The sequence below is a fragment of the Dromaius novaehollandiae genome, chromosome 12 (assembly GCF_036370855.1).
Source record: "Dromaius novaehollandiae isolate bDroNov1 chromosome 12, bDroNov1.hap1, whole genome shotgun sequence".
In the NCBI taxonomy this organism is placed as follows: domain Eukaryota; kingdom Metazoa; phylum Chordata; class Aves; order Casuariiformes; family Dromaiidae; genus Dromaius; species Dromaius novaehollandiae.
Genome location: NC_088109.1, coordinates 13,416,970 through 13,680,184, shown reverse-complemented (window position 1 = coordinate 13,680,184; position 263,215 = coordinate 13,416,970). Strand labels below are relative to the sequence as shown.

Here is a 263,215-nt window from a genome sequence, read left to right as displayed (position 1 = left end):
CGCTCCCTCCCCTTAAAAGGGCGATGCGCGCAGGGAGGCGGGTTAAAAGCGGCCGCGGTGCGGGTGGGGCTGCGCCGCCCCAGGGAGAGGGGGTGAATTCCGGCAGCAGCGAGGTGCTCCCCACCAGTCCCACCGTCACCGCCACACCGCTACCGGCCGCTGAGCCTGCCCCAGCCCCGTGTGCTACCGCACGTGCTGCCCATGGCACCGGGGGCACCGAGCAGGGAGCAGTGGCGCCCTGGTCCCTCGCCCCATGCAGCCGGTGTGGGCCCCGGCCGCCCATCGCGCACCCCTGAGCAGCAATGTCCAGGTGCTGAGGGTGGCTAAGGCAATGCAGCCCTGTGAGATGCATTGGGGGAAGCGTTCCCACCCCTTGAAACGGTTGTGGGGACGAGAGGGAGGATTTGGGGTGAAACATCCACTATTGCGGCTCACCTATCGCCGGCCCGGCGCCATAGGGTGCTGTTGGCCCTGCGGCTGTTTTGGGGCTTGACACCCCTTCAGGCCCTGTGGCCATTTTGGGCCCCGACGCCCCTTTGGGCCTGCAGCCATTTTGGGTTGCGACACCCCTTTGGGTCCCACAGACATTTTGGGTCCCAACACCCTTTCAGGCCCTATGGCCATTTTGGGTCCGGAGACCGCCTCAGACCCTGCAGCCATTTTGGGCCCCGGGGCCCCTTTGTGCCCTGTGGCCATTTTGGGTCCCAACACCCCTTCAGGCATTGCAGCCATTTGGGGCCCGGAGGCCACTTGGGGCCCTGCCCTGGGCTGCAGCCTCACACCCTGGGCCCCACGGTGGCCCAGCCGCCCTCCTGCGAGGACGGACAGACAGCCAAACCGGCCTGGCCCCATGACTCATGCCGGGAGGCAGACCCTTGGCAGGGGACGAGGGGGCAGCCGGGGGGGGGGGGGGGGCCGGTAGAAATCACCTCTGCCTGGAGCAGCGCAGAGGGCCGCCCTCCTCCCGCGGCCTCTCTCCCGCAGATAGAGGCAGGACTTTGCTCTCCGGAGCTGTCAGTTCAGCATCTTTCCACTGGCATCGCATCCGCTGCGCTTAAAAAATAAAATTACAAAGGGAGAAATAATAAAAGCCATAAAAAAGATTAATTGATGGTCTGAGTTGATTATTTGTCTTTTTAAAACACACTCTGGGCCAGCCACTTTTATCAGTTTCATTTTTTCCCCCTTTACGCTCTTTCCCTTGCCTTTCCCTCTTATCAGGCCTGGAAATGACTTCCCTTCCCGTGCAGCAGCAGTGCCCCCCTCTTCCCACCTTTCCTCCCCCTCCCAGAGACCTGCCCACCTCCCTCCCAGCCCCCCTCTGCACCCCAGTGCCGGATACGGCAGGCAGGACAGGGTCTGGCATGGGGTTTTAGTCCTATGGAGATGAGCGATCGTCCTTCTGCTGCTCTGTCATTTCTTAGATGGGAAGTGACCTTTTTAAAGACAAATAAAAATAAATAAAGTGTTTATAATCAGGACTACACCCCCACTGATTTCATCAGCGATGTTTGGGATATAAATGGCACGGAGCTGCTCTATCCAGATCTGTCTGCCAGGAGACGGAGTCGCAGGCGCTTGCGCCTCGCCAGGACCCCGGCCAGTTTGCTGAAGCGCAGCGGGGCCATGTGGGTGACTTCTTCCTGGGCCGAGGCCGCGAGCTGCCGGCCACGCACATGACCTTGCAGACGAGAACCTGCAGCTCCCAGCGTAATGGGAGCAGATTGCGGCGTGCCAGCAATGGGGGTTTCCAGGCACTGGAACGATAAATAGAGATGGTTTGTTCAGCCTGGCCCTGGGTGCCTTTGGTTCAGCCACCCAGCCAGATTTGTAGCCGCACCGCTGGGACACACTTTACCCATCCAACTCAGACATGCCATCGAAGTTCAGGAATCACCACACATCAGCTGCGCTGCCCTGATGCATGCTCTCCACATGTGCCAATAGTTAAGAGCATGTACACAGCTCAATACGCTGGCTGAAGTGGACAACTAATGCGTGAAGCCGTGGAGGCCAGGAAACCTCCTTCGTCAAGGAGAGCACTGAGTCCACTGCCAGTTTTTTGGAGAGAGCAAGGAAGGAAAGCCAGAGGGGGCTGGAAGCCCCTAGTGACCTTCAAGCAGCCAGAATGAAGAAAAGGGGTCTTAGGAAGCTCCAGCAGGGCTAAGAAGGGGGCATGTAGTAGAAAGTAGGTGATTCAGATGAGTGTCACAGCAAAGGTGCTCTTTATACCCCGTCCTCAGTTGCTAGGACATTGACACTGCTTGTGCCAGAGACTGACCTTGCTCAAACCCACTCGAAAGCACAGTCAGCATCCCTGTTGCTCAGACAGCAGGTCCCTCCCCACCCAAATAGGGTTCTTTTCCTTGGGTTTGGTCTTCCTTCATTTATCCCCCTGCCCTAACTTTGTCGTCATCTACCTTGTGGAGGCTGGGAGAAACTGGAAATTGGCATGTTCCCTTTGAGATACCAGTGTCGGTGCCTGCCTTTCTCCCACCTCTTATTTGTGCACAGAGACACACATGGGGCCCTGACTTAAAAGCTTTCGAGACAGAGGAGAAAAGAACAAATCAGCTAGCTCTGACTGCAGGGAAGCGGCTGGGGTTTGGATCGCTTCCCCCAGATAGAAAGGAACAGTTCTCCTTTTCCTTTTTTTTTTCCTCCAGGAGACTAAATTTAGTGAATTCTTTTCACATTAAAAACTTGTCAGGTATTCACATCCAAAGAGGCTGCTACTTGGGTCTCTCGGGGGAGTTACTGAGACAGTGAAACCTCTTAAACATATAGAAAAGGAAAAGATATTCAAGCAATCTCCCACCACCGCTTTTAAATCCGCTGTCTCTCAGGAGTGCTCCACGGGCACCTTGGTCTCATGGCTACTATCTTGTGCTGCAGGTGCAAGAGGAGAGGTGATGAATTATTCCTCTCCTCAGGAAGCGCTCCACGCACGGGGCAGGATCACCCAGCCCTTGGCAAGGCAGCAACCCAGCGGGCACCAGCCGCAGGCCACCGCTGTGACAACCGCGTGAGACAGTTCCCCATTTCTCCCCTGCTCAGCACCGGTGGGAAGGAAGTCAGAACGATTTATTCTTGCTGAAGGAGAGAGTGATGGGCTGTCAAAATAGTGACGAGCAAAACCAAGGTGGCGGAGCTAAGAAAAGCACCCAGGCGTCCTGGCTCCCTGTCACACCTCCAGCCAGTTAGCAGCCCCCTCCTGAATCCTCCAGCGAGGGTCCACCCCAGAGAGAGAGGAATAAAAATAGACTGTGAGAAAAAACAAGCAGCCCCCGCACCAGCGCAGGAGTCGGGGAGGGATCGGGTGCGTGGCGGGGACTTTTCCTGGGTTCGTATGAGGTGGGAAGGAGCCTCAGGCTTGCAGCAGCCTGCAAAGCTCACCGGCTCCACGCGGCCAGCAGAATGGCTCATCCCGCACCGTGCCCCGGAAGCAGGAAGGCTGCAGAGCAAGGGGACACGCTTGTCACTCTGGCTTCTCCCAGGATCTGAGCACCTCAGCCCTACAGAGGGGCCCTCATTAGCCCGGAAAGCCCGGCCTTTTTGTCCTGACTCTGATGGAGCCTTAATTGCTCTGTTTTCCCCTTTCCTTGTGCATCCTCATCCCTCTTTAACTGCCAAACCACCAAGGGCTGACAGACTCAGCCGTGCTCCTGCATGCCCTGGGGACAGCCGGCTTGAGTGGCACCTCAAAGGCACTCAGAATTTCAGAGCTCCGCGGGGTGCTGGGAGGAAGGATTTGAAGCAGAAGATGACTCCATTCTCAGCTGGACCAAAACCACAGAGGTTACGAGTTCGGCTGGCTCGTTCTCATTATGCTGAAAGCATGTGGCTGACTCTGCACTTCTTACGCAGAACTTCTTTGACCAAAATTACATTTAGAGACAATCTGTTCTCCATGTGTCCGGTGCACTTTCCTATGCTACTGAAGAGACCGAGGGGCATTTTGTTCTCTAAAAGCAGCCTGACAAGTACTTTGTAAAAAGAAACTAATTGGGAGAGGATTAGATCGCCGAAGAGAGCCAGAATAGATAAGGAAGCTGTTCTGCTCAGCTCACTGGGTTAATCCAGTCCAACTGAGTATGGAGGGACTAAAAATAAGCAGCTAAATTCATAATTTTCAACTGTTTTCAATTTCTGACTGCTAAAAATTTCCCCTGGGGAATGCAGATTCCTGCACGGTGCATACAGGTCTTCACACACAAGGCATCTCCATGGGTTGTGTCCCATGGACCATCTAAAAATGGATCTCCTAGACTCTGCAACCGCAGGTATAAACTCTCTGCTCTAAACAGTGGTGCTTTTGCTTCCATAAGCATAAATTCAGCAAGAAGATAATTATAATAAATAAAAAGATAAATTCAGTGACCTCATCCCAGAGGCCTTTTCCTCTGTGAAATCCAACTTGCCCAGAGACCAGCCCGCAACAAATATTTGGGCTTTGGGGACATTCACACCCAAACTCTGCCACTTAGTTCTGTCCACCAAGTCCCAAGGCATCCACTGAAAGAGGCTTCAAGAGCAGAAGAGTTCTGCACAAATGTCAGTGGTGGGTGTTTTTTTCTCCTCCTGTCCTCACCGACATCTTTGCTAATAAAGAACAAGGGAACGGAAAGCCTGGGCAGACAGGCTGGGGAGGCAGCGCGGTGTCCAAACAGAGGGTTTGTCAAAGTTTTCCAGGAGGCGTCAGCAGCTCTTTAAGCTCCTTGACAGCCAGGATAACAAAATGTGTCTGCAGAGCTCTGGGGATCCAGAGTGAAATTAAAATGGGTAATGAATAGAGCCATTTTTCAGGGAATTGCAGCTGCAAACGCAAGCAGGGCCAGCAGGCAAAAGGCACTGAAGAGGCACATGCGGAAGGGACCCCGGGTGGCAGGGGGCTGTCGCCGGGCAGGCGCGTGCTCCTCCCTCTCCCGGGCCTGACTGATGGGGAAGGCACTTTGCTGTCTGCCAGTGGGACTTTTATCCCGCGCCTGCCGCTACAGATGCCCTCTGGATTGGCAGGCGCCCGCAAAGTATCGCTGATGGAGCGGCCCTTCCTCCGCACCTGCTGTGCTTATGTTCCTTGAAATGGGGAATTTTCTATTAGAGGCCTCGGTGGGCAGGCAGCGCTGCCATTAATTACGGCAAGAAGCCCCCCGCTCCGCGTTGGGTTGGGAAGCAAGAGGTTTGCCGAGCGAAACAGGACGCCGCAAAGGAGGGAGGGGGATCGGGAGAAAGAGAGGCCAGAGAGCAGCCTGATTTCAGTGGCTGTGTCGGGCTGGCAGCAGTGAGCCCGCTGGCCAGGGACAGGTCCCTCCTCAGGGCGGTCTGGTGGGACGGCTGCTGGGAGCTCTATTTCTGGCAAATGTTCTGTGGGATTCCTGTAAGATCCGCTAGGTCCGTAGCAGGATGTCTGGGAGTTAGTGCCAAGAGGTGGGACCCAGGGAAGGATGACCAGCACCCCGCTGCAAGGCAGGGGCAAGACACCTCTTAGGCAATGCTTGAGATCTTGCTCTGCTCTTCTAAAAAACGATTTCAAGCTCATAGGACACCTGGCTGTCCCAATGACAGTTTATCCACTGGCTGACAAACCACACACATGCACCAGCCGTTCCCACCCACCTTCTCCAGTGCAGGGGGGAGGCCTGCAGAGATCCCCTCTGGACATACCTGCGCGGGCTGAGCCTTCTTGCCAGCTCATTCATCCTTTAGCCTGTGACTCAGAGCAGCGCTTAATTAGCGGGAAGGCTGGTGTAGACACCTGTCAACTCCTCCGAGACAACCAGCATTTCACGTTAGCTGCCCTGGGGCTGTTCGGCAAGAACAGCTCTCTCTCCGTATTGATATTCCTTCATCTCAGCCTATTTTCCAACCCGTCAAGCTGCCATCTCAACCCTCCTAGGCCTGGCAGCGCCAGGGAGAGTGGCCTCATGTCCGTCAGCTCCTGGACTCCGATCCCACCTTTGCTGCTGCTCGCAAACATTCAAGCCACTTTGTGCTTCCGCCCGGCAGCCTGAGGGCTCCCTGCTAAGTAAATCAGACATCCCTTGATGAATCAAATCCAGGCTTTCCTGCACAGCGTGAACCAAAAGCAGACAGGCCTGACTTCAAGTCGGGGCAACTTTGAAGGTAAGAGAGAAAGTCACTTCCCGACTCAGCAGCTCTGCAGAGAGTCTGTGCAGACACAGACCTCCTTCACCTTCCAAAGACCGCGGACGTGGTATCACCACCTCTGCCTCCACCACCCTGGGACTCCCACCCCACCAGGAGATTCAGCAGTAGTGGTGCTAAGATAAAGCAGTAGAGACTATGCAGCTGCTTTGATTGATTGCAGCTTCCGGAAGGGTGCAGTGTAATCGTAAGCGTGTTTAATGCTGGTGGCATTTAGCAATGCAGCTGGACATCGTGGCTACCTGTATTAGCTTCTGTGGCAATTCGCCTTAGGTGGGCAGAGTTTCACTGTAAGTCTTGCAGAGATAACAAGATGCAGGATGGTTGGACCAACAGTTTTAAGAGAGGTATAAAGTGACCCATGTTAATTGCTACAGACCGTTTTTACAGAGTACATTCACCTCCTCCTTCACCTTCAGGATGAGATACATAATTTTCTTCTTCCCAAAGGCTTCCTGGTCCTCCAAAAGTGTCAGGAAGCAAAGTGCTGTGCTCTGTGGGCAAGGGGCGCTTGCAGCGGTCTAAGAGCATTCCCCACCTTTTCATCCATGGGGAGAAGAGACGCAATGACTCCATTAAGATCAGATGATGCATCAGCGGGACCCAAGCCCTTGTTCTCCCTATCACCTTTTTTCAGCTGTGCTTTGCATGAGGAAAAGTATGGGACTGTGTGTTCACAGCTGCTGTAGCTGCCTCTAATCCTAGGTGTTGTGCCCCATCTCCAGAGCTGCCTATTTTCCCTAGGATTCAAGTCAGTGAAAGGATCGGCACAAAACCCCTTGGCCATTCAGAAATGCATCTCTGTCACACGGGACAGGTGGGTGGCCACGAGACACCAAGGAGTCCCTTTGCTTTCTCCAGTGCCCATGTAAAATTAAAATGGACAAGGAAGAAGCTGCTGTAAATAATGCATTTGTGGTGCACTACACGGCTTACAGAGCACATAGTCATTGTCTAGTCTTATTTAAAGAAACCCAGCCCTGCCTGCATCATTAAAAATGTATCCTGGTTTCAGCTTCATCCCATATACACTCACCACTGTGAAGCAGGTGGCTCGGTGGCTGTTTTCATGCCTTCCCGCTCTCAGCTGGTCCGAGGCAGCCTCATGCTGGTATGAGCGAGGCCTTTGGGCCACATAAAAAATTCACACACTTGGCACCAAGCATTTTCCATCCCTCTGCTCACTGCTCCTCCCTTGCACCTGGGCCTGGGGCGGCATCGGGACCTGGGCTTACTCTCTACCGCTGCATCCACTGGCCGCAAGGCACCAGCAGCGCCGCTTCTCTCCCAGCATCTTCCGATCTAATAAATGGTGCTAACGAGAGCTGTTAAGCCCCAGTCCACCCAAAGCATAAATCCCACCACTTTCACATCCCGCTTGTTAGAGTACTTCAGTGCTTGGAGGTGCCTGGGCTTAGTCAATAGAAAGAGCACCACCTCCTGGCACGACGCTCCCCAGGCCAGCTCCAGGCAGGCAGCAGGCGCTGAGCACGGCCCAGCTGAGCTCCTAGCAGTGGAAAAGGAGCTTGGATTTCTTATGGTCGGTGCTACACAGGGCCAGAAACACCAATCAGCACTGGAGTGCAGCCTGCTGCCCTCGCCTCTCCCCCTCCTCCCTCCAGATGGGCTTATTTCTCCCCGGCACGTTCCCCTTGCTCGCGCCCTGTATCTCCCCCCCATGCATGGCCCTGCAGGCTGCAGTGTTCGCTGGCTCTTTGCAGGCTCCGGTGTTAAGAGCTGAAGGGAGCCGGGCCCAGAGGGAGGCTGTTTCCCTCGAGCGTCTTCCTGCCTTGCTGGAGACAGCAGCGAGGAGCCGGGCCCCTTAGGAAAGCTCCGGCTGTGGCGTCGTGTTTGCTCTTCATTTCCATTCCGGGGACGTGGCTCCCGAGGCTGGTATATTGCACTGCTCCCGGCGGGTGCCATGAGGGAGTTTAATCCACCCTTGGTTATCTGGAAACGGTGGCTGGGGCTGAGCAAGGAGGCGGGACTGCATGCAAGGTTGGGGGTGAGGAGAGCAGGGTGAAGTCTCCCAACGCCTGGCTGAAACCGGCCACATGCTGTTCAGAGACTGGGCGGCCGCGAGCCCAGATGCCTCTTGAGAGAGGCAGCACTTCAAATCACACATAGCCAAAGCAATGCTGGCTGATTTACGATGAGCAAACGCCGTTCACAGGCTGAGCAGAGGCCCGGCAGCAGGAGGGGACTCCCGTAACGAAGCGGCACGCTGCGCAGGGCACCTCCTTCAGCCGTCGTGCACAGGCAGCCTGAGCCCTGCAGCTCCACAGGTGCCAGCGCCGCAGGAAGGCGGTTATGGGATCCTGCAACCCCCCAGAGAAGGATATGGGATCCTACAGCCTATGCAAGAAGGAGGTTACGAGACCCCATAGCTACTGGTACCCGAGCTCCGACTGTCCACCCGCCACAGGGGATGCCCGGGAGCAACCACAGGACACTTCTCCACCAAAGCAGGGCAGCCCCAAGTGGCTCCAGCAGCTCCCAAAACAGTGTGACACCAGCACGGGGCAGAGCGGGACCCACCAGGGCTGCGTTCCTGCCAGGGCGCCTGCGGCAGCAGGTCTGGCTGGGCGGCGCTGATTGGCAGCGCTCGTTTCTCTGGGGAGGCCACGGCAGAGCCAGCACCATTCCCGTTCTGCCGGGTGATCCAGATTAAACGGGAGCAGAAACACACCACTGAATTAGAAGAGGTCACCGGCATTGAGGAAAGCCGTCTTCCTCTTCGTGGGTCCTGTGGCTGCTCCCTGCACCCAAACCCAACCATGGCAGCTACGTCAGCGCGCGCGGTCTCTCGCCGCCATGGGATGTTTGCCTCCATCCTGTCCCCTGCCAGCCAGGGCATTTGGGTTAGAGTCATTGGGTGACAACCTTTTGTGCCTGAGCCAGATGGGGCTGCCACATGGGCAGTGATACTGCAAGGACTGGGTGCCGCTCCTGGACCATCTCCTGCGAAGACCTTGAAAGAGGAGGAACCGGAGGCAGCAAGCAGCAAAGGGAGGTGACCATGGCCACAGACTGAGTCAGTGGCAGAGCATCGCTAGTGCTCTGTGCAGAGGTTGAACTGCTTATGTCCTAGCAGGTGGGGAGGAGTTTTCCATGCCGCTGCCACGGTCACTTTATCTAACGAAGAACCGTGAGCTGAGGCACGCTGGCACACAGCCATTTCTCAGCTCCTGGGGGCCGGCATGGGGCTCGGGGGAGCTCGCCCGTCCTCTGTCCATGGGCATGGCCAGATGCTCCCCAGCCAGCCCGGGCTGAACAGTGGCTCTGCAGAGAGATGGGGGAAACCTGGGGGGTTTCCAGCCCCAACCGGTGCCCTCCTCCCTCCGAATCCCCACAGCAGGGCCACGACTTGCAGCCAGGACGGCCACACCGGCACTGCCTTCAAGGGGGAAAGTCGCTCTGGAGAGAGAGGTGGCTGGCTGCACCCCGACCCCATCAAGAGACAGAGCCATCCGCTGCATGAAGTTGCCCAAAATATCCTCACAGTGCGTGAGAGGTAGCGCACACGATAAACCACGAGAGCATGAGACCACAGGCAAGCCTGGGAGAGAAGCGTTAGTAATCGTTTATAATATTTATCCCTTCTGCTGCACACCGCTGCCTCCTGCCCAGGCAGCCCTTGCACCGCTGCCCAGCTGGGTGGAAACTCCCACGGTGGAATAACCCGGCAGCCGGCAGCCTCTGCCCGACGCGCCGGCGCCTGCCACATCCCGCGGAGACGCAGCCCGTGTCCGCCCGGGAATCCGCCCCATCATCCCCCCAGGGAGCAGCTCTTCAGAGGCACTGCAAGAAAACCTGGGAGATAACACATGCCTGAGACATTAGCAATTAAGGAACATTAATTATAATAATAATAATTATCACAAAATAGCATTTTTATGGCACAATATTATGCTGAAGGATTTACAACATACTGAATCATGAAGTTCGTAATTAAAGTTATTTTAGTTTCTAATTTCATTTTAATTCTATTCCAATAAAAGATATGATAAATATACCTTTAAAAAAAACACAGAAACCATTACTTAAGACAATTTCCCTATACAGGGATGTTATATTGCAGCGCAGAGTTCCCCTGAGAAGCATCACGATCCGCGGCAAGGCAGAAACGTCCGGCCGCATGAAATACGCCCCAGGAGCTCCTGTGAGTCTCGCCTCGCGCCGGCGGCCGCTGCCAGCCCGCGGCTCCCCTTCCCCAGGCCAGGAGCGGGCCTGGCCGCAGTGGCCCCGGTTCGATGCCCCGCAGCGGCGCTCAGCACCACCGTGAGCACAGGGCATGCACAATGTCGAGGCTTTCGTTTCGCGCCCACGATGATGAGCCGTGTTTATTCCCCTGTCTTCCTTCATCCGCCGGCAATGCAAGGAGTCCCTGATCCCTGCGTGACATGTCACTCTGCCTCAGCCTTCCCTCCATACACCTGTGACTGTCATTTGGAGAGAAAGAATGAAAAAAAAAAAAGACTGGAAAACAGAAAAGAACTGCAAAGACAAAAAGAAAAAAATCCAAGTCCGCCCAGCCTTGAGCTACTTGAAGGTCTTTTTTTTTAATTCCTCTCAACTTTTTTCCATCAGCAAATGTTGATTTGCTAAAGGGTGTACAGTAAAAAAACAAGCCGCAATCATTTTGAAGAAAGTTCATCACTACAATAAAAACCAAGGAGGACATGGAAATTGCTTAGACATGGTTGAAGAACTGTGGCTTGGAAGAGCAGCGCCTGATATTTCCATTTTAAAAGGATGTTTCATTTCTGTTTTTTAAATAAATTCCACAACACTGAACAAGTCAAAATCAGAATAGAAAGGTTCACGTTTACCGAAACACAACGCTTTGACTGACCCGTATTTTGTCACACAGGATATTTAAGCGAACGCATCACCCTGCTGCAGAGCAAGAAACATTTCAAAAGCACAGATCCCCCCCTGAAATGGCCAAATCCAGCCCCGCTTTGCCCAGCTGCACAGCTGGAGGAGCTGTTTCCCTTGAAGCCACCCAAGGACCCCGTTGCCCAGGCCATGCCAAGCCGGCCCGCACCCTGTGCGCAGGCATTTTTGCTGAGCGAGAGCCAGCGCCGGCCATGGGCGGCTGAAGGCCCCTCTTGTCCGTCTGTCCATCCCTCCAGGGGCCACCTCAACCCGGCCGGCACGTCACCAGCCAGCGGTGGCAATCGCCGCCGGCTCCAGCTAGCTGGGGAGCAGCGGTCACCTCGGCGCACGTGGCCGCCAGCTCCGTGGCCACCCGCACCGCTGGCAGCGCTCCTCCACCTCTGCAGCGGGCCGAGCTGGCAAGCCGAGCGGACGGATGCCCCACGCGCCGCCGGGATCGCAGCGACCCACGCCACAAGACACCGCACCCCTCGCCCCGCCGAGAGCCCCCACGCTGCCAGCCCGGCTGACTTAACTCCTTCATAATTAATGAAGTGCTTCCACGCGCTGCTGCCCGCCGGGGCCTCCCAAACGCAGATTATCCATCTTGGCGCGGACACGGGAACCATTACGACCGGGTCCGGGAGACGACGCGCCGGCGCTCGCTGACACCCTGTAACCGATGGCTCGTTCGGGAGGCAGCTGGGGCAGCGCCGGTTCCCAGACAGCCCGGCGGAGCTGCCGCGGGAGAGCCTGCAGCGGTCTGCGCCAGCCTCGCGGAGACCCAGACTCCATCAGGAGGGAGAGAAAATCCCCCAAAAGGCAGAGCAGGGATAGCAGGGGCGTGCATTTGGGAAGTCATGGAGGGGGATGATTTTAACTAAAAGAGGTGCTTATATAACTAGCAAGACTGCTAATTGATTCAAAGAGAGTGATTTCTAAATCATATCCTGACGTGTACAAGGAGATCAATAAATGCATTAAAGCAGAAGCCAGGCCGCAAGACCTTTGGGTGCATTACTTCATGCTCTGCGCCCCTGCCGGGGCCGCAGAGAAAGCCCTGAAGAGCAGCGAGGCCGGCGGCACCCAGCACCCCATGGAGGAGCCTCCCCGGGAGCGGGAACCGGCCCCAGAGACATCCCAGCAGCCAGAAATGGGGCTTTCCTCAAGGTCACGCTGGGGTTCAGCAGCGCCAACAGAAACCTACCTCCTTCTCCCAGCACCCGTCGGGCACGTCCACCGCAAAACCACACTCCTCCTCCTCCTCTGCTCCCGGTCCCTGTCTCCTGGCTACTCCCATCAAACTTATTTGATCTGGAAAAATAAGAGAGAGGAGGAGTGATCATTTCAGCGGAGACGTGCCAGAAATTCGGAAAAGCTCGGCTGCCTGGGCTTTTGCAGTGTAGCAGGTTTAGGAGGGGGGTTCCCACCTTTAAGAAGGGTTTTAGCAATGGGAAAAACAAGCCTAGAAGATCCCTTTCTCCATGCAACCTCCCCCAGCAAATCCCTGCTGCCCAGAGGGAGAGCTGGGAGCTGGAAGAACTGAAGCAAATATAGACACTTCAGCCTGTTTATTAAAAAAAGTTTACAAAATGATGAGTGAAAGACAGTTAATGATGCATAGTACAGTTAGTGCCAGGGAAAATGCTCTGAATTGAAGTCCTCAGACATGAAGAGAATCAACATTTAATAAGACAGTTAATGTATGTTATTTAAATGTCACTTCATTATTAAAAGTGTATACTTTTTGAGGTTTAATAACCATGTAATTGAGGCATCTTTTCTATAGTTAAACCTTGGCAAATATGTTTTTCATAATTAGCCAGTATTTATTTAACATGCAATAACCATCCCATTAAATTTAATGACTTCAATTAATAGGTACAGAGGGGCCTTTTTTTAATATCAATGTGTGTTCCCAAAGCCGGCTCCTAACGCAGCCCTGCGTGAGGAAGCTCGACCGCCTCGCAGTGACCGGGGAGGGCAGGAGCACCACGGCCGGATGCCCGAGCCCAGCCGGACCGCAGCCCTGGCCGGCGCGGGCATCGGTGCTTCGGCACCACGTCCGACGCTCGGCCCCAGCCCCGTGTGGGGCGACGGAGGCCAGGGGCCCGCGAGCCGCCGCTGCACCCCTTCGCCCTCTGCGAGCACAGCCAGGTTTCTGCAACGAGTGGCGCTGGAAGATGCTCCCGCCGGCAAAGGGTAGCAGCGAGGCGCCCGCTGCCTGCTTTTTCATTTTCTCTTTATTGCATTTTAAACATTTGTTCAATAAGAATAAAATCGCGGAGATTAAACCTTCACCCGACGCGTGGCAGCGGTATCGAAATGATTGAATCGGCAGCGAAGCGCTCCGTGCGGGAAGGTCGGGCGGCCGCTCGCAGCCCCCAGCGCGGAGGGACGTGGGGAAAGGCACCATCCCCCCCGCCAGCAGCGGGGCTGCCCCGGAGCGGGGGCGCCCAGGAGGGGTCCGCCATTAGGCTAAAGTGGAGCATTTAGCGAGGGCCGGTGCTGCGGGCGTCACGAGAAGGAGCCAAGCGGGGAAAAGCGCACGCTTTCCCGGGTAGCAAGTGGTGACACACAAGGCCTCCCCGATGCCCCGCAGCCAGCTGTGCCCCGGGGCCAGCTCACCCGGGGCCGATGCTGCACGCAGGCACCCGGCCGGGTCGGGTCATCCCAAAAGCGCCCGCTGCTGCTGAGGGACTCAGGGAGGTTGATTTAAGCCCTGCTCCATTTTTCCAGTCGCCTTGAGCCCGGACAAGGCCCAGGAGACACCCACTCCTCGCAGGCGGAGGCTGGGCTCGCGTCTGACTGCGCGGCAGAGCCAGAGGCCTGGGTCCAGGGTGGCTCGGCTTGCCCCAGGGCAGAGCCCCAGCTCCGGCAGCGCCCAGGCAGCCCCTGCTCGTGCCAGACACCCAGGCGGGGTTGCAAGAGGAAGAGGGCAAGGAAGGGACCAGCAGAGCCAAAACACGCCAAGAAACGAGGAGATTAGGGAAACATATGTCCCCACATGTGTGCCCAGGTGCTGAGTGCCGTGCCAATGCAGCGCCACCGGGGCAAAGCAGCCGCTGCAGCACCCACGAGCCACGTAAGCCGCAGGGTAACGAGCTGCAGCGGCAACCAGCGGAGCCCTTCGCCGTTTAATTGCAGCATCAGTAATCAGAGAGCACACGGGTCGCGCTGGCGGATCCGCGCTCAGGTCTGCTGTGGTCACCTGCTCCCCTTGAACAGGGACCCCGGTGTCCGAGGGGTGGGTGGGGGAGCGGGGAGAGGAGCGCCGTGATTTACGGTGCTGGGGCCAGGGCTGCACTGGCGGTCGGGGCAGGGGCTGCTCCCCGGAGGGCTCCCACGCCGTGATCTTCGTCCTCATTGCTCAGCCCTGCTTCCCCGCACACAGCTGGGAGAGGGTCACGCCTGCATGGTGCTGCAGGACGAGGGCGGCCGCCAGCCCGCTTTGGAGGGAATTAACCACTGACTGCAACCATCCTGCCCCACAGAGCAGAGCTGATGGGACTATTTGTTGTTGCAAACCTGGCCCAGGTCCCCAGGGGCCCAGGAGAGCCCAGGCCCTCGGCATACGGCTGCACCGTGGGAAGCACCAAGCTGCAGCGCAGAAGAAACTTGAATTTTTTTTTTTTTTTGGTTAATTGAAAACAAATTAATAAATAAATAAAAGCCCAAGTGCAATTCTGCTTTCAAACTCCACTGTGCAATACGGCCCGGAGCCTCATAGCCAGAAGGAAACCACAGATCTGGGCAGGGAAGCGGGGAGTGTTTTGCCGCAGCTCAGCCCGACGTGTCCAGGGCTTCATGTGCAGAGGCAGCGGGGGCAGAGCATGGTCCATGGGCGCTGCAGCTCCAACGCTCGGCCCCCACTTGACATCCCCACCCTGGGTCTCATATGAGGGGGCAGCACTGCCTGGCAAGGCCAGGACACCCCACTCATTGCCAGCTCCACTGATTTAAAGAAAAAAAGAAAAAAACCAAAAACCTGCTGTTTCACAGCAAAGACACCAAGCAGACCAGGCGGCTGCCCCAGAGGAGCCACATCCACCAAGACGCTCCAGCTCCCTCTTCTTCCCGCGGGCCACGCACGGTCCGGCTGCGGAGCTGGCCTTTGGGAGCCCTGCGCCCGTGCCCCGGCCAGGGAGGCTCCCGCCGCTCCCACCACGTTAATGCACCAACTGCCTCTCCGCTTTAATGCCGGGGGATTTCACAGGGAGCAGCCGTGGCCCATTTCAGCCCTTTAGGCCATTAGGTTAATGCACGGGTCCTCGACCCCTAGAGACTTAACCGAGATTCACATCCCATATGGCTCACAAGTGATACGAGTCCGGACAGGCCTCAGGCGAAGCGACGAGCCCGGTTTGACCCCCGTGCCCCAGCCCGGCCATCCTTCCGCCTTGCACGTAAGGTGGAGGCGGCCGCCCCAGCGCCCGGGACTTCTCCCGGCCAGAAGCCGAGCCAGGAGCCGAGAAGAAAAAGCGCTGGCGAAAGCGCAGACCGACAGTGCCATCTTGTGCTGCCTGCCAGAACGGTTGTGGGGCTCGGGCGGAGGGGAAGGGGGCCTGGGTCCGCGTCCGGCCCTGCACCGCTGCCGGCCAGAGGCATGGTGGGACCAGGGCTCCCGGCCCCCAAGGCCTGGGGCACCTGCTCCCAGCCAGGGCGCAAGGCGAAGGAGAGGGGTAAAAACCACTGCAGGGGGGTGGGGAGGGAAAATCTGCTTCACAAATTACCGCTAGCACCAAATGTCCCTTCTTATCAAGACTGGACGGGTATTCAATTTTCCCTTCAAACGCCTGCCTTCTGAAATGGTAATAGAATTTCAAATCTGGGGGAAAAGGGAGGGGAAAAACCACATATGCAAGGATTAACAATGAGAGGGAGAGAGAGAGAGACAAAGGAAGAAATTATACCAAAAAATATAGTCGGAGCCTTTGCAGGAATTAATTAAATACAAATATAAAGAGAAAATTAACAGTCTCATGCTTAGGAGGGGGGAGGAAAAAAGATATTTTCTGAGTTTAATTAACCTTTTTTTGCCAAGCACAATAAAGAGGAAGGGGGGAGGGAGGGAGGGGAGAGCAAAGCCTCCTAATTGTTTTGGCTTGCAGGAGATAATTACGAAGCCAGTCCCATCCCAGGTCTGCCCGCGCGGGTTTGCGGCACGCGCGTGGTCCCAGCTTGTGTACGTGGCAGAATTGTTTGCATATAAATAACTCATTTGTTGGGCCTAATTGGTAGGTAGGTCAGGAGGAGCCACAGCAGAGCTGAAACGAGCCGCGGTCCCCCCCGCGAGCAGGGGACCTCAAGCTGGATGAAGAGGGAGATGTCCCCTTGCGGCCAATGCCGGCGGGAATGGGAGGGTGCTGGACGTCCCAGAGCTAAGTGCAGTGGTGGTGGCACAGGAGCTGGGACGGCTGCATGACCACGGCCTTCCACACACTGCCCAACATCCCGTTTGCAGGTTTGGTATCTGTGGTGCTTGGGGGCACCAGTCACCGGGTGATGGCTCGGAGGTAGGATAGGCTTTCAGAGCAGCCCAGACGCCTGGAGAGCCTCACTGTCCCCTACGGAGGGGCTGCACTGATTTTCCATATCCTGATGCCAGAGTTTCCTTATTTCAGAAGCTTTTCTATCATGACAGTGAGCTGTTCCCAAGGCGCAACCACTCTGCTCTCCACCACCTAGGTCAGGTCTTGGCAGGGTAAATACAGTGTGGAAAGCAAGTTTATTAAGTCTTGAGACATTGAGGTCACCTTGACAAACCTGAGTCTTACCTACTCTTCTCCTCCCTGAGCATCTCACAGGGGCTGCCAGGAGCCAAGGCAGAAGCTGCTGAAGAGGAAGGTGCTCCCCAGGCCAAGTCAGACAGGGCCAGACCTGCTCCGAGCTGGGCAGCAGGGATCTAGGCAGGCTGCAGGGATCCAACAATGCTTTTTGAGCTTTCCTTCCCCAAACCCTGGGAAGGGCTGGTCTCCTCACCCAGCCACTCCTCCTGCCTGGCCACAGGACACAGTGGCATAGCCCCGGGACCTCTCGCTGCTTCTCAGAGCGGCTGCTGAGCCTCTTCCTCAGAGCAGGACCAGATCCTGGCATCTTTGTGGTGGTACCATCTCTGCCCCACCAACTCCACATGCTTCCCAAGGCTCTTTCCCTCCCAGCAGCTCCTTTCTCTGCTCCTGCCTGGCAGCTCGGCTCCTCGGCCTGTCAGCCTTCCTGCCTGCCCACCAAGGACTTTGTCCTTGCTCTCCTTACCCTGTTGCTCCTTCGCTTTGCTGTCACCACTTCCTCCACCACCAGCCCTACTGGGTGCCCCAGCAGCTCCTGCAGAGCAAGGAGAGGGCAGGAGGCCACAGCATGAGTGACTGACTGCCGCCACACACCTCAGTTGCAGGAGCTGCTTGGCTGCAAAGCGGACTCGTGGGTCTGCTGAAACAAATGATGATGAAAGAGCTGGTCCTGAAGAGCAGCAGCTCTAGTGACTTTTGCAGCCAACCCGTCATGTCCAGCTGTAAGGACTGACCTTACAGTGCTGCCCCTGGATGGACTGCACTGCCTTACATCCAGGCTTACGCAATAATATTTATGGCAACTCACATAACGCTACAACCAGGAGTGACAGAAATCAGCCTGTTACTGGTCCACAGCCCATTTGGACATCAGCAACAACCACCACCATCCTCCTCTGGCTCTCAGCAGCTGGATCTGCCTTGGGGGGAAGCCTGCTCCCAGGGGGAACCCTGGGGCTTCAGGCAGGATGGGCTGCCTGCAAAATGCTTGCTGTTATTGCACGGCCTCTGAAGCGACATGCTGGGTTTTCTTTGGCCTTTCACTACATCCTTTCAACACATTGGTGCTGTGAGGTTAAGATGGCAGCCCGCTTCCCTTTAACCGACAGCCTGGATCAGTCAGGAAGCAGAGGCTTCCTGAGGACTTGTCCCACCTTACATTCTTCAGTCACCACCCATGAAGAGGTCCTTCGCCCCTACCGCAGCTCCTGGGAAGACCAGCAGCTGCCCTCAGTGGGATGCCCAGAGCCAAGCAGCGGCTCTTGGCGTCCATCTGAAGCACCCTCAAGGCTGCAAACGTCCTGGAAATAAACTCTTTATAGCACTCTGCCCTCAACCAGGTTCCTGATCCCTTTCTAACCCAGAGACTTCTCAGGTTTTAATGCTACTAATCATCCCCCATGAAAGGCAGCTGGCGCAAGACTCTCCCAAATTCGTACAAAGCCCCCTCCCCTCTCTCCAGGACCCCCCAGCTGTGATTAAACCATCGCCCTCCTGTTACTCACGCCCTGTCTTGGGCAGGTGAGGGAGAAGCCCAGGCACACGCTGGCTGCTGGAGGAGGCTGCACACAGCAGGTTTTCATGGTTTTATCATGAGACCAGGTCTCACGGTTTTCCAGGCAGGATCGGGTTTGTGATAGCCCAGCTTCCACTGGGCGACGGAGGGAGAAATTCATCATTCCCAGGTAGGTGGTTTATGAAAGGCGCAAACTGACCACACTGAGCTCGGCACTGATCTGACCCTGCTTGCGTGGCCTAGCTGAGGACACACACACGGCCCTATAGATTATCCAGGAACTGGGTGATTAATAAGTTAAACGCAGCACCAGCAAGCATTTATTTAAACTTGGCTCCCTTTCTGTCTAGGAATAGATTGCAAAATTATTCAAGAGTCTTCAACGTAAATTATTCCCAGTATAAGGATTGTTTAAATTGCAAGCTGGGAATATTACTGTGAAGTGTACAAGGTACATGGTAAATTATGTAACCAATTTATGTAATTTATAAATTGAGTTACATAAATTAGCCACATAAGGTACAGCATGAATGTCAATTTGTATATTCAATTGTCACAATAATAGCTCAGCATCAGATTAGCTTGAGGATTAATCCAGACAGTATCAAGTCTGGATATTACAAATAAATAAATGTAAATATCAAATTGTATACTAACAGAACAAACTAGAAAGTTACTGGCACTAATGGAATGCAAACACTCAATCACTCAGTTATGCAAAAAAAAAAAAAAAAAAAAAAAAAGGAGGCTGAGATAGGAGAACCACTTTGCTTTTCAGTTTGCACAGATGCACTCAGACACTCCAGTACTCCAGCAGTCACTTAGCTGACACCAGTCTTTGGACCACAGGAATTCAGACTCAATACTCTACAAAGCATTTTTAGGAAAGACAGGAACTGCACGAGCCTTCTCCAAAAGTCCATGTGCAACTCCTGGAGTAAAGGAGTATCTCCACCAATTGTCAGCAGTATGGGGCCTACAAAATCATCAATGGCTTTGCAATTAAGAAGTTCTTAGTCTAATTAAGAGCACCTTCACACTAATTAATTCACTGCACATAGTGCCATGAGTATGAAAGAAAAGTCCATGTGGTAAATTAATTTACTGCATAACTGACATTCTCACCTGCCACTGTTCACTAATCCAAGTTCTTGGGACCTGGAGGAGTCTTAGGAAACCAGAAACAAGGATGTTATTTTTCTCCAAATTAACAGCCAAAGGTACATTTCCACCACTCCTTTTTCACCAGCACTTCCCCTCCTCTCCCATAAACTATTCTACCCTTGGACTCAGCATGGGCAATACTCAACACCGGGCCAGGGATACCTTTTTATAGACACAGACATAACAAGATTAAAAGCTCTTCTCTTGCAGTCCTTAGGTAGGCTTTGATATCAAGTGAAAACCTAGAAAGGCTTTTTGGGAGGATGTGTGGGGGTGTGAGGCTACAAAGGAGAAGATTACAGGCTACCTCATAAATGACTCAACCTAAAATTATAAGGCTAGATGAAAATAACTCATTTGGACCAGCCAAAGCAAGGAGAGCCAGGAGCAAGAAGACATGTGCCCTAGGCCAGTTGTCAGGATGCTTCCCTCCCTCCCCATCCCTTCATCCCTCTCATAACAAGTCCTCACCATTTTGGTCCCTCCAGGCTCCCTGACCCATGTATCTCAAAGTCACTCGACCCCTCCAGATGCCCCCAGTTTTCCAGAGCACCTTAACCTCTTCCAAGGACTACACCCAGAGCCGTTGGAGGAGCCAGGGGAGGTGGGATGCTCCCTGTCCCCTGGAAGCCTTGGCTCACAGGCTGGCTTAGCGGGCACTATGGACAGGTAAAAGGATGAGCCATGTGTCATGCTTTTTGTTCCACTGCCCACATTCTCAATTAATGCTACAGGCTTCCGAGTTTCAGAACTTTTTTTTTTTACCTTTTACTCCTTATTAAGATCTAATTTTCCTTCAGGTTGAGTATGGCAGAATTTTGCTTTCCCGTGAACAGTTGCTATTAAACTGTGATCTACTTGTCCAGGAGTGCCGCAAGGTCTGTAGCAGCATTAAGGCAAGTCCCAGGTGTGACCAGAAATAGATCTAGAGCAGAGCTCTCAAGTACAGCTTATTAAATACCTCCTCTGGTAATAGGTGGGACGGGTTCTCCCAGAGAGCTGTGTGAGTCTAGACCTCCCAGGCAACCCGTTATGGAAAACACTGGTGGTAAGCAATCATATCAGAGGTCAGAAAGATGGTACAGATGGGCTTAAAATTGTGGTGCGCACACAGGTCTCATTTTTCTATGCAGTTCCCTGCACTATTGAACAGAGGCTTTTACCTAGCAGCAGCAGAACGGTGTTTTGAAACACCTGGCCCGTCTCTCACAAAGCAAGCAAATGTAGCCCTTTCTCCTGATGCAGATCATGCCACACTTTCCTCAGACACTGTCCCCTTGACATCAGGTTCATATAACCTGTACAGATGTACCCCAACCATTAGCTAAAAACAGCCTTGAATAACACTACTCAAGTTTCACACCAGGAACAAGCAAAGCAGCCTCTGAAGAGGATTTACATTTTGGTCTTTGAGGAGGAGGAGAACCAGACCCTATTGTCTGAGGTTGCTTCCAGAAGACTGTCAGCTTAGACTTGGAAGTATAATTTCTCTTCTCTGTTTGGGCACAGACTAAATTGGTGAGCCTTTCCTCAGACTGCAAAATTCATTTTTCTTGGTGATGGGAAAGTCAGACCAAACAGTGGCTGGGTGGAACCAACTGTTGGCACACAGCTTTCATGGCTGGGTTTCATTAGGATGTTAGGGAAAGCAGCCATGCAGCATTTTAAATATATTACTGTGGGTATTTCATTTTCTAAATTGCCCCGAAGTCTGGGAAAGTTTACTCAGGGTACCAAAAAGTGCTACATAAAACAATTAGAATGTAGTAGTGAAATAAAAGACGAGCATTTTGTCTTTTTGTACCTTCTTTCACTCAAAAATCCTGTAGCACTGCACAAGCACCTGAGTTAAGTTTGGAAGAAGCCTAGCACACAGATAAGTCTACTGGTCTCAGCTTGTGCCCCACATTTGGGCAAGCCTGCCTGCCAACTGCGACAGCTTCTGCTGTGCCCCTTCCCACCAAAGGAGCCCTGATCCAGAGATGAGATTGCAGAGCCATGCTTGGGAACAAGCATAAATCACACAGAAAAAGGTGGCTTTGGAAACCTGCAATGCGTGTGGATGCCAGGCTTAGTCTGTGTGCAACGTCGGCCATCACAGATGCACAGCACCGATCCATTCAATCCAATAAACTGCAATCCAAGGAAGTTATCATTAGTTGGCAACAGCAAACTGGAAGCTAAGGAGTACAGTGAAAACCCTTCAACACAAAGAAGGCTTGCAAAAGAAAAATAAGTAAATAAGGATTAAAGGGGCTATGAAGGCTGTTTCATTGAAGCAGCCCATAAAGAGCAATTTCTCTGCCTTTTGTAAGCTTTCATTTTGGCTGATACGATTTAAACTAAATCCTGAACTGGCATTTCCCCCCCCCAGCTCATTAAAAACCATGAAGCTTGGTTGCAGTAACCAGCTAGCCTTCCTCAGAAGTTAAAAAGGCTACTGAAGGAAAAGGAAAGAATGCATCTTTAAAAAGCAGCACTCACACACTGCTTTATCAAATGGCAAAAACTCAGATCTCTCCCTTGGTTCAGCTGCTCAGAGGGGGAATGCATGGCAGTACTGGCAGAGTTCCTGTTTACTTGTTTTATGATGGTTGTAATGAGGAACCCATTAAATTAATAGCCGTGCTTTATTTTTAATGTTATGTTTAGCTAATCCTGACTTACAGTGGCACTCCCCATTCATAGAAAATAAAAATCAAACTCTCTATGACGATGGATTCTATCACCAAGACAATAGATATGGAAGGATGCTCAAGAGGTCGCAGGAAGGAAAAAATAACACCCTTTTGATGTGTTCTGAGGGAGCATCACTCGCATCCCTCAGCTGGTGCCCATTAAAGAAACTAGTTCAGGTAGTTCCAAGATCTAAATAACACAAAATTGATCCAAACCTGTAAGAAAAAAAGAAAAAAAACCAGGAAAAAAATAAACAACAGCGCACTGCCACACCAGAGCCATTCCAACTCCAGCAGCCCCTCCGAGTGCCCAGCACCACGTACCAAAACACAGACAGACCCTCCTGTCCCACACCTGGGAGCGAACATCCCCTTGGGCTGTCACTCCCCAACTCCCACAGTAGGCATTCTCCTTACCAGCAAATCCATAATGTTTAAACCATCCATTCACACATCCTGCAGTATGCACACAGGTTAATGATGCAACTGGGTCAAAATGCATCGATCTAAGATTACAATCAATCTCAGACCTAAGAAAGCTTACAGCAGCCTTTCAGTTTGCCCATTCAGTGCCCGGTGAATTGAGGACCATCCTTGCTCTGGAGGGCTCCAGTAGCACTGCCCAGTATTCGCAAAGGAGTCGCCCACCCAGAAGAGACAAGAGCAGTCGTTTCAGCAGAGATGCACACACAGAGGGCACAGTCTAAGCACACACACATGGACACAGAGAGCTTCCAGCTCCTGCCACCCAGCAGGTCAAAAACAGTGCAGGTCACTACTGCTCAAAGACAAGTACGAACAGTTCCTGATAGCCGTAGGAGACTTGTTTGTGCTACAGTATCCCACTGGATCAAGGACAAGCCATTCAAGCACTGCTCACCAGGCCCACTTCTCACGACCATCTAACAGCCAGTCATGTACCTCCCCTCATGGGCAGTGGACTGGGAAACGCCTAACACAGAGCTCTCAGAAGAGGGCAGCTGCTTCAGAGCAGGTACAATCCAAGTAAAACAAGCCCTTATTACACCAAAAACATTTGGTAAGGACCAACAGCAGAGAACCCAGATGGATCCTGAGTCTCCAACACGGTGTTCAGAAAGCTACTAACCAAGCCAAGACCAAACAAGCCTTCCTTCAGCAGCTCCAGTCCTACATTATTTCCTACTGTGTAGTCTAAGTGACTCAGTAATTTTGCCTCATCTTAAAAAACGACGATAAGAAACAATTTAAAAAAATCTACAGAGAAGAAAATAGAAAATGTACAGGACCAAACTGTGGGCACCAGTTTGCCATAAACGTTGGCAGTAGGAGATGAAGGATGAAGACAACTTACTCCAGAGCTATCAATCCAATATCAACTTAGTATCCAAGGAGGATTTTAAAATCAGAACTTTATCCTAAAAGATGCATAAAAAGGTGATTAGATTGTAGCCCTCCAAAGACAGCCATGTAAACCAAAGGGCTTTGTTTGGGCTCATGTTAATTAGCAAACCTGCCCCAAAGATATCAGAAATTATATTTGTTTCTAAACAAACTGTCTGAAACAAAAAGCAGGGCAAGGTAGGAATCAATAGCAGACTCCAACTCCACAGTCCCCCCTTCTCTTATACTGCCTGGATCTTTCACCCTATAGCTTCCAGAGAAAACAATACAGGGCAGCAGGAAGCAAACACAAGTACTATTCAACTTCTTGTAGCACCGTTTGCACAGAAGGAATTGCTGGTTCAAGCACAGACAATTCCACTGAGCGAAGGCAGCAAGAGTGTCTAATTTAAGCCATTCACAAAGGAAAGCCAGCTTCAGGTGCAGTCTCTTTCATACCCAGAGCGAGCAGCTGAATTCATCTGCAACTTGGAAACAAAAGTTGGCTTGCTGTTCGCCCTAGTAAGAAGACAAAGGAAAGTTCTTTGCCATGTGTTGACCTCTGTAAAAAAAAGTCTGAAAAGAGCATGTGTGTCATTAAATCCAAGACACAGTTTTGACATGGAGCCCTGAGACGAGCAGCTGCTCCATTAGCTCCCTCTGGCTTTGCCCCAGGCTGCACAACTACCACTATGCCAGCATAATTAGACACCAGAGTGGGAGATGGAGGGACATCATTACTTGCTCTGAACAGCATGAAGATGACTACCGGCCCAGGCTAATAACTTCAGTCTGTATCACCCTTCACTCTCCCAACACTAACAGACTAACAGCTGAAGAGAACCGGGGAAGTGACGAGAAACCACAACACGCACAAAAAACAGAGTGATAAGGCTGACAGATACGGAGGTCAGGTGAGTCAGTTTATGAATATCACATCCTTCTCCAAGGTCAAAAAGAGAGAGCAGTCCACTGAAGGAGAGCGGGTGTTGGGCCACACACTTCCTGGACTCTGCATGGCCCTTCAGGCTCCCATGGGTTTCCCTTGATGTTGCATCAGCTGAAAAGAGAAGAGAGGCTGATAATTCTACTGGGCACAGTGCAGCTGCTCCTTGGGGTTGCAAAAAGGGCTGTAGCGGTCGTAGGCTTTGTTTTAACTAGGTGCATTTTAACTACAGGAACTGTTAGGGGAATGAGAGCGAACAAGCAGAGAGTCCTCGCATCTACACCACTTCTAGTCCCAAAAGACCAAGTCACCAGCCAGACTGAAAAACATCATTCTGAGATGCACAGCAGACTGGCAATGAAATGTTTTAGGGAATCAGACACAAACAGTTTAGCAACACGCTACAGACACTTTTAACCAGTTTGGAAATTAAATATAACAACTTGAAAGACAAATTGAAAAATTCCGCCTGGAAAAGCAGCACACAGCATGAGATCATAGGATTCAACAGACTATAAAACAGGAAATGAGACTTACTCTTCTCTCCCTACAGCTGCACAAAACCCTCCTACAAAGATTACAGACATGCTTGGCAATTGCCTTCCTCCTCCAGCCTCTCCTGTTGTGGACAAGGCAGAGTTGATAGAAGCCCCAATACAGAGAGGATATTAGATAAAGCATCTTGCAAAGCCAAGTGTGAAATATTAACAGGAGGCAATGGGTTGTGTTTTTATGCAAGATCACAAATTTGGTGTTTGGAGAGCCTGAGATGCCCTTGCATACTGGAACCTCAAAGCGCTTGTTGAATGTTTCATTTAAAAAGCTATTGAAGCCTACTTGAAAATTTCTATGAGTATATCTTCTCTAACTTCATTGTTTCATTCCTTTTTCCTTCCTGTAATACTAAGAATGCACGCATAGATAAAAGTTTGTTTCTTCCATTCACCTGGCCAGTTTTAAGAGTTCATACTTCTAAAGAGGGCACTCTGCAAGCCTATGTTTTCACATTAAATTATCACAGTTGTGCACGCTGGATGCAAATTACCAGATGCATTTGTACACACAATTACCCAATTTGCACGCAAAACTGCAGTAACTGGGCAGGCAAAACGGACATGCTGCTGTTCAGCTGAATGGAGCATTGACTGTGAACTGCATCTGGCATTGAGCAGTTTTGGTCTGAGCAGGTAAAAAAAGGTCACCGATATTTCTGGGTACAAAAAAGCTCTTTTCTATCCAGCACATGCAGCACAGACAGCAGCACTCTGGCTGCCCCTGCCCTACCTCAAACTTGCCTTGGAGGAAACTGTCTCAAATTCAGCCTCCACAATAGACTTGGGCCTTGTTTATCCTGCTGTCCGAGTTGCCCATTAATGCCAGCCGTGACAGTAGTTGTGTGGTAAGGCCATCTATTCAGCACTGGACACCAGGCTTCAGGAATAATGATCTTTGCCACTTTGGAATGCAACTGACACCTGCTGTCACAATCTTGCATGAGAAAAAATTCACACTCAATATCCAACAAGTCATGGAGAAACATAAGCAGAGGGTACTTACAAGAAGAGGCAGGGTTTCTTCCCTCTTTGCAAGGTCCTCAGTTATATAGGACCAGTGAAGAGGAGAAAGAAAAACAGTGTAACCTATGTTAACAGTCAAGAGAAAGTGTGTAACCTGTACATTTTTTAGTTATATGGCATCTGAAGCTCTGCAAACTCAGTTTCATCCTTGGCACAACCTTCTGTCAACACCTCTGCTCATCATTTTTTCCCAGGCTCAGATACCTGAGCTGAAGATTAGAACAACAGCAACTCCCCTGTTCCTGGGCACTACCCAACACCAAGGGAAAGGGACTCTTTGAAAGGCAGATGGGACCACAGTTCCAGCACCCACAGGATCACCATGAGATCTGCAGATGCTAATCACAGAGTAGGCTAAAATCCTACCCAGCATAGCAGGACTGAAGAGTTTTCAGCTTCAAGGCTATATACAATGAATGAATTTCTGTCCTCAGAAACTACCAGAGACTGAGGGTTATGTGAGAGAGCACGGAAGGGGGATGAGGTGGAAGAGGTACATTTTCAGCTAATAGTCAAGCAGCCACTCATCTGGAGATACCGGATGGCCTTAGAGTGCCACTTTGTTCTTGCTGGGCTGCAAAACAGCCCCAGTGCACCCGGCCAGCATTAGCTGGAGATACTACATTTATGATTTTATGGCTGATTTTTTCCCCCTACCCTCTATCAGTTGAGTTCACCGTCTGAACGATCACATCTGTTTATGTTCCACAGACACCTGCATATCTTGAGATGACAGCAACTCCCTGAATGCTGTAATCAGTTATTTCTCAACAGAGGAATTGCCAATTTGGTAAATAAAGCTCATTATAAAAGAACATGGAAATATATTACAGTTGCCTAACAGAGAAAATTGTCCAGTGCCACCAGATAATCAGCCCTGGCATCATAGTCCCCCCAGTTTAGGGTGGCTGAAATAACGACATGCAAATTACTTGTGCCAAGGCAACACTGGATGGGGGCAAGAGGAAAACAAGAAAGAGACAAAATAGGTATTTTTCTCTTCAGACCCACAATATTTTAAAATCTAGTCAGGGATAAACCTTGCTGCTCTAAATTTCTGCATGCAGTGTCAGAAGTTCAGTGGCTCTGCAGCACCCAGCTATTATAAGCAGATCCCAAAGCTGGTATGGCAGCAGCAGCAGAAGCCTACCCAATGCTGCTACAGACAGACCAAAGGGCACTAAGTGTCCTACTTGGGCTTTGAAAACTTACCCTTCCTCCTTTGGGGACAGCACGTTTGACCTGCATGGTGATAAAAAGACAGAAGTTTTGCAAGATCTGGGACCAACAAAGATGAGCTGTGAATAAGTGAACACTGTGCTTGTGAGGAGGAGGAAGGTTGTGGTATCAGCACCCTGGAGGAAGGAAAGGGATTTTGTCCCTTTAACCAAGATCTAAAGCATGAAGTGGCTGCCTAAAGGAAAGAGACCAAGCAGAACATAACACAGAAAACAGTTCTCAGCCCCCCTCACCCATTTTCATAAACACTACATAAAACTCTGACATGACCTCCAAAAAATCTACGTTCACATTCTTCAGAACCTGTCAGATACCCAGTCAGAGAGGACACGAGGAGCAAACATTGCCAACTGGAGGAGAGGCTTTGGCCAGAGAAAGGGAATTAAGTTACAAAAATAGACCTGCTCACCTGGGTTGCTGACAGATCTGTTACAAACCTGTTGCACCTACCTCTTATAAGAGGATGAAATGCCAGAGACAGTCAACTCCCACCACCCCCTGGCTCCACAAAGAGAGGACACAAAACAGACTACGAGGCTGAGGAGGGATGGTGCTTTATAGCAGATAAAGGAGGAACTGTACACAAGAGCCGGTACAAAGATAGATAATTAGGGCTCTGCATTCAGCAGGAAAAGGTTTTTTCAATGTGATTCACCAAGACCAGTTTCCTTCAGCCAGGACTTTGCACTCTTCCAAGTACTTTAAATAAGTCAAATTCATTCAGCCCAGGACCAAAATGAACAAGTTCTGTGATTTATAAACTGTGACTGGAAATATATCTATTCCTCATACTTGGGAGTTTTTGTTGGCAAAGGTAGGAGGCAGAAAACAGCCATTTACAAACTCATGGGACTGAAGGCATCTCACAGCACACAGTGACCATTAAACACTTTATTGGTTAGGAGAGAACCTTGGAAGGGAAGAAACACCCCTGCTGGTGTAACAGGAACAGTTAATCCCAACAAGCTAGTCAGGGATACTTCCCAGTACTTCAGACTCCTGTCTTTGAAGCACAAAGACAAAGACAAAAACTCTTGAAACTCAGATGGGGATGGGTGAAACCAAAGCTAGTACATGGTGAACCAGGCCTGCGTTAGACAAGCCTCCAAACTACAAGCTGTGCCAGGAGTACTTGTGGTCAAAATAATTCTTTATATTGTAACACAATAAAATAAAGGAAGCAATAGTGTCCCCCTCCCCCAGGACCCTCCTCCCAACTCCAGAAACATCCATCAAGGCTGATGCATGCAGGCAATCAGAAGAGGAATCATGTCGTTGTCTTGGACCACTATGGGCAGAAGGCACCAGTTTTGGTCAGCATCTATCTAGAAGGATGCTGGGGCTTCCAAGGGCATCCATGGTCCCTGTCTTCTGCTCTTTGGTAGCTGCTGATGTTTATCCAGAATTAACTAACAGCTCCTGGAGGAAAAAGGAGACAAAGCAAAAGACAGCAAGTTAGTTATTCAGCTGCTGACATTGGATTGCTTCTTTCAGAAGTGAAGGAGCAGTACTGGCATGGCTGAGAGATTACAAGACATCCCTCGGAAAAGTCATCAGGTATTGCCTGCTGCAAAACACAGCAAGATACTCAAGAGTACAGAGGACTGTAGAAGAGAACAGGTCATGATATCAAAGGCAAGACTGATACTGTGAACAAGTAAAGATCTGTGGTCGGCTCCAGCTCAACCATTGCCCACATGCTCTGCTGAGGGACCGGGGTGGAGCGGGGGAGAAAGAGGGGAAGAAAAAAAAAGAGAGAGAGAGAGGGAGAGAAAGAGAGAGAGAGAGAGAGAAAGTATTTCAAATGATTAGGATTTACAAATCGCCACAAGAAATAGCAGGTCTCCAGTCCATGATTCACGAGTAAGCACTTTCACTCTCGATCAGGTTAAAGACCAAGGCCTTTTTTTTATTCCTTGTACATTTAACAGCATCCAACACAGCAACAGCATCTTGAAGCAGGTATTTTGGGATGACCTAGTAAAACCTGAATCCCCCTCTCACAATTAGCCTGAGCCCCCACAGACCTGACTAAGGGAGCTTTACAGTCCACCATGCTGGGCCACAGAACCACTTCCAAGTTGAGACCTTTCCACTGCAAGTGCCCCAACACAGGCTGGGGAATGGCCTCCTCTGATGGCCTACAGCAGGAGTGACAGAGGGGCAAAAAGCCTCTAGTCTTAGTTAAATCCCAGACCAGTTAAGTGGGGAGAGTAAGCATAGTTCCATGCTAAAACCCCAGCCTCAGCAGGACACGGGAACACTTGAATTAGGTGCCTTCAAACACACACACACCACGCACTCACTCATCCCAAGAGTTTGAACAGGATCAACATAAAAAAGGGCATCAGAGAGGGAAACGGAAGAAACAGAGGGACTCCCATATTACCTTAGCCCCTGACATGTTTGAAAGCCTTTACCTTTTAATATTAAGACTCCAAACTTCCTCAAAATCTAAGAAAAATCAAGTCTGTCTCCCATCTCCCCCACCATGAACAACCTCCTGTTTTGCAACTGATACATCCCCAGATCCTGCTGGCATCCACTCATGAGCTGTGGACTTCTAAAGAAGAAGAAGGAGACGAAACAGGAGGATTTAGACATTTTTAGGATGGCAGTTGCAGTATACCATGGCCTCTTTCTATTTTTATCTTTTCACTCTTACAAATTCAAAGAAGTCGGTCCAACAGTGCCATCAGCTGTGGACGAGAGCACAGCTGGCACCAACTCTAACTCCCTTCCCAACTGGGGATCTGTGGTATCGATGCTGGACCCTACTTCAAAAACTAGGTAATCTGCTCTTATGCATAAGCAATGGCATCATTATAATCAAGAAACTGCTGGTGTAGCTACACTAACAGCAGAACTGCATGGGGTCATCTGGTCAAGACATTGCTTTTTCCTCCTGCTCTGGCTAGGTTCACCTCCATTTGCAGAGAAGACAGTACTAACCCATGTTTAGAGGACCTTGCTAAAGCCAGCTACAGAAAGACAGCTAAATAATTTGTAGATGCATGTGATCCCATCACCCAACCAACCAGGGCTGGATTTGAGCTCAGTCCTACTCCTTGTACACTTTTTTTTTTTTTTTTTTTTTTTTTTAATAGGAGAGAAGCTGTTGTTCCTTGTAAGTGAATCAGAAAGGGCCATATTACAAAACAATGATGTTAGCACACTTACATCTATCAGAAAATGAGGGATGAGGCAACATCTACCAGAAAACGAGGGATGTTGTTTAGGTTACCTTTGCATAGCAGGTTATATGCACTACCTAACACTTGCCAGGTCAGCATGTTAGCCTACACTCACCATGCCTCTCCAAAGACAGCCCCATCTCTAACTACAAACTGGGAAAGCTTCAAAGAATTTGAGAATAGAGAGAAAATTGTTTGCCAAATTATTTAGACAAAGCTTATCCAGAAATCTGACAAACGAACCATCAATATTACTTGACTGACTCTAATTTCCGAGGTAATTTTTCTCATCATTAGTGGCTCAGAAGTTTCGCACTGAGCAATACATTTTAAAATCTCCAATAGCACTCACACAAATTGTAATGGGCAAAGCAGCAACAACTTGCAATCAATTTCGCAATAATTTGCTGCATTCACACTGTAACACTTCAGTTAAGTGTCAAGGAATGCTACATTTTGTGACAAAGCCACTAATGTGGCCACTCCATGATTAACCTGGATGGAAGAGGTTAAAATTTTTTTTATGATAATTTAAAAATCATAGTTACACAATTTCATATTCAAAATCTGAACTTTTTTTAAAAAAATCTTCTTTCAGAGGAAAAGACAAATATTCAGTACTTAACTTCAATCAATTCTTTCCAGCCTAACCTCTCTACACACCAGGGACACATCAAGCTGGAGGCTCGCAAACATTCCTTGTGTAAAAACATCAGGTTCCATCTCACTTTGGACAACTAAACTTCGTCAAAGTCTCTTGCACTGTAAGCACTGAACCCAAAGCTGACAGGCTGCCAGACAGGCTAGACACCAATTTCCTGCTGTGCAGCTCACACCAGAGGAAGTTTTATGAACAAAGGAGGCAAGTAATGATACCATCAGTCAGCCCAGGTTGCTCCCAAATGTGGTCTGATACAATGCAATTTGTACACAGTTGCATTCAAGACCAACCTGTGCTGGCCAGAGTCACTAATTCATCCCCCCCCCCCCCTTCACAAAGGGCATGTGGTACTCATGAAGGTTATAGGGTTGGCATTTCTTGGGACCTGAAGCACTCTCCGCGCAAAACTGCATAGAAGGATGCCTTTCCCAGCTGTTTCAGGTGTTTCTGCTCAGATGCCAATCCAGATCTCACAACATTTGCCGAAGCAGTGTAAGCCATTACCATCCTGCCTGGTAAAACCAGTTCTTGAAAACTGAAACCCTCTAACGTTGCTAAGGTTCAGCTTACAGAGAAAGTGAAAGCCACAGAGAGTCTCTAGCTGGTTAAGATCCTGTGCTCCCATGGACCTTCTGCAGAACACACCGTGCAGTGCAGGCATGGTTGTTAACAGCTAACAAAACTGGAGGCCAGAAACACAGATCTACTCTCACAGCTACGGCAGAGCTTCATACAGCCACAGCGCACTGCACAGTGGAAGCTCTGCAGGCCTCATGGTCTGTTGTCATGTTGTATATGTATGTGCTTATTACAGTATACATAGAATTGTTTTCAGTTTATAAACCTGCGGCTATCTACTTAAAAGCACAGTTGCCTCTATTTCAAGCCTCACATGCTGTGCAATAGCGTGCAAGGACCCCACATCTCTAAGACTAAAACCACTCTTTGTTAAGCCCACTATTTACATGAGTGTTTCAACTTACATGGCAACCATGCAGATACAGATTAGCTACCTGCTGGTTCCCTTCCAAGCTGTGATACTCACCTTCAGCAGAGACAGCCAGGGAAGGAAAGGAGAAGCCTTAACTCTACAACATGCCCTTATCATTACATATGCACATGACAAAAAGCATATGCAACAAGTCCAGACAGCTTGCAACAACAAGCTCTTCCCATATGATAGGATACTCCCAATTAATTGAGCTGAAGTTCAACCTAAAGTTCAGTGACCCATCACAAAATACCTGGCCCACAGTTGGCATTAGCTGGTCTCCTTGCTGCTGTATCAGCAGAAGAACTCAGGGCAGCCTTGGAGAGTGTACCACACGCTCCAATGCAAGGGGACAGTGCCCTTCTCCTTGCACAGGGAAGGGAGATGACTTTAATGCCACTGCCAATATAACAACAGGTAAACACCAGGTTCCAAGTCTTTCGGAGCTTGAATCTAGCTCCCCTACATACAAAAATTGTGTCCCTGCAAAGGGGTTCAAGATAATTCCTCACAGCTGCAGTTCCAGTAAAAACAGGAATGGTAATCTGTGCAGTCTCAACAGCAAATCCAACTGCAGGGCACTCAGTTGTCTCCTTCACGCCCCTCCTGGCAAGCAGGAACCTGAGCCACTAACCCATGATCTTCCACCAGAGCGATACCCTGCTCCTGAGCTAACAGAAGCTAAAACCGGCCGGCTGCTCCCCGACACAGCCTGCCACTTCACAGCAGCTGCAAGGGAGCCGGCGGCTTTCCAGTTCTGGTTCCAGTTGGGTGAGGAGAAAGGGCTGAGCTCTGCAAGCAGATCTGCTCCACGCATTTCACTCCTGCTGAGAACAGAGTCTAGCCAAAGCCCAAAACAGTCCTTCTCCCAGAAGGGTCCTTCTCCCATAACAGAGGACCAAGGCTTTGGTATCAGCCCCAGGGCAGCAAGTCCCAACAACAAGGTTTTCTGATGCACTGCTCTTCTTTGTCCCATCCATCCTTTGTCACTTTGCGTCTGCCTGTAAGAGCTCACGGGCCAGCCTGGCAAGTCCGCGGCCTCCTCTCCTCCTTCCACAAAGGCTGGAGAGCTCTGCGCCTCGCCTAAGGCTCACAGCTTGTGGAGGCATCTTCCTCCTTGAAAAGCCAGACCTTGAGGAACTTTACTCCCGCTGTTTGCCACAGATGCTGTTTGCCAAGCAAGACATGTTTGTTTAAACAGCTTTCAGCCTCCCGGAGGTAAACCCTGCAAGTTTCCCCCAGCGGATAGTACCTTACCTTTGTTCTAATAGTGCCTTCAGCAGTTACACCTTGGCACTCGCACATACGGGCACCGTGTAGCTATGAAGAAATCAGAAAGCAGAACCCCATGATAAATGACTTGCTGGATTCAGAGTGTCAGTGACAAAGTGGAAATTAATCTCTATAGTTCCTACCTCTCTGCCTTGTGCAGAGAGCTACTTCTTTTCCCCACAGAACAGAATACCTGTTTGCACACAGCAGACTTCAGTAACATGACTGCATAACTTTTTCACTTCTGTCAGTCTGGAAAGAGGCACCAACAAAATGCAAAAGCTCCTGACCAGTCCTAAGATGGGTGTTCAAGGCCTTTCTACTGGATAAGGTATTTGTTGTGGGCTTATTAGCACCCCAGACCATTGTAAGGGACATTTAAGTCACTTTGGTTTGATGTATGCTGTAGATATTTTTTGGTTATGTGCAATTTGTTCTGTTACATTCAGGGTATTGGCTATTTTGCGGAGCAGCTGTGCTGACTAATGGATCACAGCACTTCTGTGCCATATAGTTATTGCACTGAAAAGCCTCTCTGTCTCTCTCATCCTTCAGGAGTCCAAGAGTTGCTGTCCTTGGGTTTGGAATAAGAAGGGGCAGGAGTATGCCTGGCAGCAGCAAAAAACATTAATTCAAAAAGCTATGAAGAGAGTTTTGTTTTCCCTCTTCCCTGTACTGGTGTTAATAGCTTTGCAAAGCAGAGAAGTTCACCCAGCGACTTCTTGGCTACTTCCCCAGATGGTGTCTTCAAAGCTGGCATGACAGCAGAAAAGATGCCTTTAAAAAAAACTTGCAAGATGCATTGTCAGAACACCCCAGAAAGCACTTTCACATGGAAGTCCCCCTGCTCTACCCACCCCGCAAGCAAAGTGGAAAAAAAAGAGACAAAATTTTGCGCTTCCTTTCCCCGCCGCCTCCACGTTCTCTTTTGACTCATGCGAGCTGACGCGCTGTATGCTTTACTGTGCCTTGATACCTCCCATTGCTCTGCATTACCAGAACATGAAGCAATTCACTAGCACAACTAATTTCTAGCTGGTCTGAGCCTCACCTGTTTGTTCATGCAGTATAACATTGATTTCCTCCAGCCAATTGTTCTGATCGCCGCTCCAGCTCCGGCAGAGCCCCCGCCAGCCGCCCTGCTTTACAGGAAACATTCTGCCACTGGCTGAGCAGCTCTGCAGTTACTAATGTGCATTAAAAGTCATCCCACTCGGGGGGATCCGTCTCCCGCTGCGCTGTAGCCCCAGACATCACAGCAGGGAGCTGGGAAGACAATGCACGGCTCCTTTCATTTTGGACGTGTCCTAGAAAACACCGGGGCCAGGAGGAACAAACACTGTTCTGCAAAGGGTCACTACTGAAAGGATGCCTGTTAATTAACCGGCATTCACACTGAGGATGTTTTTTTTTTCCAATCAACATTAATTGCATTTAATCTCGTTCTCACCATTAAGAAAAGCCGCCAGGCCAGGCTGATGCTGCTGGTTCCTGACACGCAGATCCCACCCGCATTTGGGAGGCAAGGCAGGAGGGGAAAAGTAATGGAAGGAGAGAAAATAACCCTTCCTCACCCCTTCTGCATCACTGCACAATTTCATTGGGTCTGTTTCATTATTTAAACAATTTTTGTTTTCCAATAAAATTACAGAGGAGCTCAAAGGATGGAAATCGGACACGGAGCATTTCACTACTAGTTATTCTTGCTCTCCTGGGTACCGGCTCAGAGCTTTGCTAACCTGCACAGCCCTGGCTATTCTGTCTCCATAAAGGACTGAAACACAGCAAGGCGCTCTGCTTTTCAGTCCCAGGCTGGTCCCAACAGATCTGCCGATGCCCCTCAGCATGGCCTGCTGCTGCTGACAGTCACCTTCGATCAGCTCTGCCAAAGGGCTTCTCTCCCACTTGCTACTGACCGCAACTCCACCAAAACACTGAAGTCTGACTGCCACTGACATCTTATAACGTGAAGTAGCGGTTGCTATTAAACAATCTCTGACCAAATTTGCCTTGTGCAAACAGTGCACGTTTGAAACCCAGATTTCCAAGGTAAACACTGGTGCGTCCGCCAGCTATTTGGCTTTGATCTCCGGCCCGCGCCTCTATCTGCACGGCCACCTGTTTGGAAACCGAAGCCTTCCTTCCGCGTCAGCGGGAACCAAGCCTCGGGGCGCAGGGGCGGCTTTGGCGGCCCATGAAGCCCAAGGTGGCAGATTTCATGACTACTGTCTTATTGCTTCTGCAAAGCACCTTTTCCAAATCAGGATCGAGAACAACAATAATCAAGACCGGGCACCGTCTCTGCCTTTCCCCTGTGGCAGCACACAGCACTTGCCTAAAGCCAGCGCTGCAGTTTATCATAGATTTTCTCTATCCCTCGACAAGTGTTAGTCCCACTGCCTCTCACCGCATAAAGAGGACATACCACAAGTGCTGTGAAGGACTGGCTGAGTTTTAAGTGGTTTGAAACTGCTCCACTAGACTTGGTCAAGATTGCTTTAAAATCATTTCCCATTAGGACTGTGACCCTCTCTCTTTACAGCCAACATAATGATTTTACCTCAGGGGAAGATAATTACATCCCACTATCTCCACACATCAGAAAGTATAAACTACAAACAATACCGCACCTTTCCGGAGCAAGCTAAGAGAAGAGGATTTATAAGAAAACGGAGATAACGCTGGATGCTCCTCTATCCCACTACTGGAATCGCCCCTAGTGTTTTGCGAGCTCGTGCATCAGGCCCCGGGAGGGATAAAGGGATTCGGAAGGCACACGATGTTTCGAAAGCAGAACAACGACAACTTGTGCAAATTCAGCTCCGGTTTTGTAAGGATTAAAGTGAACTTCACCCAACTGTGAATTACCGTTTCCAGAGCCAAAAAGAATGGAAAGCCACTGCCTGATGCGACAGAATTTCATTCTTTCAAACCCTAAACCAAATGCTTCAAAAATTAAGGACTGCCAACAGTAGCATTATTGCTGGGGGACATGAGCTTCTGTAGCTGCAGGGGTTTTTAACTGCTAAATTGCCAAGCCTTGCACAGAGCAAAACTAAATGGAATAGTATATACAAATGAAGGAGACTCCTCCATTTTCTCATGCCTGCTCTTGCTACCAGCCCCTGAGGATAACCAGTGGGAAAATAAAAGGAAAAAAAATCTCTGAAGCCAAAAGATTTTGGATTAAGTTGTATAAATGACCTGGTACTTCCTATCACAAGGAAGAAAGAGATGCAACAAATACCTGCAAAGCCATTCCAACATTTTGGATTAAATGGATTACAGAAATGGAAAGTACGTGATGCAAGATCTTACAAAACAGGAAGCCAGGAAAGTGCAGGAATTTGAATCAAGCTGGCCAATGATCCCTGCAGACTATTGAGGAAAACTAATACAGAGAAGGGGTGGAGAAAGGATACTGTAGCAACACTGACTGATGAGCACTTGCTCAGGTGAGTAACTTCTGAACCTCAGACTTCTGCTTAAACCTGCTTCAGTCCTGAAACAAAAATAGCAAATCCTACTGTTAAAAAGCAGTGGAAGTATAAAAGTCAGATATGCAGAGCCGCATTTCTGGATAGGTTTCCCCTGTGCATCCCTCCAGATTGAAGTTTGTGACTTCAATTATTCCTGGAACGTTGTGTGTATAGGGATTCGAGACAGGGATTACTAGCAGCATCCTTGTTGTAAGTGTCACTTCTCAACCAAATTACACTTCACTGGATGTCACTAACATATGCAAGAAAACAAATTACATCAAGGCAGCAGGACGACAATTTAGAGATCTGTTGCAAGAAAATTTCCCAAGGTCACCTAGAAAAATAAAGAAGTTTTGAATATAAACTCCTAGAATGTTTCAAATTCCACAGCACATGAAAGCTTCGTGTGACCTTGACACAGTACACCTTCGCACTGGTGGCTCCACGTAAGTCTGAGACCAAGCCTCGTTGAGGCATATCATCTTGTGAAGCAGTGCCATCAGAATAAGTGGGGAAGAAAAAAAGAGAAAAACAAAACAAAACAAAGAGACAGAGAACGCAATCCCAGCTGTCCTCTGAACTCCTAAGGATCACCACATCCCATCCATTACCTCTGACTTTTCACAGCCAAACACCTACTGATGGAAGCAGCGAGGAAGAGAGCAAGTCATGGTGTTTGGAGCCAGCTCCAGCAGCTCCTTGACCCCAGGACTTGTCCACAGGCTGATCTCAACTCTATGTACTGCTTTTCACAGTTCCAAATCTCATCCCACAACAGATTATTAACTTGCACTGGTTCTAGCAATCATTTCTTTAACTCTGGGAATTATCATGAACATGAAAGGCACAGAAATGTTTATCTAGTCCTTACACTCAGATAGAGCGCAAAGAGCTGCTGAAAACACTTCACAACCCTTCAGCTATGGCAACATCCCTCCAGGATAGGACCTCAATATTGGTTGTTAAATTCTCATCCTGGGGATTTCATTTGCCACTTGTGAGTGTTACTAAACCATGCACTTTTTCTAAGAGGTACGGAGAGGTAAACACTGTCTGGAGGGCATGAGAGAGAGTCCTAGACTTTGTCAGATTTCTCCTGACTTCACCCAGCAGCTGTAGATAAATCCCTGTCCTGGTTTCCCTTTCTGTACATAAGAATAATGCTACTTGCCAACCACACAAAGGTACAATAATTATTCACCAGCAGAAGATGCTAAAGAAATGCAAAACTCAGAGTTCTCAACGGATCCATCCTCCTCTGTACAATTTGCATTTAGGTGTCAGAGGAAACCTAGTGCATCAACTTGTCCCTTTCTGCCTTGCTTTAGAAGATTCCTGCACTGGATAAAGAGACACTCCAAGGTCAGGGTAGCATGGCCACATCTAGGGTATGGCTCACTCCTGTCTAGTCCAGCTTCATACACCAGCCACAAAAAAAGGCAAACAGAGACAACTTCTACAGGTATCCTTTTTCTATGCCTAATTCTATTTCTGCTCGGCGATACAGTGAAATTCCACGCAGAAGCATTATGAGCTTGACTGGCTTTATTTGTTTAACAGTTCACATTTTCATTAAGCTGTTGCTATTCGGCAACCAGTAATTTTATCTGTGTGATAGGTGTATTCATCTCGCCCTCATAGGTGTGGATATTGCTCTCCTTTTCTTCTGGTAGAAGAGGCAAAAATCAGCAGTGATGGAGCAGAAGCAGGTCTGCAAATGCACATCTCTGTTTACAGATACGTGTGGGATACAATCACTACCTGCTTTTGCACAGTATCTCCCTACTGTTTGGGATCACAGTAAAGAGCCTGTACATAAATTAAGAGTATTTTTCATTGGGAGACAACCTCAATTGCCCAGGTGCAAAAGCAGAAGTTGAAATGTCTTTGAGCAGAATCAGCCCCTTTGGCTCAGCACTGCAACCCTTCTGCATTGGAAGCTTACAGCTTTTATGGTATTTGACTATCAGATCTTTAAGCATTAATCACATGTCTAATTCTTGTCAGTCTTTAAATATCTTGAAAAATTGGGTCCCAGGAGCTGAAAGATCTGACTAGATCACAAGGAAGAGAAGCCTGGTTGTTTGACCTGCACCAAACCCCAGTTTGACAATCCTCCACACCAAGCTCAAGCAACCAGACAGGAAAACAACAGGCATTTTGAGATGTTAACAAACCAGGCTAAGATAGCCAAATGACTCCACCACACCTCTTAGAGGTTTTAGAAGTCACTCAATAAACACTAAACATTTCACCCTACAACTCCCCTTGCACAACACCAAGGACCCAAGAAGAATGGTAACCCTGTTTGCTGCCTTGGCATATGACTGAGAATCAGTACTCAGGGCAGGAAGGCATTGGGTCACCCCACTGGGCATGACATATGAACCTGAATGGATAAGGCAGGAACAGATTTAAAGGCTATGGGGACATTCAGTCATGCAATTACATGTGGATGTCCAACCACAGTCACACCCAGGCAGAGGCTTGCGTGGTGCTGCGTGCTCAGCCCTGAACGCAGAAGCCATCAGAATCAGTACTGCAGCAAGACAGATTTGTTCTGAGCAACTGCCCACTGGTGTCCACCATAGCCAATGCAATTAAAAAACCCAGCAGATAAGATCCTCTACAACCTTAAACACAGATATGATCAAACAGAGAGAGAGTTGTGAACACTGGAAGATACATCTTTATTTCCCAATTTATGGCTCCTCCTGCTTAAATTCCAAGTCCTTCTTTCAAGATTAAAATCCTTTACCAAATCAATAACAAGCTCGCCATTTCTCTAGCTGCTTCCTGTCTCCTTCCCTCTTTGGAAGACGTCTCAGTGAAAAATCAGATTCTGGAATAAGTCACAAAAGCCTTCTAAATAATTTTCTCCTATCGCCTCTACTGAAAATGTACAGTCCTGCCTCCGTGTCAGGATGGAGACCTGCTTCTGTCTAAACGTAACTTTACAAACAGGACCCAAGGAGGAACATTTACCTGGAGCATTTTAAAATATATGAGAGTGGAGGAGAAAGCAACATTTTATAAACGTGCTGTTTCTTTGTCTTGTTGACACCACTCAAGTGGAGGGTTTTTTGTTTTGGTTTTTTTTTGGTGTTGTTTTGGATGTGACAAATGATGCTGGTCCCATCTTGTAATTTCCCTCACTGTGCAGTATGCCTGTTCACAACAGATACCAGCACAGCTGCTTAGGTGCCCATTTATCTGCTAGAAAAGTATTGTTGATTTGGAACCAACTCATCCTGAAACAGTAGCCCCAGAGGGGGAGAGAGAAAAGGGAGGTGGCGAGAGAGCCGAGGGAGCTGTCAGCTGGGAATACGGCCATGCTTCTGCTGCACAGGTTCTGGCAAAAAGCAAACCTCGTATTTAGTTTTAGCTACAGCCTCTCTTCCCCCCTCCTAGACCATTCATTTCTAGTGTCACTCAACACCTTGTTATACCCCTTCCGACGAAGGCCTCATCATTAACATAAATTCTACTTCTTATTTACAACCTGGGTGAACAAAGAAAGTCCACAGCCAAGGCTGACGCCTCCGGTCTGCGTTGGAGCAAAGGAGCTCCCAGTTCCCAATCTGAGCAGCTTGTATTTCCAGACAGATAACAGAAGAGACAGAGAAAGAGCATGAGAGAGAAGAAAGGGGAGAGAGAAAGAGTAGGACAAAGAAAAAAAAAGTGCAATCAAAGGATATTTATATTTTGTATTTACAGAGACTTTGCAGAAAATTGGCAAGTTCCTGCTTAACCAGGATTAGAACAGAACCAGCTCAAACACTTCACCCTTCTGTAGGGCCCTTCCAAGCAGAATTTCACTCCCTACAAAACGGACAATACAAAAAGCTCACATACCCCTGTGACGTAACTTCACATTCCTCTTAGGGAAACAGAGGCAGGCGTAGATTGATTAATCCAAGTAAACAAACTGGTGAAGCAGCCCGGATTTCTGATTCCCCATAAGACCCCACATGGAGGAACAGCACCCTATAATCCTGGGTCCCAGCAAGTCCCATGACATGCTGCCTGGCACGTGCAAAGCAAGAAAACCAAGCAGATGAGAATGCTTTTGGAAAGGAAAACAACAATCGTGAACCATACCTACCTTAGCTGGGTAAGCATGCAGTCTTATTTCAACATATTTTATTACCTCAAAACAAACTTTAAAACGCTCACCATCATTTCACTCGCTCCACCATTAACACTAAAGACCAAGGTCACATCTTTCAGACACTGTCTCAGAAACCCACTGAGTAGCAGAGAGCTCAGGTGGGTTCATATTGCAGGGGCTCAGCACCACCATAGCTAGACTTCTCATAACGTCCCAGCTAGCCAGGTGAGAGCCGGCTTTGACGTGTCATCGTTACTCTGCAGCATAGGCACGTCCTGGGAGGATGTTGCTACAGACTGATATTCTGCCTCTTGCTTAGGGAACACAACTTCCACATGTGCACACAGGGAAGCTAGAACATTTAAAGCTCTTTAGATAAGAGTTACATGCACATGAAGAGTTTTAAAAGTCACTTTTCATGCTCAAGGATTGTTAAAATCAAAACTAAATCAGTAACATGACTATTCAGATTAGGAACTGTCCCTTAAAAAAAAAACATGCATTTTTTTTCCATTTGCAGGGTTTTTTGAAAATAGTGCAATTCCAAGTGTAAGGGTATCAATCCCTTGAGCTTCAACTGTGTAAGGTGGTTGTCATGACTGTATGACTTAAGACTGAGACTTATATTCAGAAAGCTCCATATTTATTGTGCCACCAAATTTAAGTTCACAGAAAAACTGGCATTCCTCAGGCAGCAGGTGATCCTACTGTCTCTCATCCACAACCTGTCAACAGCTACAGCCTCACACATGAACCGTCTTTAGCGGATCTGCTCAGCTTCCAAAGCTGCCAGTCCTGGACGACTCTGACCAAAGGCTTTCAAGCGCGAGGCTCTGAATTATGCAAACCGAGTCTGGCTCCACCGAGGCCAGCCAGTCTCAGCTTTTCAATCAGCCTGTAAAGGAAACATGCGTGCACAAACACACATACACACAACCCAGCCCACCCAGCACGAGGAGCGCGGGCAGGTCATTTGATTTGCAGAGAGCTATTCCATTTGTCCCACTCTACTTATTGTGGCGTTTGAGCAGACAACCTGCTCCCCTTTCATCCGCTCCACGGTGGCCATCTCTCTAGGGCTGCCCATCATTTCCTTATCAAGCACTAAAAACGTAGGATCGCTGGAGACACAGCTCAGGCTTGCTGAGATTTCACTCTCTCAGTGGGTTGTAAATGCCCCTATAATGTTGGCTTTTTTAATCTTGTGTTATTATTACCCGCGGCTGCCATTCAGTCTGCAGAGAATAAAGCGCCCGGGCTTTCAGGGCCCACACAATGCCTCTGTGCACTTGCCAGCGATTGGACAAACAATACCCCTGTGTTTCAGCTTTATCGGAAACCTTTATGTTGTGGGAGTCTGACTGCACGCGTCCCTCTGCTCAGGCAATGCTGAGGCGCGAGCGTGTGCCTATGAATTTGTCGGTGACTGCGGGAGCACGTGCCTCCACGGCTGCCTACAGAAGCAACGCGAAAGCGTGTGTGCACCCGCGAGCCCAGCTCTGCCTCTCCGAGGGTACTGAGGGACCCAGGCACAGGCCGGCAGAGCCAGCTGGTCATCTGCACAGACCTACCATGGGGTACAACACTGAGCAGGCCTCCTCCGTGAATACTTCTGCTCATTTCTGCGTAAACGGTGTTGCCAGCTCATATGAAAGTCTGATGATGAATAACATAACTATGAAAATGTCAAAGCTTCGTTTCCCAAAATCATGTTCTTGCATTAAATCTTGGCTTCTATTTAATACTAGAGAGACTGCGATCCTCATGTTTGCAAAGAAAGCTTAAAAAGTGGAACAACTAAAAAAAAAAAAAAGCATAAATTAGAACGCAAATGAGATTTGAGAAGCATAGTGCTCTCGCAATTTGGGGAGACGACTGTTTTGGTTGGTTTGTTATTGCTTGCAGGGGACACTGCAGATGTGTGAACTTTTATGTAGCTACAAATATTCCCTCACACAAGAAAATGAGCAGTACGGCACACTCTTCACATATTCAAAACCCAAGACAGAAGTCAGAAACTCCCCAAAACCCACAAGGTTGACTTGTAAACTGTTCAGAAATGCACTGGGGTTATTTCATTTGCCTTCTGCCTTCTTTCAAGCACTTCAGTCACATTTTCATACCTACCTCCACCAGGCAGGAGGGCTAGTCTTTTTTACTTTATTCTTTTTTTTCATTATTAAAAAAACATAACTAAGATCCTCATGCAGTTGTAAAACTTCAGGAACAACTCTACAAAACTAGGGCAGTAGAAAACATGCCAAATACTTCAAGACTTGGCAACGCTGCTGCCTGCCAGTCTCTGTGTCAGGAGGAGTGTCTGTCTTTCAGCCAATGTTTCCAAGTAAGAATTTCTAATCCCAATAGCCTGTGTACACAGAACACACCTATACTGTCAGCTCTCTGGGAAGAGACCTTGATATTTTGCAGAAAACCACATCCAAATCTCCCCTGAATATCAACATAAGGCCGGGGGGGGGGGGTAGATTTTAAAATATAACAGTCAGGTGCGGTCTTCAGTGAAAGCCAAAGTTAACATGGACAAGGCAGTGGAGAAACAAGCACAGGCCGAGTCACTGCACATTGAGCACCAAGGAACCAGCTTCCAGCTTTCCTAGATCCTCCCTTTCCAAACCACAATTGCCAGTCCTGGGTCAGTGGTTGGCCTGTCCCACTCCTCTTCTTGCGAGCCAAGGGGAGAGAGATCTTAAGCATGAGGAAACTGAGGTTTGTGCCATCTTAAAAAAAATAAATAAATAAGAGGTGAATGGTTTCAGAAGGTTCTGCCTCATGCAGCTGGAGAGAGAAACAGCAACCCGCACTCTGAGCTTTATGGGCAACTGGGCTGACTTGGGAAGATGAGCTCTTGTTCTCGGTGGATAGAGTAATGGGACTGTAATGTTCTCTTCCAAAAAAGAGTAATGAGGTGCCCAGAAAGCCTGCAGCGGCATCAGAGAAACAGATGCTGTTAGATCCTTCGCAGGCCAAAGACGGATTAAGAATAACAAAACCAGCGTAACGGGACCCATCAACAGCCTTGCAAGTGCTAAGAAGAGGAAGCTCAGCCAGGGCTGGGATACCTGTCTGCATTATGGCCCTACTATTATTACTGCCATTCGAATTCCCACACAGCTCAGGTGTCCAAACGGCTTTGAAGCAAGAGAGCAAGACAGGCAGGTGAATCTGAACTCTGATCAGCTGTCTGAAGAGATGGTATGAATCCCTTACATTTCAGTGACATTTTTCATCTGCAGCATTTCCTAGACATCCACTCAATCTCAACACTCCAAACCACAGAAGTAATATCTGCCCATGTAGAGACTGGCAAATAAACACAAGTTAAATGACTGTTCAAGGTCATCCAAGGACTACAAGACAGAGCCACACACGTCTAGCAACTAGATAACTCTTCCCTTTTGAAAGGCTTGCATACACACACACGAGACGAAAACTGCTTAGCCAGGTGCAGAGCCTGCTGTGATCAACACAGCTTCACTGAGTAGTGATTCTTGCTGCTGTTTCATTGGTGCTAAAACATGTGAAATAAATAAATAAATAAATAAAGCCTTTATATCAAAGTTCATTCGAACAGATGCAAATAGAGATGGGGGATTTTGCATCTGGGCTAAGTTACTGCAATCTATACATCCCATTTGTCCGTTAGTTATTAAATTACCCACAAGCCATCAACAATTCAAGCCTCTCTCTGAGAGGCAGAGATTAACTAGGAATTGCTAATGCAGAAACGCTGCTCATCTCTCGCTCTGGTGAGATCAGCCTCATGATGAGCTGTGGACATTTGGGAACAAAGGTGAGCCTTCCCGCCAGCAAGGGGAGAAACAGAAAGATGGGAAAACGCTACTATGGCGAGCGGAGAATCTGGAAGGCAAGAATCTATCAGGAATGGATTCACACCCACACTGCAAACCATAGACTTTTATCGAATGCGCTCGGTATACCTGGAGAACTGAAAGCTGCACTTCTGTCCAAGCAGCAATGCAAATGAGATTTTCAATGAAAGACAATGAAGCCAGTATGTAAATATTAATTTAAAAATCTAGTCGACGAAGCCTCGGTTGAGCTATAAATAGCTGTAATATTGGCAAGTGATGCTGAAAGCAGCTATCTCAGCTCCTCTTCCCACAATCCCCCATGCCGTCTTGTTTTTATTGACCCTGAAGATGCAACGACTCTGAACTGCATGCAGCTTCCTGCTCTGCTGCTACCTGCAGAGTAGGCATGAACGCTCCACTATACAATACATATTTATCAAGGCCCTTACAAGACAAGGATCTGGTGGCCCTGCGCAGATGATGGCTTGCAGCGCTCAATTAAAGAGAGCAAAAGGTTCAGAGAAGCAAACATCAGCCTTGCTTTCAAGCAGGAGGTGGAGAGGGAGTTGCGCACTCCGGTACCATTAGCCATTCAGGGAATAATTGTAGCAGGCGCTGTCCATCTGCGTTTACCTACAGACTTGGCAAGCTAGGCATCTGGGATAGCAACACCTCTAACAACTCTAGGCCACCAAAGCAGCATTTTGCCATCTCAGAAAATGTGAAGTCAAACCCCAATTTCTTTCCTCAGTTTTACTCCCTCTAGAATTGTTGTTTTATAATGCATAGTATATCTTACAATCCTCTACCATCTTTTTGTGCTGCACACACAGGAATCCCTTCTTTCACACAGGCACATGATGGCTGTTTAACAAGGGACAGCAACACCACACAAGAGTTTAGGGCTGGCAGTCAGGAATATTGCATCCCGATAAAACCACATAGCACAACAGAATCATCCAAACCGCAGCATGGCCAGCATCCATGGAAACCATGTGAATTCTGACATTTTAGACTATTCACATGGATTTGTATATATTCTCCAAAAGTCTTTCAAAACCTCAGTTTTCCTCTTGCTGCAAAGAACAGTGACAACATCCCTGGCGGGCTGGGCTTGTAAATAGGCAGATTGAGTAAAAGGAACAGAATGGACTTTGTTATCCTTCCCTCCCACTTGCTTCAAGTTTCTGAGGAAACCTCCTGAACACAAGAAGTCACTATGTAACCGCTTATCACATGCCTAGGAAAAAGAAAAAAAAGAAAAAAAAAAAAAAAGCTCAAGACCAACACTTTCTTACATAAGGCCCATCATATTTTTACAGGCTTTTACAGGGGCAGGCTCTAGAGCTTACCCCGATGGGGAACCTACTGCGCCAGGCACTGCATTACCATGGGCAACGGCAGCGCCCGTGTCTGCACGGCAGTCAGAAGTGTGCACGGAGGCGTACCGGAGCTGTGCTGGCGTGAAGTCCAGGTACAGACCTTGCACGTAGCCTGCCCAGCTGCTGCGCTGTTAGTCCTCACCACTGCCTAATCCATTAGATGAAAAGCATTTCCAGGATACCTGCTTGTGCTGCCATGGCACTGCAGACACACTCTAAAAGATCACAGTCATCTACTCCAATGGAAGTAATGTTTTCTATGCAGCAAGCTTTGGAAAGGGGACTGTTTCTTCATCTGTCCAAATAACAAACATTCAAAAATTGTGTTTAAAGCAAGTTTTAAATGCAACGGTTGGCTTGTAACTCTGAGATGGTCAGATCCTTATAGTCTAGCCTTTATGGCCACCAGGCACTGTGGAAAGGAAGCTTCTCCAATAAGGTTCACTTACTATGCTATCGTTTTCAAACGGACTTCTTATGTTTTCCATTATTTATGGAAATAGGATGGACAAGTTTAGTCTAGCAGAACAGAAACTTAAAAAAAAAAAAGTCACACTGAGAAACCCCGAGGAGTTTAGCGAGAGAAGTGCTACACACATTGCCAAATGGTTGATCATAAATAAAGGAATGAGCTGTTCTCTTTAATCAACTAGAATAAAACTAGAAGTAATAGATTTGCAATCATCTTTACTGTAGTATTTACTCTAATAAAACTTCCATAAATCTAATAGCAATAGATGTAAGCAGCACCAAAGAAAAAACTGTAACATTTTACACAGTTTGGGAAGTGGAAGATGCTGCAACAAGGCTGCAGAATTGCTTTCCCAGGAGAAATCCAAGGCAGATGCTGGCTCCGTTCTCTCTGATGTAAAGCTATATATAAACCTGCAGTGCTACATGACCCAGCGGAAGCTTGTTCTAGTGCCCCTTCCTGTAGCTCTTGCAGAGTTGTGGCTTCCTTTGTCCACTGTCTCCTTTTGATACCAGAGTTTCCAATACCCAGCTCCTTGATTTCAGAGCCCAGCCAGTTATAATCCAGCAGTTCTAACAAGCCCGGACCTGAAGAAAAGTCTGATTTAGTTCGGTTCTCTCTGAAGAGAATTTCAAGCAACTAGAGCAGAGACGAAATCCAGAGTAATTCATTCTTCACGCTTGTTTAAACATGGTCACTCACCGAGGACAGCCTGGCAGCCTTCTTTGCAGGTTGTAGACTCCACTGCACTGCTAGGAGCTGCGCCGAGACAAGTCCACATCGCACGTCAGTGGAGATGGACTGCACCCTTCAGCTCACGGATGGAAAGATCAAACTGCCAGATAGCTTCTCTTCCTTGCTGGGTACACTGATATTTTTTATCAATGGGAAAAGCCAATTAAAGTTGATAAAGACACATTCGCTGCTGATTTTTCCTTACTGCCCACTGCTCAGTGCTAGAATAATGGATAATGTTCTGCCTGTGGGTGTATTTTCTAAGATCTGTCAGTTCTGACAGTATTTTGGCACCTGGATAACTCAAGATTTATACAAAGGGTCCAGGAATGCACCATTTCTCAGTAGCTGATGGGTACATTTTTCAGCAGGGCTTCCCTAATTAAAGGGCTAGAAAGAGATGGGATCAGATTGATAGGTTTGCAGTCGGATATTTTACGCTCACTTTGATGAAATATAAATCACTTTTCAGAACTTTTTGAACACGTGAGAAGCACATAAGAGGAACTACAGCGACATGTCCAAAATACCATAATGTAATTACTTATTTTCAAATTCCACCTTTGTCCCTATGGAAAGGCCCTAACAAGACATGCTTAAGAAATGCAATGCTCGTTAGAAGGAAAGGAGGGGGGAGAAAAAGGAAAAGGAAAACTGATGCTATGAAATGATGCACCTCTCAACATACTCCCAACTGGAAGTGTTTTGCCCCAGACAGGACACAAAAGGTGTAGCCAACCTCAGAGCATCAACCGAGGCTGGGAACACTACATTAGTATTGACAGCTCAATTGGCAACCTCCCCTGCCAGACCAGTGGGAAGTTCTGCCTTGTCCTCAGCTGTCACAGCGTTGTAGCAGCCTGGAGAAATCACAGTCATATTTAATGCTTTGACTTTGATACATGCAAAACTGAAGACAACACATTGCCTGTTGGCTTCATTGTCTCTGTCAGAGGTCCTACCCTACACACAACGAAATATAATTCCAGAGAGACCAGCGGCAAGATCTTTCAGGATACCCACAACTTGGTCTGGTATTAACGGGATCTGCAAATACTGAGCTCCTCTGGGGAAAAGCAAACAAAACCCCAGGGTGCGAGTCCAGTATCACAAAGTGAAAGTTCATGAGTTTCTTGCTCCCAGAGCTCTTTTGAAAGCAATCTACCCTTACAAAGTCATTCGAGGAAACTCACACAGAAAACCATCTGGAATGGGGAAAAAAATGTTTGTTGGTAATTTAAAGCATGAAAATGAAGGATTACAATGCAGAGCAACCGGGATGTGAAAAGCATTTCCAGGCACTGAGAGGTTAAAACAATTATTTGAACAGCTGGGAAAATTAAAATGGTAAAATAATAGCTACCCTTCAAAATTCTACAGATGCAAAGAGACTCTTCAATGAATAACTGATAAAGGGGAAAAAAACATTTTAAAAGAGAAACTGTTTCATGCATGAAGGTCATACAAATAACAGCTCCTCTTAAGTACCTGGATTTTCAGACTTGGCAAGAGATGAAGCAATGGAGTTAACACAGCAGCCTTTTACCTCTGGAGATCCAGGGTCAAATCCTGAATATTGTAAGTTACACATGAAAGTGACTTTGGTCATGCCTGTTGTGCTGCTTTTTTGGAAACGCTTCCATATCGCAGGACAAGCAAGGTCACCATGTGATCACACCAGCACTGGCATAGCAGTTGGTTTGCTTTCCTAAGGAATTTGCCTATCCCTGGCACAGTCTCACAAGGGTGCAGCAACTGTTGCAACGCCGGAGCAGGCAGAATTCAGGCAATTTTACAAGAGCATGACGGCATGTAATTTTTCAGAAAATTATGGTCTGTAAGCAGCAGCTAGACTTTTCAGGAAAAATCTCAGTGGGAGGAATAACACCATTCAGGACCACAGTGCATGAGCAACAGGGTGTTAAGAGAGCCCAGGCCTGGACAGTGCACTGACCACGACAGAGGACATTGACAGGAGGATTTAGGGGGCCCGTAGCTCTAGCAGAGCCACTTTCAGGGCAGGAATGATGTGAAAGAGCACAGCTGGGGAAGGTCTTTCTGCCACCTGGCTCGGTTATCCTTTTCATAGGCAATGAATCCTTTCTCCACTGGCTATTTTAAAACAACAAACCAAAAATCTTCAAAACAGAGAGAAATTAAGTTGAACAGGCAGCACTGCAGGGATGCCAGCTCTTCTCTCTGCTCTCCCACCCACTTCAAATGCACAGCCTCTTCCACATAAATACCGAGCAAACTATTACTAGAACACCAGCTGAACACACCTCATGGAATAGGGTCAAAACACGGGAATCTCTCAGCAAAAACAGTCAGAATCAGAGCAGGAGGCCATTCCTCCACCCCAGTCAATTCTTCTACTGTTGCCTCTATGATTTAACTAATGCAAGCCTCTCCCACACTTCTTGCTGCAATCACCTTGAACATCCACAGTGAAGCAGACATTGCCGATGGTTTGACCACTTCCAGGATCAGAAACTTCCAACATGTTGCAGAAAGCAACATGCACTTCCCAGATGCCTATAACTAAACCAAAGTGGCCTGTGATACAGAAAGTAGCAGGACTGACAGAAGGTTTCAAATAGAGGTCTTGACCTTCTCGTTGTTCTGAAGGACCCTGTGACACATTTCTGCAAGAGTCAGGACCCTGGTATTCTGCCAAACTACATATATTTGGTTTAACTAAAATTATGACTGCAACTTCAATTCAGCACACTATCCTTCACTTCCAATCCTAATCTGCTGGAGAGAGCTGTTGGAACTGTTGAGCAACTGCCTTTCCTTGCCCTTTAGGTGACTACACCACAGTGATGCCTGAACAGATGCCAGCAGCTCCAGCTGCACTGCAAAACTATTTAGGAAATTCGCCAGCTGGGCACAGAAGTATCTACCTGCCTTAGTGGGGTTGCTACTCATACTGGGAAATCAGCTAATCCATCTTTAGTGTCTTGTCATGACACCGATTGTGATAAGGACATAAAACAGGAAGATGACAGCTTGGCCCCTGACCATACCAGCATGACGATCAGTGATCAATCTTTTACTTGCCCAAGGCAAACGGAATTCTGCAAGGCTGAGGTGTAGTTCAGTAACGCACTTTGGGAACCTTCAGGGTCAAAAAAAAAAAGTGTATAAATGTAACAGGATGGGGGGAAAAAAAGAAGCAGAAAAAGAAGGTGTGCAGCTTACACAAGCACACACCTTTCTACCCCCCTTCCATGAGTCTCAATCTTACCCATGTTTCCTGAAGTCACTCTCCCCTGTGCCAAGCTGCTTTCATATTCAGCGAGGAGCACAGAGGACTGCAGAGGATTACTCTGTGTCCTTATGAGCCTCCAGTACTCAGAGCCCAAAGATTTCTCTGCTCCTCTGATCAGCCATGTTAAGATGCATATTTAAAATAAGACAGACACTGAACTCTGTCTTGCCCCTGAGAGAACTGCAGCCTCCTCTTTCCAAACCGCCAGTTCAGTGCTGCAGGGAATAGGCAGTCTGGTGTCAGCTCCAATACTGATTTTAAAATGAAAGGAATGCAAAGGGGACAGAAGAGAAGAGAGGAGGGAGGGAGGAAGGGAGAGGGTACAGGGACACTGGAAAGAACCAGGTGGAACAACAAGAAGAAGGAGGGGAAGGAAAAAATCTGAGCACAGACTCTAGAAAGAGGTGAGTAAATAAAAAGGCAGAAAGAGGAGGAGGTAGTAAAAAAACAGGCAATAGCATATGTCTAGCTTTCTCATACATAGTAAAAGGAAAAACTCTACAGGTGGCCAGAACTGCTCATGCTAGGAAGTCCCAGAGAGCGGGGAGGATATCGATCATTCCCAGGAGGTCAGCCACAGACAGTTCAGAATACAAGTGAACTGCCCACAGCTTGAATTTCCATCTCAGAGCATAGAGGAGGAACCATAGAACAAGTTACACCTGCCTATAAGCACAAACATTTGCTAGACACTGTCCTGAATTACTGGAGACCCACCCCATTCCTAAAACAGCAATCCCGGCAATCTCTGGCACACCTCAAAAAACTTAAGCAAAACAAACTGAAAATACCATGGATAAAATAACCTGGCAGTGCCTTACAGCACTTGATTCCAGTGCCAATAGGCCAAAAGATTTCAGGCCTCAGGGCTTCATGTTTTCAGATCCAGCCCAATAGGAATGGCAAATTTCTGGTGTTTTAAACTTACACAATGGATTCCAAGTAGTTAACCTCAGAAAATCAGGCTTGAAAACTTGAAGATGTTGCTGGTGTTATATTAAATAAATAAATAAAAATTAAGCACATACCTAAAAGTAAACTTGCAGATAAGAAATTGCAAGTCAGAGAATATCAGAAGGGCAGGTTCCTACAGCTCGACAACTCACATTCCAGAAGCCTGTCAAAGCTTCAGTGGCACTTGAGAAATTTGTGCCAAGATCAGGAAATGCTTCCAATTGTTGCCTCTAAAGCAATTATCAGGAAGAAAGCAAGCTTGTCTGTGGTGAAACATGCAGTGCGGTGTGAACTTTCCACCCTGCTGTCAGGAATGAAGTGAAACCAGATATCATGGTCAAGTCCAAGTCAGAACTGATGCAGCCAAGGGAAGTACCAAAAAAGCATGCAAAGCAAGAACGGAGTCTGCATTCGGACAAGTCAGAAACAAGGAAGCCCATACAAGAAGATAAAGACCAGGTGAACGGATCATTCAAGAACCAGATCCAGAGTAAAGATGGAACAAGAACTAACAAACACGATGAAGACCAGGCAGGACCCAGGATGTCCAGTTACAGCCTAGAGGCTTGTGGAGCAGTTCAGAGCCACTGAAGAAACTCCCTTATATACCCAGCAGGCAGGTCCAAACTCAGTCAAATCCATAACTGCTAGGGAGATTAACTGCAGCCAACTACAGACTAATGCACAGTCCTTGTTACCTTTCATCCAAATTACAGTGTAGAAGACTGGCTGGGCTTTAGAAGACACTTCTCAAGAGAAGATGCCTACTTCAACCTTCAAGCACCACAAGACTCCTATTGCTTTAAGCTGTCCCCTGGGAAAAGCTTTTCATAGCAGCAATGAAAGCTTTTTGCACTGAACAGCTAGAACCAAAGTCAAGCACGACCTGGCAGTTTTCTTGGCTGAACAGAGATGCCATCGAATATGACAGGCACAAAAGCCCATGTTGACAACGGTTTGAGACAACAGTTCAAGATATTAAGAGAGTCAGAACTCCAATCTGCAGGATTTACATGAAGCATATTTTTGAACCTGATCCTTCTGCTACAGCTGGCTCCTAGGGATCATCTCCCTTACTTCTGCTCCTTTAAATTATGCTTTCCATAACATCTATCAAAGCCACTATCTTCCCAGCAGGAGCAGAGAGGACTTGCTGCCAGGTCTCCCCAAATGCTCAGATAAGCTCTCTTCTCCATGGGGGATCTCAGATCCCACAGCTTAGTGAAGCAAGAATATGAACCTAAGATTCAAGTTTCCATGGTGGGATTTCCATAACTATAGCAGATCTGGTTCCAGACACAGCCACTGTGAACTTTGTGAAGAGTGGGATAGATGAGCATTCAGTGAGGTGGACTGAGAACTGGTTGAAAGGCAGAGCTCACAGGGTTGTGATCAGTGATGCAAAGTCTAGTTGGAGGCCTGTAGCTAGCAGTGTCCCCCAGGGGTCAATACTGGGTCCAGTATTGTTCAACTTACTCATCAGTGATCTAGATGAAGGGACAGAGTGCCTCCTCAGAAAGTTTTTTTTAAAGATTTTATAAAAATCTTGTCCAAGCTCACTGTCCAAAGCTCACATGCAGATCTGCTGACATGACCAAGTCTTCATGGCAACACTATTCCACGCTCTCACTAAGCTTTGGAATAAGCTTCCGTCAATTGGACAAAAGTGAGCTTAGTGATAGATGGACCAAGAATGACCAGAGGGGACTGAAGATGATGGTCAAAACTCATTGACTCTGTGACCGAGTTCCAAGCAATGACCGCTAGACACAATATCCACCCACATCACAGCTGAGGACTGTACTGAATACCCACCTGTGAGTTGGTAGATCTTAAACTTTCACTCAAATGCAGCTGTCTGTCACACTGCTACTTTGACTCATCATACAAGCACAACGTCACAAAGTTTCCTCCAAGTGCTGTCCTGCCTCAACACACAGGAGCAGAAACACACTACCAAGGAACTGACAACTGCCCGACAGCTAACTGCAGACCCTGCTATCAGCAGGAGAAGGTGCTCAGGCCAGCTAGAATCAGCAGTTGCTCTGGTCCCTAGAGTTTATGCTTCCCAAGTGTGAAATATCTGACTGGACAACATAAAAACGGGTGCAGGGAGCAAGATCACAAGCTACCTTAAATATATAAGCTCTTTTCTCCTTTCAAGTTGTTCACACCCAATTCTGTATCTCTTATCTCATCCTAGAAAGTAAAATAAGAGAACATGTATTAAAGGATCAAGCTATTAACTTCTGAAGGCTGGACCTCTGCATAGCCCTCTCTTGCAACAACAGTTTTGCTTCTGTTTCTCAGAAGCAAAGAAGGAAATTAATACTTGGATAGAGAAGAGAAGGTGCATTCCAAAGGCAATTCCTAAAAATAAAACTGCTCACTCTCCTCTTAATTGCTACAGTGTCACCCTTGTTGAGCCTCTCCAGTGAAGCTGATTAGTGGTAACTGCAAGTCAGCTGGGAAATCAGGGACCCTCAAAAAATGTAAGCAAGCCAAAGAGCCCCCAAGCGGAAACGAGCCATCCCATGGGCAGAACTGATGACATTTGGATTCCTCCAGATTCATGTCTCAAGGTTAAGTTTCTATGTGACCAAACTGATGTCTAATAAAGAGCAAGTCGATACCATTCCCCCTGCAAGAGCACTGCTGAGGTTCCTCTCCTCTACCTAATTGCCTGCTTTTGCAAGACATACAGAAACTTATTACTTCAGAGCCTTTGTGCCTTCTGAGGAACATCACTGCAACTAGCCAGAAGCTTCAGAGCAGGCTGAGAGTGGGACAGAAACTAGATTCACAGAGACACCCAACATGGTTACGTAAGCCCCATTTCCTTACTTGGGATAAAAATCCAGACATGGTCAGCAGTGGGGGAGGAACAGAACAAGAAGATATACATTCAGAACACGTGCAGGCATATTAAACCCAGACCAATGTTACCCATGACACTTGAGCAGGCTCTGCCCTGCTCTCCAGAGGCTGCTCTGTATGTGACAAAGCTCCTGACCTTCCAACATCTGTTCGGTTTTTATACAGAAGGAAGTCAGGGTCCTATAAGGCAGTACGACAACTCTGTTGACATTTCAGTCCCTGAGAGAGAAGCTCTCCCTTAGCTTTGTGTCAGCCACCTTTGAGTATGTCAGAAAATAGTGCATAGCTTGTTCTCTCAAGCAAAGCCGTTCACCTGTGCAAAGGTTCCCTGCAAACAGACTGATGGAGGCAGCTGGGTGAAGGAGACCTGGGATCACTGCACACAATCTCACCTTTTATTATTTATCCACATTTACTCAACACAGTCTGGCTTTAATCCATCAGTGCACAAAACCTGCTAATACAACTACATGATTGGAAAGACCTTCCTAGATTTTATGGGGCTCTATTGCAGCAAATGTCAAAGCTCAGCAAAACAAGAAGGCACTAGGAACTGTCTTGCACAGTCTGGAATCTCCCTTGTTCATCTCTCCATTGCTTATGTTTGATACTGCATTCAACAAGCACCTGGAGAGCACTCTGTCTCAAGTCCATGCCATAGTTTTGTGTGTACGCACAGCCCACATCAGAACAAGTTGGAACAATAGGAGATTCTCATTTAACAGCTTCCAAAGCACTTATTCTTCCTGAACAGAGTGGAGCCCCAAGTGCTTCAGATTTTTTTGTAAAGACTGGAAAAAGTGGAACTTAAGGGAAATATAATACCCCATCTACCCTCAGCAAACAAATCCTGTGTGCTTCTGCTCCAGGCAGGTCAATTTGGAGTCTGTACACATGCTTCAAGCTCGGCTTTTGCAGAACAATAAGGTGGCACAGGGCAAGCTCCCCACAAAAACTCCTCTAGTGCACCTCAGCCCTACCACAGGGCCTTCATCGCTTCAGCTCAAGGTACATACAGCTGGGAAGATCACCAGAATCACTGTGTCCAATCTATTTTTCAATGGTTATCTATTTCTACAAGACTTCAGGACACTTTGAGCCTCAGGATCCTCCTGAGCACACTAAGGGTTGGTACTAAAAGACCAAATACAACAATGATGAAAGGCACCGACAACATCCTAGGGCCCAGAAATATTACGGAGCTTGTTAAATGACGATAATTCTAAGAAGCAGGCCACCTTTAACACTACTGAAGACCAAAGTTCTCAACAGTTCCTGCTAGTACGGCCGGGGGAATTGCTTACTTTCAAACTCAGTAGTTGGTCTACAGCTGAGCCTATGAGAAGGCACCGCAGCTGGCTGCCAGAGGGACCGCAGAACAACTGGAAACACCCACACAGCTCGCCTATATATTGTGTTTATCTGTGACCAGTGCTTCAGAGGAAGTATCCACTTTCTCCCTTCTTCCTCCATGAAAAGAAACCAGCAAACATGCTGAAACATGGGATTCAGATGGCATCAAGATGGGACAAACAGTGATTCAGTCTCCTTTCCAATCCCTTGGCAGATATCAGCAAGTCTCCCTCCACATGATAATCTTAAATCTTTCTACAATGACAAATTCTCCTGGTCTGTGAAAGAACTTCTTTCATAAAAAGTTATCAAGTCCATAAATGAAACAGAGTATATTACTTGCCCTGCTTCCCAGCTAGAAGATAAAACTTCACTTCCTTAATATTTAGAATTTTTTTTTTTAAAGGCGCATATTGGCATAAGATTAAGTAGCTCTTCCTGAAGCTTACACCATGAAGGTGTGTTTACTCAGACTTCTCTTCTGAGCCTCCCTCCAATTCTGAAGCACCCAGATAATCACTTTGCGAACCACAGTTTCAGTCCTTGACCTAAAGGCTCACAGTCCTATCAGCGAACCCACAGCAGAGCCTCTTTCAGCCAGCTGCAGTGCAGGGACCCACCATGCAGCAGGCACTGCTTGTCTTATCCCATAATAAGCAGGGATCAGAATCCACAAACCAGTTCAGCCCAGTATCACTTACCTATTTCCAAGACAATCAAGAGTCCATTACACAGAAAAACCTCAGAACAGAAAGTCCCGTTAACCAAATAACTAAAGAGGAAAGGTGTCTCCTAGTCAGAAACGTAATAGCTCAGTCAGATAGCTGAGTTGGGACAGTGCACAGTTCTGAACAGGAGAATACACAGAATAAACAACATGTAAAAACTTTACAGCAGTCTGATCTGAATGAAAGGGGGAAAAAATGTTTCAGCTGCTATCACCTTACTTATTTTTAAGCTTCAGTTATCTAATTTTTAAGTTCAAATGTCCAGTTTCCTAAGAATATAACCTTGTTAGCCAAGCTTCAGACTATTGGAAAGGCAAATCAAAGGTCCAGGAACCCATACACATGGTGCAAGTAACTGTAGTGGGAAGTACTAGCTCAAATCCAGCAGAAGGACGCTGCCTCCTGCCAAAGGCTTGTGTGACCTGGATGAGTGGGTGCTCCCTCCAGTTTCTAAGACAGCGTCCACAACACAAGGATCACCAGAACGCTTAGAACCACCTTCGCCCTTGCTGGCAAACTTAGAGGAGAATCCAAACATCAAGTAAATGGAGAAAAGGATTCTCTTTTTCCGTGAGAAGCATTCACATCAGGTCAGGATTGAAGCATACACTCCACAGAGGAAGCTGGAACGATCACTGTGCACTCTTTAATCTGTTTCAGAGTTTAAAAAAAAAAAAAAAAGAAAAGAAAAACACACTCTCAATCTCCTTTCATGAGCTTTAACTTCATTCTGAGATGGGAACTTGGTATCTGCAAGCAAACAAAAAGGCTGCAGACGCACTGGATGTTGCTCAGAGCCCCCAGTCCCCAATAAAAGAACAATGTAATACTGCTCTACTGATAGACCGAACCAAGTAACCCTTATCTTTTTTCCACACAGCTCAGTGGAGTAACCCAACACATGATCTGCTCAGGAAAATAAACCCCATCCTTGCAGGCAGCAAACGTGGACTGATAAACTGAGTGGAATAAAATGCACAGGCAGATGGGTGGAGGTAATCGGAAATGACAGAAAGATAAGCAGGCAGAGGGCAAGCAGAGAGCTTGAAGGACAGAGGCAGAAGAACAGAGATTTCACAGAGTACAGATATTTGAAAAGTTAAATCAACAGCTTTCCAATAGCATTATTTTTAAAATCATTCCCCCTAATATATGCAGGGAGCCAGCTGCTCTCAAAATGACCTTTAAACCCTACCTACGATACCTTATTAAACTAATTCAGAGCTGGAGGTTGGCTGAACCTGAAATCCATTTATACAGGACAAATCGGCATTCAGCAGGGACAAAGAGCGAACACATTGTCAAAATAATTTTGTCTGCATTTCTGGACACACACTCGGGCTTAACGCAGTAGAGCTATGAGCTTCTCCAACTTTAGAAGCAACACGATACACATGATGCTGCAACACCAATCTAACTCAAGCCTTCAGTAACCGCTTCCCTCATTGCAAAGGTAACAAAATTCTAATTCCAGTATGTGGCATTTTTGTGGACACATTCTGCAAGTTCAGAGGTCTCAAAGAGCCCTTCAACAACTCTTAAAGGCCCCCACAAAGACCTTTAACATCCCACAAAGATGTTACAACCAAAAGATCCAGTTTCTTGCCAGCAGATCAAAGCATCAGTAGCAGAGCTGATTCTAGCACTACATTCAAATCACTGTGACACACTGACTTCAACACATCTTGGTCCTATTTTGGAGCACTAAAGTGCAGAAAAGTTACTTAAAATGGCTTGAGAAGGTCCAGCTAGGACTGATAGTACTAAATTGCTTAGGAAGATTTTCAAATATACTAGGAAATCTCTCCAGGGAAGGAGGAGTGTTAGACAGCAAGACAGTGTCATGAAGCGGTGAAAAACATAAGTAATTAATGCAGGCACCAGGCAGAAAGAAGTCTCCTCATAAAGTCTAGATTTTGTGAAAGACGAATTCTCCATGGTCTTGGACAAAGTCTGTGTGGGGAGAGCAAGGATAACCAAGCAGCATGAGGACAGCTTCCCCAGGCCTTCACCTTCAACACCACATAGCTCTGACCGAGAAAGGGATTAACTTCCCGAGCCCATAGGAGGGCTTATCCTGTTGTCCATCAACTTCTCAAGTTCTCTTTGGCACTGCAAAAAAAGGCTAGTTATAATGGTCTTGTTTGCTTGGTAGCAACTCTCCCACTGGATCAGGACCAATGCCACCAGAACCACTCCTCTATATGCTATCTACACAGGCAGATTCGACTCACTGGGGAAGACATTAAATCCTACTATTACTCCTCAAGCCATCCAGCCTCAAGACCTGCTAAAAAAGCCAGCTGATGGATGGTGTGTGAAACCTGAAAACTGTGTGTAGCAGGAAACCACCCTGTGCAGACTACAACCAGCAACAAACGTCACAAATCTTCTTTCCCCAGTTTGCCATGAGGACTTAGGCATCACAGATATAATTTTCCAAGTTACAGCTAAGTTGTCAGAGAATGGATCTAACATTAGCGCTAAAGTTATGAAAGCCAGGGCTATTCCGGAACATCTTGGAAGTGTGAAGGCACTTAACCACTGACCTTGTGCTTCTAGCCAGCAGTTGCTATCGACAGCAATTTTTGTGGATCTGTTTCAATCTAAATTCAGCAGCAAAACACATAGTTTAAAAATTGGAAATCAACTTCCTTCTGTCCAAGACTGCTTGGTCATCAGTCTCCCAGAATTAATCTGAGTAAGAATTTCCACTTCCAGCTTGCCAACACAGTGCTACAAATCTTTTGTGAAAAAAAAAATTTGGTATTAAAACGGCATGATATATCACAACACACTCTCACTCCCAAGCAACTATCAAATACAGGCTACTGTTCTCAGAAAAACACTGACCATCACATCATATAGAGAACATAGAATTAAGGGAATCCTGTTAGATACAATAGCTCCATGGATATGCCCACTAATTTAAGGAAAAAGAAAATCCTGATAGCTGCACATGACAGAAAGGCAGTCCTTTCCGGATAGTGCTTGGCCTTACTGTGCCTGCAATTACAACACTCAGCTTCAGTTGACGCTTTTCAGATTCACCCACTCAAAGACCACATCACACACAAAGTCAAATGCTAGGACTTCTAATCCTGACTGGCTAGCTCTTATAGTATTTTTATTATAGAAAATTTTCAGACTGTTTTTATACTGGTTCAGGTAAACCAGCTTTCAAATCAAAGAGACCTGTAGCACAGACCACATTTTAAATGTGGCCAAATACCAAAGAGTTCACATTCAGGGACTGTAACAGTGTCTTGACTTTTTTTTCCTCTTTTAACGAAGTTGGCTTCAAGATGATCTGTGTGTATTTATGCATATTTAGATTAATTTTACCTGCCAGTATACCTGAGATCAGAACCATTCAGAGAGAAATTAAACCCAAAGGTAATTCTGCCTCACTGAAACAATGTCAAAAAAAACAAAAACAAAAACAAAACACCCACACAAAGACAGAAATTCAAAAATAGATGCATGAGGTAGACTGTTTTGGAGAAGAAAAATGGGGTCATCAAGTCCTCCTTTCAGACTAGGAGATGTGGGGCATGGAAGAGGAGCCTCGAAGGAGAGCCAACTGTGCAGAAAAGTTTCAAGCTTATTTATGCTCTCGTTTTCTTTGAAAAAGACAAATTCCAGAAGATGCCGTATTTCAGCTTTACGTAATGGGTGGACTGCAAACAGCAGATAGAGAAAGGTAGTTGTTCACGTGGGTTAGTAAGTGCTGACGATACGTCAGGCTTTGGGGAACGTCAGGGCTTTGTGAACTGTTGTGATACAGAGCAAATAAAGAACTTACACCTTCAGCTTCATAAATACAGGGGGGATGCAGCAGCCATTTCCATTTTAAGTAGGCCAGCATTTTACTCTGGGACATGCCTCATATATTAAGATGGCGGTTTACATCCTTTCAGCAGCTCTATATTTTTGGTTTATCCCCTGACGAACTCTTGGGGATATGAAACATTTTTGAATATGCACGAAAGACCCACCAGAATCAAGAAATGCTGCTTTGAAATCAAAATAATAACTGTTTCCAACCTTTATAATTAGAAGCAAAATGTGGATCATTTTCACCTTTGCAAATAACAGGTCAGGGGAATGCTTGGGTACAGTTAATCCAACGCTGCTCTCCTCTGCGTTTATGACTAAATAAACAGCAGCTGCCTGCAGCTTGCGGCCTCTCCACCGATTCCCTTGTGGGGGCCATTTATTGAGTCATAAACTCCTCCGATAGTGTTATCACCATGGCGTTTGCACAAATAAAGGTTGGAAGAAAGGAAGATTAAAAGACAGAACTGACTTTACAGAGAAAGCAAGAAAAACACTTTATAGATATATTTGCTTTGAACAGGGACAGACAGACGAAAGGTAGGGCACGTAGCCACGCGACAGAGCATCCTACTCCAGACACAAAATACACAGATTTATCTGAAACCACAAAGTTGAATTTCAGAAAGCTCAAACAACCCTAAAGCCTTCCAAGTCAGATAAACTGTATTTCAAGCAGCATACTGTGTGATATATTTATATCTTCTCTATGAGACTTCAACAGCTAAGATCTACCTCTGCAGAATCTCAGAAAAAGAAAAATATCCTGGCATTTCTCAAGCTCAGATACTCTCCTCACTATATCTGGCCAAAGTCTTTTTCACCCAGTCATGTGTTCTGCACGCTGGCCACTAATCTTTAACTCAAAACCTATATACCTCAAAACCTATACAAAGCATTTTGCAATCTATCAAAATGGAAACAGCTTTATAAAGAGAACTTAATACTACCTGATGATTGGAGATAGCTGCAGTGCAGCCCGTGGCATCCAATGCATCCTGAAGCCGACTCTATTAAGGAGAGAGAGATTCGGGCTGCAGAAACAACAGCTCCCAGCAGGCGCCAAGACACTCGAGTGAAGCCACGCGATGAGGATGGGACACTGCGTGACCATATCTGCTGCATCTTCTCAGTAACAATAATCCAGGTAACCACCCACAAATTAAAAACAAACTTCAGGCAGAGTTTGTTAAACAGGAGCTTTCACGAGGATGACTTGGAAAATTAGAAACAGCAGATTGATCACATTACCTTTTATTACAGTCAAGGGTAAAGGAGAATGCCGTATGCTCAAGGCTACTTTAAAAGCCTACCTCTGCTGGAATCTAGTCAGATCAGAGCGTTTTGCAAGGGCTTGTTTGCATAGCACAGCGAATCATGGCAAATGAGAGCGTGAATTTTCCCTGCACTTCCATTACTGAGAACATCCATATACAGAGAAGTTGCAGCACAACAAACTCACTCTCCATTTTATTGCATTACAATTTCCCTATGTAGACAAGCCCTAAAGCCTTAATAGAAGCAGGTTTACATTTGTCTAGCAACAGTACATCTAGCAGACTTATGAGAAATTGGATGTAGAATAGGGAGAAAGACTGCAGCATGATGAATGTCTCCCAGCTCAGTGTATACACCTCCCATTGACAAGGGAATACATGTGTCTCTGTATGCAGCTCTTTATACCTTGGTTTGGCCAGGAGCTAGAGTGCTAAAACTTCAGCTCGGTCCCTCCATGAGCGACAGGTGTCTAAAGACACACTAAGAGAGCAGTTTGGAAAGCAGGGATACATGCTCTTCGCTAGGACACATCCTTCTGCACACACGTGCCAGAAGGTACTGTTCAAATTCTCAAATCACATTACTACATGGTCACCAGGGGCCACATTTTTCAAGTGGCAGCTGGTCAGAGATCCCTTTGTATAACCACTGATTACGTAACAAATTAACCAAATAAAACTCCAGGGAAATTCAGACTTGCCTGCGGGTGTGAATAGGAAGTAAAGGATGCAGCGGGGTCACACAAATGTTCTAAAAAGCCTGTATGTCAGCGCACATTTGCAGGGGGAGGAAAACTGCTCAGTAACAGAATTTAAACCAAAAAAATTTCATTTGTTTTTCCCTTCCATCTGGACTCAAAGTAAGAAATTACCCACATTTCCACTGCCCACTTTCCTTTTTCTTCCACACCCTCTTCTCATTGGCACGAGATAAAACCGTGGGGAAACAGCAGCAGCAATTTTCAATTCTCATTATCTGACGGCAGCAGTAGCTCTTGGTGAAACTTGCGGTCAATAAACTACAGGCAATTTGAAGAGACACAATGGGAACTGCCCCTCCCACAGCTGTCCCATTATCCCGGCTTTTATTAGATTTAAAACCAGTGATTTTTATGCCGTAGCTGAAGTTCTGCAGAGCCATGAAAACAGACCACCAGAAAAGATAAAACACTCCTAAATTAAACAGGAGACATTACGGTGACACACAGCCAGCGGACTCCAACATAAGCCGAACTCAGGAGGCAGCGAGCACCACGGAGCCCGAGCAGGCCGGTGCCGCTGCAGCGAGCCGATGACGGCACAGCCGCAACTTAACATTCAGCACGGCATAAACGGGAAAGTTAGCGAGTTAGACAAGGCAAGTGGAGAGCACACCGGCTACAGCGCCGGCAATCAGAACAGGACCAGCTCCCATAACTCTATAAACGTCCACAATATAGGCATTAACTTTGGAGCTTGCAGTCTAGACATGCCCTAGATGACTGCTTTAGGATCAGATGTGCTCCCATGGTGCCTGTTTCTCTCCCTTGACTACAAAAAAAGCCCCAATGACCAGAAAACATACAAAACAGGCAACATCGGTCACGTGGGCACTACAACAAAGTAACTTTTTCCAGTAAGAGGGCCTGCACAGGAAATGAGAGCAGAAAATAAATATATCAAGTAATCATGGCACGAATTTTTAAATTTGTCTGTGGGGCAGCAGTAACTGAGGATGCATCCAACCTCCTGGCGCAGAGATGTGCAGAGCAGAAGGCAAAGGGAAATGCGTGCCCAAAGGAACGGTCTCAAACCAACACAGCAAGGGGGAAGATGCAAGGAATTGTAGTCATCCACTGTACGCTGTAATTTTCATTCTAGAAATCTAGAGCTTTCTTTCTCTGAGTCTAAATGTGTACTGCACCCTGGAGACATTTTTACCAGCCATCAAAAGAAACTCGCAGAGAACCAGATGCTTCATTAAAGAATATTCACCAAGCCTTATAAAATCTTTAGTGAAAAGCAGAACAAGTCACCGGCATGCAAGGGAGCTGAAGTCACACATCCAGCTTTGATTACAACATCCTCCAGTCCCGAAAAACAAATTCTGTTTAAAAAGAAAAAAAAGAAAAAAGAAAAAAGAAAAAAGATTCTGTCCCCTCTTTTCCAAATTCCTCCAATCTGAACTTCCTGAATGAGGAATGCCTGAGACTGAAAGCCATTTGGTAGAAGATGCTAATTTAAGCTTAAAGAACAATAACAGTTTAAAAGGGGAAGCGAGGAGGGAGATTTAAAGTCCTTCGTGAAAAAACAATAGCTCGATTGCTACCTGCATCTCAGGAGTCACAGTACTCAGTGAGAGCAGCGAGGCAAATCATCAGGGCTGGAGTTGTCCTTGAATAACGGAAGCCGCAGAACCCGTACTGGCTTACCTATAAGTTGTATTCGTATCTGTTCTTGCAGAATCCTTTAATGCCTGTATCTAGATGCGAGACTCAGTTACCCATTTCCTAGCCTCTCTTGCCCCTTCTTAAAACACAGCAAGGAGATTTTCTGTCACTTTGCCATCATCCACAGCAAATTAATGTCCTATGCACTGATCCTTCCAGGAAGTTTCTAAAACAGCGGGAAAAATATTTCCCAAGTTCACTGGATACTCTGGGAACCAAGAGCACCCCCTGTTTTTGCCTTATAAAGAAAATATACTAAAAAAACACCCCACCACACAAAACCAAGAAAGCTCCAAGTTAATAGGATCTTTCACTGCCCTCTGCTGTTACCAGTCATTCAGCTTCCAATTTACTCTTTAATAGCGTTGAGCTGGGGCTCAGGGCTGGCAGCTTCCCAGCCCCTTTCTCAGGCGGGTTGGAGCCGCAGCTTGCAAATATGCTGAAGTTTAATGCAATCTGTCTTCTTTGGTAATCACATTCCGCCCGCACTGCATGCAATAAAGATGTATTGGTAAATGCATTTGCTAAAGATATACTCCACTGAAAAGGCTACAAGCCTGATTTACAGGAGGCAAGGAGGCAGCACCAGGTAAGGGAGGCTGGCAGTAGATGCGCCGGTGCTCTGCACACAGCAGCAGAGGGCATGGATTGTGCAGCGGCAGCACAGGCACCACTTTCCTTTAAAGCTGAGAAAGAAAAAGAAACCACACGTTTTGGGAGCTGGGGACTTTAAAGATATCAGAGAAAAGCCCTTTCCCTGGCAGCTTTAACCTTGCTGATTTGCAGACATACAAAGACCTTCTTTGTAAACAGGAAGGAAAAAAATTCCACTAGGACTAGCAACAACATTTGGTCTAATATATCCTGACAATTTTCCCATCTCCTTCTGTCGGGCTTCTTCTGGGAGCCGGCTGGCAGCTTGTTTCATGTTATACTTAAATTAGGCATACAGCTTTCCCTCACAATGCTAATGCGACAGAGAAAGACTGCTTCTGTGGAAGCTCCACCTTCCCCCCCTTTCACGTGAGTAATCCCATGAGGGGAGTCTCAGTCTTCTATTCCCAGAAGGCTCCATCCCCTTCCCCAAATCCACCCTACTACAGCCTCAGCATCCTTTGAAGAATTTCTCAGAAAAAGAGTCTGTCCTTGAGGGACATCTGACCAAACGAATTCTCATTCAAGGACCAGCATCCTTTATGCTCTGGACATTGCAAACAGTGGCTTGTGTCTTCCCAACACTTTCCCTAAGACCATCCTAGTCATAACATCTAAACACTGCATTTTTCCTTTCTTCTTTTTACTTGTTTAAATGGCCTAATACTCTTCCAAGGTGCTGAGCAGCCACAGTCCTAAGGCATTAACAGAAGCTACTAAGGCTCTGCATCTCCGAAAGCAGCTTTCCTCACGCAGTAACGAAAGAAAGCACGCCTTCCAATTGCGAGGTCCCACAATGGGAGCAAGGATGTTCAGAGTCCATTCAAAATACTGCTGACATCGGCAAAAATGAATTTGCCTACAGTTTGCAGGATGGTAAAACTTGGGAAAAACATTGCGACTGACTTTGAAACCTAGGAGTGCCAATACTACTGTTCTGGTGCCAGCTCAGCACAACAGCACCTGCTGATAGAAGAGATGTTGGGACATACCACAGTGCGAGTGGGAAATGAGAAAGTAAAAAAGCGGATTCTGAGCAAAATCTGCTTTCTATGAACATTGCAATTTGACCAATAGAGATCATAGCGCTTGGAGATACTTCTCGTAAGAAAACACCGTGCAAAACAAGTTTTTGTTTACCTTCTGAGCCGCACTAACGCAGCGCTGGTACTCTTTCGCCAGCTCCGAGCATTTGAGCACTTCGTGTTTGTTTTCTTGGTAGCACTTCAGAATTTCTGACTGCAGCCTTGCACAGACAGGATCAGTGCTCCTCCTCCTGCAGAGCAAACAAGAACAGAAGAGGCATGAAGACAAGTTCTCACCTACTTATTACCACTTTACTAGTGGCAAAAAAAAACCTAATTTTGCCTTGGAATCACCTAGTCCTAGAAAATAAAGAAGCCAGGGGGAGCAGCACTCAAAGAGGGTCAAAATGGCCAACAGTGTCTTGCAGCTGAAAAATCCAGAGTACTTCGCAGACAAAAAGAGCATGCTCTTTCTAGGTTGGGGGAGGAGGAAGGCTGTGTTTTATCCTTAGATAAAACATCATCTCTCCTCTACAGTTAGGAAAATCAATTCCAAGAGGTTCAATGATTTTCCCAAGTCACATTGGAAATCTTTGGCAGAACTCGGGAATCCTGGCTGGGCCTGCAGAAGATCTGTAACAGTCTGACAAGGGACTGAATGGGCTTGTTGAATGAGCCACCTCAATCTATTGAATTCTCATCTATTTAAGCACTTCAAAAAATCCAACATGGCTGGAAACACTGCAGTCCTCCTAGTGACTAGGAAAAGCGAGGAATAATAGGAAGACCAGATATCTGTTTCTTTGCATTTCCGAAGTAATTAGTACTCATAGCCCATAAGTGGCATTAACAGCTACCCAAGAACAATTAGAGATGTTTCTACATATACTGTAATGTGCATGTGTACATATGGCACATCATCAGCAACAGTACCAATAAAGGGGAAGGTCGTTGCAAAGCGCTGCCAGCAACAACAGCACTAACACACTAACGATAGCGTCATCAGCTGCGCAGACACGCAGACCCAAATTGCAGGAATTAGCAGCACTATTGCCATGGTACATTTTACATGAGGACAGTGAACATATGCTTAGGTATAGCAGTTCTCAGATGCAGCCTCCCAAAGCAAAAATCCATTTAATTCCTTGCGTATTCTGCCCCTGTATGGTTACAGATCGGTGCCCAAACCTCAGACCCACCTCTTCTTTCCAAAGCGCTTGACGCTACAGGCAGGCACGGATGCCAAGCGATGATACGCTTATTGCCACAGTAACAGCAGCTGCCCAGTCAGCAATGGTGCTTCACAGTCAGACAGGAGGAAACCTGACCGACTTCTGGGGCAGGTTTCTTTCCATCAGGTAAAACAAACAGGTTTCTAGGAACATTAAGATCTTAAGGCAAGATCTTCTAAAAGGTTTTGGAGAGCTCAGACATGAGTTTCCAAACCATGCTCATTTTTGTAGGGTGCTCAGGAAGGCAAGGGAAAAGGAGGAAAGAGGAAAAACTATTCTGTCCTTTGCGTATCAGCAACCTGGTTGCTTCCTCAAAACAGTTTGGTTGAGACAAACTCCAAATGAGACTTCTTCAGCCCTCAGTTACACCGCCAGCATATGTGGCCAGACTAAGAATTTAATATTAAGATCACAACAGCCACCCTATAAAACGCCAGTGTTTGGATCAGAAAACACCAACAATATCACACAGACTTTTTCCAGCCCCTTTCTAATCTTACAGCCTTTAGGAGAAATATATATTCCATATGAGGTCCCTGGAGACTAGTGTGCATTTGTAATTTTGTATGCTCAATAGAATATCATCATAAAAGCCTCTAAAAAAAAATCCATATTTTAAAAAAATCTTCAAATTTTGAAATAGAAAAGAACTCATAGAGAGCTTCAGAAACTCATAATGTTGGCATTTTGCTCTGTCACTAACTTTAATATCACTCTAATCAAATCAGTGAGACAGTGGAAACGATACCAAACAATACCAGGTCAGGAAATACCACCAAATCCCTCAATTCATTGAAAAAGTTAAGACTTTTTAAATTAGGTTTTTTAACCCAGCCACATTAAACTGAAGGGCATTTTGCAATTTTCATGCAGAGCACCAGGAGGGGAAAAAGGTACAGTATGTCACAAAATGGTCTATATTCATCTGAACTGAACAATATCATACAAACATCTCTGAAATATTTAGAAGCACGTTCAAGATTCCCATAGCTCTCCATGCCAACAAAACCAATTAAGCCTTTTTTGTCTGTTCCTTCACTGTACCTCCTACAGCACCAGTCTTCATTGCCTAGAGTAAATATAAAGCTAGGACTTATCTGAGGGCTTAGACAGTCTCCTTATTTAGCAGACACCTTGATCCTCAGCCCACAGAGCAGAGGGCTATTTAAAAGCCAAGCAGCGGTGAGCAAGGAGCCGCAGAGTGCCTGTGGCTGCCTAAAGCCTACCAGAGGCAAGAGACCAACCAGTATGAGACAGCATCCATTGCACAGTGAGTACCTAAAATCTCTTCCCACAACACAGATGATTTATTGGATAACTGAATGCCAGGTACCCAGAATCGTAACAAAAATACTCTCCTTGCATCAGTAAGTTGCTGTTTCTTCAAAATAAAATCTCTAACTCCATTTATGCATCAATAGCACCAGCTTCTCAAAACAGATTTAGAGAAACTAATCAATGTAATGCAAAGTCAGTTATGGCAATTATCAGCAGAAATCACGAAAGCCAATTTATGAATGCCTTCACAAGTGAACTGGAAATTCAACAAAACCAGTTAAATCCTACTGAGAATGACATTTCACTTCAGTGCTGGAAGCTAGCGTAGCTCAGGAGATAACCGTCACTGTGCCCCACCATGCAGCGTGATCCATGAAACTAAGTCTAGAAGCAAATGCAAGCTCACGGTAAGGAAGCATATCCTGCAGAGTTACGGAGTATACAAGTCACCCACGTCCAGCAGACTAATTCTCGTGGCCATCTGGCCTGAAAAAGGGTATTTGAACTGCTTTGGTGAACAAATGCCTGAGGAGCTCTCCTCCCAGCACAGCAAGCGCTACTCTTGTCCTAGCTCTTTCAAGGGGATGTCACTCTGCTGTTTACACTAAGTGTTTTTTAACTTCAGGTTGCAACATTTGCATATAAGTGGGAACTACAGCCCTATACACCAGACGCACCTTCCAATTGTCTTGCTTTACTCCTTCACATCTGAAAGGAAAAGGAATTAAATATGAAAAACCTGGTAGAGTCCAGCAGAGTGTCTAACATCTCTGGAGAGCAATGGCAGGCTAACTTCCAGAGGAGGCAGACCTTTGTCAGCTACCTCCCTTCAACCTAAGCCCAGCTCAAGGCTACTGACAATAACTACCCCATATAAAAGCCCATCTTCTGGACCCTCCACTACACTGCTCTTGGTAAACATGTCTTTTTTTTTTTTTTTTCTTTTTTTTTTTTTTTTTGAAGTTTATTATTTCTTAAGGGGGAAGGAATATGATGGAGTAGGGATGAAGTTAGAATACAGACTATTCTTATAAAACAGGTCACTGCTTTAAGAATAGCATACTACCTCCAGAAAAGGGTAGGCAATTAGTCTCTGTTTAAAATAGAACGTGTTACGATTCATACCACTATTATCAAAACAGGTGCAAGCAGCTCGCTTGCAGGAGCTAGGAAAAAGGCAAGTGAGAAGGGCTGGGATGGGGGGGGGGGGGAACGAGGATCCCATCCACAGACAGGGAGGCACAGGAGATGAGCTCTGACAACACCTCAGAAATAAATGCAGGACAAACAGAATATGAAAGATGAAACCAATAATACGTGCTCTCCTCTGTTTAAAGGAAGTGGAAAAGGGAAAATATGACAGGTGGGAAAGAGGAAAGGATGATACTAGGAAAAAAAAAACCCTTAGCAGCATCTCCCTTATCATACTGGCGAAACAGACCTTTGCTTCCCTGCTGCCCAATGCGAAGGAAGGCTACGTACACACGAAATCCATGATTTCAGACCTTCCTCTCCCCCTCCCACTGAGCCATCTAAATCAGGTCTTTGTCTGGAAAAGAAGGGAGAGGTTTTCTTAAAATGAAACAAAGGACATCCTTCTCCCTGCCATCCCTCGAGGTAAGCGCAGAACGAGCGGGATCTTGCTGCATTTTGACACACCAAGAGTTACCAAATCCTCTCTATCACTGCGTATTCCCTTTACTTTATTTAATAAATGAAATCTCATCAACTTATCCTTCTTCTATTATCACTGCTGACATCAATCTGATAATATTGGCTTGGCGTGGAATCGTGCTATTATATGTCCTCTTGATATTTAATTTAAGAGAAACGTCTGCAGTGGGGTGAATATGTGAAGCAAGCTTTTTATTACTGGCAGCGGTAAGGACGCTGGGAGTGAATTAGACATTCATCTTAGTCAGGGCCAATCTAGTGGCTCACAAGAGGTTTTTTTCTTAACCCTCTCCTAGCTGTTCAATAGTGGCAGGTAACAGCTGCTCTGGTCAATAACTGCATTCATTTGTCTTGGTAAATTCATTTCTACGTGGATATAAACCCTATGAAGAAGTGCTGAGCATCTGGGAGGTTAAAGCAAGGTTCTTCAAGAATTTCCATCGTAAGTTCTGGGTTAGCAGAAGAGCGCTGGTCTAAACATGCAGCAATTAATCAAGGAGCAACACAGCTTTCAAACAGACACACACTTACTGCAAGAACTGGTTAAGGCAATATCATTAGGATACACACCCTATAGGCATAAAGTTTCAAACATAGCACAACAGCGGCTACTAAGCGCTTGTTGTTGCTGGCAGCTTCCCTCTTCGGAAGGAAAAGTATAGACTCGGGACTGGAAAGTAAAGGAGAACAAGAAGATGTGTATGTATTTGCTACTTCTTCCACCCAGCTGAAAAATTAGGTTAGTCAAGTGTAGATACAGCTTTAATGCTTTAGGGCTTGGCAGCTCTTCAGACTAGTGCAAAAATACCCATAACTATGGTGAGTACCACCACTGCCACGTGGCTTTAGCAGGTAGAACAGTGATCCCAGATGGAGTTAAAAGCAAGATCTTGTTTTTACCTTTTACTCTGGGAAACCATTCAGGCTCAGAAAAAACTCAAGATACAGACTGCAGGTATCTAAACTTAGACATTCAGGCACACATACTAGGAGAGTGAAAAGCAAAAGACATGCAAGATCCCTCGTATAAGCCAACTTTGCAGTAGCTAGCTCTAGTACATAGCTACAGGCAGCAACCTAAACCCTGGAGGTTCCTTGAAATTCTCTGCAGGCTGCAAAATCCACCAGCAAGTGGATTAACTACTCTCCGCTGCATGACTGGATTGCCACCCGTGTCTGAGCTAGCTTGAGCAAACCTAGGTTTATCTACGCCATGCTGGTCACCACTGTAACCACCTTCGGGAGCCTGGAGAGTGGCAGGTCAGCAACGAGGTGTGCTGATAACACCGTGAGCAAAGCCTAGGGCACCCAGCAGTGGTTTCTGTGCATCAGGAAAGAATCGGAGACCTGTCATACAGCTAGTTAGCGTGTTTGTATAACCAGGCTATATTATGTGCATTTCAGATGAAGTTCAGTCATGTTTCAGTCACGCAAATGCAGTGTGCTACTGTGTTGTACTGTGCATATATAAAAACCAATAAGTGGTTAGCTGACCTGTAAAACTGCATTCTCCCTTGGGTAGCAGTTGGCTCTCACTGATGGCTTCTCTTTAACATGTCAGAAAAATAACTCCAGACGGATGCAATGCACAGCACATAGAAAGGCTCCATCCTCTCTCATTATTGCATCCTTGACATTTACAGCAGAAAATTCAACACAATTGAAGCATTTCATTCACATATAACAAACTCATCACCACAGAACAAGCAGCCAGGAAAGCTAACTTCCAGCATGGGCTACAGGATGCCGCACCGTCACAACGCAAACACTGTGGCCCCACTACAGCCGATGGGATTCCCTGACCCTGCGGGTCAGCTCAGTAACGTGGCTTGAATGGAAGAGGAAAGAGTAATTTTGCAGCTGCTTGGCAAGAGAAATGGAAGGAACCTAAGAGATATCCAAGCATCTACTAAAAATTCGGTAATATTTACACTACATAACCTAGCACAGCGTAAACAAACTGCATGCCTCATCAGGATAAACTGATATGATCAGGAAGGAAATATTTCTGATCAGCCTCATGTATTCAAAATACCGCTCATCAGGCTTTGTCACTGATCTGGACCGAATACAAAGCTAGGAGTAGTAATACATTGCATAAAATAAGAGGAGATGGATTAAAAGGAAAGGTGAAAGCTTGTAACAATTTTCATGAGAATGGGGACATTACCTCCAAATTTCAGCTGCAGCTGTATTGTAGTAGCTGTATTCCTGTCTTTCTAAATCTTTCCCGTATGCCTCATCACATCATCTGCCTGCAGCACACTGCTGCACAGCTGCAATATTTCCCCCGCGCCCCTTTCCCTAGACAGCCGCATTTCAGGAATAGGCCACCTGATTGCCTTTTTCACTACCTTGTCTATATAAATGCCTAATGAACGCGTATTTATAAAGTACTGTGAGTTTCTGGGTGACTCTGCGATCCTATAAAATTTATCACTCGCGTACTTCCCAACCTCCACACCCATTCTGACGGCATGTTGAAGCTGCTGCACAATTGCCCGCTACGATTTGTGCACTCAGTTCACCCCCGTCCTTTCCAGTACAGATACCTCCTTTCCTTGCAATCAGACACACAGAAGCTGTTCTGAAATTTTCTATATAAATAATTAGATCCTATCACTGAGCACAAAAGTTAACGCAAATGTCCAAATCTCAATAGTGTCAGCAACCTGTTCTGCCACCACAGCACATTCAGTGAAAACAGCCTAACCCAACCACATCTTCTTCGTGAAATAACCAAAACTCTTCTAAAACATGTGGACGGAAGTGGAATAAAACTAATATTTGGCAGTTTTATATAGCATTAACAACATTTAATTTGGAAAACCTCTGGAAGTCAATATTCTCCCCATTTCAGTGATGAAATTGATGCAAAGATTGCGCGTGACCTGCTCAAAGCACACTCGAGCTTTCTAGCTGATCTGCTCCGACAATACCACACAAACCCCTGCCCTTTTACTTGTTCTAACCCAAGACACAGGCAATCATTCCCCATGTAACCAACAGGTCACCCTGAAAGACTTAATATTATGTCTCCTCGTTGGCCTTTGCCTGATGTAGTCTCAACCAAATTTAACTGGCTTCCTTATCATCCCTAAGGCTTAGGACACTTTTTTTTTTGGGGGGGGGGGGGTGAGAGGGGAGGAAGGGGGCAATACGCACAATACTGCACAAAACCATATAAGATGGCATGGTCTCTGTCCCACTGAACCTGCAAACCCAGTTACTAATCATATCTATTGGCATTCTGCACGGCAGATGGCAAGTGGTTCAGAATAATGACTTTTTCCCACAAGTAGATAATTCCAATGTACATTTGGATGTAAATTCTTTACTGATTATGACGGCAGAATATCGAGTTAAGAGGAATTCTGCCAGTTTGGAAGAGGAAAGGAAAACTACAGCCTCTTCCATGACCTGCCAAAAGATATAGAAGTTAACAGAACTGGATCTCCTGCCCGAAAAGCCGTGCACCATTCTTTCCAAAGATGCCAAGCTCCTAAAAGTTGACTAGCGAAGATGAAGAGCCTAAAGTTAGCAGCAAAACGGTCTCTGGAAGCCAAGCAGGAATGAGTCAGAATCTTGTTGCTGGAAGGAGTCCTCTGAATCAGAAAAGGAAGTTGGCTCAGCTCCCACAAGGCAGAAAAGCAATATAGCAAGCAATAACTGAATCTGAAAACAACACACAGCCCAACGAGTGACCCAAATAGGGATTTTCTTTCTTAAGATAAAAAAAAATATCATCTAAAAACTGATTAAGAACTTAGCTCAGGAAGGGAAAGCATGCAGCTTACTGAATGCATGCATTACTGGCCCTAAGAATACACAGGCTGCGACAGTCAGTGCTGTAATGTCTGGGGGTCAGCCAGGGAACTGCGCACGGGAAGAATGCTGAACGTATGGGGTTTTTTAGTATATTGAAAAAAAAAATATTGTAAAGAAAATAACTGAAGATCTGATATGCTGATTTAATATAGCTACAAGACATGAGAGACAGACAGGTTCAGTACATTTTTCCTATGGGAGAAGATCTTGTAATGATGTCAGAGCGCTAGCAAAGCGTTCTTTCTAAAAGAAAGCCTTGACCACTAATTTAAATAGCAATTATTTTCCCAAAATGCCACAAAGCACTATACTAGGTTCCTACAGTTATACTCTTTACATCAGACTACACAAAAGGGGCATCAATGATAGACCAAAAAAAAAAAAAAAAAAAAAAAGAGAGAGAGAAATCCATCAATATATTCCTCACTGACAGAGTGGCTCATCCTGCTAAAGATGCAGAGAAAAATTTTGAAGGCAGAATGAAGCTGCTGTCATTGAAGTTCTGGTGGGATATGAAGGTAAATATTCCTCTTACTACAAGATCCCCTTGCTTCTGTGCACGCATTCTGATCTTCAAAACCACAGTGCCCCCTTTTACCGCGCCGTGTAATTTGCCAAGCACTGACTCGGCAAGAGCCCCATTAAGAGCTACTCATCCCCCACCAGAACATGGATAATGCTGCTTCCAAAGAAGAAACAGAAAGCCTTTAATTTTTTTTTTTTGTTTTTAAGGATTTGGGGGAGGGTTTTTTTGTTATTTTAATTAAACGTCATCATCTCAAGAAGTGCTCACAGAGTCCAAAAAATCCCTATAGAAAATAATTTAGACAGACTGATTTACAGCTCAGAGAGAGCAGCATGTGAAACATCTCCGGCGAGTTAACAAAACCAGTGCCTACTCCAGGCTGCCCCACTCCGCGGCTAGCAGTGGTCACGGTCAGGCCCACCAGCGCAGTGCTGAGAAGCTGTCTCCAAAGCAACAATATTCACCCCAGCACAGTCCTCTCAGGTGGAGCGCTCCTGCCTTCCACATGTCACTTCTGTGCCAAATCAGGCATGACTCCGCTTGGCGTGGCAGGCAGATGTCCCCGACGAGCAGGCCAGAAACGCTGCCAGGACTAGCAAGGAGAACAAAAGGACAGGAAGGAAGGGCCAGCCCCAGCAAGGTCCTCTAACATCAGACTGAGCATCACCTATCTTGAGACTCTAAAGCTGGTGGCACCCCACAGCCTTAAATCAAATACTATAGACAGTTTACTGACTCGCACAGCCATATTTTATCAGAGCGATTTCGTGAACTATCAAAATCACATCAAAGAAAAGAAAAGTAGGTGGGGGAGAGTCAAAGCCCGAAGAGATGGTAGAGATGACTTCTCTCTCTGTTTATGAGGGAAGGGAAGGGAAGGACTCGGTCTCTCATCAGCCATGAGCACCCAGCAGCACCAGCCCCACTGGGGAGGGAGCTCGCCAGGCTGGAGGGTGGGCACAGCTGGCCGGCCACAGCGTCCTTTCCCCAGCAGATGGAGAGGGAATGTACTGGGGTGCAGAAGTTCTGACCTACAGAACAAATTATGCCTTTCCTCAAATTTCCACCATTGCTACTTGCCTTTGGTCGCTCCTATCGTCCCTCCATCGCTCCGAGTGCAAACTGTGACTCAAAAGTGCAGACATTTTGCACAGAGCATATGATCCATAATCAGGAATACAATTACTGTTCAAAATAGCAACATTGCCCTTGAAATCAGTTGTTACTGAATTAATGACCAGATTGTAAAGAGTGTTACCTCAACTTTGCCGTAGGCTGCTAATTAGCAAACAAGTCATTAATTCACTGGTAACAAGTGGTTTCTCAGGCATTATTGCTTCTGACATCTTTAATTCACCACTCTTTTTGGAAAGCTTCCCCAGAGAACTTTAGCCTCAATCCCTTACAAATCAGCCCCATGCCACTACCACCAGCACGCTATACAACACACATGCAGCAAGACAGAGGCACAAATACGCAGCAGGAGAGAGCTGAGTTAGGTCAGTAATTAATATTCAGGATACCTTCCCCAACTGAAGCCAAGGGGAGGGAGGGAGCAAAGGCACAAGAAGTTCCTGACTTTGCCATGGACCTGTCATTACATCTAAACGCACAATAAAATACTTCAAAACCTGGACAAATAAATCTTGCTTCCACCACAGTGCACGGGGGAATACGTAGTCCCCACACTAAGGGCAGGGGTCCGCTTCTGTTTTCACTGCATTCTCTGTGATGAAGCTTTGAGCCAAAGTATTTCACGTACTCCGACACGCAAAATATGTTTGAGTTTTGTTGCATCAGCTGCACGAATATCCATGCTTTTGAAAACAATCTAGATGTGGCCTGCCAACAAACCCTGATCTAAGAGCTTTATAATGGCAACATTACTACAGAATACAAGCGCTTTCCATGCAAAAATCAATAGCAATAGAAACATCCCTAATAGACTACATGGAGTCTCTGGCACCTCTTGCTCTGCTACTCCAGGCTTTGCTGTTCAGCTCTTAATTTTACAGACTCCCAAGTTCCATCAATGCACCTTTGAAGAAAGGTTTTTGCAATTTTGAAAATATATATTAACATATTATGCCAGTTTTTCAGTTCTAACAAAACTGCAATCTAGGTACATTGGACCGCTTTATTGATTATCCCTCCTCATGCATGGGAGGAAAGATGATATTGTGAACATTAGATTAGAACATCATTTACTAACCAGACAAAAAGAAAGTCTTTTATTTAGAAACAACATCTTAGTAAACCCCAGGAACTGAACTTCAGAAAGATAGGACAGCTTGGATAAAGTGTGCTAGCTGATCAGTCTTCAAGAGTTAAAAATTAGTCCAAAAAGGATAACCTGAGCTAATTGGAACATTTACACAACTCCATTCCACATATTTGACTTTTCATTACCACGCACCATATCGCTAAAGCGGCAGGGAAACGCACAGTGATTGGAAATCAATGCACCGGCGGAAATAGTTGCTTAACGATGGGCCTCCCTGAATTAGAAAATGTTTAAAAACGGACCCATCTACTCTTTTACCCACTTTTGAAAAAACTTTGGGGAGACTCATACCTTATAGTCTGTTTCGGCAGTTTCCTACTACAGACCAACGTTATAACCATAAGGAACAGCAAAGCGTTGACTAATAACTAATCCCTTTATTTGAAGATTACATGGAGCAGACTCACTGCAGACTGGAATGGGAACAACTAACGCAAACCAAGCGCTGAGGGAAGACAGGACTGGGATGGAGCCAAACCCTTCTCTTGTGAAGGTATCAGCATTGCAGGGCACAAAAGTGCTATGCCGAGATAAGGCTGCGGATGAGCTCCAAGCAGTAGTAGTCTTTTATGCCCGAAAACTCTCAAATCCCTATTGCGGAGGCTCTTAATTTCAACACTGAATTAATCATCTCTCTAATCTAATAATAGGAGAAATCCCAAAGCAATTTTATTTGAAAACTACGTCTCCACTCTTCTCCTCCTTGGGCTTCCCCACTGTCCACATAATATCTATTTCAGAGCTTGACTCCCAGCCACAGCACTCAGAATCGAAATAGCTGGGGCCTTGCAATAGATTTCAAGATTAATAAATTCAAGTATTACCACATAACTGTCTTATAAACTTTCCAGATCTACAACACAATCAAGTAAGTAAAATAAAATGGGGGGGGGGGGGGAAATTCCTCTATGTTCTGGCTACCTCTGCCATTTTAATTGGGGGCCACCAACCCCATCAAATTTTGTGCAATTTCATAAGATCTTCATAGCCATGAGTATCGAAAGTGAGCCATAAATGCCCTATTCCCCGCAGACAGTCCATCCATGAACTTTCCACCCCCTGGCCGCAGCGAGGCAGTTTGGTTCTCTGTTCCACCTCCAGCCCAGGAGGATACTTACTCCTTGCCAGTTTCTCTAACATAATCACCTTAAATACTGATGCCCATTAAGTTTAAAGATCTTAGGACCATTAAATGGAACTCTTAGATACTAAGTCCCATATGGAGTAAATCTCTTTGGCAGTTTCTCCACTGGAGAGCTGCCATGGATTCAAGGCTGATCTCTATCAGGATAAGATAGAGACATTCTTTATGTGCTCCTCGATAACAGCGCAAAGCACTCGCAGGCCTCTCGGCGCAACGCGCAAGGCAACAAGGCCTTCGGTAAGCAGCGTCAAAGAGGGTTTGGCAAACTATAAGGAGATCTCAGAGGGAAATTCAGCTTCAAAACAATTTTATCTTTTAACAGCTTCCTAATCCCCTCACCTCACTCTTAGCTTTACCTTTTAAAGAGTCAGATGCCTGCCCCCACCCATGCCGATTCTTGTGCCTAAATTTAACAGCTACAAAAATAAAATAAAAATAAGATAAGACCACCTTCACAAAAGAAAATAAATCAAATTAAAAGAAAACCAGCATTTTGAGGATAAATCAAGAGTGCCTGCACTAAGCCATAACCTCTTTACTGATGGTTTTTTTCCCTTCCCCTTAACAGATTCAGGGACTGTAAGAACATTTAATCCTCAGAAGCTAATCTAAATGTAACACTCAAAAGAAGACAAAGACAACGCAACAGAAAAAAATTTGGCCACTGCCTTTTGGGAGTGCTGCTTTATCCCCGGAGCGAGCGCATTAATAGAGCTTGGAATGAAATGCCATTTTATTCTCTGTAGCGGGGAGAGGATTAGCAAGTTGTCTTCTCTAAACCCAGTCTGAGTCATGGCTCTCTGAACACTGAGAAAAGGATGTGGAACGAAGTGAAGGGCGGAGAGCACTGGCTTTTTATTTACACGCTGCTTCTTTTGTGGGTGGTTACTGATGTGCACGGTTTGCTAAACAGGGAAGGACGAAGAAAAGAGTTCTAGGTCCCCAGACTTTAATTCTGTTGGTTAACAAAGGAGGAAAATAATAATGCACCAATTATAATAAAATCAGAGAGACAGTATGTCCATGGCTATGGTCCAATTCACAACAGCATGTAAGCAACAAGGGCAAGTAGCTCAAGGTGCTGAAAGCTCTGCTCGGCGGTTTCTTGTTGCTAGAATCTCCTTCCTGGGAGAAGGGAACAGGTTGGACAGAGCCCAGCACGAAGAGGAACGACACACTGCGGTAGGAGGAATGCAGAGACGGGAGCAGGCTGGGTTCAGGTGAAGGGATTAGGAACAAAGTCCGTCACGCAAGCCAGGCCGCGCAAGCATCGAGCCTAGCATCCTGCCTTTAAGTAGAAGCCAAGAGCTAATGCCCGTGTCAGTGATTTAATATGAAGCTCAGCACTAAGCACTTCACTTCTGTTTCTATACAAATGGAGATAGAAAGGTTTACCTGCCTACCTCACGGGCATGCTGTGAAGGGTCACTGGTAGAAAGCCCATACAATATTTTCAAGCCCTGAAACGCTATATAATCACTAAGGAGAGGAAATGGCCCATACAACACTTAACCAGTTGTGCAGAGCTGTATGTTTTGATAAAAGAATTAAGGAAGTCAATAAATGCCAAGAAAATACTGGGTTTTGTTTCAGATATTTCTTATCTTTGCTGCAACATGGTCTCTGACAAACAGTGTACTTGCTGCGGAAACAGCCCCAACTCAAGTCCCCCTCTTCCTCTATCAGCTACACTGATGCACAGTAGATGACACCACACACAGGGTTGATTAGTCTCATGAGGTGACAGAGGCAGGTCTGAGAGTTCACAGTGAAACAGGGATGGTATGAACGGGGAAAGAGACATGCTGGAAAGGAGGTGCACTCTCATCTTCAGGTGGAGAAAATGCCCCTCCTGATTTCCTGCTGATAGAGGAGCAGTTGTAGTCCGGCACTCCCAGTGTGCTCCTGAGAGCAGGCAGACCTGCGCTTCGCTCGTAGATTGGCTACGAAATCCAATCCACATTATTTTGATTGCGTTTCACTTTGCTCTTCTCGTCCAAGTTACTAGATCTGTATAAATTAGTCTTACCTAGCTTAGCACTTACTGTGCTTGTCTGTCTAATATGAAAGTGCAAAACAACATGAACAAACTATTCTTTCCATCAAATTCACAGCATCTTGTAATTTATTACCATAAACAGGCAGTAGCAAGTCTTGAATATACAAAGCCTAATAAGAGGTTCTCATAACATGCAAACTTCAAGTCCTACCGAGTAAGCGTGAAAGCCAACATGAAAAGAAAGTCTCCCTCCATCTGCCCCAGACACATCGTGACCCTTGCTTGAGATGCGTACGCTTCGAGTGCGTCTTGCACACTAAGGCAACAACCCTGAAAAGGATCATGGCACATTACTATAAGGGATGCAGGCACTGCACACTGACAAGGAAAAACAATGATTTTCCCAGCACATGCCATTATCAAAGAGCATTATCAATCCTAAATTGCACATTCTCACACACAGCTCACCGCAATACTGGTTATTCCTGACAATTTCTATCCTAAAGAAATGGAGAGTACAAAGTTCTCTTTCTCCCTCAGTTTCACTAGCCTCGCACAGCTTGTCTCTTCTCAAGGCTCACCATAGCCTTGAGAAACATCTTTTCACAGTAAAATTCATGTTAGGCCAGGTGTCTGTTTGGGCTCTAAGGAGGGCAGCCTAAGGAACCTGCCCATTTCTAATGGCTCATGTTTATACAGCCTCCACATAGGAAAAGACTGCACCTGCACAATAACGCCAGAAGCCAGGGATTGGCAGATGTTAAGGACTCAGAGAAAAGGGGAAAGGACCTCAGAGACCCTGTAACACATTTTCTGAACCTTAAAAGAAAAAAATCATCAACTAACATTTGCACTGGTCTCAGCCACTAACCATTTTGAGGAATGGCTGCATTACCAGAGGGTAACCTGCATTACCAGTCTTCACGTCCACAAGGAACAGAGAAGAGACCAAATTAAATCTTGGGAATCCAACTTAAGATTACAACAAAAAATAGCTTAGCAACAATCTGTAACAGCAAGTAAAGAACATAACCCAAGGTCACAGTCTCTTCCTTTACAATCCCATAAGTCAGTTAGAGATATTTCCAACAACTGACCACACAACTACAGAAGCAAATTCAGAAAAGACTGAAAAGACTGAGGACTGTCAGAGCTTCGTGTCCTATAAATTTTTAAAATTTTATTTAAAAACAGAACTTAGACTTCTACTGTGGAAAACTGCATGAAAATGCACACAATGTGTCAACTGCCTTGTTTTGGTTTCTTTAGCAACTTATTGCTCAAATGTCCAAACAAAAATGTGAAATTACAACAGGTTATATGATGCTTTGGCAGCCAAACATAGTTTTAAATAAAGACAGCACAATATACTGCACGCCCCACTAACATATCCATTACTGTTATATTATCTATTTATGCAATTAAGTATCATACAGCCTGGACCAGACCCAACTGGACTACATATGTTGCTACTCCAGTTTACTGCATGTTGGCCAACTGTTTACCCAACAGAGATGTGTGTGCTTCTCTTGACTGTGTAATTGCTTTGGAATCATTAATATTAAAGAATTATAGAAAATATTTTTTCTTGGGCAGCTGTTAGTGCATGTGGAACAATAAGCTAAATAACACAACTAGCAAATACAAATGGAATTTAGATACTAAATACAATCATGGTAAAAAAAAACAACACTAAAGGTCCTCTAATTATGTCAAGATGAGTAAAAAGGTCAGAAAAATCATTTCATTCATTCTAGGAAAACATTCATTATAATTACAACTGTATTTTGATTCACATTTACACACTAAAGATTTATGCTATCTACCATTTTCTTCCCTGGTCAATGAAAACTTTAAAAGCAACTTTTTCCATACTCTTATGCACTAGCCCAATGTTGCAATGTGTAGGTCAAATATACTGGGTCAACGTTTGAAGAAATTAAACACATTCCACTGCCATTTTGAAAACCCTGGAAAATATTCACACTGAATTTGGATTTTCTAGTCCAAATCCTCCCTCATGTTTCCCCTTGCAAAAGCAAACAACTTCATCCTAAATTCTGCCAAGCTTGGCACAGAGAGAGAGAAAATACTAGTTTACAACTGCTCAGGCCCCTAAATACCTGGCATGAGGTAACTTCACACGCCATTTGAGGGAATATCCTGGGGCTATACATAGAGCATTATAAAGCGCAACCAGAACTGCTGAAAAGAACAAAAAAGGCTCCTCACTTTATCCGCTTCTCCGCGCTGGTGGCCGCCTCGTGGTACTGCTCCGACGTCAGCCTGTAGATTTCGGCGTTCTGAAACACAGAAGGCAACGCTCAGCTCGGCGCAACGCCGTCGCGGAGCCCATCCCGCCGCGTAGCTGTCGCCTACCGTTAATAACGATTTCCAACAACAAACGGCATAGTCGAAGAACACACACACAAAAGAGAAAGCTAAAAAGTTTATTTACTTTTTAATAGACTGCATCAAGGCCACAACGTGTCCTCCATTATGCGCTTCACCTTCGTGAAGAGAAAGCGGGGAGAAAAGGTCCAACAGCCAACCATCAGCTTTGATTATTTTGATTTTTTTCATGTAACCATGGAAATGAGGCGTTTCCAGCCACGAGTTATTTTGAGGGGCTTTTTTGTTTGTTTTTTGGGTTTTATTTTAATTGCTGTGGAGAATTTTTTGAGTTACTGAAGCACAAGCATCAAGACTGGCTGCTAGTACTGGAAAATTCATTTTACATCTCAGTGCTTTTACGTCTGTTACTTATTCTTTAAAAGAAAATTATGCAGTATGTTTCCCTTTTAACAATATAGGGAGGCATATCAGATATCAGTTAAGGCACTGCCAAACAGTCTGGAGTGTCTTGCTTTAGGGCTAAAGAGGTTTGCATTAAATTCTCCTGAGCTCACACAGGAAGAGAGTTAGTTGACAACTGCTCAGCCGCCCCTGCATATGGAGGGTGCATATGAAATTCCCCCCCGCGCTGAACTTGCAGCTCTCCCAAGCACGAGCAGTGCAAGGAAGCGGCTGCACGCCCTGAGCTACTTCACTGCAAGGTCTCGTGGCACTAACTGCTGATAAAGCTGATTTAAGCAAAGCCTCCGGACTTCATACTAAAAAAGCTGCAGTTGCCTCATTCAAAGCTCATCTGCAAGGCCCTCACTCTGAAAAGGCACCTGCAAAAAATATGCAATCGTCTATCATAAAAAAGTGACAAAACTGTATCGAAAGTGAGGACGGTTATTCATTTAGGACCAGTTCTAGCTGCTATCTTGTCTCTCCCCAGACTCGGTCATTTTATATAGAATACCATTCTTGCCTTTCCTCATTTATTTTCCCATGAATGCAGCTGTGGTCCTGCACATGATGAGACTAAGCACATTGTTCAGTGGTTGGAAAAGGGAAACGACAGATATAACTCAAGTTCTATTAGCGGTTCTGCCACTTGTGCAATCCTGGGCAAGTCACCATTTTCCATCTGCAAGCTAGGGATAACAGCTGTCTATATCACAGAAGTTGTGTGGAGCTTAGCTAATTAGGAGGTTTATTAAGGTTTTCAAAGCCTAGACTTCAAGGTGCTATATTTAAGCATTTTATCTCTGGTGCCTGCAGTTATGTCACATACCAAAAAAGCCACAGAAGAGACTTTGCTTTTCCAAACTTTGACCTAAGAGACAGACTTAAACTGACAAAATGCAGATGAGTAACACTTCAAAATGCATTTTACCGACAAATTGTCATTAATGTTTTCATTTACTTACTTGTTACATAATGGTCAAACTTCTATGCTATTAAATCCATTTTATTCCTTCCTCTAATGAAAAGTTCAGCTTTTAATGGAGTCTTTTTCTCTGTCCTGTAAACAGACCTCATGACTTTCAGCTCCCTGCTGTTACTTATTCACACATGAAACCACAAGACCTGTGCTCCATTAATTAAGTTTGCCATTAAAAATTAAATAATGCGAATAAGTAGGTGTAAGCATTATCTCCATGGGTTTCCTAAGTCTCACCGTTTCTCCAATTACTTCCCAAGCAATTTTCGTGTTTCATACTGCCTGATTTCTCAGAGGGACAGGATTTGAGAGATCAAAATGTGAGAAAGCGGGAAAGAGAGAAAGCAAGGTAGTAAAATTAAACATTTCTCAGGCAATAGGAAGTAGCCCCGTCAGATGCTATTAGCCTGCAGCACTCTGCAGTGAAACAGCAGCAGGAGAAGAAAACAGGAACAAATATGTTGTACGTGAGACCCAGCACGAAGTCGGCATTTAACCCACCTCCAGAAAGAAAAAAATAGCCAACAAATTCATTTGCTGGTTTCACTGTCGATTAAAGCGGTTGTGGTAGGACCTTGTCTGTTATTAGCGACAGAGTTCAACCACCCAACACCATGGACAGCCCCGGCTTCAAGATCAGCTACAAACCTGGACAGAAACAGCAAGGAAAGGAGCCAGGATGAAGTGGCTTTGGATCCTAAAGCAGATGAAAAGCACGAAAAGTGGGCAAGTGAGAACCTGAATGGAGAGGCAAAAATCTCAGTGAGGGAGAGGGAAAAGAGCAAGGAATGAGTCCTCAAAGAAACCACAAGGTACATAGCAGAAAGCAAAGATCAAGGAGGGGCACAGAAGATGTTCAACATAAAGATTAAAATTGCTCAGTTTTAGAAACAGAAAGGAAATGTCTTTGCATGCGATCCAGCTGTCCCTCTTGTCTTTAAATCAAGCCTTTCTTTCTCACCCTTCACTCCTCCCAAACAAAAAAAAACCTAAAACGCCAATGAAGCAGTATTTCCAATGCTATGAATGACTATTTTAAAGGCTCCCTCCAGGAAGAAAAAAAGAAGGAAAAAAAAAAAAGAAAAGAGTTTTACCCATTTAAACCTGAGTTTGCTCAAAAAGCAGGCTTGTTAAACAGGTTTTCTTTGGCCTCTGGGCCTCTTCTTACCTTGGGAAAGCAGCATTTGCTTTTGTCCTAAACAAGAGCTAAATGAGCAGCAGACAAGGAAGGGCCTCTCGGGGGAGTGCAGTCATGGCAGGTGCTGTGATTCGGGGCTTTTACTTAGCAAGAACAAATTTCCAAGTAGCCTCATCTATACAGCTCTGGCTGCAAACCTGCTTCATTTCAATATTTTACCCTCTCACACTGTGGCAGCACAGAACATCCCAATGGCCTACAAAAATCCAGGACTTTATAATACAGTTGTAAGTGATGAACCAAGCAAAAAACCATGTATGCCCTTCCAGGGACTTCAGTAGGGCCACCCACACCTAAAGGCTATTCAGCTGGATCAAGATGTGGTATTTGCATTTGAAGTAACGACTGAGCTGCCCAAAATCTTGGCAAAAGCACCTTAACTTTATACTGCGATATTCAGTCACACAGCAAAACAGAGAACATTCAAATTACAACATGTCAATGTTTCTTTTAATTTACTCTCACAATATTTGACACATGAGATAAAATGGCAGCTCACAAAGGAAAAAGTGGAACATGAGACCCCAACGATTATCAAAGCAAGCTCCTGGCAATCTTAGTTGCAGAAATAAGTTTAAAAACATGACCAAAGGACACCATAAGGACTCAAATAACAAGAGACAAAGAAAGAATGAATGAACCACCTAAAATGTTTCACTTCTCTCAATAAAGCTGAGCCTTAGGGGAGCCAACTTCAGAACATCAGAGGTTTGTCATACAGGGACAGCGCTCTCCAGAGAGGACAAAAACTAAACAAAGAAACGTTCATTTGAAGGATTTCCCCTGCTATTAAATGACAGTTTGTAACAAATAATAAAAACACTGAGAAGTTATAAAAATACATAACTACAGCTGAAAAACCAACAGAACCACTTTCCTTCACCCTGCTGTTTCTACCACACGTTTGCTGCTAAACCCTTGCTCCCCATTCTTCCCAAAAAAATATAGGACTGAAAATTCTCCTTCCAAAGCAAAACTTCAAGCTAAATTCGGGGAAATTTTAATTCAGCACTTCCCCTTCGCTGCACCCACACACAGAAGCTCCTATACTCATTACTACAACTCTCTACACTGCCCAGGTCTTTTCCAAACAATACAGCAAAGAAAGTAAGAAAACAATATAGCAAAGAAAGGAGTTCTCAGGGCTATTTCAGGAGGGAAAGTAATTGAAGCATAAAGAGAAAACCCTGCCAAGCTCATTCTCACACTGACATTAAACCACATTCCTTACAACTTCAGTGAAACATGTACTACTTGCAGTAACATGTAAAACAGACAACAGAGCAACATGAGCAAGAGGAACTAGAAATTAATCAAATTTCAGGCAAAATTTGTTGTGAACATTAAGCAGCAGCAGCAAAAGCTGACATCGGAACATGGATTTCTCCATCAGGTTTAAGACCAGGTCAATAGATCAGAAGGTGCTTGGATTAAAAAAAAAAAAAAAAAAAAAAAAAAAAAAAAATCACCACAGCTATCTTGAGATATTTTGACACCTCAGAGTATAGAAGCTTGTCAGTGGTCACAGTGCTTAAAGATACAAAGAGGATTAACAGCTGTTGAAATGCTGCCAGCCTAGATGAATGCTAGTGATAGCTCTGATGGAACGGAGCAGGCCAGCGGAGGCCTTGACAAATGCTGCAGACGACAGCCGGGGGATTAGATGGGGCAATCTGCCTCGCACCTGACAGGCACATTGCTTCGATCCCCTCTCCTGACGTTCGCGCTCGCTGGCTTCCAGCGAACCTCCAAACGCAAGCCCTGATCGAGCCGAAAGGAGCGTGAGAGCCGGCGCCGCATTAGAGCAAAAAGGCACGTCATGCTCCAGGAGCAGGCAATGCCGCAGAACTGGGCGAGGAGAGAAAGGCAAAGGAAAAGCAGAAGTTACTGCTCCTCCATCAAATGTCAACTGGAAGATGTTCAAATTCCTCCTTCCCACTGCTTCTGAAGGGAGGAAATAAGACTTCACATGATCCTGATCACCCTGCGTGACCATGGCCCCCGCTCACTCGCACGCTGGGGCAGCGAGTGTGGCTGCGCTCTGGCTGCAGAGCTCCCATAAGGGACAGAAAGCCACAGAAAAGCTTCGGTTAGCGCAGGCTCTGGGAACCGCATCTGCTCCTATCAGTGCCGCAGGGAAACCAAGGTACACTCAGGCGCCAGAGACTTTGTGGGTTGCTGGTTCACACGCGCTGCAAATCAGGTCATTAGTTCTGATCTCTCACAAGTCTCATGCAAATGGCTCCTAACAGCTTTGAAAAATTACCCCATCTACTTGCACCCCTCCCATACGTACAGAGGCAGATGAGCTGAACCAGTTTTTTCACTGGATGACTCTTTGGAACTGTTAAGTATCAGCCTACACAATCAATCACTTCTATCAACTTTGGTGCAAAACAGGGAGTTTGGGAATTTCAGGACACAACGCAAGCAGCACTCTCCTCACCAGCGGAGCACACTCCCAAGCTCCCGCTCAGTCTCGCTGTTGGAATCGGCTAACACTTGGCTAAAAGATATCGCTCCTGCTTTCTCATTCCTACCAAATGCAAGTGCACACGCACACAGAAGCTGATTAACAAGAAAGAAATATGCATATAAAGCATATCATGGGGAGCCTAGAAGCCAGGGGTTAAACTGCTTTTATGGGAATTCAAATGTTTTCTCTTAAAAGGTAATAGAGGGAAGTTGCAAGCAACTACAAACAGCTTGCTGATAGGGAAAAATGATTTTTATCCAAAGCCAACATCTAAACACAGCTCTGTTGTTTGCTGTTCACATGTGGGTTCATCCACTCTTCCCGGTGGGGCCAATAATGAAATGAGCGCATCTAATTTGTGTCATCCTATCCTTTTCTTTAGCAATAGGCTATGAGATCATAAACTTTGGATTAAGAATCAGAAAAGCCAGAAAAAGAGCAATGTCCCCAGTAACAACATGGGAAAGTTAAATCAGTCATGGGCAAAAGTACATTCCTGTTTGAACAGATCTTCTCATGCCTGCAATATTATCCTCAGTTGAAAGCAAGATATTAATGCTGTCGCACGTCTAGACAGCTTTGCATAGCTAAAATCCCACAAAATACCAACCTCTGCAAAGCTTTTGGGAGGTGGGTTAGGGAGAAGGGGGAAAAGGACCACAGCAAGGATTACCCTGTGGGTAACAAGGTAGGCATGAAAAGGCTACACTCCTTGCCCTAAACCGCAGAGTGAATCAAACAAGGCTATATCCCAAGGCTTCCTAGAAGCAGGTCCCGAACTCAAGATACTCCATCTGATTACGAAAGGGTTTACAACCCTGGACCACCAAGACTGCACTCCAGAGTCAGAGCGTCTCTGGGAAGGTATCCTGGAAAGGGTCCAGTTAAAACTATGATACGCATCTTATGCTCTGTGCGCAGGGAAAGAGGTCCCGATGTGTATCCCACAGAAAGAGGATATCAGAAACTCTGGAGAGCTTGCAAGAGCCTCACTGAAAATGTGAAAACCCTCATGTTATCATCAAGCCAGAAACACAGCCAATGACAAGGAAAGCAGGGACAAAAGCACAGAAAGAAGCAAGCATCGCATTTATATGAGGTTGCTTTAAAGCAGACGGTTCTGAAAGTCTGTAATAAAACAACAGCAATCCTTTAAATACAAACTGGAAAGTAAAGTCACCTTCAAAGAGAAAGGCCACAACATGCCAGCAGGCAACCCAGGCTTTCCGACAAAGACAGCAATGGCAGTGCGAAAGGCCCAGATTAATGATAAAACTGCAGAAGGCTATCCCTGTGCTCCCTCCTCGCTGGAAGTTTAATATAGGAGCTGGAAGTCTTAGGTGAGGAATTCACAGTAAATGCCCGAATCAATTATACCCGACAAGCACAGGTAAACAGGCCTCAGAGGCACCGATTAAACATCCGGGCTTTTCAGCACCTGCTTTCCAGGTCCCCTCGGCCTGGCCGATGCACACAGCGGGCACAGCGCAGCCCGCTGAACGCCTGCACCCGGGCCGTGCCGCTGCGCAGCAAGTCCTGCAGCGACGTACAGGGCCTAGCAGCAGATCTGTCACCAAACCAGGCACGAGCTGCTGGATCACAGGACAGCGTCATCCAAGACAGACTGACAAGCATATGGAGAATTGACGCGAAGGGAACGGGAGAAGAGAAGAAAGTGAGTTGTCAGCACATCAAGGATACCAAGCTACACAGCGAGAAGTTTCACTCGGATAGTGACCAGCGCTTCAGGGGGATGGGGGCGAAATAAAAATACTAAGAAAGGCAGTCATCGAGTACTTGTCATATATAAAAGAACATTAAGCACGTTTCCCTGCCAGACCCACCACAGCAGCTTATTTGGGGAAGGAAAGGGAGGAACATTACCACTAAAGCTCGATGCCGTCATGCGAGTGCTAGTAACTCGATACAGCTCCCAGCAGAGGCTTGCTTTCCCCCTGCCTGCCTCCCACCGCCTCGGACTGAACCACGCAGCTTCTCTGCTGAGAATGCCCCTAAGCCTCATTTATAAGCTGCAGGCAACTGGACCGATAAACAGTTTCTGTCCCACTTCTAAAAATCTTAATTATATTCACGGTCCCATCCTTTTCCATACCAGGTAGCCAAGGAATGCAATTCACTGGAGGCCAAGAGGAATGCAGAACAGGAGGGATCCATGGCAGGAGAATACACAGAAGGATTGGAGAGCGCTGAGAAAAAATGCATCACATCCATGCCCTTAATGGGCAGAGGGAATTGCAAGGGAGAGAGTCACTATAAAAAAAAGAAAAACAAACAAACAAAAAGCAGAAGCAACTTCCAAAGCCTGCAACTTCCACCCCCTCCCAGGGTTTTTCCTCTAACCCCAATCGCAAATTATTCTCCATGTGCAGTTTCCAGTAGATCAAGCTTTGCTAAATAACCCCGACATATGCAGGGCTGAGAACCAGCCAACAAGCAATGATGAGATGTCCCCGAAATGATTAAGGAAAATGCAGACATCTCTCAGGTTACAGCGAAGCCTGTTGTACTTTCCCCTTAGCACATATGCAATGCTGCAAGCACTGTGCCGAAAACCTCTGATATTCAAAGACTCATTTGGTTGACAAGGATCCTGTGGATTCGCGGACAGATTGTCACACAAACTGTCAGGTTTTCAGAGAGACTATCAGACCTCTCTTTGCCTACGTTATGGAGCACATCAAAGACACAGAAGATGAACCAGACGCAGACGGCACAGATCTGACAGAATGGTGGGTGTACATATTCAGAGTACGGTGCTGCGCTGCTGGGGGGGGGCGGGGGGGCCTTCATGTGAATAATCAGGGCCTGAAAGTTCCAGAAATGTGACAGTTTTTGGCAGCAATTCTCATCTTTGCATTTATTTATCTAAGAGAGAAACTGCCATACTAGAGGCAAACTTGGGTGAGGAAGAAAAATTGTATCAGCAGCAATTTATTTTGCCACCGTACTTTTTCTTTATTATTATTAAGCCCAGAGCATTTTCTGAAGATATTTGTATTTCCAGCCAGCGCTCTCTCTCTACGCTTGCGGCAGCTTTTCCCATTTCATCCCGTAGTAGAGTCTGGTTTAATGATTACAGCCAAAAAGGCTGCCGGTGACTTTGCAGGTCACTGCGTGCGGGGAAGGGAAGAGACAAATCCGCGCTGTCTCAGGTGCCCTCCGGCTGCAGTAACTGCCTCCAGGTGCTCGGGAGCTCATTATTCAAAAGTTCGAACTCAAGTTACGGGTAATCAGCTCCTCTGAAGACATAAGCCATACCTGGACAGCCAAAAAGTGAAGAAACTACAATAAAAAATGTATATATATATTAACCTGAAACATTAGGGTCTCACTTTTAAAATGGAGACAATGTTCACTTATCTCCCAGTGAACTAGAAACTTTAGTTAATAAATACCCGGAAAAAGTTCCCAGCTCGGCAGCTCAAAAGTAGTCTTAGAAAGATAACTTGATGTCATTCTCCGTTATTAATATCACTTAGATAACCATAGACCAAGTGTATATTTGTTTTTACAACTGACAAAGTTATTAACCTAATTCTACTACAAAATGCTGATTATTACTTAGAAATTAAAAGTGTAACATGAAACACTAATAATAAAAAAAACACATTAATGCAGACTCCGTTGCCCTGCCTTTACAACACCACTGCCATATAACCTCCACTTCTCCCCGCAAGGCATCAGCTATTCCAGAGAAAAGAACCCTAGTATCTTTTTGTATTTATTTTGCTATTCAAAATGGATTGAAATTCTCCACACAGTAAACAGAAAATAAATACGATGTTTATTCTAAGATAAAGAAGTCAAGGAGGACAAAGGGGGAGGGATGGTAAAAAGGATAAGAAAGAAATCTGAAAATATTTGCAAGCAATTTCCTTTCCATCATTTGACAGTCTCATTCTCTCTGCTTTTAGTGATGATCTTTCACATGATTTTTATAGAGTAGTTTTGTTTCTTCTGAAGAGGACAAGGCACTGAAGAGGCACCTTTGTAGCTGGCAAAGAGCTTGCAAAGTCTCCAAATGCAAGCCAGTCACAGCAGAAGGACCACAAACCACCGATCAGGTGAGAGAGGCATTTTCACAGCACAGTTATTGAGAAGCAAGGTTTTTTGTTTTTTGTTTTTTTTTTTTTTTTAATACATATACATATACACACACACACACACACACACACCCCCCAACAGGCAGTGCAGGCAGCCACACAAATGCTTCATTCCTCTACTCTGGCCAAAACCATCCTTAACCATGGTACACAACATCACATGCGGCCTTGAATACTGTTTGGTCACCACCAATTTAACATTATATTTTCATTATAAAATCCAAGAGGAGGAGGAGAAGAGGGAAGAAAGGGCCTTCTCACTTTTGGCACATTACAAAATAACAGGAAGAATTACTTATTAACATTAAACCAGAAAATTCTCATACAGCCTTGTTGCCAAGGCTTCTCAAGAACATAAATGGAAGATCATCATATATATATACCTGATGCATCCACGGTGCATCACACACCCCTAGACTTAAGCTAAATCTCCTCCCAGAACTTAATCTCTGGACACCACCTCTAACGGAGCGCTCCAAGCAAACAACCAAAGAGCTTGTCTATAGGACTAAACAAAGAAGCAGTAAATGTAGACTTAAAGCTCCTACAGGAATTAGATGCTCATACCAAAATACTGCCTGGGGGGTTGCTGTAGCTGATAGACCATGTAACAAGAAAAGGCTTAGGAAAGAGTGTCTTAAGTGCCTGTTTTTGGGCTCATGAAGCGTCAGTTTTTCCAACATCAGTTTTTCTGGGCAAGACCATACAAAACTCCCAGCCCTTCAGCTGGGGACTGCTGAGCTCAGAAATCAGATAATAGGAACACAAACAAGGAGAAGCAACTGTAATTCTGCTGGGAATAACAGGAAAAAAGTTATATATATATATAAACAAACACTGCAGATCTGGAACAAAATCCTCTCTTCGTAGAACAATTGAATACTCAAACTTACAACCTTGCTCTGTCCTATTTTCAACTTGCAAGGACAAACTCTTTATTCCTTACCAGGCCGCCCTTTGCCCATCACAGGAACTGACAGCAAGGATGCAATTTTTGTTTTTGCTGCAACAAACACTTGCATCTAACTGGAGGAAGAGTTATCATCTCCACGCACAGAAATGAATGATTAGCTATCAGCAAGTAATGGCTTTTTGCTGCTCCTAACAGAAGCTGCATCTGAAGGAATGACCTAAAGGCGAAAGGCCTCATATACCACTCTTAATCCCCTGAACTGCCAAAGGTAATTTTGTGGTAGACACAACTGTGTTATGAAAACCGAAGTTAAAAATAATAGTAATGACTCTCGAGAACAGCTGAAAGTTCTCAACTCGTTTACATGTTCAGACAGGCACACAATAGAGCATTTTTGTATACCCAGATGAGTTCCCTCCCTTTCAAAAAAACTACAGTCCAGCCAATCCAAGGCTTGCTACATGTCAGGACAAATTAGATGATTTCTGTACACTGCCCAATGCATCATAAGACATCTCTAGAGGAGGGAAAAAAATCCAGGCACTCCTGGAGTGACCCAGACACGCAAGCTCACAGCAACCTTACAGGCTTAAAGTTATATAAGAAAAAATGTGGCTTTTTATTCAGAATAGTGAGGGGGGAAGGGAGAGACAGATTTAAGCCTTTCCTCTTGTGAAAAGACCTGAAGCGCAATAATTGAGAAGGAAAAGCTAGTTCTGCTCTTAAAATAACCTAGTTATTACAAGTCTTCTCAAATCATAGGCTTAGACTTTTATATCATCACCTGCACACATTTCTCCCATCTCTTGTTCCTCTGTTGCCCCTTAGAGACCAACACAGACTAGGTGGCCAGCTCTGTTGTTTCTGGCTTTGTGGCCTTCCCCCATTGCCGATCTCGCCTGCGGTGCTGCCCCGGGTGCAGGCTGCAGCTGCGTGCCCACGCCGGACACCCTGAGCAGCCCCACGGGCCACTGCCACCAGCAGCGCTCCACCGCGGCTCGCGTTCGGCTGGGTCTTGTTTATGGTAGGAGAAGAGGCTGGTGGAGAGCAGGTGGCAGGCTCCTCGCTCCCGAGGGCCACCACAACTGTGTGCCAGCCAGAAAGCTGTCTCTGGTGTGTACGTGTACATGTATGCCTGTATGTGTATATGCAGACACACGCACGCTTTCACCCAGATTGTGAGAGTTGATGGCTTCTCCACTGGTGAGTACGTAATACAGGACAAAGTTCTCTTCTCAGCATTTGTCAGGGTTGGACTCCACAGAAGGCAGCCAATTCTAGTGCCCAAGATGTATGTTTACCATATTAATTAAAAAAAAAGAGCCTACAAAACAAGTTAGTCATTTCATGTGTACTTATAACGGGGCTAGACTGAATGGGCCAGTCAGGTCATCTTGATTAGAGTCAAGGTGTTCAATGGTAAACCGAGATTGGAATCATTTTTGGCGTAGCACAACACGTAGCCAAACAACCAGCTAACCTGGAAAAATCAAGCAAACAAAAAGACCCACTAGACATAATCCTGGGATCAGGAGGTTTTGCCACAGGGGAAACAAGCATCATTTGCAGTGGTTCAAGACCTCACAGTGGGCCTGATGGTGCACATATGTTTAAGAACATTAAAACATGTTATTTACAAGCTACTTCTGAGTCATTCTGGTCTCTTGGGAACGTGCATTGTATGTTCAAGAAATTGGAATAGTTCTTATTCATATGCTTGTATAAAATAACCAGTGGATGGGGAAAAACCTTCAGAGAAGTAGCCCTAGGCTGTCGCGAAACACTTGTTTACCACACCCCCAGTAAACTACTTGTATTAGAAAAACACACATACCCAACCACTTCAGCCACTAAAAGGCAGAGTAGTCACTTCTTGAAGTTTGGTCTCTGAACCACTTAACTTCAGCACAAAATTGAGATGTTCTGTGAAATCAGCCCAATTTACAGAGTAATTCCAAGCCACATTTTTCATAAAAGCGACAACAGTGCGTTCTGTAAGGACAGAGCTAGAATTTTAAGGACCTTTTAAAATAGGCCTAGGTTTTGGTTCGATTCAAGTCATAACACTGATGCTTTTTTCCTGCCGCACGCAGAAGGAATGCTGCAGGCCGAAACAGAAATCTCAGACTCCTCAAAGGCAGGGTCTTAGCACAGTGGAATCCATACGCACATGGAAGTTTTGCCTGCCTAAAACAATTTGCAAGATCTGGAATATCCCAAGACAAGCACAAGTTTCAATCATCCAAATCCCAGCAGACACACAGATTCCAGCCTAAGGTCTGGAACATATTTAATCAATTCACTCTGCTAACTCTCTACAGTTTCATAAAATAGCCAGTACTGCAATAACAGGGCCAAAAATTAATTGTACTCTGGTTCACCAATTACATGGAAATAACAGGCAGCACTACAGCAGGGTAGTGTAGCTGACGCTAAAATACAACATTACAGTAAATATAGGTGAGGCTGAGAGAGCGTGCATGTGTAAGTGCATGTGTGCACTGCACTCTATTAGAAAAGTAGCACTGTTTTTACCTGTAACAGTGCTACTTGTGTATATACACATTTATAAATACCATTCTGTTTATAAACAAGCACATAAAGAGCACAAAAAGGGAGAAAACAAATCTGAACTATTAGGCAATCAGAAAATAACAGAATGAAATCAGGGAAAAATTGGGCTGAATTTAAGAAAAGGGGGAAGGTAAGCCAGAAATACTGGGTAATAGAAAAAGCTTGCAAAAGAAAGAAAAAAGCACCTCTCGTTTCATTCTCTTCAGACTAGACTGGACAAATATTCTGGTTTTCTGTTCCAACAGAGACAGACAGGATCACATTCTAGGTCTTTTTGTTCCGCCTTTAACAAGTCTTCATAGTGATACACTGATGAGACCAGATACCAGATTGCTATCTAAATTCAGCTGCTAAATTCAGTGTTAAGACTCTAAGTTCAAACCACACATTGCCACATTTATTTCACAAGTCGAGCCTGGGGATGGATTCCTCCAAAGCGTAGCAGCCCATAAGCATCGTTTCTTCCCCTCTGCAAAGGTACTCTAAATGCCAGGAAAACAAAATCACCGTAAGGCTCTGACAGTTCACCCTTCAGCACGCAGACTGCAAATACATCCCTTCGCCAATCGCGCCGACTGAAAAGGAAGCAAACACTTAGTTGCTGTTTGCATAGAAGCTCCTTGTAATTCGAGGTAATGTACTCTGCATCAGTCAACACACACCGAGAGGGAACACACACACTGCAGAGAAGGCAGGGAGGCAGCGCTGACATCCGGCACATTTTATTTACCCTATTATAAATGTTCTTTGAGTTCATCAAATTACCAATCAATTTACCCGGTCTCTGAAAGCTGGTGTACTGAGGTATATTAACTACTCAACTTTACAAGCTCTCAGCAAAACAACCATTAAACAGGAGAACTGAGCTCAGGGTACTGAAATTTAGTTTGCAAGGCGGCCAACGGCAACGACACTGGCACCGCTCCCTGCACAGGCAGGCGCTTCCCAGAAAGCCTGAGAAAAGCTGCCTCCTCCGGAAGCTGCTCGACCCTTCTCTGACGGACACCAACGGGAAGAAGAAATTAGGGAAGCAGGATTCCTTCCCCCTCCCCCCCCCCATGACATTTAACATCTGTGAATAGCTGAAAGGAGGAAGGGACCAGGAGGTCAGAGCTATTCCAGATGACTATTTCAGGTTCGTTCCTTTTTTTCATTTTGTTCCTGTTTAGAAATTTAACTCTCGCACAGGGCAAAACCTTCGGTTCTCAAAACACGCAGAGGCTGCACCCTGACAGCCTCCACCATGGCCTGAACGGGAACGTCCACCCAGAGCCGGACGGGCAGCCCAAGCCACCGGGAAGTGATCTGGATGATCGGGGAGAATCTTATCAGCCTGCTACAGAAAGCTATACTGCAGATTATTCTTCCTGTGTTCAAAAGATTAAATCAGCAATTCGATGAAGTGGGTGCTTCATTATATTGCTCCACTGGCCTGAAAGGCAAACTGCTTTTTTGGATCTTAGCTGTTATAGATCCACATAAAGCAATGCTGCTTCTGCAGGAAGAAGGGTTTGGAGGGAAAAAAGAGAATTCAACAAATTAGGTGAGAAAAAAACCCCTGAAATTGTACAGAATATTGTAAGGCCCAGTTACAAAGAATGGGACAAGAAATAGTTCTGGAAGGAAAATACATTTTTTAAGCACAGACCTTAGTTTCACGTGGGCTGTTCTTCCCCAGAGTATCCCAAGGCACTTTACAGAGTAACAGGTAAGCGACGACTGGCAATACAGCGACTGGAGGCAAACAAAGCAGCCATTACACGCACGCAGCAATAGCTCACGCACAGCCTTAAGACATTACAGGCCATTTTACTGGGAAAGTAAATGGCATCACTGACACCTGCCAAGACATATCAGCTCATTCGGAAACGGGCACTGAATCTTTAACTCCCATTGAGAGGGCAGAGGGCTCAGTTTAAGACTAACACCTCGACGCAGCTTTCTTTTTCAACACAAGGTGAGCACTCCTCGGGTCTCATGGACGCACAACACGCTGGGACCCCAAGCCATGGAACAGGCTCGTTTTTGTCAATAGAAGTCGCTTTCAGCCTTTGTCAAGGGACATCAGTTTGTTCAACCCTGCAGAATGTGCTGAAAAATCATCACGAAGACCCAATGAGAATATTTGGAAGATATTTTCCCAGTGTGCTCTTACTTACTCTGGTAAGATTTTCATTGAGATGGGTTACTGCTGGAAGCATAGAAATGACAAGGAATTCAAACGGAGGGGTGACCTTGGTGCACCACAAGTGGGAGACTGCTCCAGGAACAAGGATGAAGACCAGTAAGAATAACAAACAAAAATAAGTTCGCTTTTTTCCCATTCTTTACACATCCTAAATGCTTTACAAACATCAATTAAATGGTAAGTGCAAGGGCAAAAAGAGATTAATTTAAACAAATCAAACAAGGTGAATGCCACACACAAAATTACAAGATTTGTGAAGCTAAGCAGAGAAAAAGGTGCAGTCAATCTTATTAATAAAAAATGGTATTTGTTTAATGCGTTCCTTTCCCACTTGCAGAAATACACCACAGCTTATGAATACCTCTTCTGCTACTTACCGTTCTGAAAAGCTACAAGCAGAAAACCTTGCATATTAATGTACCCACTGCTCACAGTAGTCCATAGCCACCTAATAAAAGATAACGTGGGAGCTGGAGCTTAGGAAAATCCAAACAAAGAAAAGAATCAATCTATAGCAAGGAGTTTCACTTCATCTGCCAAGATTACCTTCAGCCTCTCTCTGCTGCTTTACGCTACTCCAAAGAGCTATCGTATTTTGCTGTACTGTAGCACTGCCCTTAACCTTTGCCAGGTTAGATCAAAAAAAGAGGCCAAATAGCAGAAGGAATCAAGCAAATATTTACTTGGGAGAAAGTATACAACTAATATGCTAAGTGAAATCCACTGACATCTGAAGGATTCCTGGAGAGGCTGCATTTCTTTCTTATTATACTTTGGCAAGGATGTTTCTGCTATTTGGAGATGGCAGGACAATACATATACAGAATACAAATACTTAAGACAAATCCCAGTTCTGAGCAGTATCTATGTTAACTGTTTATACCAAGCTCCCTCTCTCCCTCCCCCTCATGCTTCTCTCTAAAACATAGAGCATCAGCTTAAGCTTTTCAAATTGGGTGTTTCTACAGTCTTCTCACAGAATCTCAGGCCCAACTCACGTTCTGTCTACTCGGAGAAATACTAGAGTACAAAACTTGCTGAACATCAGCTGAGCCAAGGCTCACCTTTTTTTTTTGGGGGGGGGGGGGGAAAGACACCCACGCACAGAGTTACATGAATAAGATGCAAAATTACTTGGATTAGCCTCATGCTCAATGCACTGCTTCTAATTCAACAAGTTACCAAGGTCTCATGCTGGATTCCTTACTGGAGATTAGTCACGTCGGGAACACGGGCCTCTAAGGGAAAGTTCGCATCATCGGTTCCAAACTCCCGCAGTTACGGAGTCATGCAAGAAACCGACAGTTCGGAGGACCTATTTCCTGTAATTTTCTGATTACCAAAATACTTTTTAAACATCTCAAAACAAAAGACTTGTAAGCAACCTAAAAACCAACCCTCCCACCCAATATAATGAACCACTAGAGGAAAGTGGGGAAGATGAGGGATATCAAGAAAAAAAAAAAGTCTGAGAAGTACACACCACACTGGAGGCAGAACAAAACCTAGCACTCCTACGCACACAGACACACACCGTGACAATCTAATACGGAAGATGAAGCGGAGGAAGAATACCTCCCAAGAACAAATCATACGATTGGTTTAATCCCAGCGTTTAACTACTTCATCCATTCAAATCTGCACTCAGGAGACCTGAACACTGCTAGGAGTGGCAGTGCATGACACTTGCTCAATAGGAGTCAGAAGCGCAAGTCAAGTGTCAGGTGTTATTACGGAAGAAACAGAGAACCAGATAGCAATTCTCACAAGACTACTCTATAAATCTTTGGTTCACCCAAATCCTGAACATTGAGGAGTGGGAACCAGAACTGCACAAGCAAAGAGGATTGAGTAGATGTGGAAAAGTTTCAAAGACCACCAGCAAGGATGATCTAAGTACGGTAAGTAAACTAGGACCTTTCAGCCTAGAAAGAGATGGCTCTGGGAGATATGACAGAGATCTACAAAGCCATAAGAGGCACAAAGGGAAACAAGAACTTATCCATCACTGTCTCTTCTTCATGAGAACCTGGATCATCAAATGAAATTAACAGGAATCTGGTTCGAGACAGGCGGAAGGACAAGTTTCTTCATACAACCTACAGTTGAGGTAGGGAACTGTTTGCTACAAACTGAGTTCAAGAGAAAACTGAACAACCTGATGGAAAGGAAATCCATTTAGGATTAGTAAACACACAAACATCTTGGGAAGTATCTGAACCACAAGTGACCAGAGGCTGAGAAAGCATTTGGGGCAAGTATATACACTTGCCCTGTTCTTGCAGTCATCCCTGAGCATCCACTTTTGGAGACAGTCAGGAACGATGTATTGAACTAAATGCATCCTTGGTGTGACCAAGCATGGCTGCCCTCAGTCTTACATCCTCCAATGCTTTAGCAGAAAATTTAAAAACACAAAAGCCAAATTATCCACGTGGGGAGGATGGGGCAAGGAAGAGGAGGAGAGTGCCTTTCTTGAACTCACAAATAACGAATATTTCTGCTGAAACACTGAGAATATTTTTATAATAAATGCCCTTTGCCATGAACACATAAATAGAAGAGAGTGCTAAAGAACCTGAGTTTAAGATCCATTTGAAACAAGGTATGCCCATAGTTCACCTCATGTAAAACTAAAGGCAAAATGCTTTTAGCATTTTTATAGCTTTACTGTTTCACAACATTTTGCCCTCACATTATAAGCTATTCCATCTTATAGATGGAATAACTGAGATAGATGGGCTAAGTAATTGTTTCAAACTCCCAAAAGAGAAACAGCTATTAGAAAATGAGAAGTTTTCTGCTTCCACTTGTGTGCTCTGTCCAGTAGATTATAGCACTCTTTTCGAGATTACAGAAATAAAGGGATAATGTATTCACACAATCTGCTGCATTCAAGGGAACTACTCAGTTCAATTGCGGTCAATACATCTCAAAGACAGAGCAGCAAGGGGAAAAGAGCCCAAAGACAAACAAGTAGAATGAGAAACCTCTAAAAATCGTTCACACAAGCAGAGGCTGAAAAGGTGAGGACTGCTTAGCTTAACGGGAAGATAAAAAGAGGGAACAGAGCAGAAGCCTACAGGTGACCTATAACAAACAGAATTCCTTTTATCCCTTTCACATACAAAATATTAAATGAAAACAAATATTTGAAAGTGGTAACAAAAAACAGACAGGCTATACAGTTCACCTGTGGAACCCAATGCCACATGATATTGAGGCAAAGAGCTAAACAGAATTCAGAAAAAATGGCTGTGACATTTAGATGAACGATGAAAGTAACCCAAGTTCCATGAGAGTGAATAAAAACACCGAAGGAAGATAAACTCTCACGCAAGAAGGCATGTGTCAGCCTCTGATAACTCTTAGAAAGACACTTTTCAAGGCTGTTCTCTGAAAGCTTTTTTTTTTCCCCCTCCTCTCCTTCTTCTTTCTTTCTCATCTTCCTTTGAAGTCTTTGAAAAGTGACCACTTTCAGAAGAGAGAGGACAGTCTGCGTTTGATCCCATGAAGCAGCTACTGTGTTCTAAGAGCTACACTCCTCAGATACAACACAATTACTCTTAGCATCCTACCAGGAAGGTACTTAGTTCTCTACATCAACAGTTAAAAAAAAAACACCCTTCAAAACCAAATCTGTAAGTGTCCTACTTTTGAATTCTGTTATCATGCAGAAATGAGGACCAAGTTTAACCAAGGGTATGAATAAGCGCAGAAGAAGGGGCAATTCCTAACAGCTTGTTCCTTAGAAGAAGATATTTAGGCTTCCTAACTCCACAGTGAGCCAATATTTCCATTCATCCCCAGCCCACTGCCTCCAAACAACCAAGTGACCCCACATCGAGTGACCATCTCATCTGAAAGCAGAAAAGGAAGCAAAACCTCTACCTCAGAGCTCCTACCCCCCCCTTATGCCCTTACTGACATCTGTCTTTTATTTATTTATTTTATATATATAATACACACACATGCAGAGAGAGAGAGAGAGAGAGAGAGAGAGAGAGAGAGAGAGAGAGAGAGAGATTGATTATACACACACACGTTCAAGTATATATACATATGTGTATGGAAATATATTAAAAAAAAAAAACACCTGAGTTGGAAGATTTTAACAAAGTGGAAGGAAAAATAAATAAATAAACGTCAAGGTCTGCGTGTATTCAACAAATAAAAGCAGAATTATATAAAAGCAGCAGCTAATAAAAAAGATTGTTCTGTGCTGTGTTTCCCATCTTTCCAACCATTATAGGAATAAAATTATCCACGGAGAAGATCGAAAACCTTTTTCAAAACTAATACAATTAAGCTTTATTACACCGTTTCAAGTACATTTCTCTCCTCTCCCTTCTAGCCCCCACCACCTCCCACTCCAATCTACACTAACAGTTGGAGGCATTCTTCTATTTTATTACCAGCAAAATGCTAGTGTTTAAGGGTCAGAAACTATCTAGTGTTTCAAGAGAGGAAAGAAAACCTGTCCTTATTATCTACCTGCTATTGTACAAGAACTAGAAGAGAGTTTCTATGCATCTCTGCAATTTGAATAGAAGTGTGGGCTAGCCACCTAATCCCAGAGTGAAAATCCTGCACTAAAACATCCATCACCTTGTTGAAAAAGTTACTCTGTAGCAAGAGACACTGATCTGAAAAGGGAAACAGAAAATTTAACAAAAGACTTCAACAGGAGGACAAAGCAGCCTGGTCAAACTTCTCCCAACTCCACTGTCCATAAAGGACAGACACACATACAAATTTTCCCTGCAGTTTCTGCTTCATGAAACTAAATCTGGAAAGAAGAACATAATAGAAGCACACAGCATGAGACCAAGAAATTGCAAAAATTCCCTTTGCGTATGAACATATGGACAACTGTGATAATTAGAACGATAGCTGCTAGATTGTTTGCAATTTCACCGAACAATCCCCATTATCTAGAAATAGAATTTAAAATCTGAATGCAACACTGAGTGGTAGTTTTAATAGTTTATTTTTTAATGAAATGTATGGATTAAATGTTGCAAAATTGTATCATGTGAAATTGCTCATGGGCATGTTCTACCATCAATGGTTTGGGGAAGAAAAGAAAAGAAAAAAAAAAAAAAGCAGCTGCATGGACAATCACACAGCAGCAGAGAATGAAAAGGGGCACAAGATGTGCCAATAGCTTCCTATCATTTCTGTGACCTGTAATTTTCTAGTGTTCCATATTCACCATCATGCTGCATGTTGGTAGTAAAGCTGACCGATTTCTCTGTCTCTTTATGATCCACCTTTATCACAGCTTTGCATTTCTTTTCAGTCATATAACACAACTACAAGTCAGATGTATGCAGCTCCCTGTCAGGAGGCCTAATTGCTTCAAATTGGAGAAGATTATTCTCCACATTTATTAAAAAATAAAGACTACTTATAACATTATTTCATTTTGCCAGGAAGTGAAAAACGCATTAGTTCATAAGGAAGAGCATGGCTGCTCCTATTTTTATGGCATCAATTTTTAAAAACTCATCATGGTAAACAATTAAACAGAGAAGCAAATCCCACGTTTAGGGGAGAGATTCAAATCCCTAAATGGATTTTAAAGGTCATTTCAGGCTTAAAAGATGCTTGACAGTGTTTCTTTAAATCATGTTCATTTCAAAGGCTTATCCAGCAAGAAGCAGACAGTGCACTGCAGCAGCAGACTTTGAACTGTTGGGCTCCCCAGAGAAAAATTAATAATACAACTTTAATTCATATTTATAGCAAGATTTGTGATTTTTTTTTAATTTAGCACAGGAATTTTAACAAAAGGAATAAAAAACAAGGCAAACTTAGCTTTTCACCCCACAGTGAAAAAGAAAACAAAGTCTGAACTATTATAAAAATTTTCTTTTAAGTTATCCAATTAAAACCACCTATCTTTCAAACATGAATTGTTTAAGAGATTTGGTTCATACAGCTTTTTCATGTAGCTACGTAAAGGTGGGGGAAGGATAAATAATGAGGGCTGGCAGTTCCAGATTTCGGCACAACGCTTCTCGTGTCTCTACTCTGCGGATCCACTCAAATCCGTGTCTAATCCCACCAGCATTCAGAGGCCACAAATGAAAGACCACCGCGCCTCACCTTCCTCTCAATGCGGGCCAACTGCTCTTTATAGAAGGCCTCTTGCCGCTTCAGTTCTGCCTCCCTGCCTTGCAGCTCCATGGCCTGGGAAGAAAAAAAAAACAAAAGAGAACTTCAGTAAAGAAGAAACTAAAAAGAACAACATGTGAAGGCAAGGAAAGCACATGGGATGCAGATTGGAAGGAACTCAGAAAATCCAGGTTGCTCAGGACTGGTATATGGGATTCCTCTAGCTGAAACTTCAAACCTTCAGTTCTCTGGTTCATTTTGGACTATTCCCACAAGTCTGAATTACTCCAATTAGTATCATACTCAAACTCATTACCTCATTTTTATTTCTCTTCATTAAATGAAAACATCTAATCCTAGGAAGGTGACACTTCTGGACCTTCCTACTGCTTTTTTCAGAATTGCACGTCATCCAAGCTCATAGTACCTTAAACACAACCCCCAAACTCTCCACTTCATAAGCACTTGCCTCTTGGAGGGTCAGAAAGCCTCTACAGATCTAATACATCCCTATGACCATGCCACGAGGGAAATCCCAAATGCAAGCCTATATTATAACATCTTGAGAGAGACATTTTCTCACTTTTTGTTGTTGTTGTTTTACACACATACTTCAGTACGTGCCATGACTTCAGAGTACCATGACAATTTGCAGTTCTGTTCATATGCTCTCTGTGCACACACCATCACCACCCCCAGAGCTCCTCTGACTGCGTGTTGCCCAAATTGGGGTAGGGAGGGGAGGAAATCAGAGAATTTCTCTTTTCTTCCTCCTGAAGTATAAGCTTGACACTTCCAAAACAGCAAACCTGGTATACAAACACTTGCTTAAAGCAGTTCATCAACTAGACAATGCTCAAGAAAAAAAAAAATAGTCTCTGTGGTTACAGCAACAGCTTTTCCCTTTCAGCTCTTTACAACTGGCAGTAGTATTTCATTGCATTCCCACCCCTAAATTGAACTAGCATTAAGAAAACATGGCATTGATGGAACTAAAATAAACTTTTCTTTAAAGCTTGAAAATACAAAACAACAATAGCAAGAAGAATGGCACTTGTGTCTCTCCCCCATCCCACCCCACAAAAATCTCTGTGCCCACATACGCTATCACCAGGCAGAAGATCTTTCACAATCGGAACGATTAGCCTGTTTAACACGAACACAAACCCTTCTACTCCGCAGCATTGCAGCAGCACTGCTCTTAACTTTTAATGATGTTGGTACAATCATAGAAATGCTGGTCCAATATGATTAAGCAGCTGGGACAGAAACATCCCCATAGGCTCAGACCTGTCATTTTGTGGCCAACAGCCATTGTTAATGGGAAAAATTACATCTGAAAGTAAGTTGCTGTGCGTTTCCTTCTTTCTACTCCCCTAGTAATGGAAATATAGTGGTATAATAGGGCTAAGAAGAGATTAAGCTAGGCAGCAAGGGATGGTTGATGAGTAAGCAAATAAATTCAGAGTGCATGAGACCTGCGGGTGGGTTTTGGCTGGGATGGTGGGGGGGAATAATTTTGGTTCCCATGTTTGCCATCCCAGCCAACATGGCCAGGGGAAGGCACAAGCACTACAGACCCACATCTAAATCCTTTTACTCCCAAAGATGCTTGATTAAAGGCAAAATCTCTGGCTTCAGTTTAACCAAAGCTGCTGTATATTCTCTGGCCTGCAAATGGGCTGAAACAGGACATCATAGGGGGTGATGAGCTGTCCTACACATCTAGCCTAACTGAACAGATACAACACCAACTAGGGGGGCACCAAATAGCAACTTTTATGTGCCAAAATTACTGCCCTTACTCTGATTACAGAGCTACAGCTATCCTTCTGAATCAATATCCATCCTCTATGAAGAAAACAAAGCAAATTTCAACTGAAATGAAACTGGCAGGAGGCGGCAGGGTGGCCTGGTGGGAAACCAAAGGACCTCAATTCTCCCGCTAGTTTTCTGCATAACACCCATAAAATCAGATTGCTAAACACATGCGTTGCATTCTCTTCAGGGGGAAAAATATATGTATATATAAAGTAAAATGAAAGAAAGGTAACACAGTACTGACCCCTCTCTGCACAATTCAGATGGAAGGTGATTCAGGTGTAAGTGTAATAGAGGAAGGGAACTGCCGAAAGATCACCACTTTAAAAAAAAAGAAAAAGGTTCAGATTAATCTGAACAAGGAATTATGTGGCAGTGCTACTCTCCTGGAGCAGCAGACTATTCTGGGAGCACAAAAATAGTATGTGTAGCAATCCTGGCAGGCAAGAGCCTTTAGTCCATTTCTGGCACGACACGGACCCACGCACCCATCTTCTCATCCCAGGAATCTGCCTCACCTCCTCCAATAAAAAGTTCACCATATTTATCCCTACAACACCGCCACAAGGGACTGCGACACAAACGCCTAATCTCGCAAATGGGATGCTGAGGTGCGGAGACATTAGAGGTGTGTTGACCTGGGTGACGATAACACCCCATGAACTCCCAAGCAGATCTGAGTGGGGCTGGGATGCCCCAACTGGAAAACACCTCCCTAACAATGCAACCTGCCACAGGCAAACACACCTGAAGTGACTGGCCTGGAGGCCTGCAAAATCCACCTTCAGCAAGAATCAAAACCACATCTCCCAACCACAGATTATGGCCTTGGCACACCCACTATTCTTCCCTTCAGTACAACTCTTCAAGTAATTTTCTCCCACATTATCACCATTAAATTGTACAACTCAGACATATTTTCTACGCCTTGCTTGTTTTAGAGAGCTGCCGCTGTTTCAGACCACTGAAGTAATATTCTATTTAGTGACAGATCTGCTTGAAAGTTGCTGTTTCCCCTCTAGCCCCCAGCTGTTATTACTAGAAACTTTAGTACACTTTATGATGATGTTTGAAGTATGAATGGCACAGCCAGAGCATGTGTCGTTGGAAATATTCACTGTTCCAAACTGGGTTAGGCAACAAGGGAAATTTTATATGGAGTACAGGATATTTATTAAGAGTTCCTAGCCCTGCTGCTTATTCCCTACCCAAAGTCAGAAGCCTGTGACGTCCCAGACAGAACTGGCTGCCATGGAGATGATGACAATTTCACAGGGGACCAAGACTGCAGGTGGCAAACAAAGCATCAGATACACTTTTCACACAAAGGCCTTCAGAACTAGAGAATGGATGGAGGAGGAGAGACATGTGTGTTAACACACTGGTTTGAGAAACCACATATCAGATTTCACATCCATACTGGAGAAGCTACATCTGAGCTTGAACACATCATGCACGAGATGACCAAAGTCCACAGATGACAACTAAGAAACTGAAGAGAAAAAACACAGCAGAGGTAGAGAGAGAAATGAAATACAGAGGGAAGGGGGGGCAGAGAGTAGTTAAACACAGAATACATGAGTAAACCCAAAATTTAGAATATGTTTTAATTATATATATGCCCTATATGTATTATATATATGGCAAAGCACATATGTGGGACACTCAAGTATTTGAAAAGAGTGTGAGCAACAGGCAATTTCCCCTCAGTACAAGAAGAGGGTGTAAGATATACTTTAAAATGCTCAAAAATTCTCTATAAGGGTGCCAGAAGCTAGAAGCACTACATGCTTACAAAAGGGCAGTGAAGGTACACCACTAGTGTACCACTACTTTGGCTTCCATGGGCATGGATACACAGACTTTGGCAGGGTCTTTCAAGTTCTTCCTACTTTTTATCTTTACATTTTTCCATGACCCAAAATTTTTCCAGGTTATTTAAGTGCTGCTTTGGATCATGACCAAGAGCTAGGGCACAGTCATGTGAAACTCCCCGCCTCCTCCTCCTCCCCCTTTATCATGTAACCCCTTTAGAAGCAAGCTGTGAAACCACGTGCATGTCAGCCAACACAATTCATAGCTTTAGAAGAGAACAATTCAAGCACTGGCCAGCTAGACCACAGATAGGCCAAAGGAGTTTAAAAAATAAATAAAATAAATAAAAGAAAAGAAACCTCTTAATTGAGGTAATGAAATAATATTGGTTCATTGTCAATGAACAAAGCAAAATATACTTCTAGCCTTATCCCAAACTGAAACCAAGATACCATGCATCAGCATTAGAGCATGTAACTGGTCTTCTAAAACTGGGCTCCACTCTAGCTGCATCCATTCACAGATCAACTTTGGCTTTTCCCCTGAAAAACATCACCACCAGATTTTTACTACTTTTAATCACAGTCTCTTCTCATCACCTTGTTAAGCATGAAAACTAGGGAGGAAATCTGCTAAAAAGGGGCTTCCTGGCAAGGTTAAATGACAGTAGGGAAAGTGGCACCCAGGAATAAAGTGCAGCAATAGCACAGCCCACAGCTGATGGCTACCATCAGGCTGCCGCTCTCCGCAATACTGTTGGCGTTCTGGGATTAGGGGAGAGGGCATGGAAAAGAATCTGCTGGAGAAAAACAAACTCTTTCCCTGCAAAGGGTAAGCAGAGCTAGAAGGAAAGGTCCATACCACAATCTATAAAGGGCTTCCTCAAAGGCAAGTCACAGCACTTGGCAAGATTATTCCAAAAATATTTATCATCTTGGCAAAACACATTCACCAGTCACAGACAAACTAGCGAAATGATGCCTAGAAAACAAAATCAGTCAGAGGCAATCCAGGGAAATAAGCTAAAGGATAAAGGAAGGATACTTAAGTCTATCAAATGCCTTGTTTCTGTATCATTCTGTCTTTGCTGAGAGGAGCTATCAGCTTTCCCCAAAGGTGTCTAGCAACATCTCTGCAGTAGCACGGCAGAGATGTTTTGGCTGGGTACCTCAGTTTGCCTCACTTCATAACTGCAAATTCTTATACCTCATGCTTTCCCATTTTCCAATCCTAGCAGCAGTCTGGGTGGCCAGGGGGAAGCTATTAAAGGCTTCAAGACTAGAAGAAGGAATTGACAGCAGTGCACGGAAGACCAGAACTAGCTCCAAAATAAGCTAGCTGGCATGTTCCTGACCAAGTCTAAAGGGAATGGCAGAGCTAAAAGGCCAACACTGAAACAGTAAGAGGCAGCTTGAGTACATCATGCCTGAGACTCGACAGCAAAACTTTACAGGGAGGGCTGTATGAGACGAGCAACCATGGGGGAGCACTGACTCAACCTTCACTTGCATCAGCAGTAACATCACCTTCAACAACGTGGAGTTGCCTGCAGCCACTATGCCAGACACGTGAGGCTTACAAAATCACCTGCTTTTTGTTCTTTCTCTCAGCCTGTTGAAGGCAGGAGACCGTTCTTGTTTTCTTTTAACCCCTGATGCAGACTCATGGCCTTAAAAAAAAAAAAAAAAAACAGTACTGGTGTAACCTGCATTTCCTCCTGTTTCTGCTGCTCAGCTACACACATCACCAGATCATGTTTGGTTTCAGCAGCTGTAAGCTACACAAAAGGAACCAGTGAAAATCTTTATGGAGGAAATAATATGCAATTTTCTAGCTGAACACCTTTTAAAATGTAATGACAGAAAATAAAATCCTGCATCTGTGCTCAGCAATAACAATCTGTACGCGCGCAGTAACAACATGACACTTGGAATAAGCAAGATCCAGACAAAAAGAGAGCTTACCCAGGCGTCCAAATCCGCAGGCTTGGAATAAAGAGAGCGCAAGAGAGAAAGGAAAGGAAAGAGAAGAAAAAGAAATCAGTGATTTATGGAGGCCGCCTGCTGCTGCACAATATAGCTCTTAGGATGACAAGTTCAGAAAAGTTCCTTAAAAATGACAAGCATCTTAAACAGTGCAGCACTGTCCCCTGTTGGGAACTGTGCTATTAAAGCAAAACAAAGACAAAAGCACGCACACCCCCAAAAATAAAAACAAAAAAACTCCGAAGACTGTAGCAGCATCCCGCTATAGAGCGCATGCTAAGCGGAGACAGATGCGAAGCAGCCCGTGTCAGGAGTCATGCACGGCACCGCACAACGTTAGAGATGCCGATATCCACACCACACACCAGTGACCATGGCAGTGCCGGGCATATTTGAACGGAGGCCAACAACTGCGCTGTTTCCAAACTTCCTGCAAAGAACATGCGTCTTTTTCCAAGGGCATTTTTAAACACACAAATGATCCTAAGCAGCAAGTCGTCATCTTTGCTGGACGATTTCAAAGAGTGCTTCCTAACAAAGCCAGCTGACTGATGAGATTTCCAGCCAGATCTCGCTTCATAGGCAGGTGAATACATCTTTAGTTCACAGTCCAAACTGCTGTGCCAAATACAAGCTGCCTTCAATTGCTTCTTTTCCTTTTGTCAGCAAGCCAATTTAAGGACTTCAGGGCGAAGACAAGCAGATCAAGCAGGCTGCAGTATCACCTCTTATTTACTTATTACTACTTTTTACTTACGCAGTAACCCTGCGGCAGCAGAGCAAGTACAAGATGATAAACATTTCATGCCCATAAACACCTCCTTCGGATGCCAAGGCTTTTACGAGGCAGCCACAGCACTCATTTGTTGTCAAGGGCTGCGAGCCTTCCCTGCCTCTCAGGGCTACATTCAATCAGCAACACGTTTGCTGAGCAGGAACCTCACAGAAGGGCTGGCTTTTGTTATTAAGATTATTTATTTGAGGGGGGTTGACAGGGCAGGAGGAACTTTCCTCTTGGTCATAGTTCAGTGCCAGAGGGAGCACACAGTGGAGAGCAATATGTTTATGGGATCTGCCATCATTTTTATGGCACAGAGCAACTACTTCAGGTAACTGAGGGATGATGTGTCATCAGCTATGTGCCATCCACCCTCATCCTCTGCAACAGCTGAGGGGAGTGGAACCGAACATCTACAGTTCAGCTGGGGGAGGCCAGTGCCCTCCCTTCTGCAGACAGGCTTGCTACAATAGCATCAAGTTGTTGGCCAAAAATACACAGCCGGTGTTCATCAGTATCGTCTGACCAGTCTTGACAAAAGCCTGATCTGAAAAATATTTTTCTTCCTGATGATTTTTACAGTCAAGACAGATGTGCTTAGTTTTGTTTTTTACATTTTATCAATCCAAGGCTGTCCATCCTCAGCAGATGGACAGGAAGAATGTGGGGCTCTTTATGGTGTATATTATTATTAGAGTAGATGTGTCACACACATAGGTAGCTCTTTACTGATTTTGTACGTCATTCCTGGGTAACCTAAGCCATTAACTGCCACAGTCCTGTTGGAAAAATGCTTGCATGGCAAAGCAAACAACTGGTACCAACACACAGCTGCTGAGCAAGGAGAAGGAACCTGCCCTATCACCAAGAAACGGCCCCTCTTACATCAACATAACGCACAATAGTAGAATTGCGGTCCAAAGAGAAAACACTCTTGCTAACACAGTGCACCTATTCTGTAGGTACTGCCAAAGGCTTTAGTTTTGTCACATTTCATGATGGGAAAAAACTTATTACTCCACGACTAGACGGATAGACTCCACTGAATGGAAACAGGAAAATTAAAACAGGTTTAAATGTGGTAGGACATGCTCCTGTATTGGAAAAAATAATTACATTTAGAGTGAAGCAAAGACTAAATAAAATACAATAATAAAAAAATGAAAACTCAAAAGGGCTGCTGGGTTAAATCTTGCTGCCCAGCAAGTCTATGCCAAGATCTTTTAGTAGATCTGTATTTACCACTCTTGACCGATAATAAAAGACACGAGGTGCCCAACTAACGTTTTCCAAGTTTCTGTTAGCTGCCTAAGAAGGGAGCAGTGTTTGGGTTCCTTGCTTCCTAACCAACTGAACTTCACTTTCAGCTCCCAGCTGCAGGTTTTGAGTTTTATAATCCTTGCCCCCCACACACACACAGCCAGCTTTTAGCACTCTTGGTCAGGACTGCTGTGTTCTTGTGCTAAAACAAGGGTTAATTTCTTCTCCAAGTAACCTAACACTAGATATCAATTACAGGAAACAGAATAAGCAGTGGACTTACTCCTTTGGGATCAAAACCAAATCAAGATTCTCCACTGCACTGGAACCAAAAATTATTCAAACTGGATTTGAGGCCAAACCAGCCACCCCTATTCTAGGTATTCACATGGAAAAAAACACAGTCCATTTGGATAGCACTCTGGCTAGATATGGGAACTATGCAAGTAATGCACCTGTGCTTCTGAAAACCTCACATCAGAGCACTGATGCTGCAGGCAGGGAATAGTATCCCATATGTATCTACAGTCCAGTTTCCACCAAAATCACGTATACAGAGCCAAATTAGTATGTCATACATAGAAACCATCTCCAGCATCTTCTTTTCCCAAATCCATATACCACATCACCCATACGTGACTGCCACTACAGGCACATCACCCACCTCTGTGGCAGACAATAATTAAAACACAGTTCTGCAGTCGGAGCTGTGGAAGGAAGGAATCAGCAAGATAAAGATAAAGAAGCGGCTTAAGGAAAGGCAGTGCCTTCATCATTTATTGACCTGACTGCAACCAGTAAGTGCCCAGTTTCATTCCAGATGCCGATTACCTTGCCATAATTAGTAATACTGTCATATAACTAATCTCACTACAGCATAGCCAATGACTCAGGAATCCAGACTACTAACTCAGTAGATTTCCTACTTAAGAAGTCAATAAAGAGTATTTTTAGAGGCACTGCCAACTTTGGGAGTGGAAGATAGAGTGGGAGATGCGAGAAGTGAAAAGCAGCAGGTGCCCAAAACCTAAGACAGCTGCTGGCAACAACTTTTGCACTCATGTCAGGATCTGAAGAGTTCTGCAGCACATATTCCAGCATCTTGATGACCAGACTTCATCACTGAATGAGCAAAGAGCCCCTCTTCCTTAGGGCAGTAATCCAGCTCTAAACTTTTTCATGATGATAAGAATTAAAGAACATATCTAGACATTCAGTATCCACTCCAAACCCTTAAACACTTCCAGTTTAGTGGAAAATTGAAGCGGCATCAATATTAAATGTAACAAGAGTCAGAAATGTAACCAACTGACAAGGGAGAGGGAGCAGGAAGAGAGACAACTGAACAGCAATCAATTTTAAGGAAAGGCTGTGATGAAATCGCTCAACTCTAATGTATACAGAGCATACACAATTCTATAAACGTGAAGACGGGAAGCAGCAGTAAAGCCCCCCGCCCTTTTATGATTCAGGGACAACTGCACTTTTAATACTTAAAGCACTGCTGAAAATAGGTTTGCAGTGCTGACAGTTGATAGTTTCCATTTAAAACAAAATAAAGAGAAACCTATTTTATCAAATCCAAAGTAAGCCATCTGCTTTCATTGCTTGCTTTAATACTTCAGCCCATTCCAACATTCTCCTTTTCCCATCACTGTTTCTATACCTGCATACATACAGAGTTTTCATTTTGCAGGTTGCCAACAGACAAGGCATTCAATGTCTATAGAAATCTTTCAGAGAGTGTAGGCTCTCCAGAGATGTATGCTCAAGATGCTTATTTCTGATAGCAGGTGAGTCAACAACTCCCTCTAAATTTTTACTTCTTTGCTTAAATTCCTACTCTGCGTATCAGGCACAAGAACCTCCAAGTCCCTGACCAATTTAGCAAAAAAAGAGCTCTCAGGAGAGGGCATCATGAAATTCAATATTAACTATGTCTTTCCTATCCCCAAACATATTTCTGACCCTACTGAGTCAACAAGGTATTTTCTCATAGAGCTAGAATCAAAGGCCATTCAACTCCTTTTGGGTTATTTCTAGCTCATCATCATTAATACCAATTCCCATTATGCCAGTCTAAGGGAGCTATATGGCTTTCTAGGGATAGAAAAAACAGGAGGATAACAGTTACGCATGCCAACATCCCCGTCTCATTTCTGTGCATGCATCTGGGGACATAGCTTTCCTCTTGCCAGTTTCTTAAAATGGAGCTATATTAGCTTCCGAGTCAAACAGTCAAAGACACTAGTTCAAACACAACCAATGTTTTGCAGAAAATCAAGATGACATGCATAATCAACCCACATGCCTCAGGGCAGCACAAACGATGAACCCCACACTTGCTCCCACACACTACATGCAATTTCTACCTGCCTCTGAATGCAACAGATATCTGTAAGCATCAGCCAAAGAAAACAGGTTTAATACAGCACAGTGAATCCAGGGTTTCTGGTACAAGATTACAAATCTAATTTATTTTTGTTTAAAAAAAAGATTTTTTTCAAATACTACACAGTTAAAAGAAATGCAGTTGACTTCGAGGTCGCTTTTTAATACAGTCAAAGACAGACTTAATTATATGCTCGAATAAGAAAATTCTTGAAAACCTTCAAAGTCATGGTCACACATCTCCTTTGTCTGTCTCTTTCTGACTCCTTCTGCAGGTGGAGACATGAGGTACACTTTCAAGTATCACAGCTTGTATTTTTACCCACTTGTAAATTTTCCTGTGTTCTCTAGTCTTTTACCCTAGACATATGCAAAACACTCTACTCAGCACTGCAGGGTCAGCACTGCATCTTTCTGGAAGCAGAATCCTATCTACCAGCTTACAAGATATATATAGGAAAGATGCACAGTAATAGAGATTTTATATAAATCAAGTGCATTCCAAAGCCTTACGGAGTGAACCACAAAGAACTGTAGAGGAGGGGAAGTTTAAATAAGTGGCATGTGCTAACATACATAAACATGCTTTTAGTAAGGTGTTACATATGGAGTAAAGTGGAACCAAAATATGCAGAAAGATAACAGAGACTGCGTGGAAGGAAAAAGGACTGAGACGTGAAGAACTTTAGTGCAACTGCCCTCGTTTACATGATCGCTAAACAGAGACAAGCAGTCAGCACTAAATTTCCCTACCACCATTTCTGAAAATGTACCTCAATCTTGGCCTGCAGCATTCCCTACATCCTAGATCTCAGTCAATGTTATGAAAAGGCTACCAATTAAGTTGTGGTTTCGAACTATAGAAAAAATGTCCACTAGAGACCAATTCTTGCTTCTGGAGCACTTGCTTCCCACTGTGCGTTTTAGGAAGCAAATATGCTGGTTCTCAGATACATACACTACTCATTCCCTACAAGGCTATGATCAGAGAAAATGCTGCAAGGTAGCATCTTTTAATGAAGGCCAAATATATCATAATGAAATCATCTGCAAAAAGAGCGTAGATTCAGCAACAACGAGGATTTCAGGCTATTGTAAAACTGTGTTCTTTATTTTTACATTGCAGTCTCTAGGGCATGATTGTAACAAGACCAACTTGCAAATCTCTGTCACTACCAGCAAAATTTTGATTTCCGTTTGATAGGACAATTTGTAAACAGCAGTTTTCCACATTGTGCAGGTACTTAATATTAGTAAGAGCTACAAGAATTCAGTGCTGATTCAATGCCCATTTACTGGGCAATGCAACACACTCTTGTATGCACTATGAACCATAAGAGCTCAAGGCAGGTGGCTTGGAAAAATCCAGGGGAGCGAAGACTATTCTCTTTCTATAAAGGAACAGTAACTGTTAGTCTCTCATCAAGGACAAAAACCAGAGGTTTCTGCTATAGAGAGGAAGAAGGTTAGAGTGGGTGCAGCAGGAGGAGTTAAGCAGCTCTGATGAGTTTTCCTTGCAACAAAAAATTTGTTGTTTCACTCTCAAGTCCCAGTGGAGCTCCTGAAGCTCAAATGCGATGCCACGTGCTAAGGAACCAAAGAAGTATTTACTCCTAGACCTTTTGATCAAGAGCAAAAAGCTTGAAATCTAGCTTTAAAATACTGCAGGTGTTAAATATAGCAATTAGATGACCTGACAGAGCTAAGATTCATGCTTCACGAGTCTGCAAACTGGAAGAGGCAATCCAGCTCAGAGTATTGCAGAACCCTAAAGACAGATTGCCACATTTATTACAGTAGATTCTATTTACAAACATATCTCCACACTATTTGCTCTCTAATTATAGATGGGGCACATACAATCATTTACTTTGTGAGCTCCTTTTGTACACTACACTTCCAAGTCAATGAAAGTGATTTTAAAGAACCTGTTGATTGATTTATTGATCAAACAAGTTGACCAGTGCAGTGGACTAGAAATAACCAGACTGCAAAGTGATTTGACAAATATTCCTGGAGACTAGTCACTAAAGGCAGTGAAAGGGAAGGGAAAAGAAAGCCTAAAACTTGGGTTTGGGCTTTTTTTGAGCAGTAGAACCTACACTAGCAGTTGCCCTAAAGTTTTACTTCATTCCCCATGCAGACCTGCTTGGTCAAGTGCACTCCCAAACCAAATGTTCAAGATCATTCTGTACAATCCAGAATTGGCTATTAAATTCAGCAGAAACAAGTGGCAGAAGTTCAGCTCCTATTAGCAGGAAATGGGAAGAAAGAGAAAAGGAAGAAAGAATAGTGTGTTGTACAAGAGTTTGAGACACGAAAGGGATTCTTACATTTAACCGAGACCATGGGATGGAAGGAAGAGAGGCAGAGACCATCTTTCACAGTTAGTTTACGGTGCTCTGGACAAGTTTCTGGTAATTCTGTGGTGAGACTCCACTGCAGCTTTGAAGAAACTCCAACAGCAAGGAGTGAATTAAGTCCCTGACCAGCACTGAAAACCATTAACCTCACGTATCAAGTACTCACTTTGATGGCCTAGTTCTTCCTTGTAGGTTTAATTGTGATTTAACCAGGTTTTCAGTGAAATGTGTTGGCAGCTTATCATAAGACTAAGCTGAGCACAACTTGTGCTTGTTTACACTGCCCAGTCAGTTGTGGTGAGAACTGTCAGTCAACTCCAGCAAGCAAGAGGCAACCCTAGGACTTAGCTCTGCTGCACATGAGTGGTTTCTAGCAGGTGGGGGGAAAGTTAAACTGACAGAGCAGGTGGTGAAGGAAAAAGCTTGCATTATTACTCTTATTCTTACAGTATTCTAGATCATCATGTCATGGTGGTATTCAGAAGTTCACATTCATCCCCAGTGCAACAAAAGAATTAAGCTTCCAGTGATGTCAGTAACTTTCTTCCACAGGCACAAAATTAAAGGAGGAAAAAACATTCAGGTGCAGACAAAATAAACTAGCAAGACCAAAGTCACAATCTGTCATAACCCCTCAGCACTTTTGGAAATGAACACCAGTCTTGTCAAAACAACCTTTAAAATAAAAAAACCTCTAAAGCCTTATTTATCATCTAATATTCTCCTTCCTACTTCTCATATAATATATATACTATATGTATATAAAATCAAAAGCAAAATCCACTCAAAGAACCAACATTTCAGTGCTCCATTTTCCATTTAATGTTAGAACATACATCCACAGAGACCTTAAAACATTTTAAGGGATCAAGCTTTTCTTCTCATTAGTACCACCATCACGTTGTTCTGAACTGTGGTCATGTAACCTTTTGCACCTTTTCACTCTATTGAATCAATCTCCCCTGGCAACTCCTGGTGTGGCACTCTGTTCCCCCCTGCCTCCGGCTCTTCTTCCCTCACTAATTCTGTGTTCAGAACTGTGAAGCACAAAATTAGACGTTTCAAATTAAGCAAGGAGAGAAAATGAGAGAACCTTATTAAATCAACATTAGCATCAGAGTGTCTTTAAAAGAGAAACTCAATTGCAAAATATTACTTGTCTCTGTAAAGCTCTTTACATTGACAGAAATGAGAGACAGGCAGCAGCCAAAGCCTTCTTCCTCTCCCCCCCACCTTCCTCTTCATGCTGGTCACAGTGGTGAACAAAAAGAGCAGGAGCCTTTTCAGACCACGGCCTCGAAGGAAGCAGAGCTTACCTTGAGCTCCCAAGCACTAGGACTGCTGGGTCAAGAGGACAACGTCTATTAATGTGATGTTAAAAAACAAACAAGCAACCCCCAAAAGCACCCAAAATAAATAAATAAGTATAAAGTAAGTGTGTGTGTGTGTGTGTGTGTGTGTGTGTGTGTGTGTGTGTGTGTGTGTGTGTGTGTGTGTGTGTGTGTGTGCACGCGCACACACGTGCGCATCTCAGTACACAAAAGTGCTCAACCATTCAGGAAAAGTCAACCACAGCACTGCTACTTAAGTCAAGTTACAGCTGATTTTTTTTTACCTCTTACAGCAACACAAAGAGGCATTTCAAGTTTTGGTCTCCATTCTCAATCCCCAATGATCAAGGTTACTGACGCTTTAGGCAACGGTCAGCATACTTTGTTCCAAAAGGCCTCGACTTTCTGGGTGTGAACCTGCAATTCCTGGCCAGATATGCTCAATCTCACTCCTTTTCAAGAAAAGTCACTGGAGTATCATACCATTCCCTTCTGCCAGAGGAATGGTCACGCTTTTGAAACCAGAGATCCCTCTGAGGCTCCACGGCCTTTAAACATGACATTCCCTTGGCACGTTTTGATTAAGAGTTGATATTTGCACCTTGTGCAAATTCATAGATTGAGTGTACGTAACTTACACCACTGTGTAACAGGCTACATACTTGTCTGTCGGGCTGCTACCTAAAACAGGTAGCGTTTCAGAAGTATCTTGCAGGGAGACTTGTAAAATGTGCTGTTGAGGAGCACTATGGAAACAAATCCTATTAAAACAAGGTAATGTTCAAAAAAATTTTTTTTAAATATTTCAATTAATTAAAATCAATATTTAGAGTATCCATCTAGTTAAAGAGTATCCTAGGGGCAACTCAATTCCTGAGGACAACACTAAGTTTACAGTGCATCTTTGGGCAAAACAGCCACTGCTCCAGCGGAAATGGGGGCTGAAGTATTTGGCTGTTCTTGTCCTTTCAAGCAATGGGAAGGTGTATATTAGCCAGGCACTAACAAACACTTTGCATTTTAGAGACAGATTTCTAAGGGCAGACTCCCCATACTGCTAAGAAAAGCTCTTTGAGAGGCAATGAGTGTTGGCAGTTGAATGGTTGATACCTCTTTAGAGCTGTAATAAAAGTGATTACTTCTTCACATCCCAGTAATGCTTAGAGGCCTAGGCCTTTAACTAGGTGCTAAACAAAGTAGTTCATACACCAGAGAGTTAAGAAAAAACATAGCAAGGAAACAGGAAGAAGGAGAAGGAGGATAAAAGCAATAGCCACAAGAACTAGTAATAAAAAGCTATTCTGGTTGTCAAATGGCTGTCTATCCAACACCCATTTTGTAAAATAAAATGCTTCATTTTTACCTCCAAGGGCAACAGCAGCCATATGAGAGTGCTTGGAACTTTCCAAAATGAAAGGGTTGGTAAAGACCAGCAATTTACCGTGGAACTGTAAAGCTAAAATGTGGGGAAAACAGAAGAGCCAGAACGTATCTAATGAAGCACTGACCCAGCAGTCCTAGGGCTGCCCTCAATCCCCTCTGAGGTCAGTGAGAAGTCTTTACCAAAATGCACTTTACTGTCCAGGAAAGAACAACACTAAGCACAAATAGAAAACATACTTTTTCTCCTATTCTCTGCTGCAGTTACTTTTCTTATAGCTTTTCCCTAGTGCTCTGAACACAGAACTAGAATAGGCCACCTGGAGCCTTCACGTCCAATCCTTTGCTTTTGTAGGGATCCCAAACAACATCTTTAATTCAGTTGCACAGTCACTATAGTGTCTGACCAGCACTATAATAATATCATCTTATAAAGTTAAGCACTAAACATAATGATCAAAATTAATAAACTAATGTGCCTAAGTTTTAATGTATTATCTCACGGGATGGGATATAGTTCTCTTGCAAGGTGCTCTGTCTTGTACACAAAACACCGAGAATGGCAAAGTGGAGGAGTATCACTTCAGCCAAAAAAAGGCACTGGAATCTCAGAGCTTTCACCAAGTAGAGTCTGTTCTTCCCACCAACACCAAGTAATAGCTTAGCATTTACATGACCAACACTTTCAGCTCTTCAGTCAATGCTCCCACTCTGAAGATTTTTCAGACAGCGGTAAATTTTTAATTGCCACACAGAGAACTAAAGGAAAAGGGTGGGAATTGAGGGTTGGGGGGGGGGGGTTGTTTTTTGTTTGTTTGTTTCAATTTCCACCATCTAATTCTCCTTCTTACAAATCATAGGTCAGTCAATGTGATAATTTGGCAGATACCAACCCCACAACCCAATTGTGTTAGGACATGAAGGCACTTAAAGTCACTTGTAACTAAAGGCTTGGAAAAGCTTTAAAGAAAGTTTTTGAAAAACCTGAAAAGCACAGAGAACTAAAGAACCAAATGGTGTTTAAAAAAAAAAAATCCACACACCACGCACACATACTATGCTAGTCACCTTTGATGATCTCAGTGAACAGCAACACATCACAACACTTCTTGAGAAGGACACTACTCAAAGAAAGATGCAAGACACAATAATTTGTCCTGACTCATGTAGAAAACACTAGACAGAATCATGACTGAAATTCCTCCTTCTTGGATTTAACCTATTAATGTTCCATCAGATACTAATTTCTTCTGCAATTTGGGTATTTTCAGCATCACACGTATTTGCTCAGATTACTGAAAGGAAGACAGTCACAACGTACTGATGCTTGCCTGTTAATATCCTTCCAAGATGGCACAATCAGAAAATTATCTCAAAAGATCCAACTACAATGGAACAAAAAGTTACATACATTTGAGATGAAGGGAAATAGCTGGAACATCAAAGAAAGAAATCCCTATTTAATTCTTAAGTCTTTAAAGAACTTGTGAAGCAGCAGTGAAAGGTGGAAAGGCATCCACAAAATTCAGATAACTAATACTGCTCACAGCGATTAGCTAATGCTAAGTGCCAGCCTGCCACCTACTACCATCAGTGGGGAAAATTCACTATGAGCACCGAGAGGATTCTGAAAAAGGAACAGAAACACTGAAAAGCAGCAGCAAGACAGACAAAACAATGCAGAGTCAAGCAGGGTCTGCTTGCAGCAGTAACTCTTGGCTACAGCATTTAACCCACTTCTGAGACATCACTAAAATGGACCTGTCTCATCATCATTCCTCTCCCTGCCCCCCTCCTCCCAGCAGCAAATCAGGAATTAATATTCATGGGTTCTATGAGTGACATAATTGCAATTTAAAAAGGGCAATTAATCATCAGCCACACCAGTGGCTGACTTGCCAGGCTGGGATCCTTTCTCTCCACATCTGCCAACAAGCACACAGGAGGCAAAAACATCACGTGCACAGAGAGCCCGGAAATGCAATTCTCCCTTTTCCCCCAATTCCCTTTCACATTTCCAGGTTTCACAACTTATGTTTCCCACAGGCCCTCCACACTCCTCCAATGGGCTACACATGTAGTCCATCCGGATCGTTCACTGACCCTCTCCCTAGCTGCTCCCCCACGATGCCACGTCAATCCCTTGCCATTTGGATACAGAATGCTCTCTGTGTGTTAGCTTCCCCATACCGACCAAGAGAATTGAGGGAATAAGCTTCATCTCCAGTATATAGTTCTCCTTGTCTCTCCATTTTCTTTTGTATCCTTGCACAAACAGAATATTTTTTAAAGAGTAACTTCTCATCCCATCCCTATTTGGAAGGTATATTACAAAACTTCAGGATGACAGTACAACTCCAAAGAAACAACCAACATAGGCTGGTCGAGACTTCAAACCTGGCAAGTGGCCTTTGCAAGATAAAACAAAAAACAGAAAACAAAAAAGAAACACTAAAGCATTTACTTCCATGCTCTTACAGAATTTTTTTTTTTTTAGGGCATGCTGGGGGAAGGAAAAGAAAAACCCACACCCAAACACCTATTCTGGGATTAGCTATGCACATTTACAGTCTTTATATATGAGCATCAACTGCCAGATATGGAAGGAATTTCACCTAATAGTGCTTAGAGAAGTGACATCTGGAAGTTGAGCAATGGTATTTACATTCCAGGAAAAAGAGTTCTTAGAGACCGAGTTACCAGGGGGTGAGTATATATCCCCCTGTGCAAAAAATGTACACTTCCTAACCCAACACCCTTTCATGACAGGAAGAAAACCATCAAACTGACCACTATATCATGCAAGTCTTATCACCATATTATCTCATGTAGTTTTGAGATAAGTACTGTAGAAAAAAAATCTGTAAAGATTTAGAGCTCAGCAAGCTGTGAGGTCTTCAAGTGATAGGTTTAAGACAATGACCTTGGGCCAAAGAATTTATACAAAAAAAACCTCTAGGCCGAAGAAAGCTTGCTTAAACACTTGCCACTGCTATGGCCAAGCACAGCAGATTCATGGAGACTGAGGATATTTGTTGCAACACAGCCTGTATGGTCTTCCTATCCTTGTTCCTACCACTCAGCAACCAAAAATTGGCTTTCATCATAACAATATGGGAAAATAATTCAATGTTCTTGTATATGAAAGAGGGTAATTTCAAACCTAAGAATTAAGTCAGGGTGGAAACTGGAACACAAATACGTATTGCACGTCTTGGTCAAAGTTCCAGACAAAGGCAGTTGGCAGAAAGCCTCTGCCAAGAGATAACACCAATAAATGGCCTCTTTTTCATCTATTATAAGATAATAAACAGGCTTTGCTTCCTCACACTGTCCTCATTTCTATGAGGTCCCTCTCACAATTTGCTATCTTTTTGACACATGCTCAGAGCTTCCTTCATCCACAAGCCTGACCACACTGCTGCAAGTTAAATGAGATGTCGACAGCCCACTTCTCTCAGCTCTGTGGAACTAGACACGTACCATTATGAGTTCTCACCAGCTTTTTCTTCATGTAGATTTTGCAAAGTTTTGGGAATCTCAAAGAACAATTTGTTCCCAAGCAGACCTTTGCCTTCCAACAACACAAGTATCGTTTTGCCCCCTTGCCCTCTATTCAGAAAGGGCTGACCTTGTCTTTCACTAAGAAAATTGCTCCTTAACAGACAAGGGAGTGCAGTGTTAAGAAACAGCAGGTATTTCACTTAAGTATGTATCCTTTCCCAATTTAGGGGTGAACAACCTGTTACTTAGTTGCATTTCCTCACAATTAATGGCTGGATCAAAGGCTCTCACTGGATTCTTCTGCACTCAGAGAGGGTGTTTACAGAAAATGGATTTGGGAGCAAAACTTGAAGACTGGAGAAAAGAGAAAGACGAAGAATACCCCTCAGACACAATCAGGGCTCCTGTGCTGATGCCCAGGATCACAGATGCTTCATTTCTTAGATTACTTCATTAAAAAAAAACCAAAAACAAACCCAAAAAACCCACAATACTTGTGTTTCCAAACTTTCTTAACACCTGTAAGCTTCATGCTTCCAATCAGCACTTGCTCACATCTTCATCTTCAAACCAGTGCTATGAAGTTTCGATAAGCCTTTTCCTTCCCAATATCTCAGTCCATATTACTAACAGCCACTAATAGAAAAGTGAGACCAAAATCCTTCCTTTTCCATTGTCCACATTTGACAGTCAGCAACTGCCCAAGTATTGCGTGAGGCCCAAAGCACTGCCATGTTATTACACACTTATCTCTGCAAAACCACCCTGCACAAGTGACAAATTTCATGGCAGGATGAGGGGGAATTGTGCAGCTTTGCGATAATTAAAGCGTAGATGAGTGTCACTGCTGTAGATAATTATGCATTAGCAGTGAAATTACTTAATGGAATAAAATAAAGTAAGCCAAACATTTTGTTTTAAAAGGAATTCAGAGTCTGCAAAGATGCCCAAACAACGCCCCAGAAAACCGAAAATGACAGCCCTCTATCATTCACAAATATGATATGACACTGGCAACAGCCTGGCAGGCTTCTGCCTCACACCCAGACCTGAGGGGGAACAGAGGAGAAGCAAAAGAAAATTTCAGCCTCCCTGGCCATTCAGTCTGATCTGTCTGATGACTGTTCACACAGGGACCAGCCACTAAGTAGAGAGGGAGACTGACTGGGAACAACTTCCTAAAATAAAGATACCAGCTCCAATAGAATGGATTAATTCAACCCACAGATCTTCCATGACCCCCCTAGGCAGCTATCACACGATACCATTTTTAAATCAGTGCCAATACAACCAAAAGAAACAACGGAGTAAGCATGTACACTGCCCACAAAACCATCTCTTCTCACCAAGTCCATGAGGCTTCCCCCCCCTCCTCCCTCCCGTATCCTCTTGCCTTAACAATCATGCACCTACATACACTCCTGCCACTGCTCTCATCTAGACGGCTCTACGGAGTCCTCCTGCTTGTTAAAGTGAGGACTCTCAAGGTCAGTCAGAATTTATAAGGCAGCCATTTCATCTTTTGTGCTTCTCTGGCTACTTTCCTTCCTAAAAGCTGCTGAACGTTGGAGATTCTGCTGGGTCTGAAAGCCCTGCCAACACCGAGGCCAATTAGGAGTTTCAGGATGATGCATATTAAAGTTATTATGGGAGGCAGTTATGCAGCCAGAATAAATCTTAACTGAACCTTTAAGTGGTTTTTATAACTCTTGTTTCTCCTTCTTGAAAACAGATGAGAAGATACAAATCTCTTCCCTAAAAATCTGCAGGGATTCAAGTCAACCACCAACTTCTCTCTCAAGAGAAAGGATTCTGCTCTCAAAACAATAATCCATTTTGACCAAGGCCAGCTGGATCATCTTTATGTTTTTTAAAGTCCAAATCAAACAAATCAATCAGAAATTCACAATATCAGTTTGGACTGACCTGAGGTACTTCCATGAAAGAAAAACAGCATATACATCTCAAACGTCTTTTGGGAGAAACTCCAGCGGTGTGCAGTACAGGACTTCTTAGTCTATATAGTCTAATGCTGATAGTCAAAGGGACACAGATGTTCTAGTCTATTTTTACAAAGAACTAGGTTTTGTAGATAGTATCTAATTAGAAGACTACAACGTACGCCAAAACAGTGAATCTTGAAGAGCATCTGAGGAATGGATGCAGTGACATACATCTTGATAGCAAGCATGAGATGCCATTAGGACAACATGTGCAACTCTTCTCCCTTCACCTCCAAAACTGAACTTGCTGTTGGCAGCAGTTATCTACCCCTAAAAAGAGAATTGAACTAGAGAGCAGGAGAGCAAAGAGAAAATTGAGGTGGCTAAGAACATACCGTATCACTTCCGTGGAAACCTGCGCTGGCTTCACAACAACCTTGCTCTCCCTCTGCAGCCTAAATACACAGTAATTTCACAAGCTGCTAGATCCATGCATTTAAGCAGGAGAGCAATCCACAGAAAGCATGGTGAGAAAGTGAAAGAGAAAAGCAGGTGGATTCAACATGTATCTCCAGTTTGTAAGTTGTATCACCATGCAGCGGCCTCACAACTCCAGACAATGTATTTCTGTGGAAACCAATGGACTGCAAACACACAGGGTAAACTCATTCTGAAAAATATTATGATAACTCCTGGAGAAGCTAGAGTCAGAATGAAAACAAAAAAGTAAAAACTTAGAGATACTTCATTGGTATGCAGGCAATTTGAGGGCTCAGCAGTTCCTGGTCCACTCCTGGAAGGGAGCCCTCACAGGTGTTCCTTCACTGCCACCTTCTGGAAACACTCACTGCATCTGTGGAGTTGCTCCAAATAGGGAGGCGGGGGGAGACACTCAATGAAGGAATCATCGCTGGCATGCAACTGAAGTGTTTGTTAAAACTCTTTAATCCCAAAATAAGAGTGCTACATCTAGAATTACATCCCAATGAACTGAGCCTGAGCAGCCGAGCTCAGAGTCCACAAGATCATACACAGAGCAGCCCCCAAGCTGAGCAGGTTTTGACCCCAAATACTTTATTCATCTTCTGGATTCTACAAATGAGACAGGTAAAGGGATATTGAGGATGTGCTGGTGATAGCTTGTTTACTAGATTCCACTTGCATCATCACATTTCAAACATTCACTTGAAAAGCCAACTAGCAAAAACAAAAACACAAAAACAAAACAACACTTTGCTTACACACAAAATAATTAAATTAAAATTGCCTTGCTAAAGAAAGCAGAAAGTTTCATAAGAGTTCAGAGTCAGTAACGAACTGGAGAAGGAGAAAAGAATGCACAGGTCAAAAAACACTTTAATATCATATATTTATATACACAGACACAGAAAATGTACCTGAAGTCTGTGGACCAGTATATTGACTTACCAGTAGATGACCTGACTTATCAAGCAGGAAATTTAGGTCCAAATCAGTCAGTGTTATAGCTCTTAAAATATGCGAATGACTTGCTGAACACTACAGGGAAGCCTAACCAAGCTCAACAGCAACATCTGCTGGCCAATATGAAATTGGTTCAATTATATGGATTTTTTTTTTTTTTTTTAAAAACAAAGCTATGAATTTTCACTGTAGTTTAAGAATGCTCACTAAGACACATTTCTTGTCCAGAAAGTAGATGCAACTTCTAAACATCAGTGCAAGCAACATAAAGGCAAAACTTTGTATTTGCATGCACAAATACAGTCAGAAAAATCCATTATCTATCCTTACCTATCCTCCAAGACATTTGACAGTAAAACACTGAAATTAAAATGGGTTAAAATTTACAGTAGTGAGACTCTGCTGGAGGAAATCTTCTCTGTCCAGCTGCTTCAATTCCATCTGAAGAATCCCCAAGGTACCCCTTAAACTACTTTATTTCCTATGGGAACAGCCAGCATGTGAAAGGCCTGAGGCAGCAAGGTATTTACCGGATACACTAAGTCCCATCTACACGAAAGAGAATGGTAGCTAAGACCATTAGAGCTCCTTCCCCTCCAGGTGCCTTAACAGATTCCTTATTAACCTTGGAAAATAAGCCTGCTGCAGCAGAATGACAATACTGGAGCAGGAGCACTGCTAATAGCCTCCACTTAAATTGAACGCAAACTGACACTTCATCTAAATCAATTACAATGACAACGCATTTTTACCTCAGATGTGTAAAATTTGGTAAACTCCTTCTAAACTATTGTAAAGAAAAGAAAATGAAAGTGGTTGGCAACAACACCAAGATTCAGTTTAGACTTTCATCACAGTCTGGAACAAGGCCACAGTGACCCAAGAGCCTGGCAGTCACACGGGCTTCTGAACAGCACTTGGATGGTAGAAGGCAAATCACAGACAAAAAGATTTGTAACAGAACTATATGGATAACCTTCATCCGCACAAAGCTTAGGGAAAAAAAACTTGACTACAAAAGGCTGAGCCTTGCATAGGCAATGGCATGCTGGGGGGGAGGAGCAACTTTTTAAATCATAAAAATACCTATAGGCTAGACTGAGGCTCATTATCTTCTAAAATTTAGTTTGCTTCACAGCTTAAGGTTCCCATGCTTTTTCAAACTTTGTACTCAAAATAGAATTCTTAAACCCTCTTCCCTGATTTTTCAGGGTAAAAAAATATATATATACAAGTTTAACTGCAACTGTCATAAGTATTTTTTTAAACAGTCTCCCCAATCCCCCCTCCCCACATTGACCTGTTCAAATGAAAGGGTATAGCATACGAAAATACAAAAATGACCAATTGCTCAGGTTCTCATTTGGGAAGAGAGCAGCTTTTGTAAGGAACTACGTGTGTAGCAGAAGTCTGGGAAGCAGCGGAGGGGAGCCACAGTTTTGGCTCGACAGTGCCAATTACAGCTATAGCAAGATGAGGAACAAATCTATTCTGTTCAGAGGCTGGGGAGAAGGGAAAAGGAGAGAGAAGAAAGAAACAAGCCGATGTGTTTAGAAAAAGAAAGGGGCTTGAAGTTGTCTGCTAGACTGTAACTCACATTTTCCACAACAAAAGCATTAGGCAGAAGATCCAGCGAATGGACATGGCAGACTCCCATTCCTAACCAAGAGCACTGGTTATTTAACAAATGCATCCTTAGTCTAACGCACTAATCAAGCCAGTACTAAACTTGAACTTTTTTGATTTGGGTAGTAATTATACACAGCCTCTCCGTCCACTTGATTACTTTTCACTTTTGATCCTACAGCATCATTCTTCAAGTTTGCCCATTATCATGAAGTCTTCCAGGCTAAAAAGGCTCTAAGCTTTCAACATAACAGTTAGGAAAAAGAGAGCCAGCTAATTCTCCAGTTCCTTCTCTCCAGCCCCATCCCAGCTTTTCAGGTGTTCTATTTTCATTGTCTTAAAAAATAAATAAGGAAAAGAGAAAGTCATAAGCTCATTTCCTCTCTCTAAGTACAGTCCCTTTTAAGCAGCTCCTTTCCATCATGTTTTACTCACTACTCATAAATAATATACGTAATTGCAGATAGCCATAATGAACAAGCAGAGAAAATGTACATATATAGTACAGAGGAAACAAATTCTGAGGTGATCCATGGGCAGAAGGAATTCCTGGCAAATAGCAGCAGTTGCATCCAGATCATGTTTTCAGCTGATGTAAGGCAATCAGAGCGCCAAAAATAATACAGGGACAGACTTCAGACAGAGCTAAACAAGGGTGCTGGCAGCTCAGCTCCCTCTGAAGCACACATTCCCTACCTACTCCCCACACACAGTACATATAGCTATTCCTTCCCCTATACATTTACATTAGGAATGCCACTCATGGAAAGATGGGTTTAAAACTGCTGAAACTCCAAAAATCTATAAGCAGTGTGCAATTAGGAAGAAATTATGCTGACCATAATAAGAAACTAAGAGAGCCCACCCAGCTGCCCAAGAGTTAACATTATGCGTTTCTCATCAAAACCTCTTCCAAGAAGGTTAAGCACACAATAGACTATCTAAAGCACAGCAAGAAAAGCTGCTTGAAATTCCACACATGTGCCTCAGCAATGTATTTCTATTAATGTCCAGTGTGTGTCAGCGTGAAGATAAGGTACCAACATCATGTCCAACCAGCCAGCTAGAGAATGGGACGCTGTGTAAAACATTGTCTGATACTCAGAAACCCGGAGAACAGTGGCGCCTGCAATCTCACCCTCTGCACACGCGCCTGATAACGCCACCGACAAGGAGAGGCAGCATGAGGGAACAGTCCTGCAGTTTGGGGGAAGCAAAGAGATTGAGAGAGAGACAGAGAGAGAGAGGCTATGAAGAATGAAAATAAACTTCATCAGTAAATAAAAGCAGGTTTTAGGGTGCCCAGCTTTAGCAGAGGATAGACTAAACTGGGAGGGAAAAAAAAAAAGAAATTTACTTTTCATATGAACTTGCTTTAACTTTCCTTTAGGATGAGAACTAAAGAAATAGCCTCAGTGCTCAATTTGATTACTCCCACCATACCACATACACTCAACTTCATCTCTAGTATGAACCAAGGAAGCTATTCCCATCTCAATGAGGGCTATTCTCTGTAGCACCCCGTGTTATCACCTAGAATCACTTCAAAACATGCACATTCAGCCTTCAAGGCAAGAGGGTGTGAAAGATGACAGAAGCACCACAGCTAGTTTTCATGGCATTTAGGAAATATGAAGGAAATGACACCCAGCAACAGGTCACCCACCCCACACCCCCATCGTCTGAGAGTGCAAGAGCAATCTAAGTTTTCCATTCCATGCAAACTTACTTCCTAGCTATTATATGCCATTTAAATTCATGGTCTTGCTCTCTTTTTATTCAGACTTTTCAGTCAGAAACATCTTTAGAAAGTTTACAAGCTTATTTCCGAAGATCATTGATTTAGGATTCAAACACCACTGTCATCTTTGAAACAGAATACAATGAATACTGGAGAGTTATACCCAAATACTAGAGTTACATGTACATAGTATCCCAAATACACAAAACAGGAAACCAAAATCATAATCCTCATACCACAAGCCACACCACATTTCACTAGTACTGGCTCACAGGAGAGGAAAGCCTACCGAAAGACTCTGATACATCATCAAACCTCTATTGCTTATGCCCCCAAAATTAGCTAGAACAGAATTCTACTGCTCCACAATGTTTTTGTAGTAAAAAAAAAATGCAACACTGGCTTTGATGGACTATTCATGGCAAAGTATAAACATATTATTCTCCTATTTCTTTATCAATTGAATATTTTATAGATATGGAGAAGGAAAGAGGGAGGCTAATCCTAACTTTCCCTTCTTAAATGACAGGATAGCTTTGCTGTAACCCTAAACCAGAGCAAGTCATTCTTGAAGAAGTTTCTGTGTAGCATGGGAATTCTGTAGACAAAAGAAATTGTGTGAAATGGGGGGCAAGGAAGAATTGAAGCCAAGAGAGGGGAATTAGGCAGCTCCACAGACATTTTCAATTTAATGCACCTGTAGGATTTAAGAAGAGGCCAACCTTTTGATAAGATCCCTCAGCCCAAGAGACTACAAAAAATGAGAAGCTCACAAATGACCATCAGCTGCTGAAATCTGCAAAAACTCTCCAAACACAAATTAACCTTCAGAGTCAGGAGATAAAAGGCTAGAGCTGCAGAAATTGGAAGTTGTTTAAAAAAAAAAAAAAAAGTCTGACAAATCATAGCAACAGTTGCAGGAAAGATAAAGAATACAAAAGTAGCATCTTACCCCCACCCAGATAACACCTTTGCCTTCCCTCAAGAGAAGGGGGGAAGGAAAGGAGAGGAAGGAAGGAAGCAGGGGAGGGAGTACTTCTACTTTCTGAGTTCATTTTAATACACTTTCTCCAAAGATTTTTTTTGAGTTAAATTTAGACCCATCTTCCCTGCTGTACTTCAAACTTCATTAGTGCTCCAGAGACCAGAAGTTATTAGTTTGCTGGAGACAAAGGACAGGTAGATGCTTTACAGAACCATGCCAAGTTTAAATTTAATGCAAGCCTTTCCAAAGTGCATCATTTAATACTGAAGATTACTTTCTACAGGGATCCCTTAAACATCTAATGGTTTCATAAAAGGAAGTAATTCTTTCACTGCAGAAATGCCCCCTATTCTGTTGTAGAAGGCAGCAGACAAAGGGAAACTCAACTGTGGAAGGAAGGGAGGGATGTTCTGGCCAGAGACTGTGGAAAAAACAGGCCACTAACTTTAAAGACTCCACTGATTAACACATATCCCTCAAAGGAAAGTCTAGAAAAGTCTCTCTCAACCCAGACAGCAAGAATGAGAACGAGAGGGAAGGAGCAAGTTCTGAGGCTATTCAGCCCAGCTATTTAATCCCCCTATCAGTATCCTGCAACACAGATGCGTAACCCAGCCCAGACGCCTCACCAGCAGAAGCAAAGGCATGTTTGTTCTAAGTATTACAACTCTTTGTACATAGCAGAAGGTCTCCACATCAGACATTAAAGATGCAGAGAAACAGAACAAATACCCTCATTAATGATACTACTTAAGACTTTTTCAGGTCAAAAATAATAAAAAAACACCAAAAGACAACTTACAGAAGTGAAGGCTCTCTGCTCTTCAGATACATCTTTGGCACTCAGTGACACACTCTCTGCTAATTAGAAGCACTGACACCAAAGGAAGACCATAACACACCACATGCCTAATGGCAGACAGCTAATCAGAGACCGAACTAGCCTTTGGTAAAGGCAAAGCGATATCGCATGTTTGTTAATGGCAAAGATCCGCCCCACAGAGAATTTTACTAAGTGATTTTAAATAAATTAAACCCATTTAAAAATTATTTTGAAGTTCGGACAACACAGCCTAACATTTGAACACCTTATGATCTGCTAAAATACTTCAGCTATTCAAGCATACACTTGCTACTGGAGTTTTGTATGCTACAAGCCCTGAACTAGCAGGAGTTACTATCTAACTAACGGAAGCAGCTCTGGCAACGCAGGAGCCTCTTCCTGAGGCGTAGGGTCTTCAACCAGCTCAGTGCAACTAACTGCTTGCAGGCAGAAATCAACTGCGAGGGGCACAAGTCTACATGCTCCCTTTTTGAAAGTTGAAATTTGCCAGTTTTAAACTTAAAGGAGAGCACAAAAATTCTGCTTATTAGACAAATTACGAGTATTATCTTTCCTTGCAATAAATCATTAATTAACCAAAAGCACATTTTTCCTTTTGTAGTAACACATTTAAAAGACAGTTTTAGTCAATCAGTGAAAGCAATCAGAAACAATCGCATTCCAACATCTAGCCAAAGATAACTTCATTCAAGCTAACCTAGTTCGAAGAGTTCCTTGCATGACATTAATGGTACATAAGTGTTTTACACATAGTGTGAGAATGCTCTGCAAGCAAAAAAAATCTCAAGGTACGACATTTATTAGGAGATACTGCCCCCACAAGTGCCACTACCCAAGCAAGCTTCATGTAAGAATTCATGTTTAGTAAATAAGTGCATCCATAATAAAAAAAAAAAAAAAAAAGAAAAAGAAAAACACACACTGAAGAGAGTGTCATTCCTTTAATAAACACATGTAGATACTTGCTTCTAATCACTGTAACATCAGTGAAAAATCAGTCTGGAAGAAAAAAATAACTTAATGGGCTTTTTCCTCATGTTGCACTATTATTTAGAATGAGCCTCCATACTTTCTCATTTAAATCAATGTTTTATGTTTCACCCACAAAACTGCAGCTCAATGAAGAAACATCCACAGAAATTAAAGAACCAACACACACACAAACAAAGAAAATTTGTGTTAGCAATGTCTTCTTCTAGAAACAACCTATTTCCTACATATAGACTTACAGCTTTAGAAGGGGAAGGGTTTTAGCCCAGCATACTACCTTTTAACTGCAGAGTAAGCAGGACCAACAAAACTGCCCTGACGTGAGCAGTATCCAAGCCACAATGGAAAGGTCTCAGAGGAAGCATCTTTCAACCAACTAATTTATGGGGGGACTAGACAGGGGAAGGAGGGCAGTTTTGAGGACAGAAGCCTCACCTCAGAAATGGCAGCCTCATGTCACTTCCATCACTGCACTGTCAGTTTCGAGAAGCACCATGCTCCTACCAGGCCCCAGCTGGTCACTGCAGCTTGTCACAACGCCAGGAAATTGTGCACATCAAAAGCTTCTGCCTTCTAGAGTGTTGGTCAGCCAGGAGGCAGCCGACACCCAGCTTAACAGAAAGTAACTCAAAGCTTTAATGAAACTCAGTCATGTCCAGCACCATTTCTAAAACCATCTTCAGGATGAGTTTCACTGTATCTACAGCTAGTAGGTGGTCAACATCTAGCTGACCATCTGGTCAAGCTGGTATCAGTCAACAACAGTGGGGAATTTACAGCAAAAAAGCATGTAAGATTGGCTGAGAGCTTCATCAGTGACCGGAAGCCTACAGAAATCTTTCCATCCATGGGCTTATTGGATCATTCCCTCCTCTCTATGAGACGAAAACACTATCTGATCACCTCCCTGTTATCACTGAAACTCTCAATCTGTTTTTCCATTACACAGATGTATAAACAGCCTATTTATGTCATTTCCAGTAGTTTTACCTACCCATCCTTTGAGCCAGGGAAGGAAACATACTGGTTAAAATGTCAGAGCAGTCTGACAACGGAACCCAACAACAGAAGTGTTCGAAGTACGACACATTCAAGCCTCAAGAGTTCAGAATCCCACATTGACAAGATCAAGGCAATATCAAAAACCTTTGCATTGATCAAAAACCTTTCCTACCCAGCATTCTCATTTTAGCCTCTCTCCCCTGAATCAAGAGATGAAGAGAGGCTCTGAAGAGCAAACAGGTTATATCTGGGAACGACAAGAAAAAAAACAACATAATTTGGAAGGACTCTTATGGCCTATGACTAACTACAAACAGTTGCCCAAGCAACTAGAGATGGGACAAACCCTGACATCTTGTGGGGATTTCTTCCAGACCCTCATTCCAGAGCAGGCTAATTACAACAGCACAGTGCTAGAGCCATTGGAAAGCAGAGGTTGCCATCCAGCAAGCCAGTGAGCAGAGCACAAGCAGGAACGCTGGGAAGGGAAAGTCGTCCTTCACTAACAGCTAGAGAAACACTTCCCCTGCAGTTTAGCAATTCTGTGTCTGGTCCATTTTCCACAGAGCAACCAATGCCCTCTAGTCCTGCCTGAAAAAGCTAATTATGGTGCAAAGTTTGTCCTTCCATCACCCCATTTCTGAATCCGTTCTTTCAAAGTGGAAAGGAAGACTTTTGGTCAGTAACTCTGACAAAGCCATTATCCTGGGGGTATTAAATGGGGAGATAAGAACTTCAGGGCTTTGCACAAATCATATTAGTTCAATTCTCAAATCCGGGTAATGCTTCTTTTCAAAGTGTTAATTTCATTTATTCTATTTGCTCTCCGTCTGTCCTGATAACACAGGCGCGCATGGCCCCTAAATGAGATCCTCCTATTTTATAGGTTATAATCCTCCTTTTCTAGAGTAGTAATGAGATGTCTTTGCTTAATCGCGTTTATTCCTCCCACTTCTGCTTTCTCCCTCCCCCATTCCACATTGATTTGTTTCAAGGTTTCAGTGAAAACCAGCAGGCTGGGAGCCACTGCCTCCAGAGGGAGGCTCACGATGCATAGGCTGTACAGCCTTAGGGGATTACAAAAGGTAGAAAGGAGAGAAAAGCGCAGCTTTGTTTGCAAAGTTTCTTTTGTTGATTAAAAAAAAAGAAAAGACACCACACACAGGATCTGAGCAGTTGAAAGAAGAGCTTTCGATTAACTTGAAATGAAAAAGAAAAGATGTCTGATTTAGGAAGAGGTGAGACTATTCATAACACAACCCAGCAATTAAATAACTTATGACAACTTTGGAAGTTCCTCATGCTAGAATGAAAAAAATTAAGAAAATAGCTGTATTAATTCTTGGATAAATCATATGAGACACAAGGCATGCTACAGGCATTAAACATCATAGACCTTGTTGCAAAGTACTATACATTTAATCCTTGCTGTATCCCAAGTACCCACGACATTAAATTACTCAGAGGGTCCGGTCAGTACCAGGATCCTGCAGTGGTAGATACTGCACAAACATACAAAACATTTCCTCTCTATACAAACTGGTGAGAGTTCTTCTACAGCAGCTTAACAGATTACTTCCATCTGAGCCAGCCCCCATATGGTCACTCAAAAGCCATAAAAATAAAGTGAATGCTGCAAAGTTCCTACTTACAGAGCCTTTTAAAGTAAAGCTTCAAGACGTTTTACTCAAAACCTAAGGCATCTAAAAGCTGAGTAACTTGTTCAAAATCATAGAAAAAAAGATAAAGACAAAAACATAGAAGAGGAGCCAGGTTCTTAATTCTAAATCCTTCTGGTAACCAATGTGCCACTTATTATCATCATTATTAAATCAGCCAGTTTTAAACTGTACCCTACCCGATAAGTGATGAAGTAACAGTACCCAGGAGCTGACAGTAAGTCCCTTATCAACAGTTAGCTGTAGTCCACAGTCTCATCAGGAATGTAAACTACATAATAAAACTAAAGAATCACTTCATAAAGACACTATTAATAATAAAAGTCAGTGGATGAAAATCATAAAGAACACAGATTAAATGCCAAATGACTTTCAGCACAATCGAAATGCAATCATTTCAAAATATAGCTATAGTATTTGGATATATGGCCTAAAAGTGCTAAGGTTAGGGGAGAATATTGCAGCATTACTGGAGACAACTGTAGCAGCAAAGGCTATTAATGACCAAACCATTGAGCTGCTGAGGGCACAGGGCAGTTCAGGATCTTACTGCAAGTCCAAAATAAATAAATAAATAAAATCCTACTAAATTAAGGGTTGCTAAAGGCAAGTTATTCATTTGTTCTTTTCCTCATGGGAGCTACCCCATTTTTCTCTGGCTTCCCCAATGGGTCACAATGAGAAAACCTGAAAGTTTTTCCCCTTACAAGTTTAAGCAGATAATTTCCAGATTCTATAATCCATCCACACTTAGACCATCATTAGCTATCTAGTTCCGCTATGCCTTTCTACCTAAAGGAGAAGATGGATAGGGAAGAGAGATGAAAGAGCAGTTCACACTGACCATTTGCCTCATATTCTAGGACCACAAAACAGAAAAGTGAGCAAGAAATATTCAAGCTCTATGCCAAAAAAAGGAAGGAAACAGTACTAGAAGACAAAGGACAGGTATGATTTGTTTATGGTTGAGAAAGCAGAATAAGATGCCCATGCCTGAAAAGAAAGTGTAGCTGAGATAAAGTAAGGCTGGTAGGGATCCCAGTAATTTAAAAGGCTGGCAAAATAGCTCCTGCTTAGGAAGACACCCAGAAACCAACAGGCAACAGCTTTGACCTCATTTTTGGAAGGACAGGCTAGACTACTCTATTTTTAAGGGTCTTAAATTTATGATTGATCAAGAGATAGTTAAAGAGCAATGAAATTTAACAATTTCTCATTCTTGCACAACATTCAAGGCTAACACTCCACGGTCACCGTTTATCTTTTATGAGTTACACTAAGAGAGCCTGAGCAGATTTTTGCAGAACATCAAGTATGCAATATCTGGTTATGCGACACTGCAGCATTAAAAGCTAATTCAGATAATAGAACAGCTTCGTATGCTAGAGGTCAGATCCCAACTCATTTTAGAGGTGCCCTCTTTACACTCCACAAATGTTGCCTGACACTGCTAGTCACATTGTCTCCACATCTCACTGCTGGAGGGCAGGCCTCTATTTCTGAGCAGGGCCACGTCTTTAGATTCGAAGTTAAATCCACTGACTCCACCACCACCCCCTTTATAAAGGTCCATTAATTGCATTCATAGAAAGAATCTTCTCTTTCTAGTAGGAAAAGAGCTAATATTGTGCCTGCTGACCCAGATCTCCTACCCAGAGGAACAGCAGTCACCTGCCTCAGACATCGCTATCTTTAAGCGCACTCATGTGGACTTCCCATTGTTAGTGTACTGTCAAGAAGAAATTGCCAATACTAACCCAACCACACACAATAGGATGTCATGGAGCCAAAAGTATATATGGATCCAAAGACAGAAATAGACAAGTTCAAGGAAGAAAAGTCCATCAAGGACTGTTAATTGCAAACACAACCGTTATGTGAAAAGGTTGTGAAAATACGACCTTCTGTCAGAGAAGCCTCTAAGCCACAGAATGGCCTAAGCTCAGAGTATGCAGGTAGGAAGTACTGCCATACATTTGCTCTATTCTTATACTATCCATAAGCATCTGCTATGGGCCACTGTTAGAAGTGGGCTATAGCTAGAAGAACTTTCAATCTGAACCATTACAGTCACTCCTACACAAATTTTATTTATTCAGCTCTCCCTAATGGCTTCATATAAAAGGCTTTGCAAGCCAAGGCATGGTTAACCCAGACATATATTACTATTCAAAGTACAGGAAAAAAAAAAAACCCACAGAAGGATTCTGCAGTTAAGTCAAGTACATGCAACAGATTAGGATGGAAGGAAGACAAATACATCATTACCCCTCTCCCTAAACTTTCCTTTCAACATGCATTAGAAGAGGATTACTCTTAGTCTAGTTCTCTCAAACAGTTTCAACATCACAGCCTAAGCAAACAGGTAGATCCATCTCACTGTGCCAAGCATAGTCCCACCTCACTGTCACACCCTGACACCTCAGCCTGCTATGGGTCAGGACAAAGTGGCAATTTCAGTAAGACTATCTTGTTTATAGGCCACCACTGTCATATTAATGTTAGTATTTAAATGAATATGATACAAAATGTTATCACAAGACTATTAGGCACCAATATTACTACCATACATTCAAGGTTTTCAAAAAAACATTTGTTCTACTCAGTTTCATCCCACTGTGTTTCTGCCTCCATCACTGCTCCCCTCAGAGCTTGTATGACAATAACCCCAGAGGGTTATCTCAGCAACACCGAGATGACTAACAGTAAAGACTGCAGCTAGAAGAAGTCCCCAAAAATAAGTCTGCCTACTCAGCAAGAATTGGGTTCTGGAGTCAATGAAGTAGGAGTGGTTTTAAGAAGCTTGGCTCCTGAAAACCAAACTTAGGTCTTCTTCAGAAACATTGTAACACTTCGTAGTTTTATAACAATTCTTCCGTTACTAGCATCATGAAAGATTTAAATAACAGAACCCACTAGTACTTTTAACTAATTTGGATATTTGTATAGTTATACTCTAGACAGCTTAAACAGAGCAAAGTTTAAGGTCAGCAGAATCTGATCTTGTATGTACTGAAATATTAGTTTCATACACTTGATAGCTTAACAGAACCCTCTCTAGTTCAGACAGCAGCCCCACGTGCACACACTCTACACTGACCTGCCAGCCATCCCTTCTCCCCCACAGGGAAGGCTGTCCTCAGCGCAGTCAGTGCTTACGCCTTTCCCTACAACCTTGGCCTTAGAATCGCTGCATGGCAAAGGTCACACCAGCTACACTGTAAGCCAAAAGTAAATTATGAGGTAATGAGTGCTTCAGCCTAAAGCACAATTTCTAAACTCATTACACAAGTGATAATTAATTCCTTCAAGCAGAGAGATTTTAAGTCTGTCCTGCGTGGAACATAACGGGTTTTTTTTATACTCACCAGCTGGGCTGCTCTTTGCCTCTCTTCATTAGTGTTGTTCCTTTCCCGCTGCAGGGCAGTATTCAAGGCCTCACTGGCTGCTTCCCTTTCCCTCTTGGCCAGCCGGAGCAGCTCCTCCTGGACCAGCGCCTGTTCTCGCTCATACCTACAGGAGTGCCAAAGGCAAACAGAGAGGAGGTGATCAGCAGACTTCTGGCAACAGGGTCATGACTCAGTACGGACAATCCCTGGCCAGAACCAAGACGCAAATGCACAATCTGTTTGGCACAAAGCCTGTTCACAGCCTCTGCATATCAGCAGGAATTCAGAAGTCCAACAAACTTTAAACATGACCTGCAAGTTCAGTGAGGTACAGTTCAGGCAACGCCAGCAGACTGTGCATACACAAGCTTACACTTCAGTTACATTTAAGTACTTAAGTACGACCTGAAAACAGAATAGAAAGCAGTTAACTAGATAAATAGATGCTGCTTTGGAAAAAAGATCAAGGGATGTACTACCAAAAAAAAAAAAAAAAAAAAAAAAAAAAAAGTTAGTCTATCTGACATCTCCATTTTGCTGCTCTACAAGGGAAGGACACATGCAATGACAGAGCTGAGAGAAGCAGCTTTGTCACGTCCATAGCCCGGACACCTGAATCTCGAGGACTGCCATGAAGGAAATTTAGTCCAACTTGAGCTGCGCGAATCCTGCATGCAAGTAAAGAGAGATTAATATGAAGTCAATAACAGAATAATTTAGGTCAGAAGGGACCTTTGAAGATCATCTACAAAAGCAGAGCTAACCTCAGGGTTAGATCAGGTTGCTCAGGGCCTTGTCCAATCGACCTTTGAATATCTCCAAGGACAGAGATTCTATAGCCTCTCTGTGCAACCTGTTTCAGTGCTTCACTGCTCTCCCTGTGACATTTTTCTCCTCTTTATATCCAGAAAAAAACTTCCCTTGCTGCAATTTGTGTCCACTGCCTCTTGTCCTTTCAGTGTGCATCTCTAGGAGTCTGGCACTGTCTCCTCCATAACACTACTTCAGGTAGTTGAAGACAACAATTCCCCCCTCCTTAGCCTTCTCTTCCCCAGGCTAAACCAACGCAGTTCCCTCAGCTTCTCTTTTCCCATTTCTCTAGCTCGTCAAGGTCCTTCTGAGTGGCAGCACTGCCCTCTAGCACATTGACCGCTCCCTGCGATTTGCGGGCAGGGGGGATCGTCGGGATGCCTTTCACCTCATCCAGGCCTGGTGCCCATTCCACAGCTGAGCTACGTGCACACAAGCCACTCCTCTGTTCCTTGTCTTCCCTGCCTACCTTTCCTCCGCATTTCTACCCCTCCCTCTCCTCTCCCAGGCCAAGTACTCGGGATGCCATTCAGTAGGTCAACACTGAAAACTGCCAGCAATTTTGACTGAAAAAGAAAAAGAAAAAAAATTGAACAGTCTTTACAGAGACTCCCCTAGGAATGCCAGAGATGCAACCAGGGATAGCATGAACGATGCACCAAGTTTGGTGGGGGGTTTTGGGGGTTTTTTTGGGTTTTTTTTTTTTTTTACAGGTTTGGTCAGTCAACAGCAATACTGAAAAAGAGACCCATTTTCACAGTAACCTACACAGACCCCGTACCAGAAAAGTACAGACACAGTAAAGAAGCCACCAGAGCAGCAAAAGAAAGATGAAAAGACAGATCTTCAAAGCATCTTTAAGAACACACAAAAAGACAGGCCACTGAGTTATAGCGAAACTAAGTTCTTACTACCCTGCAACACCTAAAACTAGGAGAAGACTCCTAAGGTTTGGATAAAGAAAAGTGGACACTTTCTTCAGCAAAGTTTCTCATCCTTACCACCATCTTACAGGTATTTATATCTTAAAAAAAATTAAGCCCCTTGAATGGAAAATTCATACCACTCTAGAATGTGCTGACAGTCATTAAGTCTAAACTACAAAAAAAGAGCACAAGAGGAACCAGACAGGTAAGACAGACCTGATTATTTTAGATATAAACTGAATTATACCCAACACCACATTTGAGATTCCAAAGGCCCTGAGAAAAAGTATCAGACTTCTTCACTTGTCTCAGAAAAATTAACTGTACTCAATTTTACGCTTCATTGGTCTTAAAATGCACAATATTCTGTAGTTACCAACTCTTTACCTTAAGCCCTCCCTATCTGTTTCTCCAAACACCATTCCAATTGCTCACATTTCCCCTGCCTGCTCCTTCTGGCTAAGGGACAGGCTTGCACAACACAAAATGCTCCATGGCCCGTAACTGAACAACACAGCTTCAGAGGGGTTTCTGTACACATTAAAACATACAGTCATTGCTCTCAGATTGAAGCAAATCATACATATGTGGTCCAAAAGGAACTAAGCTGCATCTTCTTCAAGAAAAATTTCACCTCACCTCCTGTATAGCTCCTGCTCTGCTGTAGAAGACTTCTGATCAGAGTTACTTGCCATTGGTGGCTGGATTCCTAGAAAGAGGAACAGAAGCATGTGACAACTGTAGAAGAAGGCAGTTTCTCATCACATCATAGATTATTTGGGAAGACATGAACACTTCAAAAGTATTATCCCACCAAGAAAAGATCCAATACACTTAGAAAAGCATCAAGAAAATTTAAATTCTGTGGACGCAGCTAGAATTCATGAAGGCAAGAGACACCAACACCATCTTCGATAAGGCACACTGAACAAGGCATGCTGCAAAAACTTCTAAATGTTGCTAGTAAGCTAGCATCTTTCTAAAAGAAAGCAAACTCCAGAAACCCTGGTTTATATAAAAGCATAAAATGGAGTTTTGGTCCTGCTTTCCACTTTTTTCCTGTAGTTCCACTAAGTCTTCTCCTTGACCTCCTCCCTTCCTTGTACTTACAGAGATCTCACAAGCAGAGTTGAAATTACTTGTTGGTAGTTCAGACTATCCATAAGGCTGAATCCACTTTCAGAAAAGGTGTAGGCTAACAGCAAACACAGTAAAAGCCTGGTTCACTAACTTCAGATTAGTCTGGATGCCTTAAACAAATCCATATCGATAACAACGGCCAACAACGTATATTTGATCACCAACTGAAATCAAACAGTTATTTGACTTGAAAAGAAGGACAAGTTCAGAGACCAAGTTCTCATTGGCCATTGGCATGTCACAAAATAGCCAAGCTTAGTCAGTCTATCAATTTTTCCCCTTCCCCTCTCTCCACATGAGCTTATTTCTGAAGAACATGCAGCAACATTTCACCAGTACAATATACTCCCCATGTATGGAAAGGGGAAAACAAGACAGCTTTCTAGAAATCAAAAGAAAAAAAAATTCTCTGCCTTTCTTATTGCATGTTTCCCTGAAATCCTAAAGAGATCTTCATATAGTCATAAAACCATAGGATCCCAATTGCCACATGACATTGCTGCCTCTCACAAACACATGAAAAGGATGTCTCAGGACTGTGATGTTCAAGTTCAATGATACTGGTATCTACCTACATAAACATGTCAAAGGCTAATCAAAGAGCTCCTTTCCCAACAAGCTAGTCTTGAAGAGATACAGGCATGCCACATAACATCCAACTGGCAGTGCTATTGAGAACAGTGTCATAACTCTAGGCAATAGATCTAATAGGGACTGACAGTACCTGTAGGAGATTTGGATGTCCCTTCTGCAGCTGGTGACAATGATGCTGTGCCATTGGATGAGTGGGGTGATCTCTGGTTGTCCCTTTTAGGTTGAGGAGATTGTTTCATTCGGTTCACGACATCTTCAGAGAGCTAAAACATAGATTAACATAAATTAACCAAGTAAACTCTTAATTTATACATATTTCACTACAAAAGTTCCCTACTTGTTAGTTTCCATGCTACTGCAAAATATTGCTGGTTAAGTCACTTTAATACCAGATTCCTTTGAATTCATGGAGTCATCACATGTACATTGACTCCACATAAAAAAAAAAAAGCCAGCCAAACAAAAAATAAACACACACACACAAAAAAAATCCCTGCACACACATCGGTAAGCAATAAAGTCCCCGAACTGCCAAGTATAAAGGCTTCAGACAAGGAGAACAAATCTTCCACAAAATACTAATGAAGATGGAGAGCACTGTTAAAAAAGTCAACCCCTCGAGCAGGGATGTATTTACCAGGAGTGGAAGTAAAGGCAAACTACAAGGGAGAACAACTGCACAGCCCTCCTATTCACGTAAGGCTGCAACTGGTTTTGCGATCTGAACTTTATTTTCACTCCCTTACTTGGGTTCAAACCCAGGAAAAGGAAAGTAAACTCGAAGTTTCCTGGAAATTCAGTCCAAGGGGGTTCTCACAGCATTGCAAGATTGACCCCTTCTCTTCCACCATGGTCAGCAGTTCTGGGCTGACCACAGAACTGTAAAACAAATTGAAATGAGATCGAGTTTCCCTACCTACGCCAGTCATGGTCTGACAGCACCGAGCACAAAGCGGAGGCCAATGCTGCCAAATCTAACAGCATTTTTAGCATCTTTGTTAACAGCATTTTTAGCATCTTTGTTATACATTGTATTCACACCAACTTTTGGGGTCTTCTGCCTTTTGCTATGTTCAAAACACATATATATGCACAGTACCTTTGACATAGGATCCGATGAGAGATCCCCAGACGTAACAATACCCACCACAAGAGAAACTGCCTGACAGCAGGGAAATCTTATTAATGACAAGGACAAAATTCACAGCTTTAGTGAAGTGCCTTTACTTCTCCTGGGGCTGCCAGGGCGGGGGGCACCAGGCAGAAACTCCCAGTACCAATCACCATATATCTGAAGCCTGGGGGCAGTGCTTATTTATTTTAAGAGCTTAACCTAATTTTCTAAGGGAAATCAGTCTCATCAAATAATATACAATACTACTGGTCCATTTAAACCTCAAAGATAGTAGACATCTCAAAAATAATTCAGTTCTTCACAAACTTTACGAAAATCAGCAGTGAGCTGAAGGAAAGAGTTCCATATTAGCGCCCCATGGAAGCAATCACTAATATGACTTAGCCTGAGGCCGTTCTGCACAGCCAGTCAACAGGCATGTACGGACTAACAGACAGCACTCTGCATCAGTCTGAGAACATGTTCCCTCTTACCCAGAGAAAGATGTCCAAAGGAATATGGAAAGAAGCATCTATGGAAATTAGCTTTTAAAAACACAAACCTGTAGGAAGCCAGTCTTCATTAACTGCAGATTCAGTGGAACTACTTTTTATATACATACCCTCAAAAAGCAAGTAACCCCTATGGTACTCTAAAAATGGGGAATGACTGTTCTATTTCACAAAACAAAAACAAAACAAAAAAGTAAAACCTTTTACTTTCGGAAGTCAAACGGAGAGACCTAAGACCACCACAGCTCATTTAATCTAATCAGGTATCATGAGAAACATAGGGCCCTCTTCATTTGGAGCTCCTGCAGGTCATACACAGACCTGTAACAGTGAACCCACATTTTAGTCCAGTTCCATCAGTATGCAACTGATGGAGCAGCTGACTAAATTAAAACAATTTGTTTTGCTGCTTATATGATAGGTGGGGTTAAACCCTGAAGTGGCCCCACCTGCAAACTGCAAAGAGAAATCAGGCAAGAATGACTTTACCTGAAAGAACCTGTAAAAGGAGAGTTGGCACAATTCTGGATAATGTCTGTCAAGTGATTGAACAAAATGTGGGGGAAAAAAATAAGTAACCACAGCAAAACTCACTCTGCAAACTCATTTCAGAGGAATTTTAGGGAGGGGGGCGGAAAAAAGAAGTATAAAGAAGCAACAACAGTGAAAGTGATGGTAGAAACAAAAAAATAAAGTAACTAAAGAGAAACAGGGAGGAAAAATCCAGAGGAAAAAAAATGCACCAAAAAGAATGATACGACCAGCTCTTTCTAGGGCTTGTTTTCATGATGCACATATGTAGATGTTCAAATCAAAGTTTGAGCAGTGGCTTCCCCACTGGCTCTCCTGGAAGCACCCCTGCTCCTCACTAATCCCCAACAGCCTCTTCTCGCCCTGCGCATCCAGGTAGCGGTGCTCCACCAAGGAACTTGGTAAGGTTATCCAAGGGCAGATGGCTCTCCTCTCAGATGCTTTCGGAGCGAGCCAGTACTTCCACCTTTCAGCATCAAATCACTTGCAAAGCAGAAGGTGGCAGTGAAGGGTGACATTAAGCAGCAAGAAGGGGAAAAGGGATGAGAGCAGAATTTGGAAGAGGATAAAGGCTTAGCACCTCGTCCCTCAGGAAAGGCCAAGCTCTGGCAGCCAGCCCTTTTCTCCAGTGCTGCCCACTCCTTCAGCACTGCCTTCCGCTGCTCCTCCCTCTTCCCTGCTTGCTTTCCCCATTCACCCTTTCCTCCAGCCCCGGACCCCCCTGCCCTGCTCTGCCCCAGCTCAGCCAGCGCTGCAGCAGCACCTTCCCCAGCCCCGGCTGCCTGCCACGCAGCCCCGGACCAAGCCCTTCCCCAGGCCTCCGGCTCCCCTCTCTCCTGCACCCCCTTTCCCCCAGCCCCTCTCCCCTCAGGCCTCCCAGACCCTCCCCCCTGCACCCCCTTCCCCCCAGCCCCTCCCAGCCCACACTCTCCCAGCCCCTCTCTCCCCGGCCTCCAGCATCCCCTCCCCTCCCAGCCCCTCTCCCCCAGACCTCTGGCACCCCTCTCACTCGTCCCTCTCCCTTGCACCCCTTTCCCCCCAGTCCCTCGCAGCCCTCTCTCTCCCAGCCCCTCTCTCCCAGGCCCTCCCAGCCCCCCTCCCAGCCCCTCTCCCCCAGCGCCTGTAGCACTCCCGGGCCATCTCACCCTGATGCCCTGCAGCACCCGGACTTGCTCCCGCTCATCCAGCCCGAAGGAGACCTTCCTGCTGCCGTGGCTGCTCTCGCTGCCCCCCATGCCAGCGCGGAGGAGGTGGGGGAAGCCCTCCCACGCCGCGCCCCCCTCTCGCACCGGGACAGCCGCCGCGAGCAACACCTCTCCCCTGCCGCCGCCTGCCAACATACCCGCGCCTCATTGGCGGCCTCCTCCACGGCGGCCAATAGCGCGACGCCTTGCTGGCGGCGAGCGCGGTGCACGCTGGGGGCTGTAGTCTCCGAGCGGGGCGACGGGGTAGCTCGCCCCGCACGGCGGAGGCCTCGCCCGCGGCCTCGGGGCGCTGCTGGGGTCCCGGGAGCTCCCGGCTGCCGGGGGCGGCAGCGCAGGTCCCCTTCGCTGTCCGCGGCGGGGGGCTCTGCCGCGTCCCCCCTCCAAGGTGAGACCACGCAAAGCGCAAGACACCCCGCTTCCCCAACCTGGCCCTCGGGGTGAGAGGTCACTTCTGCCAGGCAAGTCTCCCCTGAAACTAACGCTCCTTCAGGAGGTGGGGGGCAAAATCCTAGAACGTTAATTTGAAAAGCTCTCCTCACTAGTAAACATCTGCACCGAAACATGCTCAGCGGCAATTTCTTGGCTCCGGCCTCCTCCTTCCCCTCCAGTGCAAATGCGAGTGCCCTGCGCCAATCCTCCCCACTTTTCCAAACTACTCCTTTCACTTTGATACGCTATATATAGCGTGTTTCTCTCCTGGGCAAAAATTAGGGGAGGAAAACAGCAAAGCAGCACAAATTAGCACACTGAAAATAAATAAAAATGGAAAGCATAAAGCTTGTACCTTAGCTCCAAGATACGCCTTTGGGTTCAGGAAACAGGGTGAGACAGAGGAGCATCCACTGCGCGTGACCAAGACAGGGCAGGTCGCGGAAGATCCCCAGGGTGACAAAGCCCTTACGGGGGGTCCAGGCAACTTCCCCCCTCATCATCTAGGCAAAGCATCCCCTTGCCCCGGGAGAGCCCACCTTCGCTGCCGAGCACGGGCGTCTCCCGTCACTCCCCCCAGGGAACCCCACGTCCACCTTTATATCCACCGTTTCTCCGTATTGCTCGAGGGAGTGCATCATCACCACATTTCAGCTCCCGTTTTTCTGATGATTAAAAACAAATACAGCTTACAGTCAATATGAATTACAATTTTACAGCAGCTGCTTTATGGCAAATCTAATCATCTTTGAGCCAGCAAAGACTTAACAGTTGTGCCATTACTCGCTATGACAGGCACGCTCAGAGGTCCCAGGCAGATCAGAGCATCACGCAGTGCTGCAGGTCATGCAGACCCTTGGGATACAGTCCCTGGCCCCAAGCACTTACAATCTGCAGGCTAAATGAAGAGAAAGAGAAATAAGATAATGTAATACACAAGCAGCCGGAGCAAGAGATGGTAGCTTTGGAGGAGCTTTTCCAAAGAAACTTTCTGGATTCCTAACAATACAGACCACATACTGACCTATAAAATTTTGTGCGTGTGGCAAGACATTTACTGAAGCCTTGGTATTGACACACAGCTTTCCTACTTACTAGTTGTGCATTGGAAGTGTTAGCTGTGCTTAGTGTTTACCCTTCACTATAATTAACATGGGAACCACAGCTTTGGCTCAGCAATGGGACTCTGGCCAGGTCTAAGGGAGGATCCAGAAGGACCCCCCACACACACCCTCCCCAAGAAATGCAGGCCTGTAGCATATTCCTGAAAGAGGAGATTATTTTCCCATTACTTGAGTAACACCTAGTGCATTGCAGATGTTGCTGATTGCTTGACCTCCCAAGACTAGAGCATTACAAAGCAGTATTATCAGCTATTTGCAGTACAGAAGTGCTGCACAGGGTCAGAATGAAGGTCTGGGTAAGCCAAAACTCTGCTTTAGAAAGGCCAACAGCCAATATCTAGGAGAAAGCACAAGCGAGGCAAGAGCAGAGCAATTCCTCCCAGAATACTCTCACAGCCTCTTATTTTTAAACTGCCACTCACTAATTTCATTCAATGGCTCCCACTTTTTGTACTTAAAGAGCCCATGAACAGTTATTGCCTGTTTGCCTCCCCTATCCTCTCAGAGACCTCTATCATTGCTCTTCCAGGTTTATGAGTTCTCAGCCATGTAATTGCTTCTCCTACAGAAGCCATCCCATAACTTTAATTATTCCATCACCTTTCCTTAGGCCTTTTCCAGGAGTCATTCTAGCCATAACTCCAGCTAGGTGCCAGGCAACATCTGCAAGGATGCAAACATGGCAGGAGGGAGAGCATGCAAAGACAAACAAAAACACAGTTCACACCTACAGCTATGCCTTCCTGTGCTCTCCAAGAGCCTGCGAACACTGCGGTAGAAGCAACTGCGATGGTGGCAGAGCAGCTGTACAGTAATTCAAACTACCTATGCAAAGAGCAGCGGGTGATGCTATGGTTAATGGCCCCTTGGGCAACCCCTACAGGTTTTTTTGCAGGTAGTCTGGCAGGAGCATGGTATGGTCAGGTGAAGTCAGACTTTATTGCACAAGGACATGACTAGCTCTCAGGCTACAGACTAAGCTCACTCCCCTTCCCCAGCCTGTACACCCCACCAACAAGCAGCTGACAGGTGCTGGCTACTGCCAGCTCACCTAGCTGTTACACAGGGCTACTCTCTCCTGATTCAGCCAGGAAAGTCAGTCCAAATACACAAACAGAATTCATTTCAAAGCCCAAAGAAGAAATAAAGTGTACAACAGTCAACACATAGTTCCATATAAGCTGAGACACCTGATGCTGGGCATGTCAGGGTACAGCAAGACCTAGTTAATGGCAGGAGAAGAGTCAAAGCTTCACTGATTTAATTATTTGGACCTAGAGACCACGCTCTGCAGAGTCATTTGCTGTCCTAAGAACATACTTCCAAGAACCAAAAATCTCTGGCTCTGTCATTCCATTAATACCTGCCATATCTGCTAAGGGTTTTATTTTTTGATTTTTAAAGAAAAAAAAAAATCAAAAAACATTTTCCCCCTTAACATGAGTCACTTGAGAAAGAAAGTATGACTATTTATGCCAAATTTAGTTTTATTTCTTTATTTTACAAACAAAAAAATATACATTTACTCTATACTTAGTCTCTTTGCATCCCCCCCCAAACACATAACACACTTCTGCTCAAGAACCATTGTGAATATGGCCCAAGGCATTTATATACATAAAAATACAACAGGAGGAAGGTCAGTCTATGACCTAGTGCAGAAACTCCTCAGCAGCAGAATGTGGGACACTCCAGAAATGCTGGAGTCCTGCCAGCAAAGGAGAGGATGGACATGTTGACCACCCGCCTTGGTGATCCTTCAGCACTGAATTTAGCTGATAAAAAGGCAAATTCATAACCTGCTCCTCACATCATCAAGAAGGGCAGACAAGTCCTTTCAAGTTCAAGGTGTTACAGAGTCAGCAAATACTCCTTGGGATGGGAAAGCATTTGCTCCTTTATTCCTGAACTGCTTCAAAACTTCCACATCTCTTGGCCCTTTCCAAGGCCCACAGCTCCAAGGGAGCTTTGCAGGTTTCCCCATAGTGGCCAACAGCAGCTCACTGTCTGTGTTGTAAGCAGCATTAGGAGCAGCAGCAGGGCAGTTCAGGCACCATGTCATCCATCCCTTTTACAGTAAGCAAGCAAGTGCGGCTCAGGCCAATTCACAGCAAGTGATGGGAGGGACATAGAACATTTTTCTGATGTGGCAAAAAGCTCATCTGGCCAGTTGCTTGTCCACCCCTTACACAGTCATTGCATGGAAGGGAAAATGTGAAAGGCTGTTGAACCACATGGTATAAATTCAGCTCAAATACATGGACGAATGGAAGCCTTTTTTCCTTAAAAGTGAGTAAAAAAGTTTTTTAAAAATGAGGGGGTTTTGTTTGTTTTTACGGTGTCAATGTTACTTGGAAGCCTGCAGGGCAAAGTCCACAGGCAGCAGAACAGAGAAGCTGCATTGCTCATTAACAAAGAAGATAAGCAAAGGGCCTGCATAGTTTTGGCAACCAATGTGCACTTTGTGTTCTTACCCAAGCTGTTTCTTTCCTTACAGTGGGAACACCTGGTAGCAAATGCTACTACCTAGTAGCAGTGCTTTGCATGATCCAAACTATTAATGCACTGCACCCTCCACAAAGATTTCCCCAAAACTCTTACCTCAACATTCTTCTTCAGGAACAGGAGCGTTGGGGAAGAGATGCACACAGTCCCCAAGTGTTTCATATTCCCTCATTCTGCCATCTCTAATGGAAAGCTGTCATTGGTTATAGCAGATCTCCACCTACCTGGAGGACTCAGGTAGGAAAGCACCCCCAAAGCTAGAGGAATAAGCCTCTTTAACCTTGGAGAGCACAGTATGTCCCAGAAGCCAGTCTGATGCAGTGGATTGGACTACAGTGTCTTGGAACTGCACGTCAATCAGTTCAGACAACAGTCCCTTTCCAGACTGGAAGAGGATAATAGGAAGTTCCAGATAGTCTTTAAATGAACCATGCTTCACATGCACAGAAGTATTTTCACTGCCTCAAGCCATAAACCCTATTCAGGCCAGCAGAAATCTGGACATCTAAACTGCAGCATAAGAGAAGGACGTTGCCACAGAAGCAGTAGCAGAGTGTCCCTCTCCCACCTACCTCCCAACCTAGAACACTAGTCAGCTCAATTCTAGCAGTCCCTCTGTGTTTGAGAGCTCCCCCGTCACTAGACACTGGCAGCTGGGACTTATCATGGGCTTCTGCTCTGCCTCAGGCATCTGAATTTCTCTGGAGCCATCATCTGCAGAGTCAGCTCCCTCCTCTACAGCCCCCTCCAAGACCTTGCCAGATCCATGAAGCAGGGTGCACGTGTGAAACACACACCCCTCACGTCTTACTCTTAAAACTCAGCCTTGAATCAGTGTCCTCACTTAGGTTTCACTGTGAGTTCAGCTGCACAGCAGCACAGTCTGCAGAGACTGTTTCACAGCTGCTTCAGCTCAGCTAGTCAGCATGGCTGCCTGTTCTTCTGTCAGGTCATGTCCATGCTGCTACCTACTAACCAGTGCACCCCAAAACGGTCTCAGGGCACACTGAACAGTTTTCTTCATACCCTCTCTTCTCTTCCCACACACACTGAAAGCTCCTTTAAAGCCCCAGAAACTGCCATTCGTGATTTTCATCAGTATTAGCTGAACCTGGAGAAGAGCACAGCTGACCAGCCTCCCTCTCCAGACACTGCTGTCACCAGGAGCCTATGCAATTGCATTATGACAAGACCCACTCAACTATGCTGCTCAAGAAAGCCCAGGAAGACCATCTTTGGCTCCAAGCACTAAACACTTTCTATACATGCACAATACAGCAGTCAAATCAACACCCCCATCCCTAAGTGCCATTCCCCTACTGGGCAAAGAAGTGCTTTCAGTCATTGAAAAGGAAGGGGTACCAGTCAGGCCTGTCTTCTGGGTCATATTTGCACCTGGAACACAGAGGATCAGGAAGATTCAGTGTTTATAGGTTTATGAACAAAACTGTTCTAGGTTGTTCTTGGGTAGCAACAGAAAAATGTCCTTTCCAATGGGTTTTGGGCTGCCAACTGTTCCACAATAGGTTTAGGAAATCCTAAGCAAAAAGGAAAAAGCCATGGCAGATAGCCAAGGACTGGTTTCCAATGGACATCCTAACAGCTGTGGTATCAGGGAGTTTGGAAGGAAAAGAACGAGGCATCGTGTGAAGGGGGCTGCACTGCCTTAGGCATTGATGGCTTTCCAGCGGTCACTGTCTACGCTGTTGATGCTGCCCACGTGGTATGGCATAGAGGCTACATCATCCAGGTAGGCCGCAGTGTCAATCTGAGTGCTTGAGTAGAAACCAGAATCCATTCCTTCCTTCTTGGCAACAGCATAGGGGTGTGGTAGGTGCACATCTACATCTTCAGGTTCATCCACTTGACACTTGTAGGAGAAAAGGATCTTCGGCTCAGACCTGGAGTCATCAAAGATTTAAAATATTTGTTTAAGCAATGCAGTATCCCATTGCAGTCACCTATCCTTAACTGAAACTCAGTAGCAGCAATAAGAAACCTTACATTCAGGCCCTAGAGAAGTCTTTGCATTACTTCATGGCAATTACTCCACCAGGTAAACTTCAGGACTGAAAGCGAATGCTAACTGCAGCTTCAGACCAGCTATCCAGGCAAAATAAAAATGGGAGAATCCTGACTCCAGTGGGAAGATAGTCATGAGCTCATCTTTGGGAGTTCTGATCTACCAGACACATCCAAACACCACTGGACTTCACGACAACATGGCTACAACAGAAGAGCATTGTGCCTCAACCGCCATTCACGGGCATTGGAAAAACCAAAACATAAGCACCTGAAGATCAGCAGTTTCCATCTCTAACTCCTGAAATCAGAAGGGAACAGTGTCTGCAGACTGTAGAGGCACATTTTCATAGTTTAGGAGTACTTTATGTTCCTAATTATTTTAAAGCCTACTGTTTCTTGCTCATGGACAACAAAAGGTAGAGCTTCTCACATTGAAACATTTTTTTTTCCCTATCAAGATGCATCTCCCCTGAGTGGCCACACGGCGGCACCCCCGACCCAGGAATCATGCTGGCCCGTTGTAAAAGTGCTCACAAGCAAGTCACTCACCATTTAGAGGAGTCCCCAGCCAAAGGACTGGTAACAGCTATTGAGTTATCTAACTCCCAGACCCTCTCTACAGAGCTGTCAAAAACCCCACCCAGAAGACCACTTAATCTTCCAGGACTCAGTCTCTCACTAACCATTCAGTTACCAATTTCAGCAGCAAAACTTTGCATAACAGATGCAGACACTCAAGAACTGATCCTCATGAACATTCAAGAAGAATAACTATCGGCTCCACTTTGCATACAAAGGGCCGGTCAATTCTATCCAAGACTCCTAGGTCACACAAGAAAAACAGCAAGGATATAAATGAAAAATTGGTTCTCTAAGTGGCATTCTAGTCACTGCCTTTATTCTATAGATGGTGAAAACAGGGGTGCAGGACAATTAAACAACAATATATACATTACAAACCCCTCTTTCTGGCTACTCACCCAAAGAAGCCTTTTAGGAAGGCCACATAGATGAGAGGTGCAAAGAAGCTGAAGTAAAGGAATGTGGTAGCATCAACACAGCTGTCAAAGGCAAAAGGGAATATGAAGGAATTTAGCATCCACACAGAGTACAGCTAGATAACCCCAGCCACATCCACCCAAAGGAAGTGATCCCATTTCCCTCTGCAGTGTCTATGTGGAGCAAAAGAAAAAAAGTCCTGTGCTAAAGAAATTTAGGCGAATGCAAAATAATAGGCACTGCTGTCAATGTCTTGCTGCTCCTAGACACTTTGGGAGGGGACCATGTCAATCCCAAGGTTTGATCAAGAGCACAGTCTCAGTGTTCCCAGTTCCAATTCACAGAAATGACAACGGTCCCTGCAGATTCCAGATACGACAAAGGGCATCCATGCTATTTCTAGGAAACTGCCCATCTCTTGTCTTATTAACTATGAAAAATGAACCAATGACAGAGCCAGTGGTCACACTATTACCCTCACTCACCACCTCAAGACCAGTGCAGAGCATGCAGCTCCACAGACCTCCCCACTGTGAGTTTCCTGAGCACTTTGAAGTCTTTAGGCATAAGAAAAACAGACCCGACAGCTTTATTCCTCCTTAGGAACACCACAAAAGTTTGCTTTCTCAGGAGATGCAATGCTGAAGAACACTCAAATGCTTCATGGGAAACCAGGCTACAGACTTCCTCCCCCAGCATACATACCACAGTCCCTCTATGATATCCACACAGAGGAGGGCACTGCCCAGGCCCTGCACCAGGTTCAGCAGAGCCAAGATTCCAGCATAAACATAAAAACTCTTCCTGGCTGTAAGACATGGACACAAGGATGAAGTTCAACTTCATCAGCACCAGCCCAGCACAAATAGTAGGTCCTGTTTGATGGAGATTGCAAACCCAATGAAAGCATCTTGCCATCTGGGCTGCTTAGGAATTCCAGAAGAGTTATGACTGCATGTTTTTGTCCCATGCTGCCAGAACTTATACAATGAGCTAAACCATGCTCTCCTGTATGTGCATGCACACACATGGCACACAAATGGGTCTTAAAACACAGCATCATGGCAACATATGCAAAGATGTTATAGGCAAACATCTGGAATCACTGTCAGTCACATACTTGGACATAAAGAAACACAGCTGAACCAGAAGCAGCACCATTCTGATCTGCAGTACTAACACAACTGCTCAGGAGACCTGAGCAGGAGCAGCAAGTAGGCTGACAGCCAAGTATCCCAGAGATCAACACTGGGCAGATCAGGCCCAGAACCACCTACCTGTAGCACATGCCACATATTCCCTCCCTCAGGGTACCCACACGTAGGTGCAAACATTACCCAGAGGAGAGAAAAAAGGAAAAAAAAAACCCCAAACACACACACACACACACACACACACACGAAAGCATCTTACTAATAGCCTATCTCCCTATTCAAGAACTGCAGATAATCTGCAACAAAAGAGGGCAGGGGGGAACAACACACACAACACAAAGTACCCAGACAAAACTTAAGCAGCTCCCAACTAGCCCGCAAAGCCCAGGACTCTCCTTTCCCAGGTGGGTGACCAGCATACATACATCATCATACATGCATTTCAAAAGAAACTATACAATTAAGTAGCCATTTTTATTGCTCTCTGAAGATATATTCACCATCGCAGTCACATTATACCTGTGCCAATAACTGAGCAGTAAGTCTTGTTTTCTTAATGTAATGGCTTAACTACTGAAGTAGCAGTGTAGTCACTCTTACCCTTGGCCTCTGAAAGGCATAGCACACTTTTTCAGTCCTTTGTTATGTATCTGTACCCTAAGTTAGTGGAATGTATCTGCAGTACAGATGCAGGACCCTCTTATTCCCATCTATCCTTTTTACTAGTGCTGTCCCCATCTATACTCTCGAACACACTACAGTCACTTACAGGGCAAAGAAATCCGGTCTTTCAGAGGAGTTTTTGGAAGAATCACCACCAAGGAATAGACCTGTTGAGACAAAGAACTAACTGTTCCATGGCTGTTTGGTAACTAAACTCAACAAGCCTTGCAGGGATGGTGTGTGGTGTCAGGCACTCCCTAGACGCTCTGGGGGGAGCACAGACCCGATATTGAACCCAGTGCAGATGTGAAAGCTCCATACCTCACCCCCATCAGCACAAATAGGCTGGTCACCAGGAAACAAGAAAGTGAAGGACATCTTAAGGTTAGCTGGAATTCAATTGCCAGATTTTACATCACCCCACAACATTGTCATCTGCTTCAGCTTCCCTGCCCCATGAGAAGCATCAGTGCTGCAGGAACAGGGTGTGTGGGATCTATGGCCTTAGCATACACAAATCATTCTCCTTGTCCCATTTAAAAATTTAAAGAGGCAGAAAGAGTGTGTAACACATGGTTGGTATTCACCAGAAAGAAGAAACAAGAGCTGGCAAGCCAAAAATGTCTCCCTCCATGGCCATAGATGTTGAAGTCTTCTGCTGAGAGATGGGCATCAGGGTATAGGATTTCCAAGGTCCCCTAGGAGAGAAGTGGTACCATCACGACTCCATTATAGTCAGCACCCTCCCTACTGTGGGTGTCTGAACAAAGGTGACTACATTTAAAGAAGTTCAGATAACAGTTGTCTCTGTCTTCTCACTAAGGCCCAATCATTTCCCTGCTTAGGTCATGTCAAGCTCATGTAGAAGAGGTGTGAGAAACTGAAGACAAGTGTGTGTAGGGGGAAAGTGGCAGAAATTTGTCTAAGGGAAACCAGCATCAGTGACCTCCTGGAAGGGAGACTGAATGAAGGGAAGAGAGTGGATGAGGCAGCCCTCTGTCTGAAACAGATAGAGTTCCACCTCCACTTCCATCTCTATAGTAGACCCTTCATACTGGAACATCTGGAATATAAACACCTGCACTTATGAAAGAGTTGGGAAAGGAAACTGTCTCATTCACCTGTATACCTGAAAAACTGTATGAACAGAAGCTAACATACAGACAGTGGAGAGAGAAAGGCACTTGTAAGCAGTTATTGAATCCAGATATATAGCTCACACACTTGATGTTTAATGAGGCTCCATCATGTGCTAACAATCAGCTCACTGCCACTGCAAGCAAGACCCTGAACAATGATCTGTGTGTTATTCTGGCACTGCCTCAGAGAGAGACACAGGGCTGGCCACTGACATACCAAGAACAAACCCAGACATACACTGCATTGTTTGTAGCGAGGTGGCAACACAGCTAATAAACTGAGCTAGCAAGCCAACCGTTAGTTAGAAGGGAAGCAAGAGCTCTCAGAAAGACAGAAGACAAGAGGCTGGAAGGGCTCACTGCACCGCCTTTATCTGACAAGGGCACTTCTTGTCTCTCCATCTAGTTTTGGCAGAACTTGAGCTAGAGTCAAACTGGTTGTTCAGATATGAAGAATTCTCACTCCCATTTCAAAACTCATGAAACATGGCAATTTGTCTAAACCTCATCTCATTTCTTGACCCTGGCTGAGCCAGTCATGCCATGAAGAGGTTAGAGAGATCTAGTCTCATGTATGTGCTGAGGATCCTCATACATCACCATAAGCATCCTGTCATCCCCCAAAAGCTCATCCAAAAAGCAAAGCTGCCATTTGTCCCATATTCCAGGCAGGAATCCCACACCTAACTGCCTAATTCCAAGCAATGCTCTCTTTTGCAAAGACTAGCTTTTCTGTTCCAGTATACTCACCTGTGTGACAGAATATGCCAGAGACAGCACTGTGGTGATTGCCAGAACACGTTTCACACTTGATTTACTCTCCAGATGACCTGGACATAAGGAACATGGGAGTGAATCAGGATGTGATCCCAACCCTGGTAAAAATCAATTACCTCCAAAACGAATATAGGAAAATTCCAGAAGCCTTCAAGGGAAGGTTAAAGCCCACTCAACCCCTGGAAATTGCTTTTCTGTTTGGAGGTTAAGCCTTTCACAGACAAAACAATACCTATAAAACAGCAGATTTTAACTTTCTTTCCTCCTGTCCCCACTTATACATAGAAAGCAACTAAGTCTTTCTACTGCTGTTAGAAAGAGAAAAAAGAAAAAAGGTGGGGGGGGGGGAGGGAATCAGGAATGACACCAGTATCACATACATGGAGCAGTTGAAGAGTTTCTTCTCAGGAAGAATGTTGATGGGCAATTGGGTTAGGGCAGGGGAGAAGGCTTTACATACTCTGGAAGAATCTGCACTGGAATATGCCAAGCTATTTTATGAGCCCTTTAGAGAACAAGGAACCAGTGCTCAGATGTTCCACTGGCAGCCATGACAGGCATACCTACCAATTTCCTGCTCCTCCACCCCAGCCCACATCAAGAAGTGCTCCAAACAGCTTCTTCACTTTCACAACTGAAGGAAATAGAGTAACAGGCTACAGGAATGGCTAAAGGGGCTGAATGAAGCCAGGATGGAATCAAACCAAGGTGAGATAGAAGGACTGCCAAAGGAACCATCCTTCTTACATAAAACGGGGTTCAAGCAAAGATCAGATTGCTGATCTGTGCATGAGTCCTCTTCACTTAAGCTGTACACTCCCTTCACTATGTGCATGCAGGGGAAAAAAATTGCTGCACATATGAACTCTGAAACTATCTTCACAGTTCTTCTGACTTGTGCAATCAGGCTTTCAGCTATTTCTAACAAAAATTGCTGAATCTGTCCTCTGTATTCTAAAGATTTTCTACTTTATAGGATCAGCATTCACACAAACTTCCAGACACAGCCTCTGTGGAAAGTAGGGGAATAGGAAGCATTTAAAGTATTCGAAAGCTTCCTGACACATACCAAAGGCAAGGCCTAGAATCACCACGCTCAGCTCAATCGCCAGAAGGAAGAACCTTGTGATCTCCCACAGGATCTGAGGGATGACAGAAACCAGACAGACAGGATTAGGAGAAGTGTGGAACCAATCGGAAGCTAATACAGCAAAACTCCACTCTCTGCTCCAGGAGATGGCACCCTCTGGATGGAGCAGGGCATTTCTGCAACCTTCCTCATGCTTTGTAGGGATGCTAATTACATGCTTGTCTCAAAGTCTGACCCAGCCTAGGAAACGAAACTAATGTGTGGGAGCAAGCAAATAGCATGCCTATGGAGAGAAGTGTCCGTGGCTTACCACACTTGAGGCTCTGTCACTGATAATGGATGTGTTCTTCCTGCTGTACTCCCAAACACCACCAGCCCCAGATGATCTTAAAAGTATAGCAAACAGGGCCAGTTCTTAAAGCAGTAAATTCTGCAGTGAACTTATGTCTGAGAAAACTCGGTATTCCAAGTCCCAAATATTTAGTACTAGTCCCAAAATGTATAGCAAACTGTAAAGCATTCCCTCCTTCCAGCTGGTCATTTTCATTCCCATGTTTCATTTAGTGCACAAAAGCAAACAAACAGCAGGTTAAGTGACTTTCCTGAAAGTTATGCAATAAAGTAATGGCAAGTAGGGCAAGATCCCAGAATCCTGGCTCAATCATTTTTCTCTGAACAGCACTCTTGAGGAGACAGTATTTTAAAAGGCATTTGGTGAGATACTTAAGAAAACAATCACACTTCTAACATCTTACATATATATATTCTACTTATTTTATAAGAGAGAATAACACAAACATAATAGACACATAATAGAACATGTCCACAGGAAAAATTGAGAGCATCTGTCCTACTGTCTGACTTCCCAGGAAGGAGTCCTTAGCAGCAACACTAACAGAGCTGAAGAAGAGTACTTTCTCACCCATTTCGCCCTTATTGGAGTCCTGTACATAGATCTATTCAACAGAGGTGAAGGAAAATGCTACAGACAACCAGCCACTCACAAGCAGTGCAGTAAAATGCTTTGATAGGTAACATAAGAGAAGGGTACCACATTGATCCCTTCAAATAAAGGCTAGAGAACTGTACGCTGAAGGTGGCTCTTCTGTCTCCAACAGCTCAAGAATGACAGAGCTTTTTTGTTTTAGGTGATCCTCTGCTACAAGTCAAATGTTTACAAGGGAACGGCACGTACAAAGCTATTTCCTGTTTGCTAAAGGGTTTGCCCTGTGCTCAGAGTGGCTGCAAGGACATTCAGCTATCAGACTCACAGTGGAATTCATTTTTATTTGCTTTCAGTAAGAGGAAAAAAGAGTATTTTTCCAAGAGCCACACAAATACAAGCAAGAATGACAAAGACCAGGTGTTGCTTATCCTTTTAAGGTATCTGAATGCTTAGCTCTTGCAAAAAAGAGTCATTCCATCTTTGCAAGAGAAAGTTTTGCTGCCACTACTTGCACATCTAATTTAGGAAGTTCATTGTTTTACAGCCCTGGATGTTGTGATCATTTAGGTACAATTATCAGAACAGGATCCCATAGCACACATAGCTATGAGTACCACAAATAAAACATTCTTCCTGAGTTCACATAAAAGGGAAGCAGAAACAGATTGCCGTGACAGAACCGCATAAAGCAGCGCCTCTGAAGTCAGTGTTGTACCTACCTTATCAGCAACTGTGGCAGCATCAGAGGCACTGACAGTCATGGAGACAACAGCACGGGCAATGCCAACTAAAGCCACCACAAATACCTACGTGAAAAGATACCAAAGTGAGCTGATGTCAACAGGCAGATATGCAGCAGTTACCAGAAATTCCTTTGGAATACAGTTTCAAGGTCAGTTTCGAAGCCTGATAACGGGTACTGAGGACTCCAAGTCACAGACTCAAGGTAATTTGCTGAAACTGGCAAGACGACTCCTCAGGCCTGTTAGATGTAGGAGTACTGACTTAGAGTCTAGGAAGGAACAAATGCCCTCAACTGTCAGATTAAACAGCTCTGACGAGGTCTCATCCACTCCTTACCATAATGCTTTTACAGGCAAAGAGCCTTCCCACCCTACAGTCCACTCGGTCTGGGGAAGGAGAAAATTAAAACAAAAATATATCCCTCCAAATTACAAGATCAAATGCTTGGTGTGACTGAATAAACCAAACATAAGTGAAGCCACTTGACAGTAACTATCACACTTAGATCTATGATAAAGGTGAAATCTTATTTCACTCAGCACTGACAATGCTCAGGAATGCAGAAGATAAGTCAGCTGCAGCCAAAAGCTTTAAAGCCTCTTACCCTGCAGCACAGTGCAATGCAAAGATACCCAAGTCAGTTCACACACTATTTAAGCATGACAGCATGGAGCTCAGCAAGGCTAATTTACTAGTCCCTGTGCTGTCATAGCCATACTATGCAATTAAGAGCTCAGTTGGATATATCTACCCTCCACTGTGCAATGAAGGCAGCCTCTGAAAAGACAGATTTTTCCAGATAAAAATCACTAGAGTCATGGGCTAATTTATTATAACTCAATAAATGACACAGCTAGATTCATCACAAATAGGAAGGAGTCCAGATTGATTCCAAGGTGGTTTGAGAACAGCACCTATAAGCAAACCACCTGCAGCAGAATGTTTCCCCTTAAAGGGAGAAGGAATGAAAACAGGACAAGACAAGAATGTGACATCCCCTCCTGGAGTGGAAGTTCCTGGGAGAGAACACTCACAAAAGGAAAAAGTCCCTGAATATAATGCTATCCTGTTGCAGCACAACTCATTGGAGAAGAAAACATACCCTTTTTGTTTCCTAAGTAGGAAGAGACTCTTCCCAATCTATTCACTTAGCTTTAATCACTGACACCACCAGAAAGCACTGCTTGGAGATGTGACAAAAAACTGTTTGAAAGGAAATCTCACAGAAAACATTTACATCCTCATTGCCCAATAACATACTCCAGAAGATCAAACTGAGTGAAAAGCATTTCCCTCCAAGGCTGTCGCATCAGTTTCTGCTTCTCATTCTGTTTTGAAAAAGCCAACAGCATACAGTCAGGTCACCTTTTTTCTTTCCTTTGGTTTCTTAGGAATTTCCCTTTCCAAAGCCTTTGGCACTAACTTCTTACTAACTTCTTCCTGAACTTCTTAGTTCATTACTGGAAACATAATAGAAAAATTTAAATCCAAACTGGAAATGACTAATAATATATATATATTTTAAGAGTTTGAAACATTTTATGTACCTGGTTATCCAAAACTGTGCACAAGCCCAATGCCAATGTTCTGGACATATAAGAGCTAACAAGACTTCTTACCCGTTTGGCACTGTTTTTGATACTTCTTGGGTTTTGCCATGCCCACCTAACACAACTCAGACACATACTTCCTTATTCAATCTGTATTGTTCTCACTGAGAAAGAGCAGGCACATTATGTTACATTAAGACAAGCTAGGGTCTAAAAATGCACCCATGATAAGGCTTCCGAAGGACATTTCTACACAAACCCAGGTAGGTCCTTAGCTTCACTTCCACTGCCTCATGAGCAATATCACAGTTAATCAGAATGAATGCTCAGAGACTACTGTAGAGACCACCTGAAGTGATCAGAAGCTGCTTGTACCTTTTTAAACTAGGAGAAGGGAACAGACAAGAGATCTTACATGTTTGAGAACTGTGGCTGTACTGCCTACATATTTTGTGTCCATTTTAAGAAGCAATGAGAACATCCCCCAAATGAGCAGCCACTTTGTTATGATGGGAAAGAAGCTAACAGGGTTGGGTTTCTACATGCCTGGATTAACCAGAATACTATTTTCTACAGCAGATGAACCACCTTCCCAACAGCTTCACACAAATCATTCTCCACTGTTTCACTTTCGCTATCTCAGAAAGAAGCTGGTTTCATTTCACATGCAACTTCCTCCAAGGTGCAAGGAAAACATATGATACAAAGATGACAAAGCAAAAAACAAAGCAAACATCACAAATATGACCACAGCAGAACAAAATCCACCCTAATCCAGATATGGACATTCCCAGAATCTAGAAAAATTAGATTTCAGACCAGAGCTGGGGGGGACACTTTGACTGTTTCTTATAGTACACCTGTGTCTAAAAACAGGTTTTATCCCTGTGGAGATCTGATCTAGGTTCTCTCCAATGGTTCAGTGATACTGTTAATGAGTGGTAACAAAAAACTGTCACTCCTCCAATCAGTTCAAAAGCACATAGTGGTACTCACTAGTATGTAGAATGTAGTGAAGATCGGGCTGGAAGTGACACGGATTTTGGCCCTGGCAGAGGGCAGCTTCCAGAGAAGAAACATAAAGAAAAGCACATTGGGAACCAGGAGCAAGAGATCCCAGTAGCGGACTCTGCAAGAAGTAAATAAAACAGTATTTTCCAGATCTTCAGCATCTAGAAGACAAGGTACCAGCTCCAATCCCTTCTCACCCAAACTCTGAGAAAGAAAGCTCTTTCCTCTGGCCCAGGGTCAGTCTCTGGTCCCAGCTTTCCCTTCTCACCTGGATTTCCCGATGTCTTCATAGAGCAATAGCAGGCACTTGTGTGGCACAGTGATGTTGGTGTCATTGACTGCCTGCGTTGTTGTTGGGGACAAAGTTGTCACGTTATCCAGTCCTGTCACCAGGGCAGTAGTGTGTGTGACATTGTCATACATGGTGAACCTCACCACAGACATCGTGGACGGGAACATCCTGCCTTCTTTCTGGTCCAGGTCAAGCAGAGCACAAGACAACCACAGAGACAAAAAGGCAACATTAATTCAGTTGTGAGTCAGTTAAAAAACACATCCCTTCCATTAGGCCCCAGCACAACTGCTTCCTGCTCATTACAGCAAATTATCATCATCAGAAAGACTGTATTACACAATGGAGTAAGTGCCATCTGCCCCTGCTCTGCACACAGCCATTACAAGATAGTGTTTTTAGTCCTGCCTATGTACCAGGATAAGCACCTTCAAAATAGTGCAATACTAAGCTGGATTAGATTTCATGATTTTTTTGAGCATTAGCAGATCCATAGAAGAAATCAGGACTCTGCAACAATACATAGCATCACTGATGAAGATAGAAAACCTGCTGTACTACAGCATTAATTACCTTTCTAGCTCCCAAGATCATCAGAAATTATGGTCAATGACTTAATTTCAACTAAGGCAAAGAAAAAGATTGAAGGCCCCTACTCAAAACCTCACAGTCTAAGAGTAGGGAAAGCCTGACATACTTTTATGTCAAGGGACTGTACAGACTCTTTACCTTCAGCAACCAACATCAACAAAAGCCAAGATTAATCATTTTTTCTCCTAATCCTCTGCAAGGCACTGCAAGTGTTTTGATATTAAGCACAACAGTAAGATTGCGAAAAAGCAGTGTCTTTCTACAATCCTGTTAGTATAAGGTTCTCAAACTTCTTTACATCCACCTATCTCGATGGCATAGCACTTCTCAGACAGATCAGCATCATTACTAGTAGTTTGCAAACCCAGAAACAGAAGCAGTCCTATCTAATGACTTTAAGGTCAAGCTCTAGAGCACCAGAGAGCTATGGTCAGACTCCCAGACAAGAGCTATGGCACTTAGTTCTTTTGTCTGCCCTACCTTCACCTGTTCTGCTACTTTGAAAGATGACAACACAGAACTTCTCCTTCCCCTGCTGAAAACTTTTTGAACTGCCTTCCCTGAAAGCACATTCACATCTTTTCTGCCATCTGCTATCCCCCAGGCCCTGCACTGCTGTGTTGTTAACTATCCTTCTAGAAGTTAAAGGGAAATTCTCTCTCATCCATAAACTCCCTCCGCTTTATGACAGCGCTGATGGCTTGGTAAGTATTGCACTGGCAGAAACAACAGTAGAAGTTCATTCCTCTGTCACCTCTACAATCACCTTTGGAGCTTGTACTTTAGGGACCAGGATTATGCTAGAGTTTTGAACTGATTTACTTAGTAAGCCTGCTCCTGACTTGATGCCTCACCTCATGCAAACCTCCCCACTGTAAAATGGTAACCCTCATTATTAATACACTTGACTAGCTATGAGCTGAACACAATCACGACATCCTATCATCTCTGCAGCCTGGCACTCCCCAAAGAAGCTGCCACAGATCACACACAGATTCAAAACACTTCTGTCAGCTGTCATCTTAAAGATGCACATTGCCAGGGACAGAGAGCACTCAAGCAGCCTGTGTGCTACAGTTAATCCTGAATTAACCAAAAACCACACACACCCACCACACACCTAACAAACATAAAACCTCATTTGAGTTTAGCCCAGGCTGGCATGGCAAAAGTGACAGCTTCAGTGAGAGGACTTAAAAGGTAGTTTTCCTGCTAGGTACTGGCAGGAAACTCTACTGACTTGTAAGTAGGAAAAAAGCAGGAAGTCCTACTGACTTGTAAGTAGGAAAAAAGCAGCACAGCCCTGTGTCATCTACTGAACTTCTACAGTTCAATAGTACCTTCCCCACAAACTGCTCAGGACTGTCAGCCACAGACTTTACTTTCTCTTCAGAGGCTAAGACTCTTCCCAGCTCTTCTGAGGGTAGAGGGGATCATCACACTCTCAGCTAACACATCCTCCCCTTTCGATCCATCCACGTTGACAGATACTTGCTGAGTGGAGATTTTCTTTTGTGGCTGCCGTATGTGGTGCTGCACAAGAGACGTCACATTAAATAAACACATGCAGACCTGGAAAGGTCAGCTTTGTGCTGAGGTGGCAAAATCTGTGCCAAAAATCCTAGTTCTAGCAGTGGTTTCAGCAAACAACCTTCGTATTACGGACTGCTCTCTAGAATTATCTTCTCTTCCCTCCAGTTTCTCACTTCTCTGCATTCGTATCATTCATTTCCTGTTAGTGACTTTATTCCATTCTCTTAGTCTGAAACACTTTGGAGACCTCTGGCTCAGTAGCAGCAAGAAAGAACATGTTCACATTCACCAACACAGAGGAAATTCTATCTATTTTTTAAAGAGTTGGGAAGGGGTGGAGAGAAACCTCACAGAGCACAGGTAAAACAACATCAAAAACTCCAAGCCATCGCACCCTCTTAACGCGTCTTCTGGAACATGGAATTTGATCTGCCTGTCCCACTGAGAAGAGCTCGAATATAAAGCTGCTAGAGAATTACATGGCAAAGAACAACTTTCTCATAAAAGGACAAACAGATGCCTATTTTTTCCCCTCTAGAAGCCACCACTATCATGAAACAGCAGCACACTGCTGATAAGGAGGGGAGGTGGTCACATGTAAATGAGCTCCAGGCACAAGCTTTCAACAGGTAAACTAGAGTCAAGCTTACCTCAGCTAGGCTGCTTGTTACAGCCTGGTGTTAGTGTCTATTTTTTCCTCCCAAGATGAAGTACACACAAAGGCAGAGCAGCAGAACATGCAACATGAGGACAAAGGACAGCCAAAGCTATCAGCCGGACAGGTTAATTTTCATGCTTTTCTAATAGTTAAAGCCTACAGGAAGGATGTGGGGAACTGTTCCGTTCCTGTCAAAGTCACAGCAAAAATTCCAGGGCAGTGGAACCCAGAACTGATGGCAAACATCCCGTTAGGTTTTGTCACCCCCAGCAACGCTGCTCCTCACAGCATATTCTCCAAACCCTTGCCCTGTCCAGTCTGAAATAAATCCAGTCAGCTGAGCATATCCAAGAGATCACTCACCACACCCTGCCTTCACAGACAGCCCCGCTGCAATCCAGGCCTGCTCATTTTAAGCCGGTGAAATTACTCTGTAGCCACATAAAAGGAAATCAACACCACAATCCTGGTTGTCTTGTGACAGGCAGTTTATTTGCCATACACCAGAGCGGGAGAGGAAAAGAGAAAACAACCAAAAAAAATAATGTTTTTCTACACTACAGCTGAAGACAGCCTGACTTGATTGAGGCCTATTTCTCTGTCCAAGCACTGGACTCACAAGTAGCATGTAGAGCAAGAACATGTCTGTGACTTGTAGGCTCTCCAGGCAAAGTGCCGGAAAAGGTTCACCAGCTTCTTTGATGAAGAGGACTGCTCTTTTTTGCCTCTCACCAAGTAGACTTCATTTTTTGTTTCATGACACTCTAACTACAATCAGAGTCCAGCAAAATTTGGCGCTGAAATCACTGGGCAAGCCTCTGTGCTCTCAAAGACCACACACGAAGTTGAATTACACACCTACCAGAGTTTCAGCTTTAAGAAAGAAATTATAGTTTTCTTTCTTTTGGAAAAGGGCATCAGAAATCTTGCGCATATACATCATACTAAGGTTAGCAGTGCTCCCTAGATAAACAAACAAAAACAGAAGACAACCCACACTGGGCTGTGCTTAACAGAAAGCTGGACTGACCTGACCCCTGCTTAAATACAGGTGCTACCTCAATGACATAAAGGTTAAAACAAAAGACTTTTTTCTTTTTTGTTATTCCTCCTTTTTATCATAGCTTTTCAGATCTCATACTTTGTACTCCTTGGTCAAACCAGTTGCTTTTACTCATTTCATCCTTAGAACAAACTCACGAGACCGGGATTTTCCACCAGTGACAGAGGACTAACTTCTCTTTTCTTCCCAAGTTTCATTATCACATCTGGTACCGGACTAACTTTAAAAGAAAGTAACTGCAATGCTAAAAGAAAGTCAACCAAATAAAGACAGCAAAAGCATCAGCAGTAATCCAAAACCAGCAGACAGAGAATGGCCATTTGTGAGTGAGTTCTGAAATACGTATCTTTTTTCCCCCCAGCAGATGGGTGTACAGACAGCATGTAAGAAGAGGGCAAGCAAAGCAACAGTAGGTGGTCACTACGTTCTACACTGGCAAGGAAGAACTGCCTATTTTAAAGGAAGCTAAAGGAGTCAGGATTGCTAGAGGAGATCTGAAGCAAACCTACCTTTGTGCTACGCAAAGGTGCCTCTGCTGCGCCGGGGGCGCCTGCCCCGCCACGGGAGGGTTCCCCAGCCGCACGAGGGGGCGCAAAGCCGCCTCACAGGGCCCGGCCGAGGCGCTGGGGCTCCGGGAAACGCGGGGAGCAGCGAGGCCGCGGCAGCTGCTCCGCATCACACAGCGCCTCCGAGCCGACGAGGGCTACCGCTGACCGGCCGCGCCGCCCCGGGCAAGGCGCCTCGCCCGCTTCCACCGCGGTGCCTATCTGCAGAGATAAGTAAATACGTAAACAGAAAGAAATAAGACAGCACGGGCGCGCAGGCAGCGAGGCTCAGGGCGTTTCGGACCTCGCGAGCTGCCAGGGGCGAGGGCAGGCGCCGTCCGCGGGCACCGGCCCCGGCGGGCACCGGCGCTCGCCCCCCCCCCCCCTCGCCCGCGGCTCCGCGAAGGCGCCCCCGGCGCGACCCCCGCGCCCGGCCTCGGCGGCGCCTCGCGCCCCAGCCCCGGGGCATGGTCCCCCCCCCGCCGCCCCCCGGCCCCGGCCCCGCTCGTACCGGCCGCCCGGCCCACCCCGGTCTCGCCCGGCGATGCCGCTCAGTCGCGGGGGCACAGCCCCACCATGCCAGGCCCCGGCCCAGCCGCTCCCCTCAGGCAGGGAGTGTCGAGGAAGAGCGGCCCCAGGAGAGAGCCGCCCCCGCCAGGCGAGCGGCGGTGAGGGCAGAGGCGGACCGACGCCTTTTCGCCCGGGCCCGGCGTCGCTCTTGAGAAAGAGTCCCCGAGAGGGGTGTCGTTTCGGCCAATCAAAGGCGTCTCCGGAGAGACGGTCTGTCAAAGAGGCCAAAAGAAACAGCGGCGCCGGCCAATGGGAAGGGGCAGGAGGCGGGACTTGCGGGGCAGGCCTGTCGGGTTTTAAAGGTGCCCTGTCCCCCGCGTCCCAATGCGGGACGGGGAGCAGAGAGGCCCGACACAGCAGAGGCCCGGGGCCTCCGCCGCCTTCGCGTTACCTGTAGCCATAACCGCGCGGCCCCCCGATTAGTCCCGGGGGGCCCAGGGCCGGCCTTCCCCTGCTTTAAAATGGGTGCGAGGAAGAAAGCATCCTCACACACCGCCAGTGAAGGAGGCTGACCTCGGGCCTCCCGGAGGCCAGGTCTACCCCAGTCTGAGCCCCCAGAGTGGGGGACATTGCCCCCGGGTAGACCTGGCCTCCTCTCCAGCCTCCAGCCTCCATCTTGACCTCAGTTAATGCAGGTGGTTAATGGTTATATTTGCCTCTAACACGTAGGCTCTGCTTTATAACCTTACCTATATAGCTCCCAGGTGAGCCCATGCGACTGTACCAGTTTCAGAGGAACGCAAACACAACAGCAGGCGCACACGTGATCCAGGCATCTGTGATCCAGGCATCCGTATCGGCGCATGTTTCCATTGCCAAGAAAATGCAGATTTTAGGCTGCTCCAGTGGTGAAATTATTTATTTCAAGGTGGGGGGGTTAATAATTGTCTTCCACAGCCTGGATCTTGCAATCAACTCACTGCAGGGGAGAATGATTAACGAGCCAGAGAGCTTGACTTTTAAGGAAAGTTTAATGCTGACAGAACCAACTCTGCACAGCCTGGACAAATAGCAGCCAAAGGAAAATGTGGCACCTAATTAGGAGGATTTGGAGGCACAAATTCCAGGCAGAGAGAAGAGATGTTTAGGATGGTAAACAAGGGGATAATTAGGACAAATAAGGCACGATTAAGAAAGGAAATAAAGGAAATAGCTGGCTAAATATCATCAGGTCACTCCCGGCAGTAAGCACTATTTGACTGTGAACACAGTTTCAAGGGGGATGCTAGTTTTCTGAGTCATTTCAAAGACTGGAGGATAACTTCTGGCGTGGTTTTCTACCTGTAGTTCACCTGAGGCTCTAGGGATTGCTTCTACAGAAAAGCAAGGCTTTTGCTAAGCTCAAATTTGCTATACAAACTCCACATCTTTTTAGAAGATCCCCATATTGAACAAGTTTGCATGCCCTGCTGTAAGATACAGTCAGCATGAAGTATTTTGGGATCCCCCACAGACATGTCGTTCCCAACTTAAGTCTGCGTGATCCTCTTCTCAGGTTCAGCTTTCCAGCTTCACTTCAGTAAGCCTCACGGAGAGGAGGTGCACTTAGACTGCGCTGCTGGCCTCAGTCCCCTTCCATCACATTTTTCACTGAGTTGAAGCAGGTTTTTATGCTGCTGTCATGCCATTAGAATGACATCTGGAGAATCCGGTCCTTAGCTTTTCTCTTCTCTCGTCGTCATTCTGGTTAATCATATGTTGCATGATTTTGGCAGGTTCTATTTATGGATCCAAGCTCAAAGGCTAGGCAGGTGTCAACATCTCTGAGTTACAGAAGGGACATTTCTGTTTAAAGAGAGATGGAGCTTCTGCCTAAAAGCATAAGGTATCTCTGTAGCAGAGCCAGGAGTAAGATCCATGTCTTCTCACTTCTAGCCTCAGGCTCAAACTAATTGAGTATGTTAACTCCCACATAACTGTGTCAGGAGGAAAGATCTTGCCTTCCAGTCCACCTGTGCTTTCCATCTGATTCACTCTGAGGCTAGAGCGCAGTGCTTAGGACACCAGGACTGAAAACTGTGTCTCTCAATCAGAAGACTGCTGAATGCCACCACAAGGACCTTGAAACTTTGATCCTACTTTCCTTACTGCTCCTTTGAAATACGGAGATGACGGGGAATCCGCACATTCCCCCTGTATTAACAAACCCTACCCCTCAGCACAAACATGGTGTGTGCAAACATGGCTCTGCTCCTCCCAGCTCAAGACACGACCCCATCTCCTTGACTGCATGCGTCCTCCAACTTCAGTTGAGAACCGCTGCCCTCTGTACCCTTTCCCCTGTCCAGTGCTTAGTGGTGGCAAGGCTCGCTCAGTTTGTCCTTGCTGAGTCGCTCGCAGTGTTGCCAGACTGAAGCAAGACGAAAGGTGATCCTTAGCAGTGATAGTATAACATTGAGGCCTTCAAAGAAAGCTGGCACTTGATGCTTTACCTGCTCCCATCTGCTGTCCCTGGGCAATCTCACCTGACTTGCACTTGTCAGAGGCAGAAGGTGCAATCGTGGTTTCTAAGACAGTATTATGCTCTCATATCTTCGCCAAATTCCACTCTTCTAGGATATCTTATCTCTCTAAAATACTCTTCCCGTTTGTGTTGGATCAGGCTGCTGGACAGGATATTATTTCCTGGCCTAAACTGCTTTGCTGTGCAGGTGCTGAGCAACTGGAGAGACAGATGTGGCTGTGTTGTCGCTACTTAGCTACTGATTTCTATTATTAGGCATAATTTTTTTCCACAGGATACAACATGTGCTGTATTCATGCGTCTCTGCCCTTCCGCGCGCCGGGAATTCAGTCTCCGGTGCTCCTCCTGTCCTCTGCTGCTGTTGGGACTCGCAGCAGTAGGCTGCTGGTTTGCAAAATCCTAGTGGTGTGTTTTGGTAGTCAGGAATTTGATATTCAACTGAGGTCACCCCAACGAGCTCACAGAGGACACTGGGCAGCTACCTGGGAGTAGCAGCAGAGCTTGCCCATTTCCTGGCCAACAGCTTCAGTGGGAACAGGCCTTCTCCGTACCTCAGCCCTCGCATGCCCCAGTGCACGGTCTCTAACACAGGCGAAGGAGCCCTGCCCCCCGCATGACAATTGCCTGGTTTTAGCGATGGTTTCAGCTGCCCAAACTCAGCTCTTCTCAGAGAGGCTCAGCATCCCGCCGCAAGCACAAGACAGTTCAAAGCCAGCACCCAGAGGGAGCAGGGAAGACACGGACACAGGGTCCTCCAGAAAGGAGACTGGAAAGGCGGTGGGCCAGAAGAGCTGTCCATCCAGCCATCCTGTGCCCGGAGAGACAGTGGCACCCCGTGGCGAGACCAGTTCATTGCAGTTTGTCACCGGGGCCTTGTCAGACAGCACCCACCTAACCACAGGTCCGGTGCTATCTTCTTACAAGCCATGGTGACGTCTAAGAGCCTACAGGCAGGGGCATTTCTGGGGCACCGGGGGCCTCCGGTCCACCCTCAGCACGCGGCATGCTCCCGCACCGTGTGTCACAGAGATGAGGCTGAGCTGCCCTCCTATTTATATCGTGATGCTTCTGCTTTGCTATATTAGTACCAGGCTGAATCATCCAACCGGGCGCCTGGAAGAGGCATTTCAGATCTGCGATTGCCAGCTGCCTCCTTAGTCACTTTTGCTTCTTGTGCCTCCTGTTTCAGTGTTACTGTCCCACATTTGATTGCTGCCAAGTGCAGAGACACTTGGTATTAAAAGGTTGTCAGCTACCCTTCAGAGAAGACAGATCTCCAAAATCCACACCATCTGCAGTTGTGACAGAGTCGCTGGCTGAAATGCAACAGTTTTCCAGCTCACGCCCTTGACAAGCAGCAGCCCGTTAGCATGTTCTGTGTCTCAAAATTGCTCTTCCGGTTTCTATGGGACAGGTGCTCTTCCTCACTTCCTGTCCTAAACGGCATCACTCATTGTGCAGGTGCTGAACAACTGTGGCGACAGACGTGGCCGTCTTTCAGAGCTGCCCTGATTAGCTCCTCATTATCACTATTGCATACAGACTCGCATCGGAAAAATAACACCGGAACCATATTCCCACCTCTCATGATTTCAGTGTGAACCTGTACGGACTAAGATGATTCAAGCGGATTTCACAGGAGCCAGTGCAAACGTGGTCAAGCCAGATCGATTTTGAAATAAAAGGGGCAGACGTTACAGTATCTGCATGTGAATTCGCATTCGGATCTCTCCCGTGACTCACATTCCTGGCACGAGGGAGTCCGGCGTGACAGCCTGGCAGAGCAGCCAGACGGCATCGCGCTAGATGTGACAGCAGGCCCAACGCGGGAATGCCGCCGGGCCGCCGGGCTCCTCATCCCCAGAGCCTGCGGATGCGGCGGGAAGGGTGCCAGCACCCACTGGGGACGGACATCCCGCCACGGCCGCCCTGGGGAGGCCAGGCCCGAGCGCAGTGGGGCTCAGCGCTGCCATCGCCCCAACGTCCCGAGTCTCCGGCTCCCTGTGGGGCGCCTGAGGCGGGTCCGGCCCCCTTGGCTGGGTGTCCCCAGGGACGGGGTGTCCCCCCGCACCCGCCCCCGACCCGCCCCCCTCTCCTGCCCCCGCGCCCCGCCTCAGGCCGGCTCCGCGCTCCCGCCACGGCGCGTCATGCATATTCACGAGGGGGCGTGGCCTGCCCGCAGCCTATCCATTATTCATGAGGTTTCGCGCGCTTTTGCCGACCACGTGGGGCTCTTTCGCGCGGAATCCGGCCGGCGCAGGAAGAAGCGGCGGTGATGGCGGTGAGCGGCCGCGCCGCGCCGGGCCGGGCCGGGCGGGAGCAGCGGCGCCGGGCGCGACCCCCGCGGGGTGCAGAGCCCGCTTGCTCCTCGCCGCGGGCGTCTTTGCACTGCGGATCCCGATCCCCGGGATCCAGTGATCAGCGGGATCACTGCGGCCCCGATCACCGTCGCGCAGGGTTCAGGGGGGTCTCGGGGGGGGCGGGGGGTCGGAGGCTCCCAGCGGGGACAGCCTAAATGCCGTGGGAAGTCTCCCCGGTGCCCTGCGTGGGGGGGGGGGGGGGAGACCGGAGCCTCTCCCTCCCCCCCCCGGCTGCCTTAGGCTCTGAGGATTAATCCCCCCTGCGTGCACCTCCGCTGTCATGTGCAAGGAGGGCAAACCGGGGAGCGCTGACCCCCTCTCCCCCCGCCCGGTGCCGGGGAGGAGGTGCCCCGGGCCCCGCCGCCGCCCTCACCCGCCCCCTCCTTGCAGGACTCCTCCGAGTCGCAGGCCGCGGCCACCAGCCCCGTGCGCAGCTCGCGCCGCGGCGATGCCTTCACGTCCAGCCCCGGGCGGGACCTGCCCCCCTTCGAGGATGAGTCCGAAGGGCTCCTGGGGACCGAGGGGCTCCCCGAAGAGGAGGAGGAAGGGGAAGAGCTCATCGGGGAAGGCATGGAAAGGTAAGGAAATCCACGGAGCCGGCTCCCTGGGGGTTGCTAAAGGTGACCTGGGGGTTGCTAAAGGTGACCTGGGAGCCACCAGTGACACCGGGGCCCTTAGCCGTGGTGGGACACCTCTGGAGCGCTGGTACCTGCGGTGACGGTGCCGAAGAGCTGCTGGACAGTGGAGAGGGGTAAGGGCGACATGCCAATCAAGTCCTGGGAGAACAGAACAAATTGCTCATTGGGAGCAAAATGCCATTTCATCCAGTGTGGATAAACCTGGACCTTCCTGGATGGCCTGTGTGATGCACGTGCAGCCCAGCTCCTTGCTCTTGCAGGCATGAATTTTGCCGTTTTGTTACTCAGCCAGATCTGCTGGCAAGGTAATGAACTTTGCAACGCAAAGGCCTGAGTGCTGGCATCGTAACCATGGTGCTGGAGCCCTTTGTGCTGCCAGGCATCTTTCTTTGTAAAATGCCTTCCTGCTGCTCAGTCTTGCTGCAGAATAACTGCCCCGACACTTGTCCAGCAGTAGCCGGAGACGAGCTGGAGACCTGGAGCCTGGCTTGATTCAGTGCTGTCTGTGCGTGCTAGGGACTACCGCCCCATCCCAGAGCTGGACGTCTATGAAGCAGAGGGCCTGGCCTTGGACGATGAGGATGTGGAGGAGCTGACTGCCAGCCAGCGGGAAGCCGCAGAGCGAGCGATGAGGCAGCGAGACCGCGAGCTGGAGCGGGGCATGGGCCGCATGAGGAGGGGGTTGCTTTACGGTAGGTGTACGTGAGGTTTTACAGGTAGGCTGATCCTGTGTGGTTGACTGTAACCTGGCCCTGGTGGGGGGAGCTAGTCTCTCTCACCATCAGAAAGGCAAGGAGGTCTCTGGAGCTCCAGCAGCTCAGAGTATCTTTGGGTTCATAGAGAAATTTTTGGCAGTGGGCATGGTTGGACTCCCCAGGACATGATCCCTTTGTTTTGGTCTTCTGGTTGCTGCTGGAACAAAGTCAGGGCCCCAGGCCTGTATCAAGGGTTTGGGATTGTCCCCAGCACATGCTGGGGAGTGTGCTGGGGTTGGTGTTCCTACAGAGACTTCTGTGGGCTGGCTGGAAGGGCCTTTATTGCACTTGGAAGTCCAGGCCTTCCTCCTTCAGCATATTAATGATCATGTGTGGGTGCTGTTGAATAAGAATATTCTTGTTTCCCCTAAGAAGGTCTGTAGCTACGTTGTAAAAGGTGTAGGAGCCAGGCTAGAACTGAGCCTGAGGGTGGCTGAATCTAGAATGGCTCCCTGTTTGTATCCCAGGCTTTGACCTACCTCTTTGCTTCCAAAGCCTGTGCAATTCAACTGTGACTAGTCCAAGCAGTGGGAATGGGAATCCCAACTCTGACCAGCTTCTCCTCCCCATCCTCAGATAGCGACGATGAAGATGAAGACCGCCCTTCGCGGAAGAGGCGGCTGGCGGAACGAGCTGCCGATGGCATGGAAGAGGAGGATGAAGATATGATTGAGAGCATTGAGAATCTGGAAGACATGAAGGGGCACTCGGTGAGGGAATGGGTTTCCATGGCAGCTCCCCGACTTGAGATCTACCACCGTTTCAAGAACTTCCTGAAGACCCATGTGGATGACCATGGACACAATGTTTTCAAGGAGAGGATCAGCGACATGTGCAAAGGTAGGGCTTGGGGATTACAGGCTCTCTCCTCTTGATGTGGGTTGCAATACTTTCCAGTGAACCAGTCCATCAGTGGATTTTCTCTGCCTGTCCTGTTTGTCCCAGACATTGAGTCAGCACTTTAAAGAACTCTGAGCCTGATGGAGATAAATGAATAATGGAAGCATCTCTACTGTCTTCTTTGATTCTGGCTTACTAATTAGAAGGCTCTTGGCATCTGCTACTCATTAATATTCATACCATAGAAATGCTGGCCAAAAAAATATGTGGGGCAGCAGACAGTGGTCTGCAAGCTCATGATCTGAAAGAGACAACAATTACTTGCTGTCTGTGCCAGTTACTTTCACACACTGGAAACTGGATTATCCAGTGAGGGGACACAGATAGACCTGGTGACTTTGAAAATGATGTCAGTGTTGCAGCCATGTATTCTGACTAGGAACTGACAGAAGCAGCAATCTTTAAGGCTGTCATTGATAAATTTTAAAAACAGAAATTGTCACAGCTAATAACAGCTCAAGTAACTGTAGTTTCTTGTATTCCTTCTTTATATTGAGGCAGAAGCCTGAGTACTGGATTAGGATTAGTGTTGTACAGCAAGAAAAGCCATTTGTCTTGTTCCTTCCTGGGAACATAAGAGACAGAAGATCTTTGCCAGCCATTCAGCACAGTTGTTTCTCCCGTTAATTTCTGCTTCCTGGAGGTCTGTGGTGGAGTTATGTGTTGGAGTGAGGCTTCCGAGTCTCAGGAACACTGAGCCTGGGAAATATCTGTGCTGAACTGGTGAGGAACAATCAAAATTTTGGTCCTGGTAAAGAATTTAGCAGAAAAATGACTGTAAAACAAAAGTTTTCCAACCATTTCAACTTCTTGACCTCTGAATATTTTTTCATGGGAGGTGTAAACATCAGAAAAACCTGCAGAAAGAAGGCTTGTCTCTTCTGGTCTTTTGCGGACTCTTCGAGGGGTGGGCAGGTTGCAAATAAAATTCACCCCCTCTTTTTCTCCAGAAAACAGAGAGAGCTTGGTGGTGAACTACGAAGATCTGGCTGCCCAGGAACATGTCCTTGCCTACTTTCTGCCTGAGGCCCCAGCAGAAATGCTGAAGATCTTTGACGAAGCAGCCAAGGAAGTGGTGTTGGCCATGTACCCCAAATATGATCGTATTGCTCAGGAGATCCATGTCCGTATCTCCCACCTCCCTCTGGTGGAAGAGCTGAGGTCACTCAGGTAAGCAGCAGAATTGCCAGCTCAGGAGAGCTAGACTGCTGGCTGAAGCTCTGGATAGGTCCGACGGGATGACTGAGCCCAATACAGGAAAAAAATTACTTTAAGAATTAACTTCCAGTGTCCCCAAAGGTAAAACACAAACCTCAGGAGAAAACTCTTACTGAAGACTGTTTCCTATTAAGCCTTTACCAGTTGTGCCTTGTAGCAAGAATGCCTTCTGGGTCTTCTGCCTTCTCTACACCCTGCAAGCGTCCAGCATCTCTCTATCTTTCCTTAGGCAACTGCACTTGAACCAGTTGATCCGGACCAGTGGCGTGGTGACGAGTTGCACAGGGGTCCTGCCTCAGCTCAGCATGGTCAAATACAACTGCAGCAAGTGCAGCTTCATCCTGGGACCCTTCTTCCAATCCCAGAACCAGGAGGTGAAACCTGGTTCCTGTCCAGAGTGTCAGTCTCTTGGTCCCTTCGAAATCAACATGGAAGAGGTAAGAGATGTGGGCTCCTGGGAGCCTCCTGTCTGGACAGGGTTATCTGCTCGTCCTGCCTAGGCTGCTGCCTTGCCTGTTCTTCCCACCTGGCCTTGGCTCCCTGCCTTCGAACAAGCTCGGTGCTGTGAGAGGGCAGTAGTGGTATATGCAGAGCATAATCTTGTCTGTTTGAGTTAATGAGCTGAATCTGCCTGATTTGGCACCCAAAAGTCCTTTACTGTCTCTTCGTAAGTGTTTGGGCTGAATCTTTTGCCACATTAATCTCTGCGGTGCATAGTGACCTATCAGTATTGTACAAATGCAGAAACAAAGCATCCAGCTCTCCTCCTTCCCAAGTCAGGTCAGTGTTTCCTGATCTGCCAGTTAAGGAAACTAGAGGACAGTAGCAAAATCACTGATATGGAGGTTCTGGCTTTAGTTCTTTGCTCTGCTACCTTTAACCATCACAAGCATGGTGTCCTCCAGGAAACAGTTCAAGATTTGGATCGACCTTGGAGGCTGAAATGCAGAGGCCAGATGTGGCAAAGAACTTTGCTGTCCCCATGGTTGTCCCCACACCCTAGAATTGCTCCTAATAACCTCCATCCCTTCATGCCCTTAGTTAGTACCCAAGGTGTAGTAAATCTTCAAATGGACTTTTTCCAGTGAGATGCCTTTGGAAAGCACCAGCACTGCTGATACCACCCAGACTTGCTGGGTAACTTTTATTTTGTTGCTGCAGACGGTCTATCAGAACTATCAGCGCATCAAAATCCAGGAGAGCCCTGGCAAGGTAGCTGCTGGCAGGCTGCCTCGCTCCAAGGATGCCATTCTCCTCGCTGATCTGGTTGACAGCTGCAAGCCAGGGGATGAGATTGTGAGTAAATTGTTGAAGTTATGTATGAGGTGAGCACAGAGCATTTTTAAACTCACTGACAATACAATAACATCAAAGATAGTTGTATCCAGAAGAGACGTGGGGAGGGGTTATCTACAGGCACATTTGGACAGTTACTTTCAAGACTGGTATCTTAAAATGGAAAGAGGGGGCTGTCCTATACTGTATGGGAACTGATATATCCTCTCCTGGTTCCAAGGAGCTAACAGGGATCTACCACAACAACTACGATGGCTCCTTGAACACTGCCAATGGGTTCCCAGTGTTCGCGACTGTTATCCTGGCCAACCACATTGCCAAGAAGGACAACAAGCTGGCCATCGGGGAGCTGACTGATGAGGACGTGAAAGTGATTGTGGGTCTGTCCAAAGATGAGCAAATTGGGGAGAAGGTGAGTCAGCCTCAGACAGGCCTCCTCTTCCTGCTGACAGCCAGCCATAACCTGGCAGGTGGATTGGAGAATGATGGAAGGTATCAGCTGGCAAAATGGTGGTCAGAGGAACTTTTAGAAATCCCACTCCTGGCTGAAAGCATCTGGTCTTCTGTAGCTCTCAGACAGCTGTTGAAGAGAGTGAGTTGCAGGAAGGAGGTGTGTAGGGCACTCTCTCCTTGTACTTTTTGGGGTCAGATTCTCTGTGTCTCCCCTTCCTTCTCTGAGCCTTCCACATCACAACAGGGTGAAAGACACTATTTATATATATGATCATTATTCTCTCTCCACATATCCTGAAAGCAAAGGGAGAGGAAGAGTTCTGAGGAGCTGATGCTTGTCTCCAGTCCCTTTAAGAGGATGTTATTAGCTTAAGCTGTAGAAGTCTTAGCTTTGCTTCTCTCTGCGTGGAAAGACCTGAATCCAGCGCTCGGAAGGACAGAGCTCCTGTATGGGTGCACATGGAACCTCACTTGGGGTGGATTTAGGTTCTCTACTGTGGAGACTTCATTCTGTTATCTTGGTCACACAGTTTAGTATTCACTGTGCAGTTCCCTGTGGGTGGAGCAGCTTCATTTGAGCCAGGGCTAGTTTGAAATCTGTAGTCTCCAGCATCAGGATGTTATCAAAATACCCTTGAGAAAGTACATCAGTTGTTTATAATAATGAATGCTTGACCATGATGGCAAATCATGTGCAGCACAGTGCATCCAGCTACTCTCATGTGCAGTCAGCAAGTCTCACACTGAATCAAGGTCTCCAGTTTAGCAAAACCTGATAACAGGCACAGCCTCTCCGGTGTGCTCTGTGCGCAACAGCAGTACGGAGGCAGTGTCAGGAGTTTCCAGCACCAGACTACAGAATCTCCCATGGTCCAGCAGCACCATTTTTGTGAAGCAACTTTAGGGGACACTGGGTGGATAGTTAAATCTGAAATATCCCCCTCTCAGTGGTTAAAGGGCCCTTTGGAAAGAGCAATATTCTAAGGGAAACTGTAGGTGCTGCCCCTTAGTGCTTTTCATGCCAAATTCTGCCTAGACTGAGCAATGGTATTCTCTGGACAACTTATCTGGTTTTCCTTTCAGATTTTTGCCAGTATTGCCCCATCTATTTATGGGCATGAAGATATCAAGAGAGGCTTGGCTTTAGCTCTGTTTGGTGGGGAGCCCAAAAATCCAGGTGGGTGTCACTTGTATTTGGTGTCACATGGTGCTGCTTCACTCAGCTGAAAGCAAATGGAGTTGGGGTTGTCTGCGCTATTGCAACGAGAGTGGTTAGAGTTGTCTGTATGTCTTGGTGACAGACGAGGTAACAGACTAAGGGATATCTGCGATGGAAGTGACTGTTTTTATCACACTGCAAACTTGGTGTAGGAGTTGAAATGCTAAGACTGAAAACAGCTCCTGCTGCAAACCTGGGCAAATTTTTATCTCTCCCCATCTAGGAGGTCAGGTTTAATGCCTCTGCAGAGGCTTGACCTCTTGGCATCCTGATCTCTTAGAAGGAAGTATTCAGCAAGGTTAGAAATGCTGTTTTTCACACCTGCATCTTAAAAAGATGCAGTTGCAGTGGGAAGTGAGACGTTCTGCTTTGGATTCTGCATGCTCATGTGCCACTAACTTTGGTCTTTTATTACTTTGGTCTTTCTGGGTGCTCTAAGCTGTAACAAAATGTGACGGCATCCAAAGCTGATTTTCCCTCAACTTCCCTATAGAGTGTTCCCCCTGCCTGCTCTTTGCCTTCCCTTCAGCTCTGTGGCCTACAGGGCAGGGGTGCTATCAGGTTGTACACAGAAGAGTCAGCTGCTTGTGTGTCTCTCCCATTTCTGTTACAGGCGGCAAACACAAAGTCCGTGGCGACATCAATGTGCTTCTGTGTGGTGACCCCGGTACTGCGAAATCACAGTTTCTTAAGTACATAGAGAAGGCGTCTAGCAGAGCCATCTTCACCACCGGCCAGGGTGCCTCTGCTGTAGGCCTCACAGCCTATGTCCAGAGGCACCCAGTCAGCAAGGAGTGGACTTTGGAGGCAGGAGCCCTTGTGCTGGCTGACAGAGGCGTCTGCCTGATTGACGAATTCGACAAGGTGAGTCCCAGCTTCATCGTCTCTGTGGGAAGGCTGAGCTGTGGATGGACTGGCTGTAACCTCTGCAGTGAGGAGGCACTGTAACTCAGGCTACCATCCCCCAGCCAGCTGGGGTTCCTGCAGTTTGGTCGGATCCTTTGCTAGTCCATAATGTAGTATGCTGCCTTTCCAGAGCTTCCCACACAAGCTAATTCCCCTTGGTGCATTGGGCAACGGGTGTAGACATAGATTCAGTCTGTGTCATCCTTGCTTTCTCATAGATGAATGATCAGGATAGGACCAGCATCCACGAAGCCATGGAACAGCAAAGCATTTCCATTTCCAAAGCAGGCATTGTCACATCCTTGCAAGCCCGTTGCACTGTAATTGCTGCTGCCAATCCCATAGGTAAGTGCTGGGGGACCACAGGACCACCTCAGGCCTCCATCATCAGTCAGTTGTCACAAGAACTGCAGCATTGCTTCCCCTGCCTCTGCTTGGTATCTGCAGTCTGGAGCAGAGAACAAGCAGCAAAGACTGCCTGTGCAGGAAGTCAGTGTTTGCTTCAACGCTTCACCCTTGGAGTCTATGTTTGACCTTGAGGTTTGTCTTTGTGATCCAGGTGGGCGATATGACCCATCATTGACTTTCTCAGAGAACGTAGACCTGACAGAGCCCATCATCTCTCGATTCGATATCCTGTGTGTGGTGAGAGACACAGTGGACCCTGTGCAGGTACAGGCTGTGCTATGAATCTGGGCTTGTGCAGGGCTCGTGGTGGTACTGTTGGGATGCTCAGCTGCAAATGGCCTCTGTGTTTTGCTGTCCAGTGAGTGACTTTTGTTCCTATTATTGCACTGCTCTCTTGTAGGATGAAATGCTTGCCCGATTTGTTGTGGGCAGCCATGTCAAGCACCATCCAGGTAGTAAGGAGGCAGTGAATGGGGATGCCAATGAGGTGATTCTTCCCAACACGTATGGGGTCGAACCCATTCCCCAGGAGATCCTGAGGAAATACATCATCTATGCCAAAGAGAAGGTCCACCCCAAACTCAACCAGATGGACCAGGACAAGGTGGCCCGGATGTACAGTGACCTCAGGAAAGAATCTATGGTGAGGATACTGAGAAAAGGGGGGAGGAAGTACGTGTCCAGACTGCAAATCAGCCTCTGACTGCTCCAGCATAGGTTGACACATTCTAGCTATTCACATCACAAGAGTCTGTGCTGCTTTTTTGTGAGAGATAGGCAGATCCAGCAGTGTCTGCTGAACAGATGATTCTTGATCTAATGCAGTCTTGCCTGTTGATAATGCATGGACTGGACACATGTACAGGTGCCTGCTATTGCAAGGTCCTCTACTGCAGCTGTGTCTGGCAGGCCTGTGGGAGATAGCAGTGTTAGCTCAGCCCCACATGCTCCTGGTGCCCTACAGGGAACCGCTCTGCATAGGAACATCCTTCTCTTTTGTTTGTGGGATCTCTTGGACTCATTTTATCCTCCCCCCTCCTCCTCTTATTCCAAAAAGAGGAATTTGTTAAGTCAGAGGGAAATTTTGGAGCTTGGGCAAACTAGGTTTTTATTGTTCCTTTAACTCCTCAGTAGGTAACAGGGGATTGCTGTCCCTGGCAAGACAGTAAACAATGGCAAAGAGAGACCCAGAGTAGCATCCCTTCACACTTTGGTGAATTAAAATGTTGAACAGGAGAGGCTTTGCTGCTCTGTGCAGATGTGCCAGCAGGTGGCAGAGCCTCCTTAGCCTGGAAAGGTCCTCAGAGGCCCAGGAGTAGTTCCCTATGGTGGCAAGTAGGTTCTGAGCCAGACTAGCCACCTTTCTAGCCCCATGCCTTTTATTTTGCAGTAAGGAGTTACTCCCTCCTCTCGCTCCTTAGGCAACTGGCAGCATCCCCATCACAGTGCGTCACATCGAGTCCATGATCCGGATGGCGGAGGCTCACGCCCGCATGCACCTGCGGGATTATGTGGTGGAGGATGACGTCAACATGGCCATCCGGGTGATGCTGGAGAGCTTCATCGACACGCAGAAGTTTAGTGTCATGCGGAGCATGCGCAAGGTGGGCGTGCATCTGTCGAGTGTTGTAGCTGCACCCCAGGCCCCGTGGCTTCGACTGCAGCCTCTTCGGCTGCTCTGGCCCTGGGAAGTGGCTCACCGAGGCTCAGCATGGTCATGTCCTGCAGGGCAAGGTGGCGAGCCTGTGTAAATGGAGTGCTGAGAGTCTGAAGGCACTGCTGTGTGGCTGTCCACGGTTAGTCTCTGGTGGGGCACGTAAGCTCTCTTAGGAGCTGTGCTTTGCTGAGGCTGAGAGGTGTGAGGCATGAAGTGTGTCCTGAGTCTCTGTATCCAAAACACTGCAGTTGCTCTCCTCTTTTGACCCCTTTACTCCTATTTTGGCACAGGACTCCCTCTACTGCTGCTGCCAGATAATGGTTATTGAGACAAGCAGGCAGTTAGTTTCTTCACTGTTTTTCTGTGTGCAGCTCTAGGGCTCCTCAGACGACAGTTAACCACAGCGTGGCCCTCACTGTGGTTTAGTACGCAAGAGTCTGCCCTTTTTGCTGAGTGGCAGGGCCTGGCTCTGAACTGCTCTTGGCTGGCTGCAGCCTGGCAGTTATCCCCTCCAAGAGCCTGCCCTCAGCCTGGGCAACTCGTGGCCTCTCTCGTTGACTGCGAAGAGCCAGCCAAATGTGAGCGTCTGCTGGGGAGGCACGGGGCAGTCTGGGCGAAGGGAGGCTGCTCCTTCCCCTCCCCTTCCCCCAGGGCAGCCCTCCGCAGCGGTAGGCGGTCAGCCCCTGGGAGGCTCCAGGGCTGGTGGCGTGGCCCCTGCAGATTGCAGGCAGTGGCAGGTTTGAGAGCAGCCAGCAGAGAAGTGTCTCGGCTGTTACGGGGCTATTGTGTAACTGCATGTGCAGGTGGCAGCCTGGCAAGGCCTGAGTCCCTCAGGAGATGCTGAGTGCAGGTGACAGTGGTGTCATTTGGTTCCCCTTGTGCTTTGTGGGAGGAGGGAGTTGGTTGGTGTCAGGCACGGAAGACCTGCAGTGCGTCACTCTGTTCCTAAACTCTCTTGGCTCCTCTCATCCTCCCTCCCAGACGTTCTCCCGCTACCTGTCGTTCAAGCGAGACAACAACGAGCTGCTACTGTTCATCCTGAAGCAGCTGGTCGCAGAGCAGGTGATGTACCAGAGAAACCGCTATGGTGCCCAGCAAGACACAATAGAAGTTCCAGAAAAGGACCTGGTGGATAAGGTATGGGCTTATTGTAACAAGCCTCCTTGCAGTTTGGCGCCTGCTCAGTGTCATCCTTTTCCCCCCTCAGTTCTCATGCACCCCGACAGAGCTTTGGGTTTGGAGCAATAAATCCTGCAGTATGACTGTTGCTTTGCAGGTGAATGAGGACATGAGTTCCATGGCACTTGCGTTTAAAGAAAAAAATTAGCAGAAAAATCTCTGCTTCTGTGAACATCCTCAGTTGATACTGGGGCTCACCCTTCTCCTCCCTAATGTACTCTCATCCCTGTGCAGGGGATGCATTCCTGGCTTCATGCCGTTCCCAGCCATGTATTTACCTTGCTTAGTAGTGAAACAGTATTTGCTTCCCTGGTTCCTGCTTTTCTGCTCCTCACATTGGGTGTACAGAGTAACTGCTCCCTCCAGAGCCATCAGCCTAGTGCTTACCTGTTCGACTATCCCCAGTCAGAGGTCTCCTGCAAAACTGACTCCCACTGAGAGAGATCTTGTGAGCTTTTGAATAATAGTTGTATTTTAGCTCTAGTGGAAGTAAAAGGACAAGCTGAGAGCAGGGAGATGCTGAGCCAGCATCCTCTCTTTGCTCAGCTCAGCTCTGCCAGTGCTCCTTCATCCTGACCTACAGCCTCCCCTGCTACTGCAGTTGTGGCTCCTGCTGAGCGGAGATTGCTGACTGTCAAATTGTGTGAGGTGTCTGCTATGGAAAACCACACGGTTCCTATTTTTTTTAACAAACTTTTTTACAAATTATTTTTTTATTCTCCCCTTCCTCCTCCCAGGCTCGGCAGATCAACATCCACAACCTCTCCGCCTTCTACGACAGCGAAGTGTTCAGGATGAACAGGTTCAGCCGGGACGTGAAGCGGAAGCTGATCATCCAGCAGTTCTGAGGCTGGCAGCGGAGTCTGCCGTGCGCTCCTGTGAGATAAAACCTCGGTGTTGCCACCCACCCGGGAATGCTACAAAGTAGATCATGATCCAGAGGGACTAAGCTGCACACTCTCTTGCTTGTTTTGTGCCTTATGGATTAAGGGAGTGCTGAGCTGTTGAAGACTTTGTAAATAGAACAGAGTTAAGTAGTTAAGTGCCCAGCTAAGTCTGTTTAGCAACTTCAGTCACTGTTTTGCCTTGTAGCTGAGCCCAGCGGGGAGAAAATTGCTGCCCACATAGATGGCGTGTTTGCTCTTTGCTTGTCCCTAGTTGTTATGGGCTCATCTACAGGAGGGGCAGAGAGGGAGCATTAGAAAAGCATTTGTCTGCCTTATCCATGCCCCTTGGATTGCAAGCACCCTCAGGGATTCCCTTTTCCCATCTCTGGCGACTGTGCAGCCTGCTGGGTGATAATTGAGACTGCTTTCAACCCTCCATGAACCAGCCAGCCTCTCAGCTCCAGGCCTTTGTGCCTGACACTTGACATTTCCCCAGTTGCCTACATGGGTTGACCTTGTGCTTGGTTTCTGCAGGGGAAGGATGGGGACGGGGGAAAATGAGGACTTAAATAAAACATAACTGTTTCTAATATTAGTGGTGATCGGTGTGGGCAGTGGAAGCTCCTTCAGGCAGTGTCCAGGAACATGAGGGGAAGGGCTTCCCATGCCTTACTGAGTTCCAGCTCTGTTCCAGCTGCTGTGACCAGATGTGAATTACAGCTGAATCCAAATGCTAGCACCTGAACTGAGCAGCATCTCCTTGTCCCCTGTGCTGAGGATGCAGTGCCCCAGTGTTGTTTTTGAGAGTGGTGGAGGAGCCCTGAGCTAGAGGTGTTCAGGAAGGTCAGAGTGAGCTGAGTGTTGGCACGCAATTCCCTTGTGTGCATTTTGAATACATTTGTTTCTCAATACCCTTGTGTTTCCTACTCTTTGGGGAACTTCTGCAGCTACAGGGAGGAAAGAAAAGCGTAACTGAGCAACCTGGACGCTGCACCGCCTGCCTGGCAGTTTGCTGATGCAGGGGGAGTTTTGTGTCCTGGGCTTCCCATCCTTTGTTTGCTCTTGATATTAGCAGGAACTCTCTGTGGGAGTGGAGGAGGATAAATCCTGCCTATGCTGGTCTCTCAGCTATTGCACATTTTCACTGTGGAGGGATACCAAGAGATAGTTGTCCACAAGACAGTGTGATGAACACTGCCATTCCCACCCAGGGCCTGCAGTGGATCTTTTTCCATCCTAACTGCTTATCGGAGCAATGATCCCACTGTGGGACTCTATCCCATGAATAGCAGTATCGTCTTGAGACCATCCCATTGCAGTATATATCTCCTACCTCCCTTCCTTTCCAAGTCTTTGTTTAGACAGCCTTGATCTCATGTCTTGGCTGCCATTTGGATTCCAGTGTGGGAAAAGCAGTAAACCCTCTCCAAGATGCAGCTGCAGTCGGTAGTGAATGTGCTTCGCCTGACTTGTCTTGAGGGACTGTAAGGCATCTCCAGCCTCCTCCCACCTTTGCTCGAGTGAATTTGTAAACTGGACGCTGCAGTCTTGGGCTGGCCAAGCAGACCATGTCCCTGGCTGTTGAACTGTGGAGCTTGTCATGCAGATGTGCGTGTGTGCGCGTCCCCTCAGCTTGGCTGTAACTCGAGGAGCTAGCAGTGCTTGAACTCTGCTGGGGGCTTAGCACATGACTCTCAGCCTGGAACTGGCTCTGCATGTTGCCTTTTCTGTCTGCCAGCTCCCTCCTGTGTATTTGTTTAACTGTTTTGGCTGTTTTTTCCCTTCCCACTGGGTCTCTGTCTACCAGGGCTTTCTGCAGGCAGCCTGCGGAGGCACTTTCCTGGCATGCCCTCCCTGGCTGAGCTAGCCCTTCGCTGCCTGAGTGTGTACATGGCTCAGGTGTGTGTGCGCTGGGGATGGCAGAGCTGCTGCGTGCCTGCAACCACATAGCGAGGCTGTGCTTAAAGCTGGCGTGGTCCCTAAGGGCTAGGGTGCAGAGCCGTTAGCACCTTGCCTCCTAATGCCAGGGGCTGTGGGCAGAGGCAGGCCCCGGGGAGAGCAGCCATGAGCACTTGCAAGCTGCATCCAACTCTGTGGGAACTCACACACTTTGCTGGCAAAAGCGCTGGCCCTGAGATGATAAAACCAGCAGTAATGAGGGATGCAATAAGCGCGTCAGCAATAGAGCTTGTGTGTTTAAGGAATTAATGTTGGGTGTGGAGGGAGGGAGAAAGGAGCTCTGTGTCGTGCTAGAGAAGTACAAAGCACTCCCTAAACACTTGCAACTTTGTGAAGCCCCTGCTCTGCCTTTGGTGACCCAGGCAGAGACTTACCCACCTAGCCAAGCATGTCACTGCAAACCATAGAGGAATACACAGTGCGAGGAATAAGTGGGACTCCTGGTTTTCACAGTTCTTTGCCCTGTTGCTGGACACAGCTGTTGACAGTCACCCTTCAGTTTTGTCCTACAAGCTACCCCTGCCTCCTTTGCTCTGACCCCCCCTCACTTGGCCCTGGGTGTAAGCAGCAGCAACAGAGAGGTGCTGTTGTTGGAGTCACTGATTTGTTGCTCTGCTCATCCTGCCTCCCCTTGAACCTCCCTATGGAGGTAGTTATGCCTTCCCACCTTGTGCTGCCAGCATCCAGCAGAGCAATGAATTCTTGCAGCTTTGCCCTTGCTCATGTTGGCATCAGCAGCTCAGCGGAGTGTTAATGCCAGTCTGAAGGCATGTTCCTCCTCTCATGGCCACTGAGCTTTTTGGGTTCCCTGGAGCAAGTTTTGGCTGTTGACAGCATCAGGTGTCTGGCTGGGACAGGGGTGCAGACAGGGGTGAACACAGATGCTGTTTGAACAGGGATTGTCTTGCCAGGGGGCTTGTTCCAGCTGAATGTAGCAAGGATTTTACTGAAGGGCTCTGGAGGTGAGCAAACCAGACGCCAAGCTCTAACAAAGCAGGGAGTTGCTCCCCTGACAACCCTGGGATTAGCCAAGCTTCAGCATTTGGCTCCTCACTGCTGATTCAGATATCGCATGGTGCCTCTGACAATCTGGGGCAAAAGCGAGGGAAGTGAGGCTTGTCCACGACAGGCATCACCTGGGCATCCATGGAAAAATGATGGGGGTGTTTGTGCAAAACAGACTGCGCTCTGGGAAGCCAGGCTGTGTCCCTGCTAGCGGCCATGCCCTCCTCGGGATTGTGGTTGTTGGCGACTGCTGAGTCAGACTGTCTTGGAAGAGCATCCTGACTTTGGAAAGGGCACGATGGGCCGGATCCTGATCCAGTTTAATTTGAATGTGCTGTGTGCAAACTCCTGAGAGGACAGTGTTGCTCTCTAAGTCGCTGTTTGACCTTAGCCTAGCATGGGGCATAAGCCTGAAAACACACACACACATGCGCACGCACGCATGCACACTGAATGCTTGCTTGGAGTATGTGAGCAGGTGCCTGCAGATAACCAGCTGAAACATGTGAGGGCATGTGATGTGGCTAAAAAAGAGAAGGACAGAGACCCTCTCCCCTCCCTACATGCCCTTTCCTATGTATTGAAAGGGTTTAGAGTCTTGATGGCTTCTGCTTTTATTATGATTATAAACCAACATGTTACACAGTCTGCAACTCCCGGGTTGTATCCAGTGTGCTAAGGGCTGGTTCTGAGCCTGCTTGTCAAATGAGTAGGGAACGTTCTACCTTCACTAGTATAAGATGTGGGTTTTTTTGTAACTAACACAAACACAACTTGGAAAAATTAGCATATGCAGCATTTTTGGACCAAAAGTATTTATTTTTTTCCTCTGCCAGACTTTGGCTGGAACCTGGTCTGTCCTTCTCCTGTGGGTTTAATAAAAGTCTGACTAGGAACTGGTTTACAAGGTCTTTCCCAGTGCAGCTGAGCTCAAGGCATCAGTGGTTGTACTGGACAGTGTCACCTTTGTGTCCTAGAGGAGCCAGCCAGGTGCCATCAAATCAGGAGGGCCATTTCAGGTGTTTATGGCTCTGTTTTTGTCAACTTCAGCTGATGTGAATACCTAAACTCCAACACATGATTGCTGTCCCATGAAACATATGAGAATGTGTTTATAGAGGATGTGTATCCACAACACAGGTGAGTTACTGCAGACAGCTACCCCTCATGCCATGCTGAAATGAGGATGCACTCTGAACTTCCTAGTATTTTTCCATCTCCTGAGATGCTTTTCCACTTAACAACGCAGAGCCAAAATTGGATCAGGCTTCTGCTGTATTTTGCATTTATTATGCAGCTGTTGCTGCCATGACTCTGATTTAATGTCTCCATTATCATGGAGCACTGGTTTGCCAATGACTCCAGCCATCCAGTATGCTCCTCAGCCATAACTAAATGTCTGTGAGGAACCTCAGGGGCTGCTGAGTACAGCCTCTTTTGAGCAAAAGCACCTTGGAGCGTAGTTGTGCTCCTTTCTGCTCATCTTGCAAGCCACTTCCCTCTAAAGGCAAGATGGGGCTGTGGGGGGAACCTGGGGGCAGGTGCCATGTTACTCCTCAGGGATTATTTGGTGCTAGGGAGATCTGAAAGCAACTGTTCTGTATAAACAACGCTGAGGAGTTTCAGTCCTATCAAACTGCATAGAAACACAGCTGTAGGAGTGGCAGTGGTCCAAGCAAGCCATTGCATGGCTCTCCTCAGAGTCAACATACCCCAGCCCTCTTCAGCTACAGGCTGCTCCCTTTGCTCTGGCAGCTCCTGCATCCCAGCATAGCTAGCCATCAAGGAAGCAGGACTTTATCAGAGGATAGTGTCAGGCTTTTCAATTTAGCAAGGAAAGGTGTAATCTAGGAACCACCTCTAGGTCTTTCCCAGTGAAGGTGCTTTGTTCAGCAAGGGGAGGAAACTCCCCTCTAGCTGACTTCTCAGGTTACTGTGCAAAGAGGAAGACTTCTGTTGTCAGGGTCCTGAGGGCACCCACTAATAAACCTTAACTGCCATGACCAGTCTCACCTGGGCCTCCACCCCCACTCCCACCCATAGGTCCAGAGCCCCATTTAAGCTCAGGCTTGGCAGCTGGTCTCTGAGTTACACTGTAGGAGTACTGGCTTCTAGCTCAGCTGTAGTTTTGCTCCTGCCTGGCCATGGACCCTGCTGCTCTGGGCCCTGACCTGCAGACTGGCCTTTTGGCTTGACCTCAGACCTGCCTTGTCCTTGTGGATCTGCTCAGTGTTCACTGGATTGTGTGTGACCCTGGGCTGACTTCCCAGCTTTACCCTGCACTTACCTCAAGCTTGCCTGGTGATCTGGACTCCTGGTTGAACCTGGCTACTATCTCTGGGTCTGCCCTACTTGCCTTTCCAGCAAGGCCCCTATCCTACCAGCTGTGTTGTCACACTCAGCTCCCTGCCCTGTAAGGAGCAGCCACCCCTTGCTGCTCTCTGCTATGGGTTCCTCAAACTCTGCATAGCAAGGCTTGGCAGTCACTTGCCTAAGTCATGGCTTTGAGAGAGGCAGAGCAAAGGGGAAATCTCCCATACCTTGCTAATAACCTCTTGAGTCTGTCTACCTTCCTGATATTTACTTTCTTTTTGTATTTCTGCAGACTTCTTCATGCCTTGGCAGTTCCTCCTAGAAAGGCATTTGGTCTCTGCTTAGGATCTGAGTTGCTGAATTCAACACTGAGATAAAGGATTTCTCCAAGCTGTGCTGAACAGAAGCCCAATTTAAATGCTGTGAATAAGCCCCAAGAGCTTAAATTCTTTCCCCTTCCTGGTGGGGAGCTCAGCAGTCACTGCTCATGTGAGTGGCAGGCAGTCACTGTCCCTCCATGAGCTAATGCCAATAGAACGGCGTGACTGAGTTGCTGTTCCTCCAGTGCAGAGTCCCATCCCTTGGGCTATGAGGAAACCTGCTTTAGCTCTCATCAGGAGAGCTGCTTGCTTCCTTGCCCCAGGTGGCTCTGTTAGATGGTTATTCTGGCCCCTTAATCAAATCCAGTACAGCTTTGTTTTCCTCTGCCCTCCAGGAGTCTGTCGGGCTTTGCTGTCAGTCTCCTGCAGGAGAATGGCATGGCTGCTAATGCAGCGATCAGCTCTGCTTTAGTGCAAAGAGAAAGGTAACGCTTCATGGATGGAAAGCAGCAGGGGCACGTGAAAACTGGGAGGAAAAGTGAAGAACAACTTGTGCTTGCTCTTCTACTACGCCTTATGGTAGGGGGTGGGAAACAAGCAGGACTGGTAATGGCAGCGTGGCCCAGGTAGGCAGCATGCCTTCTTCCCCGAAGGGAAGCAAGCTGGTGCAGAGAGATGCTGAAAGGCTGGAAATGGTACAGAAAATCTCACTTCCACTCTTGGGCTCTAAGCAGAGCAGGTTCCGTTCCCCTCTAATTACAGCACATCCCTGGAGCATTAATTGCTCTAGGTCCCTCATCCTGAACTGTTTATTAAGTTTCCCCCCATGCGCCTTTTGGACAAGCATGGAAGCTTTGTGCTGTGCTCAGAGAACGGCTGTGCCCCTCACACCCCAAGCTCCGCAAGAACAGAGTGGGTACCTGCCCCTGCTTGGTACAGTCAAAATGCTTCAGTGTCCCAGCATTAGAAAGGCTAAGTCAACAAATAAGCTTATAAAATGCTTGTTAGAGACTCTGAAATAAATTCATGTATACAGCAAAAAGGGGGAGGTTAATTCTCTCCTTGTGCTTAAGAAAGGAGAGGTTGGACTGGGCCTGGCAGGGGAAGTCTTGAGCCTCCCCGGGAAGGAGGAGGCTCCTTTGGCTAGATGCCAGAAGGCTGCCCAGCTTTGCAGGAGATGGGGTTAATGTGTTTGGTGTGCTGCAAGCCTGCCCCAAAGAGGCAAAAAGCTAAGTAAGCTGGGTGGAGTTTGAGATGGTTTTTTCCTTCTGCCCTAAGGGGCACAGATAACTTTTTCCATTTTATGTACAAATGTTAGTGTGCAAAGAAGAAAGAAGGGTTAAACTTTTTTCCTGATACTAGTAACATCTTGCACTTCTAACACTGCAAGAACCTAACATCTGAGTGCTTATTTGTTTTGCTTATTGTTTACTTTCTTGCTCTGCTGAGCAATGGTAATAGATTAATTTCACCTTTATAGGTAAATTAAATTTTGCTGTAGTTAGGAGACTAAAACATCTTAACAGCATATTTCAAAATAATGTGTTGCTTTTGTTTTTTAACCTGGAATTTCAAAACAAGTTAGACTTCTGTTGAGAATAAACTTTGCATTTAATTTCTTCTTAATTAACAAGCTCAAGGCACTGAATTCTTTTCCTTAGCTATCACCTCATTCCTCAGTAATACTTGTTTGCCAGTATCTTGGAACAAAACATGACCCTTAAATTGAAATCAGAAAACTGGCTGAAATTCCTGAAGGCAAAAGCTGTTTCAGTAACTTACAGGGGGAGACAGCAGAAGGATTTTCGGTTTTGCCAGCCTAAAATACACACTTGCTTTCTGATTCTGTATAATAGACATAACTGTGAATTGAACAATCTGGGGGAAGAACAGAAAAACACAGACAAAGGCAATATCGAGGAAAAAAATTCTCCTGCTATGACTTTTCAGAACAGTTTTGGAGCAGCTATAAAAAGCATTTAGTGCAATTGCAAAGCCCTTTTTACCAGTGCACTAAACATTGTTTGAGAATATATGCCAGGTAGGGAAGCTGGAGAAGATCAAATGAGGAACGACAAGCCTTTGCCTATAAAGCTGTCGATATCTCAGAACAGACCCTAACTAGCCATACCCATTCAAGGTAGCATAAAATAAGACACAGGGGCTGGGTTTAAGTTTGTCCTCTCTTGAAAGATGACTGGTATTGCTCATCTCTGGTTGTTTCCTGTTATGCTGGCAGTGCTGACCTGGTTGATTGATGTTGCTGCTAATTTTTATTTAATTTTCTTGCCTAAGATGCATCTTCTCCCTTTATACTGACCCTTTGTGTTGCTCAGTCCGAGACCAATGCACAATGTCAAAATAAATCCAAGCAGCATGAGAGAGCACCATGAGCCTCAAAGGAAGCATGTATAGTGCCATGCCCACGAGGTTTCCATCCCTCTGAGCTGAGGGCATGTAATACATGAGGGCGTTTTTGCACTTTGTTTAATGTGATTAGGATGCTGTAGACTCTGGATCCAGCTTCTGAGATTTGGGGGTTGATTGTACCAGGGTCAGGATGTCTGAATGGCTTTCAGTTACCCACTTGTAGTAAGCCACCTGCATGTTAAGAGAGCCAAATTACCAGCAGAAAAGTGAAAAATGACAAGTATTCATTGAATACCATGCCCGGACTAGGATCTGAATGCATTAAAGTGTTTTTATCTCATCTAACGGCTAAACTACAGCTCAGTATTTCCAGCTGCATTTCCTGCTCCATGGGGCTAGTGGCTTCATTGATTGTGGGATGAAAAGGATTTTCAGAGCACTGGAAGGACTCTTTCTGAAAAAGGGCAGAAGTGATTGCTTTGTTTCAGGCTCGTTACCCAACATGGCAAGACAAGACTTACCAGGGCCTTGTTACCTGCCCTTGTCGTGCTCTGGGTAGTTGATGTGGGGAGGGAGGTGGATGGAAAAAGCCTGCAAGAAAGACAGGCACCTACACAAAGGGGTGACCTGTCCCAGCGCTTGCCTGGTAGGAGCGATGAAGGCTGATATCGATAATTCAGAGGAGCCTTGGCTGGTTGGTTGATTCACTGGAGGGTTCAGCACGTTTTGCCCCACGCAGGGCAGCGGCATGCAGACATCCTTCTCTGGGTGTCTGATGCAGAGAAGGTTCAAAACCAGAAAGTTCATGCTAGAAAAATATACCACCAATATTTCCAGAAGATTCACAAAAATAACACTTTAACCAAATGAGGTTTGACTCTTACTCGGCGGTGGGGGGCAGGGGGAAATTCTGTTGTGAAATATTTTTAATGAGCTCTTATTTTGGGGTTAAAATGTTTGAATTTGAAATCCTGACTCCCTTTAGACATACATCCTTGGCCCCACATCTGTATCGTCACAGTGGTGCGTGAGGCCCGTGGAGCCAGGTGAGCTGCTGACTCGCTGGGGCTGTTGTGGTGTCTTGTGTCACCTTGCCCGGGCGCGAACCAGGTGGTGGTTAGTAGGAGGGCACCTTGTGCTCCTTAAATGTGCTCTTTGCTGTGCTTTTAGCTTACTGCGGAGAAGAACGCATGGAAGGTGACTCACCAATTCATGCTTGCCCCAAAATCTTCGTGACTTAAGAACAGGCAAACACCACACGCAGGAAGGGACCTGGTGAGGCAATGACAGGGCCCCCGTCTCTTCACAAGATCCTGGGCACATTTGATTTATAGCCTTTCCTGGCTGGGGCTGGGGCGCTCGTGGTGGCAAAGCCCCTCAGAGGGGTGTTGGGCGGTGAAGGACTGCGGAGGGGTGATGGCCTAGCTAGTCAACGAAGTGGGTGAAGCACAGGGAGTGAGCAGATGCGGTGATAGGATGGTTATGGAAGCAAGTCAGACATCAAGTTGGGAAAATGAAGTTGCCTTGGTGAGAGGCTTCCGCGTTAGAAAGCTGAGGTGATACCAGAGGGAGCGAGGGCCAGGGAGGTGTGACTAGTGGGTCTGGGGCCAGCAAGCACAGCAAATGAGGAAAGGCTGGAAGAAAGATGCGTGGAGGGTCTTTTCTCCATGAGGTTCAAAAGGGGCCTTGGTTTGGGCAACCGTTCCTGTCAGGTTCTCCAGCGTTTAGGCTGAAAAGGGAGCTGTGTGCCCTCACTGATCTTGTGGAAACCCCCGTGTTTGTCGGTCTTCTGACCGAAAAGACACTGCTGCTGCCAGCCAGCAGCTTCCCCCGGCCCCGCCGGCTGCGAGGAGAGGCCTCTCCTGCCCCCTCGGCCGCTGCCCCGCGGAGGGGGCCGCCGGCCCGCGGAGCGCCGCGGCCTCCCGCCCTGGCGGGACTCATCGCCCGCGGCGCATGCGGCCGCGCGGCCGGCGCTAGTTGCGGGCGGCCGGGGGGCGGCGTGGCCGGGGGGCGGCGTGGCCGGGGGGCGCCGGGCGGCAGCGCCGCAGCCCGCGATGAGGCCGGGCGGCGCGGCGACTCGGCCGGGCGTGCGGGAGCTCCCCCCGCCCCGCTTCCCCGCCCCCGGGCGCGGCGGGCAGCGCCCGCGGGAGGAGGCGGCGCCGGGCGGCGGGATGCAGTGCGGGGCCGGGCGGCGGCGGGCGGGCGCGGCGGCGGCGGCGAGGGGCAGAGCCCGGCGGGCGGCGGGGCGGCCCCGCTCCCCGTGAAGGAGGCGGCGCGGCAGGACAGCGGCCGCCGCCGCCATGCAGCCGTTGCACCGGGCCCCGGCGCTGCTGCTTCTGGCCGCCGGTGAGTGAGAGCCCCGCGGCGGGAGGGGCTGGGCGGAGGGGGCACCGCGGGGGTCGGGGCCCCCCGGGCACAGGGTCCGCCCGGTGTCGGGTCCCCGGCGGGTTGCGAGGCGCCGGCGGGGCGGCGGGGACGGGCGTCGCTGCGGACGGGGCGCCCCGGCGCCGGGGCCGGTGCTGCTCCGGGGCTGCCCCCAAACCACCTTCCTCGCGTTCGTGGCTTCTTCTGGCATCGGGGCGATTTTACCAACTACTGTAAAAGCCCCGCGAGGGACGGGGGAGCCTCAGACCTCTCCGTGTTTCCCCCAGGAGCCTTGTCTTGAAATCTGGGGGAGCGGCAGGGCGCCAGGACGAGGCGATTAGGTGCGGGAGTATTGATACTGGAATACTTACGGGGGCTGTTTGGGGAAATTCCCCACCAAAGAGCCCCCTCGGGGCCCGACGCGGCTGAGGTTGCCCTCTGGCACCCCACCACTGTCGCTGCAGTACAGAAATCTGGTTAAAGTGAGGCTGCGAGCAGGAGCTTTGGACGGGGATGTTCAAAAGTGCGTGGGGGAGTCTTTGTCTTGAGTCATCCTGGTTGGGAGGGAGAGCTGCTTTCCCCATGAGTCGCTGTCTTCCAGCGTGGCTGAGCCGCGATACAGTCACATCCAGCCCCCCTTGGCATGTCTGTCTTACCACCCCCGTCTCCCGAAAACGTTCCTTGGGGGACGTGTCGGCTCTGCGGGGCCCTGCTGTCCGTGAGCCCTACGTACGACGCCTGACCCCGGTGGTCTGGGGCTCCTGGCGCTCCCTGAAGAGACTGGGTAAAGCCTTTAGGTCTGTAAACAATAGGGAGCTTATAGAGCAAAATGGATCAAAAAAACCCGCTTGGGGTCTCGTGCCAGCGCTCTGTGGCACAGAAGCACAAAGTCTTTCCTGAGCTGAGCCGGAAGCCAGTTCTGTGGCATCCTCGAGGCAGATTGTCGGTGTTGGGGAAAACCACAGGCACAGCTGGCAGAGGTCCTCCAGCCGCATCTCCGCAGGAAACCTGGGCCGCCGACTGCCGGACCGGCGCCTCCTCCGCAGAGGGGCACAACGTGCGTGGGGAGGAATTGTGTTCCCACCCGGCCATTCTGCCAGCACAGGTTGTCCCTGTCCCCATTTCTCGAAAGCGACATTTGTTCTGTGGAGGAAGGGATCACACAGTGGTTTTAAAATCTGGCGGCCAAAAGGGCTACAGCTGATGCTGCTTTGCCGAGGGGAGGGTGTGTTTTCTATTCTGTTGAGGCTGCTGGAAACTTTCTAGTGCTGCTGTCCAGCCAGTGATGACACCGAGGAGCTGGATCCTTGGATTTCTCTGTGGTGCTCTCTGCTGTCCTAGCTGGGCGAGACAGAGGGGTGGGAGGGGAGAGGCAGCTCTGGGGGTCAGCTCAATTCTTAATCTAGCGAAGTTGATAATCCTGGTGGGTTGTGGTGGCTCTGGGGACAGGAGGGGGGACTCAGTTGGCCAGGCACCTCTGGAGACCTGGGTTCCTACCTCGACCGGAGGTCAGAAGTGAGGACAAAGACTTCTGGGAATTTTGCAGAGGGAGCCCCGTTTTGGTTAGTAGCACTGAGCTGTGCTCAGCCGTTCGGGAACTGTTCCAGTCCGGAATAATTCAGTGTGCTCTGGCCTCGCTCCTCCAGCCCTGCAGATCAGGAGCGGTTAAAACCCGAGAGCTGCGGCAGCTGAACGTGACTGACCCGTGCTGCGGGGAAGGTGGGTGTCCCACAGCGCGCCTCCTGGGACGGGGAGCCTTGCAGACCCAGGGACAGGCTGAAACAGGATGCGTGCCGCCTCGGGCTCCCAGCAGAGCGCTGGCAGCATGGGTCTGCTGGCAGAGCGCGGAGACATCTCTCCAGGGTCTAGGTTATGTGAGCCTCTCTGCTTTTGCAAGTAGGATAATGATGTGGCTAAAAACTGGGGGAGAAGGGAGGGAGGTGGGTCTTTTCCCTCTCACCGTCTCCCCAAGCTGCTTGTCTGCACGTGGGCTGCTAAGTAAGTTTTTTTTTTTTTCCTTCTGCCTGCTTAGATGATTCCTCGTTAGCACTGTATCAATGAGCCCGAGCTGAGGGAGTATACATCAGGATGGATGAAAATTCCCTGCAGACAATTTTGCCTTGGCCTCTTCAGTGCCATAAGGAAATGTTCATTTAATTATAGGCATCGGGGTAGAAATAACTACATTAAGCCCTCAAGGGGAAGCTGCAGGCAACAAGCTGCAGATCAGAGCACACAAAAGTTTTTCCCTCTGCTCGGCGTGGGAAGAAGCTCCGGCATTTTGTGGGTAAATAAGTGAGCAGCAGTAACAAAGCCGGCCCTGCTGCAGGGCTGCAGCGAGGGGCTGCGGGGAAGGTGCGTCGCGGCCCACGGCAGGCAGCAGGGCCAGTTTGCGTCCAGCTCTTGCTGGCTATTGAAACACGTAATCCCAAAAGAATGGAGAGAGGCTATTTGTCAGCCACACGAGTGCGGCCCAGACAGAGTCGCACAGAGGCAAAGCAAACACGTGCGTTGGTTTGTTTAGAGGGCCAGGGATGCTGGCAAGGAAGATATGCGCTACCGGGGCTCGTATCAGGCCCGCACTGGCCACATGCCTGCTTAAGCCCTGTTGTGGTTACCAGGATTCAGATGTGCGTTCCTGTCTTGGGGATTATTTTTTATTGTCTGCAGGCCAGATTTGCAGCCCTCCTGTAATATAGAGTATATTACAGCTGCAACCACGCTCGTCTCTTCCTCTTCCGCCTCCTGTGCTGTCGAGGTAGTCAGGACCCGTACGTGTGCCCAGGGGCTACTGCAGCATTGCACGAGGCCGGTGCTTTTCGCCTCGGGTGCGTGGAAGCGCGTGGAAAGCGGAGGCTTGGGGGGCGAGCCTGCTCCGCGGCACGTCGGAGCGCGCAGCGTGCGGCAGGGTGGTCGTCGCTGCGCTCAGCCGCAGGGGCTGGACCAGAGCGCGACCGTTTTGTGCTCAGTGTTGTGCGCCGTGAGTTTTAAAGCCCTTTTGGCCGAGCCGGCAGAAGGGACGTCGGTTGTGTTTTGTCATGTGGCCGTGCCTTGAGGAAGGTCCCTGCTGTGTTTTGGGGGAGTGCTTGCCTTGCTCGAGCAGGGGTGGTGCAAGGATGGAGCAGCGATGGGCCTCTGTTTGGGGCACTGGAAGTGGGGCAGAGCAATCCCAATCAGGACAGAGTGAGAAGTGGAAATGGAGGCCAGGCGAGGTGATTTCTTTCAGCTGACAGTTGAAATGCCCTGGATCTGTGAGAGGGCAAAGCAGTCTATGGGTTTGTTTTTTCTTTCCTCTTAGATCAGTGTCTTTCGTCCTGTAGCCTGTTAACCCCCGGGTGCCAGTGGGCTGCTGTGAAAGGTGATTGAGAAAAGCAAATTCACTTCTGCTGTATACAGCTGTCTACCCTGATGCTGTTTCGCAGGGGACTGTGTCTCCCCCTGGGCTGGGAGCTGCCGCTCTAGCTCACACGAAGCATGGAGGAGAGCAGACGTTACAGCAGCGGAGGAGGGGGGTGTGAAGACTACGAGACAATCTGGGGAGAGCATGGAGGGAAGGGAGCGAAGGGAAACAGTCTGGGAGACTGAAACCGAGCAGAGCTGCGACTCCCGGCATGACTGGCTGAGGGAAGGGGGAAGATGCAGTTGTCTGAGCTCCTGCAAGCTGCTGGCGCGGGGTCCTTTCTCTGGCGGTGGGAAGTGGTGCTAGGAGCAGTCCTGATGCTGCAGTTCATTGAGACAGGAGTCCTGACTCGTCTCAGGGCTGGGCATTTTCACTGCCAGTGGGGCAGCCAGGACAAGCTGGTTATGGCTGAGGATGCCCTGTGCTTCTGGGGGTCAGAGCCCAGTGCACATGGGGTGCTGATGAAGGGCACATCTGCAATTATCTGCAAAAGCAGGTGCATCTCCTGGCAGTGCCTGGCCACCTCCTGTTTTTACCCCTGGACCTGCGTCCTGCAGGCGTTCTCCGCTGAAATGCCGGGGAAGCGACTGTTTGCAGTCCTTTGCTAATGGCAACGTAATGCCTGCTCAGCACTACAGACACGCACACCCCGTACCCTAGTGTTGGAGCGCTCCCATCATGATAGCTGTAAAGATCTATAAAGGCTTGAAAGATGCTGGCACAACTATTGTGTGCTCTAGGATCTCTCTCGAAAGAGCTGTCCCAATGCAAGGCTGCCTTCAGTCACACCTTGTCTCCCTTTCTCCGGTTAGGGCAGGTTATTAAATATATGTGCTCCCCACAGACCCAAGTGCTTTACCCATTGCTTCTCACTTGTGCCAGGGCCATGGGAAGGCTGGATGGCTTAGAGGGATGCTTGGCGAGGGAGCTGTTGGCTAACTGTGCCAGAGGAGGGATGGCAATCTGACTGTGCTTTCTGAAACCCTGATTAGAAACGATCCCTGAGATGAGGGGCCTGGCTGAATTCATAAAGGGTGGTGGGACACGAGAGAGCAGCAAGGCCCTGTGGGAGCTGGGCTGGGAGAGGAGAGGCGTCCTAGCTGGAGCGTTCCGGCATGGGGATGGTCCATAACTCCGAATTAGTGCCAAAATGACTTGCCCTGATAGCTGGTTGTCCTGTGTGCTTCCCTGTGCAAGCTGTTGAGTGTCTGGGGGGCAGGGGCTCCAGGTGAGAGGTGGGAAAGGAGCTGGGACAACCTTCAGCTGAGCAACGTTAAGTTCCTTCTCTTCCTCCAGTGTCTGTGGCTGGGATCCTTTTTATTATTTAAATTAGCTCTGTGTTTTGTTATATTCTGCTAGCGGTTTGTGCCGCTGGCTGTGCTGCCCCGGGGCCTCTCTCCTCCCTGCCCTTGGGCCTTGCTCCCCAGCATTTCCAGGCGCGGTGGCCTGGGGGAGGGAATATCCCTAGCAGATGCTTCCCTCATCTGGTCATTGTGTTTCTGTCCTAAATGATTATCAGTAAATGACCCATTCCTGACCTAGCTCTCCTAGGAAATAAGTGTTGGACAACTCCTGGGTTTGGGGTAGGCTTGAAAGGAAGGTCAACAGTAGCAGGGCCAGATGGACATTACTGCAGCTGCTGTGTTGGCAATGCCAGGGTGCTCTGACCTCTCCCCGTACCCACTGCACACCTGCTTGGGTGGTGGTGTGCAGGCTCTGCTAGTTGGTGGGGACAGGCTTAGCGAGGGGAGAAAGCCTGGGCCTGTGCTCCAGGCAAATGCTCTTCCCCTCAGGCAGGGCTGGTCCTGCCCTTGTGGCAGTGGTGGTGTGGGCACAGCATCCGAGGAGGAGAGGTGTGCAGGGAGAGTGCGGGTGGGGAGACAGGCAAACCAAACGGCACGCCAGCCCCGCTATGGGTCGAGGCAGTATGCTGGTATCTTAAGGGATGCTTATGTACTTCCTTGGAGAGAAAACTGAGGTTTACTTCTTTCTAATTAAAGAGCAAGAATTTTTTAAAAGCCATTTGATACTTTCACAGCCAGATTCCATTTCATCTCCCCAAATCCCTACTCTCAGTTCAGCTGGATACAGAAATAACTTATTTCCTCTTTCACTTCTGGTCCATAGGCCAATTGGGAGCATTTAAAGAGCTGCCCCAGCCCGTGGAGAGGTGGCTTGCCTTGTGCCAAAGGATGAAGTGGTTCTCGGTTGGTTAATGTAGAAAATGCTTTCAGATTCTTTCAGAATTGCTTCAAAACGTAAAATAGTTCTTATTTACTGCAATCTAAGAGATGGCAGATCTTCTCTCCTTAGACTCTTGGGTCTAAGGGCTCACCAGCTTCTGCTGTTGAGCAAAGCTTCCGCGTCTGCCTTGTCTGGGCATCGACTCCTCTGCTGAGCTGAACAGCTTTGAGTTGGAGACATTTTCTGAGGGGCCAGTGCAACCAACAAACTCGTTTCATGTGTTTGCCAGACTCCTGCTTAGTTCTTTTTCCAGTGGTCTTAGAAGCGTAACGCTGCAGTGTTATTCCCTGTCATTAAAATCGGCCCATTTTGCTCCTTGAGGAGGTGACGGCCTTTCACAAGGTCTGCGTTACCTCCTCGTGTCGCCTTTGGGGGTGCTGGCAGCTGGAGAGCTCGGGAGTTCGCAGCCAACGCAGGAACCCCTCGCGCTGGCTTTGGTGCGCTCTCTGCCTTTGTTCCCTCTCCCCCCTCCGTTTACCTCTCCCACTTTCTCTCCTTTCTCACCCCTCCTGTCTCTGAACTGGGGCTGGTTCTGCCTCCCCTGCTTGTGGCCCTGCTGTTTCCCCAAAGGCTGGCTGCCCTCTTTAGCATGCACAGCCTCAACTCCTCCAGGTTACGCAGAGGTGCCGCAAAAATAGAAATGAGAGACAAGCGCCCCATTGAAGCAGCTGGCGAGCCCTGGCTCTGTTCCCTGCTCCCTCCCATTTACATTTGCAAGGTTTTATTCGCTTGTGTTTCTTTTTCCCTATCGCTTGATCTGACTTTTAGAATACCAGATCAAGAGACTGATGGCAAATGGAAGTTGTGTGATCCCTGTCCCCATCCTAGGAGGAAACTGGTTAGCCGCAGATTTCTCGGGCGTCGGATTTCCTCTCTCGGCTGTGCCCCCCGCCTCCCAGCTGAGCTTCTGCTTTGATTCTTTCTTTGCCTCGGCGCTGACAGCTGCACTGAGCTCCTTTATGAGATGCTTGGAGAGGGTGGGAGGGTGGCAAAGCTTAGGTCTGCTGTTCAGCACCCCAGGCCTTTGGGTTGTCACTGCTGCTGGTGCAAAAGGTATAAAGCATTGCCAGGGTGCTGTCAGGAGAGGTACCGTTTTGTACGCTGGTGCAATGGTTTGGCTAACCCCATGGCATTCAGGCTGGTGCTGGGACAGAGGGGTTCCTCCAGGCCAGCCTCGACACCCCGTGCCTGTGGATCAATTCCTGAGGCGTCATCGTACCCTTTCCCCCCCCCAATGGAGAAACCTGGCTCACTCAGGCTGTGTCTATTAATGACTCAGTCTTAGGGCTGCGATGGTTTAGTTTTATCTTGGGCTGAGGAGAGCAGAGCATCCCAGTAAACAAGATAATGCAGCTTAGGGGTTTTAAACTGGGTAAATACTTCAGAATTAAATGAGGGTAAACAAACTCCGAGGACCTGAGCTTCCCGCACGGGTGGCATTAGCTCTCTGGGTGCCCAGATTCATCTGCTGCAATGTGTCAGTTGTAGAGGTGGCAGGACAGGTTGTGGCTGAGCTTTGGAGACAGCCCCAATGGTGCGCAGCAGACGGAAGTCAAGAGGCTTGATGCAGGCTTTGGAGTTGGGGCAAAGTTATATTTCACGGCTTTTCCCTTTGCCTAATGGGTTGGGAGGCTTGGGTGTGCATTGTAACATGGCTGGAAAGACAGACAACCGCGTCGGCCAAGTCTCTGCTAGTGGAGGTCAGAGGAAGCCAAGGTGACTGGGGGGGATGAAGAGCTAAAGTAGGATCCAGGCAGTCAATTGTAGTCCCAAATCTTCCACGTGGTCTTGGGCCTGTGATGGTCTTTCTCCATCATTCTGCTCCCTTTTCTGCATAACTTGGAGAATAACGCTCCTTTTCTCCCGCTCGCTGCTCTTGATCATTTTTGCTGGAGCCGTGAGCTTCTCTGAGCTTCTCCAGACGGATGCTCTGTCTGACAGGGCTGTACGGGGCTGAGCAATGCTCTCTGCTAGCAATGCAGACGCTGCCAGCTGTCTTGTGTCAGACTGGGGAAGCCCAGTCTGGGTGCCATTGCTTCAGAGCCTGGCGAGCACACGAACAGTGCTGAACTGGTGCGGGGGCCACCCTGGCCAGGTCTCTCCGGACCAGCGCTCTGGCGCAAGAAGCGTGCATGGTCTCGTTCCAGCTGCAGACCCTGCTGTGGGTGTACAGCACACTGGGAACTGGCCTGGCCTGGCCCTGGGGATGCCCAGAGGTGTTTTGGTTGGCCCTGTGATGCTGCGGTATCTTCCTTCCCCATGGTACCCTGCCTCTGTTGCCATTCCCTTTTTGTTGCTGCACTGGCCTCAGCTGATCTCGTCTTGAATCAACAGAACAAACTGACAAGACTGAGAAGTGCGGAAGGGCTCAAGCACGTGTGGGGAAAAGTAACCAAGAAGGTCGGAGTAGGTACAAGGCTTGAGAAATGCATTTCTGGGCATCCAGCGTTCCCAGGACAGGTTTGCTAACCAGCCCGGTGAGTGAGCAGCGGTTCCCAAACTTTTTGTGCTGACAAGCCAGTGTTTTCAGTGAAAGCACGAGGTCCAGCCCCTCTGCCATTTGCCCATAGCTCATCTCTGCACCTGCCTGCATTTGAATTTGTCCTTTTGGGACGTGGAGTTATAGATGGCAGTGGAAGGAACCTCGGGAGGTCTCCTAGTCCATGCCCTTGCCTGAAGGCAGATTCAGCTCTGCCTAAACCATTTCAGACCACGTGTATCCAAATCTGCATGCAACATCCAGGTGAGGATTCAGCACTGCTTGTAAAAGGCATTAATACCTCATTTTTTCCTAATACTTCAGGATTGTGCATGCATTTTCACATCTGCATTCCAGCAATAGCTCAGAGCCGTTCCTAATGCAGGAATTTCTCCTCCTAAGATACCTCTAATGGATAGTTTCTTATCTTATAGCATAAATGTTTGTTGCTAATTCCCAAGATGATGACTTTGTGTTATTTCTTTTCATAACATTTCTGTTCTTTCCATCCTCAAGATCACCTAGCTCTACCTACAGTCTTTCTGTGTAGCAAAGATATCTTCTCACTTTGTGTCTCTGGCTAATTTCATTATCCTGTTCTTAATTTTCATGCCAAGGTCGCTTAGGAAAATATTAAAGATGATGAGTTCCAAGGACAGACCTTGAGGAATTCCACTAATAGCCTCTCTCCAGCGCAAGCCTCTGTCATTTTTCCTATAGCCAATGCCTTACAGTTTTTTCTATTCATCACTGTCTTTTCTTGCTTCTCTTGTGAATCTCCGTGTGGTGCTGTATCAGATATTTTACTGAAGTCCAGATAGATTAGATCTACTGCATTTCTCTTGTCTAGAAAATTAGTTATCAAAGAAAGTTACCAAATTAGTCTTCATTTCAGCTTATTCAATTAGTTCAGTTCAGTGACTAGTTCATTAAAAATTGAGAAACTGTCCATGAGCTGAGAAAGCAGGAAAGCTCATCTCTTTTCTCCCCCTCCCTTCCAATCTGTGAATAAAAATCAGCTCTGAGAGGATGAGATCTTCTAGTTCTTATGTACTGAAGACCAGAGGGCTGGGAAACAACTGGTTTGGTTCACTGGCTGCAGTTAGTTATTTCACTTTCTTACCAAAACTATTTTAAATGTGTTTTGGTAAATTTATTTTTTTCTTTTCTCTCCATATTTATGATGGTATTTATCAGCTGAATAAAGCCAAGTTTCAGATGCTGTTTTCTTGCGTTTTAATTGAATTTCAGTATACATGTGAAGGTACCTGGACACAAATCACAAAATCTGGTGGAGGAAACAAGAAATGTCAGTCAAACTTTCTGATATAAAAAATGGAAATATCAGGTTTATAATTGTTTAAGTAAGCCTGTAAAGTATTACTCATCTCCCTGCTTAGTTTTAGGTAGATGTGTTTGCTGTTAATGTGTTTTAATTCTTACCAGTGACAATCAGCCCTTGCCTATGAAAACAAAAAATGTGAGTGCAAAATGAAGTTCAAGTTGATGACTCAAAAGTAGATTTCTAGCTTGCTGATTTAAAACATGATTAAAATTGGTGATTTAAATAATTTTGGTTTAAATCAGTCTCCCCGCATGTGATATAGGTGCAGATCAGGAACACTAGGGTGAAATCTTGGCTGTGTGACAGTCAAATTGAAAGTCTTGTGGACTTGACAATTTTATGCCTTAAGTGCAAAAGATGGTGCCTTCCCTCCAGGATGGGTGATTAGCAAGGCATCCCCGCCTTTCAGAGAGGCAAAAGCCCCAGAAAGGGCAGACCATCACTGCCCCATTGAACAGAGGTGCCCGAGGCTGGATGGCTGCTTGGTACTGGCTGCTTCCCTATGGGAGCACTGCTCTGTGTAGTTGTGGGTGTTTCCTGAGGTATCCTGGTTTTCCTCATCCGTTAAGAGTGCAGCCTGTCTGAGGGGCTGGTTACCCCAAAAGCAGGTAATCAGGTCGGGTCGGCAGGAGAAGATGGGCCGCTGAGTGTCAATTGTGTCTCTGATATGGGTTTGCTGTCATTGTACAGGGATCTTGTGCCTCTGCCTTGCCTCCTCAGAGGAGCCGACCGCTGATGGCCTCACTTCAACTTCCCTGCTGGAGTTTGCCGTGATGTCCCATCTGGAGGCCCTGAATTCCCACGAGCAAACCAGCCCTGAAGCCCTGGAGGCTGAACTCACCCCTGGCTCTCTACACGCTGCCCCAGGATCAGGCTTTGCCAGTGAGGAGAACGAGGAGTCCAAGATCTTACAGCCCCCACAGTACTTCTGGGAAGATGGGGGAGAGCTCAACGACTCCAGCTTGGACTTGGGACCAGCAACAGGTAGGTTATTTTTACCCCATTCTTCCTCTCTTCTCTGCCAGGGCTCTGGGGAGGCAGAGGGATGCAGGGATCTGTTTTCCTGCTTTGACACAACTCTTGCTAAGAGGGTCTGAGATTAAACGTCAGCTCTGTTTTATCACCTCAGTGCCTGACATGTCCCCAGTGAACCCTGAGCAAGCACAGGCTTTAGAAAACAAGTTACAGCTGAGCCTTTATTCGTGAGCTGCTACAGAGTTCCCTGAGCTGGTAGAAATTTCACTTCCACCTTCTAGTTTGTCGTTTGTGTCATCCCCTTCCTTCTCTCTCTCCTTCCCCCTTTTATTCCCTCTTCTCACTCCCTTCTTACTGTTGCTGTCAATTAAGCACTATCTGAAGGTCTCAAGACCCTGGCTCAGACATCAAGGCCATCTCGGGATTTGAGTCCCAGCTGAATTCTCAAGGCCAAATCCTGGATTTCTCATGCCATGACTGCAGTGGGGACTTGAACCAAGTGAGGCCAGCAGGTTTTCCCTGTTGGGCTGTTGCCCAGCTGCCCTGTTCTGTCCACTCCTAGGGAGTCTGGGCCAAAATGAACTTCATGAGGTGTTTGAGCTCGCCATCCTCCACAGAACAGTTTTGGGTATTGGTCCCTTGGTGCTCTTCCCTTGAGCCTCTTGATGGTTTAGAGATGCCCTCGGGGAGAGGGATGGGAGGAAAAAGGAGAAGTGTTTGCAGGGTTTCTAGTAGCTTAGGAGATTACTCTGCGTGCTCCTGCACTGCGTGTCAGGCAAGGCATGTGTTACCAGGGCCCAAGCTTTCAGCTGTATCCCTTCCCCCTCATCTGGTATCACTGCCTCCCTCTCAGCAGGTCTGACTGAGGTCTGGGATTAGAAGGCACAAGTCTTGTTTTAGTCTTATCTTCACACCCATTTTTGTGACCTTAAAAAGGCCTGTGTGTGTGCAGGGCTGAGAGCTGCTGCGGCACACTAATTGGCAACGTTACGACTCGGGCTGCCCGCTGGGGCATGGCGTGCACTCTGCAAGGCCGTGGGGTGAGGACCATCCCAGCTTAGGTCTCTGAAGCGCCTTGCTTGCTAGCGTTGCTGTTAAATTTGCCCGGCCACTGCTGCTGCCCTGCTGCTTGCGCGGCCCCCAGGGCACTTGCAGGCCTGGCTGTGGGGAGGCTCTGCAGCGATGCTTGTGGTGGATGGCACTTGTTCCCACTGGCGCATCCTTGGGACAGGCTCAGCCTTAGCTGCTCTCACGCATTGGCAGTGTGCTCAGCGGCGCTTTTATTTGTGTGCCAGCAGGCACCTGCATGCACTCACAGATCTGGACGTGACTTGGAGAACAGCATGTGCTTGTGCATTGAGAGCGAGATGCGCTGGGTACCAAACCAGCCTCGCCTCTTGCACGTGCCTCGCTCCATTTGTATGCAGAACATGCTCCTCTCTCCTTCCGTTCTCGCCTGCAGTGCTTTCCAACACGAACAGATGTGTGCTTTCAGCTGTCCTTTACATGTACCCTGCCCTATCTCCTGCCCACCTAACCTCTACAGCACTCCCAAGCACTGGCTTTTCCCTGACCGCTGCTGTGTCCAGGGCTCACTTCTCAGTGGCATTTCAGAACCTTGGTTAATAGAACAGTTTGAATTATTCAACAGCTGGGAGCACATTTCTACTTAAAATTTAATTAGAAACCTGCTGTGTGTCATTTTACAATAAAAGATATTGTAATAGCATCCCTAAATTGGGCAGCCTTCTCCTGTCATGCAAAGTCTGTGCATGAGAGAGGTGCATTCGACCAATGGATCTTACTTGCTGCATGTGTGACAGATGCCATGTGATACCTTGTGGAACTGTGTAATGACATCTGTTAGGTTATTTTCAAAGTGTAAATCCATTAAACAGTTTCAAACAGCTGTTATTTAAAAAAGAAAAAAAGGGTAAGGTATAAGTTCGCCTTATGTAGGCTTTCTCTCCAAATGACGGTGGAGTATAGGCTGGCCTAGCTGATAGCTCTGCCCCAGGCGCAGCTCTGAGACCTTGTATCAATCAAGGCACAAAACAGGATTGTTATACTCCTAGAGAGAGACAATTCCCTGCTTTGAAGAGACATGTCGTACTGGGCTTCTTTCCCTGTTTCGTTTAAAGATATTGGGCTTGGGATTGAGGGTCTTGTTGCAGATAGACCAGATCTCCTGAGATTTCAAAGCTATATTAGTCATCTCTCCTTCTTCCTGTCCCACTGAAGTCTGTGTGGAGAACCTGCTCTGCCTTTGTGCGACTTAGCGGGCTGTGGGAGATAAAAAGTAATAACACTCTGCAGCTGCTGCTGCACTTTTTTTTGTCTTGTCTTTTTTTTTTTTTTTTAAGTGCACTCAAACATCCTTTAAAAATATTTCTGGAAAACATGTGGCATCTAGGGCCACCTGTTAGTCCATTAGAAAGTGAGAAAAGTGAGAATGAACTCGCACTGGCTGGACACAGCTCAGCCTGGGGCTCTGGTTCCCTTGAATAATGTGCTTTTGCTGTTTTATGCTACAGAACAGTAAATCTGTATTGACATCAGTGAGTGCCAGCCTGTGAAAGGATCCTGGGATTTGTCTTGTTCTGTGTGTGAGTGTACACAGAGGTGCACACTTGTGTGCTAACCCATTGGTATGCCCTGGCTTTGCTGTTCATGCACAGCTGCTACCCAGTGGACCTGAATCTGGAAAAGATAGATCTGGTCTGGTGGGTGTGTGGGTGCTATATCATTAGAGAAAGAAGCAGCGGGGTAACTCCCGTTTCAGGCAAGAGACAGGTCAGTGGAGCTATGAACCTGCTACATCTGTGTCCTGCTCCTCCAGGACTTCCAGGGAATCCAGAAACTGCTCAGGCTGTAGTTTGAGTTTGGCTGCTTCATCTCAAATTAGCCTGAGCTGGGGTCAACCCTAGGAGGAGATGGGGAGCTGCAAGGACTTGTGTCTGGCCTTTCTTGCCATCCTTTCCCTTCCTCCCATCTTGTTTTGCCTGGAGGTTTTCCCTCCTTCCTCCCTCATTTCTTACTAGCCCAGTGCATCTCCTGGGCCAGAGACATGACATCCTTTCTAGCTTTAGGGGTAGAAGAAGGGAGTCATCAGGGCTGCAGGTGCCTGCCAGGTGCAACTTCCCTGTCTCTCTCATCTCTGATTTTGGTAAAGGAGGTACTGTGGTGCATCCAGCCTGATGTAGTCCCTGGTTTGCGCATCTCTGTGTTCCCCATTGGCTCAGTCAGAACCCAGTGCCCCTCGCGTTCCTCCTTCAACCAAGGCTCTGGGTTGAGACAGCATAATCATTAGTGGAAAGTGGGATGTCCCAAAAACTGATCCAAGGCTTGGGAGAGGCTGGTGAGGGAAGGCATATATCTGTCTCTTCCCTTGCCCAAGGGGTAGGAGTGCATCATCACATCTTCTGACATGGTGGTGGGCTGGCATGGAAGCTCACTTCCTTACTGCTCTACTAGCTCCAAGGTTGTGCCTTTGAAGACCAAGGCATAGCTGTGCTGGGAGCTGTCAAATCTAGACTCGTGAGTTGGGAATTCACTAGGGTGGCATGTGGCACTTTGGAGGAAAAAAAAATCGTAATCTTTTAAGTATTCATGGTAATTAGTAGAAGGGATTCCCGGGAGAGTTAGGATGTGGGATAGCAGGACAGACAAGCAGAAGCACTGCATTCAAAGAAAAGTAAGCTTTCCAACCAGCTAGTGGGATAAAATCTCTCCCACCCTCAGCTCTTCTTTGGCAGAGAGATACCCTTCCTTCCTTGATGATTTACTTCTCTGTCGTCAGAGAGATCCCAGTCCCTCCAGCCCTACTGAAAGCTGCTCCTCTTCATCCAGACTGACAGCAGATCTGCCGTTCTTAATACCATCTTCAACCCAGGCATTAATGAAATGAAGCACCTGGTAAAGACTGTCTACATAAGAAGCTTAGTGCTGAGCAGTCCCCTGCCTGAGCTCAGCTCCCGGGATGCCTCTTGTTTACGCCCCGATTTAATGTACACTGACGCATTACGTGATCTGTCTTGGGACAAGCCATTGCTGGCAAAGGCTGACCTGTGACAATCAGGTTTTCTCTGGGCATGGTATTACTCTGACATAGGTATCACTGACTCGGTGGGTGGGTGGGGGTGACTCGTTCTGGCCTCTGGCAGGTTACACTGAGCAGGAAAAAGGTGTTGGGGCTATTTGGGAACAGCCATAGCCCTTCAAATTAGTGCCCAGTCTCCATCTGTAGCAACTGCCAGGCATAGGTGAGACCTAACACTTTATTTCCTGGGGTATCTTCTTTTAACTATGACCTCTCTTCTTGTGTGTGTGTGTGGACATGTCTTGAAATCCCAGATAGTAACTTCTCCTAGCTCTTCTGGAAGGTTGGGGTATTAACCCAAACTGGCTCAGTGCCAGTATTGGTAATTACATTTTGCCTCTGTGAAATCCCCCTGCAATTTCAATCAGGTGTAGTACTCCTTTTTGCAGTAAGCCTCACTGCTTGCTGTTTTGCAGCGTGGAGCAGATAACACCCCAGGACAGGCTGCACTTTAAGCAGCAGTGGTAAAATGGACCTTGTGCTTCATGAATATGATAGGTAGTGTAGTATAATGGTGCTAGCAAGCTGTGTTGTTGTTACGATGGGAGCCCGGGAATGGGCATGTCTTTATTACTGTGCCTTCTAGTTATCAGTAATTCAATCACTGGTTAACATGATCTACTTTAATCCAATAAAGACCTTATGGTCATGTTATGTGTACTAAAAATGATGAGGGTCATCCTTTATTCTGAGCTGTCACAGTCACTTTAAACAGGTAATAGTGGCAAATACAGGCTAGGGAACCTTGCAGGGCAGTGACTGAGACCAGCTCTTCTGAATGATAGAGAAATAGAAGTGTAATGAATTAAATGTCTGGCTGGGGAATTGTGCTTTGGCAAAGTGCCAAGTCTTGGCCCATCTGGTGTCAGGGAAGTTTTGGTATTGATTTCAGAGAGAGCAGGATACAGCCTAAAGGACAGCTCTTGCAGAGGGTTGTAGCTCATGTTCACCTCTCCCAGAGCAGCTCATCCCCCCAGCCAAAGGAAATGAATCTGCGCAACCCAGACCTAGATCTGCCGGGAGATATAAAGGGCAGGCCTTGAGTGGCAAGAGGGCTGTGTGAGATGGTTTTTATGGAAAACAGTGCCTGAGGGTCTTTGCAAGAGAGCTTGGAAGGGAAAAGCCAGTGGGGGGCTGAAGGCAGCTAGATGTTGCAGTGTGAGTAATATTGGTGCAAGTAGAAAGCGTTAAGGGGATGTAGCTAAGGATGTGGTTGCACAGAGATGAGGTTGAGGTGTGGAATTTTGTTTTGGTGAACCAGACTCCCAAGGCATGATGTGACTGTGAAGCTCTGGGAGAGAACAAGGCATGGAGGTCGTGGCTGCCTGCTGAACTAGTCTGGTCCATCCCTACCGGACTGCTTTGTCCGGATACTGAGACGGCCTCATGGCTCCAGAGGGCAGCTCTCCTGAGCCATTTGCCTCTGATGGGGCTGGCTGCATCGTGGCTTGGCTGCTTTTGCTTGTGGCTGGCAGGGGTACCACATCCAGGCACACATCTCTGTGTGTATCCACGTGTTTTAGTTGTGGTCCAACCTACTGCTGATCTCAGTGGAGACTGGCAGAGCAGATCCTGGCAGGGAAGGAGCTGGTGATGTGTGCTGTTACTACCTGCTCCCTTCCCAGGCACCCTTCTGTCTGGCAGCTCTCTGCTCCCTCACTGAAATTCGATGAGTTGATAAACCAGCCTGACAAATCTGGCATTGCAGCCAACTATGTAATATCCATCTCCTTTAATGTAAAACCCTGTCTCACTTCTGCAGCAGGGGTCACCTGAGTTAATCTGGCCTCCCTGTTCCATGCTTGCTATTTCTCATGAAACTCTACAAAAACTGGTGGGGATGGGACTGGATAGCTCTGGTCTAGGATGGTGGGAAGGTCTGTGCATTCACTTCCACATGCCAAGGGCATTGGAGCCAGTTGTAGAGGGTCTGCTGAAGGGAGAGGACAGCCAGGTGGGCCTGTGGGTTGCAGGGTCTTGTAGACCCCTCACTGAAGGAGAACTGCTAGCTAAATGTTGGAAGGGGTCACTAAAAATGGGAAATGTTCTTTGAGTTGCCCTAGAGCCCGGGGGGAAAGGGTATTGAGGGAAATGTTGAGAAGATTTCCCCAAAGAAGCAGCTTTTAGCTCTGGATCGCACACAGATGAGTGACAGAAACCAGCTTGTCTGGAAGGATCTTTGGGAAGAAGATGCTGGGGTCAGCTTTGTGGCTGGGGTCATAGCAAGGAGATGGATGGGGTGCAAAAATTCCTTTGACTTGTGGAAGGGGCACGTAAACTAGAAGAAAATGTGAGTGCGTTAAAGAGACTGGATCTTCCAAAGCTGGTGAATACCCTCTCTTTGGAAGTGAGGCCATGGGAAGACAATTCCAGGCAGGAACGAAGTCCCTACCTAGACAGTTTGGAGGAAGGGGCTGAATCATCATCCCTGAACCTCTGAACTTGGGAAGTGATTGAATCGCCCTTGGGAACTGAGTTATACAGAGAGGTCCTCATTTTAAGGAGCACAAAGCAGCACAACTGTAACCAAAATGCCTTGAGTTTCAGCGTTTTCCAGGCCAATCACTGAATTTTGCATCTTGCCCCATCTGTGAGGTGAGCAGCTGAATAACAGTCCTTGAAAGATTTGAGGGGAATTGAGGTTATAATTGATGGGGTCTTACTGAGCCAGATGGGAGGAGGATGCTCCCAGATTAGCACACAGGACAGCGGGGAGGCTGGTGGCAAGTGGGAATGTTAAATCAATTAGCAGTGAGCATGGGGGCTGCTGTGCCTGCTTCCACCTCGCTGACTTATCGCCCCAGAGAAGCAGCTCAGGTTTCAGTTTTCAGCTGCCTTGTGAGACAGGCACCTACTGGGGAGTGTGGGATCGATTCTCCCTGAGCTTCGGTCACTGCCGGCAGCGGCGGTCCCTTGGGCTTCCTTAGATCTTGTTCATGGAAGGTGGCATGGCTGAACCACAGGGGGCTTTTTCCCTTGGGATCTAGCTAATCCATGACAGAGCACTTTAAGGAAAGGGTGACTGCACAACTTCGAAGGAGACCTGACAGGTCAGGAGCATTTCTGTCTCCCCTGGGGCAAACCTCTTGCTTCTTTTTGCCTGGTCAATTTTTCTGCTGTGCCCAGCTGCCAATTCTTGCCCTCCTCCTACTGGGAAGAAGTGGGGGGGGGGGGGGGTGGAGGTACAGAGGAGCTGAGAAAAGCTGAGCATGTCTGTAGGCACAGGAGATGGCAGACTAGATCACTGGTCCTTTAACATAATGTCCCATCTGACAGGGGGAAATCAGTATCTCCCTCCCTCCTCGCCCACAGGGCAGCAGGGCAGGCAGGGCTCCTGCAGTTCCTGCTGAGGCCAGTGTGTTCAGTGCGATCCCCGAGCCTCCCAGTGCCAGGAGGAGCAGAAGAGCCCAGGGAGAGGCATTAAACCTTCACCATCTGTTGGAAGAGGGTCCTGACCTAATGTCCTCAATCCTGCGATCTGTGGCCATTCCTGCTGTTAACCAGCATCTGTCTAGCTAGGTGACTACTTCTCTACAAATACCGGGACACGTAGCTGTCGGTGAAGGCTTTTGGGAAGGCCAGCACCAGGTAGCGGGAGGGCGATGGTCTTCCTCTGCCTTTGCAGTAGGTGATTGCTCTTACCGCCTCGGTTGTCACCAATAGAGCATCACCAGGGAGGCTGCTGGGTACCAATTATCTCCTTTAATCCTCAGGATCCTTGGGCTGAGATGAATCTTGGTCAGGCTGGGTGCTCTCTAGTAAAACACAGCAGCAAAGCAGACATATGCTAGAGGGGGGATCTGCCCGTAGTGGTCAGTAGATCTCAGTGGCCTGTTTGCAGCCTGAGTTGGGAGAGAGTTGCTATATGACCGCCCTGAAGGTCAGCAGCTGTGTCAGGGGCATGTAAAGCTCATCCCTGGGCAGCACGTGGAGGGAGCTGCTGACGCTGTAAAAGGAGTGAGGTGGTGGATTAGGGAAGCTGCTTGCTGGTGAATAGGGACATCTTTGTGCATCTGCTGGGGCGGAGGGAGCAGGATGGTTCTCTGCTCTGGAAAGACGGGGAGGGGAGAAAAGGGGCTGGGTTGCCAGAGCAGCATGGGCAGTCCTGGTTGCCAGGGAATATCCAAGGCAATGGAAGTGTTTGTCTACGTGGCCCTCCCCGCCTGGGAGCTTGGCACCCAATCCGGCAGTCGCAAGCGATGATTTGGGGTGGGGTGGGTGCAGAGACCCTTCACACGGATCTCTCTAAGACAGCCGGATGGCTGCTGCCCACAGTGCTCAGTGAAGCATCTGCTTTGGCAGACAGGCGAAGGGATGGAGGCGTTGGGGATTTTAGATAGTTGCTTATTAATAACCAAAACCTGGGCGGGGTGCTCATTTCTGGCTGCGGAGGGACCCTCTTCTCTCCATTTCTTGATCAGAATATGTGCTGTGCTCATCTTGGGGAGTAAAGGAGTTAATTGGGATGCAAACCCCTGAAACATGCTGCTCGGATACAGGCAGTTTCTTGAGAAAGATGAAGACCGATTTATGCCTGCTGGAACTCTGCTGAGTTCCAGCTTAATGTATCTGATCTTACGGAGGCTCTCCTTATCCTGGGACTACTCTTCACTGCAGTCCCACAAGAAACCACTGCCTGCTCTGACCTTGTATTTGTGAGGTGCATTTTCTCCTTCAGTACCTGTGTTTTCCTAGCAAGGTCACATGCAGCAAGCAGTGGTCAGAGCCACAGAACACCCAGGGGCTGAAATTGGAGGGAGGGAGAGGTCGAATTCAGCTCCTTTCCCTGGCCTGTTTCTCTGCAGCAAAACTGCTCCGTAGTGTCACGGGAATCTCATAATTCAGACATTTGAGATGACTTTTCTGCTATGAAGTGCTGCACAAACCAAAGTCTTGCCTTTCAAAGATGCCCAAGTTGATTCAGGTTTTGATGCTCCTTGGGCATGCCAGGGAGCAGGATCTGGTTTGCTGTGCTGCTGTTTTTCTTGCCTAGTGTCTCCCACTTGGCTGACTGCTGTTTCAACCCGGTATCTGTCTAAGCCCTTTGTGAAATGAATCCCTGGATCCCAGCTTGATTCGTAACACTTCTAACCTCACCTTAGAGATGCCAAGTATTAAGTGGTGTTTGCAGCTCTCCTGGCTAGCAGGTCTGTGAAAACATCTTCAGCACAGAAAAGTGGGGAGGATCAACATGTGAATTATCCTTAGGGAAAATGGGTTCTCTGGGATAGGGCAGGGAGCTTGGGGGGCCATGGGAAGTTGCACTACACTTACCAGCTGGGATTGTTTCTCTTCTTGGTGGCAGGCTGCTCACTCTCAGAGGGCCTCTGCCATTGGACCCTCCTCAGTGGCTAGCCACGTATAATGGGGCCATCTCCCAGTCTTTCGGAGTTCTTGGGTACTTGGGCTGTGACACAAAGTCTCTTGGATCTCTCTTTAGACTACAGCTTCCCTGTTGCCTCTCAGAAGGCCCTGCCCAAAGGGAATGGGACGCAAGCGAAAGACACCTGGGAAACAGCCACCTTCCAGCCACCAGCAGAGCCAGCTGAGGTGGACTCACATACACCTTTCTCTAGCACGCTGGAGGAAGAGGAGGGGCTGCTCCCTATAGACCACTCGAAAGGAGGACCGGAGATCCTCCAGACCTCCGGGCCGAAGCACACATCATCTGAACCAGTGGGCCAAGAGGATTCCTTGTTCTCCGTCCTGTTTTCCACAGCCTCTGCGAGGCCAGGTGTTGTGACCAAGGCAGCTGCAGGAATTCAAGAAGAGGACTCTGTTCCTCCAGGCTTAGACCTTGGGAGCAGCATGGGGCCGGGCCTGCTGCCTCTGTCCTCTATTTTTTCTACTACTGCTGCGAGGTCCGCTGGTGTTTCAGAAGAGCCCTTTGAGGTGACAGCTGGGGACACATGGGCTGTTGAGGGAGCAGATTTGGAGCCAACTGTGACCACCCCAAGAACAGAGCTTGCAGAACCTGCAGTGGAGGCTGGTGGGGAAGAACATTTGGCCAAAGAGGAGTTCCCGGAGACCACAGTGGGGTGGGAGATGCTGGAGCCCACAGTGCTAGCTGAAATAGAGCAAACAGTGGAAATGCCTGTGGGGACACCCTCTCCCAGCAGCAACTCCCCAGACACCCAGACTTTTTCTGGTGGCGACCAGCACCTCGGTTCCTCCACAGCTCCATGGGACAGGTCTGATGAGCCAGCCCTGGATCTTGCCTGGAATGACACAGAGTTGGCCACAGAGACCGTGGCAGCAGAGAGGAGCTTGTCACCGCAGGCTGGGGATGCCCGCGTGGCTGTGCTGCCAACAGAAATGCCCTGGAATTCACCACAGGTAGCTCTGGGAGCGAGGAGTGTTTGGGAGGTTGCAGTGTAGTTACTTGGATACTCCTCTCTCAGGAGGTGTTTAACCCCTTAATCTCACCCATCCTCCTAAGTCCAACCAGTTTAAATAGCATTTTTTGCTCACTACCCTAGCCAACAAATTTTGGAGGAAGTTTTTTGTTCTTTCACAGTACTACTTAAGGGTATCCATGATCCTTGTTGAAAGACCTGCCCCCCTCCCATCTTCCCCCATGAACTGCTGCACAAAAATCCCACTTCTAATAAATGCTTGCCCTTTGGGGCAGAGACAGCAGCAAAAGCTCCTTGTTTCCTCAGCCTGCGTTATTGGAAGTGTCAGGACATAAATGGCTCCAAGGACCTCTAGAAAGGGAGTGAGAAGCAAGTGCTATTTTTGCTGCTGCTGCTGTTAGCTGCAAGGGCTAGATGCAGAGCAGGTGGAGCAGCGTATGGCAATCTGGGAGGATGTTAGTTTAGGAGAACTGGTGGGTGGGGAGGTGCAAGGTGAACGAATCTAGCAAACTGGCAGGTGGTTAAGGGTAGATAGGTAGGAGGAGTTAGTTGGTGAGAAAGTACTGGGGAAGGTTTTTTGTTTTGCTTCCTGCTCAAAGTACTTGGGACTCTGAGGAAGTGATTTAGTCCCTCTGTACGTCTGGTCTTGCCTGCAAAATACTGCTCTGTCTGACCAGTTTGTGTAAGCACCACAGAGGCTCCCGTTTAGGTTTTCTGCTGTGTTAAGTGCTAGTCACATACAGAATAAGGCTCCAGGATAGAGAGAGCTTTCCAATGAGTACCCGAGTCCTTTTAGATGTAGGCAGAAGGTAAGCTGGGCTGTGGCACGCTGGCACAGTAACCTTGTCTCTGCCCTGTGTGCTAGCACTGAAACGAAAAGAACTTGTGTCTCAGCTTACAGTTAATCCCCCTGAGTGCAAAGAGTTAGAGGACAGTTACTTCCTTTGGGAAGCACCTCCTGGGGGTACAGCGCAGCCCCTTTCCTTGCTCCTCTCCCTTTTATATCCCATGTTTTCAGCAGGAGAGCTGCATTCGCTGCCCAAACTCAGCTGTCTTTACGTCTTGTCTTTCCAGGTAATCTGCAAAGACTGGAGCAACCTTGCAGGGAAAAACTACATCATCCTGAATATGTCAGATAACATCGACTGTGTAAGTCAGTCCAGAGAGATTTGATGGCGTGAGAGGAATATCACTTAGAGATGCTGAGGCAGGCATGGCTCTTGCTGTGTGCTTTTCCTAAAAAAAAAAAAAAAAAAAAAAAAAAAAATTTAGAAGCACTAATTCTCAAAGTCCCTATAGAGGTTGTGGAGAGAAGGAGGGTAGGACAGAAATTTTCTCATTCTCCCAATAGGGAAAGAGTGGGTGGAGAGAGGATTTTGCTCAGTCTAGCATGTATCAGTCCCAGATTGGGTTTTGTCACTCCTGGCTGCCCATCTCTACCAGTCTTTACCTGGATTGTCGTGAGACACAGGAACATTTAATGCTGCACCTGTTACTCATGGGGAATATGGCAGGACTGAGGTGGGACCTTCCATCCCTCTTCTTTTCTCCTTCCTCTCCTTTTAGGTTATAGTCACTTTCCTTTGATGGCTCAGGGGAATAAAGACACCCCATTTGCAGTGTGAATGGTTCAGTGTCAAGCAGCTGTCACTAAATCTTCCTTAAATGCCTCTTCTCCCCACCCTGTTACCTTCTGTGTTATCTGGGTCTGTTAACCAGACATGCTCTGCTAATCCAATGCGTGTCCATCCATCCCCGTAAAGCTGCAGTTAATTCAGGAGCCCAAAGGCCCTTGTGTATCTCTGGTAAAAGGGCTCATTCACCTCTGCTGGGCCTTTTATCAGGCACTTTAAAAACAGTTGTGAAAGGCATAGGGTCAAGGTGCCTTTCGTATTTCTACGAAATGATTGCGAGCCTGGCAGCCTGTGACTAAAATGTTGCATCGGGAGCCCCGTTCTGTCCTCCTGTGTTTGCTCTCTTTGCTTGTTACGGCTCCTGCACCAGGGTGAGCAGCTGGTTTTGTTACCTTAGGGTGGCTCTTTGACACTGACCTATTTCCACTAGTGTTTGGGGGTTTTTTTTAAGGCAAATTTTGAGGGGCAAGGAAGGCAGGGAAATTACTGCACACAATAAAGTGTGCTGACTACCTTAAAGAGAGGTGAAAAAGTCCGTCTCTTTCCATTAGCTTCCTGACTTTAAGCAGACCAGTTTGCCCTTTGGGGAGTTTTAAGTGTCTCTGTTGCAATTTACAGTTGCAACTCAGAAAATTAGTCCTTGAAAATCAGAATCCCGCTGCACTGTTTCCTCTGTGTCCTAGTCATCGCCATTCTTTCTCTTATCTCTGCAGTTTAAATGCTTGTTAATTTTATAGTATGTAGTAGCTCCCTTCCTGTGGTCATCTGCACTTGCCATGTTTTAAACCACTGGAATGGTGAGAGCTGAAATGCAGATGTCTCTTGACAAAATTGTGTCTTTGCTGTTGAATCCTCAGTTCTGCCTTGCTGAAAGAAGGCAGTGCCCTGGGATAGGCAGAACTGAACTGTTTTTCTACTTGATTTCATGTTTCAAAACATTTCCAAATGAGTGATTTGTGCTGTCCTTCCCTTTATTCCAAGGGGCACTTGTCAACATACATATTTAACATGAACATTGCTTCCATTCCCTGCCTCCCGTTATCACTTTGCATGACTGAAGCTGAAATCAAGCTCTTTTCCTTTCCACCCCTGTTGATGTGGTTTGTTTCCTACCATGGTAATTTGGTCTGTTTGGGCAGCTCAGCGACCCTCTGCCTGCCCCTTGTGCTCTGTGGTTTATGTATCCTGGGCCTTTGTTATTTGGATTTCTGGGGCTGCAAGAGAAAGTCTGCTTTGCCAGCCCTGCAGTTTAAGTTAGGGTGAATGGGGATTTCTTGAATATTTCCTATGTTTTGAAGCTCCGATCTGATGTGGTGCTGAGTCCTAGTGAGAAGCCGAGGGACGATGAGGATGGGGAGCCCCTTGCAGAGAGGTGCACCCTGAGCTTCAGTGTTCTTCAGAGCATCCGACTTCTCCGCAGGGGTGATGTCTGTGTTGCTGGGTTAAGCTGGCAGCCCATTTATCTTCCTAATGGGCTCTGGCCAAGACAGTCATTTCAGTCTGTCCCTGGGCAAATCTCCCATTCACTTTACCTGGGAATTTTGCTCGAGTGAGGACTGCAGGGTCTGACCTGAGAGCGGTACCGAGCCTCGCATCGGGAGGTGACCTCCACCTTGGTGCGCTCACGTGTTCAGGCACCATCACAGCTCCTTCTTATCCTGCAAGGAGAATTCATCAGTGCTCTGCAACCTCTGCTTCCTCGTAACTAGAGGCATCTCATTTCTGTCCTCCTCCTGCTCATGGGCTAAGCTGCTACCCCTTCCTCCACCTCCCTGAAACGGAGCCGCAGGCCCGCAGTGGGGCCCCAGCCTGCCTGGAGGTGAGCTGCGAGCAGCAGCCGCAGGCGCGCAGCAGCGTGCCGTGTCCTGGCACGGCTCCTCCTGCCTCCCCGCGCACGCTCCCGCTGCCGAAACCCATAACCTGATGAGATGAGACACTGGCAGACCCTGGTGATTCAGGCCCCAGTCATCAGTGTCTTTTCCAATTAGGCCGTTTTCGGCTCAGGCCTGTGCTTGCCCCGAGTGCTTCAAATTGCCATGGCAACAAGAGCTCTCCATTTTATTAATCATCTGTGTGGCCTTCAGGTTGGCATGGCAACTGGAGATAAGAATAGAAACGCAGGAGTGGGAAAGCAGCAAAGGAGCCTGCCAGGGGATGGCTGGAGCATGTCAGACAGAGCTGAGCCTGCTGCTGACCCAGTGCCTGGCACTGGGGAAAGCATGGCCACTTCTTCCTTCTTGCCTTGCAAAATAATGTTGCTTCAGGATCCCTGTGTGCTGAGGGCTGGGCTCGGGGTGGTGTGGGGTGCATGGCCACAGGCATGCAGGAGGAGGGTTGGTGTGTCAGGAGAACTGTGTGAGTCCGGCCTGGGGACATGTGGGGGGAGTGTTGTGCTGGGTTTGGGCACACCTGAAAGCAGGTGATGCTGGTTTGCAGGTCTTGGCCACAGAGTCACAGAGCGTCCCATGGTGCTGTGTTCCCATCACACACTCATTGAGGTCCTTTTCTTGTGGCAGGAGGAATTTCGGTTGGAGAGGGGTCCCCAGCTGCTGGCGTTGGTGGAGGATGCCTTCTCCAGACAGACGGATGGACTGCAGGACCGCTGGCTGATCTCTCTGAGCAAACCCAATGAGAACGACAAGCACTTGCTAATGACACTGGCAGGGGAGCAGGGTAGGTGCTGGGAGAAGTTCTCTAGTGATGTGGGGGGTAGGCTGTTTTTAGGGGCCTTGCAGTGGAGATGCTCAGTTGTGTTGGAAAGAGCTTTCGCTCTCCAGTCTGCTTCAGTGTTGCCCATTCCCAGTATTAACTGGACTTGAGGAATGGAGGGGCACCGAGGACATAATCCTCTTGTTCTTCTCATCTCCCTCCTGGCTTGTCCCTCACAGTTTACACCAAGCTCCAACTTCTCTGCTCTGCCTCCTGCTTTGCTCCTTCTCTGGGTAGCCTTGACACGAGCATCCCTCAGTTTTCTCCCCATGCTTGTGCGCTCTCTGGGGACAGGCCCTTGCTGCAGCAGAACGTGAAAGCCTGCTCATAGTTCACTCCTTAACTTATCACTTCTTAACTCTCGTCCAAACTGGACCAGTCCTAGTGGTGCCTCCCCAAAGAAACAAAAGCTGCCAATGAAAGGTGGGCCAGGGTGGAACACTTTGTCATCTCTTTATCCTGTTCTGGTACAGAGGGTGCTTTTTCTCTAGTGCTTCTGCTGTCTGCTTAGTGTTGGAGGCCTCTTATGTTGATGTTATGGCTTGTATAAAAAAAAGTGGTATTCTGAAGTGGCCTGCAGGGGTAGGAAAACAGAGCTAACATTTGAGTGATATTTGCTGTATCTGTGCTCTAAATTGCATCACTCCCAACCCCTTGGGCCAGACCATGTGCCAATGAAAAGGCTTTTGTGAATGTTTGGGTTTCTAATGTAAACCTATGAGCCACAAGAGGGAACATCCTCCCCTCCTGGAGAAGAAAGATGGGTCTGAACTCCAGCAACACAGCTAGGCTGGGAGATTTCCCTGAGTTCAGAAACCTCAGGAACTGAAGTGTTTTCTGCTCTGAAGAACCATGCTTCTGTTCAGTTCCTCTTTCTGTTGGTGGGCTAAGTGAAGGGAAGGAGAATTGGGCTTCAGCTTTTAAATCCTCCCTGCCTGGTCATGCTCTCCTGGCTTAGAGAGCATCCTGGGAGCTGTTAGGGAAAGAGGGTCCTGGGAGGGATGCTCAGCGTGGGCTGGTGACTCCCTGGCTGCAGCACTGTCCTGCTGAGAGCAGAGCTGTCACAGCACACCACCTGCAGCCTCTCGCTGATGTGCCAGGCACACTGCTGTGCTAGGGCTGCCAGCAGAGCAAAACACACCTGCTGAAGGATGCAATAGGTGAGCCTGGAGCTCTGTGGGAGCACCTTGAGTGCTGCAGCTCAGGGTCAAAATGCACTGGTCAGGGCAGGGAGGATGAATCATGCAGCAACGGCACCTGCCTCCATGACTTTTTGGCTATTGCTGCTCCCAGAGCAGAGACAGATCCTGAAAGCTCCCATGACTGTGAGAATGGTACCTGGGTGCCCCTAGCACCAATTCACACCTGTTTCTTTTCCCTTTTCAAGAACATTTGGAGGTGTCCTCCGTTACAATTCTTTTATTCTTTCAGCCTCATAACATAATGTACCAAGTAACAAAAATCCATGGGTATTCCCCTGCCTCTGTCCTGCTGTGAATTTCACTGTGATGAGTGCTTCTAACCAAGCTAGCCTGAGCTGAGAGAGCAGCACTGATCTTTCCCTTTCCTTTTCTCCAGGTGTCATCCCTACAAAAGATGTTCTTATGGCACTGGGGGATGTTAAGAGGAGCTTAGCTGAGGTAAGAGCCTTTGCCTGCATCCATCCTTTCAGGCTGGCTATGCAATTAAAATGAGCACCTGGAAAACTGGGACCATATCTCAGTCTGAGTGCTGAATCCACAACAGGTGAACAGATGAGTCAGACGTTCAGCAAACTCCCTTCTCCCCTCTTTGGTAACTGCAGAATCATCAAATGTCAGCTTCCATTAAGAGAGCAACGGCGTGTTATTCCCTCCCTACTTTTCTGGCTTGGTTTTGAAGCTGCATTTCACATGTTCATTTTGTTGGGATCCTTGGTCTCTTCCCTTCTACACCATTGCTTGTGGTCATGTCAGTGCTGCAGAGCTTCAGACTCAGCCCTGCTCACCCTGCAGCTGATTTAAACATGCTGGCAGGCTGCTTCCAGTCACTCAGCCTTTGCTGAATCGGCTGGAAGAGGCGCCTGTAGTAGACAGGACACATTCACATGCCTTTCCCTTGCAATGCCAGGTTTCACTCCTTTGGAGTGCCCTCACGAGGGCAGGCAGAGCAGCAGAAGCAACCGATGCCAGATTCCACTGCCGGCTGCCTCTAGTCCTCGCATGTTCCCTTGTAACCCTGGTCAGCTTGGAAGGGGGCAGAATGAAGGGCAAATTAGCGCTGTGGTCTCTGCGCTTGCCCCTTAGGCCTGCTGGATGTGGAGACACTGACAGCCTGATTCTGCTCTTTCTTACACCGCTGGAGTAATTCCACTGACTTTAGCAGTATAGGTAGCAGCAGAATTGGGCCACTGCCTTTCTGTCTGTTTGCTCTCAGGTTTTCCCCTGACCTAACAAATTGGTGCAGTTAGACAAAGCAAATTAAGTGCTCAGTGTGGTATTGATTGGCTTACACCAGAGAAAGTGCTAAGAGCCAACTGTGTAGAAATTGTGTGACTGAAATATCAGCAACTAGAACAATCCAGAGAGAAGGATTCATGTTGGTGCAAGGTTTGACTTCTTTGTGCAGCAGTGAACCTACATTAACATGCATTCTACCACAGCAGCCTTGCCACCTACCTCCGACTCACCAGTCCTATCAATAATGAAACACGGCTTATTGCATTGACCTTGCGCTAGCACAAGCTTAGAAGGAGGAGGGAGGATATTCTCTTACACTGTCATACTTACTGTCGAATTGATACATAACCTGTTTGAAATCTGCCAAGTCACTGGGAGCAATGTTCAGCTTTGTTTGCTGACACCCACGAGGGACCCATTTCTAGGGCAGGCATTCCTCAGCTTTTTGGATCAACAGAGAGCTGTCCACTCTGGATGGACCACTGTGCCCTCTTAGAACCAGAGTTTTATTGGAAACCTATTTATTATGCTTTCATCTCTGTCTCAGAGTCACCAAAGCCTCAGCACCCATCAGTGGTCTGTGGTTTTGTTTGGGATCTCTTAATCTTGGGCAGTTTCTCCCACAAAAGCATCTCTGCCTTGCATGTTGGTGTGATCCTGGTCCAGGCAGTCAAGGTGAAATTGTGCCCACTGTCATTTGCTGATATGTCAGGTCTTGTGGAAGGTGGGATTAATTTAGTTATGTGCCTTCCAGTCGTGTAAGACAATGTAAAACCTGCCTCCTAGTCCTGGCTTTTAGTTCCTCTGCCTCTGGTGAGGAACCTGTGTTAGGGCCCCAGAAAGTCCAAACAGTTTCCTACCCAACTAGTGATTGCAAGCCAGCGGTTTTAATGTACCCCTTTCTTCCTTCCAGATCGGCATCCAGAACTACTCAACCACCACAAGCTGCCAGTCACACCCCAACCAGACACGCAGCGATTATGGGAAGCTATTTGTGGTACTGGTGATCATCGGCTCCATCTGTGCCATCATCATTGTTATGGGGCTCATATACAACTGCTGGCAGAGACGCCTGCCCAAGATGAAGAACATGGTGAGCTGACGGTGGGTGGGTAGGGCAGCTGGACTCTGACCTTTGGGATGGAGGGGACTGGAGAGTTAAGAGGGAGATTGTTTTTCCTGGTCCACCTTCTGGACATTGCTGGGTACATTGCTGGAGCAGCAAGGCAGCCCTTGAGGCATAAGGGAGATGCAACCCTGTGGTTCCTGCTGTGTTCAGGACAGCTCGTCTCCACCATGAGGGCTGGACCAGGAGCAAATTTTCCTTTTCTCACTGACCCTGCAAAGGCCCCAGTGGCCCTTATAGCCTGGTCTGACTGTGCTCCACAGCTGCCTCTGGGCAGCTTCAGCTGCCTCCAGCCATCCCCTTATAGCCTGGTCTGACTCTGCCTCTACAGCTGTCCTACTTTGTCACCATTTGTGTTCCTCTCCTTCCTTTGCAGTCACATGGCGAGGAGCTGCGCTTTGTTGAGAATGGCTGCCATGACAACCCCACCTTGGATGTAGCCAGCGACAGCCAGTCGGAAATGCAAGAGAAGAAGCCAAGCGTGAACGGTGGAAATACCATCAATGGCCCCGACAGCTGGGATGTCCTGATCAATAAGCAGGCGAGCGAGGATGTGGATGTGTTTGAGGAAGACACACATCTTTAAAAAAGCAAAGAGAGAACCACCCCTTTAAATACATTTGTGTCTCTACCATTTTGACTGATGGACCATGGGATCAGGGTGGCTGCTCAGGAACTTCTTAAAGGCTTGGGACAGGTCAAGTCTTGGGCATGTTTTCCTGCTGGAAGTCTTGAGCCCACATGAGAGGCCTGGAGCCCAAAGGATCACTGAAGAGGGAAGCGGGAGGGGTGGGTCTGTAGGTCTCTGTGTGTGTGTGTTCCTATAAGTAGCACCAATGCTTTCATCACCTTTAAATGCACTTACTATAGCTCTCTGGTAGTGGCTGAGAGTGGCTGGGCTTGAGAAACAAGGCAGTGAGGCTGTATGCCATGAGGAATCTGGCTTTGGGGAGTAAATTCACTTTGGGAGTCCAGCTGGGGTTATGGCAGCCAGACCCTGACCTTGCTGGCATCTGGATTTATAGCTGTAGAGCTGAGATCATGATCTGTCCCTGCAGGTGTGCTGAAACCTGTGTCCCATTCTGGATATGGGGAGACAAGACTCAGCTGATGTCCTGGGCAGAGTGTTTGTGTTCCACATGTGCAGAGAGGTTTTCTAGTGCTCTAGCATTAGCTGCCAACTGGATGGGCTGATGTTTACATCTGAGGAAAACATCCCCGTGTGATCTCTTTTTTCCCTCTTACCCCCAACAGCTCCAACCCCTTTTCCAGTTCCACAGCTCCAAGTTGAGCTTGCAGAGTTTGAGCACTTTAACCTGTTTTGGTCTGCTTGGCTGACTGCAGAGTATTTGGTGTCATGATGCAGCATCTTAGCTGGAAATCTGCTTTAGGCTGGAGAGTTGCTCAAAAAGGACTTTTACCTGCCTCTTTCACCTAACAGCCTGTGAAATCAGCAGCAAAGCATCCCTTGTCTACATCTTAGTCTTAGATTGGCAGGCCTTTCCCACTCCTGTTCCATTTTCCAGGGTAGTTTCGTTTCAGTTAATCTTTTGAGGTGAACCTACAGCCTATGTGAGACTTCTAAACAGGAAAAAAGCAAAAATTCAGAAACAGTTTTCTGGTCCTTGTTGTTTCCTTTTCAGGAACCTGCCTTAGGCGGAAGTATTTAATGTCACATTGGTGTAAATCAGGGGTAACATCTTTAAAATCGCTGCATTTAAACAAGCGTAAAAGATGGTTTAGGTGAGATCAGAATCAGATCTAAGAGTTCCCCAGTGACTGTTTCTCAGCCATGCCTCAGGCAAATTTGAGGCTCCAGCTCCCTGAAGATGTGTGATAAAAGGCACGTGAATATGCATAATTGTTCTCTGAGCCCTGCCTAAACTGAGACTCAGAACTACTTTCGAGCCTGAAATCCCAGAACATTTGTTTCTTCTGTCACCGAGGGATTGAGGGACTTGCTTAGGTCAAAGGCAATAGTATTCCCTTCCATTTATGATTAGCTGCTCGCTTGCTTTCTGCAAGATGCAGCTTTGTGTTTGGTCTTTAAGGGAATCTTTGTACAGAAGGACCCCAGATATGTGGCCTGATGCTTAGCTTGTAAATCTATCCCTGTATATACAGATATTTTTAGCATGCTCATCCCTGATGTGAGTGCCTAAAGTCAAGATACAAAAGTCTGTAGTTTCATTTTGCATAGCGCTTTGCATACAGACTGAACCGCAGATTACTTCGATGTAGGACCATGTTGATATCAGTCTATTATGGATTTAAGAAAGGTGATAGCCTTTGATTTTCTATCGAAATTCCAACTTCGAGTGTTTCTGTGCTGCCTCCATCCCTTTCCCTGTGTTATATAGGAGATGGTGTCCCTCGGCTCCTTTTTTTATCCTGTCAGTAGAGTTGCAGAGCTGCCCGGAGGAGCTCCCTCTCCTGCCCCAGCAGTTGACAGTGGGTGGCTGGTGTGGGGGGACGCTCCACGGACACGAGCAGCCACGTGCAGCCCTGCTCCGAATGCCCTTCACTGGCAGCCGTCTGCCCAATTCAGTCTGTGCGGTGAACCTGCACAAGTTCAGGAGCTGTGTTGATGGTGCTTTGGGGCTCACAGGATTAAATGTAAGTTGTTGTTATGACATGGTGAGTGATTTAAAGCATGGAGTTAAATTTTGAGTTTGTATAGCACTTAGCATAACAAGGCCTGGCATGGCTGTGGCCTTTAGGCAGTTTCACCATATAAATGTTTATAAGTCCAATAATCCTCATTAAATACACTTTTAATACTTGGTGGCTAGTAAAAAGATAAAGCCACTAATCAATTGTGAATTAGTTCACCCACAAAACACTTCCTTGGTGCACTTCATTGCGAAGAACTGCTTTGCTGCCCTATTTTCTCTCTACTTTACAAATTCAGAGAAACAACAAGGTGCTGATAAAGTAATGCTTCTTGTGTCGCAGTTGGGTTCAGCACCTCCTGATCTGGTCTGAAGTCTTCAAACTTTAAGTAGGCCAAGGTGACCATCCAGGCTCCTTAAAAAGCAGTGCTGACTCTTGAAGCTGTCAACTAGCAAGCTCTCCTGGTGTGCTGCTCTGGCTTACTGGGGCCTGATTGTATCCCAGAGACTGTAGTGCTTGCTTCTGAAGCTGGAGTGCTCCAGGGTATCTTGAGAGTGTCCAAGGGTGACTGTCACCAAGCTGAGAACAATTTTCTGATGTCTCAGACATGGTACGCTTGGCTGTATAATCTCAGTTTAGCTCCAGAAATCTACTGGTTAAGAGCATTTCATTTTAATATGGAGATACTTTTTATACCTTTTCCATTTGTTCTTCTTTGTATTATTTTTTGCACTAGGCTGATCTTGTTAAGTCAATTGCACTGTTGTCCCTATCCTGCAAACCTTGCGGACGGGTCACCTCTCGGTACCTGCGGGCTGGGAAGTGCTGCAGAGTCGGGCTGTCGTAGCCTGTTTCGCTCTGGTTCTGTTGTTCAGCGCTTGGGTTTCCAGCTCTGCACGGGGAGGCTTTAAAGAGAAGGATAAACCGTATATTGTCATTTGTAACAGGAAGCTTTTCTATCACCTTAACGTAGTTGAACTTGTTTTTAACAAACACTGTCAAAGCCGGACTTCTCAGAGGGGTGTGCCAGGCAACAGAGCAGGCAGAAGACAGTAATTCCTGGAAAACTGTTTCCCACCTCCTAGGACTTCACTGTAGTCCCATCTGCTAGACGTGTGATCACACTGACACCTGGTGACTGCTGGGAGTTAGAGACAACAAATAAAAGAGGACTTTTTTCCTCCCTCTTAACTATGGATATTTATTTTCCTGTGACTTACCTAGCACAGCCGCCTGTTTTATTCCCGCGGGGGGCTGCTGGAAGAAGCGCTTGTGAGCGGAGGGGCTTGCTCAAGGGACGGCTCGTGTGAGCACGTCCCCACCTGCAAAGCAACAAGATCAGCTGTTCCCGGGAGTCACCAGTGCCGAGGCCTTGGGCAGCAATATGGGGCTGCAGCCGCGTCCCCCCCTTTCTCCTCCACTTTTCCCCTCTGGGAACATGGCCAGAAACCAGAGGCATCAGACTGGGAATGAAGGTGGCTCTCCAGAGCGGAGCTCTGCGCCCCAGGGGCACCGGTGCTTGCCCAGAGGCACAGCCGTGGTCAGCAGGGTGGCTGTCCCCAGCAGGGACACACCTCTCCGCGAGGCGGCAGCAGATGTGAGCTGGCCTGACCAGGCTGCGGTTGCCTGCAGATGTTGCCCAGATGTTTAGAACAAGATCTGTAATGTAGGGCAGTACCCAAAGCGCACTAGGACTCTGCATCCTCCAGCCTGCTCCGTGGCCCACAGAAGGCAGCGGGACACCGAGGAGTGACCCGAGCTCTGCAGTGTGCATGTCGGGGTGAGAACATCGTTCAAGGTCCCACCTCGAGGAGCCCTCTGGGCAAAGGATGCTGGGCTGGGCAGCAGCTTGTCCGCATGCCCCAGTCGCGTGGGAGCAAGCGTCTCCTCGCAGGGGGGTCACAGCGCCTGGGGCTTCAGCAAGAGAGGCAGCACGGGCATCCGCCCCCCCGATTCACGCAGGCCTCATGGGCTCGTCTCGGCTGCGAATGAGGCTCCCAGCTCTCAGCTCAGCCTGGGTGCACGGGCTCGATGCCACTGGCCCTACGGGACCTGGTGGCCAATTTTGGGGACTGCTGCTGGAGAACGCTAGAAACGCTTGTGCCCGCCCTGGAAGCCGCGAGGCCGTGGTTTGGTTTTCTTTGCAATAAAAAGCACCTCCCCGGTGCCTGAACGCTGGCTTGAGCGCGAGTCCTTTGCTTGGGTGCCTCGGCCTGAACGCGGAGCCGCTGCATCTGTACGCAATCTCGCAGAGGGTTCCTCAGGCAGGCCCGTCCGCCCGCCCCAGCCGTGGGGGGGGCCTGGCCCCTGCCCCGGGGAGAGCACTGATACATTCTCCTGCCGCTAAACCCACGTGGGGAGCAGGGCCGGTGCGCGCCCGGCAGCTCCACAGAGGCGGTGGTCCCTGCGCGGGAGAGCCGTGAGCTGCACCGGGGTGCAGGACTGCAGGCCTGGGAAGGTGGTGGCTGCAGGGAACAGGTCCCTGGGCAGCCTGGCTCTGGCGGTAGCCCGGGGCAGCCGTGCTCCAGAGCAGATACAGCCCTGCGTGCGCACACACCCTGTGCTGTGCGTGGTCCAGAACGGCCCCCATGCTGTGTCCCCCAGAGCAGGACCCCCCCACACACACATTCCAGAGCAGGACTCTGCCCCCGCCATGTGTCTTCCAGAGCAGGCCCCCACTGTGTGTGTTCCAGAGCAGAACCCCCCCCATGTTTGTTCTAGAGCAGCCCCTCCACGATGTGTGTTCTAGAGCAGGGAAACCTGCCCCCCCAGTGTGCTCCAGAACAGACCCCCCCCCCCGGCATGCCCTACAACAGACACACACCCCCTGCAAGTGCACGCCAGAACAGCCCCTCCCCGCTCCAGAACGGACCCCCCCCAGGCATGCTCTAGAACCCCCCCAGGTGCGTTCCAGAACAGGCCCCGCCCCCCGCGTGCTCTAGAACAGGCCCCGCCCTCTCCCCCCGCGCGCTCCCGCGCCGCCTCGCTCCTCCGGGCCGCAGGGGTCGCTGCTCTGCGCGGCGGCGCTGCGCGAGGGGCGGGGGCGGCTGCTGCCCGCCCCGCCGGCCGCTCCCCCCCCGCCGCCGCCGTGTTTACATCCGCCGCCGCTTCCGTCCCGCCGCCGCGGCCCCTCCGGCCCCTTCCCGCGGCCCGGCTCGGCGCGGCCGCCCTCCGCCAGCAGTGTCAATGCGGCGCCGCCGCCCCGCGGCCTGCCCCGGCCATGGACACCAGCGACCTCTTCACCAGCTGCAAGAAGGGGGACGTGAGCCGCGTGCGGTGAGCGGGGCCGCCGGGGGGCCCGGCCGCGGCCAGGCTGCCCCCGGCCCGCGGTGGTGTTGCCCCCCCGCTCCGAGGTGGTGGTTGCGGGAAGCCTGGCTCGGCCCCCGCCTGCCGGCCCCGCCGCGGCCGGTAGCGCTAGATACCGCCGGCGGGGCCCGGAGATAGCTGGGGTGCGGAAAGGAAAGCTCGTTTTCTCGTTTTGTTTTTTTTTTTAATAAACAAGCATGCTTTTCCCCAGGGATTTGGGTGCGCTCTGTTGTGTCCTCCCTAGCGTTCTTAGGCTTGCTTTAGTTTTTACCTGTTTTCTTGAAATTCAGGCAGCTGGAGATCAGGCGCCAGCGGCCTGCGTTGTTTACGTGTGTGCTGGCGGCGGTGGGTGTCCTTGCACCTACCGCTTGTCCTCCGCTGCTCCTTCTCTACCGTCGGAAGTCGTATTTGCAGTGGTAGGAAACTAGATCTCTGGAAAATAATCATCACGGAAATATTTAAGCACCTTCTACCGTCGGAAGTCGTATTTGCAGTGATAGGAAACTAGACCTCTGGAAAATAATCATCATGGAAATATTTAAGCACCTTGCCCTGCAGACTATGGTAGTATCTCTAAGAAGTAGCAGGCTGCTAAATTTTAGTTGAAGTCTCCTTGTTAATATTGAAGCAATATGGTTTGGTTGAAACAATTTCAGATCTGGAGTCAAAGCGTTTGCTTGTCCGCAGTGGTGAACAAATGTTATAATCCAAAGGCTGAGCGCCTGTGATGCATCTCTAGGTTTGAGTCCAAGGCTGCTTTTCACTTCTCAGTCCTGCTCAGTTGTTCTTGCTCCTGACACGTGGATCTCTCCAGATAAATAGAGAGACATCTGTGTTTCAAGGTGCTTACTAGTCAGGGATAAATAGGCAGAGGGAAGAAGTCTGGAGAACGTTTATATCAAGTGTTTATTTGAGTTAATTTACTGCAAGCAACAAATTGCATCTTGACTGTGGATGGAGAGGCCCTGCAGATGGCCTTGCAGGTGTTGTAAGATGACAGCATAGAGAGTGGAGGAATGCTGCCCAGGCAGAGTGGGCAAGATGACAACATGGAGCTGGACAAAGGGGGCTGATTAGAAAGGAGCTGAATTGCTTTGGATTATGAATATAGTCAGAGGAAGCTAAAGTTTGAGCCTGGGAAAAGATGGAGAGAGTAAAAGAGAGGAAGGATGTGATGGATGAGAAAAATGACCTGAGAATCTTTTTGAAGGCTGAGGGGGACCTTTACACGTGGTCAGGAGAAATTGTGTTGCAGTAATTGAGGACACACTATAACAAGAGCCAGCTTGCACAGGAGATTTGTGTGCAAGGCAAAGGCCAGCTTCTAGAGATGCCAAAGAGGAAGAGTTGGCAGCATTGATACAGTCTAAATGTGCAGGGCAAGGAAGCGACAGGAATTGAGGACAGCCTGGAGAGACACTGATGTTGTTACTTGTGACAACAAAAGCCACAAGCAGGATGGGAGTCCTGCTTTGGCCTTGTAAATTTGGCCTCTTATTTTTAAGCGTCTAGACTGTGAGTGTTGTAGGAGAATGTGAAGGCATTGCTGGAGCGCTCGGGCTTCACTCCTGATTGCTGCACTGTTAGGGGTCAGCAGGAAGGGAACTGTTGAGCCCTGTGGCAGAACCCTGCTCTTCAGGTCGCGCGTTCGACTGATGCCCCTTCATTGCTTCCCCAAGTCTCATGAAAGTTCTTGTCCTGCCTTTGAAAGTTACTATGCAAAAATCAAAGTTGCATCTTTTTAGAGGGAAGAATGTGGCTGACTGAGCGACTGCATGAAGTTATAACTTTGCTCTCCCTTCTTTTCCAGATACCTTCTTGAGCAGCGAGATGTGGAAATTAATGTCCGCGATAAATGGGACAGTACACCTCTGTGAGTCCTGCAGCCTAGTGTGCTGGCTGGGTGGGAGGGTAGGGCTTTTGGAGTTCTTTTGTCCTCTCTACATCAGCACCTAGGAGCATTGTTACAAAATATCTTGGGTTCTGTTTTGTGGGAGCTTTGGCCACGGATTTTTGCTTCTCCCTCTGTGGGTGCTGTGCTAGATGCATCTTTCTCCTCCCACCTGAATGAGACTTGCTGTAGAAGTGCTCAGAAGCATGGTTAATTTTGTGACCAAATTACCTGTATTAAGCAGTCTGTTCTTGGCCTCATTAGGCTGTTTTTTCTCAAACTCTGTGGCATTCTAGCATGCCTTTTCAGATAAAGGCTTTGCTTGGTGAAATGCAAAGTTATTGTGGGATCACTGTCTGTCTGGTGGGGCTGGGAACATGCAGTAGGTAGTGGAGAATCCCCATGCTGGTACCTCCTCACATGCGAATTCTAAAGTGCATTTAGATGGCCACAATATATTTAGCGTATGAAATATTCCTCAAAGTAAAGGTGGACTACCATTTGGCTGCTGCAGATTACAAGGCTAGTTTGTTGGACAATTTAAGATCCTCATGTGAAAGAGAATCATAAAAAGCTTAGATTGAGGAAAGAGAAAAACAAACCCATCTTAAGCAGGACTTTGGGAGGTGCATTTGCTGTACCTCTACTGTGAGTGCTGTTCCGTCGTTATCCTAGTGCAGCCGCAGACTGACAGTGAAAGGAGCATTCTGAGAATGCAGCGGAATTGCCGAGTGCTCATGAAATGGACTCCGTTAAAGCAAGGAGGCAGATTTGGCAGCTAGCAGCGCAACAAAAGATGCTCAACCAAGACTGGGACCTTGAGATCTCCTTGCAGGATAGCAGGGCCTAGCACTGCTCAGGACAGATCCTGCTCAGGCTGTTGCAGACTTCTGTGCTATTCGGAAGCAATTTCATGCTTCTGTGAGGAGTCATCTTCTAAGCTTATCCGTGATAGCTCAGTGCTGAGGACTGCATGCTGCGGTGTACCCCAGCACTGAAATTTTCTTCATATCGTGTATCTAATTTTCTTTCTCTTGTTATTGCCAGATATTATGCTTGCCTATGTGGACATGAAGAGCTCGTACGCTATCTTCTAGCCAACGGTGAGCAAAGATATTCTGCTTATGGGTGCCATATCTTTCTCCATACCAGTCTGTAGGGATTGTACACCTTCTAGCTGTCTCTTGTGAAACCTTCTTCTATTATAACCAACCATCCGATCAGTGATCTCAGGCTTCAGTGGGACCCCACAGTCACCCTGGACCCACTTTTGTGGTCCCTTCTGCAGATTACTTCCTGCTTGAATTTGCTACAGGGAAGCTATCTCTGATGACTCGTTAGACAACATGACTTTTTTGAAATCACAGATGATGTTTCGCAAGGATGTGTTACTGTTGGGAATGTGTTGATGCAAGAATTGCACCACATCTGGAGAACTGTCTGTATAAAATTTTCTTCTACTGTTCTGATAGAATCTTACTTCATATACAGGACTTAAAGGTGAAGTGCAGAGGCTTTTACTAATTTCAAACAAAGCAAGGCAAACTCTCAGACAAAATGATTGTCCATTTAGTTCCCAGCACCCAGATTCCCCAAGGTTGTGATGTTGTTCTGCCTTGCGGCAAAGGAAATGGTGTGCAGAGTCAGATCTCAGAGGATTTGTCTCTTCTATTGCATTCAGCACACCTAGTCAACCATTTGTATAGTTCTAAAATAAGAAGAGGAAGTGCCCTCCAAACATCTAGCAAAATCTAACTTCAAAAGGCATTCCCTGCCTTGTGCAAGGCACAAATGCCTTTTAGGAGGAGCTTTAAAAAGTCCGGTAAGTGATCTTACTCTTGGTACAGGTGAGTCTTCTTCCTTGGACCCTGTTGGAATTGTACTGGGAGGCTTATTATCAAAGTCAACTTAAATGAGTCCTGGTGCCCCTTCAGGAAGGGATTGTGCTGTGAGAGAACAGCTTTAGATTATGCACACGTAGGAGGAATTAAATTTTAGTGATTATGCTCAGTAGGGGATCCTAGTGAAGCATGTCACCAGCCAGAAGTCATACCCATTTAGTGACCATCCTTGGACACATGAGGAAGATTAACTGCCTGATGGACTTATACCTCTTGTCATTTTGCAGGAGCAAAATGTGAGGCAAACACTTTTGATGGGGAACGTTGTTTGTACGGAGCTTTGAGTGATACCATCCGACGCCTGCTGAAAGAGTACAAGCAGATCACAGCAAAGTGCATGAAGAGAGACTATTACGATGTCTTCCTACAGCGGTAAGCAGATGGGGCAGCTACGTATGTAACACATTTTATTACACCCTCTTAGCTGTTAACTTGGATATTCAAGCTCTCTATTAAGGGTAGGTTTGCTGGAGCCCTGTGTCATCCCTCTGCATGCAGGGCTTCCTGCTTGCCCTAAGGGATGACTTCCAGACATGCGTGCATTTAAAAGATAGCCGAGCATTTAAGATAGCCTCCAGTGACTTGTGTGCAGACCCTGAGCCAATGGAAAGCTGGTCTTTGTAATGAAGAAGCTTTAGACTGTCGTCCTTGACAGTCAAACCAAAATCAGATTACTAAAAAAGCCTCAGCGATTTAGGATAATATGTCAACTGAAATTAAGTTTCAGGCCTGAAGTGCTGTAGCCCACAAGCCAAGGTTTCCAACAGTGATAACAGGTGTCTCATTTCCAAGATAACCAGTTTGGGGCTTCTTAAAGAGCTCTTATGGGGAAAGTGCTCAGTTCTTTCTTTTTATTAAAATTTCATTAAAGTTGTTTCATTTTATGGTGTTTCTTAAAGTAGCTTGTCACGTCTTGGGGTCTTAACCTAGAGTTTAAAAACAAATCTAACTTGCTCTAGAATTAGAGGAATAGTGGTAGGCTTTTCCTCTTGTTTCTCTAGCTGGGTAGTTCTGATATTATCACATAGACACCTTCCCCCCCCCCCTTTTTTTTTCCTTTCTTTTTTTTCTTTCCTTGGACTGACTTTTAAAAACAAAAAACAAGGTTTCAGCATCTGTATCTTCAAAGTGTGAGAGCAAACAAGTCCTAGAAAGATCTGAAAATCTTCCCATTAGTACAAAGTTCTAATTTTGAAAGCTGTGGGGGTAAAAAAAAAAAAAAAAAAAAAAGAGAGAGAGAGGAAGAAAACTAATTTATCTAAGTAAAACCATATTCTGCTTTTCAGGGAAGTAGAGTTGTGCAGGGTGATTTTATCACTCCCCTGCTGAGTTTGTGACTCAATTGATGCGAGGCTGAGCTCACATGAAAACCAAAATGCACTTGTCTGCTTCTCTTTCTAAACAGACCTTATGTTAAAACTGAAACAAAGGGCATCAGTGGGGCAAAAATAAACACCTTACTGCTTCTATTTTGTTTTGGGCACAATATTAGTAGGAAGAGTGTTCTGACAGCAGGAGCTTGAGACCAGCATTCAAGACCCTGCTGTGACATCAACCACTTGTGTGACCCCACATCTTTCTGTGCATCAATCCTGCTTTCTACAGGGAGGATGATGCCTGACTTCTCCTGCCTGACTTGATGTTTTGGATATGGTTGTGAGGATAAATACATAAAAAGTGATGGGAATTACAAAATATTAGTGATGGATACCCTAAAAACTTTAAAAGTTTATTCTTTTAAAGGATGAGGGGATGAGCATGCAGACAAACAGGACTTCACCTCTAGTGTGGTAGTTGCCTGTGTTTCATGCCTGTAACATCCTCCCTTCTGCTGAGAGTGAGTGACCTCAAGTCCTCTTCTGTTTGCTGCATGGTTAAAGCATGCCCTTTAAGCAGTGGCCAAAGAGCAGGAAAATCATGCCTTATCTTGCAACAGGGTAACTTTCCTGTGAAACGTGTGAACTTCTCTGTGGCTTTGACTGCTTTTTGTCATCTGACAATTTAAAAGCAGGATTAATCTTTAGAAGTGTGTTTGTGGGCATAACACATATTTGATGGTGGGTCAAGATGATGCGGTCCCCTCATCACCTGTCAATCAGTCCCTCTTTAAAATCTCTGCTCCCTGTGTTCAGGGGTTCATCTGGGGCAGGAAATTTTCTTTCTCCAGCCTACTTCTTGCACTAGCAAAGCTTTTCCAACCCTGTTGGGAAAGGGAGAGGTCCAGATCTATTATGTGCAGTGCTAGCCCCTTCACTGGCCTTTGCGATTGGGTAGGGAGAGACTGCAATGTCCAGAGGTGTATGTAGAGGAGTAGGGTGGTGTGTGGGAGGACTTGATCTTGCAGGACAGTGAAAGTACCCTGTATTTGTCTTCCCTGGACTTGTCTTTAGTTGAGCCTGAAGGTGAAACCAGGACAAATTTGTTTTTGTTTTGTTTTTTTCTCTGCAAAATAAAAGGCTAAATCCTGAATCAAAAAGTTGGAAATGAGGTTATGGGGTCAGGGAGAATATACTTCTTTACCGTGCTTAACAAGAAGATTCCTTCCTAGCTCTGCTGGTGTCTTTTTTTTCATATCCTTAAGGCTTGTCCTCATGGCTATGCCTGAGTGTGGGACAACTCACAGGCTTATCTTCTAGCCCTTCCCTCCAGATTTGGACTCTGTCCCTTCCTCTCCCTTTGCAGTCTGTGCTCTCTTGCTTCCATTTGATCCAGATGTTGTATTCCTGGTTTGACTGGTCAGGGGTTACCCTTGACATTCCCGGAGTCCCTTGGAAGCTCACCTCTTCCTCCTGGACCACGTGAATACGGCTATGCTCTAGCTTTGGTAATCACACAGAGACTGTTTGGGTGAAGATCAAGCATTCAGGCTAGTATTGAGTGACTTTTGCTAGTCAAAGCACACTTTGGGATGGAGACTTCATCTTGCTTTCTAAAGACAGCATAATACAAATGTAAATGTTCTTAGTGTTGCTTGGTTTCATGCTGCATATGCTCGGTATTAGTTGTACACCATTTAGATAAGCTTATGACTTTTGTGAGTTGCTGATACCTCTTATCAAGCCTGATGTTTATAGTGGTATGTTGGCAAAACAGTCATTTAACCCCTCCTTCCCCCGTACTCTGTGACCTGTCCGTTTAAAGCCTAATTGTACCACGTCCCCTGCTAGCATTTTTCCATTCTCTCCTGTCTCATTATGCAGCAAGCTTCCTCTGTTGTTGTTCCGTACAGGTTGCTGGAACAGGGTTGCCAAAGCGACATTGTTTTCATCGTCCATGGCAAATCTTTCTGTGCCCATCGCTGCATCCTCAGCGCTCGCAGCGCCTACTTCGCCGAAATGTTTGAGACCAAATGGAAGGGGAAGAACATGATAGTGTTGAAGCACCCGCTGGTAAGCAAGGCTGTGCTTCCAGCTCTCTTTTCTTCTGCTGTTTCAACTGGGTGAGAAAAGCAAGTGGGAAGTACAGTTTGAGGCTTAACATTGACCGTGAATAGGTTCTGGAGCTCAGAATGACCCTAGTGAAGTAGAAGGGCTTGCGGAGGCACTCGTGCACTAAAACAGCATCTTACTCTGATAAGAAAAGGCTGTAGACTGTGCACTTGCCCTTTGTTCCCTCTGTCATGGGCTCAAACACAGCTTAATTAACTGTGGTAGCAGGTAGCTGTTACCATCTGCCAGCTGTGTCACGACTCCTCTGTGGGATGACTGGAGTCTGTCTAATTCCTGGAGGACAGGTGGTCTGCAGTGAAGCCATCACCTCTATAATTGGCACTAATTGAGTCCCTTTTCTTGCCTTTATGGCAAGAACTAAATAGGCCGTAAGTGCATTCCCTCCATTAATCGCCAGCACTCTGGCATATGTTTCTGTGGTGTGATTGTGTCTGTGCAGAGCCTCATAGGCCTCTCTTGTGGCAAATACACTTCCGGTTTCTAGGACATTACTTAATGTCTCTCCTTTCTCTTTGTACAACATGGTTTCCCCCTCGCATGAACAGGAGGGGGTGGAAATGCTTGGGACCAGTGAAAGACTGGACTTTACAGAGCCTGTATTGTAACTGTCTCTTTAGATATGACCTACAGCATCTCCATTAGTCAGGTCCCTTAGGCACATGGATTAGTATTAGTTAATACATTTAAAGAGCTGTATAAACCCGGTGAAATGGCAGTATTAGTTATATGGGGAGCAAGGAAATTGTCTGGGTGATGAGACTGCTGTGTCTGAGTTGGCATGGGGCAGCTATTGCCATATAGGTGGTATTTTTCAACTTGTTTAGTATCATGTTTGTATCCAGGCAAGTTTTAAGCTTGTTACGTAAATTCCTGGGAATTCTAAAGGTAACTTTCTCATGTTTTATTTTAGATCAATCCAGCAGCCTTTGGCTCCCTTCTGCAGTATCTATACACAGGTAAACTACTGCTTTCTAGTGTGTCTGTATGTGGTTGGTGGGTAGTTGTCTGTGCCTCTGCTGCGCCACTGTTTGGGTGGCGCAGGTTTGCAGACAGGCGTGTTTGAGCATGTGAGTTGCTAACACATCTCAGCTGGCAGAAGGGGAGAGTGTGAGCAATCCCCTGCTCTTCCCAGTTGTTTGTAACTTTTGCCAGTTGTCTTGCCAATAACTACAGAGTCAATTAAAAAATCAGCTTTGGTAGAATGGGTGGATGGATGTGGAAAATGTATTTTTAACTTAGGAAAGTATATTTGTCATCTGGGCTAATGATCCCCAAAGTTGATGGAAAGCCAGGTTCACTCATAGGATGTGTTCAGTCTGGCAGACCTGAGCTCTGAGTGCTAAATGATTTGACTATATGCTAATATTTTTCTTGAACAGAAGTTGTTCCTAAATCTTCAGCCAAAGTACCAAATGTGTTGTATCATAAGCACGTAAGTGCTGAGCTATTTCAGACCAGAAGGTGGTGCCAGAAAAAAACTTTATCTTCATGGTTTTCATTCTCCAGTCCAGTGTCTTCACCAGTGTTTCTCACACATCCTCAGCAATGGTAAAGGATTCTGGGCTGACAGCTCATGAGCCTGAAGTCTTTTCTCACTCTAAACCAGATACCCCATGGTGGCAGTTAGGCCCACTTCTCTTGTGCTGCTCTTTCTCCTTTTCTGAGGGAGAGAGTTGGAGGTTTTCTGTCTAAGCCTGTTTGGCCTCTTGGATGAAGATGTTGTGGTAGAAACTAGGGGTTTGGAATGCGAGTTGGATGCCAAGCTGAGATTCACCAAAGTGGTGGGCGGTGCGGTAGCAAGTCTTAGCTTCTTGGACTGAGTTGGAACTGGAGGCTGAAAGGTGAGGCAGTATATGCAATTACTGAGTTTCTGTGCCATCAAGTCTTCAATCTTCTGTTTTTACACCTAAGTGGTATGGGTTATAAGAGCTGGCTGCATTTTTTCTTGTCAGGTCGTCTTGATATCGACGTAGAATACGTAAATGATTGCAAGAGGTTAGCCAAACAGTGTCGGCTGCAGGACCTCATAGATGACTTGGAGACCAAGTGTAAAAAAGTCTATGAATTTGGTAAGCTTTTTTACCAACTGTTTTCTCTGCTCAGCCTGTATTCGGGGGGGAAGAGGAGAGTGTGCTGGTGGATGTTTCATCAATGGTGTTCCAGAAAATGAGTCTGTTGTGGAGTTCCTATATTTGCATGATAGTTTTCAGTCAGAGGCTCTCTGTAGGGCAGCGGTAGTAGTTTCTGACACATGCATGGCCATCATTTGTATTGATTGTTTTTGTTACAGTAGAGCAGCCACGGCAGTGGGACCTTGCTGTGGCTGCCGGACATTCAGTGAAGCGCTACGGGATATACTGGGAAGTGCCTTTCATCAAAGAGCTTGTTTAAATCCATGGGGAGGTAAATTTGTACAACTGGAAGTCATTTTCTGCATTTAGATGATTCGTAACCAACCTAAAAAATCTGTTAATCGGCTCAAAATGGATGCTCTATGTGCAGAGAGGGATATAATGCTTTTTAAAAAGCACAGAAATATTTCTGAAACCATGTATATATTTATAATACACATTCGTGTGCAAGACCTTAAATGATGCAGTCCTTTAAGGGCTTTCAGTTAAGCAGAGAACTTGTGGTCTAATCATTAGATCAGCTTATTGCATGAAAACCAACAGGTGGAGTTTTTCATTCATCTCCTTAGTTCAAGCTAAAGGACACATGAAAAGGAATTAAAACAATATAAGTAGGGCAAAGCAGGGCTAGTCATTAAGGGACAAAGAATTATTTGGTAACGAAACCTTCAAGTTGAAAATGATTCTCACTTCATGCTCTGGGTTAACTCCTTTCTTTCAGTCAAGTTAATTTTGGCTTGAGAGGAGAACTTAGTCCATAACGTTTAAGTCATTAGCATGCTTTTCTTTGATCTAAGAGGTAAGGGTGTAGCTATTTAGGCTTTCCTTTTTGAATAGTGAGTTCTGATTATTCAGCCTCCCGAATTTGCATGGCTGACAGATACAGACAATACTTCTGGTTCAAGAAATTCCTCAGCTGCAAATCACGTGGAATATACTACTGTGTATATTCTTCCCCTTAGGCATGCACAATTGTTTGTTGTTGATGGGATACTAGGTTACCGTAGTACAGCTGTTCTCATACAGACCAGGATGCAAGTCCTTATATAATGGAAGCTGTATCGCAAGTCTTGCCTCAGCTGTGTAAACACATCTGAAGAGATGTGAAATGCATTTCTTGGTTCTTTGCTACAAATAAGTGTAAGGTATTATTATTTAATAATCTCTGTATTAAATTGGTGGAAAAGGGGAGGGGTGATGAATACCATGCCTAGAAAATAAAAATTACTGAGACAATCGTGTAACAGAATTATCTTGTGTCATTTTTTTGTATCAGAGCAATCCAGTGATATGCTAAAGATCTGGGCTTTTTGTTTGTTTGTTTGTTTTTCACGGTGTAGCTGAGGTATGTTGTGACCATTCCACGTTAATACATTAAGATAAATCTCAGATTGTGGGGGAAAAAGAGGTGGATGGTTTGCTAGCTGCTGCCTGAAGCCACTGCATAGTGTGTCACTGGCAACTTAGGATCCTGAAGTCCAGTGGTTAAATTACTGAACTGCAGAAACACTGAATTCTTTGGGTGCTCAAAACTGGAATGTGATGAAGTAACATGTAACATTTCAGATTGATTGGGAGTTTCAGATATAAACTTCACTTGCAAATGTGCTACAGACATCCTGGGTGGCACAGGACAAATCATTTAACTTCTGTGGTTTTGGGGAGGGAACGGTTGTTCTCTTCATTTCTAAAGCCTAACAGAATGTGTAATCAATGGGTGCAAAGCTCTGATGGAAGTACTATGCTTTATTTTATTTATGATAAGTTGGATTCAAATGAATAGACAGAACTGCTGATAGATCTATTAAGTGTTTGTGTCTCAAATCAGATCTCGTGTGGGAGCTGGAAAAACTGTTGTCATATCCTCAGAAAATAGTACACAGGAGAGTCATAGAAGTTAAAAAATGGGAAGGACCTTTAGATGTTATGTCTGGCACTTGACCTTACTATTCTCTCTAGTGCATTAGAAATCTCTGCTTGTTCAAAGTGTCTTTTGTGGCATAGGCATCTGATTCAGGTATGCAGAGCCAGGGTCGTGTGTTGCATCTGTGTTATAAAGTTGAAACATGCTTAATAAAACAGTGTGAACTTAAGCCTGTGCAGCCCCAGTGGATAACTGCAGTCTCTGCAATCTCATTGTGTAGAGTTAATCAGCATTTCAAAAGCGCTTAGTGTCTTGGCATGCACAGACAGTAGTTTAGGAAAACCCTGCAGAGGATGACCCAATGCCTTCTGTTGCACCTAAGAGAAACCTCAGTGTAGCTGCTTGCATATTTTAACCCACCTGTATATTGTGGCTATAATGATGAAAAACTGTTGCAGTGCTTGGAAAAGCTCAGACAGGGTTTGTCCAGGTTAAGCCATAATCCTTCTTTTAAATGTGGAAGTATTTGAAAATATATGTTCTGGTACTATTTGTACATATAGGGCAAAAGGGTTTAGAGCAAGGTTCGTGGTGCTTGCCTTTGTAGCAGAGGCCTTGGATGTATAGAGTCAGTGGTTATAGCCAGTCATGGCATTGCGAAGAGGATGTGTAACACAGGTATCTGAGTGTGGCAGCATTTTGGAAAGTTTTTTCCTTAAGTGGTGCATCAGCTCAACTGAAACAAAAGACTACAAAGATGTATTGAACAGTGACAACAAAGGCAGCTAATGAATCGGTGGGTGACATTCAGTGCTCTACAGCTGGGCTAGAATGGGAAGAAAAACAAAACACTTCATTCGCAACTGTAGCTGGGTTATACCCTCCAGCTTGCTGCATTGTTTATGTTGCTCTTTCCAGAAAACCCTTCATTCCTGCGTTTTGTAGGAAGGTGATCGTCCCTGCTGCTTGCTTGCAGCCAACATCTTTTTCCTGTTCTGTTGCTCTGTTGCTTAGAGTTTTATTCTTTTTGTTGGGGTAGAGTTGCTTGTGATACCAAATGCTGTGCTCTTGGATTTGAGAAATGCAGTGTCTGAAATGTCTTGTGATATATGTGCTTCTCAGACATACCACTGTTGTTTCATGTTGCTATGAAAGTGCACAGATGCTTTGTAGATCCCATGAGAAGAAGTCTTTCCCTTGACTAGTGCTTAAAACTTGCTGGCTCCATTAGTGCTTAGAGAGCCTGATAGGTTTGGAAACTCTGCTATAACAGGCATTACACAAATATAGATGACACTCTGCCATAAAGAATTTCTAATTGCACAGTGAGAAATTTCCTTCTCTCATGCTGCTCTGTAAGTGGACTCTTCGAGAAAGTGCAGTCAGTCCTGTTTGTGTTGGTGCCAGCTCTCTGGGCTTATTTACTCCAGAAGTTGTCTGTCTGAAACTAGTCCTATTAGAGCAGCCTGCTTCCTCGCTGGTGTAGCAATAATGGTACCTGAATTGTCTTCTATTGGTAGATTATCCTGCCTCCTCTCACATCTTTCTGAGATATTCAGCCTGTTTGAGGTACAGCGGTGGCATATCTGAAAGGTACTGCGGTAATGTGGAGGAGGGGGTGGAGAACTTGTTTTGTGGCACATCACGGTCTTGTTTCGCCCACGGCCCAATGGAGTCATCTGATGGAGCTCGTGTAACACTGCGCAAAATGTCATGAAAAATGAGGTCTCAGGGTGGTGTGATTCACCTGTGAGGGGTTTTAATGCGGTGAATCATACCTGTCAGAAATCCTTCTGAATGCTTCAGCGTGGGGCCGCTTAACTCTTTTGTCCTTGAGAGTTAACTTTGCTTTCCTGTGGCTACCAACAGCATCTCAAGCCTCCCGCACAACAGCTTTGCGTTTCCAAGTGGTGCTCCATGTTTTTCCACATGCTTCCCTGTATGCCAGGGACTCTTGTGTCGTACATGCTCCAGTACTCGGCTCAAAGCTTGCTGAGCTGAAAACGGGCCAGAGGTAGTGAATGAGGGAGGGAGGTGGCCAGAAGGCAGAAAGGCTGGGCTGGCAGCGGTAGGATTATAGTGCAATACTTGGACGTACTTGGAGGGGCCACTGGTTTGGACCAAGAGCATTCCTCTGTGTTATTTGCAAAGCTGAACCTCCACAAAGCAGGAAGAAATTCTCAAGGCTTGAATTTATAAGCACTGCCTGATTATGTCAGAATACTTGCTTGTATTGCCTTTCCCACTGGCAAAAAGGCATTACAAGTGCTACAGCAAGCTGCTTTTTCTGAATGGGGCAGGGCAAGCAAAGGGGAGGGGTGACAGGCTTAAATCTCATGTGTCTCATGAGATGGCGGATGGTTTTGTTCCCGGTAGTTTCTGGAGGGACTCCAGCCTTTTCTATTTAATGGGTGAGATGCCAGTTTTGAAGCAAAGTGAGGACCTGTGCTTCAGCCTCAAGAAAAGCAACCCCTTCTGTGTGGACTTGGCAGCAGTGTGACGGACTATACCCGTGCAGCAGGGCTGAATTTAAAATAAGGGGGTAGGGACAGTTGGCTTCAATGAGCTCTGCAGCAACTTTGGTCATAGCAAGACCCCAAAACTAGGTGCATGTATTTGGCTTCCCTTTTACCAGCCTGTTTAATTGGATACCTTGATAGGGCAAGATGGGAAGATGCACTTGACTGTAAAAGGAAAATGAACTTGCCATCTCTGTGAGGTTTGTTTGGTCTCTTTGGTGGTAGTAGCAATGGTTATTTGATGGTTGCAGACAACACAGGCAAAGGAGTCCAGGTGATTTGGGGGCCTTTGTGCTGTGGGATCTACAGGCGCAGAGTAGAGGGCAGATCTGGATGCACGGCATGTATGAACGACACGAGAATAAAACTCTTTCTACCCTGGAATGAAGTTAGGATGGCACTGCTGAACCGGGATGGGGTGGGTGGAGCCAGACTTTATTTTAACTAAATATTCCCTGCCATGGACTCCACCTTCTGTCAAACTGTCAATGGTAGGGATGGCTGGTTGGGGGGAGGCAGTATAGGGTCACCCTGTGGCTCCTATGGGGGCCGGGGGCAGCCTGTATAGGTCAGCCCTTGACTGTAATTGATGACGGGGTTGCAGAGGGCAAATCGGCTTGAAATGTGCTTTGGGTAGCTCTGTTTGCTACAGTTAATCTCTTGGCGCAAGGAATAAGCAGAAGTTTCAGGAGAAACAATAAAACCTGTATCCCCTTCCAGCCCAGCTCCTCAGCTGTAGTGAGGGGTGCTGGATGCATGTGTGCATAGAGGCATCACTTGTGTCGTGCAGTCAGAGCTAAACAGCAAAAATACTGATGTTCCCTGGAGTTTCTTTCTTTTCTCTAAATGGGAGAGAATCTTTGCAGAGGAATTTAGGCATCTCTGCTCTTTTTTTGTTTTGTTTTTTTGCTTCTTCCAGTCTCTTCCAAGCCAGGGACCTGTGTGAAAGTGCTGACGATTGAGCCCACAGGTAACTGCCGGCTGCAGGAAGATCTGGCTCTTCTAGCAGACTGCGCCCTGCCAGCCGAACTGCGGGTAGGGAGCGTTTATACTTCTTATGGTCTCTGTGGGGCTGCGATACGTGTTCACGTGTGTTCATTCTTGCTCTCTCCATTTGGGTTTGGTGGTTGCTTATTTCCTGGTATTAATGCTCCGAGCTGATTTTGTAAATACTGAAGCCTTTTATTGCCTAGAAGGGCTATAAAATTGTTTAACAAGGCTGTCTGTGCTGGTCCCCCAGCAGGGATCTGAGTAAACCCAACCCTTGCCATGCCGTTGGTAGGAATTTCCCCATTGACTGCAATGGGACAAGAGTTGGCCTCCAGCTCTCTTTCCCTCTCCCTGCCGTCCTTATTGAGTATGAGAAATATTTTTATCAGGAGACATATGTGCCTGAAGGGACATATAGATGGAAGATGGCTTGCTGGGCTTACTTGCTAGGAACTGACAACCTGCAGTGCTTTGAAACCCTGAAAATATTTTCAGTGGAAATGTGAGTCCTTCTGAAGCGAAATTAACTTGGTTGACAGTAGATTCGCTTTTTGTAGCTACTCTCATGAACTCTTAGAAATAGCCCACAGACCACAACAGACTGATGATCACGATGTTAAAATACCATCAGGATTATCAGTTAGGCTCAGATATGTAGATCTTTGCTTCCAGTTGCAGAGGAACAGGATAAATAGTAGTGGCCTTCATTCTCCCTGCATTTGTTGTTCTGTGTAATATCAGCAAATTCACTTTGCTTTTGTATGTCTGCCCTTTTTTCTTTCTTTCCCATACCAAGCGCTGAATTTAATAACATGAACTCATTTTAGGTGGCTGCTGTGCCCAGAGGTTGTTATCACTGAGTGATGTAGCAAAGTTTATTGCTTCCCCCCCAAGATTGACCTGCCTGCTGGAGAGGTCAGGAAATGTGCTGAAGCAAAGAGGATCCTTCACTCTGTGTGCGTTTGTGTGTGTATGCACGCACATGGGACCTCCTGGATAAACTTTCATAGCTAGGATATGCCAGTGTGTTTTGTGCTGGCTTTTGGCAGACCTATTTCTCTGAGTACTGAGTACCTTATAGAGGGAATTTCCTTCACTGAGTTTCCTTCTACCAGTGTAGAAATCTTTTACATACTCTGCCCCCCACCCCCAAAATAGCTGTGCATTTATCTGTGGCTTTCAGCGTGCTTTTTTGGATGTTTGGAGACTTTAAAGGGAGGTGATCCTGTAAGTAAGCCTCAGTATTGCCTTCCCAAGAATTAAAAATAATGGATTGTGGGCCCCAAAACAGTGAGATTTACATAAATTTTAAGCCACTTCACAAATAAAGAGAATGCTTTCTGTTTGTTTGCTTTTTCCCAGACCTTGGTGATACACTCATGTCAGAATTAAGTTTTTCTTCTTGAGGACTAGAAACACTTTATTTTTAATTCTTCAATGCAGAATAGGAGCTGGGAGGAAAATACAGAATTCAGAGTAATATAATCAGCTGACAGCACTGTGAATTCCTCTGTGAGTTGTGGTTTCCTTGCTGTGCTCATAGACCAGAGAGAGGGCAGTTACAGTAGCATTAGACTCTTTGTAGCTATAAAATTGAAGAGGGCATGGGCACACATTTATTCACTGGAGAATTTATGCTACGCACTAATGTGGGTGCTTTGTTTGAGCCTGATTAATTCTAAAAGATTCCCCCGTTTTTCTTCTCTCTTGCACTTTTTTTTTTTTTGGTTAACTTACAAGGGATGTATGAACAAAGATCATCATCCTATTCCCATTCATATCTCTTCTCAGTGTTTGCAAACTGCTAAATTCTGTGAACTAGGCATATTTGTCTTGGGACAGAGGAATCCCACACTTTCATTCTTGTGGGTTTTGATACCATAACATGCAAGAAATAGTATATAAATCATCTAACCAAAAATGTCAGGGACAAGTGAATAGTCACGTACAAACATCCACATTTTTGAGAGAAACATTCGCATGTTTTCCAGCGTATGCAAAGCAAAATTAATATTCAGCTTCTGGATAAATGCCAGCATTTCCTGAAGGCATTTCAGGTAATGATCAGAACTTGACAATAAACGTTCTGGTTTTTCATTCCTGTTTATACTTGGAAGTCTTTCCTTTTTCCTTGTATGTTTTTAAAAGCATGGTTGTTGTTTCTGTTTTGTTTCAAACTAGAAATGGCCGGAATCTTTCTGACCAGAACAGCTTCTTCATCAGTAAAGCTCCATCAGAAGCCAGACAACTGTGAAAAACCATGTGGTTTTCCACTGTCTGCTGGGTGACCTCTGAGTTTGAGACTCAGTGGCTTCCAGCATATGAGACCACAGGCACATTGCCTCCTCGTAGGTGGTTTTTCATTCCCTTTTAACTGAGATCTTATTTTCCAAACCAAAATGAAGTAAGACATAGAGGGATCAGAGTCTTCCATGAAATAAATACCGTTCTTTCCACTTGTATTGACATTTAGTGCTGCTGCTGCAAAAAAGTGACCATTTGTCACCTTTGGGATAAAGCTAAATTCTGTAATGCATAGAAAGAAGAATTTGGAAGAAAGTTGATGGGTACCATCTTGTCCATCTCCGCACTAGTGCGATGTGGTTGTCCTTGGCAGTTATTCCTGTGCATTGCTTTGTCTGTTTGGCACAGGCACATTAACTGAGCTGTGTGCAATTTCCAGGTTTTATCTGATCCAGTTACATCTGATTATGTACTGGTAATTTCCTCCTGGGTCACTAACCCCTGTATTTTGTGTTGTAATTTATTTACAACTAAATCTTCTTGCTGAGATAGTCTCCTGGTTAGGGTACAAATTGTTGCCACTGATCTGTTTTGCGTGCTGTTGCCTCCAACAACACTTCTGTTTAAGCGTTAATAGCAAGTTCTTAACAGCAAAGACTTAATGCTCCACATGTGATGGCTGGAAGATCCTTTGTATGTTCAAGCTGTCTGATTCTGTGTAAGTGTTAGGAATATTTCCGTACGGTGAAAGCGTTCGTGTGAATATGTTTGCGCTTTGTAGACTAGACTGTTTTGTGCTTCTTGGGCAATATGCTTAACTTTGGCAGCTGTGCTTTGCCTAGACTAGAGTGTGCTAAAGAGGTTGCCTGAATGGGCAGTGGAAAACGGACCAAAATTTTCTACAGGGAGACCCTGAAAAGGAGAGAAAATTTCTCAAGTGTGACAAGGGAGGAGAGCAGAAAAAGTAGAGATGTAAAAGGGAAAACTCTACACAGCCACTTCATGCTGAATAGGCGAGACAAAGACATGAACTTGCTTTTGTAGCAGGGATTGGACATGACTTTGTAACCCTCAGCATCAGAGTGGGACCAGCCAAAGCTAGAAGCAGGAAACTGAGCCAGTAGGATTTTGTAATTCAGGAGACAAACTCTGAGCCAAATAAAACTCCACGTTCATCCCGGAGGTATGGTTTCCTCTTTAAGATCTATGTTTGGGGAATGAAAGGGAAGCAAAGAAGGGAAGCATGTACAAGTTGGGGAGATTATGTCTCAATCTAAATTTCTTGCGCTGTGAAGAGTGGCACCCCATGCCAAGCCTTTTTCTGGGGGTATTTTTCTGTAATATGCCTGTGAAGTTGTAGCCCTGAAGGTCACGCTAGGACCTCTAGGAGAGGATGTGGACGCTGTGAGCGAAGGGTGGGGATAACAGCAGGGCGAAGAGCACAGGCAGTTGGATCATGGCTACTAGCTTTTGTCATGAGATGCCACAGAGAATGTGCCGGCAGATCCCAGGCTGGGGTTTCTTCTTTGCCTGGAAACATGAAACATAGATTATAGCAAAATAGCAGCCTGGAGAATCTCCAAATGGGCAACTGGATCTCATCTTTGATGCTGGAGGGGCCTTTTGTGTTACAGCTATATAAAAAGCAGTGGTAAAAGATCAGGTTGGGAGCTGGGGAACAAAGAGGTGGGGAGGGTTCCCCAAATTGCTACATCTTCCAGGAGAGGAGTTCCCCCATGGGCATGTAACAAAGGACCCATAGGGGAGAGACGCTCTGGGGAGATGGCATTAGCGTGACAGTCATGTGCACAATTTGAATGTCACTGGGCTTAGCTCTCCTATAATTAGGACCCAGAAGCTGCCAAATGTTGCTGTGGACAGACAAAGAGCCTGGCAAATGGTGCCAGATTGCCGTCTTTGGAGGTGTTGTGGGCCTCTGCCAGCTTGGTGCCTTGCCACGTCCTGGAGCGTGTTGTGTGAGAGAAACCCCGCTGCATGCAGGCTGAGCTTGACTGCGAGCACCAGGGCAGCACATCCCAGGCTGTGCTGTGATTTAGTTTGGGAGGGGGGAGTTACCTGGGTCCTCAGTAAACCTGAAACTGAATTTCCACGGTTAGGATGGAAGCAGGCATGTTGGAAATGATACTTAGGTAGTCTGTGACTGGAAGAGAGATTCTTATGGTTGGTCAAGGGTTTTCCCTGGTGCAAGCTTGGGATGTAACCTTCCTGGATGAGAGGCGGCAGTAATAAGCTCCTCATCCCAGGTGACTCAAGGGCATGTGTCTGGAAAACATGAACCAGAGGAAACTTTTATTTCCAGAGATTAATCACGCTGGTTACATGACTGCGAATATAATTTTTTTCACAGCTGAATTACCTTGTACGCAGAATAAGGTGGAAGTGAAAATATTGGAAAGTATCATTTTAAAATAACAGAAGGCCAACAGATTATTTTTTTTATTCTGTCTTTGTTGGCATGTGGGACTGGGAGGAGGTGTGTTGGTGTTAAAATAATTCGCTAGAGTATTAATACTGCAACAACACTGTCTTTGGCTGCAAATCAAATGAGAAATTTAAAATGTGCTTTGGAAACGTTGCATTATTCAAGTAAGGCAGTAATTGTAGCCAAACCATTTCAAGCTGGTGTATACATCCATGTAGTCTACACACTACCCCATCCACCTGTACAGCTACACAGTAACATGCCAGTCCTCAGCTGCAGTCTGCTTATGATGCCCACTATGTGAAATAAACTTCACCTCTACTCAGTTATTTGCCTTTCTAGAAGGCACAGAAGTGCTTTCCAGAGGCGTCCATGGAAACTTCCTGACCCTGCTGTGCAAGGGGAACAGCTGAATTGTATCAGGAAGACCTCTGTCAGGAGCATTAGCAATCCAGTCCTTGACACCGAAACCTGTGTTCGGAGCATCTCTGTGCTGTGCTGAGGGAACACACGTGTGGTTGGGTCTGGGGAGACTGAGAAGTCTAAACTCGGGGCCAAACTGAGAAGTCCAGACTTCTGAGGGAACTTGTACTGTGGTTGTTAAAGGCAGGGTTTTCTGATTTCTCTTCCCAGGTTGGTTTTGGGGAGTTGCCGTTTGACAGCACCGACAACTTTAACAGTTGTCCTGATGTGTGTTTCCGGGTGGCAGATTATAACTTTCTGTGCCATAAGGTATGTGCTTGTGCTACTCTCCGTTCTTCCCCCCTCTTTGCCCTGCGTCTGCCTGCATCTCCCGCTCATCCAGTGCTGGATACACCCAGCAGAAGCAGCATTGCCTCATTAGCTGGAAAACCAACAGTCTCACTGCAGTTGGAGACTATATCAGAAGCACTTAACAAAACAGCCAACCCTGCCTTTCTTGCAGAGGTGAGGAGATAGATTAATGAATTGAGCTACAGCATTCGCTGCTGCAAAATCTCCTACTGTTGGCTTGTTGAGTGTAGTGTTTGGAGAGGGGAATGTTTGATTTGCAAGTCAACAGCAATAGGAATGGATTTTGAGAGCTACCACTCAGCCTTCTGCCCTACTCCAATGCTACTTTTGAATCCTTTAAGCTTATTAATTAAGCAGGGTAGGTAGGTTTAAAAGTAAGGCTTTGGGGAGGGGGAAGGAAAAGCTCTCTCTGAGGTTGGAGATGCAGCTTCAGAACATAGGGAGAGTCAGGGTTGTGTAGTCACAACCTCAGAAATACCCTAGAGCTGCTCTGACAGCTGCTTGGTTATTTCTGTCTGGCTTGGTGCAGCGGGAAGAGGTACTAGTGTTTTCACCTTTCTTCCTCTGCAGGCATTTTTCTGTGGTCGCAGTGATTATTTCAAAGCCCTCCTTGAAGACCATTTCTGTGAGAGTGAGGAGATGCAGACGCAGCCCAGCATCCCTGTGGTGACTCTCCACAACATCACAGAAGATATTTTCATCCGGGTCCTCTACTACATCTATAGCGATGACACGGAGGTGAGGCCAGCCATGGAGCCTTTCCTCCTTTGCTGTTTTATTCTGGAGATATTCATAGCAGTGTCCTCCTACAGCATCCTGGAGATGGTTTCTTAAATCCCACTGCCCTATTCTGGCTACTCAGTTGTCTCAGGAACCCATATACTGGGATTTGCTGTTAGCCGGCAGGGATCTGGTTCGTGTATGTGACATCCGGGAAGCAAACCCCCAGTTTTTCATCCCATGACAAAAGCTTGGAAATTGGTTTGCATGTTATATGTCAGCCTGATACAGTGCCAGGCTTTGCAGACTTCCCCTGTGTGTGCTCTCCGGAGGGATAAGGTGAGCAGCTGCCACTAGATGGCAGCTTCAACACATTTGGAGATGTGGAAATGTTCAGAGATTCCTACTTATTTACTCTTGGCATCACAACCCTTTTTTCCATTTGCAGCAAGTCATTATTGCCACTGTTATTTATTGCTGGGGTGGGCAGAGGTTCCACTGGGAGACCAAAGCCTTGCTGTGCTCGGTATCACAAGCAGCAACAAAACGACCTCAACCCACCCAGTTTGCAGCCTGATGGAAGGCGCAGCAAATCTCGGTATTTAAGCAGCTTTCTGCTTTGGTTTTGGAGCAAATATTTTCCACAAGTCGAGCTACAAGATGCAAGGACGCACTCTGGCATTGGGGCAGTGAGCAGGGATGCTGCTGCACCTGCCGGTGTCACTTCTTCCAAGCAGCACTAGTGCTCTGGGTTGGGTGCCGCCTACAGAGAGCGCCCACAGCTGTGACCTTGTTTCTGCTGACCTGTTCCACCCCAGGCGGCAGCAGGGAGTGCACAGCGGGGAGGTGGATTCAGCAGACAGCAAGGGCAGGATTGCTGTTGGTATTCCAGAGAGCGAATGCTTCACCTGTCTGTGCTCCCCCCTCCGCCACTCTGAAAAGGCAGGCAGAGAGGGAGGGAAGCGTGTTGGGGTTGCAAGGACGCTTCAGACCCTTGTGGCAGCACTGCAGCGTAACTCTGTTCCCCGGCACCTCTCCAGTCTGCCTGCCCGTCTCATGATGGCTCACAGGAGGGATGTTACCCAAGCAGCCATCCCTCTCCAAAGGGTGCCTGGGCTGTCCTTATTTGGCAATTGAGAGCTCAGCTCGGAGCAGGAGGATGGACCAACAAAAACGTGTAGGAATGGAAAACATCTTGCTTACGTATTTCCTATGGAGAATGGTGCCATCACTGAAGCTAGCTTGGATATCAAACTGAGCAACAGACATAAACTTCTGTGGAGAGTTCATCTGTCTTGAAAAGCTGCCTGGAAAAATGGTGAAGAAAACAGGAATATACTTCCAGTTCCACATGTGTATGCGGAGTATTTTTTCTCCCCCTTGGATTTAGCCAGCCAAGTGTCAGCACTCCCAGTTCCACTTGCTTTTTTGCAAAAGATTTAAATTCCTCTCTCTGCTTGTAGCAGTAACAGTACTTGTAGCCAGGATGAACAGCATGTGCAGAGGACAGGAGGGGTTCCAGGCAGAAAGAGAATTGCTGATAAGAACATTTGTGTGGGCTCAAGGGGAGCTTTCAGAGAAACGTTTGCCAGGTCTGTCCTTTGTCAAAACAGTTGGGAGCTGCTGCCATCAACACCGCTGACTTGAACACTTCCAACTTGTGAGGTTTTTGGAGCCTTATGAAAGGACAAAGCAGCGCTTGATTAATCCCCAAGAGCTTTGTTATACCACTGTGGCACTACAGCATTTGTGGTATGCCTCTAATACATCTTGCATCCTTCTGCACAGCTGTTGCAGAGTGTTACGCTGCTGCGACATTTGCTCCGAGTAGTCTCGGCAGACACGGGTGCGGACAGCTGTAGGGGAAGAAATAATTGGCCTTGTGCAGTTGTCAGAATGAGCAACCACATGTGTAGATGTGTACAGCAGTGTTTTTGCTGCTGAATGGTTATCAGGGTGATGGGCCACGTGGCACCAGAGTTACGGTTCCTCCCTCTAGACCTGTGTGGCTTGGTTTCTAGTACAAGTGATCTGGCTTCCTCCAAAGCCGGGGTGTGCTGCCAGATTCGCTGTTGAAATGCAAGTGGGTAACTGCGCTCTCTGCACTTCACATTAGCAGGAACAGAACTGTGCAGGAAGAGACTCCGGTTCCAGGTTAGTGATGCAGATGGCTGACTAAAATAGGAATTGCCCAGCCAGGGGGAAGAGACTGAGTGAAGCTGGCAGTGGTGTCTCCAGTATTACCTACAGCATTTCCTATCATCAGACCACTTGCAAGGAACAAAAGTATCCAAGAGGGAAATGGGAGGATCGTTATCTAGCTCAAGAGTCTGAAAGTGTTAAATGCCATGCACAACGGTGTAAACTTGAACATTGGGTACCTGAGTTTAGCCCAGTTTGAATGCAGTCAAAGTCTCCTAAAGTTTATCTGGGATGCAGTTTTCTGTCCTTGCATGTATCCCTGTGCTGCTGGGTTTGTTCCTTCTGTGTGCTCCATCCAGCTTTGATACGGATGTCAAAATGTTCATGGCCTTGAAGGCCCCCCATGCATCAAGGACCTTCTTTAGATACTGAGATGTTTTCCAGGAGTCTTTGTTCTGACTGTAACTGCTTGAGATTATTACTAACTGTTTGGGAGCTGTGTTTGAAGCAGAAAAGAGGGGCTGCTGTCCTTTTCCTACATGTTTCTTGATCTGAAATCTCTGCAGTGCTTGTCCTTGCAAGAAGGCTGTGATATGTGCAAGGCTGCCCAGTGAGCTTTTGTTGATGGATGTTTGCTACCCTGGTGATCTTTCACTGTGATTCAGAGTTTCTTTGCCAGTTGAGATTTCCCTCCCTCAAATGAGCTGGGACACAGCTTAGTACTTCTCATATTCCTCTTCGTGGGCTGGTTTGGGCCTGCCAGGTCTAAGGTTTGATAATACCTGGAGTTTCCAAAGGACATGAAAATGTGAGTGGAGGCAGGAGGATGAGTTGGCTGACCTTAAGAGAATGGTGTGTTGTGGTGTGGGGGGTGTGTATGTGTGTGTCTTGTGGATGTTTCTCCCCTCTCCTCCCCCCCCCCCCCAAAAAAAAAAGTGAGTCCAGCAGTACAAGATAAGACATAAAGAGGTGAAGATCTAGTGGAACCAAAGGTGCTGTTCTCTGTCAGCCTGTTCCTTTTCCCTCTCTAGAACAGGCTTTAAGTTGCTCTGGCAAAAGCCACCTCTTTCTACTACTGCACTGGACATCTTAACAGCCAGCCTGCAGCTGCACTTCAGTGTTTCTGTATTGCTGTGTGCTTGGCTAGAGGGGATAGCTACAGGGTGGCAAACTTCTTGCTCTGTGGGGAGCAAACTGCAGCATTTTAAACTTCTGCCCACCCTTGCAGTGACTGAGTGGAAGATCTAGCCCTGGAAGATTGAGCTCCTGATATAGGGCTGTGATTAGCACTTGCCCTCTAATGGGCTGAACGCCAGTTCAGGAAATCTCTGCCAATACACAGGAGAAGGTAGTTTGCCAGTGGCAAGTGGAGTGGGTAGGACAAGACAGTAATTCCCCTTTCCGTTGCCAGCTGTCTCCAGAGAACGCCTACGATGTGCTGTGCGTGGCAGACATGTACCTGCTGCCTGGACTCAAGCGCCTGTGTGGCAGGACCTTGGCTCAGATCCTTGACGAGGACAACATTGTCAGCATCTGGAGGATTGCAAAGCTGTTCCAGCTGACCCGGCTGGAGGACCAGTGCACAGAGTACATGGCAAAGATCATCGAGAAGGTAGCAGAAACACTCCGCACTGCACTTGCCATATGTGCCCATAAATCTAACTGCATAATGAGCCGTAGATATAAACAGGTTTTTTGGCTGTACTTTGGTCCTTAATAAATAGCTGCCATCTCTGGTTTGAGGCGCTTCCTGAAGAAGCGCTACAAGAGTAGCAAAGCACATGTCAGGTTAGGACTGAGGACAGACAAGGAGCGTGGTGGTACCTGACGTCACTGCAGTAAGCTGGATGCTGGTGGCTGTGTAGCATGGCCTGGTGGACTGCGGGCTGCAAAACCTGCCCAAAAGGTACTGTAAGTGCTGTGGCCAGCTGGCTGTGCTGAGCTTTCAGCCACCATGGTTGGAGCAACTGCAGTGCTGCTCACATCACCAGCTGCAGCCTGGAGAACTGAGGTGTGCCGGGGAGCTCTGTGTAGGAAGCCCATCGGTGTTTGCCCGTAGCCTGCTGGGGATCTTCCTAGCATAATGCTATAGAAAGGAGTAACAAAGGTGTTCTCCACCCTCCTCCAGGATGACAAGTCTAACAGTAGAGGTTTCCACAGGGGAAACTTGGCTGTTGAACAGCCAGAAGTAACGTATCTCACACTGAAGTTTCATTTATGATGTCCTACTTAAGTGTTATCCTGAGTCCGATTATAGCTAGGAGTTTCAGGACTCGCAGAGAAAGTCACCATACAGAAGGACAGGCTCGGCTATGAGATTCTTTTATGCCTATACAGGTGTCTCATAAATGGCTTGCACAGCACACATGGGAAAGTAACACTTTTCACCTACAAATTGAAAGGCGTGCAATTCTTTCTGCCTTGTGAAAACAGCAAAGAAAATAATTTGGGGATTGGTCTTTTGCGCAGTGTACAATTGGGAGATGATAGACACATCAGCTTGGACCCAGATCTGGCTTCTGAAAAGGGGATTTGATTTGAAAGCTGAATGAATATCCCAAGTAGCAATTGGGCAAGCTAGGGCTTTGCTTAAATGTTCCCCTTGCATTCTCCTTCTCTAGCCTGAATGGGAGTCCTTGGGCCCAGCACTGTAACTCTGCCTTCCTAAGGGTGTTGGTAGAAATGGAGCCAACCCAGCTGTTAAAATATCAACAGCTGCACTGTCTTGTGGAGATGCACTGATGTTGGCAACAAGGGAAAGGTTTTGGCAGAACATGTAGTATAGACTGGGGGTCAGCAACCTGCCGTGCCCAGACACAGTTTGGTAGCATGGACAGATGGAAGCTGCCTCTCACCCTTCAGCATGCCGCATGTTTCTGGGAGACTCAATGCAAAATGATTTATGGATGATTTGATTTTGTCAGATTGGGCACAGAACAGAGCAGCTGTGTTGCTGTGATCTCCTGATCCGCTGTTGGTGGTGGGGCTGAGAGCCATGGTGGGGAGAGAAGTGTCTGTGGTTCCTGGTCCTTGGTTGGGCACAAGCACCCTCTGCCTTGCCTGTGGCAGGACACTGCCCAAAGGTGCCTGGCAGCATCTCTTGGCTCCTACTGCTGGCTCTTGCTGGGGAGCCTTTCTTGAGGGAATACTGTGTATATTTGTGTGTGGTGTCCCAGTACCAGAGCTATGAATGCTTGCTTGATGAATATTGGAGTGTACTGCCTGGGGTGCAGGTTCCTCACAGTCACGACCATTTATTGTTGGAGTTTTATTGCCTCCTTCAGATGAATGGCAGGACTGCAGGTGCACTCAGTGGCATGTTTGCATCTACAGACATGTCTCCAAGTGTGTCGTCTGTAGAATGCACAGGAATATTTGGGTCTCCACTTAGCCTTAGCATTCCCCTTTCCTCCTGCTGGCTCAACAGTGGCTGAGCCTATTGTGCTGACCGTGTTGCATCCCATTATCTGCCTTTTGGTCTTCCTAATGTTCATCTTGTCCACCCCATCCAGCTGGTGGAGTTGGAGGAGTTTGTGGCTGCTGTGAAGGAGAACGCGGAGGCAGTGGAGGAACGGCAGGAGACCGACTCCATTCCCCTGGTCGATGACATCCGTTTCCACATCACCAGCAATGTGCAGACTTACAGTGCCATCGAGGAAGCCAACCAGAAACTTGAAGCTCTGGAAAACCTCCTGGCCAGTATAGGGCTTGAGTGCTGATGTGTGCAAACCCTGCCTGTCATATGCAGCCTGCGTAACCCTCCACAGTGATTTGACTCGGAGTGCAGGAACATCTGAGTCTCTGAATGTCCCTTTTCCCCTCCCTTGTCCTCCTTCCCATCCACTTCCAGGCATGGTTTCTTTTTAATTTATTTATGTCTGGACATTTGCATGTCTGGTTTGTGTTTGGTTTTATTTTGGTTTTGTTTCTCCTTTCAGAAATAGCTCCCAAAGCACAGCCCAGTTTAGTAGTTGCCGCTCGTACAATACAGTGCGAATAGACTGCGGGTGGTTGGGGGTAAGGGAGCTGCTGTGGGAAACTTGCTACTGCCTTGTATAAGGACCCATCCTGTTCTGTTGTCCAACCACACACTTCCAAAATTGGTTCACACCAAGGTGCATTTTGTTGCATTGCCACCAGCAGAGGAGAAAAATGGATTAAACTCTCCAAATAAGTACATTAGAAAGGAGCTGGCTTTTCATTCACTGTCAGCATTGTAAGATTGGCAAAGGTGGGCAGTGCTTCCCTAACAGGGACACAGGAGCACTTGGCTGTTTGGAAAGAGCTGTCTTCACCTGCTGTTCTGGTTCTTAGGTGAAAAACGCCAAATGATTTCCAGGTCTTCCCTAGCTTTTTGTTGCCTTGAAGTGTTGGCATTTAGATTTGCATGCTCAGGGGAGTGGCAGAACGCAGGTTTTAAGATACCTGAGTTCTGGCAGATAGGCAATTATTTTCAATCAAGAGCATTTTTCCCTGTACTGTGTGTGATGCGCAACTTCAGAAATTAAAAGCTTTACTTTCCGAACACAAATCTTTGGGAATACAGTAGAGAGCAGAGACCTTCTGTTCCTAGAAGGCAGTAGCTTTCAATGCATTAAAAAGGAGAAGCACCCCTTTTCGTCCTAACAGGAGAAGGAAACACCTTCCTGGAATTGGTGCTTTTCCTTTCTCTTGGTCCATTGCCGGAGAGCAAAACTCACTTGTGCTGGTGGGTTGGGGAAGAGGGGCCTTTTGGGTCTGTTGCAGGGCAGCTGTCCCACTCTTTGGCCTTCTGGCTTTGCTCAGCTTTGAGCCTTGTAGCTTTGTTGTTCTCCAGGAAATTCACTGTTTGTGCTAATGAATGTTTTTGAATCTGTGTTCCGCAGTAGGTCGCGTTATCTCTTCGTCTCTCTGGACGCCTAAACGAGGGTAATGATGTTCTTTCTCCTCGGCACCAAGCAGCAGGCGATATCCCTGCACGACGCCTGCCTCGCTGCCCTTGGAGCTGCTCGTCTCCAGAACAGCGAGTTACGAGAGTCTCGAGCCTCCAAGGCACAGGGAGGGCACGCTTTGCCGTGCTGTGAGTTGGGAGGGAGAAAAGAGGTTGTGTGAAGCACAGGGGAATCCTACATGAGCAGTGGGCTGCCATTACTGATGGATGTTGATTGTCATTTTGGTCACTTTGTGAGGCAAGAGCTTAAAATAGCCTGTGTCAAATGGACATGGGTCCCCTGCAGCTCCAGGGGGGTGTTTCCACGGGTAAGGGAAGGGTCTGGAGATCCTGTGTTTGGCAGAGACTTGCTACAGGTGTGGAGGTACTGGGAGGATGGGGTGCCTTTCCCTGCTAATCCCACCTGGTGAAGAATACATGCTCCCCCACCGTGTGCGAACGCACTGCCCTGCTCGGAGTGTCTGCCTATACCCAGCACGTGCTTGAAGTTGCATGCTCTTACGTGGGCAGGCTGGGTTAGGCTGCAAAGAGGAAGCTGCACTGTGGTGTTTGGGTAATGTACTCTAGAGAAACTGGACTTCACCAAAAGTGCGTGTCAGGATTAAGCTGCACTGACGGGGAGCCTGGGAACAGAGCTGGCAGGGCAGGAATGAGGTGCATTGACAGAACCGGACCCTGGATGCCTGTGCACTTTGTCATCCGTGTTTAACTAGTTTCTCTTGCAGAATAAGTCTCTTTAGGGTAGGGGATAAAGGCTGCATGGCTATTCAGGCAGTGTCTGCCTTGCTTTTGTTTCAAAATGCTTGAGTAGAAGTATAAGGAGTCCTTGTTGTTTGCTTTCTGCAGGCATTTTAGGGTGGGTAAGAGGATGTGTCCGTGCAGGTGTGTGTTCCTGTACAGGAGCGGGGAGCAGCAGGAGTGCTCTTCTGTTGGGGATGGTGACACAGAAAGGAGCTGTGTGTTTGTCATGCAATTTGTGGAATAGACAAATCTCTTCACCTTCATGTCCATCTCCAAGCTCAGAGTGGCTTTGATGGGTGAGCCAGAGAGCTCAGCACAACTTGAACTGATAAAAGCAGCTCAGTAGACTTGAGGAGGAGAAGGGCTATTTAAAAAGCTTTAATATGAAGTTCCATATATTTTAGGGAAAGAAGAGTGGAAGAGCAGAACTGCCTGTTTTCTTGCTCTGTGAAGTGTCAGGCTCGTGAAAGCGTGCTGCAGAAACAACTGATAGCTGGACCTAGCAGGTACAGTTCACTGGCGTTTTTCCTCCCTTTATTGCTGAAGACAACAGTGAACGTAAGCAGGATGTTTAGTTTATCACATCCCCTCTGCTCTTCCTGCATAAATTCCCCACCTGACATCTTGGTAGTCGGCTTTCCACAGCAATGGTTGTGAGAGCCCTGCACAAGGCTCTGGCGGAGCCACCAGAGAACCGAACGTGGCCTTTGCCTTCTGTTTGTGCTGGACGAGATGCAGAAGTGGGATAACAGAGGAACGTGCTGATGTTTTTCCCTGCAGATGCCTCAGCTCCTACAGCAAAATGGACACTGGTAGTAGGCAAAGCAGGAAGGAGGCAGAGCAGGGGCAGTGATTTTGGGAAGCATTTTCTCCGTATGGCTGCTTTTAAATAATTCTATTCCCGCATGCTTAAGCGTGGAGCAAGCGAGGCTGCAGTTGTACACGTGGGATAGTTGACACGTGAAAGGTCAGTGTGGCCTTTTGATTTGCACCCCCCGAGCAGCACAGTTGCATGTGGACTGCCAAGCAAACGCCTCATCTGTCTGCGTGCACTTAGTGGTCACATCTGAACACCACCAGATTGTCCAATTACTCGGGGTCCTTTAGCCCCCCTCCTTTTGGCAAAATAGGGCTATGAAAAAGCATGCATAAGCAGATGGTCAGCATGCAGGCAGGCTCCCTAATAAGATGAGCCAGGTCATTACATAGATCTGAATTCACTTTATTCTTGTTGCAAATAATTGTATCACAAAATAAAAAAAACTAAGGATTTTTTTTCTTCTGTTGCCAGTGTCCTTTTTATGTTCTGTTGCCTCTGTCCTTTTTATTTACTACTAGCCACCTGTTGAATTAAAGAGATTGTAAAGTTTATCAGAGCAACAATATATTTAAAAAGAAATGTGTAAGCATGTGTGCAGCAATAAAAAGCTATATATTTCACTATATCTATTTTTGCCATGTCCTGTTTATTAGCAACTGACGTCAGTGTGGCTTTATTTCTGGAAGAACTTGGTGGGTTCCTTCAGCTTGTTTTCCCGCACCCAAGCAGATGGCTGGCTCTGCATCGTCCTGCTTCAAGCAGTGAGGAAAACGTGACTGCTCTGCTCCCTTGGTGGCCCATTTGGGAGTAAAGCACTGCGTTGTTTTTATTGAAGCCTTTCTCCCAGGAATGTTTTGTGTCATTAGCAGCACCATGGCACAGCCTTGATCAATATGGTGATGGTGTGTCAGGGAGACTATTTTTACCTTGAAAAAATTGCTCTGGGCAGTCCCCAGCAGGTAAGTTGTTCATCCTTCTCTTCTCGTCACCCCATGCCAGATTGTGTGTGCCTCTGTCATTACTGACTGGTTTATTCTGTTCGTTAAATCCGAGGGTGGAGATTGCTTAGCCTCCGTGGAAGGCACTTCCTACACTTAGCTATGCATTCAGGGAGTCACTGAAGCACGTGTTTCCACCAAAAACTCAAGTCCACTGAAGAGTCTAGGCAGTCCTTCATCTCCTCCCTGAAAACACAGAAGCTTATTCTGTCTTCTGCTGTCTCATATGTCTGGGTGGCTGCGATAGCTCCCATGGCAAACAGCAGTGACCGAGTTGTGCACGTGCAGCCCCTGGTGACTTCAGAGCGTGGCTGGGGCTCAGGGAGCGAGGAGCCAAGCGCATCCCTGTAGCTCTGTAGGAACCTGCAGTGTTTCTGGGGGAGAAGTAATAGCATCTGCATTATTAATGCTGTTGAAGGGAGGGACCTGGTGTGGAAAAGTTCAAGCAATGATCAGGCTTTTGGGACTTGGCAAACAGTGCTTACAAGGAGTATCATGCTGCAAGAGCCTGGAGCGAGAGGTGAGTATCCTCAAGATACTTGAGCTGTTGGTGTTGGTACGGTCATGGCCAAACAAATGGCGGAGGTGGCACCTTCCAGTGTGAGAGCTCGCAGTCAGCATGTGTTGGCAGACTGTTCTGCTTTGGGTGACACAGACTTTTCCTCTCTTTTGCTACAGGTAACCTGGCAAAGCCTGTTGTGATTTGAGGAGCTGGGTTTTGTCCATTTATGCTCATTTGTTAGGGATGAACAAGTCTAGCTAGCGCTGTTGATGAAAAGCAAAGGCAGAGCTGTGGCTTTGGTTCTCTGCTCACGGGGAGGGGGGTTGCATGTGCCAGAAGAGCAGGGGTTTGTCTTACCTTCTGAGCTAACTAGATTTGACATAACAAATTTATTAAGATAAAAGAGACCACAGGGGCAAACTGGTTTTCATAGTACAGCCCTGTTTCACATAAGGAGCTGTCTTGCTGCTGGTGTTGCTGCCTGCCTTAAAGATGTGCTAAGTGAGCAGGGGAGTGAACTCCATTTCCAGGGTTAAATGGCTCATCTGGTGGAGATGTCTCCTACTGTGTCCTGTGGCTGTGCCAGCACCTAGCTTAGCGGGCGGTCCACGTGTTGACTGGAGCGCGAGCTGCCGGGAGAGCCACCGGTTCCCGTGGGCTGTGTTGCTTTTGCTGCTCCTTGTGCAATGGTGGAGGTTAAAGAGAGCAAACGTAGCTCAAAACAACAAGATATTTGTCCGTGGCTCAGTACTGCGGCCGCCGTGGGGAGGCTGTGCCTGGCTGTCTTGGAGAGATGAAAGGGGCATGTGTTGCAGGGTGGGCAGATGGTCCTTTCTGTAGCAGTTAAAAGAAAAATTCAGTTTGGAAATCGGAGGCGGGTTACGGGCAATAACAAAGGCAAGTTCTGCAGGGAGGGAGAATCTCTCTTGGGGCCAGCAGCTGCGTGAGGGTGCAGATATGGGCACGCAGACCCCTAAGCCAGGCTGCAAATTTGAAGTTAAGTGAGACCAGCATTTGGGAAAGGGGGAGAGATGGGCTCGGACCTTTCTCTTTGTGGTGGTGAACTTTGTAAGCCCACAAGTTCAGGGCAAGGTTTGAAGGGCATGTCAGGAGACTAAAAGCTTTGGAAGAGAATCAGTACCAGGCAAAGAGCTAGCCCGGGTCCCGAGGGTCTGGCTGCTCCGTTCCCAAAACAAGCGCTGAGAAAAGAGTGCGAGAGCTTCCCTCTCCCCTCCCGGTACCGGCAGAGCAAGCGCAAGGGGAAAGAGCGACACTGGGAAGCGAGACCCGCTCCAGGCTCGCTCCCTCTGGACTGCGGCTCTCATGTCGGTTTTCTCATATCTTGTCCCTGAAGGTTTGTTTTGCTCCCCGCTCTGGTCGCTGGTACGGCAAAACATGAGGCCCGGGGGCACGGTGTGTTGGGAAGGAGGGCAAGAGGGGTGCTGAGGCCAGGGAGTCCAGGGCAGGGGCAGCCTTCGGAAAAGGTTGTGCCTGGGGAAAGGCTGTGAGGCTGGATGTGTCCGTTCATGGGATCTGGGGGATGTAGGGGGTGTCCTTTTAAAGAAAACTAAATTAACTTCACGTAGCTTTCCTGTGGAAGAAGCTGAGCTGTTCTGTGTTGCATTGGTGTCATTAAAAATCCCTGTGAGAAACAAACTCTCCCTCTTTTATTACCTTGCCCTGCCACTTCTTTGCTGGTCAGGGTCATCCCGATACCATTCGTGCAAGGATGTGACAGTGATGAATTGCGTGAGCAAGGCGGTGCCGCGACCTGCTCCAGAGGGAAGGCGAGGAAACGTGCCGGAGGTCCCAGCCCTTGAGATATGCGTCAGGAGGTGAAGGCTGATCTTTCGTACCAAGGCTAAGATGACATTATCTCTCCCTTCTGGCTCACACGGTTTTATTCTAACGCATTCTTGGCACGGCAGAACAGAACCACCAATATATCTATGAATTTTATTAAGCTTGCCTCCATAACAGGAGCCAGCAATGTGCTCTCTAAAACTCCTTCTTCCCCCCACCCCAGGATGTAAAACTGAACTGTCATCCAGGCGTTTTAAAGCAATTATGTTGGTGGCAAGTTCAATCTCTTTCCCTTTCCCTTCTGGATAAGGACCTGGAGCTGTTTGTAGCTGTGTGGGGCTCTCCTCCCGTGAAGCTTCAGAGTTAATTTTGCTGGCCTTAGGAAAGCTTTGCTGGTTTTTGAATGAAAACCATTGCATCTTTTTCATCTAAATGAAGATGCGACCGTGGAATGAAGGTTGCTGTCCCTGGAAAGCCAGAAAGCCCTGGCTTTTCCTGGGGCTCTGGCTCGTGGCAGGACTCGCTGTGGTCCAGCAGAGGTTTGCTCCCTGGTGTTCATGGCCCCTTCTTCAACAGGGGCTGCAACCATCCTGCTCCTCCCTCCTGCCCTCGCTTTGCTGCTGCCACCGTTCTGGTCTTTTCTTGAGGGGTGGCACAAGTGTTTTCCGTGCTGGATGTCTTGCCCTCTCCTCTGCTCTCCCCTTGGGCCAAGTGGATTTCTTTGCCAAGTTTCCTTTAATTAGATGTTATCGTGCATTTCATGCATATCACGCGATCCATCCAAACTTAATCTCTTAGGAACTTTTTTCCTCTGATTGCCTGGAATATTTCCAGACACTGAAGAACTTCGCCCGGGTCCTGCGGAGGGCACGGGCACCAAGGCAGCGTCTCCGCCACACGAGGAGCTGCTGCGGAGGACGTGGGTGGCTCTGTGCTCGCTGCAGGAGCGGGGAGCAGGGATCGTGCTTGGAGGGGTCTGTGGGGTAAGCGGGGTTTGCTTACAGATATGGCTGTTTAGTTTAATAGTCCTGTTGGGAGGAAGCAGAATGGTGAACAGCAGCTTCCCTGTCACACGGAGAAAACTGACTGTGGCACTAGAAGAGACCAGCCCTGATAAGCTTGGAGAACCTAACTGTCTCTGAGCAAAAGGGAGACTTCTGGTGCTTACAGAGGAAAAGAGCGAACATCTGCTGGAAAACAAAACAAAAAACCCCCCAAAGCAAGGGAAGCTGGCTGCCAGCACAGCGCGTGGTGCCAATGGGCTCTCGCTGACTGGTGGCAGCAGCACATGGCCCTTCTGCTCCCCTCGGCTCTGGCTGATCCCTGGCTGGCTCAAGCTGTGGGTCAGGACCTGGAGTGGCTCCCCCACGCAGTTATGGGGTCCCGGGGGCCAGCACGGCCGTGCATTGGGGCGCTGTGCCAGCGTTAGCAGAGCGGCTAATGAGCCAACCTGCGCGTGCTGTCGTGTGGGTGAGCGCTGCCCCCAGCTCCCACGCAGAAGCAGTCGCGGCTGAGCCCGGCACTGTGTCCCCAAGGCCGGGCAAGGGCGGCTGCTCCTTGCTGGTGCTGCAGCTGCCGGAGAGGCGCGATGCCGGTGCAGCCATGCCAGCGGCTCTGCCACAAATTACGGTCCACTTCTCCCTCCACCTCATCCCACAACTCGTTCATCAGCAGAGAAGAGCTGTTGGTTTACGTGTGGGTCACAGGTCTCTCTGGTTCCTGCTTTACCATCCGCTGCTGCCCACCTTGCAGCACCCCCGAGAGAAGGAGCCGGTGCTGGGTAACGTAACTTCCAGCAAAGCGGGGAGAGGCAAAAAGCATCAGGAGTCCTGCAGCCTTGCAGGAGCAGACTCGAAGCACAGGCTAAAAACAGAAAGGCCACCCGCAGCTGTGACAGATCACCTGGCCCCAGGCAGTGGCACGGGAACCTGCCAGGGAAGCTGCATGGCCAAAACAGCACTCTGGTGCCAGCGCTGCTCCTGGCCTCCCGCCGGGCCCAGCCCCGCAGCCCGGCCTTGGCCCCTGCCCTGGCATTGCTCTGCAGGGCCCTGCCCAGGAGCGCGGGGAGGGTCGCACGGGGGAGGGCCTGCAGCGGGGGCAGGTCTGAGCTCGGGGGTGTGCGCCGGTGCTGCGCTGGGGCCGCAGCTGGCTTCGCCCCGAGCCTCCCGGCCACCCGCGTCCCCTGGGCGAGCCAGTGGCTGAACCGCTCTTTGCAGTTTGCGGTAAAACACGCACGCGCGGCCCTGGAAAGCCACCAGGCACGTAACGAGCCACCAACATACCAGGCTCAGCTCAGGCAAAAGAGCCAAGCACTTGCCTGTTTTGAAGCAAGTCTTGTTACTAATGATGCTTCTCAGCACCGCAGCGTGCCAGGCGGCGCAGCGAAAGTCTGGGCTCTGTTGTCCTTGCCGACGTACATCAAAGTTGTCAGAGCTTCTGACCCGTCGAACTCGAGTCTGATCTGACGTATGGCCCACAGGGATCAGAGAAACAGAATATTATTCTCTTGATTTAGCGAGACGAGGCATGTAGGCCAGGAAGATGAAGTGAGTTGCCGGAGGTTTCAGGTCAGCTCCAACATCGCTAATGACTCTGGCTGGAGGGCCAGCACGTGGACGTGCCGGCTCGTTTCTCTCCTCCAGCAGCAGCAGCAATCACCCTCTTCAAGGCACGAGCAGCCAGGAAGCCTTCAGAAATCAAGCAACTTGACTCAAGGGGCTCCTTTAGCAACACGCAGAGCGCCTGCGCTGCCCCAGGGCCCACAGCTGCAGGCAATGCTGGCCCCTGGGGCCAGGTGCCCTCAATTGAGACTCCGTGTCTGAGCATCTCTTTTGGCGTAGGAGGGGTAGTTCAGGCACCCCAGAAGCACCAAACCCTAGGCTTCGGCTAACTGAGGGCTGTTAACGTTGGCCCCCAGCGCTTGGGACTTGCTTGTGAGCTACGAGAGGAGCCAGCCGTGCTCTCCAGCCCTCCGTGGAGCCGCAGCGGGGGGCAAAGGCAGCCTTCAAACTGCCGCTGCTTCTGGTCACATTGCAGATGCTTCCCGTTTGAATTAGGCATGTTTCAGCACTGACATAATATTTTAATGGGCTTGTAAAACTGTGGGAAGCAGGCTGAACTTGCCTGTCACTGCAAGCTCCGCCATCAGCTCCAGCATTGTTCTGTCTGGGATGGGGGAGCACTTGGCCCCCCCTGGCCCCGCACAGCAGTGTCCCAAGCCCTCCTAGCACATGGACTGTAGCAGAACCGAGCGGCT

At 46.8% G+C, this 263,215-nt stretch overlaps 5 protein-coding genes across 9 annotated transcripts; 3 read left to right on the top strand and 2 right to left on the bottom strand.

Annotated features, from left to right (window-relative positions):
- Positions 1 to 28,193: 28,193 nt before the first annotated feature.
- Positions 28,194 to 144,449, bottom strand: CHCHD6 (coiled-coil-helix-coiled-coil-helix domain containing 6). 2 transcript variants are annotated; one of them, XM_026093144.2, is made up of 8 exons: positions 144,234 to 144,449; positions 141,062 to 141,194; positions 139,837 to 139,906; positions 137,441 to 137,585; positions 103,183 to 103,266; positions 82,056 to 82,126; positions 65,974 to 66,109; positions 28,194 to 28,736 (listed from the first exon to the last, which is right to left on the bottom strand). In XM_026093144.2, exons 1-8 carry the CDS (start codon positions 144,426 to 144,428, stop codon positions 28,713 to 28,715), a joined length of 858 nt encoding a protein of 285 aa, XP_025948929.2. In that variant the 5' UTR covers positions 144,429 to 144,449; the 3' UTR covers positions 28,194 to 28,712. The 2 variants fall into 2 exon arrangements, with proteins under 2 accessions (XP_025948929.2, XP_025948930.2); XM_026093145.2 differs by lacking the exon at positions 103,183 to 103,266.
- Positions 144,450 to 148,591: 4,142 nt separating this feature from the next.
- Positions 148,592 to 166,512, bottom strand: TPRA1 (transmembrane protein adipocyte associated 1). 3 transcript variants are annotated; one of them, XM_064518984.1, is made up of 12 exons: positions 166,391 to 166,512; positions 165,096 to 165,353; positions 160,718 to 160,920; positions 160,435 to 160,567; positions 157,864 to 157,950; positions 156,178 to 156,250; positions 155,082 to 155,161; positions 153,780 to 153,890; positions 153,299 to 153,359; positions 152,081 to 152,183; positions 151,357 to 151,437; positions 148,592 to 150,252 (listed from the first exon to the last, which is right to left on the bottom strand). In XM_064518984.1, exons 3-12 carry the CDS (start codon positions 160,906 to 160,908, stop codon positions 150,018 to 150,020), a joined length of 1,155 nt encoding a protein of 384 aa, XP_064375054.1. In that variant the 5' UTR covers positions 160,909 to 160,920; positions 165,096 to 165,353; positions 166,391 to 166,512; the 3' UTR covers positions 148,592 to 150,017. The 3 variants fall into 3 exon arrangements, with proteins under 3 accessions (XP_064375054.1, XP_025948890.1, XP_025948889.1); XM_026093105.2 differs by lacking the exon at positions 166,391 to 166,512 and adding an exon at positions 165,643 to 165,880 and having other exon boundaries at positions 160,718 to 160,916; XM_026093104.2 differs by lacking the exon at positions 166,391 to 166,512 and adding an exon at positions 165,643 to 165,879.
- Positions 166,513 to 170,353: 3,841 nt separating this feature from the next.
- Positions 170,354 to 182,631, top strand: MCM2 (minichromosome maintenance complex component 2). The gene is made up of 16 exons (XM_026093127.2): positions 170,354 to 170,446; positions 170,916 to 171,103; positions 171,680 to 171,855; positions 172,495 to 172,758; positions 173,769 to 173,988; positions 174,266 to 174,473; positions 175,198 to 175,332; positions 175,553 to 175,744; positions 176,869 to 176,962; positions 177,618 to 177,868; positions 178,129 to 178,255; positions 178,470 to 178,582; positions 178,719 to 178,961; positions 179,740 to 179,922; positions 180,957 to 181,112; positions 181,892 to 182,631. Exons 1-16 carry the CDS (start codon positions 170,441 to 170,443, stop codon positions 182,000 to 182,002), a joined length of 2,667 nt encoding a protein of 888 aa, XP_025948912.1. The 5' UTR covers positions 170,354 to 170,440; the 3' UTR covers positions 182,003 to 182,631.
- A 9,384-nt stretch (positions 182,632 to 192,015) lies between these two features.
- On the top strand, positions 192,016 to 225,968 carry PODXL2 (podocalyxin like 2). The gene is made up of 8 exons (XM_026093125.2): positions 192,016 to 192,354; positions 202,531 to 202,824; positions 212,355 to 213,250; positions 214,345 to 214,419; positions 217,421 to 217,577; positions 219,192 to 219,253; positions 220,965 to 221,144; positions 221,554 to 225,968. The coding sequence occupies exons 1-8, from the start codon at positions 192,309 to 192,311 to the stop codon at positions 221,761 to 221,763; spliced, it is 1,920 nt and encodes a 639-aa protein (XP_025948910.2). The 5' UTR covers positions 192,016 to 192,308; the 3' UTR covers positions 221,764 to 225,968.
- Positions 225,969 to 226,826: 858 nt separating this feature from the next.
- Positions 226,827 to 257,281, top strand: ABTB1 (ankyrin repeat and BTB domain containing 1). 2 transcript variants are annotated; one of them, XM_026093094.2, is made up of 12 exons: positions 226,831 to 227,066; positions 228,907 to 228,969; positions 230,035 to 230,090; positions 231,116 to 231,260; positions 234,118 to 234,277; positions 235,248 to 235,293; positions 236,290 to 236,406; positions 241,772 to 241,887; positions 247,163 to 247,261; positions 247,874 to 248,041; positions 251,577 to 251,777; positions 253,678 to 257,281. In XM_026093094.2, exons 1-12 carry the CDS (start codon positions 227,011 to 227,013, stop codon positions 253,882 to 253,884), a joined length of 1,434 nt encoding a protein of 477 aa, XP_025948879.1. In that variant the 5' UTR covers positions 226,831 to 227,010; the 3' UTR covers positions 253,885 to 257,281. The 2 variants fall into 2 exon arrangements, with proteins under 2 accessions (XP_064375053.1, XP_025948879.1); XM_064518983.1 differs by lacking the exon at positions 251,577 to 251,777 and having other exon boundaries at positions 226,827 to 227,066.
- Positions 257,282 to 263,215: the final 5,934 nt, after the last annotated feature.

Coding starts and splice junctions, on each gene's coding strand:
- CHCHD6 (XM_026093144.2), bottom strand. CDS start 144,428: ATGTTGGCAGGCGGCGGCAGGGGAGAGGTGTTGCTCGCGGCGGCTGTC. Junction 82,127..103,182: donor TGGCCCGCATTGAGAGGAAG/GTGAGGCGCGGT, acceptor TCTGTGTTTCAG/AACGCCGAAATCTACAGGCT. Junction 66,110..82,055: donor AGCGCGGAGAAGCGGATAAA/GTGAGGAGCCTT, acceptor TTTGCTCTGCAG/GAGGAGGAGCACTGATCCTG.
- TPRA1 (XM_064518984.1), bottom strand. CDS start 160,908: ATGTTCCCGTCCACGATGTCTGTGGTGAGGTTCACCATGTATGACAAT. Junction 157,951..160,434: donor TCACTACATTCTACATACTA/GTGAGTACCACT, acceptor CTTTTCACGTAG/GTATTTGTGGTGGCTTTAGT. Junction 152,184..153,298: donor AGACCGGATTTCTTTGCCCT/GTAAGTGACTGT, acceptor CATGTCTTACAG/CCAGGAAGAGTTTTTATGTT.
- PODXL2 (XM_026093125.2), top strand. CDS start 192,309: ATGCAGCCGTTGCACCGGGCCCCGGCGCTGCTGCTTCTGGCCGCCG. Junction 202,825..212,354: donor GGACTTGGGACCAGCAACAG/GTAGGTTATTTT, acceptor ATCTCTCTTTAG/ACTACAGCTTCCCTGTTGCC. Junction 217,578..219,191: donor GACACTGGCAGGGGAGCAGG/GTAGGTGCTGGG, acceptor CCTTTTCTCCAG/GTGTCATCCCTACAAAAGAT.
- ABTB1 (XM_026093094.2), top strand. CDS start 227,011: ATGGACACCAGCGACCTCTTCACCAGCTGCAAGAAGGGGGACGTGAGC. Junction 227,067..228,906: donor GGGGACGTGAGCCGCGTGCG/GTGAGCGGGGCC, acceptor CTTCTTTTCCAG/ATACCTTCTTGAGCAGCGAG. Junction 228,970..230,034: donor AAATGGGACAGTACACCTCT/GTGAGTCCTGCA, acceptor TGTTATTGCCAG/ATATTATGCTTGCCTATGTG.
- MCM2 (XM_026093127.2), top strand. Junction 171,104..171,679: donor ATCGGGGAAGGCATGGAAAG/GTAAGGAAATCC, acceptor TGTGCGTGCTAG/GGACTACCGCCCCATCCCAG. Junction 172,759..173,768: donor GATCAGCGACATGTGCAAAG/GTAGGGCTTGGG, acceptor CTTTTTCTCCAG/AAAACAGAGAGAGCTTGGTG.